Source organism: Nyctereutes procyonoides, unplaced genomic scaffold, assembly GCF_905146905.1.
Source record: "Nyctereutes procyonoides isolate TBG_1078 unplaced genomic scaffold, NYPRO_anot_genome, whole genome shotgun sequence".
Taxonomy (NCBI): Eukaryota; Metazoa; Chordata; class Mammalia; order Carnivora; family Canidae; genus Nyctereutes; species Nyctereutes procyonoides.
The window spans coordinates 13926339-14198228 of record NW_026575025.1 but is presented as its reverse complement, the minus strand read 5'-3'; the positions used below and the strand labels follow the sequence as shown (position 1 = coordinate 14198228).

The window sequence follows — 271890 nt, the reverse complement described above, 5'->3', positions numbered from 1 at the left end:
GCACCCGCTGCTGCCAGCTGCCGGCCGCGCGCCGCACTGCAGCCTGCGCCCGCCGCCGCCCGGAGCCGCCCCGAGGGCACCGGCGCCGCCCTGCGCGCCCCGCCCGCAGCCCCAGCGGGGAGGGCGCGGAGTCCTCGGGTGGGCCCTGCGGGCGGGCGGGTCCCGCTGCGTTGCGCGACCAGCGCGGCCGGGGCGCCCCTGAAGGCGATGGCTTCGAACCGCGCGGGGCGGGGTGGCTGCCCACCTCCTTCCAAGCGCCCTTTGACTCCATTCCAAAAGGCGCGAAAAACCACTCCGGGTTTTCCGGTTGGTGGCGACTCGAGGGCGTCAGCTCGGGACTCGACCCAGCGGCGGCCCGGGGAAGTGGGGCTGGTGTGTGCAAAAACCAGGAGTGGATTTTTTGCCAGCGCTGAGCCTGGGTCCGCCACTTTCGCGGTTTCCCGAATTTGAACACAGCTGGAGCAGAAAAGACCGGGATCGCCACCCTCCGTGGGGGACGGGGCCTAGTGACCCTCCCCACTTTACCCAGCCTCAGAAAAGAAAACAGACCTTTTGGCCTCTGTTCATTTCTCTTCCGCACGGCTCCTCCACTTCGCTCCCCCCTTCCCATTCCTGGCACTTGAGTGGGTAAGGAAGAAATCCCTCCCTCTTCCACCCCTGGGGCTCTCTTGGTTCTCTAAGCCCCTCTGTCAGTCCCGCACAGCCCAAAACAGGTGAACGCTAGAACTGGAAGTGTTTGGTTCTGGAGCAGGGAAAAGAAGGGACCCTTTCCCCCAGATTTTCAAGGCCTGAAACTGAATGAACTACTGGTGATTTCTGGTGCAGAGACATCCCAGCACACACCTACACACCGAATCAACTACACCACCACCTCCCCTTACACACACATACACTGGCACACAAACCCAAGAGATACCCTGAAGCACTGTGAGGTAAGGGGCCCACCTCTCCCCTAAACTGAAGGGGGTAGGCAGGAGGGTAGAGCCCTTGGTCCTGCTGCAGCATCCTGCCCTCCCCACCACTGAAGTTGGAAGGTGAGCCAAGGTTTCCAAAATCAAGGATTCCTAATCCCACCCAGAGAAATGAACTTAACTGACTTTATACTGCACAGCTCACACCCAACCACACCTTCACTTTCCCCACAACAGGGTAGGCAGCCAGCACCCACAGCGACAAGTCTGTCTCATGTTTCCCCCAATACTCACTCACACACGCACACAGCCCATACCCTTGAACTTGCAAGGAGCCTATTACACACACACACACACACACACACACACACACACACACACATGCTCGGGCACAGGCACACATTCACCTCCGCCCACAGCTTTTTGGTTGAGAAACAGATAAGAAAATTCCCCTAAGGAAACCTCCATGAAGAGTGTTCCGGTGGAGAACAGATTTCCTTGGATTTAATGTTCTAATTAAAAAGGGAAGAAAACAAAAGGCAGCCATAGATTCTAGCCCATAATTAGTCCCTGGCCAGAAATCTCAGCCCTCAGCCCTTGGTCAAGGGCCATCATGTTTCATATACGCTGCAGCCATGCTCACCCCTCTTTGGCAAACCCCAGGCAGCTAAGGCAAAAGGCTGGGACTTGAGGGTCTCCAGTCTAGACTTGTTCCTGCCCCCACCCCCAGCCGCTTTTAGCACCCTAGCTAGTAAAGACCAAACAGTCCACCCCTTCTCCCATCCCTACCTCCTGTTGTCAATGGGCTCCACATTGAAAGGTTCCCTGCTGAGGAATCTTCCCATCTATCAACGTGAGCAGGATTCATCACTGAACCCAACAGATCTTTATAAGCGTTTAGGATCGGAGAGCTTCTCACAGTTGGTGGGGAGAGGACCTTTGAGAGGCCACCGCTCTGTGACACAGGATGAAGATAAGACCTCTATAGGGGGGAAGAACTGGCCAGAGAGCTCAGGGCCCCAGAGCTAGTAGACAGGGAGCTGGGAAGAGAACCAGGGGGAGAACCTTGGTCCTGGCTCCAGCCTTTTGCCAACCACCATGAGATTCATGAGCAGACCCAGTGCTTGCCCTAATCTGAGAGTTTACAGGCTGTTCCTTTCAAACATAAAAATCCCAATCTCATTCACTCCCAGGAGGCAGTAGTCAGCCATTGTTCCAGAACTTCAGAGATGGACAGTCCCTCAAATACACGAGAAAATGCACGAGATAAGTCCCATGAGATGTCGCTGTGGAGATTGAGGCTCTGGAGCATCGGGAATCTCTGGGTTTTACTTCCTGCCTGCATTATTGACACAGGAAAAGCTCTGAAGACACCCTTTCTCTGGGCCTCATTCACTTTGTCTAGGGGATGCAGAATCCCTGGTAAGAGAAAAGAATACAGATTTACATGGCCCTGCCATTCATAGCTGGGTGACCTTAGACAGACTACTTGACACCCACTGGGCTTCAGTCCTCAGCCATACCATGGAGACAAAAATACCACCTATTTGACTATTATAAACATTAAACGAGATGATACAAGGAAGGCACTTCAAATGACACTTGGAACATAAAACATTCCTGATGGATATCGAACCTACACCTCATAATCATGTTTTGCCTTTCAAAGAAGTTCTTCCAGATGTCCGACCTCAAAACATTCTGCTGCATTTGAAGACTACTCTCTCCTACTGGGGCATCAATAAGAGCCAAGCCAACTGTGAGTGCCTGTCTTCTGGGCACTTGGAGAAGGCAGGAAATGAAGTGTGCGGAAGTGAGCAGGTCTTCTGAGAAAAGAAATCGGTGTGAATCACTCGTCTTGCCTCTAAGGTGAGGGGCCTGGGCCTTTGGTGTTCTGCCTCTCTCCTCCCAGGCCTGGTAGAGGGGGGCCCAGAGAAAGCCTTCTCATTCTGTGACACTGCTAGGTTCTTTGTCCTGGGTTCCATGACATGGCAGGAAATGCTGGCAGCACCTGATTCCCCAAGGAATGCCCCACTGAGTACTGTGGGTCCCTCAGGCCTATTTCTGATTTGGTGTGGTCATCAGGGCCCAGATGTTCTGGGTTGGCTTCTAGAGGAACAGAGCAGGGAGGGACATTCTTTCCCTCCCAAGCAGAGACCAGGCCCACACTCTCCTAAAGAGGGCCCCTGAGGCTGCCTGGCTCCGTTGCTAGGCCATGGCTGGAGGCAGGGCTCCTGGGTTCCCCTCTGGCCCCTACCTGGCATGGTCTCTGATGCTGCTGTCTGCCCATAGCTCCTGTCCCCCTACCCTACCCCCTTGGCCATAGGCTGAATTATTAATAAAAATGCTGAGGAAGCTGTTTGTGCAGCTCATATGACAGAACAAACACACCTCTCTCCTCATCACCATCCATGTGGCAAGAGGCTCAGCGCTGAGCATTTGATCCAGGAGGGACAGGTTGAGACCAGTCAGAAGGCAGCTTTGAAGGGCAACAGCAGAGCCCGCCAATGTGCCAGACTGGCAGCAAGGATATGCTCTGCCACCCTGTCCCTGCAGCTAGTCCTCCCCTTCCTCCTCTACAGAGGGCAAGAGCCTGGAGAAGGTAGAAGCATAAGATGATCAGATATCATCTCACCGGGAAGGACACAACAACAAAGGCCCAGAAGGCAGCTCCGGCCATTCCTATACCCACTTCATCCCAATGTTTGCCTCTTCTCCCCAAACCCAGTGATCACTGAATCTCAGAGGCTTACCCAAGGCCTCGGCACACCTGTCACACTTCTGCTGGACCCCACTCTGGAGAGCTGAAACTAAAGAGGCATCTAGCATCCAGGGAAGAATCCTAGACTTGGCCTTGCCTCTGCAACATCTAGCTGTTTGGCTTTAGCCAGTTACTTAACATCTCTTGGACTCAGTTTTCTCATCCATAAAATAGGGGTGTAATTACACCATGTGGGGATGGAGAATATACCGGGGAGATAGCAAGGCAAGGGCTGGGTATCTTTCATGGCTCCCTTGCACCAGGGCACCTGAAACCTCCTGGCCACCAAGGACTCTGCCCCAAGCTGACCTTCCATAGCGCTGGGTCCCCATTCTACATCCTTAGGTCATGTTGCAGGGCCAGAAACCCCTTCTGCACTCCCCACCCAACCCACATCCTTTCTCCCTGAAGCCTCCTTTCCCTCCTGATTCTGTCCCTAAGTCTCTCTCCATAGTCACCCTGCCACCTACACTTCCCCCCTGTGCTTGGCTTAGCCCCTCAAATTCTGAAAGATGAAAGCTGGTGCCCCTTCTTCTTGCCATCTGCTGTGTGGGATAGCCCCAGCCTCAGTCAGAATCTTGGCCTTAGGCCTCTGTTTTGAGATACCACCTATCTCTCAGTCTTGGGCAACTCTGGGCCTTGAAATAGGTTGAGAACCATGGGAGCCAGCGAGATGCCCTTATCACCAGGATGCCCCATGGAAGCACTTTGGCTTGCCAATTATAAGCTGAGTGACTTGGAGTAAATCACTCAATCCTTCTGAGCCCAGTTTGCCAATCTGTACTGCAAGGATGTTGGTTTTTAATCTCAATTCCGCCTTGGACTCCTTCAGGAATCTAATGAACCCTGTGGACTTCTCCTCCCTAGAAACATATTCAAATACATATTCAAATACAGACACAATATTTTGCCCATAATTGGGTGGGAGGGGGTCCTATAGGTTTCAGATTAAAATCCCCAGTTCCAAGAGGCCTACAACTCTGACAGTCTGTGCCCGGCTCTCTGCCCTACTCACCTCTGCACAGTGATTCTTGGTAGGGGTGGGCTAGGAATCCCTCCCTACCATTTTTCCCTCCTGGCTCAGCAGTCCCCTCCCCCAGTGCTTGCTGTGGCTGGAGCCAGCTTGCCAACAGCTCAGACCAGCATTTCAGTACCTCTTGGAGGCGAACAAGCTTCACCTGCCTTTCAAGGTATTTAAAGGTTCTTTGACCAAATGCTTTTTGATCCTTCGCTGATGGGAACCAGCAGAAGCTCTTTCACCAATGGCCCCGCTCCCCTCATATATTAGTGACTAAGAGCTCTTTTGATATTGCAGAAGCCTTCTGTGGTTTGTTCAAAGCCCTGGCCCTTGTGGCCACCTCCCTCAGAGACCCAAGCCGGTCAGCTCCAGCCGCCACCGCCCACCGCCAGCGGTGGCCTAGTTAATAGGGGCCTCCCAGCGCTAGATGGATTCCGCCTGAAACCGGAAGACCCCAGACCTAAGGCCAGCTGCTAGGGCGGCCGCTTCAGTAAAATCTGGCTCCTCCCAGGGAGCAGCCCCCCGCCACCGTCTGGGTAAGATGAGGTTCCAGTAAGTATCCCTCAGACCGTGGGGAAACGCGTCTCCTCTTCCCTACCAACCTAGGCTGCACAGACAGGCACGCGGCCCACCGGATACGTTAAGCTGTTTCCAGGGTCCAGTAGATGCAATCTCTTAGCCTGAGGCTGAGAAAGGGAAACTGAGGCCGGGTACAGGCCTCGGTGTGCGGTGTACGAGGGACAGGAGTCGGCACCCGCTGACTCAAGACCTTGACCGGCGCTCCGCAAGCCCCCCCACCCCCGCACTGCTCCTGCAGGGCCGCGCAGACAGCTGCAGCCTCAGCGGCCGGGCGGGCGCGGGGACGCGGCACTGGACTCGGCAGCCGCTGCCCCGCGACGGCGACGGCGACGGCGACGAGTTGCCCCCGGCGAGGCCCGCGGGCCTTCTCGCCAACTAGGACGGCCCCACTCATAGCGCCCGGAGTCTCGGCGGGGCTGGAGCCAGGGGCAGGCGGAGATGCGCGTGCGCGGAGGGGGTGCCGGAGCCCTCCGGAGCTGCTGAATTACCGTGTGCGGGAGAGGACCTGTCGGCCGCAGCCCCGGAGGAGGGGCCGGTGCACCCAGCATCTAGGCGGGGGCGACAGGCCGGGAAGGACAGCCAACGTTGAAGACCCGGCGCTCCACCTGGAGTTGAAGACTGCAGTGGGGGTGGTCCTGTTTCTCAGCAGGTGAAAGTGTTCTCAGCCACGGAGGGCTGTGACTCCCCCCATTCCTGAACGCCTGGCTTTGGACTTGCGAGGATGATAGGAGGGTCCCAGCACTCCCTGGAGCTGGGCGGGTTCAGGTCACCTGGCCTCTTTGCTCTTAAAGGCTCCTTGGGCTGCTGGGCTCCTTGGGCCGGTCAGACCAAGCACCAGAATCCAATCCTGGCCTTGTAGTAATTATCAGAGCGGCAACCACCATTTATTGAACTCTGAGGCTTGACAAGGCCAAGTGAGGAACAGGCCAGTGAGGAAGTCTGGTTGTGATCCCCTCCCAAAGATGAAGAGGAGGAGGATCAGAGGGAGTATGGCTTGCCTGAGATCACAAAATCAAGAGGGATGAGGGATGGGGGCTGCCAGGAGTCCCACCCAGCTCTGATCCATTCTAGAGTCTAAGCCTTCAACCACTAGGCTTTGCTTTCTTTCACCTTGGAACTTTCTGGAGGGTGAGGGGTGGGGCAGCTTCTGTCTTCAGCCCAGTTTGGCCCAGCTCATGGAAGATAAGGGGGGAACAGGTACGGCAGCCCTAGGAAAGAGTGGGACCACCCCTTCTCCTGATTCTCTGCCTGCTCCATTTCCTCCTGGATCCTATCACTTCCTGCCCCCAACTGTGGGTATCCCCCAAGGCTTTGTCCTCAGCTGTCATCTTCTTTCTCACCCCACACTCTCTCCTATGTGAGCTCATGTGCTCCCACTGCTTCAGCCTAACTCCCAACTATGTCTCTGGGGCCCTGACCTCCATCCCAGGCTGGCATCCACTTTGGTGAAGCCCCCACCCGCCAGTGGAGTAAATTCATCATCTGTCTTAAAACAACTCCTCCCTGGGGCCACACCATGCCTGTTAAGGCTGCATCCCTCTCCCAAGCTCCAGATCAGGTCCCCAAAGCCTCCTACTGCTCTTCCCACACATTGGATAAGTTTTGGATCCTTCAGACCCGTTCTATGGGGATCTTCTCACACCTACATTGTAACCTTGGTCAGACACTCCCAGCCCTCTGCCTCCACCGGAGCCACCTCTCTTGTCTATTCCAACCCAGTGCCCTCCCCTTGCTCCCTCATGCTGCTCCCCAGCTCTCTGGCCAGCACCCCCAGCCCAAAGCCTTTGATTGCCTCCCCACAGCCTATGGAGTCAGGCACAGGAAACCTTGCTTGAAACAGAGTCGTCCCCAGTATGTGAACCCTGCCCTCCTTGCCCTGCCCAATGCCCTGCCTTCAGTTAAAAAGTGTTCCTGAATTTCTGCTATATGTTTCCACCCTTCAAAGCTCCATCTCAAATGCCACTTCTTCCAAGGAGCCATCCCTGATTCTCCCAGGTGAGTTTGAACTTTCCTCTTCTGTAGTCTCACCACTCATGGAATTATCCACTTTAGTAGTATTTGTACATCTCTCCAATCCTGACCTCTGTCCACCTCTCCCATCTATGCAATGGGTTGGGAGCTCCTTTAAAGGCAAGGATGGCCCATTACTATTCTCCTCTTCATTTATTTTTTTAAAAAAAATTGATCCAGGGATCCCTGGGTGGCGCAGTGGTTTGGCGCCTGTCTTTGGCCCAGGGCGCGATCCTGGAGACCCGGGATCGAATCCCACATCAGGCTCCCGGTGCATGGAGCCTGCTTCTCCCTCTGCCTGTGTCTCTGCCTCTCTCTCTCTCTGTGACTGTCATAAATAAATAAAAAAAAAAATTAAAAAAAATAAAATAAATAAATAAAAAAATTGATCCAGGGCAGCCCGGGTGGCTCAGCGGTTTAGCGCTGCCTTCAGCCCAGGGCCTGATCCTGGAGACCCAGGATCGAGTCCCACGTCTGGCTCCCTGCGTGGAGCCTGCTTCTCCCTCTGCCTATGTCTCTGCCTCTCTCTCTCTCTCTTTCTCTCTCTCTCTCTCATGGATAAATAAATAAAATCTTTTAAAAAATTAAAAAATAAAAATAAATAAAAAATTGATCCATTTAGCAAACACTGAGTAGCTACTGTGTACTAGGTACTGCAAATACAAGATCTCTGCTCTGGGCTCCTCCTCTGGATAATTGGCATACAATGGGACAAGGACACTAATGGAGGGATATTCAGGGCACATTCAGGGATAACTTTGCCCTGGGAAAGCATTTCTCCAGGCTCCAGAATGCGAGGCCCTAACCTATGTACTAAGGGTTAATGCAAGCTGGAATAAGACCAAACCCTGCCCTCCAGGATTGCAAATACATAGAAACAATATGATCTGTGTAAAGATGTGGATCTGAACAGCGTGCTGTGAAACCGTAGTAGATGGAATAATGACTTTGGCCCTGGGGAAATCCAGAAGCTTCCCAAATGCCGAGTACTTGCACCAATTAGGAGCCTCTTAAATCTTTGTTGAAATAAATTAGGTGGGGAGAAGGGGGTATAATAGAGGCTGAAGTAAAGGTTATGAGGGGAAGGCAATGACAGAGCATTGTCACAACATCTGCACAAAGTGGCCCTGCCACCCACCCTAGAGAGGCAGCTTGTGGATGAATGAGATCATGAGTGTGCAGTGCTCTGTACTTTTGGGAAGAAAGGAGAGAGAGAGAGAGATCACTGGAATTATTAGTCTATTCCCATGAGACCGGTAAGTTCTGCTTTCCAGTAAGTCTATTTCCCCCTCAGAAAATCAGGTGTACCCCATGACAACTTGATGCTCTCTGGGCCTCAGTTTCCCCATCTGCGATCTGAAGATGTGGGATGCGACAGTCCTGAATGTCTCTGGCTCCTCCAGGGAGTTGCTCTGTGGGATAGCTGTGCCTGTCCAGGAGACGCTCTCTGTCTTCTCCTGCCAAACACACCCTGGGCTGAGCACAGGAGCCCAGATGATTTCACTCCCTGTCTTGTTTATCTTTCCGGTCAAACAAGGGCATGCGGAGAGTGAGACAAGGGTGGACTTTTCAGCTGGAAGCTCCCCTGTAAATTTTGGGGTAGAGGCTGCAGGCCTGCATTCTGAAAAACCCCCCTGTGTGGGCCCCTCCCCTCCATTCAGGTCTGGGGTCTGACTTCCCCTGGGGAGCACCTATCTTTCTCCAAAGCCCCATGGGCTTCTGCCTTATGGTCAGAACTGTTGGGGTACCAAATGCCCCCAGTGAATGGGGACGGAGGCTGTAGTAGGGGAGAGAGAAGCTTTTGCCAAAAACTTTTACCCCCTCGGCTGTGTGTTCCCCACTCATTCACTGTGCCTGACTAGCATGTGCCTGCACCCCTTCTCACAAATCAGACCCCTTGGCCATGTCCCTGCCTTCCCTCTTCTCCTTACCCTGCACACGTGATTGGGGACAAGGTGTGGCCTTTCCACTGTTGGCTATCTTTCCTATCTATCTCAACACCCCTGCCCAAGTCCTCTTGTGTCTCACCAGCTTCCTCCCTGGGCCCCCTCCCACCCACTGTCCTGTGCACATCAAAGCACAAGTGCCACCATGTTGTTCTCCGGCTCAAGGTCCTTTGTTGGTCCCCACTACTCCTAAGGAAAAGCTCTCTTCCTGTCTGGCAGGCAGGGCCTTCTTGACCTACCCAGAGAGGAGAAACAATCTTTGAGAGGGTTCTGGGGGTAAGAAAGAGCTGGGGGAAAGGATGGTGTTGGGAGCACATTTCAGTGAGAGGGAAGGGCAAGTACAAAGTTGGGAGAGGTGGTGGAATCTGGTGTGGAAAAGTCAGAAACCTGACTGGGGTGGGTGGCCACACACCTACTGTGTGCCAGGCGCTGTCCCCATGCTGGGTCTACAGCAGTGACCAAAACAAAGATCCCATCGGGGAGCTGGCATCCAGCATGGGGAAAGAGGCAATGATAAGTAAATGTCCTAGTATGTTAGGGGATGATGAGTGTGGTAGGAAAACAAATGCTAGAGACAGATTGAGGAGGTGACATGTGGGCAAAGACTTGAGGCAGGTGAGGGATTTAGCCCTGTGGCTATCTGGGTAGCAGTATACCAAGAATAGGGAATAGCCAGTGCAAAGGCCCTGGGGTGCAATTGTGCTTAGAGTGTTTGAAGAACAGCCGGGATGCTTGTGGGACTGGAGCAGAGTGAGCAAGGCAGAAAGGAATAGGAGAAGAGGTCTGGAGACAAAGGGGGAATGGGGAGGGTGGGTTCGCTGTAGGAACTGTGGGAGATGGGGAGCTTCTGGAGTGTCTTGTGAGGTGGAGGGACACAGCTGTCAAAGGATAGTGCTGGCTGTGTGTTGAGGGAGCCGGGGCAGGGAGACCAGTTAGGAGGCTGTTGCAGTGATCGACACGAGAAGCCATGGCAGCTCAGATAATGCTGGTGGTGGGGAGTGGTGGATTCTGGATCTATTTTGAAAGCAGAACCAACAGGATTTCTTGATGGATTGTTTATAGGTCATGAGAAAAGGGGAGGAGGCAATGTTACTTCCAAGGTTTGAGCCAGAGAAATGGAAGGATACGATTGCCATCTGCCAAGATGGGCAGCTGGCATTCGAGCAGCGCTGTTTCTGTCTTCATTATTCCCCACCCAGAAAGAGCCTTCTTAGACCTTTTTCTCCAGTCATCACCTATGCAATTTTAATATGAGAATTTAAGTTATAATATTATAATACTTTAATAAATATATGTTCACGGAGTCTGGCCCTTTGGAGAATCACCAATCATTGCAACATCTAAGAGTTTTTATTCCCCAAGAACCAATTCTCACCCCCCACCCCCCACCAGGGAGATGGGTAGCCCATGGAGAATGGATGGTTCTAGCAATCGAGTTGTGCACAGGAGAGGAGGAGCTCAGGTTCACACCAGTCATTGGATTTAAGCTGTCTGTTCCAGGGAGGAGGTGCCGAAGCCACAGTTGGGTGGTTGAGGTCCAGGCTAGAGGTATGGGTTTGGCCTTCAGAGGCATGCAACTGGTGCTTCAAGCAGCAAGACCAGAGATGGCCAGGAGAGGGAATCCAGACAGAAACCAGGACCAGGCTGGGGGCAGGGAGAAGGGAAGAAACCAGCAGAGGAGACCAAGAAGGAGCACACAGACAGGTTTAAGGAGCCAGCTGAGCACAGCAACAAGCCTGGAAGCCAATCGGAAAGAGTTGTTCAGGGGGTGGGGGCACCAAAATGTTACATGTGGTGGGGAGGTCCAGTGGTGGCCAGACCGAGCAACGTGGAGGTCACTGGAGATCTTGATGGGCACCTGGGATGGAGTGGGAGGAGGGGGTGAAAGCCAGATTGGAGTGGTTTCGGTGGAACAGGAGAGGAGGGATGACAACTCTGAGGAGCATCCCTGCAGAGGGGAACAGGGACTGAGTGGAAGCAGCAGGGGAGGTGGGATCATGATAGGTTTGAGAGAAACGGGAGGAAGAGCAGTGAGCTGGTGGAGAGCCTTGGGTGGAGGGCAAAACTGATGCTTAGAGGTGGGGGTGGGGAGCACCACCCAGAGACCTGCTGGAGTGGTGTCCTTGAGCAGAGCAGAGGGCTGGGCTCTGGCACCAGTGGAGGTGGGAGCGTGGGCCATCATGCCTCAAAGGACAAGGGAGGCAGAGCGTGTGGGTGCGATCCTGCTGGGGGTGGATGTGTCTGCGAATCCAGAAGCACTGAGAGACTGGATTGTGTTCGGGGAGTGTGGGAAACAAGGTCAACAGCTGAGAGTGAGGGTGGGGGAAGTGAGGGGGGTGGTGAGATCATGAGAAGTAGTCACCCACAAACGGGGCAGCCGGTATGAAGGGGTCTGCAGCAATGCACCCACCTGCCTCGGCCCAGGGCTGCATCAGCTGCCCACCTATCCAGCTCCCTAGTCTCCCCCACTGGCTGGGCTCTGGGTGCTCATTGCTCTGTTTGTCCCAAGAGAGGGCCTCTTCTTTCCCTCAGCATTCCTGTTACCAAGCAGGCAGGCAGGCAGGCAGGCAGGTAGCATTTGAAACCGCCGTGACTCACTTGCTGGGGAACCTTGGGCAAGTATTTTAATGTCTCTGTGCCTCAGTTTCCTCATCTGTGAACTCAGAACAAGGGTGGGAGTGTGCCCTCTTTGCTGCTGCTGTGTTGTACCTGTTGCCTGGCATGGATGAGGGCCAGGAAATGAAGCGTGACAGCGTGGATGGAGGGAGAGGAGTTTGCTCAGGGCCCGTGGAGGAGTCGGGCTGAAGAGGGCTAACAAAAGACTCTGTCCTCCCAGGCCCGGTGCTCAGATTCCACCCTGTAGCTGGGGACCCTGACACTGCTCTTGGATGGGCAGCGGCCAGCTGGGGACAGACCCACAGTGCTCCCCAGAACAGTCCCTAACTCAGCCCAGGGCCAGGCCTCTCAGGATGGTCCCCCAGTGCAAGGAGGGAGAGTAGGCTGGAGATGGCACCTCTTCCTCCCCGTCCCACCCTCGGAATTTCCTCCCCAGCCTGGACCTTCCTGTTTTCCTCCTGGGGCCCTGGAGGCCATTTCCTCCAAGGAGTCCAACAGGATGTTGCTTTCTCTCCCCAGATCCCAGAGCTTTCTGGATTTGCGAACTTCCAGATCTGGGCCTTTGATACTCCCTAGGAAATTGTCCGCTGGCTAGCCCCTTCCAGGAGGCTGTGATGCCAGGGGTTCTACTGGGGACATGCAGTGTGTGTGTATGTGTGTATGGAGTAGATAGGATTCACGAAGGTGAATGTGGCCTTCATTCCTCCAGTGGGCCGGCAACACACCATGGAAAGACTGGGATGGACCCTGGCATCCCTAGGAGGGGGCTCACAGCCCTGGCCTGGGCACCTGCTCTGCCACGCCTAGCTGGGTCCTCTTGCTCCTGGAACTTCACCCATCCCCCACACCTCTACAACCTGGAGGTAGCAATAAAGACTCCATTCCAGGGGGCCTGCCAGGAGCAAGAGCTAATGGCCAGAATGGGCTTTGTAAGCTGTTAGAGATCTGCAGTGTTCCTTACCATTCCCAAATGCCTGGCAGCGAGGAGTGGGGAGGGAGCTGTTAAGAGCCAGGTGGTATTAAGGCTAGAGTGGGGGTGGGGGCTGATGAAGTGCCCAGCAGAGCCCTAGCCCTGCCCTCCATGCAGCCCCTTAATGAACCAGCCACAGTGGCCACCATCAGCTCAGTTCTCAGGTCTGGCTGCCCTGCTCATTCATGGGTCCTGCAAGCAGGCAGCCTGATGGGTAGAGTCCGGGGTGGGGGGACTCCCTGAAACTGGCTCTGCCCCCTTCCCATGCATCATGTCTAGCCTTGTCCCCCAGCCCCTCCCAGGGGTACCCCAGAGGGGAAAGGTCAGCGCTCCAAGACAGGAGTGTCACAGGGCCCAGGAGGAGTTCCCAAAGCTGGGGGACTTCAGTCATCATGTAGAAATGCCCTCCCTGTACAGCCAGGAGAAACCAAACAGAGTGGGCTTGGGATGTGCCTAAGGATGCACAGCCATTCTTTCTGGGATATTAGCCACCTCTCTCTGCAACCATCAGATTCCCCCCACTGCCCCTCAGGGGGACTATAGAATTAAAGAGGTCACCCCTTTCTTCTGCAGGTGATGGTGACACTGAGCCAGGACCAGCCATGGCACAGAGTGATAAGAACCATTCCCTTTTATTGAGGGCCTGATCTGTGTCAGGCAATGCTCTGACGGCTAGCAACACAGTGGCCGGTGAGGCCAAATCTACTGGGGTTTCTATGACTGCATTCAATCCTTATATCGCCCTATGCAGTCAGTATTTACAGGTGGAGAAACTGAGTCTCAGGGGACAGGGAGTGAAGTGAGGTCCTATGGGCAGTGCATGGCAGAGCAGGGATTCGAACCCAGGTCTGTCAGACTCTCCACCCGAAGCCTGATCTCTTAACCACTGTTGAAGCAGGAAGAGCCTGAACTGGGAGGCAGAGGACGTGCACTGGCCATTCCCCGGGGTCTGAGCCTGGGGACAGGCTTCCCCTCCCTGGGCCTCTGTTCCCTCATCCATAGGTGATCCCGAAAGTTTGTTACGGTACTTCTGCAATTCTGAAATGTCAAAGGACCTAGCAGTCTGTCTGTCCAGAAAATCCAGGCAGGAAATCCTTTTCTCCCCACCACTGCACCCCAGGTGGGAGGACAGGAACCCCAGCTGGCCCAGGAGCAAAACTTTGTAGCCGAGGGGTGGGATAGAAGCCGAGGTCAGGCTGGGACCCTGAGCTCGCAGCAGCCTGACCCGGCTTTGCCACGTTCTCAAAGTGACTCTTCCTCCATCCTCACCCCTGGTCCCAGCCCTGACTCTGCCTCCTCTAGCTTGATACCTAACCTTGGGGAAGCCCCCTCAGGCCTAGTTTCCACATTGACTGGATGAAACCATTTCTGATGTGCCCCCCCGACTCTGCCAGTCTGATTCTAGAAGCCTGTTGATGGACACCTGGGTGGCTCAGAGGTTGAGCGTCTGCCTTTGGCTCAGAGTATGATCTTAGGGTCCTGGGATCTAGTCCCGCACTGGGCTCCCCATAGAGAGCCTGCTTCTCCCTCTGCTTGTGTCTCTGCCTCTCTCTGTGTGTATCATGAATAAATAAATAAAAACTTTTAAAAAAATTGTTAGGGGATCCCTGGGTGGCACAGTGGTTTGGCGCCTGCCTTTGGCCCAGGGCGCGATCCTGGAGACCCGGGATCGAGTCCCACGTCGGGCTCCCGGTGCATGGAGCCTGCTTCTTCCTCTGCCTCTCTCTCTCCCTCTCTCTCTCTGTGACTATCATAAATAAATAAAAAATAATAATAAAATAAAATAAAAAGTAAAAAATTTTTTAAAAATAAAGGCCTGTTGAGCACTTTTTGGGGGGCCCAGACCTTTCTGGGAAGGGAGCCAGACTCAGCCTGTCCGCTGGCTGTGAACTCTATCTACTCCTGCCCCACGCTCTTCCCACTAATCAGGAGGGAAGAATGACCTGTCTCACACTGGTCTTAGGGCTTCCTAGGACCCTGTCCTCCTCACCCACACTGAGGCTGAGTCAGGGATGTCTCCTCTACCTCCTTCTCCAGCCAGTCACGGGGTGGAGGAGAAAGGAGGTGGGCAGCCAGAGGATCACTACAGGTAGGGCTGGGTGGTAGCAAGGGCTCCACGGAGACCAGGCTCAGCAGAAAGGCATTTCTTATCACGGGCTCGCCTGCCAGTTGGTGGGAGGACCATTGCTTTTCTTTTTTTATCCCCATCCAAAGTGGCTGGGAGGGAGGGAGCCTAGGAGGAAAGACTCCTGGGACAAGAGAGAGAGATCTATGGCCTAGACTCAGACAGGTAGGCAGTAGCACCCAGGGTACCTCCCAGCCCCCCTGCAGACCCAGGCCCTAGTCCTCTCCTTGAGATCTTGTGGGCTCAAGTGCCATACCCCACACCCATTTCCCTGATGAGGCAGCAGAGCCTCAAAGAGGAGAGATGACTGGCTGCTGAGGGCCATGGGGTGAAGTGGCCAGCCTCCTGGGAGTTCTCTGTCCTCTTCAGGCAGGGATAGAGGTTTGGAAAGCTCTCTCAATGGGAGGGAATGATCTCCCCTTCTTTTAGTAGAGAAAGGGGAAAGAGCCAGGCAAGAGGGAAGAGCAAAGAGGCTAGCCCAACTGTTGAGAGATCCCGGAATTCGCCGTGCTTCCTCTACACTTCAGACCTCTGCCTGGGCTGTTCTCTCTTCCTAGAACTCTTTCCTCCTCCTTATTAACTCTTACAGACCCTCGAAATCATAATTCGATATTGCCTCCTCCAGGAAGCTCTCCCTGGTTTTCCTGGGGTCAAGTGGCCCCGTTGTGTGCTCCAGTGCTCCCTGGACTTCCCTGACCAGAACCCTAATCACCTGCTATGTAGCAGTGTTTCTTCTCATTAAACTGGGAGCTCTTTGAGGGTCAGGCTGTGACTGATTAGCCTCTAATATCTGGATCCCACTACCCCACATAGTGTAGGGTACACAGTTCACTCCAAGAGCTGTTTGTTGAATGATTGAATGGCTGAATGAACATCTAGAATGATCAACTATGTCCAGGCCTATGAAGGGATCCAGTGGTGAATAAGAGCCAGCCCTAATCCTGTGGAGCATCCATATACACGATGGTCCAGGACACTGCCCAGAGTGAACATGGACAGGTGTACTGGGAACTCACAGAAGGGGGTGGAGGGGCAGCATTGGAGGAAGGATCCTAGGAAGCTCTGGGAAAAGGTACAAGGAGTCTAGAAGGCAGATAGTTTGTATCAATGGTGAGAGCTTGGGGGGTGCTGGCTTTGGGACTCCCAAATAGGTTGCTTTGTTCCAAGTCTGGGACTCCACTCAGGAGTAGACTGGTGAAGGGTTCACTGGAGAGGGAAGCTGGGTCACAGTGTTATGGAGAGCCATTTCCAGGGGAGACCAGAAAGGGCAGGCATCATGCTCACGGCGATGTAGCCAGACAGCAGCTCCTTGCCGGGGCTCTGTGCCATGCACTGGCCCACTCCCCCCACCTGGCAGCCTCCTGGCTCTGGGCAAACGAGTTGCCCCAAGCCCCAGGGATGCAGGACCAGAGGGAGGTAACAATAAAAGCTTATCAAACAGCATGTAGGAGGCAGCCACAGATTTCAGAGACTAAATAATCTGTGTCTAATGTTCACTTAGCAGAGCGTGAGCCTCTGAAATGTCAGTGCTTGTGGTCTGACCCTGCAGTGGCCAAAGCTTTTGAAGCCAAGGGAAACAGAGTCACTCTGCATTCCTAAAGCTCTGCACTGGGGTTGTGGTCGTGGATGGGAGAGTTTTCAGACACCAGCCCATCCTGGTGGCCCCAGCCAACTGTACCCAGGGAAGTAAAGCTTTTTTTTTTTTTTTTTTGGTCCTGGAGAGGCCATTCAGGAGCAGAGAGTCAAAGCTGCCCTGTTACAGACGGAGAGGTTGGCTGTGGAGACCCACCGCTGATTGACTTCATTTCTTTCTTTTTTTTTTTTTTTAAGATTTATTCATTCATGATAGACACACACACACACAGAGGCAGAGACACAGGAGGAGGGAGAAGCAGGCTCCATGCTGGGAGCCTGACGTGGGACTCGATCCCGGGACTCCAGGATCGCCCCCTGGGCCAAAGGTAGGCGCTAAACCGCTGAGCCACCCAGAGATTCCCCGCTGATTGACTTTAGAGCCTGGTTTACCCGCAAGCCTCTGCGGCTGCTGAGTGCCCTGGCGCCCTACCCCAGGGCCAGAAGGGAGGGCTCCTGCCATAAAAATGACCATGAAAACGATGCCCCACACTCACCACATTGGGGCCAACCTAACCTCTGAGCCTACACACGGGCCTTGGGTCCTGCCTCTACCATCCCCCTGTTCTATCTCAGGCAAACCCTTAAACCTTCCTGGACCTCAGTTTCCCCATCTGTCAGGTGACCGGAAAGCTCTGCAAGTTTCTATCCTTCTACAGTACCTTACAAATGATGACTAAGGCAACTGCCCCGCAACCACTCTTACTCTGCTCTGCTTTTCCTGTTTTCCCCGCAGCTCAGGGGTCTTTGCTTTGTTTACTGAGGTATCCCAGCAGCTGCAATAGTGCCCGCAGGCATAGTAGGCGCTCAGTAAAAATTGGGGTCTTTTTTTTAAGATTTTATTTATTCACGAGAGACACAGAAAGAGAGGGGGACAAAGAGGGAGAGAGAGAGAGAGAGAGAGAGGCAGAGACACAGGCAGAGGGAGAAGCAGGCTCCATGCAGGGAGCCCGACGTGGGACTCCATCCTGGGTCTCCAGGATCACGCCCTGGGCCCAAGGCTGCGCTAAACTCCTGAGCCACCGGGGCTGCCCAAAATTGGGGTTTTTTTTTTTTTAATTGGGGCTTTTGAACTCCCAACAGGCACCCGACTTCCCTACTTCCTGATCAATAACTGCCCCCCATCCACCTATTCTGTTTAGTTCCCTCCTAGGGGCTGTACTGCAGACTGATAAGCACATGTTGATATGCAAATTTGGAAGCCTCCCCTGTTTCTATTCCACCTTCTCCTTTCCATAGTGGGTGCGTGGGAGCTAGCCACGTCTTCTTTTAGATACCCCCAGCACGGCTAGGATGAGTGCCAGGGCCTCGGTGGTACAGTCAGTGCTCTGTAGAGTTGTTTACAGTTTGCCCATGACTCACACATGACAGCCTGGAGAAGGCTCTGCCCTGGCGGGGCTCAGGCATGGGGAAGCAAGGGAGACCAGGGTCTGAAAAGCCCTCAGGGATCCTGGGACAAGGGCAGAGGAGCAAAAGGCCTTCCAGAATAGTCCTGGCCCAGGGGAGCAGGCATGGGGAGTTGAGAGCCAAGGATGGCTGGGCCTGGGCTGAGAGCATCTGTTCTGGCCGATGCCTGCTGATTCTTTTGTTGCCTGCCCTTTATCCAGGCCTCCCTCTGGGTGACCTGGGCTGGGAGCTGGGGGACCTGAGATGGATCAGTCCTGATCTTGGCCTTGTGGAGCTTACACATTGCTAGAGAGGGTAATGGATAGAATGGGTTATAATGGAGGCAGCCACGGGGTGATATGGAGGTGCAGATGAGGTGGTCATTTATCCAGTGGGCTGAGACTTTACCGGGGAAGGTCCCTCCTGGCGAAAGGAACAGCACAGGCAAAGATACAGAGGCCTAGCTCAAACAGCAGGGAAAGGCTGGAGGCTGGCCCTGCCCTCCTGCTTTTTGACCTTGGACCACGCCCACCTCTCTCAGGTGTTTTGTCTGAGCAAGAGGAGGTGGTGGCAGTTGGGTACACAGTTAGGGGTTTTCCTAAACGTCTTCCATGGGCCTCCCCAGGTCTGACAGCGATTCTGTGGGAGCACGAGCGAGTGAGTTCCTGACAGGGCAGGGCTCTGGGAGATAGTGAGGTCCTGGTGGCTGGGCAGACAGGACAAAAAGGGCTAACTGTTTAGGCAAGGAGGGGAACCCAGGGCAGGATACTGCCCACCAATTAGACTGTCTCTCCAAACCCAGTGCTCGTGGACAGAATAAGGGAGTTGGGTATACCAACAGTGGGGGATGAGGTGGCCCTGCACTGCACACACATGGGTTTTATCTAGGCAGGGGACTGGCCCTTGGAGCTCCATATACCATTAATGGAGGTGCTCAGAGAATGCAGTCCAGGCTGGGGCCTTGAGCCCTCCTCCCCAGCCTCTGGCTTGAGGGGAGTGATCATTCCCCTCTGGGAGGGGAGAAAGATGCGGGGTCCAGCTCCTCACTGCCATGGGGAAGTCCCACCACACGGGTTTAGTCTTGATTCTGCCACCAACTTTATGGGTGGCCCTGAGTCTGTCTTTTCCCTCTCTCGACTTCAGTCTTACTCCGAAGATGAGAGGCAGGAAGAGAAGCCCATTACCATTCCACCCACTGCAGCCTCCCCCACCCCACCCACCCCCAGTCTTTGCTTCAGCCAGAGCAGTTTGAGCAGTTTTGCTTTGAGCAGCTGGCCTGATGATTCCTTCATGCGCCAAACAACTAACTGCTCAGCACCCACTCCATGCCAGGTGGGCATAAAGGCAGATGAGTCAGCCAGGTTTTCCAGCCTCAATGAGCTCCCTCTGTAGAAGGGGAAAGGGGGGCCCTTGATTCCAGATCCTCCACTGGGGTCTTGTGTGGCTCTGTGGCTCTGTGGGAAGGCTCCGGAGTCACACGAACTGGTTCACACTAGCTAGCCATGTGGTCTTACCCAACCTTTTGTGCCTTGGCTCCCTTATCTGTGGACTGGTGGTGAGGACAACCACCCTGCCTGTGAGACCAGCTGGAGGAAGCCTTCACACAGTACATGGTGGGTGCTGCCTAAACTTTGGTTGCTGGTATTGTTCCCAAGGATCCTGACAGCTCCCCCCAGTTCTAGGAAGGGGCAGCCATGGAGAAAAAAGTCCCATGATCCAGGCAAGAGTAGGAGAGAGGAGATGAAAGACCCCAAAATTGGTAGGGAGCCTGGGGTGGGGTGAAGGGAAATGGTGCTGGGAGGTGGTGTCTCTGCCCCTCATCACTCTCCACTGTACCCCAACCACACCCCAAAGAAGTCAGCAGTTTAACTGTCTTCTGCTGGATTCCCCACCCCCACTCCAATACATACCCAGGCCTCATGATAGGAAAGCCTTCATGCTCTAAGTGTGGTTGGCTGGAGAAGCAGGGAGGGAGCCAGACAACCATTCCATCATGCAGATGATAACACTGAGGCTCAAGTGTCAGGGAAACAAGTCCATCCATCGGGGCCAGGGGGTGACCCAGAGTCTCCAGAGCCCTCCTGCCTGGACCCCTGCCTCATTTGTGGAGAGCAGTGAGGCTCAGAGTACCCTGACACTAGGCCAGGTGTATCTTAGCTCCACCCTGCACTTCCAGGGGGCCCAGCCACCCTGGGCACACCCTCTGCGGTGCCTAACTCCCCCAGGGGAAGCAGATGGTGCCAGGCCTGCCAAGAAGTGGCTGTCCTTGGATCCCAGCTGTTGCACAGACGTGAGCTGGGGGCGGGGGGGGGGGGTGAGAAAGGCAGGACAGCTCCTGCCTGAGTCACCCTTCAGCCCCAGAGTGGTAATGAGCAAATTAGAGTCATTCCGGGCCGAATGACTCGGAGCTCACTTGCTCACCAGAGCAACCGCCAGCGCCAGTGAGGGCTGCTCACACACGCTGTCCCGCCTAGCTCCTGCCCTCCCAGAGACCTCGACTCCCAACACCTTCTATGGCCTTCACATGCCTCATTAGAGCCTCCTGGGCATACCCGCCTCACACTTCCTAGACATCACCCTCGCCGTCTTCTTCTGGGCTTGGCAGGGGGGACCCTGGAACCTGCTAGGAGGCTTGATAAGGAGCCCAGTCATCCCTGCCCGAGGAAATTGGTCTAAAATCCCCCTGTCGGGATCCCTGGGTGGCGCAGCGGTTTGGCTCCTGCCTTTGGCCCAGGGCGCGATCCTGGAGACCTGGGATCGAGTCCCACGTCAGGCTCCCGGTGCATGGAGCCTGCTTCTCCCTCTGCCTGTGTCTCTGCCTCTCTCTCTCTCTCGCTCTCTCTCTCTGACTATCATAAATAAATAAAACATTAAAAAAAATAAAATAAAATCCCCCTGTCTGGGATGCCTGGGTGGCTCAGCAGTTGAGCATCTGCCTTTGGGTCAGGTCGTGATCCTGGAGTCCTGGGATCAAATCCTGAATTGAGTTCCCCACAGGGAGCCTGCTTCTCCCTCTGTCTGTGTCTCTGCCTCTCTCTTTGTGTCTTTCATGAATAAATTTTTTAAAATCTTTAATAAAAAATTTAAAAAAATAATACCCCCCCCCCCGTCTACCTCCACCTGGAGCCGGGGCAAGGGCAGGGTGTGGCAGGGACCCAGGCACCAGGGCCAGTCCTATGCTGTCTGGTCACCTACCAGGGGTCTGAAGACAGTGAGGGCCACCAAGTTCTTCGCCAGAGACACCTTGATCCACAATGAGGGCAGTTCCTCCTTTCCCTCTGGGCTTCGTGTCTTCCTATCAGCTTCTTCCCAGAGCAGAAACACAGAATCAACACATCCCATAGCTTAGGACTGAGTACCAGGGTGATGGTACTGAGACTTAGTGCTTTACGATGTCCAAACAGGCATTGCTCTAAATGTAGGACATGTTTACTTTGTCTTCATGACAGTGCCATGAGGTATATTATCCTCAGCCCCATTTTTAGATGAGATGATTTAGGCCCAGGGGGCTTAAGTAACTGTCTCAAGGTCACGCAGCTTGTGAGCAGTACAGCTGGGCTTCCATCCTGCCTCCTTACTCCACAACTCTCTCTTTCGACCACAACGTTCCATTCAGCACTGCCCCAGAACCTCTCTGCCTGAGTCTGCGCCCCACTGCTGCCCGGCTCAGCTCCTGGGGGAATCAGCCTCTGGAAAGAGACTTCTCATCATGCCTGTCCGCCCATTGAGAAAGCTCTGGTGCTTACCACATAAGCTTCTGTTCTGGCATTTGAACCCCACCCTTCCTGGCTAGTCTCTAGGCTCCCTCCATTCCTAACACTAGTCTCATCCTCCACGCTCACATATCACACTTCTTGGCCACTTTCAGAAGAGTCCCACCTCCGTGCTTATGCATGGGCTGTGCCCTTTTCCTATAGGTTCTGCTGGCTCCAGTATCATCTGGCCTGTGTGCCTGAGCTGACCAGGACATATAAGCACCTGCAGAGACACAGTCGGAGGAGGCAGGGGATGCAGAAAGGAGAGCAGGGGCTCTGTGGGCAGGTGTGTGACCTCAGGACAAGTCACCATCTCTCTGAGCCTCAGTTTCTGCATAAAGGATATTCAGGAAAACTCATCCTAGCTTCTCATGTTCAGCCATCATATATGTGAAGGTCCCAATACACAGTAGGTCCATCACCACCTGAGGTGACAGATGTAGGGAAGTGTCTCCTCCATTTGTGAAGTCCAGCAAAGACCCTCTGGTGCTGGCAATGGAGGGAAAGCCATCGGCTGAGGCCCTTGTCCCGAGGAAGACACCTACCCTCAGTACCTCTTTGCTTTGGTCCCATCACTAATAACAGAGCCAGGAAAAAGTTTCTGTACACCAAATGGTGCCCAGTGACCAGTCCTGGCAGAGCATGCACCCCCTCCATCTCTGGGAGCCTAGCACCAACCACCTCCAGCTCTGGGAAGGGGTGGGCGGCACACTCCTTCCTCCACAATGCTGCTGCCTCAGAGAGTCAGAATCCAGGGAGACAGTCTCCTGGCAGCAGAGATTCCACTGCCCACCCTGCATGGGTGTCTGTGATGCTGCCATGCCTGGGGGCACAGGCATTCTGGCATCAGGACTGATTAGATCCTGGGAGAGGGCAGGGGGTCCAGCCAGTGAGGCTGAAGACAGCCAGCTCTGGTGCCTACTTGTCAGGGGGCAGGTACCAGGATGGCATCCCCCTCCAACCCAAGGAGTTTGGGCAGGTGAGACAGCAGTCCTGGCCGCATCTAGCTTGTGCCACAAGGAAAGAAAGTACCTGGTACAGGTACACAGCAGGTACTCAGTGAGTGGGAAAACCTTCCCTGGTGGGATGCTGAATGCTTTGGGTGCCAGCAGAGCCAGCATCCCCAGGGCAGGGGTAGGCATTTGACAGGGGCTGTTGGGAGGATATAAATGTTCAATCTTTCCCTGAAAGAGGGACAGTGGTAACCTCAACCACAGGGCACTCCTGCCCCTGTTCATACCCACCCACTGCCCCTCCATGTGCCTACTCCCTGCCAGTCTCAACTGAACATGGGCAAAGGCAATGAAGGCAGACCTATCCTTGAGAACTTCACACCACCAGGGGGCCATGCTTGGTGGAGCTGATGCAACTTCTCAGTCCCAGTCTTCTCCTGTTGGGGTGGGTTTGAGGTTCCAGGCCTGCCTGCCCCCCCCCACCAAGTCCTAGGGGTCCCACCTCACTGCCCCGTAGGCTGAGCCCAGCTTCTGAGGATCCTCAGTCACCATTCCCACATCTACCTCACCCTCCCTTCCCAAACACAAAGCTAAATGCTCATCTGAAGCTCAATCTCAACCAGGAGGGTCTAATGAAAAAAATGAATATTTAAAAATAATTTACAAATATAAACTTAAAAATAATTTACATTTGTATTTTGAATGGATAATGCATTCACATGATTCAAAGTGTAAAATTCAAGAAGGACATGATGTGAAAAAGTCATCCTCTCCTGGGCCCTGGCCACCCATCACCCTCTCCAGACAAGAGCATTAGTGCCAGTCTTGTGTGTTCCGCCAGAAACTTCATTTTTAAAAAATATTTTATTTATTTATTCATGAGAGATACAGAGAGAGAGAGAGAGAGAGAGGCAGAGACACAGGCAGAGGGAGAAGCAGGCTCCATGCAGGGAGCCTGATGTGGGACTCGATCTGTGACTCCAGGATCATACCCTAGGCCGAAGGCAGGTGCTAAACCACTGAGCCACCCAGGGATCCCCTGCTAGAAACTTTAGTAAATAAACCATCACCTTCATGTTTGTTCTCATTTGTTAGCCTTTTATTTATTTTTTGGAAAGATTTATTTATTTTTAGGGGGGGGGGCACAGGGAGAGAATCTCAAGCAGACTCCCCACTAACATCAGTTCCAGAAACAGGGCTTGAGCTCATGACCCTGAGATCATGACCTGAGCCAAAACCAAGAGTCTGACACTCAACCAACCAAGCCAGCCAGGCGCCCCTCATTTGTGAGCCTTTTAAAATGCATGCACACCCTGCTGTGTACCTGGTTGTCTTCCCTTAAAAATATATCTTGGTTATTGGTTTATGTCAGCTGGAAAAGTGTTCTTCATTCTTATCTTATGGTTGCATATTACTTCATGGTATGGAGGTACCCCGAGTTACTTACCCAATCTCTCCTGATGCACATTTACCTTGTTTCCAGTCTTTGGCAATTACATTAAATGTTGCAATAAATAACCTTGTATGCATGAGCCTTCAAATGCAGGCTTGCAAACCTGTGGAGAGAGTCCCAGGAGTGGAGCAGAGTGGAACAGTAGAACACTCGGGCTGTGCTGCTGGAAAGGGGTAGAGAGGGTCAAATTGTCCTCTCCAGGTTGCCTCACCAGCCAGGTATGCCTTTGCCCCGTCTCTCATAGCTTTGCCAGCACAGTGTTTTATCATACTTTGCAAGTTTGCCAATCTGATCTTTGAATATTGGTATATCAGTATGGTTAGAAATTTTAAAACAGCAATTGTATTGGTGGCTGTTTGCTGAGCGGGAAGGCACTGTGCCAAACATGTTATATGTGACATTATACTCACTTCTCATAAGGAACCATTGGAAGCAGATAGCAGGTGTGCCATTTTATACGGAGGAAACTGAGTCCCAGAAGGGTTAGGTGCTTCCATAAGGTCCCACAGCCTTGAAGAGGCAGGGCAGAGATTTGAACCCAGATCACCTTCCTGGAGCCCATGCTCCTTCCTCCATCCAGCCTTTCGGTGAAGGGCTGCTGAAGATTCTCCAGGTCTGGGGACTAGCACCTCCTCAATCCCAAAGGGGCTCTGGGCCCACCCAGGGCTGTTGCTTCCCAGGAGAGGGTGATGGAGCATGCTTAGTCTCACAGCCCTGCCTGGGGGTGGGGTCCACCCTGAGAAGAACTGTCAGAGCCCCAGCTCTACCCTCCCAGGATTGAGGCGCAGCAGGAGGTGGGCCCCACTGGTCCCGAGCACCAGGCAGGTTGGCATTCCCGGAGACCAGAGACAACACTAGCACCCTTGGCACTCATGAAGATTTGTTTCTCGGCAGCAACTTCCAGAGGCTACTCCCCCAGGCCTCTCCCTTTCCAGAGCCCTACCCTTTCCCTTCCCCAGTGGCCCATTTGTATTTGGCGCTGGGCCCCTCTGGTCTCTGAGTCTGTGCCCCCAGATCCCTCTGGCACAAACAACAACCAACTGCTGAGTTGGTTGTTGGTCTCTGCCTTCTCCCCTGCCAGGCCCAGAGGTTGGGGAAGGAGAGTGCTGAGCCAAGACTCAGGAGCCCACCTCACTGAGTGGCCCCGGGGCAGGTGCCTCTGCCTCCCCTGGGCACCCCAGTGCCATGGCCTCCTATAAACTGCCAAGTGCTCCCAGATTTGCCAGCTCTCCTAGGGCTGGCCTCTACCCCAAGGAAGGCCAGGGAGACTCCTGCTGCCAGGAGGAGTTGCTCCCCCTTATACCACTCCCCCCCCCCCCCCCCCCCCGCCCCAAGGAGACTTCGAGGCCTTCAGGTCTGCAGGCCTCTCTTTCCTGCTCCCCTCCCCCAGGCCCGGAATGGCCCAACAACAACTCTGAACTCTGATCACAGCCTGTCCAGCATGGGTGGGGCGAGAGATTCTGTCAACGGCAGCAGAAACTCATTAACTGAATGTCAATAGGATTAAAGGTTCTGACACTCCAGGAGCTGAGTGTGACATGACATGATGTGATGGACAGTGGGGAAGGGCTCCCAGGGCCAAGGCGCGTGCATGTGTGTGCATGCATGTGTGTATGTTTGCATGCGCACATGTGATTGAGGGGGTTGGAGATGGGGGTGGGGAGAGTAAGTTCGCAAATGAAGATTAAGCACCAAGAAGTCTTCTGCCCTGGGAAGCCTTCTGAGGAGGCTGTGGATGGTGTCCTCAGGGACTTCACATGGTAGGTTTGTCACTCAGGCAAAGATGAGCTGTATTAGGCACCCACAGGGTGTCAAGCTCTGTACTGGTTGCTGGGGGCAGGTAGGAGCTGGAAGAGCAAGGAGGGATGAAGATCACCTTGGCCCTGGGGGTCCCCACACATGGAAGAGCAAGATAGGCTCTGACTTAGAAAGATCCACACCCTTCGTCCCTGATGAGCCTGAGGCCCAGAGAGGCTAGGGGGAGGTCTTGAGGTCATCCCACAGGCCAGGTGAAAATCTGGTCCTGAGCCTGGCACTCCTGCATACTACCATATACTACGCCGTGAATACACACACACACACACACACACACACACACACACACACACACACAGAGACTCTTGGTGCCTAGTGCAAGTGTGGAGGTCATCGTTCCAAGTCGGCTAGGCTAGGTAATTCGAGGGAAGGCGGCCAGGATCAGTGAGGCTGAGTAAAAATTCGAGTCCTGCTCCCTGCAGTGGAGGAGGTGCTGGAGACAAGGGTTTGAGTCCTAGCTCTGCCGTCCCTTGGGTGCACGGCCTTGTCAGAGGACTTTGACTCGGAGACTTGATGTCTTCTCCAGGAACAGCAGGATGAGAAGACCAATTGTTAGGAGGATTGAAGGAAAGCCCCTGGCCGTAGCTGGCTTGCATGATTTGGCCTTGCCTTTCCCTCTCCCCGGGTGCATGGGGAAGGACAATCAAGTCTCATTGAATGGAACTGGCCCCAGGTGAAGCCACATAAACAGGAAAGAGGACTCGTTGGTGTCCATTCTTCCCATGTCCGGCCCCTGGGATCTTTCTGCCACGGAGCCAAGAGAGCTGCTGATGGAAATCCCAGGCAGGCAGCCCAGGTCCAGCAGGATGGGCCCCACCCAGCTGGACAAAGCAGCATTGCCCAGTGCCCACTGAGGCTCCTTCCCCCCCATGCACACCTCAGGGCCCTCCTTGGGGAGGGGCCCTCAGCAGTGGGGGAGTCACAGAGGGACCCTTCCGGGGAGGACCCAGGACTCTGCTGTGCCCACGCCACCTAGGCTGCTAGCTAGCATATAGATGGGCAGACAGGTTAGCCAGCGGGCACTCTGGGAATGTAAATTCCACATTTGCATCAGGGATGTTTCTGGCCCCAAGGGCCACTGACCTTTTTTTTTTTTTTTAAAGATTTTATTTATTTATTCATAGAGACAGAGGGGGGGGGCAGGGCAGAGGCACAGCCAGAGGGAGAAACAGGCTCCATGCAGGGAGCCTAATGTGAGACTCCATCCAGGGTCCCCAGGATCATACCCCAGGCTGCAGGCGGTGCTAAACCACTGCGCCACCGGGGCTGCCCATTACAGTTGCTGCCTGGGTCCTTCTTTCCCTTCTAGTCGGCCAGTCTCAGCCTGGCCTCCGGTAGGTGCTAGAGCATCTTAGAACAGCTGGAGGGGGAGGGGGCCCTGGAGGTGGGTCCTGCAGAGACCAGCTTGACCTCCCCTCTTCACCAGGCAGGGGGAGCCCACTGTCCCCTGACTCAGCATCAGCTGTCCCTCTCCCCCAGCCAGGATCCCTTCCACCCACCCAGTGCGAGTCATTGCCTGACACATGGACAGCTTGAGCCCCCAGATTAGCAGTGACATTGAGATATCGGTTGCCTCCAGCTGCCCATGACGTCTCCCCAGGGAGTGCCCCATCTCTGCCAAGTGACAGCAATGTTGAGCATACTGTCAGCTTTCCTAGGCTCAGCAGTCAGGCCTGCCCCTTGAGGGATGGACAGCTCTTCCCAACCCACCCCTACCCCTTCCAGGTCTCAGAGGACTCTTGTCATGGGTGGCTTGGTCAGCCAGCTGGCTGGGCAAATTCTCTAAGATGCATGTAAATTGAAATCCATCTATAGATTCCTCAGGAAAGCAGGCTCTGCCCTGGGTCCCAGGAGCATGGAGATGGGGACACTGAGTCATGCCCCTAGTGACTCACAAGCAGAAGACCCCATTTACTAATTTGTGTTGTCTATCCCACGGATATCTCTTGGGCCAGATGTGGGGATGCTTCGATGAATGTTATGGGTTGAATCATGTCCCCCACAGGATATGTTGACATCATAACCCCTAGAACCTCAGAGTACAACCTGATCTGGAAATGAGGTCATTGAAGATGTAATCAAGTGAAGATGTGGTCATTCTGAAGTAGGGTGGCCCTTACTCCAATACAACTGGTGTCCCTTATAAGAAGAGGGAAGATGGGGGCCCTGTGAAGACACAGATGCCAAGAGAGGGCCATGGGATGACAGAGACAGGGACTGGAGAGTGGGATTTACAAGTCTGGGAATATCCAGGATCACTGGCAACTATTGCAAGCTTCCGGAGAGGCAAGGGGGGATTCTCCCCAATGGGTTTCAGAGGAAGCCCGCCCTGCAGACCCCTTGATTTCACACTTCTGGCCTCCAGAGCTGTAGAGCATCCGTTTTTCTTGTAGGGTGCCCAGCCAGTGGCAATCTGTGACAAGTCAAGCAAGTGCCACAGTTCTGGGTGGCCAGAGCTTACCGGTGCAGCAAGGGGAGACGAGAGCTGCGAAGCAAGTTCACAAACGAGTCACAAGACATGGCACTCTGGAAATAGTAGCTGACCTTTATTAAGTGTTTGCTACCTGCCTGGCACCGTTACAAGACTTTTTATATATACTTCTTTTCATCCACACATGGAGCCTGGGACGTAGGTGCTCTCTTGATGTCTGTGTCACAGACCAGGAAGCGGGGACAGGAAGGTTGAACAACCTGCCCGAGGTCACGCACCACGAATGTGGCAGGGAGGGAATTTGAACCTGCCACAGGCCTAACTGCTACTCTGCTTCTGAAGGAAGCAAACAGGAAGATAAAGGATGGAGGCAGTGGGGGCTGGGGTGGGGTAGCACATCCAGAAAGAACTAAGAATCCTTTTAAATATAAATGGGACCAGGTCACCCTCCTCTTGCCTGCATCTTCAGCGTATCCAGTTTTCAGAGTCCTGGCTCCGTACTGGGCTCCTCTTCCACCCTTCCACCTGCAGGAGGCAGAAGCTCACAGAGGCTCAGGGGCACTAATGGGGGGTGGAGGCTGCCCTGGGCCAGCGAGAGTCCAAGAACCCGGCTCTGCTGCTCACTAGCCTCAGGCCCCTTCACCTGTGAAGTGAGAATGGGAAAAGAACCCCATGGTTGCTGCAGGGGCTCATGAAGTAGAGTGGAAAGCAGCTACTCACAGCAGGCCCTGTGTAACGTCCTCCCCTGCACTCTGGGTCCCCACCGCCCCTCATTGGGCCTCCCACCTCTCCTCACTAGACTTTGCAGCAAATTTGACCCTGACAAGTTGACAGCTCCCTATACCTTTGCTCACGTTGTCCGCTCTGCTTGGGAGGTCTTTCTCTCCCTTCTTTGCTTCTTCCAACTTGAAGAATCCTCTGCCCTGCCCTCTACCCCACCTGGAGTTATGTGTCCCCCATCAGGGCCTCCCAGGGAGGCTGGAGACCCATCAACAAGAGAAGTAAGTCCTAAACATTAGCTCACTCTATCCCTGAAGCAGGAGTCTAACTTTGTCTTGCCTCAGTTTACCCATCCTGACAGCGCTGTGGCACTCGCATCCTTGCTCTGCCTCTGGTCCCCACTGTCTTCTCCCACTTGTCCACTTGCCTACCAGTTGTCCCCCATCACACTTCCCTCATTGGCTGTCCTGCTGCCAAGTGGCAGCCCCAGCTGGGGGAGGGCAGGTAGAGAATAGAGGCCTCTCTTCCCTCCAGTTGATCTGCAGATTATATGGCTGTCTTTCCCAGAAGAGAGTGGGTGACAAGAGTAATTAGCCACCTGCCAACTAGCCACTTCGTGGAGCCAGCTCTGCCCCTGGAAGTTGGTGGCAGCAGGAAAGGCCTCTTTCACCTCCCACTATGATCAACGTCTCCCTTCTCCTGCAGAATTCTGGATGCTGGAGCCTTGGGAGTCCCCTGGCTCTTGAGTCCCTCGGAAGGGGGCTTGTCAATCAAGAAGTCCCATCATGTTGCAGAGACAGTGGAAAAAGTTCTGCCTGTGGCATTAGAAGGTCTGGGCTCCAGTCCACCCCTTGTTTGCCGTGTGCCCTTGGGCAAGTCAATTCCCCTCTCTAAACCTGATAAACAGCATTATATACACAACATGCCCTAATATACAAATGAGAAAGGATGAGCTCCAAGCCCCTCCTTCGCATGACTCTGGCAAACCCTGCTGAGTACCCATCCCCCCTTTGCTAACCACACTCCAACTTTGTTTGGGATCACCTTGTCCCCTATCCCCATGGATGGGTCAGGTCTAGTCCCAGCTAATCATGCAGCTTCCAAGGGCCGACCAATGAGGCATAAATGGAAGTTGACTGTGTGGGGTTTCAGGAGACTTAAAATTTTTTTTTTTTTTTTTTTTAAATAAGGAGCAGGGGGCAGCTCCTGTGGCGCAGCGGTTTAGCACCACCTGCAGCCCAGGGCGTGATCCTGGAGACCCTGGATCGAGTCCCATGTCGGGCTCCCTGCGTGGAGCCTGCTTCTCCCTCTGCCTGTGTCTCTGCCTTTCTCTCTCTCTCTCTGTGTGTCTCTATGAATGAATAAATAAAATCTTTAAAAAAAAAAAAAAGGAGCAGGGATCCCTGGGTGGTGCAGCGGTTTGGCGCCTGCCTTTGGCCCAGGGCGTGATCCTGGAGACCCGGGATCGAATCCCACATTGGGCTCTCTGCATGGAGCCTGCTTCTCCCTCTGCCTGTCTCTGCCTCTCTCTCTCTCTCTGTGTGACTATCATAAATAAATAAAAATAAAAAAATAAAATAAGGAGCAGACTGGGCTGGTAGTGTTCCTTTTGACCACAACTTCCTTCTTTTTTTCCAGGAACCTAGACGTGATGCTGGAGGTGTGGCAGCCACTGTGGTACCATAAGATTGAAAGCCAACATCTAAGGACGGTGGAAGACATCATGAGGCCAGCAAACCAGCCCAGGCAACTGACCTGTAGATTCCTTGTTATGTGAGGAGAGGATGCCCTTATAATGTTTAAGCCACTATTTTCAGTTTTTCTTTGACTTGTGACCAAAGGTATTCCTCGCAGATGCAGATTAGTACCTGTCTGTGGGATGTTTCCGTTGCTGTCGGCCACCTTAGGATATTGTAACCTTGCTTGGGGGGCACCTCTACATACCTGCCGACTGGCTGACTGGCTGAATGGTAAGATTAACTTTTTACAAGTTAATAACGATAATAACTGTCTTACTGTTCCTGTTGGTATTTTTACCCCATGGATCAAGGACCTGCTCTACTCTCTATGTGAAGCATTATCTCATTGAACCCTCCCAGGGACACTATGAACTGGAGTCTGAACTGCCCCCATTTTACACATGAAGAACACTGAGGCTCAGAAGGGGTCACACAGCTGTTTGGTCATGGGGCTAGAGTTTGGCTCCAGTATGTGGGCTCCAGGACACACCTTTTGTTCCCCTCCTTTCATGCCCTCAGGTCTAGAGAACCAGCTTGGTCATTTTGTCTTTTGGACAAAGAACAGTCTGGGCAGGGAGGACGGCCTTCCTAGACAGGATGGCTCCGTGGCTCTCTGAGTCTCAGCTGTCATGTGCAACTGCTGAGCTCCAGGCCTGAATGTCAAGGGAGGCTGACAGAGGGGACCTTGGAGGAGAAAGTTCGAGGGCAACGAAGAGTCTGTCCCTCTGGTCTTGGTGATCCAGATGGTGAGGGCCCATGAGGTGCCACCCCTTGGCCCCAACTATTCCCAGACTCCTCTAAGAAGCAGCCCCCCCCCCCCGGTTCCTTGAAGCTACCAAGCACAGAGGGAAAGGCTATGGTCCTAGGAAGCTAGGCCAAGCCCCTCTCCTGAATAGTGGCATCCCCATGCTCAGGCAGCTTGGCCAAGGGCCTGTTCTGGGACAGGGTCGGAGTCGGAGCCAGAGAGAGGCAGAAGGTGCTTGCCCTCTATGAGCTTAGACTCTCAGTAAGCCCAGAGAGGTGAGAGAGCACAGATGGCCACCTATCCCAGAGGAGGAAGGCCAGGGAATGGTAAGAGCCCAGGCCAAAGGAGGAGGAAGGGAAAGAGTATTTGTTCTAGGGCGTGAGCCCATTTTGGCAGGGAGAGTGATTCAGAAGAGCTGACCTGAGGCGCAGAGAAGGGAGGAGAGGCCGAGAGAGGGGAGCCAGAGTGGGTCCTTGGGGCTCGAGGAGCCTCATGGTGTTTCATGGAAGAGTGGGGGTCGTGGAGGGCTGGGCCAGGGCTGCACAGATCCCATTGCTCACTCCAGAAGGGTATGCATTTGGAGCATCCCTCAGGTCTTTCCTAGCTTCACTCTTCTGGGTCTCTGAGGCCAGAGCTTAAAAGGCTATGCAAAATGATGGCCACCCCAGGAAAACATCCCTGAGAATTAACACCCTGGGATGGGCGACTCAGGGCAGCTCTGCAATTTCCCCCAGTCCTACCCTCCGACTATGGGGTTGGGTATGGCAGGGGTCTGCTTTCTTGCCTTTCTTCAGGTTCCAGCAATTCTTGGAAATTAATGCAATACCCACAATGATGCCCCCGGTGACTGAGGAACGTTTATTTTGCAATGCTTAAACAATTTGTATTACGCTTACATTTGTATATACAAATCTAGATATTATGCGCATGAAGTATGATGCTGATCCTTTACATTACCCATTAGATGGTAGTAATAATGTTATTTTTTCCAAAACGTTTAAGAACATTTAAATACAATTTCAAAAGAATTAATAACAATTCAGATTTGATTTAAAATGTCATTGATTATAATTGTATTTTTTTTTTTAAGATTTCATTTATTTATTCATGAGAGACACACACAGAGAGCCAGAGACATAGGTAGAGGGAGAATCAGGCTCCCTGTGGGGAGCCTGACGTGGGACATGATCCCGGATCCCAGGATCATGACCTGAGCCAAAGGCAGATGCTCAACTGCTGAGCCACCCAGGCATCCCTTATAATTGTACTTTGTCTTGTCATCTCAATCAATAATTTTGGCTATTTTAGAGAAACATCTTTTCAAAAAATACTTAAAAATTTTACATGTATCATAATTTATCTTTTGGTTGAAAATCATATTTTATCTCTTTAGTCTTCTTAGATTACGCCTGTTCCTGGAACATAAATCAGGAATTTTGGTGAAATGAGGGCATGAACGTTTTTGTGGAACTAAACCATAATAATTTATAAATTATGTATATCTTTATTTTACCACTTGTCCGAACACAGCCAGTACATCAGCAGAACACCCAAACACATCAGCTTTCAAATATATAAAACTTTGCTTTATACATACTTTTCAACTTTATACATACTTTTCAACTTCGCCACTATGGAGGTATATTTGTCAAGGTAGGAAATGGGAACATATTTTATTCCCCGGCTTGTTTGCTTGATTTTTAAATATTTAGGCATATGGGGCAGCCCGATGGCTCAGCAGTTTAGCGCCGCCTTTGGCCCAGGGCATGATCCTGGAGTCCTGGATCCTCTCTCTCTGTGTGTCTCTCATGAATAAATAAATAAATAAAATCTTTTTAAAAAAATAAATATTTAGGCATATGGTATGTGGGTCTCCATTTGTGCTCCTGCAAATATTAGGGGCAGATCTGGGTTTTTTTTTTTTTTTTGTAATAACAGCTTTATTGATCTACAGTTCATATACCATAAAGCTCACCCTTTTATTTTATTTTTTTAAGATTTTATTTATTTATTCATGAAAGACACAGAGAGGCAGAGAAACAGGCAGAGGGAGAAGCAGGCTCCATGCAGGGAGCCCGATGAGGGACTTGATCCCGGGACTCCAGGATCACACCCCAGGCCGAAGGCAGGCGCCAAACCGCTGAGCCACTCAGGGATCCCCAAGATCACCCTTTTAAAGTGGACAACTCAGTGGGTTTTAGTGTATTTATAAAGTCATACATCTACTACCACCACATAATTCCAGAACATTCACATCACACACACACACACCTATGAAGCCCTTCACCTATTAGCTGCCACTTCCCGCCCTACCTTCTTCCCAGCCCCTGGAAACCATGAGTATTCTTTCTGTTGCTATAAATTTGCAGATTCTGGATACTTCATCAAACGGAGTCCTACAGGGACGCCTGAGTGGTTCAGTGGTTGAGCGTCTGCCTTTGGCTCAGGTCATGATCCTGGAGTCCTGGGATAGAGTCCCACATCAAGGTCCTTGCAGGGAGCCTGCTTGTCCCTCTGCCTGTGTCTCTGCCTTTCTGTGTCTCTCGTGAATAAATAAATAAAATCTTAAAGTTTTTTTTAAATTTTTATTTATTTATGATAGTCACAGAGAGAGAGAGAGAGAGGCAGAGACACAGGCAGAGGGAGAAGCAGGCTCCACGCACCGGGAGCCCGACATGGGATTCGATCCCGGGTCTCCGGGATCGCGCCCTGGGCCAAAGGCAGGCGCTAAACCGCTGCGCCACCCAGGGATCCCAAAATCTTAAAATAAATAAATGAATGGAGTCCTACAATCGGTGGCCTTTTGTATCTGGCTCATTTCATTTGCCATAATGTCTACAAGTTTCATCCATGGTGTAGCAAGGGTTAAGGCTGCACCTCTTTCAAAAGCTGAATAATATTCCCCATGATATGGATAGACCATCTCTTGTTTACCCATCCATCAACCGATGGGCATTTAGATTGTGCTTTTTGGCTCTCATAATAGTTCTGCTGTGAACATTTGTGTATAATTTTTTTGTGGGCATATGTTTTCAGTTCGCCTGGTCATATACCTAGGAGTAGAATTGTTGGGCCATATGGTAACTCCATGTTTAACTTTTCGAGGAACTGTCAAAATGTTTTGTGAAGCAGCTGCACCATTTTGCATTCCCACTAGCACCGCATGAGGGGTCTGATTTCTTCACATCCTTGTCAGCACTTGCTATTGTCTGCCTTTTTGATTATAACCATCCTCGTGGGTGTGAAGTGAAGTGGTAGCTCATGGTGGTTTTGATTTGCATTTTCTGATGACTAACAATGTTGAGCATTTTTCATGTACTTATTGGCCATTTGCATATCTCCTTTGGAGAAACACTTTTTTTTTTTACAGATTTTATTTATTTATTCATGAGAGACACAGAGAGAGAGAGAGTGAGAGAGAGAGGCAGAGACATAGGCAGAGGGAGAAGCAGGCTCCTTGCCAGGAGCCGAAGTGGGACTTGATCCCAGGACCCCGGAATCATGTCCTGAGCTGAGGGCAGATGCTCAACCGCTGAGCCACTCAGGCACCCTGGAGAAATGCTTATTCACATCCATGCCCAGTTTTTAATTGGGTGGTTCAAGTCTGGTTTTAATCTGTATAGGGATATGGCAACAATCATGACCACCCCAACACAGAAGCCTCACGCTTGCTTCTCCACCAGCCTACGCACTTTGGGGTGGGCAAACTTCACATTTTAGTCTTTGCAAAGGCAGTTCCTATCACCTAGGATGTCTTCTCTTTTCACCTCTTCAGCAAAGCCTAGCCTTCTTGGTAATCCTTGTTCAGTCACAGAGCGATGACTGGCCTTGCTGCAGTGCACCGAGTCAGCTACAGGACATGGGCCTGGGAGCCAGGCTACCTGGCCTCAGCTGTGCAGACCTGAGCTGCTAACTTCTCAGTTTCCTCCTCTCTAAAATGGGAATGATAATGCCTTCCTTAGAGAGTTCTTGGAAGGCCTTGCTGAGACTATCCTGTAAAGCCTACGGCATACATGCACAATTAGTACGTGGTGGATTCCCCTCCTCCCCACCCTGGGGCAGAGCGCTTCTACTTTCTGGGCAAGACTTTTCATTTTTGGATTATGTTCACTGCAACAAGCCCTTGGGATGTTGGGCTGAAAATCACTTCCCAGGGTCCCTGGGGCCACCAGGGCATTATTCAGGTCCAGGCAGACCTTGCTCCTTGAACTCTCGAGTCTGGGGTGAAGGCTGTGGGCTCCCCCCACCCCCTCCAGCCCTGAGTGTCCACCCACTCCTCCCCTCTTCTCCCTTCTCTGTCATTTACACTTCCTCCTTTCTTCTCGAGTGGCATGTGACTGCCCAGGGGATGTGAGAAGCAGCTGGAAAGTGGTACAACACCCCTTAATTACCTTTGTTCCTTCAATGTCCCAGTGACTAAATTTAGCCAGCAGAGCTTGGGCACTAGGGACCCAGCTCCTTCCTCCACCAACCCCCCCACCCTCAGCAGAGGCAGGAAAATGAGTCCCCAGGACAGGACTTCTCCCCCAGCACCTGTTCCTTACCGCCCTGGGTGGGGGGTTGCAGGGACATCTCTGAGAGGCCTGGTGGGAATGCTAGACTCCAACAGGTACCCTTCCTTCTGCAGCTACCAACTGGGGCTGCGAGGTATGATGTAGAAGAATGCTACTTGCCCACCCCCCTGCTCTTTGTCATGATGGGGAACCCCGAGGTGGGGCAGGGGTCAGAGAAAGTGGCCAGAATGTTAGGTACACAGGGTTCCAAGTCAGATGGCCCTGGGTTCTCAGTTTTCACTCTACCACCTGCCAACACAGGGCAAGGTCAGCAAACCTCTCTGGGTGTGTTTCCTCATCTGAAAAGTGGAGACAATCGCAGGATCTCCCACATAAGGTGGTCAGGAAATTTAAATGAGATGATACAAATAAAGCACGGAGCATCAAACAGACCAGCCACTGCTGGGATCGAAGGGCTTGGTCTGTGGAGTGGCCACCCACACCCCTGGACATGTACTCCTCCTTCACTGGTAACTCTGTGTGCCTCTACTTCAGATGAGGACACTGAGGCAGGGAGAAGTTAGTTAACAGGCCCTAGATCAAGCCCAGCTAATTGACTACAAGGCCGGGATTCGAACCCAGGCCTGTAGGCACCAGAGTCCTCAGCAGCTATGCCCTTCTGTGCATTGCTTCGGCAGAGGGGCCTCAGCTCTTTGAAGTTGTCTCAAGACCCACTCCTTCCAGGAAGCCCTCCTGGCTAGCTCTAATGCAGCTCTCTCCTTGTTCTCTAGGGGCAGAGTGTGTCTGCTGGAGATCATGAGCCATTCCCAGGATTCAGGACAAAGTCTGGAAGAGGAGGGCTTGCTTGTTGCTTCCCTGAGTCTTTGAGGTTGGAGGACAGAGTCAGTGTGAACTACAAGTCACCACTCTTTGGGGTAAATAGACAAAAGGGGAATCAGCAGGTGGGAATAGAAATTGAGTTGGGACAGAAGGTTGGACCTGCGGGTCACCGGGGTGGTTCAGTTGGTTAAGCATCTGCCTTTGGTTCAGGTCATGATCTTAAGGTCCTGGGATGGAGCCCCGAGTCAGGGTCCCTGCCCAGTGGGGAACCTACTTCTCCCTCTCCCTCTGCTCATCCCCCTGCTCGTGTGCTCTCTCTCTCTTTCAAATAAGTAAATAGGGGATCCCTGGGTGGCGTAGCGGTTTGGCGCCTGCCTTTGGCCCAGGGCGTGATCCTGGAGACCCGGGATCGAATCCCACGTCGGGCTCCCGGTGCATAGAGCCCGCTTCTCCCTATGTCTCTGTCTCTGTCTGTCTCTCTCTCTCTGTCTCTCTCTCTCTGTGACTGTCATAAAAAAAAATCTTTTTTCTTTTTTTTTTTTTAAAGAAGGTTGGACCTGGAGGGGGTGTCAGGTGTGGGCAAGTAAGCCTGGCCCACTCTGCACCCCAGGGATGGGTGACAGGGGCTTCACCTCAGAGCTGGGAGGCCAGGCAGTCCTGGTCAGGGCTGGGGTCAGGGTCAGTTAAGCCTAGATGGTGTCCTCACTTCTGAGTCTCTGGGTCTCAGTGTCTCATCTGTAGAATGGGGCAGTAAATGCAGGCCTCCTAAGGGTGGAGACCGGATGAAGAGGTGGGAATGTGTCCTGTCCTGTGCCCCCTAGTCCTGTGCCCCTCGTGTCCTTCAGCTCAGTGGCAAAGCTAGACAGAGCCTGAATCTCCCATTTCACCAGAGGCAGCTTGGGCAGCTTCCTCAGATACAGCTCTCTCTCTCTCTCTCTCTCTTACACACACACACATACACACACACACACGTACACACGTGCCCACACACACACAGTGTCTGCACATCTTGGCCACGCTGGACCTTGCATGCACAGCCCCTCAGAGGTGCCAGCTGGGGGTGTAGGGGGAAGCCATGCCGATGTGGTCTCCTCACATCACCCGTGCTAGGCTGTCATCAGGCCTCACCAGCTCCCGTTACCTCACTGATAAGGCCCTACCATTGTCCCATGCCTCAAGTGAGGCAACTCGGGCACAGAGAGGTTAAGGAATGTTCCAGAACGACAAAACTTGGTTTCCAACCCAGGCAGTCTGGCCCCAGCGTCTGTGCTGGAAACCACTACCCTCCTCTGCCTCCCCTGATGAGAGTCACAGGGCTGGAGTCATGAGACAGCTTCACAACGCAGGAGGCGCTTCGGGGTGTGTGCTAGAGATGGCTTATGTGAGGTAGCACCTCAGATAAAGTTCAATTCTTCGCTGGAGGTTTCCCTAACTGACAGGGCTCGTTGACTTGGGGCTTCTCCCCTGTAATACCTAATAATAATAATAATAATAATACAGCTAGCAGCTAATATTCTTCCAGCCCCTTTTATGCACCAGGTGCCCATCCTAAAACTTGGTATGTGTTAAGTTATCTCACCTGCATGGCAGCCCTAAGAGGGAGGGGCTGGGAGTTTCCTTGCTTAGATGAGGAAACCGAGGCTCAGAGAGGTTAACTTCTCTGGTGACCCCCAGAGCTGGGATCAAAGCCAGGCAGGCAGGTCCCAGCATCCATCCGCAGGCACCCGGGCGCAGGTCCTGCCCTGTCCCCCCGCCCCCTCCCCACCCCGTGTCCCCCACCACCAGGAGGTCCGCCCAGAAGGAGGAGGAGTGGCTGCGGCAGCCCAGGATGGTTGTGCCCCCCACCTGGTCCTCCCTCTGCAGGGGTGGTCTGGCCAACTAGCTCTGGGAGCCCCAGAGGCCTCTACCGAAGGCAAACAAACATACAGCTCAGAGGGGATGGCTGATGGCGCCCTGTGAGCAGGAGGGGGATGTTTTCCCAGCTGCCTCCGTTTCTCGTTTCTCGAGAGCGCTGCTGCCCTGGATCCAGTAAGTGGCCTGAGCACACGGAGCAGCGCCTGGGCCTTGAAGGACTGCCCCCTCCCTTACCGGAGAGGCTTGTTCCCGGAAAGGGCTCCCGTAAATCCTTCGCCAAAGGCTCTCTTCTGCTCTGTGTCCAGCTCAGCGGCGTAGAAGAGAGGGGCGTTTGTCTAGGCCTGTCATGGAGGTGAACACTGTAGGGTCTTTATTAAATGGCAACTTTTTCAGTATTATTATTATGTCAGCATGGCAGAGATAAGACCACACGGCCCTGTGTACTGGGGAAAGACCCACCGGGAATGCCAAGGGGGTTAATGGAAGTTTCTCTTGTGAACACTGTCTATTCCTCAAACAGCGAGTGGCTCAAATCTCTGGTACCTCTGTGAGCCCATGGGTTTGAGACCGGGAGATGGAAGCCCTGGGTCATGGCATCCAGAAAATGAGGCGTGTCTGGATGGGGGTGGGGGTGGGGGTGTGCTGGCAGAGGGAGCCGAGCTCTCTCACAATGTTGCAAATTATCTGCAACCAAGAACACATTTTCTTTCTTTCTTCTTTCTTTCTTTCTTTCTTTCTTTCTTTCTTTCTTTCTTTCTTTCTTTCAAGATTTTTTTTAAATGTTTATTTATTTATTCATGAGAGACACACAGAGAGAGAGAGGCAGAGACACAGGCAGAGGGAGAAGCAGGCTCCATGCAGGGAGCCTGATGTGGGACTCGATCCCAGGACTCCAGGATTATGCCCTGGGCTGAAGGCGGGCGCTAAACCACTGTGCCACCCAGGTGCCCTCTTTCTTTCTTTCTTTCTTTCTTTCTTTCTTTCTTTTCTTTCTTTCTTTCTTTCTTTCTTTCCTTCTTTTTTTAAAGAGCACATCTCTAAACATTCTATTGAAACTGCAAGGAAGGAAGACTCTGGAAAGGGTCCAATGAGCAGGTATGTCCACAGCACATACCTGCTGTGGAACTGTAACATGCCTGTTGTTATGGCTGAAGAGGTGTAAATACCCCTGGAGTTTTCCTTTTTAAATTTGGTTTATGGATTTCAGCGTCAGAACAATGGGGTTATAAGGGCTCTCGGGGTTCACTGCTGACCTCGGATGTTGTTTAGGCATATATGCAGCTGAAGGAGATTAAAAAAAAAAAGCCCAAAGAAATAGTGCATCAAACAATATAGAAGCTAATTTTTCTCCTAAGTAAGCAACATTTGGCAGAATTGAGTCCAAGACTGTTGTGGCAGCTCCACAAATATCAGAACCCAGATCAGTTCTTGGTTGCTCAGTCATCCTTTACCTGTAGCATCTACCTTATGATCCAAGATGGCTGCTCCAGCTCCAGCAATTGCATGCACATTCCAGCCAGCTGAAAGGAAGAAGAGGCATAAAGGGTACAATCCACTGGGGAAGTGTGGCCATGCACTTTCTGTCACTATGCCCGGGCTTACCCTTTACTTGTTACTGTTACTCTTTTTTTCTTAAATTTTTAAATATTTTTTGATATTTTATTTATTTATTCATGAGAGAGAGAGAGAGATTGAGAGGCAGAGACACAGGCAGAGGGAGAAGCAGGCTCCATGCAGGGAGCCCCACGTGGGACTCGATCCTGGGTCTCCAGGATCACGCCCTGGGCTGAAGGCGGCGCTAAACTGCTGGGCCACCCGGGCTGCCCTGTTACTGTTACTCTTAACTCCCTATCACAAAACCAGAACTACCCTCAAAGCAACACCCAGGCCCCAAGAACAAAGCTTATTTGGGCATACAGGGCGCTTGGCCTTGGTTTCCTTACCTGCCACAAGCCCTGGCAGCCATTGCCCAACCACTCTGAGCTACCTGCCTGCTCCATTTCTTGCTTCACCAGATTGTGCCCTCTGCCTGAATGCCCCCGTCTGGACCTCCTCTGCTAGGGGACTCAAGCCCAAAGAATCATCATGGAAATGTTACTTTATGGAGGCAGCCTCACCAGGCCCTTCTCAGGAGGACCAGAATCCCTTTCTCCAACTCTCCCTTGGGCTTCCAGAGCCTTCCGTCATCCCTCTATTTATAGCCTGTTCAAGTCAGGTGCTCCTGGACACATCACTCCCCAGGCTGGGAGAGCAGGTTCTGTGACCTGTCTGGGGAAGGGCTGGATTTTCCAGGACAACTCCTCTGGCCTGAAGTCCTTTCATCTGTCTGTCTCCTGAGGCCCCACACCTGGAGCAACCTCACCATTGCTTATGGGGATGGGTGGGGGTGGCCATGGAGCCTAGGTGTGCCCATCTCTGATGCCCAAGCCCCAGCCTCTGACTCCCTACACCTGGAGCCTAGGTGTACCCATCTCTGACTCCCAAGCCCTATCCCAGGTCCAGGCCTGACCCCGCCTCCATCTCTGTGTACTGACCTGAGTAATGCGGGTGGGGTTAGAGATCTGCATGCTGGAGAGGGAATAGAGAGGGTCTCTGCTCCCGGACTGTCCTAGCCAGAAAGGATCTGCCTAAGTAAGAGGGCAGGGCTGGCTCTAACTTAACGGAGTCAAGGGGATGCTCTCTGTGGACACTCAGCTTCCCTCCCGCTTCCCTGGCAGGTCCAGACCACCTGCCATTGATGGTGGAGAAGCATCCACCCTCCAGGAAGCTCAGCTGGGAGAGAAGGGCCCTGCAACCCCTCACTCAACGTCATCGTCATCTCCTCTCAGCCGGCCCAGCCCCTCTGGGATTCCACAGTGCCTTTCCCCCCATTTTTTTAGATTTTATTTACTTATTCATGAGAGACACAGAGAGAGAAAGAGGCAGAGACACAGGCAGAGGGAGAAGCAGGCTCCCCGCAGGAAGCCCGATGTGGGACTCGATCCCAGGACTCTGGGATCACGCCCTGAGCCGAAGGCAGATGCCCAACCCCTGAGCCACCCAGGCATCCCTCCACAGTGCCTCTTAGCTTGACACCTGCTCACGCTGGATCCTTCAACCTGCCCAAGCCATCACTCATCCCCGTCCCCACATTCCTCACTTAAAGGCCTCTTTCCACCCCAGTTGCCCAGTGGCTCCACCCTCATTCCTCCCAAATCCTGATGAATTGGAATTCTGAGTCAGTGACGCCCCTGGCCCCACCTCCCACCTACACACCGACGTTCAGATAAAGACGGTGATGCCCATGCCAAGGATGTGCCCTGGCTGCCAGCCTAGGGCTCCCCTCTGTCCTTTCATAAGCCCCTACACCTGGCCCTGACCTCCTGGACTGAGCCCTTGACTCTTGAGTGACCAGACAGACACCCCGTGGAAGACTCAGCCTCTTTGTCCCCACTGAGGTTCACAACCCCAGCTGACCAGGAACTTCCTGCTTCCTATGGGCCACGCAGCAGGCTGAGTCCAGTGTACCTGCCCTGAGCCTCACCCGAACCAGGACTGGGATCCAGCCTTTAGAATCAGACAGACCTGGCTGTGTGACCTCTGGCAAATACAAACCCTCTCTAAGCCTCTGATTCCAGTCTGGCACATGGGGCTCCCAAGGGACCAATAGACCCTCACCTCCCTATGGGTTTGAACCCCCCCTTCCCTCCCTCACCCTGCGAATATCAGGGCAGGAGACTCCTTCCTCCATGGGAATGGGTTAGAAGGGCGAAGGAGGACTAGTGTGCCTTTGGGCCTCTCCCCACTGGTGGCCTCTGCCTAGCTTAGACACCACCTGGCAGGGACCTGCAGGTGCTGGTGCCAAGAAGGAGAAACAGTCTAGGGCGCCGCCTAGTGGACACCAGGAAAATGTCTACCGTGGCAGAGGAGGCAGAGGATAATTAAGGGCTTCTGGTGCAGCCCCTTAAATGAGGCTCTCAGCTTAGACTCGGGGTCCAGTACCCACCCATCACGGCCAGCTATGGCAAAAGCCACTCCCCAGCGGGAAACCTCCACAAAACACAGATGATGATCACACACCACCCAGGACCACAGTGAGGCTCCAGCCAGCTGGCCAGGAAACCTTGCCTTGCAGACTGTCATGGTTTTCAAGGTCTGGAGAGGCTGGATCGAATTCAAGGGCTGCAGCGAGCTGGTGGCTGAGCCAGGGGGAGGGGCCAGGGGCTCAGACTCCTGGTCCAGTGACCTTGAACTATCTGGTCACTATTAATTCCTATTAATTCCTCCATGTGGCTCTGGGCGTTTTCAGATGTTTTAGCACTGTTAACACACCTGTCCCAGGAACCAGCTCATGACCACATCCAATTAATCTCCCTGCCAACAGTGGCCCTGGTGATGGGATCTTGCTACTGTGCCAGGTCAGGTGCTGTGTGTGTGTGTGTGTGTGTGTAAACATGTATATGTGAGTATATATGTGTATTGTGGGAGGTAGAAGAAAGAGACCTTCTCAGGGGAGAAGGGAGATGCAAAAGGGGATCCTAGTGCTCCAGCCACAAAGGGCCAGATTATTTGATCTGTAATGGAGTGAAAGGGGCCTGGGTTGCAGCCACTCCCAGATTCTGCTTCCTCTTGGGTGGTGTGGGGGTGGCAGGGAGCCACGGGCTGGTGGGGAGTGGGGCCAGCCAGATGCTGTGGTTGCACAGAAACTGTGGGCACATCCAGGGTGATGAGAGCTCTCCCAGCTCCCTCATGCTGGGTGCCCCTCGATGTCACCCCAGCACCCCTTCTTATATCCCAGGGAGGCCCCAGGGCTTCACTAGAGTCTGAAGGGGCCACACTCAAAAGCCTTTACCTGCTGTGGCACATCTGGCTTCTAGGAAACTTCCCTCGAACACACAGACGCAAGGCAAAGACGGGACCGTGTGGTGACACAACCTGGAAAAGCCTCACACAGACACACAGACACAAACACACACGGGCGGGCGAAGGGGAAAGAGGACAGTCTAAGGGGTGGGCAGGCCCTTGGGGAGGGGGACCATCTGGGCAGATTGTTGGGGAAGGTCCCCCAGCCACATCACCTTGTCCAAATCCTTGCCATGAGCCAGCAGACTGGGCCCGAGGCCCGTGACCTGAACTGAAGCCTGGACAGACACATGGGGGTGGGGTGGCTCCAGGAGGCCAGCGTGGAGGTGGCCCTGGAGGCCCTCGTCTCCACCTCCCCCTGCTACCCCAGCGGGATGGGCCTTTACCTTCTCCCTGCTGCTCCTCCCCAGCCTCTCTGGCTGCCAGCTCTGAGATCCCAGCTCTCCCCTCCCCCTCCCCTTCCCCCTCCCTTTCCCTCCCCTCCCTTACCTCCCCTCCTTCCCTCCCTTCCCTACCCCACTCTTCCCTCCCTCCCTCCTTTCACCTCCCTCCCTCCCTTCCCTTCCCCTCACCTCCCCTTCACTTCCTTCCTCTCCTGCCTCTGGGACAATACTCTCCTTGCCTTTGCCTACTTGTCTCTGGCCTGCCCCCTCCTACTCCTGCTCCCCTCTTTGCCTTTACCCCTGTCCATGAAAAATGCCAGCTCATCCTCCAACGCCCAACTTCATGCCTCCACTGAGAAGCTTTCCTGCCACCCCTCTCCGAGACAAAATTAATCTCTGCCTCCTAGTGCCCCCAGGCTCTTGCTCCGACCTCTGCCTTAGCTCTGAAGGCTTCCTGATATAATGCTCTGGGAACGCACCTAACTCCCTGACCCTGCTGAGAAGGATGTGCTTTTTCTGTTTTGTACCAAGGGCAACAGGAAGCCGTGCAACACTTTAACGGAGCTATGCAAGATAGGATGTGTGATTTAGAAAGGTCACAGAGGCAGCTTCATGGCAGTAGCAAGAGGCAGGGAGAGGGGGGCATGAGAGGAGTGCACACGTGGGGAGGTTGGCAGGGTCAAGGTATTCAGGGTACAAATCTCCCCACAACTGGTGTTCTCCACACCTGGCTGTGCTCTGGATCCCTTGGGGGAAATTAAAAAAAGAAGAATTCCTAAGCTCTACCTCAGATATACCTATCTGTGGTCTCAGGCCAGGGCCAGAAACTGCATTTTTTAAAAAAGATTTTATTTATTTATTCAAGAGAGACAGAGAGGCAGAGGTAGAGACAGAGGCAGAGGGAGAAAGAGGCTGCCAGTGGGGAACCTGATGCAAGATTCCATCCCAGGACCCCGAGATCATCCCCTGAGCCAAAGAGATGCTCAACAACTGAGCCACCCAGGTGTCCCTGTATTTTTTTTTAAGATTTTATTTATTTATTCATGAGAGACACATACAGAGAGAGGCAGAGACACAGGTAGAGAGAGAAGCAGGCTCCATGCAGGGAGCCAGACGTGGGACTTGATCCTGGGTCTCCAGGACACACCCTGGGCAGAAGGCAGGCACCAAACCACTGGGCCATCCAGGGATCCCCTGTATTTTTTTATAGTAGTAAAAAACAACATAAAAATCTTGACCACTTTTATATACAATTCAGCAGTGTTAAGCACGTTCACCCTGTTGCAAAGCCAAGACCCAGAACTCTTTCCATCTTGCAAGCCTGCAGCTCTACAGCCCTTAAAAAACTCCCTTCTGGGTTGCCTCCCAGATCCTGGCAAACTCCATCCTCCTTCCTGGTTCTAGGAATTTCACCTCTTTAGATTCCTCATAAAAGTGATAAAAGTGGAATTAACCAGTATTTGTCCTTTTGTGACTCAGTATCCTTTTTTTTTTTTTTTTTTTTTTTTTTTTTTTTAACTCTGCTAGTAGTTCTGACGCAGCTGGTCGTGTGGCCCTGTGGCCCGGAGTTTAGAAACCACTGTCCATGTTCTTCAAGATGGAAGGTGTCCTCTCACTCTCCCTCTGCTCTTAGCAGCAAAAATTAGATCCTAAGACCTCTGACCTTGAGTAGATGTTCCCCATGACTTCTGGGGCGAATTTTCTCCCATAAAGGCCCTTGTAGTGTTCTGAAGTCAGAACAGCTAATAAGTCAACACCCCAAACGATTATTAATTTTCATGACCTACGTTTATATGGTGTTTTGGATCCTGGCTACTCAAGTCTGGTTCTAAACTAGCAGCAGCAGCAGCCCTGGGAGCTGGTGAAAAATACAGACCCTGAGGCCCCTCTTGTCTGTTGAATCGGAATCAAGCTCCTCAGGGATTTGTTTGTATAATAAAGTTCGAGAAGCCCAGCCATAGGGTTTACAGAATGAGGTCTGCTGGGGGCTGGGGGCTGGGGGCAGGAGGCTGGACTTCAGAGACCCTTCCTCCCAGGAGTAGTAGTTGACAGGCTAGGGAGGTGGCCCAGATTGAAGTGGGTTTGGTTTTGTCTCTGCCACTCCACTGCCAGCACCTTTGAATGAAGCTGTCCTATACACCTGTCAAAGGCTGTCTGCACCCAAGCAGCCCCTGGTGGCTTAGCCCCTGGCCCTCGGTCACCTGCCTCCTGGTCAGTTCTCCCTGGTCAGTCTTAGCTGCTTGGAAAACATTGTGTCCTTTGCAGCCTGGCTGGGGAGGGTGCCCTGCATTTGGCCTGACGTAGACATTTCCAGCAGGGCACCAGCTCTTGTGACACACCAGCAGCCCCCTCTGGTCCTCACAAGACCCCGAGAGGGGCGTACTTGTATGATGGCTTCCCGAGCACTTATGAAGCAGCAGGTACTGGCAAAAGGCTGGGTCCTCCCAGGACCCCGTGAGGATGCCATGGGGATGTTTTACATTTGGCAGGCGAGGTAATGGAGACTCAGGAAGGTGAAGTGGTTTGTGCAGTGTCCCATAACTACTAAGTGCTGGTGTTGGGATCTGAATTCCGTGCTGTCCTTTTATAGTGGGGTCACTGGAATTCAGTTTTACAACTGTCTGAGGTCTTATCTGCTAAGTGCTGGACCAGGGACTTGAACTTAAGGCTGTGTATGGCAGGCTCTGAATTCCTAACAGGTGAGCCCGCTTCCTTCTTCCCATCTTTTTTTTTTTTTAATGTTTTTTTTTTTTTAAGATTTATTTATTTATTCATTCAGAGAGAGCGAGAGAGAGGCAGAGACACAGGCAGAGGGAGAAGCAGGCTCCATGCAGGAAGCCTGATGTGGGACTCGATCCCGGGTCTCCAGGATCACACCCCGGGCTGCAGGCGGCACTAAACCGCTGCGCCACCAGGGCTACCCCCTTCTTCCCATCTTTAAGACGTGGTTGCTGAGACTCAAAGCTGAGCGAGTTGGCCTGAGCGTGTGTGACTCTCCCGAGCGCTGGTCTGTTTACCCCATTTCCAGCTGCCAATGCTCCCCCCTGGCATCAGGTCCCTTCCACCGGGGCTGTCATCTTAGTGGTAATGATACTGATGGACCAGGGTGCCTGGAGCCCCAGCTGCAGCCCAGAATGTGTGGGAAGCTCAGCACGGTGTGGAGAAATGGAAAGTGAAACGTCCCAGCCTCCGGGCTAGCATCCACACAGGGGAGCAGATCACACACCTGGGCACCCAAGGTGGTAGAGCCCAGCAGCTGTCAGCAGATCAGGAGGCAGTAGGGATGGAAACTGACAGCTCATCCTGCCCCCCTGGGAACCCCTGGGCACCCACGGCAGTTGGGGTGGAGGCTGGCAATGGGCAGTGCTGAGGGTGCTCCTGGAACCACCCCCAGCTGGCCAGGCGGGAAGGGCACGGGCTTTGAGCTGGCTCCCTATAAGAGGGCAGGCCATGTAAGGGCCATGGCATGATCCAAACAGCAGCTTGACCCCTCACTGGGTGAGCTGCTTAACCTCTCTGGGCCTCAGCTCCTCATTTATAAAATGTGGACTATCATAGCACGCTTGGTATTGCCGAGAGCCTCAAGACTGGCATAAGATGCCGAGCATCTGGTAAACATCATCATGTGGGCTGACCGAGTCTAAGGGAGGCAATTTGCACCTGGCTGCTTAGAGGGGACAAATTATAAATAGGAGAAGCAGGGAGGCCTGGCATACAGCAAGCTCCCTGTCAGTAACAGGTATTATTATCAAAAGCAGGACTGGCTATATAATTGGCAGAGCTCAGTACAAAATAAAGACGGGGGCCCTTTTACTTAGTTATTTACTTTTAATTTCATTCATCCATTTCATATATATATATAGAGAGAGAGAGAGAGAGAACAGGCATGAACAGGGCAAGTGGCAGAAAGAGAAGCAGACTCCCTGTGGAGCAGGGAGCCCGGTGTGGGGATCAATCCCAGGACCCTGGGGTCATAAACTGAGCTAAAGGCAGATGAGCCATAGGCAGACACTTAACCCACCGAGCCACCCAGAAGCCCTGGGAGGCAGGCGGGGGGTGGGGTGGGGTGGGGTTAAAGCAATTTTTAAGAATTGTAAGATGGTGGCAAGAGCAGAGCAGTGAACCAAGCATGCACCCTGTGTGACTGCAGTGTTGCACTGGGAAGCTGGCCGTGACTGGGGCACAGGACACGGGGGTCCTTATAGCTGCACAGCTGTCTGCTCTTCTGCTCAGCACTGGAGCTGGGTGGAAGTTTCTCCACTACTGCCTCCCCTGGTCTCCAGATGATTCCGGGAGCCACCTTGTTTCAGGGAGCTCTTGACAGCCCCATCTCATGAGCCCAACCCCAGATTCATTTATCCTGCATGATAGAAACACTTGAACCCTTCCTGGGTCCAAAGACCCTCCCCAACAGCCTCAGAATCCTTGAGACCTAGGGTGCCTTGGGATCATCTTCATGCCCATCCCCTGTCCCCAAGACAAGCAGGCCCTGCCCAAGGAAGCATGGGACCCAGTGGCAGAAAAGACAAAGACCCCATCTCTGATCCCCCAGCCTAGAAGTTCTGTCTCAAGACTGGCTCAGACAAAGCAGGGGATTCTAGGTCCTGTGGTGGGAGAAAGGTGGACTCGTAAAGGACATTGGCCCCTAGGTCAGCCTGCACTGCCCGTGGAGGTGGGCACGAGGGAGTTTCTGTTCTCTTGGCTTCTCTGTGTTTTCTGCAGTTGCTTTTGTACAAATTGCTTTTGTAATAACAGGGGGAAAAATCATAACGGAATCTTCATTTAAGGAAAAGCAGTGTTCTCCCAGGAGCCAAGAAGACAAGCCCTTGATACAAACTCTATTCAGAGGGAATAAAATTAAGAATACAAATGGTTAGGGCAGCCCCGGTGGCGGTGGCGTAGTGGTTTAGCGCAGCCTGCAGCCCGGGTGTGATCCTGGAGACCCGGGATCGAGTCCCACGTCGGGCTCCCTCCCTGCATGGAGCCTGCTCTCCCTCTGCCTGTGTCTCTGCCTCTCACTCTCTGTGTGTCTCTCGGGAATAAATAAATAAATAATGTTTTAAAAAAGAATACAGATGGTTAGATTAGAACAACCAAGGTTGTAATAAGTCCTCCCAGCAAACCCTGCTTTGCAGTGGAGGAGGGGCTCTGAGATTCTGGATGGGGGCCGCCGGCACGTGTGCGCACGCGCGCATGTGCACATGCCAGTGTGTGTACATGGTGTGATGTGTGTGAGCGTGGAGGTGGGGGGACCATCAGCCCCTCTAGAAACAGTCCTAAGGTGGAGCCCCAGGCCTGCCAATGGCCCTGTCTCCTTGCCATGCTAGAGCTAGTTTCTTCTTTAATAAAACAGAGGAAACAATATCTTCTTTACAGCCTGTAGCTGTGGGGATTAAAGAAAAGAAGCTCACACAGAGGTAGCACATAGTAGGTGTTCAACCTCTCGGAGCCCCCCCCCCCCCCAACAGCGAGTAGTGCCCGACAGTTTCAGAAGCAGGTCCTCCCTGAGGTGTGTGACCTGACCCCAGGGGGGAGCGCACGGCATCCACAGGCTAGGGCTGGGCCTTCTGGCCTGTCTCCATTCAGCCGAGGCTGGGGGCAGGGGGAGGCAGGAGGGAGGGCCCTCCTCGTCCTCCCCCTTTCCTTCCCTCCCCCTCCCTCTCCCTCCCCTCCTCCCCCCTCCGCTCCTAATTAGCAGCTGCCAGCCCAGAGCCCTTGGAGGGCCCCCAGCAGCCTTTTGGCGGAGCGTGGAGACCCCCAGTGGCCTCGTGGGGGACTGCACTCCCCGCCTGAAGCCTCCCACAGGGAGCGGGCTGCGCTCCCCACCTCGGACTTCCCTCTGCGTCTCAGCAAACGTTTCTTTTTTTTTTTTAATTAATTAATTAATTTATTTATGATAGTCACAGCGAGAGAGAGAGAGAGAGGCAGAGACACAGGCAGAGGGAGAAGCAGACTCCACGCACCGGGAGCCCGACGTGGGACTCGATCCCGGGTCGCCAGGATCGCGCCCTGGGCCAAAGGCTGGCGCCAAACCGCTGCGCCACCCAGGATCCCTCAGCAAACGTTTCTTGAGGCCCTGCTAAGTGACAGGCCTCATGCTATAGGTGCTGCGGTGGTAGAGAGTAAGTGCTTCCTACCCCCAGAGGAGCCCACTACCACGAGAGTTGCAGAGGCTGGGCTACTCCACTCCATTCCATGTGCCCCCACTAAGAACTGCGCAATCAGTGAGGAGACTTCTGGCAAGACAGCCTGGATCCGGTGTCTTACTCTGCACATGTGCCTCATGGGAGCGCTGTCCCACAGAGCCCCTGGAATGAGCAGGAGCAAAAATTATGATATTAAAAGTACAAAAGGGCAGATGCGTTGAGCCAGGGGTCACACCCCTTTTGCTTTCTCTAAGCACATTGCAAATTGCTAGATACTTGCTCGAAACTGTGCCCATGATGTGCCAGGTACTGGAAGAAGCCCTTTGCTGAGGTGTGTGGCATCTCACTGGCCTCCAGCCCCTGCGGAGAAGGAAGCCACTAGAATTTACTCACCTCTCTGGGCTTCAGTGCTCTCCTTGGTCAGGCCAGATGGTTCAATTTTGTTTGTTGTGGACACTGGCTGGTTCCCAGCCCCGGCTGCACAGTGGCTTCTCTGGATTCACTTGCTCGGAGTACATCCTCAGGCATTGGAATTTGTAAACTTCCCAGGTCACCCTCATGTGCACTGAGGGTTGAGAAGGACCTTCTAGGCCCTGGTACGGTGATTAGACTTTATTTTGCTAGGTACTAATCCTGTGGAGTTTGCCTCCTTCCCCCTGGGCTCAAGTCTTCTTAATTACCTTTCATTCTGGATTTATTAGATAATATTAGCTCCTTTATTTTTTAAAAAAATTTTATTTATTTATTTGAAAGAGAGAGAACATGAGCAGGGCAGGGGAGGAGCAGAGGCAGAGGGAGAAGCAGCCTTTCTGTGGAGCAGGGAGCCCAAAGTAGGACTCGATCCCAGGACCCTGAGATCATGAGCTGAGCCAAAGGCAGATAGATGCATAACCAACTGAACCACTCAGGTGCCCCAAGATTTGCCCCTTAAAGAAGTGTATGGTTCAGTGGCCTATGGTATATTCACAAGGCTATGCAACCATCCCCACCACATTTAAATCACCCTAAAAAAGCAACCCTGCACCCACTAGCAATTACTTCTCATTACTCCTCCCTCCAGCCCCTTGCAATCACTAATCTACTTTCTGCCCCTACAGATTTGCCTGTTCTGGACAGTTCCCGAAGATAGAATCATGCAATCACACATGGCCTTTTGTGTTCAACTTCTTTTGTTTACCATACTTTTCTTTCTTTCTTTTTTTAAGTAATCTCTATGCCCAACATAGAGCTCAAACTCATGACCCCGAGATCAAGAGTCCCATGCTCTTCCGCTTGAGCCAGCCACGGGCACCACACCGTATTTTCAAGGTTCATCCATGTTGTAGCATGTCCTGGTAATTTATTCCATTTTGTTGATAATAATAGGCTATCATATGGAGGTACAACGTTTGAAAATCCATTCATCAGGGATCCCTGGGTGGCGCAGTGGTTTAGCGCCTGCCTTTGGCCCAGGGCGTGATCCTGGAGACCCGGGATCAAATCCCACGTCAGGCTCCCAGTGCATGGAGCCTGCTTCTCCCTCTGCCTGTGTCTCTGCCTCTCTCTCTCTCTCTGTGTGACTATCATAAATAAATAAATAAATAAATAAATAAATAAATAAATAAATAAATAAATAAAAATTGAAAATCCATTCATCAGTTTTGAGGCTCTCACATTCTCTTGGCCAAGAGAGGTGCCCTGACTTACCCAGGCAGCGGGGGCCCAGAGAAGCACCAGGGAGTTGGGGCACTGCCTCCGAAGCCTGCGTGAGGGAAAAACCAGCAGAGCACGGTTGTGCAAATCAACCCTGAAGACTTCCCAGGGGCACAGTGGGCAGATCCTGAGCACCCCTTTCCTCCCACGCCTTTCAATGAGAATAAGCGGGGACCCAGACAAAGCTGGATCCCCAAAGTGGCATCCTTAGGGCATTGCCAAACAGTGACAGAGATAACTTCAAGGTCTGACAGTAAAGAATTTGTTTAATAAACTGTCATGTCAATCCAAGAGAATACCAGGGAGTCAAACATGACACACTAACAGCCCACTTTTATTATGCTTACAATGCCAAGCCCCGTGTGTGTATGTCACACTTGCTGACTCACTCAACCTTCAGAGCAGCCCATGAGATAGATGCCCTTCTGATTCCCATTTTAGATAAGGATACAGGGACACCTGGGTGGCTCAGCGGTTAAGCATCTGCCTTCAGCCCAGGGCATGATCCTGAAGTTCCAGGATCGAGTCCCACATCGGGCTCCCTGCGTGGAGCCTGCTTCTCCCTCTGGCTATGTCTCTGCCTCTCTCTTTCTGTGTCTCTCCTGAATAAATAAATAAATAATCTTTTAAAAAAAAAGATAAGGATACAGAAGCATGGAGCGGCTAAAGAAATTGCCCAACATCCTGCAGCTAGAAGGTGGTGGCGCTGAGATTTGAATCAGGATCCACTTGCTTCATGCCTCTGTCCTCTTACCTCTCTGAAGGCAGGAAAACTACTTACTGATGTAAGAAACCATTCACAGAATACTGGCTCGGTAAAGGAATCGGGTTATGGTGGGGGATGCGAATCAAGACATGAAAGAAATATGCCCAACTGCAAATAGGGAAGCACTCTGCACGCTTGCAGTAGGTCTAATTTTTCCTTTCTGCCTCATGATTGTATTTTCCCAATTTTCTACAAGGAGTATGTTTCTGTTTTCGGGAAGAGAATTCTTTTACTTGGTTCACTTTTAAAAAGTAAATGACTTTCATGCTTCGCTGGTGGGGATCAACCTGGGGTACCCGCAGTGGAGGGCAATTTTGCAGTATTTCTCAAAGCTGCAGATGTATTTGTCTTTTGACTCAGCAATCCTGAGTCTACATTGAATCCTATAAGTCGAGCTGTGCTCATATTATATGAGGTTACTCACTGCAGCATTGTTTATGACAGCAAAAGAGCAGAAACCACCTAAGCATGCATTTTATAAGTATTTGGTTAAATAAACTCTGAAAGGAATAATATGCAACTGTAAAAAAAAAAAAGAGCAAGGAAGCATTCTATACTGCTAGGGGAAGAGCACTGAAATAATCTTTATTGAAAAGGGCATGATTCAGACAGCCCGGGTGGCTCAGCGGTTTCACACTGCCTTCAGCCCAGGGCATGATCCTGGAGACCTGGGATCGAGTCCCATGTCGGGCTCCCTGCATGGAGCCTGCTTCTCCCTCTGCCTCTCTCTCTCTCTGTCTCTCATGAATAAATAAATAAAATCTTGAAAAGAAAAGGGCATGATTCAGAATAGAGTATTCATAATGTTACTTCTGTGTAAGAAAGAAGCAAAGGGAGAAAAAATATTTTGTATCTGCTTGTACTTTATCAAAGAGGTGCTGGAAGGCAGAACAATAATCAAAATATTTAACATCCAGTCCAGGATGGAACAGACTACCACTGGCCCTGTAACCACCAAGAAGAGACCGCTAGCCAAGAAACTGAAGAAGTGGGTGCCTGTAGAGACAGGAAAATGGGGTGAGCAGGACAGGGGTGGGGACCAGACTTCCCAGCCTCTGCCTTTTTAGATTGTTTTAATGTTTGAGCCATAGGATTGTATCGCTGGCCGAAAAAAAAAAAAAAGATAATTTTGAAAAATACCATACCCCCCACCCCCAGGGCATGGGGAAAGCTTGAAGAAGAGGAGGCTTGGTGGATTGTGGTGAATTCTGGGTGTTGGGGACAACCCCTTGGGGTGATATAGTCTGTCTGGCACTTCAGCTCAGAGGTGAAGCCTCGGACCGTCTCTGGGGCGTCACCTCCATTGTACTGGCCCAGGTATGCAGAAGGTGACACAGTTGTGAGAGCAGGGGTTTTCCTTCCCTCAAGGACCCCTCAAGCTTTCTATCGGGTACCAAGAGCCTGGGGCTTCCTCAGCTGCCTTGGCTTGGCACGGTGCTGGCACACAGTAGGCTCTTTACAAGTTTGCTTAGTGAATTGCTCCCTCACCAGCCTGATTATTTTACCCTCAGGGTGGTAAGCCTCTTACACAAATCTGCCCCAGCCGCTTAAGCCCATTGACTTGCTGGTACGTGAGGCCATATTACTTTAATCAGATAATCAGATTACTCCCTTCCCTTGCATTTGGCCAAGATCAGGGCATGACAGAAAGAGAAATGAAAGCCTAAAGTTTCCATCCCATTGGTAGACATTTATCACATGCCTGCCATGTACAGGCCTCCGGCCTAGCTATGGCAAGGCAGCACACTGTTGGGCTTCCTCTCCTAGGGCATCCCATTCTCTGCAGTCCCTCTGCAGGGGTCATTTGCTGTAGCTCACATTTATGGACCACTCACACATGTACAGCTCTGTGCTGAGCACTCTTTGACATGCAGCATCTCTCCTGGTCTTCACAATAGCCCTATGTGCAAAAGTGCTTCTGTTACTCGCAGCCTGTAGGCACAAGGGGCGTGAACCTGACTCAAACTCGCTTAAGCAAAAGATTTTATTGGCCTGTACAACTCAAGGTTTGTAGGCTTCAGGTATGGTGAGATCAAGGCTCTGGCTACCTCTCCATCTTCCTCTGTATCCTCTTTATGTTCATGCTGCCTTCCCTTGTGGCTGAGATATAGCCACCAGAGCAGCAGGGCCAGTATATTTCCTTGTCTGTGTCCTGAAGAGAGACTAAGTAAGCTTCCCAGGGCTCTGTCTCAAGAATCAGGAAGATTCTTTCCTGAAAGCTGCAAGTGAGCCACACCTCACATCTCATTAACATAAATTGACTTAGACCTGTCCATCCCATAATCCAGTGGTTCTCAACCCTGGGCACACATCATGATCACACAGGGGTTTTTGAAAAACCACCTGGTGCCCAAACATTACCCCAGTCCTGTAAAGTCAGAAACTTTGTGGGTGAGGCCCAAGGATCAGCATTTTACAAAAGCTTCTCAGGTATTTCTAGTGCATGGTAAGAGCCTCAGGGTTAGGCTTGTGACATTGTCTCCCAAGGAAGTCATCTGTCCAGTGACAGAGAGCTAGCCTAACTGAACCAGGAAATTTCCTGCCTGTGGCCCATCACTGGACCCTGCTGCCTGCTGCTTGTAGTACACCAGCAATTAATAATTTTAATAAGTCCTATAATTTTCTTGTGAATAGCATAATTACATTCCTTGGCAATTTGTGTGTGTGCTAAAAGCATTAATTTGTTCAATGTAAACATCTAAAATATGTTACGATTATTGTAAGCCATGTTAGCCTGTCTTGGTTTTTTTTATACAAGCTGGGAGCCTCCAAAACTGGAATTGGCCCAAGGCCCTCTCTGTTTGAGAGATTCTCCACCCAATATCCAGCCATAGGCCAGCTTGCCCAGTTCTGGATCCTTCCCAGGGTGGAAATTTGTGTTTCTGACCCCAGCTCTTCATTGTCCTGCAGTTGTATTATGGATTAGCGCTTTACCCTGGCCTCAAGGTGTCTGGATGCACTCCCTGCTCTTGACATTGAGCTTGCTCATATGACTTGCTTTGACCAGTGAGCTATAAGCTAAGCAGGGGCTTGAAATGTGCTTTAATGGCTGAGCTTGCTCCTTTTTCCTTCTGCCAAAGCCGCTGGAAAAATATGTCCCAGGTGGCTGCTGTCCCTTCAGTCTGGGCGTAGGATGAGCCATGCATCTGGGTTGAGCTGGACCTGCTGTCTGCAGAAGAACCACTTAACCAAGCCCAACCAAGCTGCAGACCCACGAGTGGGGAGAGTATGTGATTGTCTTGTTAAGCCTCTGAGTTTTGGGTTGTTTTGTTATGCAATATTATTGCAGAATGCTTTGCATACTACACTTTTGCAGACTGGTGTGGGGAGACATACCAGCCCTAAGCTCTTTTGGCGTCAGGGGACATTAGGGGCATAGCACAATGGTAGAGAGTATCTAAACTAAGAATGTTCCCCTCCTGGGACCGAAGGATAGCATCTAGCATTTATGAGGGTTGTGGCAAGGCCTTAGTCGAAGCATAATGATTACAAGCATAGGTTATATTGAAGCCAGGCTGTCTACTGGGTTTGAAACCCAGCTCCACCATGTATATGCTGTGTGACCTTGAATAGGTCACTAAATTTCTCTGGGTCTGGGGCACCTCATCTATAAAATGAGGGTGAGAATAATAGTCCCTACCTCTGTCATGCAGATTAAGCAAATTAGCTTGTATAAAATACATACAGCATGCCTGGCACATAGTAGTAAATACTATACAAGTGTGAGCTCTTATTATTAAACACTCTCCTGCTTTTCATTATCTCAACAACGCAATCAGAGAGGCTTCTCATTGTTTTGTGGGTCAGAAACTGAGGTTAAGGGCAGCCCTGTGGCTCAGTGGTTTGGTGCCACCTTTGGCCCAGGGCCTGATCCTGAGACCTGGGATCCAGTCCCACATCGGGCTCCCTGCATGGAGCCTGTTTCTCCCTCTGCCTGTGTCTCCGCCTCTCTCTGTCTGTGTCTCTCATGAATAAATAAATAAAATCTTAAAAAAAAAAAAAAAGAAAGAAAAGAAACTGAGGTTAAGAGAGGTCAGCTAACTTGTCCAAGGTTACACAGTATGTGAGTCACTGAGTCAAGGTATGAAAACTATTTCATCTGATTCAAAAACATTTTTTGTCTCCGTATCCCCCTCATTTAGTGCGAATTTGGTGCACATCAGGCAGCAATAAATGTCAATGAATGAATGAGCAACATAGCTAGGTGGAAAGCAGGCTGGACTGTGACTAGGATTCCTTATCCAGTGCTCTTTTTACTTTCCCTGGCTTTTAATTGGGCTGGAGACTGTCTGGTGAGTGGGGAGCCCCACTGGGATGGTTTGTGGGGAGTGGGGGACAATGGCCAGCTGCCCTGGGTAAGGAAGCAAGGCCCTGTATTCAAGTCCTGACTTTGCCACATCCAGCTGTGTGTCCCAGGGCCAGCTACATTCCAAACTCTCTGAGACTCAGTTTATTCCCAAGTCAAAACAGGGTCCTGCAGAAAGGAGAGCCAGAAAGCAGCAGGACAGAAAAGCCAGGACTGCCTTCAGAGCCCCAGAGCTTCACCTCTGTCCTCTGCCACCTGCAAAAAGGCTCCCTCCCTTCCAGAGAGAAACCTGAGCCTGGCTGAGCTGGCACATTCTGGGGCCCAGATCTCTGTCACCCTACCCCTGCCTCCCAGCCCAGAGTGAAGGCCTATCCATCCAAAAGGCAAGGACAGATGCCAAGCCTCCTCGGGGCAGCAGCATGTCCTGAGATTTACTCACAGGCTGGGCCCAGGGGGCTCCTGGGCCAGATCTGCCCAGGCCTCTCCTGCTGGGGAAGGGCAAGCAGAGCCCTGTGGCTGGGCATAGGGCAAGAGAAAGGACCTAAAGACACAAAGCAATCCCTGCTCCGGCTACTTAGCCCCACAGAGCCTCAGTTTCTTTGAAATGGATTCATAATTCCTACGTCTCAAAGCTGTGTAAAAGCTCCAGAGGAGGTCACCTGGGCATCAGAGGGAGAAGACCCTCTGTAACTGCCACGGCTGGTGCTCCAGGAGACTGTTCCCTGGTCCTCACTTTCCATGTCTGAAATGAGAGCAAGGAGCTCAAAGGGTTCTTCAAGTGGGGAAGTAGTTCAGTCCAGCTTTGAAAGAAATCATCACCCAACTCAGCATCACTCATGTCATGTAGCTTCTGGTGTGACGCACCATGAAGTACCAGCATCACCCATGACTTGTCCTCACTCAAATGCCTAATCACCTGAGTCCAGCAATTTCACTGGAAATACAGATGAGGAAGGAATGCACATAACAAGACAAGAGAGAATCAAGGAGACAAATCCTGAAGGTGGCATATTGTGCAAGACAGCTGGTCCAGTCTTCACATGTTATTGTGACATGTAAGAAAGGGATCTGCCAGACAGAAGGAGACCAAAGGGCATCCAACCAGAGGGTCCTGACTACATCTTGGTTCACACCAGTCGGCATAAAGGACAGTTAGGGAACAATGAGGGAATCTGAGTATGGCTGGGCACAGACAAATGAAAATGCATTGACAGGGAGAGGTCAAGATCCCTAACTGAAGAAAACCAAAAAGCTGATTGTAATGCAACACAGACACTATGATCTCCTTTTGATTAAAAAAAAAAAAAGTTATATATGCGGGACGCCTGGGTGGCTCAGAGGTTTGGCGCCTGCCTTTGGCTCAGGGCATGATCCTGGAGTCCTGGGATCGAGTCCCACATTGGGCTCCCTGCATGGAGCCTGCTTCTCCCTCTGCCTGTGTCTCTGCCTCTCTCTCTCTGTGTCTCTCATGAATAAATAAATAAAATCTTTTTTAAAAAGTTATATATGCATAAAAAGATCTGGGAGGACAGACAATACGGTTTTTGCAGTGATACTGCCCAGATGGTAGGAATAGAGGTCGTGTTTTCTTATGTTTGCTTGTCGTTGTGCTCCAACCTCCTATAATACACGTATATAGCTTTGGTGATTATCAAATGTTATTTTAAGTTAGAGAAGTTTTCTGCATAGTTCCTCACTCTGTTGGTTTCCTCTGGCCTCAGCCATGTCTCCCAGCTCCTGCCCCATCTGTGACACCATCAGCATGACCTGAGTGCTGATGTCTCTTCCATAGCCTCCTGCCCTCCCTCCCCTCTTGCCGCCTGGTAGAGGAGTGTCCACTGAATTACTGTGGCCCTCTGGCCCCTCTCCCTCCTCCTCCCTTGCAAAGAAGTTTATCTGATGGCCCTAGCAGAAAGGAACTCTCTCTCTTTTTTTTAAGATTTTATTTGTTTGTTTGTTTATTTATTTATTTGACAGAGAGAGAGCACAAGCGGGGAGAGCAGCAGAGGGAGAGGAAGAAGCAGGCTCCCTACCGAGCAGGGAGACTGACACAGGGCCCTATCCTAGGCCCTGGGGATCATGACCTGAGCCGGAGGCAGACACTTAACTGACTGAGCCACCCAGGCGTCCCACAGGAACTCTTTGGAAGCCGTTACTGGCCTGCTCCTGGTGGGCAGTCAGGAGACTCCTGCATCTCCCACTTGGGCCAGGGACTGCCTGATTTTAGTGAGTGAATGTCAAGTTCAAGGTTGAGATGGTAAGAAGCCCCTTGTCCATAAATCTTAATTCCCAGCCATAAGGAAACATCTTGGTCTCTATCTGTCTAGCTGTTGTGTAGACACACAGTTGGTTCCAAACTTGGATGGGGAAGTGAAGTGTCCTTTACTGGATTCTCTAAAACCCAACATTTGGCTCTCCTGCCCTGGCCACGGCTACCCCTGCAGCACCCCAGGTCCTGGTGGAAACTGATTTTTTTTAAAGATTTTATTTATTTATTCATGAGAGACACAGAGAGAGGCAGAGACACAAGCAGAGGGAGAAGCAGGCTCCATGCAGGAAGCCCGGCGGAACTCGATCCTGGGATCCCAGGATCACAACCTGAGCCAAAGGCAGATGCTCAACCGCTGAGCCACCCCCAGGTGCCCCAAAGCCGATCTTTTAGAGGTATCTTTTGGTGATGGAACCTCATGACTGAGTTTCTACTGAAGAGGAGAATAACAGGGAGTCCCTGGGTACAGCCAGAAGTGGAGGTACAGATGGTGAGGACTGGGCATCCAGGCAGAGGAAACTAGACAGGCAAAGGCAGAGGCTGGTGGCACAGTGGGAGGGGATGCACTGCTGAGATGTGGTTGTGCATGTGGTACATGACCCATGGGGTCTGTGGTCAAGGCCAAGGGGGTCTGACTTGAACCACGGGGCACGTGGGGCCAGGTCAAGATGTAACATTATCACCTTCATATATTTGGATCCTTTCTTAGGGCCACTCTGTGAGGAAAGATCTAGGAGCAGGGAGACCAGCAGTAGGATCGATAACTCTAAACACTTACAGAGAAAGGGAAAAAGAGCCATTTAAAAGAGTACAAGGCAGCAGCCTCCATATTCAGGTGAACTGAGAACTTTGTCTCTGGAACAAATCACTCCTGATTGGCAAAGGCTCAAAAGTGAGTTTCTTAAATTATGCAAAAGGGGGGCAAGGGTCTCTCAACCCTGTCAGACTCAAGCTCCCTTTGGATGACAAGTATTTTGTAATGTGCCCTTTACCATGCTGAAATGAAATTCATAAATAATCACACATGCTTTAAAAAATCAATGTAATATCCTAACCATTATATGAGGGAGAAATAAAAGAAGAGTAATTTATAATCAAATAATTTCAGGATGAAAAGGCACAAGCTGATGGCAGCAGGAGATGAGATGACGTAGCCCCACACTTGCTCCTAGAGGTGAGATCACAGGGAACATCACAGCCACAGAGGCAATGGACCCAGGTGGTTCCAATGGTGACTCAGACACTGTGAGCAGTGTTGTTGCTGGTGATGTGAAATGGGCAACAAGTCTTGGCAAAACTCTGAACAAAACAAAGGACGATCTTCTCTCACCATATACATAATAGTCACATTCCTAGAAGATTCTGTGTGTATTGAAAGCATGCAAAAATTTCTTCGTGTGTATATATAAACATGTTACATACTCACACATTGTGACAAAGAAAATGCCCTTACAGGGCAGCCCTGGTGGCTCAGCGGTTTAGCGCCGCCTGTAGCCTAGGGCCTGATCCTGGAGACCCGGGATGGAATCCCATGTCAGGCTCCCTGCCTGGAGCCTGCTTCTCCCTCTGCCTGTGTCTCTGCCTCTCTCCTCTCTCTCCTCTCTGTGTATTCTCATGAATAAATAAATTAAATCTTAAAAAAAAAAAAAAAGAAAATGCCCTTACAGATTTCCCAGACTCCTCCTAAAGGGACTGTCTTGGCCTCCTTGAGCATCATTGTCTTAGAGCCTCTCCCATAATGATAGCAATTGAGACCAAAATGTAGACGCTCTGCAAAATCAACTTTGCATCTACTCCTGGTGGCTGATGGGGGGGGGGGGGGCGGTGTTGTGAGGAAGGTCTAGAGAGGAGGCTGTGAGCAGGTCCTGAGAAATGGCATCAGGCCTGAGTCAGAGGACACAGCTGGCTGGTGAGACGTTTTCTGTGATAGGATGGATGAGGGCAAGATCTGTGGCTCAGTTATAAGTGGTTTAGATGCTGTAATTCCCCTCTTCGCCCCCAAACCTTTCATAAAATCAGTTGCACACAGTAGTGATTAATGGAGCATAAGTAAAAAATGAGAGCTGGGGAGCCTGGGTGGCTCAGTGAGTTGAGCATTCAACTCCTGGTTTTGGCTCAGGTTGTGATCTCAGGGTTGTAGGATTGAGCCCCATGTTGGGCTCTGTATTCATTGAGGAATCTGTAATCTGTTCAAGATTCTCCCTCCCTCTCCCTGCTCTCTCTCCCTCTCTTTCAAATAAATAAATAAATAAATAAATAAATAAATAAATAAAATCTTTTTTTAAAAAATAAGGGCTCATGTGCCCTAATTGCCAGGCACTGGATGCTTTACCACATCAATTCCTGTGGTCTTCAGTCAGCCCAAGAAGGATAGGCCCCATTTGTCCCTGTTTTGTTTTTTTTTTTTTAAGATTTTATTTATTTATTCATGAGAGACACACAGAGACAGGTAGAGACAGGCAGAGGGAGAAGCAGCCTTCCTACCGGAAGCCCAATTTGGGACTCGATCCCAGGTCCCTGGGATCATGACCTGAGCCAAAGGCAGACACAACCACTGAGCCACCCAGGCGTCCGTTGTCCCTGTTTTATAATGAATGAGAAAACCCAAGCCAGAGAGAATGCTTTGCCCAAGTTTAGCCAGCCTGTCAGTGGCAGAGCTGGACTTTGAACCCTGCAGTCTGGCTCTTGTTGTCCTGCCTGACCACCTCATCAGCAAAAGCCGGAGCTGTGTCCCAGTGATGAAGCACCGTGGAGGAAATGGCAGAGGCAGGTGCAGAGCTGGGGGAGGGGAGCAGAGAGCTGCACGAAAAGGTAACAGTAGACTGATCACAAGCATCCCTCAGATTCTTGGAGACACAGAGAAGTATGCTAGATTTCCTCCGGTTCAATTTTAGTATATGTGCTGCTGAAGTGAACACAATTTCCTCCAGGTCAAAGAAGAGGGATGTAAGCCATTCCACTGGGTCTTTCAGGGAGGGCTGACTCCAGGGAGGTGGAAGAACCAAGCTTTCCTTCATACCTTCCCCAACTCCATTTTGAGAACCCCAAAACGGCAGCATGAGCTTACACCCAGGGCCTATGTGAACACTTTGTTTTCTACACACTTACAAGGCTGCCGTTTTAACTATTCCCACCCCATTTGTTAAAAACTGTATTTATGTATTCATTGGCTGAGGAAACATAACAGAAAAGACTACTGTTAATTCAGAAAACTTTTTAGTGACTTTGAACATTATTAATCACAATGGCATCCACCTGCATTTGAAAAACATTACATATGTGGAAACATATGTGGAAGCCAAACGCTTTCCATCTGCCATGCTTGGAAAACCTACAGACAATCATAATAAATGTATTTAACTCTTGTTATAGGTACTGGTGGGAACTGGGAAAGGCAGTTGACATGTTAAGCACTTGATCCCTTGGGCCCCAGAGCACACACTGGTGAGGCTCTGCGTCACTACAACAGTCCTGATGCATGGTATGTCACCTCCTCCCTGCTGGTACATGTCCAGAAGAAACGCTTTGATTGGGTGGTCCTAATGCCACACAACTTTGGGTTCCTGGGCCTAATTCCAATGTGTGGGGGAAGGATGCGGGGGGGTTCCCCACATAAACAAGCAATTCTCCTACACCAACAGGGTATTCAAGAATTCCACTCAATTCTAACACCATCTACCTAGATGCAGTGTCAGATTCCACTGGTGAAGGACTCAGTCCCATAAGATTGTGCTCTAATTCAGGTGCCAATTGCAAGTGCGAGTTGTTACCTGTGTTTCTGACCAACTGGCTATTATATCAGAGGTTCCCACAACCCCCTCCTTGGGTTCAATTAATTTGTTAGAGTGGCTCACAGAATTCAGGAAACCCATAACTAGATTACCAGTTCATTACAAGGGATTTGAAAGGTACAAAACAGTCAGATGAGGCGACACAGGGCCCATTCTGTCCTCATTGAATTTGGGACCAGTATCATGGCACATGGAAGCATTCTGGTTCCCCAACCTTAAAGCTCTTGAAACCTTGCTTTTGGGTTTTTATGGAGGCTTCTTTTCATAGGCATGACTGATCAATGCATTGGCTATTGGTGATTGATTTGACCGTCAGCTCCTCTCCCTCTCTGGAAATTAGGGAGTGGGTATGGTTGGCTCCTCTGGAAACCTACACCCATTCTTAGGTGCTTTCTGAAAGTCACCTCATTAACATAAGTGCAGGTATGGTGGAAAGGGGCTTATAATGAGTAATAAGACATTCATTTCACCTTTATGTCTCTGAAGGGATTTCAGGGACTAAGGACAAGAGGCCAAATATAACAAAAGATGCTCCCAATGCTCTTTTGCTTAGGAAGTTCCAAAGAGCTGTGAACTAGGAACCATGGATGAAGACTAAATATCTATGAGAAACAAATTTTGAATTTGAATGAAAAACATATATTTCTTTTTTTTTAATTTTTTATTTATTTATGATAGTCACACAGAGAGAGAGAGAGAGAGAGAGGCAGAGACACAGGCAGAGGGAGAAGCAGGCTCCATGCCCTGGGAGCCCGACGTGGGACTCGATCCTGGGTCTTCAGGATCACGCCCTGGGCCAAAGGCAGGCACCAAACCCCTGCGCCACCCAGGGATCTCCGAAAAACATATATTTCTTATGAATCACAACACCACACCCTCAGTATGGAGCAACGTAGTGGGGTGGAGCTTAGACCAGCTCCCATGGGGATTAGCTGACCTGTCCAGCCCAGACAGAGCTGCCTTCAGCCCCCAGGGGGCAAGGCCAGCACAATCGGCTCTGACCAAGAGAGCCACTGCAGTGGATGGGGAAGGGAACAAATTGGAGACCCATTCCTCAAAAGGTGGCTGGAAAATTGACTAAAACTGAAAGGAGCGGCCATACCAAATGTTGGAAAAGATGTGGAGCAACTGGAACTCTCATACTCAGTGAATGAGAGTGTAAATTGGTAAAATCATTTTGTAAAACTGGAAGAATTGACCAAACTAACATACATATACCCTAACCCAGCAATCCATCATTAAGAATATACTCAACAGCAATGTGTGCATGCATATGCTCACCAAGACATATACACAAAGTTTCATAGCAGCAAATATCCATCAACTATAGAATGAATAAATAGTAGGTTGAACCTTATGAAAAGGCCTTATTTTTAATAGAAAAGTTGAAGATTAGCAATTTCATTTTATTATTTCTCGCAGATTTGGCATATTTATGCCATGCAATACTACACAGTAATGAAAAAGAATAAACCACTGCTATCTGAAATGATGCATCTCACAGATATAACAATGAGTGAAAGAAGCCAATCACAAAAATAAACATAAACTATGGTTCCATTTATTTGAAGTTCTAGAACAGGTAGCATTATCCATGGGAATATAAATCAGAATGGTGGTTTCCTTCAGGGAGTACTGTCTGGGAGGGGGCGTCGAGGACTCTTACTGAATGCTGGAATGTTCTAAATTTGAATATAGACAACGATTACCCAGGTGATTAATGAATTAATCAAGTTACAGACTGAAGATTAGCATGTAACTTTTATCTCAATGAAAAAGTAAAAACAAAACCAAAAACCACCTTAAAAATGGCCAATAAGCACTTGAAAAGATGCTCAACATCACTAATCATCAGGAAATGCAAATCAAAATCACAAGGAGATATCATTTTACATCCATTAGGAAGGCCATTATAAAAGACCAACAATTGGAAAATAACAAGTATTGGTGAGGATGTGGAGAAATTAGAAGTGTATTACTGGTGGGAACGCCATATGTGCAGCCACTACGGAAAATAGTGTAGCAGTTGCTGAAAAAAATTTAAACATGAAATTATCACAGGATTTAGCAATGCCACTTCTGAGTATTAAAAACAAGACAATAGACCAAAAATGGAATAGCTTATGCTAAGCTCAACCACAAAACCGAGGCTTTACTTCATGGTGCTTTTGGCTCTTTCAGAAATAAAATCTTAAACCAGTCCATCAGAATCACCTGGTGGGTGATGAATCACTGGATTCTGCTCCGGAAGCCAGTGCTACATTGTACGTTAACTAACTTAAATTACATTAAAAAAAAAAAAAAAAAAAGAAGGGATTACCTGGCCAAACTTGTTAATAATCTGCTTGATGACCCCCTGCCATTCCTTAAAGGAAAGTAACTAACAACAACCAACTGACTTTTCCTTGCTCTCACTCCTCAGAGCTCCTCTCTATCTGCTAAATTGGATGCTGCCTGATTCAAATCAATTTTTGTTCAAACGCTTAAAATTTTTAAAAATATTTTATTTATTTATTCATAAGAAACAGAGAGAGGCACAGACATAGGCAGAAGGAAAAGCAGGCTGCCGGTGGGGAACCCCATCCAGGACTCCATCACATAACCCCAGGATCATCACCCCGCCAAAGGCAGGTGCTTAACCACTGAGCCACCCAGGTACCCCAAACCCTTAAAAATTTTAACATGCCTGAGTTTGTCTTTACCACAAATATATATCCCAAAGAAGCAAGCAGGGTCTTAACCAGATATTTGTACACTCATGTTATGTCATTCTTATTACTGCCAAAAGGTAGAAACAACCTAAATGCCCACCGATGGATGAAATGTAGTTTCCTGACTAGGAAACTGAGCCTCAGAGAGGGTCTCACAGCCAGAAAAGTGTGGGCGGAAGTTGGACTTTGGAGCCAGCTTTACTTGGCACCAAAGCCTGCTTGCTGACCTTCCAGTCTCCATTCCTGGGAGAAAGAGGTTCTGGGAGCTTAGCAGCCATAGAGGGCTTTCTCAGAGGATGCAGGAGAGGGCAAAGTCCACTCTTGGAGGCCTATCAGAATAGAAGTCCCAGGGCTCCCTGGGACACTAACAGACACCTGCGAGCCCAGGAGAGTAAAAAAAAAAGAAGTCCCAGCTCTCCCACACCCTGCGGGGCTTCTTCAACCTGAAATGGGTCTGCTAGAGAAGGCTTCTGGCCCGAGGGACTTCCGGTGTCTCCCACAGACTAGAATTCTTTGCTTGTCTCCTCTCTCACTGCCAGGGTCAGCTCAACCCTTCCCAGAAAGGAAAGCCTTGGGAAGAGAGAGAGTGCATGTGGGGGGAGTGGAAGGGGGTGGAAAGTAATCCTGAATGAAGGAGAAGCTGATGTTGCTCAAAGCAGGCTGAGGGGGGTGGGGCATGAGGGAGGGGGTTGGGAGGGGCGCCTTCTGGTACCAAGTGGACAAAGGCCTGGAATGGAAATTAGACCCTCCAGTTTTAGTCCTAATGGCCTCCATTATGCTGTGCAACTGGGGCAGGTCCCCAACCTTTCCTGTGCCTCTGTTTCCTCATCTGTATGAGGGTGAGTTTGAAGTTCATGATCGCTAAGGGCTCATTCATCAATTACCCTAAGATGAACTGAGACCCTGGACTAGCCACCAGCTAAGCTGTGGGGACACAGAAGACAGATGGGTCCCCTATCCTCTTTAGGTTGGGTCTAGTCGGGAAGATAGACACTGGTAAGTAATCACAAGCATACTGTGTGCCACGGAGGAGAGACACGGGGGGCTACAGAGACCCACAGCCAATAGATCCAACCCCACCTCAAGGATTGGACTCAAATAACAAAGAATCAGCTCAAAAAACAACCTGCTTTCTGCCTAGCCTTTATTCTGCCGTGCTCCGGACCCCATTGCCTAGGGGCAGCACTTCAGGGGCACAGGGATCCCAAAAGAAGGACTCCTAGCCTTGCTTGCTTGCTTGCTTTTTTTGGAGATTTTATTTATTTGACAGAGAGAGAGAGATAAAACACGAGCAGGGAGACAGGAATGGGAGAAGGCGAAGCAGGCTTCCCGCTGAGCAGGGAGCCTGACACGGGACTCAATCCCAAGACCCTGAGATCAGGGCCTGAGCAGAAAGCAGATGCCCACCCAACTGAGCCACTCAGGCGCCCCCTCCTCTTGCTTTCCTGATGAGCCTGGGGATAGAGAGAAACCATCCTTCTCAGAAACTGAAACCCCTCACAATTGACCAGAAAGGGCTGAGAGGAGTGAGGGCAGAAGCACCTGGCACTGGCAGCCCCCGTTGCGCAGCGGTTTAGCGCTGCCTGCAGCCCGGGGCGTGATCCTGGAGACCCAGGATCAGAGTCCCACATTGGGCTCCCCGCATGGAGCCTGCTTCTCCCTCTGCCTCCACCCACCCCCGCCGGGCCCCGTGTGTCTCTATGAATAAATAAATAAAATCTTAAAAAAAAAAAAAAAGCACCTGGCACAGAGTGGCTTTTGCAAAAGGGAGCAGCAGGGAGTGGAGAAGTCCCAGGGCTCTTCCTGGAGGCCATGCAGAGCAAATGCAGGTCCTGCTAGCACAGTGGATCTCAAACATCACTGCCTGCTGAGAGCATCGAAAATTCCTGATGTTGAATCTCAGCCACAGAGATTCTGCTATAATCAGCCTGGAGGGGCAGCCTGGGCAGATGAGCCTAATGAACTGAGGACCAGTGACCTGGCAGAAGGAGGATGGTGATTCGAGGAGGCCAAAGAGGTCGGAGGGTGTCCAGGGGACAGGCAGGCTGTGTGTTCTGAACAGTGTGGGCAATTGGGCACCCAGAAAGGCCTGCCTGGTGGTGGAGCAGGGGTTAGTCCCCACCTCACCCTCAGCCCCGCCCTAACCTGACCCGCACCTATGATTGCCAGATAAAATATAGGATGCCCAGTTAAATTTGAATTTAACAGCATTAAATTTGATAAACGGCAATAATTCTTTAGTATAAGTATGTCCATGCAATATTTGGTACATACCTGTCTTTAAAAATTATTTGTTGTTGGCACACTTGGGTGGCTCAGCGGTTGAGCATCTGCCTTCGACTCAGGGCGTGATCCTGGGGTCATGGGATATAGTCCCACATTGGGCTCCCTACAGGGAACCTGTTTCTCCCTCTGCCTGTGTCTCTGCTTCTCTCTGTGTGTCTCTCACGAATAAATAAATAAAATCTTTAGAAAATAAGTAAAAATAAAAATTATTTGTTCACCTGATATTCAAATGTAATTGGGCATCTGGTTTTCCATTTGATAAATCTGACAACCCCACCCCACCCCACCCCACCCCACCACTGACCTGTTTGAGAGCCCTGTCTCAGGTCTCATTCTAACATAGGGTGGGGGCAGGCTTGGGCAACTCACTGTTCCTCTCTGAGTCTTGGTCACCTTATAAATCCCTCCTTCCTCAAGGGGCCAGGCCAACTGTTTCCAAAGCAGGAAAGTATGAGTCACAGGTCCCTGGAAAGGCATCGAGCTGTTCTGTAAAGGAATACTGGGTCTCTCTCACTAAGAGATCATTTCCCTCCTGGGGGTCTGATCCGCTTGAAAAGTTTTTCAAGAGTCTTTCTGCCCCCGGGGATGCTGGCTAGTGGAGACTGTAGCAGAGGGCACACTGGGGGCCGGGTGGTCTCTGTTTCATCTCCTCGCCCTCCTCCTGTGTTCCTCCCTTTCTCCTCTTCCTGGCTTCCCTACTGCATCCACTTCCCCTACCCCTCAAGCGGAAATAGTTCATTCAACATTGAGCAGGTGGCTGCTGTGGGCCTACTCTGTACCAGGCCCTGGAAAGATGTACTGTAGACACAGTGGTGACCCAGAGTCTGCCCACTCGGGGCTTGGGGGGGCAGGCAAGACTTGACCACTTAAAGAAACATGCTAATGGCAAACCTTGATGGGCCCCTGGAGAAAAAGATTAAGGAAACTTATCTCCCTCCTTGGGGATGTATCCTGGGAACTGGTATCTAAAGAGTGGGGGAGGGGGTGTGCCCAGCAGCAGAAATGGCACATGCAGAGACCTCTCCGGAACAGCGAGGTGTAGCTCATGTGGCCAGAATGCAGGGGACAGAGCAGAGGGCCAGACACACTAGGTGGTGGGGACCAGTGAGAGGAATTTGAGTCGTTAGCCCATCTGATGACTTTGCAATTCTATTCCTACCCATCTACCTATATTCATTTCCTGTTGCTGCTACAACACATTGCCACACACTTGGTGGCTTAAAATGAAATTGAATCTGTTATCTTATAGTTCTAAAGGTCAGAAGTCCAAACTGGGTCTCACTGGGCTAAAATCAAGGTGCTGGCAGGGCTGCATTCGTTCTAGAGGCTCTAGGGGATTATCTATTTCCTTGCCTTTTCCACCTCTTAAAGTTTTTATTTTATTTTTATTTATTTATGATAGGCACACAGTGAGAGAGAGAGAGAGAGAGAGAGGCAGAGACACAGGCAGAGGGAGAAGCAGGCCCCATGCACCGGGAGCCCGACGTGGGATTCAATCCCGGGTCTCCAGGATCGCACCCTGGGCCAAAGGCAGGGTGCTAAACCGCTGCGCCACCCAGGGATCCCTGCATTTTCCACCTCTTAAAGGCCGTTCTCATTCCTTGGTTCATCTTCAAAGCCAGCCAATGGCTGTTTGAGTCTTTCTTTTGCTGCCATCTCGCTGGTTTTGCTCACTGGGCTTTCCTTTCTTACTTACAAGGACACCCTTGTGATTACAGTAGGCCCACCCAGATAATCCAGCATAATCTCCCCCATCTCAAGGTCAGCTGATTGGCAAGCTTAATTCCATCCGTAGCCTTAATTCCCCCCTTCCCTGTGTAATGTAACACATTCACAGGCTCTGGGGATTAGGATGTGACATCACTGGAGGGCCATAATTCAACCTATCACACTATCCAAGAGAAATAATCATAAAGTCCACCGAAAGACTCATACAAGAATATTGACAGCAGCCTTATTCATTAGAACCCCAAACTGGAAAAGACCACATAACCATCAAATGTAGAAGGGACAAACAAATCATAGTGTATTCACCTAATGAATTATTACATTGTAATAAAAAAAAAGAATGAGCTTCTGATACACAATAACATAGCTTAATCTCACAGACTTAATGTTGAGCAAAAGAAGCCATATGCAAAAGAGTACCTACTATAGATCTTCCTTGACTTACAGTGGGGTTACGTCCCGATAAATCCATCATAAATTGAAAAGATCATTAAGTCGAAGATGCATTTAATACATATAACCTTCTGAACATCATAGTTTAGCCTTGTCTCCCTCAGTGGTGCTCCAAACACTTACATTATCCCCCGGTTAGGCAAAACCATCTCACTGAAGCCTATTTTGTAATAAAACGTTGCCTTTCTCATGTAATTTATTGAATACTATACCAACAGTGAAAAAAGGATCATGAATATATCCGTAGCTGACCCTCATGACTTTGTGTATGACTGGGAGCCCCAGCTTCCTCACAGGAGAGGATCACACTGCATGTTGCTAGCGGGAAAAGATCAAAATTCAAAATTTGAAGTATGGTTTCTACTGAATGTGTATTGCTTTGGCACCATCGTAAAGTTGAATAATCTTAATTTGAACCATGGTAAGCTGGGGACCAACTGTATATGATTCCATTTGTAGGGGGGTATCTGGGTGCTATAGTTGGTTGGACATCCAACACTTGGTTTTGGCTTGGGCTGTGGCCTCAGGTCAGTAAGATCAAGCCCCACATTGGGCTCTGCACTCCGCTCACAGTCTGCTTGAAATTCTACTTCTGCCTCTCTCCCCACCCTCCCTCAAAGAAATAAATCTTCTAAAGAAATTATTCCATTTGTAAGAAGTTCAGGAACAGACAAAACTTACCTATGACATAGAAGTCTGAATGGTGATTACTTTTTGGGGGGTGGGGGTGGATATTGACTGCACCAGGAATCGGGAATTTTCTATATCTTCTGCAAGCTGTATGCTGTACTGTATACTCAAAAAAATTGGAATCTGTATTTTAAGAGCAATAGGAAACCACAGCAAGATTTTAAGCAATGATGTGACATAATCTGATGTCCATTTATAAAAGGTGGATGGAAAATAGATGAACAGTCATAGCAGAGAGGAATCTGTTGCAGTTGCCTTGAAAAAGAGACAAAGGTGCCCTGGATTGGATGGTACTGGTAGAAATGGATAGAAGTGGGTGGTTTTAAAGACATTTAGAAGAAAGAATAAAAAAGACATGATTTAGGATATAGTTGGATAAATGGATGGGTGATGTGTGAAAGAGTTAATGGACAAATGTGTGGATGAGTGGGATGGATAGAAGAGCAGGTGAATGGATGGGTATGTAGGTGGGTAATGGACAGAATGGGTAGAAGGGTAGGTGAGTGGATGAATAGGTGGGTGGCAGGATGGATGGGCAAAGAGGCAGGTGGGGGAATGAGTGACCCGGCAGATGGGTGTGAGGATGAACCTTCTCAAGAGCACAGACTCTACCTTGTTATTTATGTCCAGAAAGTGCAGATGAGTTGCACTAGTCAGTAAGCATGCAAGCTTTCCTCTGAGATATCTGTGTTTACACTCCCGTAGTTCCCCAATGTCCCAAGGAGAAAAACTAGTTACTACAATACCCATCAGGGAGCAGGCACTTACAAATAGGCTGGTTTAATGAGATGCAAGGATTCCCCAATCTTCTGGGCATTATAGTCAAAGTGCTGGCGATACCCAAGTGAATGGAGGATGAGGTGGGAATAGGAAAGCCTCCCAGTACTTCCCCTTGGAAGCCACTGGTCCTCCCTTCCCACCCTATCATCACTGCCACCCAAACCACCTGCACATCATCTCCTTCGGCTCCACCCTATGATCATCCCACCACTCTATGGATTTGTTGAGACTCTGCAAATTGCACTTGCTCAGGTAAAATGTGTGGGCTTATAGGCTCCCCTGTGTGGGGTGGGAGCAAATTGCTGCTCTTTCACTTTTTCTCTTTCTCTCCTTTCCTCCCTCCCTCCCTCCCTCCCTTCCTTCCTTCCTTCCTTCCTTCCTTCCTTCCTTCCTTCCTTCCTTCCTTCCTTCCTTCCTTCCTTCCTTCCTCCTCCTTTCCTTCTTTTACAACTTGCTTCTTGCACAGAACCTCAGCATATCCCAGTGGTGGCTGACCTTTTAATCCTGTGGGGGGTCCAGCCCCCACTTACTATTTGCCCCCATGACCCATTCCTGTTTCTCATAGCGGAAGGAACAAGAAGGGGGGTGGGCAGCAGTTTTCAGAGGGAACAAGGGCTGAAATGCTGCCGGCAGGTGCTCTAGATGATCCAAAGCTGGCTCCAGGTGCCCCAAATCCCAATTCCTGTGCATTCCCTAGTCCTCACAACTGGCTCATTTCTCTCCCTGTAGGAGTCTGACAGCGCTCGGCCTCCTGAGAGCTTTTCTCTCGCCTCCCCAGGCAGGCTGAGTCTGTGGTATTTGGGTAAACAATATTCCCTTGATGGTCAGAGGCAGGCTTACTTACCTGGTGATGGTACTGACTGATTTCTTCCTACCCCAACACAGATAGCAAGACTTGGGGGTGGGGCAGAGAGCCAGCACCCAACAATGCTTGGGGAAGGGGACTCAGCATCTCACAACAACTGGGACAGTGACATTCATTACTTCACTCAGGGGTCTCTCTGGCCTTTTGCACCTGGGAACAAGCTAGAGCTAAAGTCACCATGGCCCAGCGCTGTGATTTCATTCAGTTATCCTATACCCTGCATCTAGGCTAAAATAGAGTCATTGGATCTTCCACAGCCATGAGCAGATATTCTATATTTTAAAACCCTGCATGCTTCGACTTCCCCCAATCGTAAGCCCATGTGCCATGTTAGCTCTCCCTTCCTCGGGCTGTGGGAAAAGGTGGTCACTCAATCCCCTGGACCACGGGGCAGCGCAGTCAAGGGGTTGGTGCCCACCTCAGGAATTCTGCAGTTGCCTTTCTGCAGGCAGCTCTACCCTGATGCAATAACTGGCCAAGCCATCCCATTCTGCAGCTGCTGGGAGCTGAGAGTCTAGGGCAGGGCACAGCTGTGCCAGCTGTCAGAAACAGATTACGCTATGAAGCTCGGCCATGACTCACATTCTGGTACAGGGGAAATGTGCAAAAGTTATACACTGTCTCTGGGGTGCCAAAAATCATCTTGGTTTTTGTCTTGCAAAATGTTCAGCTTGTAGAGCATGGGGCAGACAGAGGAAGGGGGTGGGAAGGAGGCGAGGGGAGCAGATCCGTCTCCAGTCGACTCTGCCTGTCACACACCCTCCATAGCTCTAATAACAACACTCAGCATTTAATCAGCCCCTTTGTGGAAGCAGACGATGTCACACTCATTAATTAGTTAATCTGCATGGCCCCACTGGGAGGAGGAGCCAAGTTATTATTCCCACTGGGACCCAGATGGAAACTGAGGCCAGAGTGAGAATTTGGCACTGAGCTGATACAGCACAGCTTGGCAGCTGGACCAGGACCAGTCTGTGACTTACGGCCCCTTCTGGCAGCCATACTGCTGTCCTCCTCCCCAGCTTCAGGCTGCTCGTAGCACTGGTGGCTGTCTCCAAAGACACCTGGCCAAACTATCAGAATTGGGGCCCAAAGGGACTCATGGGAAAGAGCAAGCATGGCACTGGAGCAGAGAAAGTTCAGCTTGGTAGCTGGATGCTAGGGAGTATGTGCTCTGAACCAGATACCTGTTACGGCATGCTTCTTCCAAAAGGTCTCAGAAGTGGGGGGCGGAAATGATGGTGGTGACTCCCACCATCATCAGAATGTCTTCTGTCTGCTTCTTGTTCAGACAGTTCTGGGGTTTGATTGTCTTTAGGACTGAAGGAAGGAGCATTTCCACCAGGAGGCACAATAATGGTTCCATTGGATTGGAAATTCGAATTGCCACCTGGCCAATTGGGGATCTTCATCACACACACACACACACACACACACACACACACACAAAATACACGCGTGCATAGGCTCACAGAGAGTATGTGAGGTGGAACTGAGGGTCCCCAAGGAGTACCTCCTACATCATCCTGCCCAATGGTAAATGTAGATGTCACGCCTTACAGCTGGGATGACCAGTGGCTCAGGCCCACAAGGATGAAGATGGGTCAGTCCACCAGGCAAAGAATCCTGACCAGAGGAGATGCAGTGGGAGGCAAGTGGAACATGAAATAGTCAGGGAAATGAAGTCATAAACACCATTTAGGAGTTTGCAACCAGTTGCAAAAATAAAGAGTTCAGCCCCCACCTATGTTTTCTTGCTGGTTACTGGAGTTGCTAAAGATGAAATCACTAACCCCTCTCTTCTTTTCTTTTTAAATAGGAATGATTGCAATTAAAAAACATTTTTCACATCTTTCCTTTTCCTTATACCCAATTTTTATAAGAGCAGTTAAGTCAAAGTTATATTTATATCAAATGTTACTGTGCACACAAATCACCTGGGGTCTTAACCTGCTTAGACCTCTGGGCCTGAGATTCTGCATTTCTAACACACTCCCAATGGTGTCAATGACACACTTCAAGTAGGGAAACTAAAAGACACATTGGTGGTGGTTAAATGTTCCCTTTAATTCAGCTGTGAGATGCCCAGATGGACTCACTTGAGGAGAGTAGACTTGAGAAGAAATGGACATCACCTTGAAGATCTTAGGCTTGGATCTTAACCATGACATCAAGTCTGGAGTGGCCTGACCATAGAATACTGGAACTCATTTAGATGAATGGAAGGAGGGTGTGTGTGTGTGTGTGCGCGCGTATGTGTCATTTTCTGTGCACAGGGCAGCTAATGGGTGGAATGCAGCTACTACAATTGGCCACGGCCCAAACCGAACCAATAAGATTCTTTCTCCTGGGGATCTAGAACTTGGAACCGAGAGACATTAGATTTGGCAATTTTGGTTCTGATTAATTGCAATGATCTGGTAAAGGCCTGTAAACTGCCAGCACTATATTCAGTCCTTAAAGCCTTGATTCCTGCCCTTTCTGAGGTGCAGCATTTCCTTTAAACCCTCTCAGTATCCCACTATTTGTTCCCCTACTCATTCCGTTTTCTTTCATTTTTTCTTTCTTTCTTTCTTTCTTTCTTTCTTTCTTTCTTTCTTTCTTTCTTTCTTTCTTTCTTTCTTTCTTTCTTTCTTTCTTTCTTTCTTTCTTTTTTTTTTTTTTAACTGAGCTGGAATTTGCCTTCAACATAACACAACACAGAATTCCTTCGAGAAGTAGCTTCCACCTGCTTCAGCAGAGAGGCAGTCTTCTCTGGACTCAGTCTCACTTCAAACGTGCGCGTCCAGGTGATTTTTCCGCTGACGCTCACCTCAGACCCTCCTACACAAAGCTTCTTGTGCTCCACTGTGGCTCCCATTTGCACTGAGCCATGGCCATTCACCCTGCTTTCCTGTGATGACAACAGAGCCCAGGAAACATTTCAGTGGGCTTTCCCCTGCAGAAACACAGCACTCGCGATTTTTGCCTCTGAAGAATTTCTGCTGGACCCTTGAGACCCACTTGGGTCATCCAGTCCTGCCAACCCAACTCCCTCCTCCAGGGCTTGCTTACAAGTGCCCCTTGTAGGAGCCCTGTGTGCTTAGCTCCCACACCAGGGTTGTCCGATTGTCCCCTCGCCTGTAGACTGAGCTCCCTGAGGGCAGGGCCTGGCTTCTGCTTCTCTGAGCCCACCCACTGTCCCCTTTCCCCACACTTATAAGCCCAGTGCATGGGGACCACCGTAGTGCTCAAGAGCAGCTCTCGGGGAAGATGTGTTAAGTGATTTACAGCTTGAATGAATGGGCGTGTGTATGCGCGTGTGTGCGTGTGTGTGCATGAGGCCGAACAGGAAGGGAGATTCTCTTCATTTACCAGGAAATCACAATTGACCAAGGGCTCCTCTGGATGCCAGGCGCGATGCTGGGCACTGGAAAGATGGGGAATGGGGGCGGGACACAAATGGTGAGGTGTTGCAACCCCTCAAGGACCACTCAGCCACCCCGAGGAGGCGGCACCCGTCTCTTTCCTCCTCCCTAAATTAACCAGTTCTCTCTCCAGTGATCCTGCTTGCTTTTTTACCTCTCCCACGCTAAACCCGGTCACGCGGGGCCTGCAGGAGGTGGACCCAGGCGCTCCCTTCCCCGCCCGCCGCACGGCGGGTTCCGCCCCTCCCGGCCAGCTGCCGGCTTCGGAGCCCGGGCCCGGCCGAGCCCCGCGCCCGCGCCCGCGCCCGCCGCCCGCCCCCCGCCGCGCGCCGCCCGCAGAAGCCTCGGCGGGCCCCGGCCTCGGCGCGGCTCCCCTCCCCGGCACCAGGGGGCGCTGCCGCCCCACGCCCGTCACCATGGCCACCGCTGGCGGCGGAGTGGGGTGTACGTAAAGGACGCAGCGTCCCCCGGGGGGCGGAGGCGGCCTTCGCGCCGGCGCCGGCGCCCTGCGGAAGCGGCGTTAGTGAATCGGGGCCTTGGGGAGCCCAGGATGGAGGTGGCGGTCGCGGCGGCGGCGGCGGCGGTGGCGGCGGCGGCGGCGGCGGCGGCGGCGGGCCGAGCCCTGCGGCGGGCGGGAGGTAAGGGGGGCTGCGGGCGGGCGCGGGCGGGCGCGGGCGGGCGCGGTGCGAGCGGCGCGGCGGGCGGGGCCGTGTCCAGGGCGCGCGGGTGGCTGGCTCGTGGCTGAGTTGCGGCCGCCACGAGCGCCCGTGGCAGGTGCGAGATCCGGGGAGCTCCGCGCACCCGCGTGGGGATGGTGACACCGCGGCGCGGGCTCGGGCGCGGGCGCGGGCGCGGGCAGCCCGGCTTCCCCGGCAGGCACGGGTGTCAGGACTCGCGCCCCCACCCTGGTGTGGCGGTGGCCGCCCGGGTGTCCAGCAGGTGCAGCCTCCGTGCAGGTAGGCGGTGGGCACGGTGCTGGCGCCGGCTCCGGGCTGGCAGGCGCGGCGGTGCTCCTGGCGGTGTGAGGAGTGCTGCCGCTGCCAGGCTGTTGGATGGTTCTGGCCTGACACGGTCTGGAGTGAGGGCACCTGGACCTGAAGCACGGGTGTCCTCGGCCCGACGGGAGGTCCTGGCACGAGTGTGAGAAGTGGCCGTGACACAGCGGTGCTGGTGCGGGGGCCTGCGCGGCCCTGGGAGGGGAATCTGTGGCTCCCAGACCTCGGTGGATGGGAAGGGTCAGTGTCCTTCCCCCGCTCTGGCGGTGGTGAAGGGCACTGCCTCTGGCAGCTGGCCGGGGCTCACTTTTAAGTGCCTGTTGGGTACACGACTGAGGAAGAAGAAAGGCTGGGAGAAGGCTGGTGCCCTTTATAATGGACAGGAAAGAGAGATGCCAGGAGATGCTTCTACCACGAGGAACTCGACGGTGACCCAGATGGAAATCTGACCACTTCCCAGCACTGCCCTGGGCCCATGCCATCGTCCAGCTTTGGACAAGGAGGAAAGGGGGCGGGGGGGGGGTTCTCAGCCGTGATCACTATCCTTGAACATGTGTGGCGAGAAACGTTCAGGATTGTACAGAGATGACCCGTGTCAGAGCACTGGGGAGGTGGTGCACCATCTCTCTATACTCTCCGGGCCCTGTCTTTACTTTGGGTTGATGGTCCACTCCGGGGTAGCTGGGAGTTGCCTCTCTTCTCTGATGCTTGGAAGCCCTTGGGTGCAGAGGATTGTGGCAGGGGTGGGGGTACAGTACTTGAAAGAAGGATCTGCAGCTCCTGGGAGTGTGACAGGATTGCGTCTGCCCCCACCAATCTTCTGGGAGGCTTTGGGTGAGGGTCTCACTCAGTGTCACACGGTGTTCTACCTTGCAGAGGGGTAATTTACAGAGCTCCAGGGAACTCTGTGGATGGGGGAGATCTTTAGGTCTTTGTGGATCTCTGGGGGCAATGGAAATGGGATAGAAGAATAAATGGGATGAACTTGTGCTGGGCCTGGCAAAGGCCTTTAGGATCCACAAGAACGATGTGGAGGGGATGGGAGACTAGGGTGGTAGGTGGCAGCTCATTTGCCAAGGTGGGTGCTTGGAGATGACGCTGAAATTCCTTAAAGTTGGCGTGTCATCCTGTGCACTTGGAGCCAGAAGACTTAAAGTCCAGTCTTAGCTGTGTGATCTTGGGCAGATGACTTTACCTGTCAGATCCATGTCAGCAAGTGGTCATGGAGGAGGAAAAGAGATGGTGCACATGGAAACCCTCTGTAAACAGTGAAAGGCTGTACGAAGGTCAGGGATTCTCTTCAGGTAGAGAGACCAGGGTGAGACCAAAGGCAATAGAGGTGGAGGCCTGGAATGTAACTGGGGAGGATGGCAGCCGGAGGTTGAGAGCCTGTCACAGGGAATTAGAGGCCCTGAGTGTAAAGGCTCCTGGTGGGGAAAAAGTGGGATCTGTCGACACTGTGAGTCAGCTGCTGAGCTGGAACCAGGCCTCAGGTCTCCCGAGGACGGTCCCGGGCACATGGCCACAGCAACTGTGGAGTCCTGCAGGAGCGGCCAGAGCAAGACATGCCTCATGGTCGCACAAGGCTTGTACTACAGACGTGCCTCATGGTCGCACAGGGCTGGGAGGTGTCTGTGGCCGACAGATCTAAGGGACCTGTGTGGCAGGGAGACTTGGAAGTGTGTGTTTTCTCTTGAGAATTTCCTTTGGCTCTGGCTTCTGAGGATGGGGGTGAGGTGCAGTCGCATCAGTGTTTTTGGGGCCATGGCCTGAGGAAAGCAAAGTGGGTCAGAGCCACCAGAGTAGATGCAGGGCTGGATGTTCTTGCCAGGGAGGTTGTGGCTGCATGACAGGAGGTCTGGGGGCAGTGGGGGAGGCCAGTGGATGCAAGGACAAGGAGATGGGGCGAGGGGCACCCTCAGAGGGGTCCTCCGGGAGTGGATGGGTGTGGCACAAATTCTGCAAGGTGTCTCACCTGCCATGGCCCCACTTCTGACTGAAGGACCTTCTCACATGGGGAAGATGAGGACAGCTCCAGATTGCTTGGCTTCCTGCCTCCAGGGACCTAGATCCTGACAGCAGGCTGAATTACAGACCCTGTGTGCTCAGGTCCACTTCTCAAGCATTCCATGCATCTGTTTTAGTCAGCAGCCCATTCTACAGGCTGGGTCCCCGAGGCAGAAGGGTTTTGCCCCACATGCAGGCTGTAGTGTCAAGCCCTGTGGGTGGAAGGACACAGCTTTGCCAGACCTGGGTGGTGAACTGACTTTCCTGTGCCGTGGGACTCACCCTGCCTCAGTGGCTGCTGCCTGGACACTGCAAGAGCTTCCTGGACAGTTCCTTCCCAGGTTGGTGCCAGGGTCTGAGGCCTGTCCCACACAGTCACTGCAGCGCTCTTCCCCGCCTCCCCTGGAAGTTGCCCCGCATTTCAGCTCCTGCTTGGAGAGCTTTCCAGTGTAAGCCCCTTAAGAGGCATGCAGCCCGCAGCCTCCCTGTTGTGAATATTCAGCATTCATGTCCCCTCAGCTTACCCTCTACACCTTGGCCCGTTTGTTCTGATTTGCAGCTCAGCCTTATGGGCTCGGGCTTCGGGACCCCTTTGCAGCAGCCCGTTGCCATCTGCTTGGGAGGCTGGGACTCTGCATAGCAGAGCTGGGTGGCAGGTGGGGCAGATAGGAGCTGCTGAGGAGGAGATGGCCTCCGTTCCCCAAAAACAGAGCTGAGCTTTCTTCTGAGTCTTCAGGGTTTGAGCCAGTAGAGAGCCCAGCCAGGTCACCACCCCTTGACCTTGGGCACAGATGCGCTTTTGAGCAGATTCCAGCCGGGGCAGGGGGCTGGTCACATAGGACTGGATGTCAAGAGCAAGCAGTTCTCTGGAGCCGAGATGTTTTCAATCCTGGTCCTCAGTCCTGTTCCCGTTGCTTTGTCCGTGTTTCTCCAAAAGTTGCTTAAGTCAGCTCCGGGCAACCTTCGTTCCTCAGCTGCCTCATAAATCATGGTGCCCGACTGCTCTGCCTCAGGGGTGCCAGGGAATCGGGCATCTCTGGACAGAGGATTCTGGACCATTGCTGGCAGTGCCAGGCCAGCCGGCCACAGCTGAAGGCACAGCCTGTTGCTGGAAGCCATTCCTCCCCCAGCCCTTCTGCCAGGGACGAGAGGGGGACCTCAGAGTGTAATAATCTGTTGACCTGGTGCTACACCTGAGTTCATCTTCTCTCACTGGGATCGCTTTGCATTATGTGCTAGTGGACCAGGCAAGTAGCACTGGGGGAAACATCAATGAGCATGTGGTCAGAGGAAGATAAATCTTTTAGAACCGCGGAGCCTGGGACATTGCAGGATGTGGTTACCTTCCCAGCGGGCAAGGCTGAAAACTCTTTATCTTGATTTTCCTTTTTGCTCTCTGCTGCCAACTCTGGCTGGGCTGGATCTCTCTGGGGCAGGTGGGGGCAGTGCATGTGTAGGTGAGGAAGACTCTGGAGGCACCCCCCCAACCCATCCTGGCACCCCTGGGCACCTTGGCTGCAGAGGGAGCGGTCCAGGAGATGAGGCAGGGGAGAGCCGTGGCCCCAGGTGAGGGTGTTTGGCAGGAACGCCCCAGCCCTCCCCACGTCGGTGGTTGAGCTGGGCAGGGGTGGGGCTGTTGCCAAGGCAGGGCCACCCGGGGACTGCACGTGTGTGTAGCCGCGTGTGCCCGTAGCTTGCTGCGGGAAGTGAGGGCTGAGGGGGTGTGGAGCGCCTGGTGGTGTGGGAACTTGTGGGCTCCTGTGTCTGGCTGGCCTGGTGTCAGTGGGTGTGAGGAGCAGGGCGTTGCTGGGCTCCATGGAGCAGGAGAGAACAGTAGGAGCAGGGCGGGGTGGGGGGTGTCTTCCAGCTGGAGGGGGTGTTTAACGACTCCGTTTGTGATTGCTACGGAAGGAGCCTTTCTGCTTTCTTGGTATTCCTTAGAAGGAAGCCCAGGCTGGAGGTGTGGCTCTCCCAACACCCATATGTACTCATTATGCCTGCTGCCGTGCTCCTCCTCGAGCCCCCCCTGGAAGTCAGCCAGGGATAGTCCACTTGGATGACAGAAGGGAGCATGGTGGCCACGGGCATTAAGACTTGGGGCTCTGCAGTCAGACAGACCCGGATTTGAATCCTGGTGCCTCTGTACACCTCAGTTTTACCATCTGTAAGATAGGGACAGTAAAACCTGCAACCAGGGTGGTTGTAAGAATTCCATGACCTAGTAATGTCTGGTGAGTGGAAAGATCATGACAAAAGCAAGAACACACACACACACACACACACACGTTTTTGTTCTTATAGTCAGAATCTTTTCTACAGAAAAGCAGTTACATCATGATCTGTATATATTAGTACTAAGGAAGATGTAATAGGTCATGACCCTTTTCTTGATAAGAAGATAGCTCCACCCTGCCCTTGGCATGGATGGAATCTCACTTATCTGGCAACAGAATCATACACAGGAATAATGACCCCTAGGGACAGAATTCCGTCAGTACTCCTTTCTTGAACCCTTGCAGTGGTTTGGGCTTGGTGAGACCACAGAGATGCATTGGGCGTACCAGAGCCTATAAGGTAGACTCTGCCCTCCAGGAGTTTGAAGTCTATCGAGAAGATATGTGATGGACATAAAGGTCTGTGCCACATTCCAGGAGAGGGGGCCACTGGAGGTCAAAGGAGATTGAGGAACTTAAGGGAGATCAGCAGAGACTTGGTGGTAATGGCCCTTAATCAGGGCCATCCAGGTGATGGTAGAGGAAGTGGCAGCAAGGGGAGATGTGGCCGGGAACTCAAGGCACTGACAGATTGTGGTCTGGCTTGGGTGCAGGGCACACGAAATGGAAGTGAAAGCTAGGGTTGACCAAGTGACTTGGAGCTGGGTCCCTGGAAGTGTGACAGCGGGGCTGCAGGTTGGGTCTTTGGAAAACATGAGCAGCCACTGAAATGTTCTGTGCAAGAGGGAAAGGCCAGGTGCCCCCTCCCACCACAGGCTTCTGGCAGCAAGTGGCTAGGGCAGTTCCCAGGTACAGAGGGCCCTGGGGAGGAAAGGGACCAGCCTGCCTGATCACAGAGGGGAGGTAGAAACCAGATCTGTCAGTTTGGTCAGTAAGAGGTGGGCCCGGGGAAGGGCAGGGAGGTCAGGCCCAGGATCAGAGCTGGGGCCCAGAGTCTTGGCCCGGGATGCATTACCCACACGTGCCTTTCTGTTGTCTTGATTCCTGTCCGTTCCAGCCTGGGGGTTTGAGGAGAGGCTTTCAGGGACCCCCATGAGACTGGTTGTTATGCCTGCAAGGCTGTTCTCATCCCCCGAGGACCCATCGAGGGGGTTCCAGTGTTCCTGGCATTTATTTCTAGGCATTTGATCATTTTCTCACCAAATTACCCCTTGAAATTTTGCCTGCCTGAGTTCAGCCCAGGAGGTTACTATTCTGGGAAGTTTCATCAAAACCCTTGCAGCATTTGAGAGTTCTCTGAGCTGGGGTGGGGGGGGCAGGTGGGAGGAGAATAGGGCTTGTCCTCACCTGTGTTTTGGGGGCCGCCAATTCCATACATGGAGATGCTCCTGGCCATGGAGCCTGTGGGGAGGGGGGCAGCTGGGCAAGGGCTGGCCGAGGCTGTGTAAGGGGAGGCAGGACACCACTTCTCGTTCTTCCCAAAAAAGCTCCTTGTCGTTGTCTCTCCTGGAGCCATTTAATTAATTTATGATTGATGTTCCTGGACTTACTTGAGGTTCATTTATTATTGATATGCCTTCATTATATACAATTCACCCTGTGCTGTTGAGCACATGGCTGCTCCTGCCAGGCAGGCCACACAGTGGGGTGAGCACTGTGAGGTTGCTTCTCTGGTCCTCACCCCCCTCACCCCTGGGGACAGAGCCCTGCACTCGGCTTTTGTCAGACTCTCTTGGGTTTGGGAGTCCAAGCTGACTCCAGGGTTTCTGTCTTGAAGAGGCTTTTCTCAGCCACAATGTAACAGTAATAATGATTGTTTCCATTCTGTGAACATGGGGGAACTAACCCAGCACATGGCATTTGTGCCAGGCATTTCCTCTACTCCTTCATCTCTCCAACCCCCATCTTACAGGAGACTAAGGGAGGCCAAGTGACTCATCTGAGGACCCATGGCAAATAGATGGAGAGCCAGGAGTGAACCCAAGACCCTTGCCTCTCCTTCAGATCCCACATGGGGCCCTTTCACTTTCAGCCTTTCTTCTGCTGTCCTGAACTCCAGTGCTGGCCTGGCTAACATTAGGTCATGTAGCGCTGGCACCCCTGAGAGAAGGTTTTGTTAAATGTTGGTGACTTGTCCCCCTCACTAATCCATTGCCTCATTGAAGACTAACAATAAAGGCCAAATAGCACTTCCTGAGCAAAGATGCCAGGCACTGTGCTAAGTGCTTTTCGTACATTAACTCATTTAATCCTCATGACCACCCCAAGGGGCAGGTGATGTTAACCCATTCTATAGATGAGGTTTAGAAATGTGCTCTGGGGGATCCTTGGGTGGCTTAGTGGTTTCGCACTTGCCTTGGGCCCAAGATGTGATCCTGGAGTCCCGGGATCAAGTCCCACATCGGGCTCCCTGCATGGAGCCTGCTTCTCCCTCTGCCTGGGAGAGGTCTGAGAGGTCTGCCTCTCTCTCTCTCTCTCTCTCTCTCTCTCTCTCTCATGAATAAATAAATAAATCTTAAAACAACAACAACAACAAAACCTGAGGGAGTAGTCCTGGGAAAGTACATGCTTTAAAAAAAAAGTGCTCTGGGCACTCAGCTAATAGGTGGCAGAACCAGGATTTGGCCCCTAGGAACCTTAAGATACAGGTGCTTACTAGTTCTCTCCCTGCATCCCCCACTTTCTTCATCTCCTTGGGCCTGTTTATCAGACGTCTGTATGTTTATCCAGTGGCCACATCCTCCTCCTCATGTCTGGCCTGAAGTGTCAGCCTGCACTGAGGCCCCTTCCTTTGCTTTGGGGACCAGGAGTGCCCTCTCCCATGGGATGGGTGATTTTAGGGAGACAACAAGGCATGTGGAGGGTACCAGGTCTGTATTCTGCTCCTGACTCAGCTGGGCAACTTCACATGAGTCATTGAGCCTCTCTGAGCCTCAGTTCCCCTGTTTATATATCAGCCATAGAGATATTTGTTTTCTCCTTCACTGGCTGTGCCCATGGTTGAAGGTAATGAGAGATAGGAAAGACACTGCTAATCAAGGGTTCGATTGCTTGTGTAGAAGATCTAAGAGCTGGCATGAAGACCAGGAATGCTTAAGGCTGGACACATAAACCCAGGCCAGGGGATCTGTACCTACCTTCTGAGCTGCCCTGGATGGGCAGATGAACTTCATGACTTGCTGGCTGGCAAGTACTGGCTCAAGGACCCTGCTTACTTGGCCAAGAGCCAGGTAGGAGGTCCCTAGAGTGGGTACCAGGGCATAGTCTGGTGTCTCTGTTAGCTGAGTCGTCCCTGGGTCCTTGGGTTGTATGCAAGTGCAAGGGGTCCTCCTGGCAGTTCTGGGCCCCACTACCCCTCTCATCTGGGCAGCCTGACTAGGTTGATTTGGGCTAGATTCAGTGTGGAAAGAGATTAGCTTGCCAGGCAGCTGCCTGGACCTCCCCTCACCCCTCAAAATATGTGGAAAGCCTGGTGAAGAGGTGAGCCCTGCGTCTGTTCCGGAAAGCTGTGAGACTGTCAGCTTCCCCGTGGCAGGGTTCCCAGGGCGTTGGCTAGGAGTCCGCTATTTTCTCATCAGCCTGGGTAACACGGCGCAGTCTGCCAGGGTCCCCAGGCCTGGAGAGGCAGGCAGAGGTCTGAGACAGTGGGTCTGGGCAAGGCAGGCCTGGTGTTGCTGCTGGAGACTGTGGCAGGGCTGCTGTTAGGTGACTGTACTATTGCACTTTTCATTTGGGCCTTCTGCAACCGGGATTACATCAGGCTCCCCAAGCTTGCCCTTTATCCAACTTCCACCTCGCCCCAGCGCATATGCTGCCCTGGGACAGTTGGCCCGCGACAGCTTCAAGCAGGCTGCCCTGGGCCCAGCAGCAGAGGGGACCGTCCCGGCTCAGCAATGGGCACCAGTCACCCTGCGGGGCTGGTCTCCCAGTCCACACCTGTCACCCCTCAGGACCACTGGTCTCCAAGACCATGCCACCCTTCAATTCCTTTGATTATCCACCTCTGATTCGTTCTTTCTCTCTTTAAACTTAGCATGGCATAGGCCTGTGAGCATGGACCTTAACATAAAGATGGAGCTTTATTTGAATCCACTACTGCTTGGGCAGGTCACTTGACCTCTGATCCTCACTTTCTTCATCTCGAAAATGGGGGCTCTAATGGAATATGGCACATGGGACTGCTGTCAGCATCCAATGAGATACCACCCTGCAAGTTTTGCCCAGTGCCAAGAACATCGTAGATCCTCAATAAATGTTTTGTGCTGTTATTGGTTATCTTGATTATTTCAGCTCTCCTTGGTCAGTTGAGGTGGGCGCTAAGCTGAGAGGACCCTCCCTATGCTGAAGCCGCTCCCCCTTTCCTCTGCAGCCAGGCAACCCTAGCATCGCTCCTGAGATGCAGGCCAGCCCCTTGGGCTTCCCCTACTCCCCTCCCACTTCTGGGCCACTTCTCAGGGCTGGCAGTGACCCACCTTCCCTCTGGCATCTTACCCTGTTCCTGCCCCAACCCTCTTTTCAGCTGGCTCCTACCCACCCCCCCCCACCATCCCCTTTCCTTTTGGTTCCTCTCCTGGGTTGGTTTCCTTCCCCTTGGCACCTCGTCCTTCTGGCTGCTTTTCTTAGTACATCTTTTCCTCCCCCAAGGCCTTTGGGGAGAAGCCGGTGTCTTTCCTCGGAGATCCTCTGACCATCCTGTGCAAAGTGGTGGCTTCTCAGCCCCTCCAGTTCCACTCAGCTGTGGGGAGCTGGCTTGGGGGTCATATTGTGCATCCTGAGGGTGGGGGCCACAACTTGACCTCTCAGCCAAGAACGCTGGCAACCTTGACAAATCCAGAGTCCCATAGTGTACACGTCCAGCCCCGGAAGCCTGCCGGGCAGACAGGCACTCCAGGGACTGCAGGAGGTGGCCACAGCTGCTGAGGGGAGCCCACTGTATGGAGCCCCAAAGCCCCAACTGAGGCTTGAGGTTCCAGTCACAGCAAATCCTCTTCAGTTCAAGGACATGCAGAAGGAGAAGGCCAGTGTCAACCCCAGTTTCCTGGAGCTAGAAAACCAGCCGCAGCAGCTGGAATCTCTTTCCTTTTGGGAAGTCAAGGAATTTGTCAAGAGTTTCCTCCAGTTTCATACCTTTGAAAAGAACTTGGTCCTCCTCCACCTCCTTCCCTGGGACAGGGGCCAGGCTATAGAGGACAGCTTTCCACCTCTGTCCACTCGGTTCTTTCTGGGCTGTTTGTCAAGCACCTGCTGCAGGCTAAGCTTGTAACTGGGGCTGAGAAGAAGAAGAGAAAATTCCCACTTCGTCCTCCCGGAGTTCCCAGGCAAGGGACCAACCTATAACAGACTTTACAGATGGAATAGGAGCAATGTGGCTAGTCCTCTCTATGGGGCACAGTACTGAGTTCTTTGCCTAGAGTAGTTGATTTAATGGAAAGAACAGTGACGACTGGTCTCGCCCAGCACCAGGCTCTGCCCTCAGGGCAGAGGGAGGGAGGCCCTCTTATTTTACAGCAGAGGGGCAAGTCCAGGACCTCAGTTTCCTTAGAGAATTGAGAGGACCTGCTACAGGACATAAATTCACAGCTAGCAGATTGGGACTCAGACCCTTACCTGTCCAGCCTCTGCTCTTGGACTGTCCCTTCTTGCTTTCCCACCTCACATCAGGTTTGGGGACCCTCTGAACCGTGGGAAGAGCAGGTTCCTACAAAAGCAGGCCACCCTATTGCTGAGAGCACAGCCTCCCCCACTGCCAGGAAGGCCTGTCCTTCCCCACATGTAGGCCGTCTGTGGCTTGCAGCCACCTACCTCCTCAGACCCCACGCCTTGCTGGCTTTGGCAGGCAGCTTTCAGGCACACACAGGATTGTTCCTCTCACCCCACATGCCCCTGCCAGTAGTGTTGAGCTCTTGCAGATCCTTCTCCATGCTGCCTGCCTGCTCCTGCTCTACTGTATAGTTTGATGAACGGGCTAATGGAGGGCCCCTGTTCTCTGGAGCCACCTTCTCCACATCTTGGCCTCTTTAGAGCGTCAGGCCCCCTCCCTTCCCCAGGTGAACTCCATTCAGCAGGCTTCCGGCAGTGGTAACTAAGCCGGGCACCCAGCTCACCACCTGCTCAGTACTTTATAAAAGTTTAACCTTAATGGTGTAACAAACTCCCATCATAAAGCAGCTGGAACAGTGCATCCTGGGATGTATAAATTACAGGAGCCCTCTGAAGTTGTAATTGGAAATGGCAGCAACTGGAAGGTTGAAAGAGGCCGACCTCATTGGGCTGAGCACAGCTGTTCTCTACTTCCTTTCAAAAGGCACACAGAACAGTCTGGCTGTGAAAAAAGACCGGCCTCGGACCAAACTGAGTTCCTGGTTCCTCCGCCTCACTTCCCATTTCCTGTCCCTGACTGTCTCCAGAGCCTGCGGGTTTTTTGTTTGTTTTTTTTTTTTTAATTTTTATTTTATTTATTATAGTCACACACAGAGAGAGGGAGGCAGAGACATAGGCAGAGGGAGAAGCAGGCTCCATGCACCGGGAGCCTGACCTGGGATTCAATCCCAGGTCTCCAGGATCGCGCCCTGGGCCAAAGGCAGGGGCTAAACAGCTGCGCCACTCAGGGATCCCGCCTGCGGGGTTTTGAAGGCTGGACCCCCACCCAGGCCCTAAGCTCTGACTCAGCTGCAGACAGAATGCACTGTGAACTGGGAGGGAGTGAACATGGGTGTAGACACGGCACATGGGTGGGCCCCAGGCTCACCGTTTCCTGGGGAGAGCTGGAGAGCTGTGGGTCTGAGGTCCCTGCCTGGGAAGTGGAGAGCTTGAGCCCACCTGGGTGGTGGGTTTTCAACTGGGGAGCCACAGGGAGTGTTGGGATGCAGTGTTAAGAGCTCAGGCTCTGAGGTTGGGCCATCCACTTCCTGCCACATCTCCTCCTTGTGGTATAAGAACTTAACCGAGTCATTAACCTCTCAGCTGCACCTGTAGAATCAGGGAAATCATTGAACTACTTCTGAGGAGAGTCAGGAGGATGGTGTGGGATGCTGGCTTGTTAACACTCAGCATGGTGCTTCTTTAATGGGCACACAGATCACCTGGGAGCTTGCAAATGCAGCTTTCCCTTGGAGGCTGGATGGGGTCCCAGATCTGTTTCTCCTGATATGGCTCACAGACCACACCTTGCGTGGCCAGAACGAGGTGTTTGACCTGTAGAGCTAGCTGTAGTCATCCCTGCAGGCAAAGTGCCCTCTTGGTTTATATGAGTGCTCTGGAGTATGGCCCATGTGCCAGCAGCAGCATCACCTAGGAACAGGTTAGTGGTATAAAATCCATGTCCCCACACCCCCAACTCAGAATCTCCGGGGATGGGGCCCAGGAACCTGCAGTTTAAGCAGTTCCAAGGTGCTTCTTTTGCCTCCTGCAGTCAGGGAAGCACTGCTGGGATTCGCCTTCCAGAACAGGGCTTCTCTGAGTGCGGGGTGGTGGTCAGTCCGAGCCTCAGAAGCTCCTGTGGATGGCCATCGTGGGGTTTGCTCCAAATACAGGTTCCCAGGCCCTACCTCAGACCACTGGATTCAGAATTTCTGGATGGGGCCTGGGGATCTGCATTTATCCACCTCCTCACTGCCATTCCCGTTGAGAGGCAGTGGGACTCACTCGCTGCCCGAGAGCTGTGGAGAAGAGCAGGGCCCCCACTCCCCAGCCCTCCCCACCTTGTGCAGGGGGGAAGGAGTGCTAGATGGGGCCCAGGAGCCCTAGGCTCCAGCACAGTCCTGGAGTGGCTGGAGCTGCCCTGCCTTGGCCCCAGCTGCAGGGGGGTGGGGTTCTCACATCCAGAAGAGGAAAACAGCCCCCAGTGGGGAACTGGTCAAATGAACTCAAGTATACGCACGCATGGGGCCTCCTCCTCAACGACGAGGGAAGATTGGGCCGGAACAATGTTTAATGAGGAGAAACGTTCACCTTCTCTACTCAGTGGAAAAAAGTTGTGGGTACAGAATGATCCCATATTTGGACAGAGGAAAAGCTAGACGGATGTTAATAGTTAATCATTTTCCTAGGAGGATCATGGTGACTTCTATTTCTCTCTGTTTTTTGTTTCTGTTTTTTACAGAGAACATGTATTTGGTGATAAGAAGGAAAAATGTAGGGGATCCCTGGGTGGCTCAGAGGTTTGGCGCCTGCCTTTGGCCCAGGGCATGATCCTGGAGTCCCGGGATCGAGTGCCGCATCAGGCTCCCAAGCATGGAGCCTGCTTCTCCTTCCGCCTGTGTCTGCCTCTCTCTTTCTCTCTATGTCTATCATGAACAAATAAATAAAATCTTAAAAAAAAAAAAAAAGAAAGAAAAAAGTAGACACAGATAAGCATGTGTGGCCCAGGGTCATCAGGTCACCTTTGCCAGTAAGAGGCCCAGACTCCCAGGACAGTGCTTGACCTACCTATTGGGCTGACCTTCACAACAGTTCCCCTCTACCCCCAGGCCGTGACCTCACCCCCAGTCCTTCACACTTTCACAGTTTCTCCCCCCTCTTTTTTTTCTTACTTCCTTTCTGCTTTGAGTCTTCCCTGGCAAGGGCAGCTCTCCAATTCAAGCAAGGGGTACAGGGAGGGGAAAGCTGAGAGGTGGGTACCCCCCGCCCCCCCCCCCCCCCAGCCTGCAAGCCTCTGGCAGAATTCACTTTTCATCAGGGGCTTACCTAGATGCCTAAACCTCAGTCCCAGGGTCTGGCACATAGGATGTGCTTGGGAAGTCATGGTTGCATGGAGGTCTGGATGCAGCCTCCTGCCCTGGACACCCTGGACAAGATGCATAGCTGGGCTGACTTTGGGCACGCTAGGGTTTCCATCTCTAAGATTCTCAGAGACTTGAGCTCTGATTCCGCCCCCCCCCCCCCCCCCCCGCCCCAAAGCCCTTCCAGTTCCAACCTGTGGAGAGTCACGTGCCTTCCCACTCCTGTCCCCTTGCTTGGTTTTCTAAAGCAATTCATGCTGTCCAAGAAGACCCCACCTGTCTGTCCCAGCTGCCCAGTGTCCCAGCTTGCGGAAGCAGCTGTTCAGGGCCGGACCTCCAGGCAAGGGCGGCAGGAGGGAGGGGACCCATGGTGCTGAGAAACAGTATAGCCTCCAGTGGCAGAGGGCACCAGACAGTCGTGAATCTGCTACTGGTCTCTTGCAGCCCCTGGGTAGCCCCTGGTGCCTGTGTGTCAGGTGTCTGCTTTCCAGCTGCTCCTGCCCAGAGCTGCCTTTATCCCAGTGCCCCCTGCCTGGCATGGTGGCCAAGACCCTGCTTCCGGCAGCCCCAGCACCCCCAAGTCTCTGGCCCTTTCAGCTGCTTGTTTCCAGTGAGTGACTCAGGGCGGAGGGATGGTGGGAGAAATCCATTCAGGCCATTTGTTTTAAAGACATTTAAGTAAACTCCTGGGATTTGTGTGGCCACATTTTTTCAGTCTTCTTTCAAAGAAATGGATGGGTTTCTGGGCCTGTCCCACCACCAGCTTTCCTGCCTAGCAAGTGCACGAAACCCAGGCTTTAGATAGAATTCTGCAGAAGGGGAAGCACTGCCAAGGTGGGAGGGTGACAGTGGTGGGGGGGTAAGGGGGGGCAATTGGAGCTTGAGTTTCATGTCCCCACCTGTGGAGGGGGGTCCTGTCCTTTGTTCAGCCCCCCAAAATGTGTTTCTCCTGGCCCAGGGAGCCTGTAGAAATCAGCGTTGCCAGCATTCTGGAGGCAGGACGTTGGGAGCTAACAGTGGTGCTCAGCACACAGCCCTGCCAGAGCAAAGGTGAGGGAGGCATTGTCTCTGGGGTCCGCAACAAGGTGCATTTGCCTCAGGGGTCCTGGGAGGCTTTCTAGGGACAGCAGAGAATAAGCAAGCCTTACTTCCCTGCCTTTTTCTTCCTGATAGTGATCTGTTCAGCCTCCAGCACCTCTGGGAAGCCTTCTCTATCCACTGTGGGCTGACAGGTGTCTCCACCGTAGGGTCTCTGGTCTCACAGCTCTGTAGCCTCTGGCCTGCATATGGGATTCCTTCTGCACTGTGAGTTCCTTGGGGATAGGGCTTGCCACCTCCACTTTCTGATCCCCAGAGGCTCATTTTTTTTTTTTAAGATTTTTAATTTATTTATTTGAGAGAGCAAGCATGAGAGCGTGTACATGAGTGGGAGGAGGAGCAGAGGGAGAGGGACATGCAGACCCTTCACTGAGCACAGAGCCCAAGATGGGGCTCCATCCCACGACCCCCAAGATCATGACATCATCACGACCCCAAAACTAAGAATTGGACTCCCAACCGACTGAGCTACCCAGTTGCCCCCCAAGAAGCTCCTTAAGAGGTTCTCTTTGGTGCATCTGAAGCCCCAGCTGGTATTCTCAGGCCCTGAGTTTGGTCTGCCCTGGTCTTGGAGCCCATTGAGGCAGGGATCGGGGCATGCTCAGAACATCACCATTCTTTCACTCTCCTCTCCTAGGCTGAGAAGGCAGCCCCCCTTGGGAAGGAGTTAGGCTGGAAGGGAATGGAGCGATAGATAGGGTGGGTGGTGATAGACAGGGAGGCACTGGCCAGGATGTCTCACAGGACAGATCCAGGCTGCAGCTGCCCCAGGGGAGGGATCTCACACACCCTATCCCCTGCACCCTCAGGCAGCCTGCAGCAACGAAGTGGCCACTAATACCAACCGGTCTAGCTGGTTTGTGGGGATCTGGCCCAGTTTCTTGAGGGACAGGATATCCTGCTGGGAGCAGCCTTTGTGCCTGTCCTTTCTGTCCTTCTCCTTTCAGGCTCTCACACTGGTCCTCTCCTGGCCTTGTTCTCCTCATTACCTTTTTCACTTCTCTGGGAGGGCTTTGACCCTGCCCTTCTTGAGGTGCAGGGCAGCATGTGGTGGGGGTGCCCAGCAGGACCTAGAAATCGGAGCCTCCCAGGAATGAGGTGGGGATGTCCATGACCCTCACCCGGTGAGATCCTGGGGGTGCTGAGGCCCTGGCAGCAGGATACTCTCAGTGGTTGGGGGGACACGTACCAGGCAAGAGCTGGCAGGGGTCATGGAGATTATTCTCCCAACTCCTCTCCTACTGCCATGCCACAGATAAGGAACTAGAGGCCTGAGAAGCCACAGAGCCTTGTGGCAGGGCTCCTTGGCACTGTGACTCCTCCCTGCTGCCACCACTACCACCAGGCTCCCCTCTCAGGGAAAGGGAATTGGGGGTAGGGGAACCCGGGTGTTCCTCTCGCTCTCTGCTGGAACGGGCTGGGCGCCCCACTCCGTAGGTGTCAGCAGAACTGTCACCCAGCAGTGGGTGGCGGGTGCCGGGCTGGGATTTCCCTGGCTGACTCACCCCCGGCCTGGCTGTGCCACAGTCTAGGCGGGAGTTACTTGTGAAGGTGTCTGAGTAGCTGCCACCGCAGCTCACACAGAGGGAGTCCCAGGAATGGGGGAAGCAGGCCCTCCACAGAGCGGGAGACCCTATGTTCTCTAAGCACAGCAACTGTACATCCTAATGCAGGAGGAGTGGTGAGACATTTAGGGAGCTGAGCACCAGCAGGGCTGCTCCCTGCCTCCCTGCAAGAGTACCCCCCAACTCCCCAGGATGAAATGCCTTCCCTTCAGAGAATAGAGAAGCCATTGATTCCCCTGATCCCCAGGCACTTCATAGACAGGCGCAGGGTGGGGGGGCTGTGGGAGGCAGGAAGTGGGGCCAGCACAGTGACCCAGCCAGGGGCCAAGGACCCTTGAAGAAAGGGAAAAAACTGTAGACTGTTCCCCCCTACCACCAGAAGAATTCACATAAATCTGTGTGAGATTTCCAGGCCCACAGATGCCCTAGAGCACATCTTGGGGCCCTCCTCGGCCCCAGCTGCTGGTGCCGCCCTCAGTGGAGAGCTGGCAGTGGGGTGGAGGTGTCATACTTACAGTGTGTGTGTGGGGGTACCGGGGGAGGGCAATGCGGATAGAAATGTGGAGTGTGCGCCTTGTGAGCAGGCCTGTGGGGGCGGTGGCAGCAGAGCTGCGTGGGGCGGGCTGGGTTGGAGGTGGGATGGGATGTACAGTTCTGAATGATTGCCCCAGAGTCCTTGCCTCCCTTTTGTTGATGGGATGAAGGGTTATCCCCCAACCTCTCCAGGCTGGAGTAGCGGGGGCTGACAGCCCCTAGGGGCCAGGTTGCCAGGGCTGAGGTTCACAGGGTGACATTTGGAACCCTGGCACAGCTCAGTCTCAGCGGACAGACTTCCCACTGCCTGGCCTGGTGAGAAATGGAGCCATTTCTGCTGGCCGGGTGCCATGGGCAGCCCCAGTATATCTGATGAACAGGCCACTTAAACCACTTTGGCCACACTAATCCCTCCACGAGCCGGCATAGGGCAGAGCCCAGGAAAGGAATGTGTCCTGTGGGCCCAGCCTCTTGAGTGACAGGGCTAGGGGCACAGCCAGGAGGGCAAGGAAGCACCAAGGCTGCCTGGCTGTGGCCTGAGCAGGCAGCATGGACAGGTAGGCCAGGGGAGGCCTGGCCTAAACCATGATGAGCCCTTAAGGCAGAGCCAGCACACTTCAGCCCTCGAAGGGCAGCGCTTTGTAAAAGACAGAGGATGGCCCTGCCTGGCAGCCTGCCAAGGGCACAGGAGCTGGACAGCAGGGCAGGGTTCCAGGTTCTGCTCCCAGCCTACAGCTGACCTCAGTGTTGCCTGAGGCTGGGATCTGCATCTTTGGCCCTCACCTTCCTCCCTAAAATGATTATATATGACTCAGTGGCCCTGAAGGTTCCTGCATACCTAGATGTTCTCCTGTTGTCTACTCAGCCCCCAGCATTAGAGAACAGGACCTTCTTCTGATGCCTAGGTGGCCAGGTACTTCTGCAGTGAGGAGCAAGACAGGGCTTTGCCTCCCTTGGACTCTGTCTCCTCTACCCTCTTCCCTTTCCACGGTGATGGGACAGGTGAGATGATGGCCCAGAGTTCCCAGGACTGGGCCTTCCAGCAGGTAGTCGGGCTGGAATTGTACCCTTATTATCACCATTATTGTGGAGTTGGCTCCCTAGAGCCTGTACGGGGGGCTCCCTGGAAGAGACAGTATGGCTCGTGTCCTGGGCTGCCTTCCTGGCCCCATGGTCAGGTTGAGTTGCAAGAGGTCAGAGGGGGTACATAGCTAGGGGGTCCAAGTGAGCAGGAGAGGGCTCTGGCACCTCTCAGGCTTGGCCAAGCCACTGGCTCCCATTTGCAGAGGGGCGGCCCACCCTCCACGAGTTGGCGAGGAGACCTCAGAACTGAGGAGTGCATGTCCCCAAACATCTTGTTCACAGCAGATGGCAGCCGCAGCTCCCTTTCTCCCTGCAGTGCCAGTTGCATTTCCCTTTCCTTTGCTCAGCCCTCCTGTTAACTCTGGTTTCTGCTCTCCAAGCTGGGGTGGGATGGGGGGGTGGCAGCCTGCAAGCCCCAAAGCCACCTGTGACTGTGGGTGAGGTTAGGTGCTCAGAGCAGGGACAGTTTCCAAAGGAAAGGAAATCTCAAGCACCCATCCACTGGCCGGGAAAGCTTAGTCTTGCCCTGGTTCCTGCATGCTGAGTCTCTGGTCAAACGAGCAGCAGCAGCATGATCTCAGAGGAACAGGGGAGCAGGCCCAGGGCCTAGCCTGACATTTTTTGAGCAGCTGCTAAGCACCAGGCCCCGAGCTAGGTGCCAAGAACACAGGCAGAAGGTGTAGTCCTGTCCTCTAGGAGCTGCCAGCATAGCAAGGAGCCAAGATACTCAGGAGAGGAATGGAAGGACACTGATCAGGTCTGCTTCCGGGTTAGCAGGCTTCTGGAGGCTTCACAGGAGCTCCAGTATTTGGGCTAAGCTCTGGAAGGCGGAGGAGTTTCCAGGAGAGCAGGATTTCAAAAGGCATTCTGTGCAAAGGCACAGAGGCATGAAGGGCTCTGACCCCGCAGAACACTTGGCTGTGGCAAAAAAAGCAGAGCCGATGAAGGGCAAGCTGCCTCATCAGCATTTGCTGTTCAACCTCAGGGTGGGGTCTGCAAGGGGAAACCTCGCTCCCTGGGCTGCTTGTGGGCTGGTGGAGCAGCCCCTACTGGAGCAGCCTCCCCTGGAGGCCAGGAAGTCACACAGTAGCTGAATATGCCCTTGGAGGATGAGGTGCCCAGGTTTCCAGAGTGCTGCCTCCCATGTTCTGTGACCTGCCCTGCCTCTACCCTACATCCATGTGACCCTGGGCAGAGCATCTGTGTAGTGAGACCCTCGTCTGTGCCAAACTGTGCTCGAAGTGTTTCCCCCACGGGCCTGGTCCCATTTTACCTTCCCAAGGGTCACTCATGTGGGCATTGTTGGTCCTGAGACTTGTTCAGAGTCACCCAGCCAGGACACAGACAGGCAGAGCCTCCAGGCCCAGGTCAGCCTCACCTTGCTCAGCATAGCTCCTGCTGGGTTACATACCCTGTACCTTAGAGAAGGCTCATGGAGCCTGGGTGGGGGGCACGAAGCATGGGAAGCCCAGCTCCCTGACGACTTGTGCCCTGTGCATTGGCCCCTGCTGCTGCCTCCTCCTCACCTCATGCTCGGATCCTCCCGGGGGCCTCAGCAGCAGCTGCAGGCACGGCCGCTGTGAGCAGCCGAGTGCCATCCTGTAGGGCAGCAGGCCCTGCAGAGTGGTGGCCTGGAGTGTTTGCTTTTCCCAGCCCTGTATTTGCTGTGTTGCTTACACCTGGCTCACTGTTTGCCCAGGGATTTGCCCTCCAGGAAGGTGAGGTGAAGTGAGGGTGGCAGGCAGTTGGCCTGCCTCTTCTGGGCTTCCAGCTTTCCTGCACAACCCAGGAGGTCTGCACTGTCCCTAAGTGCCACACCCTCCAGGCCCTCTGCTGTCCCCAGCAGCGCCTGGCTTTGCCTGTATGGAGCATGTGACTTTGCAGTGCTGGGTCTGGCATGCCTGGCATGCCAGGGCGGCAGTGGCAGTGGCAGCTGGACAGTCGGCAAGCAGCAGAAGAGGTCCCCAGAGCCCTTATGTTGGGCCCTGGTGTGGGAGTGTGGGGGTGAGAGGTGGCATCAGTGGGACTTCTGTGTGACTGGGGCAGGAGCACAGGATCCAAGCCAGGAGTGTCTCGCATAGGCACATTTGCCTCCTTCCTTCCTGGTGCTGCTGCTGAGGAGAGCTTGCCTAGACTCAGCCAATCCCCACCCCACCCCACCCTGCCCTTCACCCCTTTTCCGATGAATCAGCCCCAGGAACTTGATGACTTCTTCTTGGGCCCTGGGCCTGCCTCTTGCCTGCCCTCCTGACAGTAGGCTTCCAGCCTCCTCTCCCTGGTCTGATAGCTGTCTGCTACATGGGCAGTCACTGACCAGGAATATGCTGGTGCCTCTTTGAGGCCATGGGCCTGGTCCTCAAAACTGACAGGAATGGATTAGGAAGACAGAGGCAGGGTGCATCTGGCAGCCCAGGGAAGAGGGAGCCCTCTCTCCACTGCAGCCGGGACCCCAGGGAGAGGCCTATATTAGCTGAGTAGGAAGTCTGTATCTCCTTCCTTGCAGTCCTGCCTATGGCCAGCCTAGAGAGTGGCTCTGGTCCGCTGAGGGTGAGGGACTTTAGCATGCCATGGGGTGTCCACCTTGCTTTGCACTGGGGCCTTCAGCAAACCCACTGCCCTCGCCCATGGTCTCTGTACTACTTGGTACCTGGCAGACAAGCTGTGGGGACAAGTAGGCTGTCACCAAGAGGCCATGTTGTGCCCTCCATGGGCAAAGAGCTCTGTAAACAGATGGCAGCCCAGAGAGTGTCCTCACTCAGGCTTGGAGACACCCTTCCCAGGTGGGCACAGCTTGCAGGACGTTGCCTGGCCACTCCCATCCTGGCCCTTGGTGAGCTGGCCCAGTGTGTCTGGCTCTTGGCCGTGGGAGGCTCAGGTCCCTCTGCCTCTTAGCCGGGGAGGTGGACAGATGCAGAGGAAGGGCATTGTTGGTCTCCTGTAACTGAAGTCTCTGTGGCCGCCTGGCACCGCACAGCCTTCCCTCCTGCTGCTGATCAGGGATGGGTGCCCACCCCAGGACAGTCCAGTCCTCAGGACTTGTACCCCACATGCCACTCCTGCAGCAGCAGTAACGTGTATCGTGTGTGGCACCCGGCTGTCACCCCTCACCCTGATGCTATGGGTCTGGAACCCGGCGACCCCCCCTCCCCCGTTTGCAGGGAAAGAAGCTCATGTCTATGTCCTACTTTTACTCACAAAACTCAGAAACTAGTTTTACTCACAAAACTCACAAAGGACTGTGGCTGTCCCACATGTATTAGTGGCTGGGCCCAGGACCAAGCCTGGATTCTCTGACACCAGGCCCCACGTCTCCCACTCTGCGCCCTGCAGTAAATCGAAGTGCTAATAAACGAGCACATTGATACATAATTAATCCCACCTTGGATCCCTCTGTTCTTTTCTCTCTGGGGAGCTCTGAGTGCTTCCCAGACGTGATCTCATGCATCTTCCAGAGGCCCAGAAGAGGTGAAAGGAGGTTCTGTGTAAAGGGGGATGGAAGAGCCAGCACAGGAGGCCTCAGGTCAAGAAACCAGCCCCCTCACCATCCTGGCTGCCCCTGCCACACACCACGGCCTCCTGCCTCAGGGCCCTCTGGGGCTGTGCCTGCATGAGCCAGGAGGAGAGAACCTAGCATAAGGCCCACAGGGGCAAGGATGTAGAAGCCCGGTGCTCTGTCTTCAGGGGAAGTCATCCCATTGCCAAGGCTTTTTATAGAATTTTATTTCCATGAAGCCCCTGTTCCTTCCTGTTTGTTCTCACGCTCCTAAGAAGTTGGCCGAGAGCAGATGAGGGTCCTGGGGAGGAAGGCAGAATGAGGACCTGTAGGACAAGTCCTTTAAGCCATCTGCTCCTTCAATGGCCCTGGAGGCAGCCCTATTCATGTCTGCATTGTATGAGGAGTAGCCCAAGCTCAGAGATTATCTGTGGTCACTAGGTCACGGGCAAGCCAGTGACTGGTAAGGTTTTGAACTTGGTTCCGTCTTACCTCATAGGCTGGTGCTCTTAAACCACTGGGCTCTCATGTGGCTCAGGCCCATCTACCTCCCAGGGCAGCCATGAGGTGCTACTGTCAGTACTTTCTGACACTTCCGAGGGATCATGTTCCTAAGCCAGATGGAAGAGCCTCAGAAGTCGAGCATTCAGGGGAATAACCAAGCGAGTCCTGGGGAAACTCGAAGTGACCTGGTCACTCACCTTGTTTTCAGATGAAGATGCTGAGGCTCTAGGAGCGAAAGCCATATCCTCCTTCCAGTGTCGCTGACAACCAGGCAGGCTAGATCTGGGCTGTGGGCAACGAGGGTTAGGGTTAGGGTTAGGGTTAGGGTTAGGCCTCCGGGGAGCCCTGGCGCTGGGAGAGGGCTTGAGTGACCTTCTTCAGCGCCATCCTGCAGAGGTGCTCCCTTCCTCCCCAACACACCGCATAGAGTAGCAGAGAGTAGCAGAGAGTAGCGCCACCGGTCACCCTCCTGCAGGTGTGCAGGGAGGATGGGGCTCTAAGGTGAAGAGGAGCCCCTCAGGCAACAGGACCTCCCTGATAAACGGGTCATGACCTTGCTCTGATGTTGTCTATGTCACTCAGGCAAATCACCCAGCACCCTTTCCTGCCAGTTTTCTTTTTTCTTTTTTTTAAGATTTTATTTATTCATGAGAGACCCAGAGAGAGGCAGAGATATAAGAAGAGGGAGAAGCAGGCGCCCTGTAGGGAGCCTACTGTGGGACTCAATCCCAGATCCCAGGGTCATGACCTGAGCCAAAGGCAGATACTCAGCTGCTGAACCACCCAGGCATCCCCCCTGCCACGGTTTTCTGCATCAGTGAAATGAAGATGCCACATTTCCTCCCTGCCTCACCCATGGCGTGGTGGTCGGGCACCAGGGAGGCCCCCTGCACTTGTTGCTGGGAGGGTGGTTCAGGATAGAGCCTGGATCCAGCAGGTGGGGCCAGTGGATGGTGTGGAGTGGGCCACGGGGCTGGAAGGCAGAAGCCCTGGGTTCTCGGCTGGAGTCTACATGGGCTCCCTCCGCCTGTGCTCAACACAGCTCCTCCTGGGGTAGCAGGGACTCCGTGGGTTCCCACCTCCTGCAGGGCCCCTGCCTCAGGAGCAGCATCCTGGCAAGGGGAAGACAGTAAACAGGCTGACAGTAAACCCGAGAGTGCTAGATACCGGTGAATGCCCAGAGGAGAATGCAGGAGGGACAGTGAGGTGATGGAGAGGAACAAGGATGAGTACACCTGAGACTGGGCAGGCAGGTCAGAGGAGCAAGGTTTGAGCTGGGGACTGAGTGACAGGACAGAGCCAGTCATGCAGAGATTATCGGGGGTGGGGGACACGTCCAGGCAAGGGGAAGCTGGAGGGCCTGGGCACAATTGGCCGTGTGAGGGACAGAGAGAAGGCCCGAGCACTGGGGAGTGATCAGTGAGGGCGGCCTAGGAGGAGGTGATGGCAGGAAGGGCAGTGGAAGAAGGGGAGCATTTTCTAAGTGAAGAGACTGGAGATGGTTGGCGGGGAGTTGACCAGCAGACAAACGTCTCTGAGCCTCTGTTTTCCCTCCTTTGTGGGGTTGGCGTCAGCTCTGAGATGTTGCCCACCCAGGGGCCACCTCCTGCCCTGTGCCCCTGGGTCAGCCAAGTTGGGGGCTTGGGGCCTGAGCCTGTCACAGGATTATCATGGAGAAACGGGTACTCTCAAAGCATGCTTGCGGCTGGAAGAACGAACAACTGCCCCACATTCTAATAGAGACCATCAGGCCACTTGGGGAGGCTTCTAGGGTGACGAGAAAGTAGGAAACCAGGTAGAATCTTGGCCTCACAGTGGGACCAAGGAAGTGGGAGAGGTGGCCCAGGATCAGATGGTTTTGGAGCCTTTTCCCCTGAGCTTGAGGCCACAGGTGGGTGATCTTGGGGCCGAGTGCGCAGCCTTGGGCACTGCGTCTCCTTTACAGGCTGGCCAGGCCTTCGTTCTCCAGGGACCTGGTATTCTCAGCACCGGCCATAAAATGGTAGAATGCTGGTGCTGGGAGGCTCGGGGCTGGAAGCCATAGCTGTCTCCCTCAGTGCTGGGGCTTTCCCGTTCCTGGCCAGTGTTGGTGGGCTCCCAGGCTGTGAGGATGTTCTAGTCAGACAGGCCCAGTCTAACACTGGCAGGGAGGGGGCACCCAGGAGGCCCCAGAGCCCACGATTCTAGGTCACCTCTGCAACATCCAGAGGTAAGAGTGGTATTTATAGCAATCAGCGGCCACCAAGGGTGGGGAAGTCAGCAGGAGCTGTGACGCAGGCCACCCCCCATTCAGGTCCCCTAGCTCTCCCTGATTCCCTCACTACCACCCCCCACTCCAGAGCCTTTCTGGGACGAGTGGTGAAGGGCTGGGCCTGCCAAGAGAGCAGGCATTGCCACACTGCCATCCTCAAGCCCTGGAGGAGATTAGGTGCCACTTTCTGCCTGGCAGGAGCCTTGGCTTCTGCCAGTCTGGCCAGGACCTTGTCTGTCCCCATGGCCCTAGGTGGGCATCCTGTTAGCACGTGGTGCCTGGCCTTGCTGGTGTCTCTCCATGCTGTCAGCTCTGTGTTGAAAGGTTCATCCCTGGAGTCCCCAGGATCTTTGCCAACCTTCCTGGGGCCAGCAGGGGTCAGTGAAAAGCCTGCCTCATTTCTACTGGTAGCAGGCAGTTAACGGGGCTGTGGACACCTGCCCCCCCGCCCCCCCCCCCCCATGACTGAGAAGAGGCCCTACCAGATGCCTGTTACCTCCCTGCTGTGTCTGTGTGAAGTGAGCCAGGAGGGCGGCAGTCCCAGCCTGGGATCACCAGGACTGCACCAAGTAGGCAGCCCCAGCTCCACCTCCCACCACATTCAGGGAGCAGGCAGGGAAGCAGGGGCCACAAAAGTGACAGTGTGACAAGGTTAAGACCCTAGGCCCTCAGAGTGAGTCTTCTGGGGAAAAAAGTGATGCCAGACTCTGGAGTCCGAGGTCAAGCCTGCCAGGCCCCTGCTCTCTTAGAGCCTTTACCTACCCAGATACAAAGTGGGCCCTTTGGTCCTGCCCAGGTCTGAGCAGAGAAGGTAACTGATGTGGCTACCCCTACAATGGGGGCTTGGGCTCCTCTCCCAGGCTTACCCCATTTCCAGACTGTTGCTCAGAGCCCCCAGGCCAGAAGAGAGGCAGGGGAAGGCTCAGATTTCTCTCTGGGAGCACCCACACAATGGAGAAGGTGAAGCAGACGCACCAGGAGCCTGCAGGAATGCAGGCCTTGGTTCCACTGGCCCATCAGAGGCTGATCAAGCAGGCCAAACGCTTATGGCCAATTGGGGACAGGACCTGAGTCTCACTAGGGAGGGGCCCCTGAAGTGAGCGGGCCATCTGGAGAGGAGGAAACCCCTGGGCTTGCTCAGTTCTGAGATGAGAGCCAAGTCAGGAGCAGGAAATGAGTTTGTCCAATGGGCAGGGACAGAAGGGGCAGTGGTTGGTGGAGAGCTTATAGCCAATAGTTGACAGTTTTAATCTTATTTAAAGGGCATCTAAGAGCCAAAATATGCTTTTGAGGGGGGGGTGATTTAATTAAAACTATGAACTGTATGTATAGCTAATGCTACTGAGCATCTCCCTGCTCTCAGCACTTTGAACTCACTTTGTCCTCACAGCAGCCCCATGAGGGAGGTGCTGTCATCACCATCCTGGTTTACAAATGAGGAAGTGGTTGGTTCTGTAGTTGATTTGCCCTGGGAAGTTGTTCCTGCACTGTGCTCCGAAGGTTGTGGCTCAGTGGGACATCTGAGTGAGGAGAGGCATCAGGGCAAAAGCAGGTCTAGCCCTGCCCTCCATCCAGTGGCAGAGGACCTTCTGACCCCTGCCCCTCCTTGGAGGCCTGGGGTAACTGGTGCTTGGGCTCAGCTTTGTCGCACCTGGGGGCGGTGGGGAGCGGAATGGTTGCAGGGGAGGGCTGTCTGAAGGACAGCGGAGTCAGCCACAGGCCTCAGCCAGAGCTGCCTCACAGCAGGGTTTTCTGTGACCCCTTTTGCCCTCAGGGCTCAGGCCAGGGAAGTAGTTCGGGCTCCTGCCTGGGGCCCTGAGGTGCTCTCCTTGGCCATTATACACCAAAGCCAAGTAGAATTCTACAAGTCAAGGCTAGTGGACCTGAGAGGTCATCCTGTCCAGTGCCTCTCAAATGTTTTTTAACACTGAGACCGTTTTCGTTTTAATAAAATATTACAAGGAACCCCAATATGTAAAACAGCTAACATCAATTCTGATGTAGCATGCAAGCCCCTTGAAGCCCCAGCCCTGTCTGCTATGACTGCTTCCCCTGATCTGGGGGTCCCCGAGGGTTTCCAGAACCTCACTTGGGAGAGCCCTTGGACACAGGAGAGGAGGGCCACATAGGCGCAGGGCCTGGGCCCAGGCCTAGGTACAGTTCAAAGCCCCACATGCTACCTCCATCCACGTTTGGTGGGGGCAGAGGATGTTGGCTTCTTGCTGTTACATATCGGAACTCTGCACATCTCCCCTGGGAAAGAGCTAGTGTTACGTTGTCACTCGATGCCTGCCTGCTTCCTTGATGCCCAGGGAATGGTAGAAGTGAAAGCTGATAGCCCAAGCAGCTGCCCTGTGCCCTAGATGACCATGCCACCCACGGAGGCGGCCCCTTCACGGATCCGTGGCCCATGCAGACTCTGGGAGGCATTTTCCCCAGTGCAGGCCAGACACCGAGACCCAGTCTGCAGCCTGAGAAGGTGCAACAGGACCATGCCAGCGTAGGGTATGCTGGGCGTGGGGCAAGGTGTCAGGCTGGGTGTGCCCCCTTAACATTCTCGTTAACAGCCTCACCAGGGACCTCTAATGAAGTGGAAAGTGCTAATTCCTCTCAGAGGTGTTGTCAATGCACCTGGGACAGGGATTCTCCTCTCCCGGAAGCTCTGAGAAGCTAGACCAGGGCATTGCAGCCTGGTAGAGGGGGCTGTGGGGGCCGTGGGTGTCTTGGCTTTCACACAGGCCCCTGCAGGAGGCTGGACAAAGAGGAGCAGGAGGTACAGTGAATAGGATGCTGGACTGGATGGATGGGCTTGGGGCATCCTGAGTTTGAGCAGTGGGACATCCTGAAACTCAGACACAGATGCAGGGAATTCTAGCAAGAGCACAAGCGTGGCCTTGGGTGGAGCTCTGTGCTACAAGCTAACCCATGGGATGGTGATTTCCACCTCATTGGCGCATTATGGATTAAAGGAGGCCACCAGTGAAGCCTCAGCACAAGCAGGTGGGGCTCCCAGGAGAGGTCACGCAGGGCATCACGTAGGTGGGCAGGGCATCATGTAGGTTGGCAAGGGTGAGGGTAGGTGTGGGTTGGCCTGTTGGCCAGGGATAGAGAGCTGGGCCTTCCTGTTTAGGAGTGCTGTCTTAGGTCACAGAGAAGTTAGCACCCCTGCCACACCCCAGTGAGGGCAGGGGCTTGGTGCAGTGAGGGAAAGTGTTTTCTGAGCACTCAGAAGACATGATTAATAAAGAACAACAGTGGCAACTAGTACTTTTTATGAGCTGAGTGCATTGTATGTATTACTTCTTTTACTCCTGGTGACTCCCTTTGAAGCAGGTACCCTCACTATCCCATTTTGCAGATGAGGACTCTGAGGCTCAGAGAGGTGAAGGTCACAGACAACTAGAAGGGATGGAATCGGGATTCACTCCAGGGCTCGAGGGGAGGTAGTGGTGGTGGGCTCACTGGTTGGCTACTCCCTCCAGGTCCTTGAGTATGAGGGAAGAAAGGTTCCAGAGGAGAGCTGGGGAAAGGCTCATTAGAGCACGTGGAAGGACCATGGGCACTGTAGGGAAGGGACTCCCCTGAATGGAAACAACCCCCCCCACCACCACCACCAGACAGGCAGGAGGACCTGGCCTGGGGCTTGGATGCAGCCACCCCAGGGTACCTTTACCCCAGCTGTAAGAATGGATGTGGGGCAAGGGCCCTTTCCTAATTTCAGGAAAATAAACAGCCTGAGGAGGAATTCAGAAACAGAACCTGGGGAACCCCTTTCTACTGTTGGAAACAGGGCCTTTGGGCCCAGGACTGAGTGGGTCCTAGTGTGAACCTTCCAACAGAGGAACAGGGGAGGGCTGTGGAGTGGGAGGAGGCCCCAAGCCCTCCCTCCTCACTCCCCAGCAGCCAGTTGACCTCCCAGAGCAACTAGCAGGAGACCAAAGGCCCCAATTGATTCCCAGGGAGCTGGCTGGTGTCAGTGACAGGCCAGGCTGGTGGCAGATGGCAAATCCTGTTTGTTGTAGAAGAGTGGAAAATAATTAGCATCAGCGTGAGAAGCTGGAGCCTCTGTGATAAATGGAGCCCTGATGAAGGCTTCTCAAGAGGCCTGTGAGCGCAGCCTGGGGCTTCACAGCCTGGCTCTGCTGCCTACTAAGTGACCTTGGGCTAATTAATTAACTTCTCTGGGCCTGAGTTCCCTCAACCTTATAATGGAGTAAGACTAGCGCTTACCTCACTAGGTTAAGGTTAAATTAAAGGAGGGGATATTTGTGAACTCCTTGCTAAGGTACCTGGCATGTAATAAGTGCTATTTAACAGTTTTTAAGAAAGTAAACAGGTGTTGAAGTGTCTGGGTGACTCAGTCGTTTAAGTGTCAGACTCTCGTTTCAGCTCAGGTCATGATCTCAGGATCGTGAGATCAAGCCCCATGTCAGGCTCCATGCTCAGCAGGGAGTCGGCTTCAGATTCTCTCTCGGTCTCTCTCTCTGCCCCTTCCTCTGCTCATGTGCATGTGCACACTTTCTCTCTCTCAAATAAATCAATCTTTTTTTCAAATAAATAAATCTTTTTTTTTTAATTTTTATTTATTTATGATAGTCACACACACACACACACAGAGAGAGAGAGAGAGAGAGAGAGAGAGAGAGAGAGGCAGAGACACAGGCAGAGAGAGAAGCAGGCTCCATGCACCGGGAGCCCGACGTGGGATTCGATCCCGGGTCTCCAGGATCGCGCCCTGGGCCAAAGGCAGGCGCCAAACTGCTGCGCCACCCAGGGATCCCTCAAATAAATAAATCTTTAAAAAAAACCCAACTGGGTGTTAAGATCATTGTTGGGGTGATTTCTAGGCCCAGACCAGAATGGCTAGCAGTCGGGACCTCTGGCAGTTGGGCTCCTCCTTTTCATTCTCTGAACTCTGGGCCAAGAGCCCTGTCCAGGAAGCACACTGGTGTGGGAAGATGGTTCAACCTCCTGGAGCCTCAGTCTCCACTGAGAACAGTCATCCCCACTCCCAGGGCCATAGGGAGGGGTGGAGGAGGTGCCTCCCCTTCACTGCTGTCCCAGCCTGGAGGGAGGGGGAGGGAGGAAATGGGTTTGTTAGTCTAGGGCTCTGGGGGCAACAGGGACAAGTGGCAGTGGTGTCCATCCCACTCCCTGCCACCCCAGGCTGACGGTGTCAGTCCCCAGGCCTGAGCATGTAAGGGCCCGTCTCGTGCTGAATCTGGCCGCAGCCCTGGGCAGGCTCGGCTCTGCCTTCTGCTTGGGCACAGCTGAGGCATGAAAAGCAACAGCTTTTGGGGCCCTAACTTGGGTAGCACACACCTGGGCACAGGCTGGTGGCACACGCAGCCCCCAGTCCCCATGTGCTTTCACTCTGTTGCCTCTGTCGGCTCTTTCCTCCCTGAGCCTTCCAGAGCCCAGCCTCTGTGTGGGGCCGCAGACCTGAGAGGGAGAAGGGGCATTCGAGGTGGCAGGAACAGGTGGGTCTTTGTGTCTATGTGTAGGAATGAGGACTGTGGTGGAAGGAGGCACAGACATTTTTCTTTTTCCTTCTTTTCCCTCTCAAGTAACTCAAGGAGACTGCTCCTGATCCCAGCTCCTTGTCGCGGGATCTTTGGGCAGACATTGCACCTCCCTGAGCGGTGGTTTCTTCATCTGTAAAGCTGGCGTAACAGCCTGATGAGGCTGGACTGAGACCACACTTACAGCTTAACTCTGTGATCTCTCCTGGCTGCACAGCCTGCCCACCTCCAGACAGGACAAGGGACTTGCCTGGGCTTAGCGTTACCCATTTGCACAATAGGCCAGTAGCCACCCTCTCCCACGTGGTGGTGTGACCAGGAGTCTGCAGCCAGGTGGAGTCCCAGAGCCTTCTTTCTGGCTTCCAAGGCCCCCACCTACTCACTCTCTGACGGGGTTTGAAGCCAGCTTCTGGGTTCAGAAGCGGCCATTTAGTTGAGGCCTGCTCCTCAGAAGCAGCGTGTGGTGGCAAAGACACTAGCTCCGGAACTAGGCCATGTGACACTGGGCAGGTCACATCTCATCTGTAAAATACAGGTAATAGCAGTACCGACCTTCTAGAGTTGTTCTGAGGACTGAGTTAGGTTTACAAAGGGCTTAGACCAGGCCCAAGATGTGGTAGGCAACTGACAAATGCCAGAGGAAGGGAAATGACTGGGACCCTTCCTTACAGGTGAGCTGTCTCCTCCCCATCATCCTGACACCCTGGAACCGCCCTGCAGTTTCAGGAAATCAGAACCAGGTTACTATGTGTTGATCCCCTCCCTCTACAGGTGCTCTCGTGGAAGCCACACGAGTGAGCAGGAGGTTAACTAGCTCCCTAACTAGCCATGAAGTTGAGCCATGAACCCCATGGAGGGGTTGGGACCCTGATAAAGAGGGTAGGGAAGAGGGTGTCCCAGTGGTGAGCCCATCCCAGCTAGGATGGAGCCTCTGGCCACCACTCACCCTTCGGGCCTCCCTGGGGCCCAGCCACCCTGTAGTCATCCCCCCAGGTCAGAAGCCTTTCCCCACCCAGACTAGACCAACTCAGGCCTCCAACACAGACACAATCAGAATCAGACCAAGAGAGCCAAGCAGGTAGCAGGGGTCTGTCCCTCTCACCTTGTTTGGAGTACCTTCCCATTGCACAGCCCTTTCTTTCTTTTTTTTTTTCTTAACATTTTTTTTAAAGGTTTTATTTATTTATTCATGAGAGGCATAGGCAGACAGAGAAGCAGGCTGCCTGCAGGGAGCCCAGTGCAGGACTCGATCCCAGGACCCCAGAATCACGACCTGAGCTGAAGGCAGATGCCAAACCACTGAGCTATCCAGGTGTCCCTGCACAGCCCTTTCAAGTGGGGAATCCCATTCATTGTGGGTAGGGGGGAGTCCCCGGCCCTCCCCTCAGAGGACTAATGATCAAAGTACCCTGCAGAGCTAAAAGAGACCTTACAGACTACCCAGTTTCCTTTTTCTCTTTGGCCACCAGGAAGCACAGAGTCTAATAATAGTTCCTGTGAGAGCCTTTACGTTACATGTAGTTCCTGTGAGAGCCTTTATGTCTCCTTACATGTGTGCAACGGATTCCCCTCACTTTCTGTTTTAATTTCCTTAGTTTTTGTTGCTGAACTTTGTTTGTTCTTAAATTTATTCTCTACCTCTATTGTTTCTGGTTCCTGTAAGGCACATGGAGCCATTTGTTGTGAAATCAACAACAAATTAATCAAATTAGTAAATACTAATCTGAGTACAAAAACACGAGCCTCTTGTCAGTAGGCCAGGCTCCTCATTCTCCAGAAGAAGAAACCAAGGTCTGGAGGGGCAGTGACACTCTGGCCTGGGGACACTGCTCTTGGTCCAGGACTGGCAGCTCTAAGATGTGGCTAGACCTGGCTCCATTTCCAGCCTTAGCAGGGAGGGTGGGCTCAGGTCTGAGGTCTCCTGACTTTCGCCAGCCGAACTGCAGAGTAATGAGGACCCTGCCCTGGGAGGTGGAGAGCCAGCCATGGATGACTCTGTTGGAAACTGTACAAGTAGTTGATACCTTCTTGTGGGTGGACCTCATGTGGACTGGCCAGCTTTCCCATCTATGCATCAGGAGTGTGAAAGACAGATCTCTTGTAAGGAGTTCAAGTGGGGTGCACGTGAGGAAGCAGGGCAGGGGCCAGCCCCAGGACTCTGGGACAGTGTGTCCAGCACCGGGGTGGTGACACCGCAGAGCTGGATGCATGGGGAAGCCCGGAGTCCCTGGCACCTTTCTGGACCCATTTCCTCACCCACGAAAGAGGGTGATGGTACTGTTTTTGAGCCCCTTCTCGCCACCATTGTACAGTAGGTGTGAGTCTTGGGTGGCAGCAGGTATGGCCTGTGTCTCCTGCTGCAGAGCTCCTGTTCCTCGGAAGGAGTCGGGTGATGCCTGAGCCTCAGTACCTCCTTTGGGAGCAGTGCTGTTGGAGGGGCACTGGCTGGCCACCACAGTGTGTGGCTCATCTGACCCCGTGACAGTTCTGAGGTAGGTACTGTTCTCAGCCCATCTGAGAAAGGAAGAACTGAGGCATGGAGAGGTAAGTAACCTGTCCAAGGGCACATGGCCAGTGTGCATAGCCAGCTCTTAGGCACGGTCTGTTTTTATAACCTGTGCACCAAGTGCAGCTGTCACCCTGCATCCCCTCCCACCTGTGAGGGTGTAAGGTAACTAGTCTAGAACTTGGGGGCACAGAAGGTGCTCACCTCATGGCAGGACCTGTGGCCTGGACCTGCCGGTTATCCCTCTGTTCCAGCTCAACTCCAGCCCATCCTGTATGCCTGGGGCCACCTCAGGCCAAGTGGGAGGTCCCGTGGGCTGACCTGGAAGCTGGAGATGGCCCGCCACAGCCCTCCTGCAGCATGTCGTCCTGTCTCCTGAGGGTGATGGGCTCAGCCTGGCTCCAGTGACCTGGCCTCACTCCCATCTCCCAGCAGCCCTGGGTCTTCCAGAGAATAGACACAACAGCCACGCCCTCCCCCTCCTCCCTCACCTGGGGGCTCTTGGCACCTTGCTGGTTAGCACCCACCGTGGAGGGGTTCTTCTCCCTAAAACCTGCTCCCAGGGCCAAGCCCAAGGAGACCTTTAACCAGCAACCCCGCAAGGCTCACGGCAAGGGCAGGTGAGCCTATCCAGGCTTATACCTGTTTAGTCCAGCCCCTTCTGCCCAGCTGGAGCCAACCATGGGTGGCAGCTGCACTGGCCCAGACCCCAGCACCCAGTCACAGATCACCCTGCCACAAAGGCCCCAGTGAGCCCCGCAGGAGCTTGGTTATGATGGCCCCATCTGTGGGGCCTGTGCTAGCCCTCAATGACACCATCCCAACCATTTCCTGCTATAGCCCTCAGGGGTGGCCTTATCCTGGGTTTGCAGCCACAGAAACTAAAGCCCTAGATTGTAAGAGAGCCAGAGGGGGGCAGAAGATGGTTCTCCTTCAGTGGTCAGGGGAGGCACTGGGGTGGGACATTAACCAAAAAGCCAAGGATGTGAGAGCTAAAAGGGAAAGGAGCCACCTCTGGCCCTCCTGGCTGAAGGGGAACTTGTTTCTGAGAGATGGAGCTGTGGTTCAGGCCACTGAGGCTGCTCAGGAGGAGAGGGTTTGAGGTGAGATGTGTTCGCACCCTAGGGGCACAAAGTGGGTGGGAAGATGGGCGGTTCTGTAAGACCCAGGCCCTTAGGGGACTCGGCTGAACCAGAGCAGGGACAGGCCTCGAGGAATTGGCAAGTTTACCATACGACACTGTGCCCAGGGCTACGCTGGAGTGAGAGGTCTGGAGATCCCATCAGAGAGTAGCCTGTTCTGCCTGGGAAGAGTGGGGTTAGGGGGTGGGTGCTGTCAGGGATGGTTTTCAAAGAGGCCATGACTTTTGGCTCCTCTGGAAAGATGAGTAGGATTTTGCCTGGCAGAGGAACTAGAGTAAGCAAAGCATGGAATCTTCCCATGAGGTGTTTTAGGGAGACAGCAAGTTTTGGGGGGAGTTAGGAAAGGAGGGTGGGGCAGTGTGAGAAGGGGATGGAGTGCCTCCCCAGCCAGAAGGAACTGGCTGGCTGAAGGTGGGTTCTGTGCTTATATCAGACTATGCCCTGGATCTCCAGGGGTTGGACAGTATCTTTCTGGTCCAGGATTCAGAGAGGGGAAGGCACCCTCACAAGATTGCACAGCCTGCCAGCCAGAGACTAAGACCCTTAACCACTGCCTGAGGGGCTTGGACTTTATCCTGCAGGCATGGGGAGCTGTAGAGGGTTTCTAAAGTAGGGGATAGCATGTGCATTTTTTTTTCTTTTTTTTTTTTTAAATTTTTTTTATTTATTTATGATAGTCACAGAGAGAGAGAGAGAGAGAGAGAGAGAGGCAGAGACACAGGCAGAGGGAGAAGCAGGCTCCATGCACCGGGAGCCCGATATGGGATTCGATCCCGGGTCTCAGGATCGCGCCCTGGGCCAAAGGCAGGCGCCAAACCGCTGCGCCACCCAGGGATCCCGCATGTGCATTTTTTAAAAAGAGTTTTGTATCTTTAGAAAGAGGAACTCCCAAAAATGGTTAATACCTAACTTGGGGGTCCTGCATCACCAGCAGGGAAATGGGGCTTTGTGGATGGGGGAAGAAAGGGGCTCCCAAGGGCCACTCGAGTCAGACGATCTACATGAAGAGGGTCTTGGGACCCCATTCAGACCTGCCTGAGCTGGGGGCCTAGCCAGGGGATATAGGGAGCCCCCAGTAGTGCCTCGGTTCTCTGCTGCTGGAGGGGGCACCATTCCCACCCTGGAGGTGCCACTCATCTGGGGTAAGGAAGGAGGGGAGGCTGTATGTCCCACTAATGCAGTTGTTGGAGGGCATCGACCCTGTTCCCCAAGGGAGGAGAGCCAGAGGAGGTGCTTTGTGGCCACCCCAGACCAAGAAGTAGCCTCTGCCCTCCCCCCTCCTGAGACATTTCCTCCAAATGAAATCACATCCCAGCAGGGGAACAGGCCCCCATTGTGAAGGGCTGGGGTCTCAGAGAAAGAGTGCCTTTCAGGCCCTTAAGAATAGCAGCCCTGATGTTGATGAATCCTCATGGAATGGAGTGGCCCGTCTGCTCCCAGCAGCACCGGCCCTGTCACCCTCACCCCACAATACCCGTGACCTGTTGTGACCTGTCGTTGATCAGCTGGAGTATTCACTAGCCTGGGCGGGGGAGGGACGGCTGGTCCACCGGGGCTCTCAAGCCCTTCCTCTGCCTCACCCACTCACTGGGCCCATCCCTGACATTATCCAGCACTCCTGGGGCCTCTGCAGACTTCCTCTCCCGTGGTCCTCACCAGAACTTTAGCAGGTGGCGTCAAGCGACATTTTACAGATGAGGAAACTGAGGCGCAGCTAGGAAGTCACAGTGAATGGGTGGTAGGGTCCAGGTTTGAAGCCAGGCAGCCTGGGCACCCACCCTTGGATTCTTGGCGCTGGCCCTAGGTACAGGCTGGAGGATGAGGGTGTGGTGCCCAGGCTTGTACCAGGGTACCCAGTGGGGTCAGCCCGAAGGAGCCCTGCCATGTGATGTAGGTGGTCATTGGCACTAACCACAGCTGCTGGCCTCAGGCTGGTCACCCCCTGAACCTGGCCAGAGGCCGTCACTGGCCATACTTCTCAGGAGTCTTGACACATCTTCGGCTCCCTCTGCAGGGTGGGGAGCCAGGCTCTCCCTACCTTTCCGCCTGAGAGCAGGAAGGGCAGTGCTGTGTGCACACGCGAGGCTGTGTGTCTGAGTTTGCAGGTGTGAGTTGAGTGTTAGCCTGTCCAGACTCCCAGAAGTGAAGGGTGGGGATGAGAGGGGGGTGCTCCTCCAGGCGGTGGGGGAGGGCCTTGGGGGGGCACCTGAGAGCAGGATGTTCTTGGGCTGCTGGCAGAGGCCTGACCTTCCCCCTCTGGGAGGGCACTCCCCTTCAGTTGCTACCGCAGGGGTGGGGTTGGATTAGTGCTTAGATGGGGATTGGAGCTGCGGCACCTGCTGGGACCCCACCAGCTGACCTCCCAGTAATCTTATTCATGTGAGGGGGCCCCCTCAGCCCAGTATTTTTAAGAGGAGCCACCTGGAGACTGGGAGGGGCTGTAGAGAAGCGGCGCCTGCCACACCAGCTGTTGGTTGTCCCACCCCAGCCTGGCTACGGACCCACAGTGTCCCTGCTCCTCCCGTCCCAGGCCCATCAGCCCCTTGTGAGGGACTCACATCCCCTGTTGGAGCCCCAGACCCCCACCCCCACCCAGCCACCCCACCACGCAGCTCCCTCCCGTGCTCTTGATCCTCTTCCCCACTTCCCAGAATCCGTGCTTTGACTCCTCCTTGGAGAGAGTGGGATGATGTCACTTCCTGAGGGGGGGAGGAGTAGGCACGACCCCGCCAGGCTAGCCCGCCCGCCAGCTTGCAGGGAGCAGCCTGGCAGCGGCTGGCTAAAGTGGCTGCACCAGGGAGACAGAGACAGAGGCGGCCCGGCCTGGACATGCCGGCGGGCCACCCAGCCCCACGGCCCCTCATCCAACCTGAGGGCCCTGCCAACTGGCAGGGGGATACTTGGTCACTTGCTTCCCGAGTGATGCTGGTCTCTGAGGACACTTGCTTTCCCCGGAGCTGCCACCGGGGAGAGGAGGACTTGCCGCCCGCCTCTGAACCAGGTGCCATGTAAGCCTCTGGGCCTGGGGGCAGGTGCCCACCAGTGGGGTACCCACCCCCACAGCAGGGGTTCCTCTGCACAGTTCAGCCCAGGTGAACTGGAGCCCCTCACCAATATCTCCTAGACCAGCCTCCCCGGGGGGAGCCTTCTGGTCTGTAGTGCTGCCCTTGTTCCTAGGGCTCTAGGGCATGGGGGCCCTGGATTCCTGAGTGCTCCTTCTGAGCTGGCCTGTGGCTAATTTGAATTCAGCAGCTTCAGAGAGTTTTGAACTGGGCAGCAAAGGCTGAGTGGCTCAAGGTGGGCATGGGAGGTATGTTGCCAGGAGGACGGGATATCCTGCAGGACTCATTCACTGCCCTTCCAGCAGAGGGGCTGGGTGGCCCCAGTCACACCCCTGACCGTGGATCCCAGCTGTGTCCCTCTCTACCAAGAGGCATAGCTGTGGTTGGGCATCTGTCTGATGAGTGTGAAATCAAGTCATAGAGCATACTTCCTGGGGTCCAGCAAAGCAAGAAACTGGACCTCATTCAACAGATCTTTACTGAGCACTTGCTATGTGCTGGGCACTCTCCTGCCTCCATACTTGCTAGATCCATGCATGCCCTTACCCTCATCTTCCCCAAGGTCTTCCGCCTTCTACCTGTCTTATTCGGTTTGTGCTGAGGGACTGGCTCATGCTTGGTGTGGGAAGCCCCCACACTACCCCCAAGGACTACATGCACTGGGCTGGGTCTCCTTAAGAAAAGGCAACAGCAGAGCTAGGGGCTCCCCTGATCCATGTAGGAGGCAGAAGGTGAGCCCAGGTCTTTAATGGAACTGAGCAGTTACTGTTGCAGTAACCCCAGGGAGAGCCGATCCCAAAGGGCTGGTGCCAGTCTTTGGGGGCAAGAGTCCCTCAGGGTTAAGTCCTCAGGGGAAGCCCATCTCTGGTTGCTAAGGTTCTTTATATTGGCTCTGGGGGCAGACGGGGTCGGAGGTGGGTCTTGCCCAGGCATGGATCAGCATTTCCGATAGCCTGGAAGCACCTGGGCTGTGGGGCCTGAGAGATGCTTGTATACTGGGCACACCTGGCTAGGACTGTGGTGGCCCTGGATGCCACAGCAGCCCAGGCAGCCACAGGGTCCTCTGCTATCTTTCAGGAGGTGAGCACCAGGCCCGCTGAGCCTCTGCAGAGCTGCCAGCCATGCCCGGGATTGTGGTGTTCCGGCGGCGCTGGTCTGTGGGCAGTGATGACCTCGTCCTGCCAGCCATCTTCCTCTTCCTCCTGCATACCACTTGGTGAGTCTTAGGGCTGTCCCACAGGCCTGGAAGAAGGCTTTCTGGCCATTTGTCCTGACCCTGCCATGCTCCTGGCTCCTAGGAGTTGGTGTCTGGAACACACACCGATTAGGGAGATACCTGCGTGGAGCCCAGAGACCCTGCCTGACCACCCCTGGACCTGGCGCCATCACTGGACAGGGCTGCCACTGCCCTCTCCCCACAGCTGGCAACTGAGCTCCCTACTCTCACTTCCCTGTCCCTGGCTGCCAGCGTCCCCAGAGGCACCAGATACCAGGTGGATGGTGGTCCTGAGCCTGAAGCAGTTGAAGCCCTCCCCCTGCCAAGTCCTCCCAGCTGGCCAGGGACTGTGGGAGGTGCCCAGGCTGCCCGGCTCCCCTCATGTGTGCATCTCCCCAGGTTTGTGATCCTGTCTGTGGTGCTCTTCGGCCTGGTCTACAACCCAAATGAGGCCTGCTCCCTGAACCTGGTGGACCACGGCCGCGGCTACCTAGGCATCCTGCTGAGCTGCATGATCGCCGAGATGGCTATCATCTGGCTGAGCATGCGCGGGGGCATCCTCTACACGGAGCCCCGCGAGTCCATGCAGTATGTACTCTACGTGCGCCTGGGTAAGGGCCACCCACCATGAATGGGGGCTGCTCCAGACCACCCCCACCTCCTGCTCCTCTTGGGCTCCATCATTCACTCAGCCAACATTTGTGGGGCATGTGCGATAGGCCAGGCCCTGGGCTGGCACCAGGGTCCAGCAGCAAACCAGCAGACTTACTGGGCTTGTGTTCTAGACCAGGGGTGGGAAGACTGTGACCTGAGGGCCACATCAAGCTTTCCATCTATTTTTGTAAATAAAGTATTATTGGAACTTAGCCACACTCATTCATTGATGTACTCACTTGTCTCTGGCTGCTCACGCGTGACTGCAGAGAGCTGAGTAGTTGTGCCAGAGCATAGGACCCACAAAGTCTAAAATATTTACTCGAGCCTTTACAGGAAGAATTTGTTGGCCTCTGTGCTTCTCTTCTGCTACTTTGAACTTTTTCCCCAAAGAGCCCCCTTTCTCCGGAAGCCCATCAGGGGGCCAGATCAGCTCCCTGGAGGGCCAGCCCATGTCTACTTTCCGGGCTTGGGTTCCAGCTGCCCCTCCCAGTCTTTCCTAGCAACACTTCTGTCCACTTCTAGGAACTGTGCTAAGCCTTTCCCCCTTATTAACTGAGGGAGGAGCATTATGGGTTCGCCTTTATGGATGAGGAATCTGGGCTCAGGGAGGTTAATTAGCTCCTTCAAGGTTACATGGCTAGTGTGCGTGTGTGTGTCAGAGCTGAGATTCGAACCCAAGATGTCTGTCTCCAAAGCCTGGACTCTCAGCCACCACCGGCGCTGCCTCTGGAACTGGGTCCCTAAGGCTGTCCCATGCCCCTATCCCACTGGCCTAAGCAGGGCTCCTCCCTCCTCCTGCCCCGAGGGCTGGAGCCTCCTTCTGGGAAATAGCAGTCTCCATGAGATGAACACTCTCTCAATTCTCTGCAGTCCTGTAACGCAGAAGTTGTCACCCCATTTTACAGATGAGGAAGCGGAGGCCCAGGGAGATTAGGTAACTTGCCTAAGATATGTCTGATACCACCAGAGTTCATGAACATAATTCTAAAATCCTGAAAGAACAGAGAAATGCCTCTTTGTCATCTGCTTTTCCAGTCACCCTCTCAGGGAGGCGTTGGGGGCCCCGAGGGCACGTAGGCTAGCAGGACAGAAAGGTGGTGGGGCAGCCACACTCCCTGGGCCCCATCCACCATGAGGCCTGTGCCGGGGGTGGGGGTAGGGGTGGGGGGTCGGGGTCTGAGGCCCCTGCCACATTACTGGCTGGAGGCCCTGCGGCAGGAGGGGCCAGGTGGAAGTCCCAGGACCCTTCCCTGGCAGGCCAACCATGGCCGTCCTTCAGCCAGGGCCCTGCTCTCCTCGCAGCCATCCTGGTGATCGAGTTCATCTATGCCATCGTGGGCATCGTCTGGCTCACTCAGTACTACACCTCCTGTAATGACCTCACTGCCAAGAATGTCACCCTCGGTATGTCCCGCCAGCCCAGGGGTAGAAGGGACAGGTCAGTTTAGAGAAGAGGAAGCTCAGGCACCTACAGGGGGGCAGCGTCTGTGAGGATGCTGGGCAGGATGGTGGCTGAGGCTGTGGGCTTCATCCTGTGGTCTGCCATCCTCCCACAGGGGAACGGAGTATGTGGGGGAGGGGGGGCAAGAGCAGACACAGTGGCCCAGGGCAAGAGTGGAGGGCCCCTCAACTCCTCACCAGAAACCCCCAGAGCTGCCTGCTTATGTGTACCAAGGCTGGGCCTGGGGGGTCATGGCTCAGCATGGGCCAACCAGGTGGCCAGAGGCTGGGGCCAGGGGCTTTGGAGCCCTGTTGGTCCCCAGGAGCTGATGATGATGGGGAGGTTTCCATCTTGAGCCCGGGAGGTCACCCCAGCACCCCTGCCTCTTGCTTCCCACTGCTTCCCCCGCAGGGATGGTTGTCTGCAACTGGGTGGTCATCCTCAGTGTCTGCATTACTGTCCTCTGCGTCTTCGACCCCACGGGCCGCACCTTTGTCAAGCTGAGAGCCACCAAGAGGCGACAACGCAACCTCCGCACCTACAACCTTCGGTCAGTTGGCCTGCTGGCAGGCGGGTGCCCCGTGAGAGAGGTGCGGGCGAGTGGGTGGAGCTGGCCCCGGGCTTCCCACACCACCTAGCGACTTGTGTGGGCCGTGGGCATCAGTTACAGTCTTAGCCACTCCCTACCTCTGTTTCCCAGTCTGGAAAGTGGGAATAGTGACAGCTCCTGTCTCACACTGCTACCATGAGATTGAAATAAAGTACGTGTTCATTAAATGGTGCCATTGTGACCCCTGGCACCATCTTCAGTGCTCTTAGCCACAGCAGTCATTGTAGCAGGAAGCATGCCTGAACCAAGCCAAGCACCATGTGTACTAAGTGACAGCAGTTCTAGGATGAGGCTGTCAGCATCATCCCCATGATACAGACAGAGCTGGGACATGGAGACATTATGTGACTTGCCTGAGTGACACAGCTGGTATACAATAGGGCTAGGCTTAAGCCCGGGCTGTCTGGCTTTAGGATGCTTGCTTCTAACCACTAGGCTAGGCTGCCTCTAGGATTAAGGGGGCTGGAGAAGATTAATCAAGGAAGGCTTCCTGGACAGGCTAGGTTTTGCACAGTGTTTTGAAGAAAGGAGAACACTGTGCCATGGTAAAGAAAATGAGACTTACAGGGTCACAGTAATTCTTGTTTAGTGAAAGAAAAAGACTGGGGGGGGGAGTGCTTCCAGGGGGGGCATGGTGACTCTTGTTAATTGAGTTTCTACTATGACTTAGGTCCTGTCATGAGCCCTTTCCCACCATCAATCCATTGGATCTTTTTGCTGACCCTGGTGCCCTCAAGAGACTCTTCTACTGATGAAGGGTCCAAGCTCCACAGATGTTGGGTGCAGACCTGGCCCTCCATCTCCAGGGCAGGGCAGTCCAGGGCCCTCAGCCAGGGCCCAGTGGGAACTCTGTTCACCCCACCCTCCTGCGGCTCTGCTTCAGCTCCCCTCAGGGCCTCCACGTCAGCTTGGCATTGCAGCCAGAGCCATACCCGCTCCTGGGCTGGCCACCTCCCAGCCCAAAATACCAGATCTTGGAGCCAAGGCCCCAGAGCTCATTTTCCCTCCCGGTGGAGCAGGCCATCAGTATTCATCCCATTTTGCTCATTCTGAGCATACGCCCCCACCTGACCTGGTTTCTGGGCTCCTGGGGCCCTGGGACAAAAAATCTCCCCTCCCTGACTCTGGGTAATTGCCTTTGGGGCCCAGGGAAGCCAATGCCTTTGCAGTTGGGGGGCTGTCATTTTAATAAGAAAGTTTTCCTATGGTTTCAGGCCCTGTGAGGCTAAGAGGCCTCAGAGCTCACAGCTCCCACCTGTTGTGTTTTCTTCAGCTCTCTGCAGGGGTTGGGAGGACAGCCTAGTCTGAGGCCTGGTGAGGGTGATCACCTCTCAGGCTGGTCTCAACTGGTCTTCCCTTGGCTCTGAAACCAATAGTTTTTCTAACAAGGACATTTTTAAGCCTGCCTGCCCACCCTTCGTCCTCTTCCAGGTTTGGGGACATGCACAAGCCTCATCGTGCCACACCGACAGGTTATTTTATCATCTGGAAGTCAGAAAGCTGCTTAAGTCCTGGCCCCTCTCTCCTTCCAGTGAAATCTGGTAGGGTTTGGGAGATGGGTTCCTCCCAGCTTTACTTCCTGGGAGCCTTGACCATGATCTTTGCAGGGGTGTCTGCCATGCCTTTGCTTTAGTGAGCCCCAGGGAAGAGGGGTGCTGGGTCCACGAGCTTGCTGTCCAGCTTCAGTATCTCTCTGCCTGTGTTCTCTGTAGCCTAACTGATGCATCAGGCCAAACCTGTCACTGGCTCCATCTGCCTCCTGGTGGGTGTAAGGAAGAGGTGGTGCAGGAAAGTGCACATTCAGCACTTCCATCAGCCCGAGAGGCCTAGCAGGAAATACTCTCCAAAAGTTTAAAAGTCCATTCGATCAGGAAGGGTTAAAGAGTGTGATGCTCTGGGATGCCGGCTTGCCAGCAAGTTTTTCCTTCATCAAGCTCTTGGCAGGTGGGATGTTGGTTTATGATGTAAGGCTGCCCGAATTCCTTAGAGCTGGTAGATTGCAGAAGCAGAAATTCCCTTGTACCCTCCTACCGTTTCCTAACCCCTCCTCTAGCCCTAGAAACTCTGTGGCCTTCCCTGTTCTTAGGGCCCACTGCCTTATGGAACCAGGGCTGTGTGAAGCAGCCCTTAGCTGCAGAAAGACGGCAACAGGCTTGGGAACGAGGGCCTGGCCTCTCACTCCTGACGGATACTAAGTGCCTTGCAGGCATTCTGGGCCACCCGTGCCTTCCCCTACTGACCACCAAGCATCAGCATCTGAAGGGACTGGAGGGAGGAGAGGGCACATGCCCAAAAGCAAACCAGCCTCTTCTTGTTCAATCTGGAAACTTAAGTATTTAATGTTGGGTTTCTTAAACTTATGCTCAAAACACATGGGCTTCTGGGCACCCAGCATGGGAAGGGCTTCTGTGGAGAATTGGCCAGCTGCTCTGCCTTTGGGTGCAGACTCTTGGACACCTGACTCCCTGTCAGAGCAGCTAGACACATTGGGGCTGGAGTGCAGGAATGGACAGGCACCAGCCATGCAGGTGAAAGGGGCCCCCAGAGGCGGCCTTGTCCCCTCTGATGTCACAGATCCAAGGAGTTGGAAGATGGCAGAGCCCCCTGTGCCTCTTAAACTTTTCCCGGATACAGAAAGGATTAGGTATCTGAAATCCTTTCAAGGAGAGCATGCCTGTCCAACAGCTCTGCTCCAGTGAACTGGCCGAGAGGCCCAGTACCCTGCTGGGGTATCCCAGGGCTTGGGTTAAGCCTTTGGACACCTGCACCACAGGGCAGCCCCCGATTTGGGCTACCACCTCTGAAGCCCCCAGGGAATGCAGGTGTTCAGTCCACCAAAGGTTGGGAGCATGGCTGACCGTGTGCCATCCTAGGCCAACAGGGGTCCCCTCAGGGAGTGCCATGCTGGCTGACGTGTCACCTGCTCACCGGCCACCCAGCTTTGGCCAGGCCCAGGCCTGTTTTCTCCTAGACCCTCTGCTGGGGCACCATTGGTGTGATCCTGGGAACAGGCTGCCCTGTTCCCATCACATCTAGGGCATGGCTCTTCTGGTCCCACCCTCTGACCTCACACATACCAACTCTCTCTCCATTTGCAGGCACCGCTTAGAGGAGGGTCAGGCCACCAGCTGGTCACGCCGGCTCAAAGTGTTCCTCTGCTGTACTCGGACGAAGGACTCCCAGTCAGTAAGTCACATCCCCAGGCTCACATCCTGCTGTCAGCCACTTAGGAGCCCTCACTCCTTGGCAGAGCTGGGGGCGGGGGTGGGCAGGGCTACTAGAAGGGTACTGGGTTTTAAGCAGGAGCAAGGTGACAACCTGTTATCCACTGACCGACTCCCTCCAGCATGTGAAACAGCCAATCCCTTGCTTTGGCAGGGGGACAGACAAGTGCCAAGACTTTTCATCCACCCCCTGGGAACCTAGAGCCTAGTTTAGGAGAGCAGATACTAAACAATCAGGGTGACCCATATGCAAAGCAAAGCAGTGTGTCACCAGCTGCAAATGCCTCTGGAAGATCTGTCGCAGCTGTCAGGTGCTGAGCCCCAGACACACACAGCTGGCACTTCATACCTGGTGCTCAGAGGAGGAGCCAGAAGGGCCCAAAGGGTGCCAGGTTCTCCAAAGGAAGACAGGCTCAGCCAAGGGTGGCTCCTGGAGGGGAGGTAGGGCCCTTGGGGTCCTTGAGGCAGAGCCACTGGTGCTGGCAGGGCCCTTAGAGACCACCTAGTCCCTACCTTCACCTGCCCCTCGTTTTGCAGATCAGACAGCTAAGCCCAGAGAGGTGGTTGACTTGCTCAGAGTCCCACAGCTAGTTAGTGGCAGAGCCAGGGAGGTCAAGAGACAACTCCTCTAAGCCAAGACAGCAAGTGCCCTCCATGAAGCCATCAGAAGCCTGAGTGGCTCCTTCCCATCAGCAGCCCCTGGTGATCTCTAGAGTGAGTAATCAGGTATAAGAAATCCCCCCTCTCCCTGAAGGCTCCCTGGTGGGTGGAGAGGGGGCGTCTAGGGGGATACATCCCCCCTCCAGGGCACATGGCAGAGTTAAGGCTGATGTTAGTAGAGCTTGGAGAAAAGGCAGGACATTGTGGGGAGGGATGGCCCAGGATCTGGGTCCTGTCAAACACTGGTCTGGGGATCAGGTCCAGCCCAGGGCATGTTTTGATCACTCTGTGCTGTGTTGCTTAAAATTTGAATTGAGTGCCAGCATGAAGAATCAGGGCATTCATATACAGATTCATTTTTCCGGATCTGGCAGTGTGGGCCCCTTGTGGGGCAGTCAGCCGGAGTGAGTAGTAGCTAGCTCCATTTGGCCTCATTAGGCCTTTGAGTTTGCAACCCCTGATTTTTCTTCTCTTACAAGTGCCAGGCACTCAAGAGCGAAACCCAGCAAGAGAACCACTTGCCATGAGTTTACTCCCATCACAGCCTCCCCTGACAGGTTAGGGAAGAGGCTCCAGACTTGCACTTGGACTCAGGTGGGAAGGATGCTGAGCACATGGACGGGCCTGGCTGCCTCTGCCTGTGTGCCTCCTGCATCCTGCCCTGGGCTCAGGCTGGCCCGAGGACCAGGCTTATGGGGAAGCCAGAGGGGCCACTGACCCAGCTTCACAGCCTCTTCCAGTTACATCATGAGGGTCCCTGAGCCTGTAGCTATGGGGAGCTGGGGGAGAGGGCCTGACACCTGGAGGCTCAGCCCTCAGGAGGCCTTTTAAGGTCACAGCCAGTGGGAGGTGGGAAGAAACTCAGCGTGGGGAGGCAGCAGCCAGGAGCTCAGTTTCAGCTTCTCTGCTAGAGAGAAAGGCGGAGGAGAAACAAGCCAGGCCGAGCAGGCCTTGATTCCTAGTGGCTTGGGAAAGAACAGGAAATGGCTCACGTTGGCATCTGTGCGTGGTAGGAAGTGATGGTGAGTGCTGTAGGAGCTCTGAGGACAGAAGAGGGCTGGGAGGTGGAGGACGGACAAGGTTGGTGGCTGTCCCAGACAGCTCTGGCCAGGTCTGCGGAGGCCAGGAGCCCAGGAGCCCAGGCTAGGGCCCTCGGGGTTACGGCTGTGGAAGGCCATGTGGGGTTGGGCCTGGCTTGTGCCGTGCAGGTGCCAGGGGCAAACTGGCACTGGGCCCACGGCAGACCCCCAGTATGGAGGGATTCACGCCCCATCTCTCACCCTCTTTCCGCTCCTCTGTCCCTGCTTCCCACCCCCCCATCCCGCCACACCCCCCCCCCCCCCCGCCCCGGACCTCACAGGACGCCTACTCAGAAATCGCCTACCTCTTTGCCGAGTTTTTCCGAGATCTTGACATCGTGCCATCCGACATCATCGCAGGCCTGGTGCTGCTCCGGCAGCGGCAGCGGGCCAAGCGCAATGCCGTGCTGGACGAGGTGAGCACCCACCCTCCTCCAGGCCTCTCCCCACTGCCCTGCTGCCACTGCTCCTGCTCCTCAGGGTCCCTCAGGTTGCCCCCTGATGTCAGCTCCCCTTCCTCTCTCCCCGGCTCATCCCCTCAGCAACCACTCCTGGCCTTGGCTTGAGTGACTTCCCTCTGCTGGGCCAGTCACAGGAAGCTTCTAACCACAGGGCCCTCCTGAATGATGCTCAGTGCTTCGCCCTTCTGCACCTGCCTCCACCCCCACCCCAACACCCCAATCCTAGCTGAGGTCTCCTGGCATGCCCTACAAACCATGTGACCTTCAGCCTGGTCAGAAATGCCCCAGAAGCAGGGGAGGGGGGGAATTGATGCTTATGGTGGAAGGGGAGCAACTGGAAATGTGAGGAGACCTCAGATTTGGGAAGAACTAGAAACCACACCCTCCTTTGGGTGTTCAGGCCCTTGGGAAGCAGGCAGAGCCTGGGGGGCCTGGAGCACCTTTCCCAGCCACGCACCTGGACCCGGAGCAGCCACCTCCACGCATGGTTTTACAGGCGAACAACGACATTTTGACCTTCCTGTCTGGGATGCCAGTGACCAGAAACACCAAGTATCTCGACCTCAAGAACTCGGTTAGTCAAAACAGCCCGGGGCCCCTCTCCCTGTGCTGGGGTGGCCTGAGGAGAACACCTGCCCAATCCCCTGACAGTGCAGGCTACATCTGCTCCTCCGTGAAGCCTCCTGCAGCTCTCCATGGAGCCTGTCTCCTCAGTTCACACCCCTTCCCCCTGAGGACTGCCCCCATCACGTGGCTTCCATGGTCAGAGCCCTGGAATTGGCTTCCCCACATTCAGCATGTTTGGTTCTGGCCCCTTGAGACTCTAAAGTGCCTCAAAGGGGTGAGCAGCTTATAGGGTTGCTGCTGCTGTCATCCTAAAGGGCAGCATGACATAACTCATTGGCTTCGAGCTCGTCTGAGCAATGGAACCTCTTCTCAGGCATCTGTACTAGAAACCCAGTGTTTCCCACAGAAAGGTGGGGCCGGTCTTCTGGCCCAGGGAGGGCACTGTGTGGCCTGGGCTGAGACTGGCCAGCGGCCTTAGGAGCAAACTGATTCAGGGATGCATCAGCTCCGCCACCGTCACTGTGACCTTGAGCAAGTCCTCCATCCCCTCTGAGCCCATTCCTGCATGGGTCATGGTGCTGGGCACACCTTCCACCCAGAGCTCTAGTGGGGAGGACCTGAGCCATTCTGAGTCTACTATCTCCATCGGGACTTAATAGGAAGGATTCCTCCCTTGCATCCAAATCTCCTAGAAAAGCCTCCAGTCTCTGCCTGTTCCCACCACCCAAGGCAGGTGTGTGTACCCCCGCTGCAGATGGCCCAGTCCAGCTCTCGTGGGTCACCCTGGGCTCTCTCCCCACCTGAAGGGGGAGGGGCCGGAGGCGGGCCTCAGAGCCCTGAGGTGCTGGAGTCCCTGCCTGCCACTTGGGCAGATGGGCCAGCACCCCACCCTCCAGCCGGAGCAGCTCCGACCTGCAGGGAGGATAATTGCCTTCTCCAGCTTGTTCCTAAAGAGCAGACAGAGCTGGCCTGGGGAAGCTTCCAGCCCTCTGGGCCCTTATTAAGGTGCTACTTATTGCACTTCAGAAGATGACTAATCACCTGTTTTAACTTTTACAAGGTGACTAATCCCCCCTAAGTGCAGGAGCCCTCCAGTGCCTGGCACGCCCAGGACACCTGTGCCTCCTGCCTCCTTTGGGCTGATGACAGGAGCCAACGGCCTCAGACACTGGGTTTCAAACTGGCGCCTTTCTCGGCAGAGATCCCAGTCTGCTCCAGATGTCCCTGGGGAACCAAATGAATCTCCCCAGCTTTGCAGACAAAGAACCTGCAGGCTGAGATAGGGTTGATGACTTATCCCATCACCCAGTGTCTACAGGGTCAGATATCCCCCAGCTGGAGGGCCCAGGGCCTCTCAAGGCTAAACTTCCCTTGCCAGGCTTGATTGTGGAGGAGGGGTGATTACCACTCACCCCTTCTCTAGAAAACAGGCAAGGAAATTGATCCAGTGCTCCGAGTGTTTTTCTGTCCCCAAATCATTAATTCTGAGGTTGGAGCATCAGTACAGGTCCCAGGAGGCTTCGTGCTCTGGTTGCATGGAGATAATTAGGGAAATGCAATTATCATCTGGAGGAGCAGCCCTTCCTCCAAAGCAGGAGCAGGGTCAGGCCTGCAGTCCTTGGGGAGGCTAGAAGGGCCACTCCCTCCTCCACCCAGGGGAGCCTTTCGGCCTACAGGCCGTAGGCAGGAAGGGCAAGAGGTGACCGCCTTTGCCTCCTTTCTTCCAGCAAGAGATGCTCCGCTATAAAGAGGTCTGCTACTACATGCTCTTTGCCCTGGCCGCTTATGGGTGGCCCATGTACCTGATGCGGAAGCCTGCCTGTGGCCTCTGTCAGCTGGCACGGTCCTGCTCGTGAGTACCCCTGTCCCATCCTTCCAGCTGGCCAGCATGTGTAGAGGAGCAGAGGTCCTGAGGCTGGGCCAGCCTGTGTGAGAGTCTCCCTAGACAGACTGTGCCTGCCCCCACCTCCCCTGTGGTCTGAGGCCTGCATTGCTTCTCTTCCCCTCCACCTCTGGGCCTCGACCTTTCTAGTTCTGCATTCTCCTTAGGTGGGGAAGAGCTCAGGCTTTGGGATCACACAGTATTTGGCTTGAATCCAGATTTTGTCACTTACCACCTTGGGCAAGTCACCCTACCTCTGCAAGGCTCAGTTTCTTGATCTGTAAAATGGGGCTGGCAATACATACCTCCTGGAGTTGTTTTAAGAGGATTCCATGAGAGTCACCCAGCCTCTGGCTCTGCTAGTTCCCTCCTGTCCCTATCGGCCCCACTCAGCCACTCCCCTCTACCTACATCCTTCTTTCTGCTGTTCCTGACCTGTGCTCTGCCTTTCCCAGTCCATGGAGGCCTCTAGAGGGCATCGAGAAGGCCCTTTAGTGAAAGACTTTGAAGCTCTTCACAGGAAATTGGCAAGGCACCTGCCCCAGACCTGCCCACAAGCCCCATCTCTGGGGGCCGGGTGGACCCTCTGCTTTCCTAAGTGGGCCAGAGAAGGGCACAGTTCCAGGAGGGGAACTGGGCTTGGCGTCTCCACTCTCAGCCCAGCCCAGCCCAGACAGAAGGAAGGCTCCCTGGCTTCCTGGTCTAGAAAGGGTGGCACCCCATCTGTGACACCCCTGCTGCCATTGGGGCAGCCACACCCTTCCTGCAGTGCTCTTCATTTCTGTGGAGAGCTGGGTGGCTCTTGGGACATTGTTCTTCCCATCCCCCAGTGACTCACAGAGTGAGTGGACCACCCTCCCCATGCCTTTCCACAGCTGGCATTCCTCCCAGTGTCCTTGGGCATCCCTGCCACTGCTGAGGAGCTTCTCAAAGTGAACACCAGACCAGGAGTCTGGAGACCTGGGCTCTGATAGGCCCTGCTCCGTTACCACTGGGACGGTGGGGACAACATCTATGCAGGCAGTGTCTGTCCCGCCGGCCTGTGTGGTATTTCAGAAGCCAGGGAATGGCTGGTAAGCTGGGCACTCAAGGTGATCTGCAGACAGGAGGGATGCTGCTGTCCGTCAGCTTCTCAGGGCTTTGAGGAGAAAGAAGACCATCCTCAAGTCCTGGTGTCTGTCCCTGAAGACACCAGTGGTGGCCACATACCAACTGAGGCTGGGGAGAGGAGGCAGCTGCCTGAGAAAAGGAGTTGCTCCCAGACCTAGGCCAGCCCCCACTTGGCCCAAGTCTGTGGGAGCACCATCAGTGTGTGTTGAAGTGGTCACCCACCCCAGGCCCGGTAGCTTCCAGGGGCTGGAGTTTTCTCAGTGAGGCCTCTCTTTTTTGGGGAGTATGTAACAGTCCCTTAGGTACTGCTTGGGTGAGGACAAAGTTCTCAGCATCACCAAAACTCAGGATTCTTAATAAAAATCTCCGCTGTCCTCTCAAGACAGCGGCCTGCAAGGCCTCTTGCTCTGGCTCCAGGGCCCGATCTGCTGGGTGCTGACTCCCCCTGGTGGCCTGAAGAGCAGCTGCACCCCAGCAGGGTGCCCCCTCCAATGCTCAGCTGTTCATTTGGAGGATACCTACTATGTGCCTGGGGCTGGGGCTATAGCTATAAACCAAGCAGAGCAAACCCTGTCCCGTGGAGCCATTGCCTGGTGGGGAGGTATGGACAGTACACAGACAAGGACACATAGCCGGTAGGAACCATGGACGCTTTGGGGAAAAACAAGCCGGGTGTGTTGTCAGGCTGGGGAACTCTGGCAGGGTGCTGGCTGTGCTAGAGAAGGTATCCAGGTGGACCTCACTACAACGTTTGGGCAGAGGCCCAAAGGAAGGGAGAAGTCCTGCCATGCAGTCTGGCCGAGGCATCCAAGGGCTGGTAGGAGAGCCAATGTGGCTGGAGGGAAGTCGGGGTCAGTGAGCCAGAGCACTGGGGCCAGAGGGAGAAGTGCCATTGCCCCTTGCAAGGACTCCAGCTTTTACAATGGTTGAGAAGGGCATCACTGTCGGGTTTTGAGTGAAGTGACATGGCTTGACTTTCATCTCAGAGGGTGACTCCAGCTGCCAATTGAGAATGTCAAGGGCAGGACACCTGGGTGGCTCAGTGGCTGAACATCTGCCTTCAGCTCAGGGCATGATCCTGGTCCTGGGATCGAGTCCCACATCAGGCTCCCTGCAAGGAGCCTGCTTCTCTCTCTATCTGCCTCTTTCTTTGTGTCCCTCATGAATAAATAAATAAATAAAATCTTAAAAAAGAGAGAGAAAGAGAATGCTGAGGGCAAGAGTAGATGAGGGAGACCAGCCAGGAGGTCACCACAGCACTCCAAGGCAGAGATAATGGTGGAAGGGGTGGGCATGAGGGAAAGTGGTTGGAGTCTGTTCTGAATTTGAAGGCAGAATGAGCTGGTGACAGGCTGTGGGATGGGAGGTGGGACGAGAACCTGAAGCCAGCTCCAAGTACAGGGCTAGGCAATGAGCAGCCAGGCATGGAGGGCTCAGGGAGCATGCGGGGGGCGGGGGGCTGGTGGGGACTGGGACCTGGAAAGATGACATGGGGGTATCTGGAGGCTGGGAGCAGTGCAGGTGGTTCTGTAGCTCAGAGGCGGTGCTTAATGCCAGAGACAGTGTCACTGTGGCCAGGGATGAGCCGGGGAGGCCACCAGTGAAGGAAGAGCAATCCAGGGGTGAGGTGGGGAGAGGGAGAGGCCCACCAGGTCCCCTGCTGCCAGGAGGCCAAGTAGAGTGAGGACTGTGGGACTCCTCGAGGGAGGTTCGAGAGAGGCTGGTGGGGACAGTTGCCCCCGGGGCCTCTGAGCCCCCTGCCACCCCTTGCCAGGTGCTGCCTGTGTCCCGCGCGGCCCCGCTTTGCCCCAGGAGTCACCATCGAGGAGGACAACTGCTGTGGCTGCAATGCCATTGCCATCCGGCGTCATTTCCTGGATGAGAACATGACTGCGGTGGACATAGTATACACCTCCTGCCATGATGCGGTGAGGGGCCACACGTCCTCCCCAGCCTTTGTCCTCTGTGGCCACAGGGGCAGGTGGGGCTGGGGCCTGGCCCCCCTCCCTTCCCCACAGCCTGGCCTGCTCCCTCTCTGGGGCTAGGAAGTGATCCCGGACCCTACACCCAGCCCCAGGGCTTCTCAGCCCAGCCTTCTAGGGGATGGGATGGAGGGACTAAGCAGTGAAGCACTGGGGGGGGGGGGGGTGCGGTCTCTGTAGACTCTGCAGGCAGGACAGCAGCCATCAGGTGGGAGGGGGGCTGAGAATTCAGGGTCGGCTGTGTGCCAGGTGGGGAGGGATTCCTTGGCCAGGAGACCTGCTTAGGTCACTGCCCAAGCCTGGCCCCATCCCAGGGCCATTTGGCTCACAAGCCACCCTCATCCTAGGTCTATGAGACCCCCTTCTATGTGGCAGTGGACCATGACAAGAAGAAGGTGGTGATCAGTATCCGGGGAACCCTTTCCCCAAAGGTATGCTGCCCATGGCTCCCAGCCCACCCCTCCCAGTGCCCAAGGGGTGTGCCTCTCCCTTTCTGTCCTCCTCACGGCACCCCTCACCTGTCCTCTCTCCACAAGGATGCCTTGACAGACCTGACTGGTGATGCCGAGCGCCTCCCTGTGGAGGGGCACCATGGGACCTGGCTGGGACACAAGGTACTCCTCCTTCTGAGCCCCTGAAGCCCCTTGCCTTCTCTCCTCCCCTGCCAGCACTCAGACCCATCCTGTTGTTGGGATGGGGGTTCCCCCGGGAGAGATGGATCAGAGGAGTCTGGATTCATCTAGAAGGTCCACTGTGCCCCCCCCCCCCAGTCCTGCCCAGCCCAGATCCTGTCCCAGAGGAGCCTGAAGAGGCAGCTGGGAAGAGACTGACTTATGCTACACACACAACTCTTTTGAGCCTCAGCTTTATCACCTGTGAAATGGAAATGATGTGGTAAAGTGTCCACCAGCCCCCACAGCCAGGTTGTTAGGAGGGCCAAAGGGGAAACAGTTGGGACAGGATTGGTGAGTCTCCAGTCGCTGGTTTTGCTGGTCTCTAAAAGACCTCCCTCCCAGGGCACCTGGTGGCGCATTCATTGAAGCGTCTGATTCTTGGTTTCGGCTCAGGTCATGAGCTAAGGGTCATGAGACCCAGCCCTGTGTCAGTCTCCTCGCTCAGCACAGAATCTGCTTAAGACTCTCTCTCTCCCTCCCTCTGCCCTCCCCCTGACGCCCAGGGAATGGTCCTCTCGGCTGAGTACATCAAGAAGAAGCTGGAGCAGGAGATGGTCCTGTCCCAGGCCTTTGGGCGAGACCTGGTGAGGCATTTTCCCTGCCAGGGAGCCCTGGCCATGCCAGCTCTGCCTCCCGTAAGGCAACACTGGGGGGCAGGGTGCCTACAAGGTGGAGCTTCCCCCACCCCCTCTGACCCCTTCCTCTTTTGTACAAGCATTCCTTGGGCTCCCCTGTCCAGCCCCACCTGGTTATGAGCACCTACTCCATGCCAGAACTGGAACAAAAATGGTTCTGGCCAGGGGCTTCAAAATACCTAGCAGGCAACAAAGAAAAGTAATTACAGAACCCACAGGAAGGGTGTTGGTTTGGTGGGGGCAATTTGGATCCTACCCACCACCTGCTCCCTGGGCAGGCAATCCCCAAGGTGCTGCCAACTGCCCTTCCCAAAGCCAAGTAGTCCCTGGCCTCAGGAGGCCCCAGTCTGGTTGTTGGGGCACAGAAATTGGGGCATGCGAGCAAATGATTGTAATAGAAGAAACTCTCCCTAGAGTGTACATTTATCACAGTGAAGCGTAATCGCCATACGTGAAGGTCTTCCACCAGTGTAGATGCTGCGAGCCTCTCCTGGAAAATCTGAAAGTGCTTCTCCAGGGTGATCCTCTGAACAAGATTTGGAAGGATGAGTAGGAGTCTGTTAGAAGGGTCTCCCCAAGAAGTTACTCCTGTGAGTCTAGGTTGGCTCTCCCTCTGCCCCGGCAGCCACACAGCACAGTGTCAGGACTCTGGAAAGAACCTGACTGCTGTCAGCCCTCCACTCAGCGAGGCAGGGCTCTCAGCCTTCTCTTGGTTTTCAGGGCCGAGGAACCAAACACTACGGCCTGATTGTGGTGGGCCACTCCCTGGGTGCAGGCACCGCTGCTATCCTCTCCTTCTTGCTGCGCCCCCAGTATCCTACCCTCAAGTGCTTTGCGTACTCCCCGCCAGGGGGCCTGCTGAGGTGAGTAGCCTGGGGCCTGAGAGTTGGCTTGGGTAACAGGAGGGGCAAAAGACTTGGGAGCTGGCCTGGGCAGTCTGGCTTCTGGTCTGGGGGCCTGGGAATGACCTGGTAAGTGGAGGGAGGGGTGCTCTGTCAAATGCCAGGCTGACTCCAGATCTACACCCAGTAAAACCTCACTGGTAGGAAAGGTGCAACAGGGAACAGGCAGCCCAGCCTGGCAGCTGTGAGCTCCCCAGAGGGCCTTGAATCAAAACACTCACTACAGGAGTGCTGGAGCAGGGCCCCGTCACCACCCCTGCCTGAGCACCCCCTGGCTTCCTTTGCAGTGAGGACGCCATGGAGTACTCCAAGGAATTTGTGACGGCTGTGGTTCTGGGCAAAGATCTTGTCCCCAGGCGAGTCGCAAGTCACAAGTGGCTCCCTCACACCATGTCCTGGCCAGCTGTTCCTCCTTCCTCAGGGCCTCTTCCTCGGATTCCCATCTCCCAGGGGGATCCCAGAGCCTCCAGAGCAAGAGGACAGGTGGCCCCACCCTGCTTGACCTCCCTTCCCTGGCTAGGTCCTGCTAAGCTGCAGACTCACCCCTACCCGCCCCTCCTACCCTGTGACCCTGGTGGCATGGTCTTCTCGATTCTATGGCTGCCGTGTGCCTGCCCCTCTGCCCCCACGCCCCATACCTCTCCTGGTCCCTGGCTGGGCCAGGTTGATACCCAGCTTGCTTCCTTCCCCAGGATCGGCCTCTCCCAGCTGGAAGGCTTCCGCAGACAGCTCCTGGACGTCCTCCAGCGAAGCACCAAGCCCAAAGTGAGCCCCTGCCCCTCTGTCCTGCTTGGGCATGCTGGGCCTTGGGCACCTCATCTGTCTCATGCCTTGCCTATCCCTTGGCACAAAGCACAAGAGGGCCCAGCCATGAGAGGCCAGGCTGGGTGTGGCTGGTGTCCCAGGAACCCCAAGCCATCAAATTCCCAACACCTCCAGGTTCATCTCACCTCCCCCACCGACCTGTCCTTGTACAGAGGGGGAAACCGAGGCCCAGAGTGGGCAAGGGACTTGCTTTTACTCACACACACTGTCAGGACTGGGACCAAGGGCTCCTGAGTCTTGGCCCCATCACCTAGAGCTGCCTAAAGTCAGGGAAAAGCAGGCCCGAGGCTCGGTGCTTCAAGCTTATGACAGCAAGTCCTCTGCTGAGCCCACTGCAGTTCCCCAGACTCCACAAGCCTGGATGCTCCCACTGGAGGGGGTCTGGGTGCAGTTTGTTGTGATGTTCCACTGTGGCTAAGGAGAGGCTCAGCCATGCCTCAACCCTTATCAGGTCTCCGAGGACACAGGGGCCTCTTCCTGTGGCAAGCTGACCTCAGTGTGCCAGGCAGGCAAGGGTTCTGTGGCCAGGGGCCCCAAGGCAGGCGGGAAGGGACTAACTTGGACCAGCGTGTCCTCTGTGAGCCCCAGGCTGGGCCCTGCCCCATTAACCGTCATCTCTGCCCAGTTTGGACTATTCCTAGTCTTGGTGCCCATGACCTTCCAGCAGGCAGGGCCACGGGCCAGGCACCAGTTGGCAGGGCGGGCAGGGCAACAAAGCCTTAGGGGGCCAGGCCTGCCTGCAGGAATCTGGTTCCGGAAGGTAGAACTGCTCCTATCAGCCCCAGGCCTGTGCGCTCGTCAGGCCCAGGAGGCCAGGGGGCTGGGAGCCAACCCAGACGTGGCCAGGCCTCATAGGTACAGCTGGACTAAACTTCGGGCTCTGCTCTGTCTCCAGCGAAATGACCTAGAACAAATCCTTTCCCTTTGCTGGGCTGTTTCCCCATCCTCCAGATAAGGCCTTGACTGGTCTTCCAGCCCTGTTCTAGCCCTAAAATTCAACACTGTCATGTCACCTGTCCTTGGCATCTTTTCAGCCATCATGGCCACCATATGCCTTAGCCAGTGCCTCTTCAGGGGGCACTGTTCTTCCCATGTCCCACAGCCATCCCAGCTCCCACCTGTTACCTCCGAACCCCCTTCTGAGGACCCTTCTGCCACTGCCCACCCAGCCAGCCCTGCTCAGCTCTGTCCTCATCTCCCCACCTTGCCCTGCACAGTGGCGAATTATTGTGGGGGCCACCAAATGTATCCCCAAGTCGGAGCTGCCCGAGGAGGTTGAGGTGGCCACCCTCTCTAGTACACGGCTCTGGACCCACCCCAGCGACCTGACCATCGCCCTGTCAGCCAGCACCCCTCTCTACCCACCCGGCCGCATCATTCACGTGGTCCATAACCACCCAGCAGAGCAGTGCTGGTAGGTGCTGCATGCGATCCTGGGCAGCTGGGGTGTAGGGGATGGGGCTGTTGTCCTGCTTTGTCTCTCCCTGGGACTGGGGGCAGAGGCTGGGAGATGATGGCCTAGGACGCGGGGACGGGGGTGTCTCCTTTGGGCCTGGAAATGAAATAAAAGACCAGTCCAGAGCAGGACCCCAGGCTCTTCTCTTGACAGCCCCAGCCTTTGTCCCCAATGTCAGGCCTTCCCTGGTGTCCCCACTTATGGTCCATTTCAAAGCAGATGCCCTGGAGGGGTCACCCTGAGACCTCAGTGGTCACTTGGCATCCCCTCTGGGATTAGTTGGCAGCGGGGGTGGGGGGAGGGTGGTAGGAGAGAGATGTGGGCCAGTAGTACATAGGCCTCTCCCACTTCATACTCTTTCAGAGGGTGGGGCTTGGACCCTCTGGCCCAGTGACAGAAGGCTTGTGGGCCGGGCCTCTCCCAGGCACAGGCAGGTGTAGGGTGTGTAGGGACTATGGCTGAGGCTCATTTGACATAAATGTTCCTGGGCAGCCCAGGTGGCTCAGCGGTTTAGCGCCACCTTCAGCTGAGGGCGTGATCCTGAAGACCCCAGATCGAGTCCCACATCGGGCTCCCTGTATGGAGCCTGCTTCTCCCTCTGCCTGTGTCTCTGCCTCTCTCTCTCTCTCTCTCTCTCTCTATCTCTATCTCTATCTCTATCTCTATCTCTATGGGTCTCTCACTAATAAATAAATAAAATCTTAAAAAAAAAAAGTTCCTGGCTCCCGTGGGGGTAGGGGTAAGGGCTCAGGGTGAGGCAGGAGCAGGGAGCCCAGGGACCACCCACCCTCAGCTTCCCTCCGGTCCCTCTGCCCTCCAGCTGCTGTGAGCAGGAGGAGCCCACATACTTCGCCATCTGGGGCGACAACAAGGCCTTCAATGAAGTGATCATCTCGCCGGCCATGCTGCATGAGCACCTCCCCTATGTGGTCATGGAGGGGCTCAACAAGGTGAGCCCCTGGGCAGCCTGGGCACTGACGCCTCATTAGAACCCTGCAGCGCTCTGCTGGCCGGACCTCCATCCACGTGTGACAGGCAAGGGTGCGGACGCTCCGGGAAATGGTCAGAACTTGTGTTCTGGTCCCCACACCCCTGCTGTCCATACCACCAGGTGGGCCCCACGGTGGGGAGGGGTCTGTCTGGGAGACCTGGCCCTTGACAGATGCACAGCCAAGCAGGGGCATCCACAGACATCACCTGGCTGCAGAAAGCCTGGCTGTAGGGAAGAAGGCCAACTCGGCCCATCTGTGGGCCAGGCATGATTACAGGGCCAGTCGCAGGCCTTCCTGGTGGAGCAGGGACCTGGGCTCCACAGCAGGCATGGGGCTCAGCCCACCACATGCGAGTCTGGCCTGTTGCCCTGCCCCCACATGTGATTGTCACCCCTCCACCACCACCACCAGCTTGCCCGACCTGTCCCCAGGTGCTGGAGAACTACAACAAGGGGAAGACAGCCCTGCTTTCTGCTGCTAAGGTCATGGTGAGCCCCACTGAGGTGGACCTGACTCCTGAGCTCATCTTCCAACAGCAGCCGCTGCCAACAGGGCCTCCCTTGCCCACCGGCCTAGCCCTGGAGCTTCCCACCACAGACCACCGAAATAGCAGCGTCAGGTGAGCCCTGTTGCACAGCCCCACCCTGTGTGTTCCAAGCTTGAATGCTCTTTGTACACATATACATGCACGTGCTAGCCCCACTGGTGTTCGCATAGCTCTGCACTCCTGTGCAGGAGGACTTGACGGTGCCCCTCTGCTTGCAATCGCCGGGTCTGCTCCCATTGCCCACAGCTTGCCTTCACTGAAGCCCACGTGGGATAGTGGCCTTCTAGGGATGCACAGACCTGGAACCACAAGCACATAGGTTCCCTCATGGCCATGTAACCCCAAACAGGTGGATGCCCGTGTGCTTATATACACACACACATGTGTATTTGTAGTGACACTTACACATGCACATACATATGTGTTCATAAACGGTAGCTCTCAGCGCAGAGAGCCCCACGCAGGCATGCTCCTGGGTAGGACATCCAGCAAGTCAGAGGCTGAGACACACACACGCCATGCTAGGATGGCGGCCATGCACTGGAGTGCAGGAGTGCACCTGTACCCACACGGAGCCACACAGACACATATTTGGGCCACCTGACATACCGACGCCTGGTTTGCACACTACACATGACACAGAGCCATGCGCCCTTGCTCCCAGACCCACACACATTCCCTATTCACACACACTCTTACTGGGGTTATCTCTTAAAGGGTGGCTCTTGGGGGGTGGGAATCTTCCTACTTCTCTGGGGCCCTTCCAGCCCAGGTCACAGATTTGGCCAGGAGACTGCTCCAAAGGGTGGTCGCCAGATCCAGGCTCTTGGTGGGGACACCTGGACATCTCTCCTTGCCGTTTGTGCATTTCCAGCGCATGCCCACAGGAGGGAACCAGTGTGCACCGGCAGTAATTGTTGCATTCCTCCCCACACACACTTCCCATTTCCCTGTTCTTCCAGCGGGGGTTCTAACCCATGGCCCAGGTGGGAGGGACTGCAGTGTGAGGAAGAAAGCCAGCTCAGCCCCCAGAGAGGCACCAAGGGGTGCTGGCCCTGAGAGAACCAGTGGGGGCAGCTCTGGGCAGTGGTCACTCCCATTCCCCTCTCCCCTCCCCCATCACCTCCTGAGTGACCTGGGGCAGCCGCTGTCTCTGGGCTCCAGGCTCCTTAGGCCTTCAGTGCCCCCACCCACAGCATCAGCCCTTTTGCCTTCTGTCCTGGGTTCTTGCCAGTTGCTTTTTAAAAATAAGGGTCTCTGCCCAACACTCTTGAATGACCGCTAAGTTAACTCTCCCCTCCTCCCATCCCCAAGCTCCCTGCAGCCCAGGAGGGGGAGGGGGGCCTGTGTCTCTGCCTTTCCTGAGTCTCCCTCCGCTCACACACCTCCTCCCCACCCCCCATAGGAGCAAGTCCCAGTCTGAGATGAGCCTGGAGGGCTTTTCGGAGGGGCGGCTGCTGTCCCCAGTGGTGGCGGCAGCAGTGACCCGCCAGGACCCCGTGGAGCTGCTGCTACTGTCTACCCAGGAGCGGCTGGCAGCGGAGCTGCAGGCCCGGCGGGCACCCCTGGCCACCATGGAGAGCCTGTCAGACACAGAGTCCCTGTACAGCTTCGACTCCCGCCGCTCCTCAGGCTTCCGCAGCATCCGCGGCTCACCTAGCCTCCATGCTGTGCTGGAGCGCGACGAGGGCCACCTCTTCTACATCGACCCCACCATCCCTGAGGAGAACCCGTCCCTGAGCTCGCGCACGGAGCTGCTGGCGGCCGACAGCCTGTCCAAGCACTCACAGGACACGCAACCCCTGGAGGCAGCCCTGGGCAGCGGCGGCGTCACCCCCCAGCGGCCCCCCAGCGTGGTGGCCAATGACCAGGAGGAGGAGGGGGGCGGGGGCGGTGGGGTGGCCCCCGGGGGAGAGCTGGCACTGCACAACGGGCGCCTGGGGGACTCGCCCAGCCCTCAGGTGCTAGAGTTCGCCGAGTTCATCGACAGCCTCTTCAACCTAGACAGTAAGAGCAGTTCCTTGCAGGACCTCTACTGCATGGTGGTGCCCGAGAGCCCCACCAGCGACTATGCTGAGGGCCCCAAGTCCCCCAGCCAGCAAGAGATCCTGCTCCGTGCCCAGTTTGAGCCCAACCTGGTGCCCAAGCCCCCGAGGCTCTTCGCTGGCTCAGCTGACCCCTCCTCGGGCATCTCACTCTCTCCCTCCTTCCCACTCAGCTCCTCGGGTGAGCTCATGGACCTGACACCCACAGGTCTCAGCAGCCAGGAGTGCCTGGCAGTGGACAAGATCCGGACTTCCACCCCCACCGGCCACGGGCCCAGCCCCGCCAAGCCAGATGACCTGGTTATCTCAGCACGCTAGCACCCCAGGAGTGGCTGCCGGCCGAGGCCCAGGCCAGAGCAGGTGGCCCCTCAGGCTCCTGGTGGCTGCCCCCAGGGCCAGGCTGCTTTGTGGAGAGGCCCCTAGGAGCCAGTTTAGCCTCAGGCATGGGGCACTGCTACTGAGCTGGGGGTCCGCATCCCTACCTCAGCTTAGGACCACCAGGTGGCCCGGATCTAGGTCCTCCAGATTGGGGAGAAGGTGAAGCAGGGAGAAGCCTGGGGCAGCCTGCCAAGTGGGCAGGGCAGCACTGGCCCCTCAGCCTGACTACTCCACAGGATGGCCAATGGGCATGCTGACTCCCCATCACTGCCCTCTGCTGCTCTCACAGGGCCGAGATGGAGAGCAGCCCTCTCCCCACATCTTCACATTTGTGGCCCAGGCTGGCATCTGCCCTGGCCACCTCTCCTAGATCTGGTGCCTGCTGGCCAGCCCCCTGGGATAACCCCACACCAAGGTGGCCCGCAGTGCTGTGTATGTTTACAGATGCTGCTGGGCTGGGCTCAGGATGTATCCTGGGCTTGCAAGCCCCCTCCTGCTACCCCCTCATCCCAGCCTCTTCCTGTGTTTTGAGCAGGGAGGGGAAGCAGCCTGACTGCACAGAGCCCAAGGCAGCCACGGGGCCTGGAGGAGGGTGAGGTCAAGACTACCCCTCCTCTGCTTGGTGCCCGTCATGTCGATCCTCCTGGCAGCAGGTCCTGGGCACCCTGGCTTGCCCCATCTGCCTGTTACTTCCTAGCTTGCCTTCTATCCTCCAGGGGTCCTGGCCACTCAAAGGGTGGAAGGCACAGGTGTGACCACTCCTGGCTGCAGAGTGAGTGCCCTGGGAAGAAGGAGGGCACCCAAATCCCCCTTCCTCTGAGGGCCCCATGTAACCCCTTTATATCACCCCTCTTCCCGCACCCAAGCAGCCTCAGGCCCTGGGATCTAAAACCACACATGCCTCAGCTCCTCCTCACTGGCCTGAGCTCTCTCCTGGTGGTAGGGCTTTCTTCCCTCCCACCCTTGAGGTCCTGTTGGCAGGAAATGGGGCCAAGAGTGGGGAGTTGTGGGACTTGGCCAAAGGGGGAGCAGGAGGGCCAGAGTCTCTGGGGCTTTCCCGGTTTAGCCGGAAGCCTCCACAGCCCCTGCTTGAGGGGGGTTCCTTCCCTGCTAGTTTGGGGGGGGGGGTAAGGGGAGTTGGAGAGTGGCCTGTCCCCAGAAGCTGTGGGTAGAAGGTTGTGCATGTGTGGGGCATGTCTGTGCATGTGCATGAGTGTGCGCCACTCCTGAGGAAGGGGCTGCTGGGGGCATCCACCCACTGCACCCCACCTGCCCTGCCTGCTTGCTACCCCTCCCCAGCCCACCAAGAAAATAAACTAGGATGGGGGCCTGTGCACAGGGGGCCATAGGATGAGCTCAGTTTCAGACATCGCCATCCCCCTTCTCCTACTTGTGGCTCTGACCCCGGGTTTGGAAAACGTGTGTGCTCAGGCACTAACTGCCCGCTTGTGCCTTCGTCTCCTCGGAGGCATACTCCCACATGCTGGCCCCTCCACGGCTTCTCCGGGGTGCCCCCCAATCTCATGAACACTGGTGTCTTGGCCTGTCCTGACCACCCCCATCCCTGTCCCACACAGCTGGGACTGGCTTGGATGCTGCTCTGGGACCCCTGCCCGCCCTGACAGATGGAGGCAGAGACCTGGGGTCTGGGCCTCCCTCTCTGACACCCACCCCTCACGAGACTCTAGGACGCCCCTGCTGAGGGGCCTGCTGCTGGCAGAGCCTGGGCCCAGCAGAAGATGGAATCAGTGGCTCTCAGAGTTAAAAAAAAAAAAATCATAAATCAGAGTAAGGTTCCAACAAGCACCTCAGCCAATTATAGGGAGAGACTCAGTGTCTGGCCTTTTAATTCCTCTTCTGCCAGGGTGGGCCCTGGCACCTCTAAGGGGGTGTGGTACCCACCCACGCCCAGAACTGAGCCATCAGGGACAGACTCCCCACCGCCAGGGCTGCAGCCACCCAGGGTTACAGACTTGGGGCTGAGGCAGGCTCGGACTCAGCCCTGGATGCCCCAGGGTCAGCCCATCCCAAACCCACCCCCTGCCCGCCACACTCCTGATGATAGGCTTACCCACCCCTCTCCTTCCCCACACCACACTTGGGGGAGTCTGAGCCACCCCCCTCAGCCCAGCAAGGCTCAGACCCACGCCCACTCTATCCCCCAGACTGCAGCACAAACTTCCCCAGCCGTGAGCTGGTCTGTTCTCCTAAGGGGCCTGGGTGACCTCTATATGCAATCGGTGGTGAGCAGCTGGGCCGCACAGACACTCAGGCACTGTACGTGCCATTCCCCTATGACTTTTTGTACTTACTGTATGAAAGATCCAAACTAATATTGCTGTAAAAAGGAGAGACTAATTAATATAGCCTATTCTATAAATATATCTGTATATAAAGGTTTCTGTATATTGTATAGAGCTGTGTATAAACTGGATGTAGGAACGTGCTGGCTGCCTTGAGTAACTTCTCTTCCTGGCAGGTGGGGATGGGCTGGGGGGCTTCCTGCTGATGTCAGTGGTGGGTAGGGACCTTGAGACTGGCTCTCACTGCTGTCAAGCCCTGATCTAGGACCACACTTCGAGTCACAGTGAGGGACCAGAAGACCCTCAAAGCCCCACACGAATGGGGGGGGCAGTCCCTTGTTGAGCTCTGCTCATGTGAAAGATGACCCAGGGCATCCATGTTCAGGACCTCATCAGGGCCTTGAAAGATGGGACTCGTCAGCCCTTCTCCTTCCTGAGGGGGTCTGGGGCGCAGAGAGGGTAAGTAAGCTTCCCAAGACCACAGAGCTAGCATGTGGGGTCCTGGGCTGGTCTGATGGTTCCCACCCCTTAACCCCAAGACGGAACTAGAGCAGAGGGGGAAGGACTCCACTAAAACCCCCCAGCAGGGTAACACTGAAATGCAAGGGCCACTGGAAACCTTTGCTGAGTGCTTCTTTAGGAGGGTGCAAAATAGCTGGCCGGTCCCACCCGAGGGCTCCAGGGCTCTGGAACAGCCAGGCCTGGGGAGCAGCTTTCAGGGCCAGCAGGCAGCTTGCTGTTGCACCTGCGCCTCCACACAGCAGGTGGCGCTGTTCCCCCAGCCAGCCCAGAGAGATGGTAGAATGGGCACTGACCCAGCTAAACTTTGACCTGACCTTGACCCTCTCCTCTCCCTTCCCCTCCTGAGTCCAGAGTGACCCTACTTGTGAAATTCTAGGGGAAGGTGATAGAACAGTGCCTTGGCTTCACCCCCAGCCTCTTGAACAGAAGAGGCCCAATGATAGCAAGGACCTGTGTAAGGTGACTCAACCTGTGGGGACAGTTGTTGGACCAGAATCCGGGCCTCCTGGCTGAGGACTCTGGCCTCCACCCTCACTTTATGGTTTTGCGAGGTTCTTCCTCAGAAATTCAGTCTCACTGTGTTTGCAAACTATCCTGACCAATTGGTGGAGCAGAAGCAGAAGACCCTGAGGGCCAGAGAAGTTCTGTGACTTGCCCAAGGTCACACAGTCAGGCTGTGTGGGGAAGGGCTGGAGCAACCTGTGCTTCCCATCCCCTTGCAGGCCGGTGGATGGCCCATCCACTTCAGCTGGTGAGGAGGTGGGAGAGAGGTTGTCCTGCAGGGCTTCCCCCACCCGTCTCACCCGAGTCCAGGGAAGCCACACCCCCAGGCTCATTGACACTGGGTTCCCACTCACTACTCCTTGGGCCTACCTCCCTTTCTCTACACAATAGGCAGGTGCCAGGGCTGCATGAGCCCATGGGGGGTCAGGAGCCCTACAGCAGGGTCACCTGCCCATCTGGCTAGCTGGTGAGCCCCACCCTCTCCTGGGCTGGCCTCCAGCCCGGTACTCTGTTCCCCCAGTTACCCTCAGTGCCTGCCTCCCTCTCCCCAGGCACTGTCTCCCGCTGGCCCTGCTGTCACTCATGGGCCAGTACTGAGCACCTGGAACTGTTCTGGAATAGAAGAAAGCAGCGCTCATTGATCACTTCCCTGACATTTTAGCTACCCTGAGAGGTGGGAATAATAGGCTGATTTCCAGATGAGTCCTCCAAGGACCAGAGGGCAGGCCCTGGACGATGGCTGAGAGGCCACAGCTGCCACTGCTAGGCCAGGAATGAAGTCTCAGTTGGTCACTCATTACAGCTGGGTGGGGATGGGGTGCAGACAGGGCTCTTCTCTATGGACGGCTCCCTCAAAGTCCTGGTTATGCAATGTTCCCTTGGGCTCCCTCACCAGCCTTAGCCACCGCCCTGTCCCAGACAGCTTGCACCCCAGCTTCATGATAGACTTTGGGGGTGGCAGCATTGACTTGTGGCTGAGCCCCGGAGTCTGGCACTTGAACCACTCCTCTCCCCCAGCCCAGAGATGGGAACCCCCGGGGCAGTTGCTCCTTTGCTCAGTGGCCTAGTGGAATAGGGTAGATGGTAGGGCCACACCCCCTTAGCCAGGCCAGTTCCTGCAGGATTAACAGGAAGCTCCCTCCCACCCCATTGAAGCTCAAGGCACTAAGCCCAGAGGCTTAGTGATCCAACCTGAGGAGTTGGGGTGTCGGGGACCAAATAGGCATCTCCCATTCCTTTGGTGACCAATACAAGGACAACGCTTAGCTCATCATGATGGCCCTCGAAGAGTGGGTATACGTTTCAGCCCCATGTGGAATATGGTGAAAAGACCTGTGGGTAGGTGGGAGCTTGTTTTCCAGCTGGTCCCAGGCAACTCCTAAAATAAATTCATTAAAAAAAAAATCACATGGCGTGAGCGGGTGTCTACTCTGTCTACCACTGTGGGCGGGCCTGACTGGTGGGGGAGGGGCAGGGCAGAGAATAACAATTGTCTTAAGGGAGGCTGCAGAGGGCGAAAACTCTCTGGGGTGTATCAGCTGGAAAAGAATAGGCGTCTCAGTGTGGCCCTTGCCCCCCTTCTCAGCCCAGCCCCTGTGGGGGGAGCACCAGTTAGCACACACAGCTGGGGCCTCCAGCAAGATCCCATTCTATATATCTAAGAGCAAGGGCTCGGAGAGCGGCCCCTGGAGGGACAAAACCTCATTGTGAAGCGCCCGCCAGCCTGGGCACCCCCACCCCCAGCCCCAGAACTGTCGTGGCATTGACCCTCCTCGGTGGGCCACCACGGGCCTGCTGACTGGGCCACATCTGGGGCCCGGCCCAGCTGCCCCTCCCCCATGACTGGCCACTGCGGAAAGGGAGGGCTGCCTGGGTGGGGGGTGCTTCGCAGGCTCTCACCCCCTCATCCCCATGCCCACCGAGCAGCCAGGCTTGGCCCCCGCCAGCCCAGCTCCTGGCAGGCGGCATGGCACCCTCTGGGCTAGCAGGTCTGGCATCCGGATCTGCCGGCAGCCCTCCGGCCCCTGGACCTCCGTCTCAGTCAGTCCCATCAACTGTCAAACAGGGCTCAGGTGGGATCAGTTGTCTAGATCTGACCTGCTATATCTGAGGATCCGGAGAGGCCGTGCAAGCAGCACCACTCCACAGTGACATGATTCGCTGGTCCGAAATTCCAGAATTCTCCACCTCCAAAGTTTCAGAGATGTAGGATCCTGTCCTGTGAAGATGCCATTGTCCATTCATTCCATGTATGTTTACCGGGAATGTACTGTGTCCCAGCTGGTGTTCTTGGTGTTGAAGTCAAGGCAGTGACCAAGCCTGAAAAGTACCTAACCCTCACAGAGCTTCCACTCTGGAGGGAGGATACTCACAAAAACTCAATAAAAATCATTTATGTGGGGCACCTGGGTGGCTCAGTGGTTGAGCATCTGCCTTTGGCTCAGGGTACGATCCCAAAGTCCCAGGACTGAGTCCCACATCGGGCTCTCCTTGGGGAGCCTGCTTCTCCCTCTGCCTGTGTCTCTGCCTCTCTCTGTGTCTCTAATGAATAAATAAATAAAATCTTTTTTAATAAATTGTTTACGTGGCGAGAAAGAAGGGCAGGTAGGGGGAATTGCTTCAGGTAAAGCGTTAGAGAGGTGATAAGGAATCAGCTATGCGGGGACAAGCATTGTAGACAGGTAGAGCAGCACATGGCTGATGTATGCCTGGCATGTTGGAGTGAGGGCAAGGAGGCCTTGGTGGCTGGGACATAGTGAACAATGGAGAGAAAAGGAGGAGCTGAGGTCAGTGGTACGGGAAAGTGCAGATCCTAGTAGGCCTCAGAAACCAGGGCGAGATGTTTAGATGTTGTTTTGAACTGGACAGGAAACTACTGGTTTTAGCAAAGGAATGACATGATCTGATTGACATTTTTTAAAAAAGTGATTTGAGGGGCGCGTGGGGGGTTCAGCGGGTTAAGCGTCTGCCTTCAGCTTAGGTCATGATCCTCAGGATCCTGGGATCGAGTCCCACGGGGCAGCTCCGAGCTCATTGGAGAGTGCATCTCCCTTTCCCTCTGCCTCTCCCCTTCAGCTCATGCTTTCTTTCTCTCTCAAAGAAATAAATAAACTCTTAAAAAAAAAAAAAAGAATGATTTGGGAAGTTCTAGAGGCTGAGGACAGAGGCATCGCCGTTGGACAGAACAGGGATGAGGAGGTGCTCCCAGGCAGAGAAGAGGCCCGGGGCTGGTGGGTTTATCCTGGACACGCTAGGAGGCTGAACCCGTGGGCCTTGCACTACCACACAAGGAAATAGTGACCAAGAGGCTGCTTTTCCAGGTCAGCCAGGATCTGGCTCTGAGCACAGGCTTTGACCGCAATTACCTTGAAAGCCTTGGACCTGTGCCGTCCGAGACCCGAGCCACACACGGCTATCTACACTTGGATTCCTGAAAATTAAATAAAACTGCAAAGTCGGCTCCTCAGTCCACTAGCCACGGTTCGGGCGCTGGATAGCCACGTGTGGCCGGTGGCCGCCCTGCTGCCCTGGCCAGAGGCCGTCTCCGCGGCCAGAGGCGGCCCGGGAGGCCCGTCCTCTCACAGCGCTGCTCATCTCTCAGCCTGAGCCTGTTTCCTCGCCGGCAAGATGCACATGATAGTACGTCCTGGGGGGCAGCTGCGAGGGTGAGGTGACGTCACCTGGAAGTCCCGGCGAGTCTGCTCCGCAGGTGTGGGTCGCTGCTCCTGCTGAGGTCGGCGGGCGCGGAGGAAAAGGTCTCCCGAGGCTCCGCCCGGGGAGCTAAGGTTCGGAGGCCTGGTCCCCTGGCCGGCCCGCGGGAGGGCGAGGACCCCCGGCCAGCCCGCTTGGCGCCCCCCGCCCCGCCTCCGGGCCCCGCCTGCAGGGCCCGCGCCCCGCGCCGCCCCGGGAGCCGCGCGTCCCGCCCGCAGCCGCGGGGCTGCAGCGCGGGCCGGGCCGGCAGGGGGCGCCGGGCGGGGCGCGGCGGGCGGGGCGGGGCGGGGCGGGGGGCGGGCGGGGGGCGGGCGGGGGCCGGGCCGGGGCTGCGCGAGGGGGAGCGCGCGGCGGGCGGGGCGGGGCGGGCCGCGGGAGCCGAGCCGGGACTGTCGCGCCGGCCGCACCGGCGATGCCGCGCCCCCGGGCCGGGCTGTAGCGGGTGGCGGCGGAGCGCGCGCCGGGAGGGCGGGCCATGGAGGTGGTGGACGAGACCGAGGCGCTGCAGCGCTTCTTCGAAGGTGAGGAGCCGCGGGCCGGCGGCGGGGCGGGGGGCGGCGACCCCCTCGGCTGGGATCCCCAGCGCCTCTCCCCGGGGCCTCGGACCGCGCGGGAGCTGCCCGGGGTGGCTCCTGTGGGCTGCGGCCCTCCGGCTGGCTCCCGGGGCGGGGCACCTCCTGGGGGCTCCTGCCCAGATCCACCGAAGTTGGGCACCCCTCCCGGTGTCCCAGCACACAGCTTCCATGCTTGCTCCTTCTTCACGCCTCCCAGGACCCCTAAAACCTGATCCCTCCCACCCCGAGTGTACTTCCCGAGTTTGGGGACTCTGCGTGCTTCCCCGCAACCCCATACAGACCCGGACTCCCAGACCCCCTTTGAGGGGCCCACCGGGCATGCCTTCCGGGATCTTGTGTGCCTCTCAGACTGGCACCCCAGCCCCCAGCATGCCTTGCAGAGGTTGGACCCCCTGTGTGCTTTTCAGGTGGACGCCCTCCCCCCAGCCTGACTCCTAGGAGCTGAGACCTGCGCTCTGTGCTTCCCTGAGAGTAGGATCCCCTTCAAGACTGTCATCTACCTTCCGCAAGGCTGCTCCCTTCCCCAAGGCTGAAGTTCCCCTTGAGTCAGCCACCCCTCCCTTAGGGCTTGGAACCCCTCCCCAGCATTTCTCCGTGAGCTAGACTTCCCCCTCACCCTGAAATGCTCTCCCTGGGCTAGAACCTTCTCAAAGTCAGCATCCCTTCTGCCAGCCATCTCCACACCCTGAGACCCTCCCAAAGTGGTGAACTGCATCCTGCAAGTCCACTGAGGCTCCTCAGGGCTGTTCCACCCACACCTGTCCCTTGAGCTCTGCCTCCTCTGGCTGTTGCCCCCACCCCCACCCCAGGAGTGACCTCACCCTTGATAGGACCCTCCCCAAGGTTGGGATCTAACATCTACACACAATCTACACTATTTTCTTCTGCCCCTGCCCCCCACCCCCCAACACACACACTGTGGTTTTGGAGGTTCGTTCCTACATCTAACCAGACTCCCTTCCCCTTTGCCTACGTAGCCTCTGCCCCTCCTCCAGGTCTCCCCCCTCCTCCAGGGTGCTGGATTCTGGATGGAGTGTGGGAAGCAGGGGCAGAGGTGCAGGCTGACATCTCCCAGCCCACTCTGCTTCTCAGACCCTCACTGGAGCATCTAGCCAGGCCCTTGGGCCCCTCTTGTGCTCTCTCCACCAGTTTGGGGAGCCAGGTCTCTGCCCCCACCCTCCCTCCCCAGCCCCTAAGCCCATATCCTACTCCTCAGTGTGAACCTGCCCCTGGGAAGGGGGTGGTCCTTGGGGTACCGCTGTGCAAGGGCTGTTGAGCTGCGGCCCGAGTTTCAAGCCTAGGACCCAGATGCCTTCGGAGTTTGGGAGGGAGAGAGGACATGTCTCAGCGTCTCCCTTTATGTGTTTGGTGTATGTGGGGGAGTGCGGGGGGTGGGGTGGGAGGTGTAGCAGCCTTTGTCCACTCCTGCTTGCTGAGTAGGTAAGGGCATCCCCTAGCTTCGGGCTTCCTCACTTCAGGAGTCTGGCCACCCTAGCACACCCAGAGCCCCAGAAATCAGACCTGGACAGGATTACATGGTTGATCCTGAGGTAGCTGGGCTATTTGAGGGTCCTCAGCAGTCTTCCCATCAGTTCCAGGGGCTCTATTTTCCCTAGACACTGTCCATCCTTTATGAACCCCCAGAGAGCCTTGTGAGGGCTGGGGGCCCCTGGGGAAGAAGGAAGGGACATGATTCCTTGCTCAAGGGTATTGTTTTGGGGATGCCCTGAGCCCACTAGATACCCAGGATGACCCACGGGCCAGGCCCCCTTGCTTCCTGCAGACGTCCCCATGCGTCCTCCCCCAGGACCTGGCACCCCAGGCAGAGGAGTGGGCCCGGCTGGCCCAGGTTCCCCATCTCCAGAGCCAAACTCTCCCTCCTGGCCGTGGGTGGGGGGTGGGGGCTGACGCCACAGCTCAGCCATGCGGCTGGCCTGGCTGGGGAGGCTGCGCTGCTCCCTCCAGAGAGATAAGAGGAGACTCAAGAATGTCTGTGGGGAGCAGGGAGCGGGGTGTGGGGCTGCCTGCTGAGGTGGGTGGAGGGAGCCAGGGACCTGGAGAAGTGTTCCCGGAGCCTGAGACAGGAGGGAAGGTGGGCCGGTGCTGAGGGCTAGGAGTTCCCAGGACCACTTGGGAGGGGCAAGGCTGGTAGGGATCAGGGTGCAGGGGTGCGTGGGGGACCTCAGGGCCAAGCCTTTGTGTGCACTCATGAGTGGAAGGATTAAAGCAAGTGAGTGTCGTGCGTTGGGTACGCTGTTCTACACTCTCACACTTGGGGCTGGAACCTGAGTTCTCATTCTGTCCCTTGCTTGGCACTTGGCCTTGGTCACTCCCTGTGGACCGTGGGGACAGGGGGCAGATTCTGTGCTTTCAGCTCGGGCCTGGAGACAGAGACAGGCTTTGCTGAAGAGCAGGGGTGGATTGAGACCCCTCTTTTGACATGGCCCACTCTCTAGGAACACCAGGCCTATGTCCTGGGTCCTACCATGTGCAGTGGACCAGGCTGCACCCCACCCCAGGGTGGTGGGCTGGGGGCTAAGGCGCTTTGGGCGTCGGGTGGGAGGCTGGGACAGGGCAGCCCCCTCGAGGCTGGTACAGCCGGGCCCCCGTGACTGCCCTGCTAATCCCCTAGAAGGAGTCTACGGCCTTCTGCATCAGCAGGCACACGGTCCGTGGAGAGGGGACCCTCCAGGCAGGATGCACTGGATCTCAGCAGGTAACAGGGTCCTCGTGGCAGGTACACTCCTCAGCATCTTGACTGGCTGGGGCCTTGGATCCCCAGAGCCTGGTCAGGGACAGGGGCAGGATGGCATCAGAGGAGCCCCATGGAGCCTTAGAGGTTCCCCTGCAGGCTTAGGCCCCTGCTGCTCAGGGCTGTGACCCTGTGCTGAGCTTTTGCCCTCTCTGGGCCCATTTTCCTTACCTGCAAGACGGGAGGGGGTTGCAGAGAAGGTCTTGATGATGCCTTCGGATGAGCCTCATCTCCCAGCCCTGGGAAGGAGGAGTGTTCTAGGGCACAGAGGTGGAGAGTATTTGACTCCTGGTTCCAGGGGCACAAGGAGTTTGAGTGAGTAGCGCCCCCACTCCAAGAAAGCAGGTGCTGTGGAGGAACCCTGAGAGACCTAGGAGAACTAGGCTTCCAGTAGGTGCTGCAAAGGCCACTGAAAGGTTGGGGGACCTCCACTTGACCTCTAGAACCCTGCCAGGGCTGGAGGTGGGAGGCTGGTGTTCACTCCCTCCAGCCCGGATGGGTGGCTTGGGCTAGTGATTTCCCTTCTTTGGCTTCATGTCCCCTCCTGGGGCAACCAGGGGGGTTGGACCAGAGCTGTGGCTTCCAATGAGGTTTTCTTTAGCTACCAAAGAAAGGCACGCTCAGGGCCTCCCAGTACAGTTGGGCTCTCCACTGCCCTCTGGGGCACTGGGATCCTGATTTGAGAGCCACTTGAGGGAGGGGCTGGCACTGGCCCCCTTTCCCAGGGGCCAAGACTCCCAAGAGAAGGGAGTTAGTCAGCTGGGCCAGAGCTGACACCAAGAAGCCCCCAACTCTCTCCTGTACCACCATGGCCTTGGGGAAGGAAGGGTGGCCTTCCAGGGGGAGGACCCCGAGGGCAGGAGGAGGCCATAGGGGGAGACTACCTGAAGACTTTTGGAAACGGATGCCCACTCTGGACAGGAGTCTGGGGCTGAGTTGGGGTGTGGATCTCATGGCACTGTGCTCCATGTTGGCATGTCTGTCCGTCCATCTGTCTATAGTATACCAAGGAGTAGGTGGAAGGGGGAGGCAGCTGGATCCCTGTCAAGAAGATGAGATGGGGTGCCTTCTGGGGGACTCCTGTCCCTGTCCTTCCTCCCCAGGTCCTGAGTCCAGCTGGAGGGGAAGTAGCAGTGGGGGGTCTGACTCATCCCCGTGTCCCCAACACCCAGCACAGGGCACAGGGTGGCATGGGCTGAGGGGGAAGGAAATCTTCTCAGGGTCATTGGAGAGAAAATGGCTATGTGAACAAAGGTGGGGTGGGGGGTGCACCCCAGGAAGCCAACTCTCTGGGAGGCCTGGGGTCAGTGCAGGGGGGCAGTGGGGCGGGGTGGGGAGCAAGCTGTTTCCGACCTCCTGGCCTCAGGGCCTCTCCTGAGTCTGGGGCCCTTGGCGCTGTGCCCCTTGGGCAGAGCCAAGCAGGGCATTGTGGGGGAGACAGGTAGGTCACCCTGAGCAGAATGGCCTCCTCTTGGGGACCCAGCCCCCGTGCTCTGACTCTCAAGGGCTCCCAGGCCTGGGGGGCCCTGGCAGCTGAGGCTGCTGGGTAGCAGCCGGCAGGGCTGCTGATTGGCTGCTCCCCTTGGACTTTGCCCTCTGATAAGAACGGGGAGCAGAAATCATTAACCGAGGTGGCCCTGCCCTCCCCAGGCTGCCTGCCCTCCCTTCCCACCTTCTCCCTCCTCACGCTACCCTTTTGAGCCTTAGTTTCCCTCACAGCCTGGATGTGTGGAAGGTGGCTGTAGGGGGCTCTTCTCCCATTAATGTCACCAGCCCCTGCTGCTGCTGGGTGTCGGGAGCCCCGGGCAGGGGGCAGGCGATGGATGGTGTTGGGGCCTCATGCCCTCCCCAGAGCAGGCTGCCAGGGTCTGCTGCTGGCTGCTTGCCTGCAGCCCTCCTCCAGGCACATTGCCGCACTGCTTTGTGCCCCCACTTTCCCATCCCTAAAATGGGAATACAGCTGTAGCCCTGGTGCCCACTTCTCAGGGTGTTTGTGGGGAGGGAGGGAAACTGGGTGTTCTGGAGGCCTGCTGCGGTACCTGCTGCGGTAATGCTCCAGAAAGCTTAGCCTGGAGTGTGATCATTGTCCCACGGGGGCCTGCACAGTCTAGTTCACCAGGCTCTCGGCAGGCATTATGCTCCCTACTCTGGAGATTTATTGATCCACGGGCTCAGTGCCCCACCTGGGGCTGGGGCCCGTGGCTGGCACTGTGTGCTTTGGGAAAGCCACTCACCCTCTCTGGGCCACTTATTCCGAGGATTAATCCCAACAGCCTTATTGGATGTGCTCTGCAGGCAGGGACCCAGCTTCATACAGGTCTGCACCCCCTGCCTTCGTCCTGATGCCTGCTTAGGTTCCTGCTGCCTCCTGCTGTGGCCCCACCCTGCCACCCTTCCCCTCAGCATGGGGACCTGGCCTCAGGCTGGCAGCAAGGGGGAAGGGGCTGGCTGTCCTTTGTCTTCACCTGCCCCCCCCCAGGCCTGGGTGGGAGGGGTGAGGGTGGGAGGTTTTGCATAAGTCATCCAGTGGGAGTCCTGGGGCTGTGTGGAAGTGCAGGTGGTATTTCTCATTTCCAGGAGGGAGGTGCAGAGGCAGGAGGGGAAGGTGATGTGCCAGGAGCACTGAGGGCAGCCGCAGCAGAGCCAGAGTGGGATCCTGGGGCTCCCCGATCACAGTTGGGTGCCAGCCTAGAGTGGGGCAGGAAGGGAGCCCTCCAGTGCTGAGGGTCCTGATCCACCACTGAGGGCTGGACTGGGTGACTTCCATTCAGCCCCTTGACCTCTCTGGGCCTCAGAGCCATCACTCAGAGGGTCAAAGCTGTGTGCCGTATGATGCAGGCAGTGAGACCCATAAAGTGCCAAGGCCTGGATGGAGAGAGTGGAGGGCAAAGCCCAGCATGGGGGGCAGTTGGGTCCAGAGCCTCCCCTGGCCTGGCCTATGGAGGCCGCAGGGCATCCTGTCCACCTGTCTCCAGGCCTGCATCTGCCCTAGGTCCCCCCAGCCCTCCTAATGTGCACCTATAGCCTCTGTCCCTCTGTGGAATTTGGGGACCCTTGCTCCCTTCCCTCTCCTTCACCATCTCAGTCCCTGAGCTCTCTTCACCCTCTGTGGTTCTCCCTTGTTGGGTCTGCAACCTGGGGTGGGGGTAGCTGGGGTGTCTGCGGCACTGAATTGGCTCTTTTGGATCTGGCTCTAGCCAGACCCAATCGGGAGGGCTGTCAGCCTGGGCCTGCCATAGGTCAGTGAGCATTGTGTACACGAGCTTTCAAGTCTGGGAGGTGTGCTGATATGTGAACACGCGTGGGCCTGCTCATGACTCAGGGCCTTTGCACTGGCTCCCCACTGCCTGAAATGCTCCTCTCAGATATCCATGTGGCTCACCACCTTCTTATCTCTTTTCAGTGAGGCCCTCCCTGACTGTCCTATTTATTTATCTATTTTTAAATATTTTATTTAATTATTTGAGAGAAAGAGCGAGAGCACAAGCAGGCAGTGTGGCAGGCAGAAGGAGAGGGAGAAGCAGGCTCCCCACTGACAGGGAGTCTGATGCGGGGCTCGATCCCAGGACCTCAGGACCATGACCTGAGCCGAAGACAGATGCTTAACTCCCTGAGCCACCCAGGTGCCCTGACTGTCCTATTTAAAACTGCCACCCTGTTCTCCTGCCACCCCAGCCTCTGCTCTCTGCTCTGTTTTCTCTGTTGTATTTGTCACCTTCTGAAATGCTGTGGATTTTTTCCCATGTGTCTTGTCCTCTGACTCTGCTTCCAGAACGTCAGCTCGTCATGGGAAGGAGGTTTGGTTGTGTTCCTTACCATAGCCCCAGAGCCAAGCATTGTGCCTGATACATAGTATATGCTCGGCAATTGTTTGAATGAATGGATCAGTGAGCCCTCATGGAGCATGCCCGTGTGCGCATGTGTGTGTCAGCAGGGAAGGAAAAGCATCTGTTTATGTTTGTGTGTAGACGATTATGTGCATGTCGGTCGGTGGGAGTTGTCCCTGTGAACACACATGTGTGGGACATGCTGCTTTGTGACTCCAGATGGACATGGGTGACCCTGGTAGAGATTTGCCCCCACCCCAAGCTACAGGGTATCTACCCCTGTGGGGAGGGCCTTCCCCAGCCTACCTACCCAGTCCCAATGGGAGAGGGATGGGGCTGTCAGGTGGGAGCTAACTTGGCCCTGTAGACTCAGGGCTGGGGGCGCTGAAGAACCCTAGGGACCAGTGTGGGTTCCTATAGAACACGTTGCAGCTTCCGGGCTCAGTTCTGTTGGACTTGGCTGGGGAGCATCTTGAGCTGTGAGTTCAGCCCTGTGGTAGCTATGCAGGGTCTGGGGGAGGACATGGCTATAGTCCTGGGGTGGTCAAAGACTCCAGGTTTCCTGGAGGCAATGGGTCTCCTATGCATTTTTGGCAAGAAATTGAGAGGTAATAAAGGCAATCGTGGCTCAGATTTTTTTTTTATTTTTTTTAATTTTATTTATCTATTCATGAGACAGAGAAAGAGAGGCAGAGACACAGGCAGAGGGAGAAGCAGGCTCTATGCAGGGAGCCTGACGTGGGACTCGATCCCGGGTCTCCAGGATCACGCCCTGGGCTGAAGGCGGCGCTAAACCGCTGAGCCACCTGGGCTGCCCTCGTGGCTCAGGTTTAAGGACCCGATGGCAATAACTTAGGAGGCACATCCTCATCATTAAGTCCCAAGCTAACTGGGGACTTGATGCAGAGACGTAAAGGATAGCTTGCAAAATCAAGCATCTGACCTGAAGGCATTTTGAGTGAGAAGATCTGGTCACAAATTGAAGCTTGAAGCAGGGATGGCTAGCAGTTATTACATTAATCACAGATCATATCAATAAAGGTAGAGAGTTCAAGCCAAAGGAGGCGAGAGCCCTGTCCCAGAGTGAATTAGTTTGGAGCTCATTGATTAGCTCAGGCAACATTGGGAAATGAGCGATAGCCCTGGGAGCCCTCTGGGATTGAGAAGATTGAGGAGGGGCTGCCAGAGGCAGGCAGGCAGAGAAGGCTGACCTGCCAAGATAGGGGGCGAGGGGCTGTAGCTGAGGCCTGAAGGCTGGACTTTGCTGTGTATGTGCCAGAATAATAGCACCGTCCAGGTCGTGTGTCAGAGGGACTCAGGAGGAGGTCAGAGGCCCCCCAGAGGCTCTCTGGAGTGGAAATACAGTGAGGTGGAAAGGCATGGGCGAGAGGGGAGCCCCGCAGACATGGAAACAGCAATGAGTGCTATTGGAGGGATGGCCCAGGAGCTTCCCTACCATCTCGCTGAAGACTCACGCTGCTCTGGGATGCACTTGATAGAGAAGCAAGCCGAGCCTCAGAGAGGTCAGAGCACTTGCCAAGGGTCACAGAGCAACGGGGCGGGGGGGGGGGCATCCTAGCAGTTAGGCCTCTTTGACCCTGGGAGTCCCTGAGGGCATTGTGGGGGTGCTAGGCTGGTCAGTGCCCTGACCCCCACCACCCTGGCTCCCAGCCATTGCCTGGAGCCAGGATGCCCTCAGATTCAGATGCTGGGGGTGGACACTCAGGGCAGAGTTGGGGGACAGTCTCGGGCCCTAGGCCCTGCCAGCTCGGGTTCTGATCAGCTAGGCCTGGCCAGCATACTTGGGCCCTGCTGCCCCTGCCTATAGCCACGTGGCCAACGGGATTTCCGCCATGTTTGGGACATGAATTGACAAGTGCCCCATTGACGGGTAGGGGGGAGGTGTGGGCAGGGCACAAGCCTCCCACTGTGCTGGGTCCCCACCCTCCCCCGTTCCCTGGGACAATGGCCCAGACTCAGCCAGCGGCCACAGCTGGTGTGTGTGTGGGGGTAGTCATGAGCATGATGGGGGGAAGGGAGGGGTCCAGGGTAGAGGACCACCTGGGCCCCCACTCGCCCTCATCCCGCACCTGGCTGGTATCCTGTCAGTTCTTCTTCTGCCCAGCTGGGTGGCCTCAGTACGAGGAGGAGGGAAGAGGGGAGGGTGCTTCCTATCCCAGCCTGCCTGGGCAGTGTCTGGCTCCTGTTAAAAGCAGGTAATAAAGGCCCTAATTAATGAGGAGCAGCTGGTGCAGTACCTGGAGGGGCCTTGTGTGGCCCCGGACCCTTCCATAACATGGCTGGGTAGAGGTCCCCAGGCCCAGGCAGGCCGGTTCTGGTGTCCTGCGTGCCACTTTGCTCATTCATTCCATGAACATTTATTGAGTACCTACTGTATGCCTAGATGCTTATATCCCAGAGAGGCAGAGCAGGGCTGGGTTCCTATCCCAGGTCCCCCATCTGTAAAGTGGAAAACCGCCTGTCCTATTGAGTTGTTAGGGGAGTTAAATCTGAGCCATCTGAAGTGTGGGTACAGAGTGAGCACTCGGTGCATGAGCCGTGGGAGCGGGTGGGCAGCGGACAGAGCCTCCGCCCACCTGTGCGGTCTGTGCCAGGCCGCAGAGTGAGGAGCCCCAGGAGATAGGAGAAAGGAGGCTGCCAGCCAAGACAGGGAGTCAGAGGGCACCTCTTGGAGAAACTTACATTGAAGCCCAAACCTCAAGAGTGAATAGGAATGGGCTTTGTCCAGCAGAGGGAAGAGCATGTGCAAAGGCCCCAGGGGAGAGAGAGAGAGAGAGAGACAGAGAGAGAGAGAGAGAGAGAGAGACAGACAGAGAGAGGCTGTGGAGAGTTGCCTGGAGGGAGCTGGTTGGGAGAGGAGGCTGTAGTGGGTAGGCAGGGCGTGTAGTCAGGGCAGGTGCCTTGGATCTCAAGGTGGGCTCTGGGTATCCTGAGGGGGAGGGCTGGGATGCTGGTTTGTGACCTGGTGGTGCCACTTTCTGATGCTGGGACCTTGGGCAGCTTTCCCACCTCCCAGGGTGGTCTCGAGGATCAGCAGGAGACATGCTTAGTGTCCTGCCTAGGAGGGATCTATTGTTGGCTCAAGGATGTTTCAGGGGTTTTCTGGGAGCAGTGAGAGGGGACCCCCAAGAGTGTGCTGCACCTTCCTCCTGGGCTTCTGGGGACTCTGCCCCTGCCTTAGTAATCTCTGGGCTCCAGCAAGCCACCACCCCCACCCTGCCCTCCCAAAGGTTTAACTAGAAATGTCCGATATGGTTTCTGGGGCAGCCTGGGGGCACGTGGCTGAGCCATGTGGGGAGAACATCAGGCAGGCCTTGTGGGGTCCCAGAGAAGGAGAAGAGGTGGGCTCGCTGTTCTTCGGGAGGCCCACCAACCCCCCAAACCTCAAACTTCTCTCCCTCCCGGCGGCCCACCTCCACCGTCCCTCCCAGTTCCGTTCCCTCCTCCCTCCTCTGTCCTCCCGTCCTCCCGGCCCCTGGCACGGGAGGGTCTCTCTTCCCCTCAGCCACATCTGGTTCTCATTAGGGTCTCCCAGGATGCCTCTGCTTGAGGCCCCCCTATCCCAGGGGAGGTGGGCAGGAGGATTAGGGGTGATTAGGAGTGCTCCTGGCCAGAGGAGGGGGAGGAGCAGAGGAGGGGGCCTGGCCTATTATAAATAGCAACACCGTGACTCTATCACCCCATCATTCACTCTAGATTCCAAGTTCAGTCTCAAAAAACCTGAAGCTTCAGGAGCCAGGGCAGGGGTGATGCTCCGGTGCTCCCTCCTTCCCCATTCCCATCTTCATCTCCATCTCCGGGGCCACTCCCAGCCCATAAGATGGGACAGCCCCGGAATGGCCAGAAAGTCATCTGTCACCAGCCACACCTTCCCCGGTGGAGTCAGGCCCCTGTGCCTGGGTTTGAATCCTTGCTGTGTTGCCTTGGGCATGAGGCTTGACCTCTCTGAATAAGGGGATGCTAATAACACTAAATCCCCGGGGGCGATTGGGAGATAAACTCCTAAAGCACTTAGAATAGTGCTGGGGCCTGGTAGATGCTCAGTCCGCAGGGGCCGCTGTCACTAGCACTGTCCCCGTGTTATCATCACCATTCCAGACGGGGACGAGGAGTGTCACACTGCACACGAAGAACACACTTTCTGTATAAGAAATTCCTATGGTCATTAATGTCCTTGTTTCCAAAAGGGCCAGGCATATAGTAGGCATCGAATAAACGGGATCTTCAGTTAACAGGGAAGGATGGGGTGGGGGCCAGAGCGTAGATGGGAATCCTAGAACCTTGATGTGCAGACTGGTCATTCCTCTCCCCAGCCACACAGGGCCCTGGCGGGCCATTGGCACTGTTCAGAGGGTGTCCCTGGCTCCTGGCTGGGTGAGCCAGGGGTGGGGGCCAGCAGGAGGGCCTGTCCCAGGCAGCGCGTGACTCCTAGGAGGGCTTAGCCACTCATTAATCACCTAAGCGGGGCTCAGCATTCTTGAAATGCCAGCTGGGGCCAGGGAGGGGCCTGGGCCAGGGGCTCCTGGGGACCCCAGGGCTCTGGGACTGTGAAGCAAGGACAGCCACTCCGTTTGCTGAACACCGGTGCTGGGCACCGTATGTACCTTAACTTGTTTCATATTCAGCCCTGTAAAGCGTGAGCTGTTCATGTCCCCATTTTACTAATGAGGAGACTGAGGCTCAGAGAGGGTATGTGACCTGCTCAAGGTCACACAGTGGGCATTAAGCAAGCTAGGATTTGTTCCTGGATCTTCTTGAGCTATTCCCAGGGCTCATCAGGGAGGAGGCGTGAGGCGTAGACCCCAGGCTCACTGCCCCAGGGGCCTGTGGGAGGGGTAGCTCTGCCTCAGTGGGGCTGGCCAGCCTGAGTCAGCAGTGTGGGTGGGGCCGTCCTCCATTATCGGGGTTGACACATCTCCTACGTCACCGCCTTATCACCCCGCCTTCCCACTCCCCCCCTGCAAGGTGACCCTGGGAGGGGAAAGGCCAGCACCTCCCCTCTCCTCCCCTGCTTATGCCCAAGAGCACTGGGCGCCTTTTCTGTGAGTCCCTCCCCTTTGTGGGGCTAGGGCCAGCAGGGAGGGCCCAGGAGAGGGCTGTGGAGGAGCAGAGCTCTGGCCGCCATCATTCCTTGCTGTGAGGCCAGGCAAGCCCACACCTCTCTGGAACACAAGGGCTAGGCCCCCGGCCCCCATCGTGGGGGTGATGAGCTAGGCAGTAGGCTGAGTCCAGGCCCCACTCCCTGGGTATCTGCGACTGGGGCCTGGGGTGCAGGAGGCTCCCCTGGCCCATGGGACCTTCAGGACATGTGATTCAGCCCAGCCAGGTCTTGGGTTCCTCAGTGCCCACCAGGTGGGCCATCTGGAAGGAGGCAGGGCAGGACAGGGTCATTGGGTCTGGGTCCAGCATTCAAGGGTGGTGGGCATCCACTGGGCACTCATTTCAAGGAAGTATCTCATTGACTCTTCACAGCACCCCATAAGACCTTGGGATGACTACCCTCCCCCCACACACTTTTTAAAGATTTTTATTTACTTATTCACGAGAGACACAGAGACAGGCAGACACAGGCAGAGGGAGAAGCAGGCTCTCCATGGGGAGCCCGATGTGGGACTCAATCCCAGGGCTCCAGGATCACGACCTGAGCCAAAGGCACACGCTCAACTACTGAGCCCCCCAGGTGTCCCCGATTACCCCATTTTACAGACAGGAAGGACTTACATCCCAGGAAATGGCTTGTCTGTCCCAGATCTGCACTCTGGGCTCCTCCCCTCCTCCTGGAGGGGCATCAGGTACTGGGCCCTGAAGGACTCTCCCCCCACATGGATACACAGGTGGGGAGGAGCTTGGGGGCATGGGTTTTGGAGGGCCCACCCTGGGGAGAGCTGTGGGGCAGAGCCCAGAGGCCTAGGGGTCTTGGGGAGCCTAGCTCATGCCTGCCCCTTCCCTATAGGCCACGACATCAACGGCGCCCTGGAGCCCTCCAACATAGACACCAGCATCCTGGAGGAGTACATCAGCAAGGAGGATGCCTCTGACCTGTGAGTGGCCCCACCCCCACCCCCTCTGGCCTCCACCTTTCACCAGACAGGTGATGGAGACCAGTCTGCAAGCTCCTCCCCCTCTATTCCCATCTGCTGACTCCTCTGCGTCTCCTTGAGCTGCCCTGCAGAGGGGGAGTCTGGGAGGGGCAGGGGTCCTGGTGGACGCTGAGCTTTTTCCTTTTTCCACAGCTGCTTCCCTGACATCTCTGCTCCAGCCAGTGCAGCCTCCTACCCCCATGGGCCTCCAGCCATCCCAGGCTCCAGCGGGGGCCACCACCTGAGCCCCCCTGGGGGTGGACCCTCCCCAGGGCGCCATGGCTCCCTCCCAGCCCCAAGCTACAGCACCCCGCTCAACTGCAACAATAATGCTATGAGTGGCGCTCCTAAGCCCTTCCTGGGGGCCTCTGGGCCCCCCATCAAGGCAGAGCCCAAGGCTCCCTATGCCCCAGGGTGAGTGAGGGCCGGGAATGAGGGGGTCGGGCGTGGGTCTGGGAGGTGCTGGCAGCGGCCTGGCCTGGCCATGGTGACTGGTTAGGTAAAGTGGCTGAGGAGGGACTCATGACTTTGTTCTGAGGCCTTGGGCAGCCACAGAGGATTCTGAGCAGCAGCGGGTTGATGAGGGCTGGTGTAAGTGCTAGAAAATTCTGACAGCTCTGTAAAGAGGGGATGCAGCTATGTTCCTGTCCTGATACACGCATGTACATACATGCGTACATACAGAGGGCACACGGGGTCCCCTCACTGCCCCAGGCCCATCCGCTCGTGCATTTAGCTGCTATTTGCTTTGGCCGCCAATGGCACAGATACAGTACCTGAAGCTTCCCCCACCCAAGCCAGCCTCCAGGCCCTTCAGTCCTCTCTCCAAGGGGTCCACACCAGTGGCCTGACCCAGGGACTCAGCCTGGGTCTGGCTGTGACCAAAGGAAGCGGGCGGCCACCATCCCAGCCACAGACATGTGCTCATAAGGATAGGCAGGAACATGGGTCTGCTGGGTTCTGCAGAGGAGCTCGAGGAAGTTCTGGCTTCAGCCTGGGGCAGGAACAGGGGACCCTGTCTTTGGGTAGAAGAATAATAGAGTGTGGGAGGCATGACACTTGTCTCCACAGCCTGGCCCCACCTCCAGCTCCACCATTTGCAACCTTCTGGCTTGGGAACCCACAGCCCCGGTCAGGGCTTCAGCATCCACAGCCGTAGAGTGACCTCAAAACGTGTCTCCCTCCAGGACGGTGGAAATAAGGGGAGGAGGCCCACAGCAAGTGTGGGTCGGGGGGTACCATAGCTTCTCCTGGCTTATTCGCAGAGGCGAGTTGGGGTGTTAGGGGTGAACTTTTGCCACAGGAGACAGACGTCCAGTGAGAGTCTGTCCCTAAGCCCAGACCCCGAAGGGCAAAGACAGAGGGAAGAGAATTAACAAGTTATGAGCACCTGCTAGGTACCTGCTGCTGTTGCCCCGTGGCTCTCGTTGTGTAAGCTTATCAGCCCTCTCCAGCAACAGCTCCCAGGGGACCCCAAAACCAGCTGGCCTGCAAGTAAAGTTGGGCTGACCCTCAGCAGGCTTCAAACGGCACACTGAGGCTGTTGCTCAGGGAGAGAAAGGGCTTGCCCAGGACCACACAGAGACCACGGGGCCCGGGCTGCTCCCTGGGCAGGACCCAGAGCCCTTTCCTGCCCCTGCCCCCTGCCTGGACGAGTTCTAGGTGCCAAACAAGACGAACACACTTCCCTCCTGCAGTGGATCCTGCAGGCTGGCTGGGGCAGGGTTGGGGAGTTATTAATAAATCACCAAATCGAGGAGCACGAGGAGTCATGAGGAAAGAACATGAGGTCCCACGGAAGGGGAAGGGATCTTGACACACCAGAAAACCCACCGGCCCTGTACAGGGAGCAGGCAGGAGATGGTGCCTGGGCAGTCTCTCCAGACGTGAGGACCAGGACGGCCAAAGAGCTGGGTCCCCGCTTGGCTGCAGCCTCCCTCACCGGGTGAATGCAGGTTCACCCAGGACTTGTTGATCTCTCAGGGTTGAGTTTGTTCTTTTGCCTGAACCGCTGATAAAACAAAACCTGAAAGAAAAAAATAAACCCAGGCCTGGTGGAGCTGGCTGCCTGCCCAGTCCATACCTGCCCATGGTGGGACAGCCCAGCCCTCTAGAGCCCCCTAGAGCCCCTCTAGACTTTCTAGAAAGTGGGGCTTCAGTGGGTGTGGGAAGGCAGAAGCAGACCTGGCCCCTGCTCTGTGAATCCCTGTGCCGTCATCAGGAACACTGGTTGCTGGTCCCCAAGTGCCCAGTAGGTCTGAGGGGCTGCCCAAGGCCCCACACCCACACCTCAGCCCCAGGCCCTGCCTGGCACTCCCAGGTGGCTCAAAATGCCCCAAGGGTGGAGTGAGGGAACCTCAAGGCCTCCAGCGTTGGGGGTCCCAGGGACCCTGCCCCACAGAAGAGCGGCCTGCCCAATAGCCCCTTCCTCCCGCCCCTGCAGCACACTGCCGGATTCTCCCCCAGACTCAGGCTCCGAGGCCTACTCCCCCCAGCAGGTGAATGGTGAGTCCAGCGGGCACCGCCCTCCCCCTCTGGGGTTTGGGCAAGTGGTTGGGGCGGCCTTATCGGGAGGGAGGGAGCGCAGGAGGGAGGGGGCCAGCGGCTGCCCAACAGGCTGAGATTATCGCTGGTCAAATACTCCCCGGCGCTGGCTATTGTTTCCCCCCGGGCGGGTGGGGAGCCTGGCCCTGCCTCTGAGCAAGTGTCCCTGCTGGTGATGCCACCCGCCTGCCCGCCTGCGCCATCATGGACGCGCCCTTTGGCGGTAAGTGGACGGCTGGGGGGGCCGTGGGTGCAGCCTGCATACAGGCCCCGCTGGCCTCCTGGGCCCACCTCCCCTTGGCGGGGTGGGGGGGCAGGGCTGCAGCGGCCCCCAGGTGGCCAAAAGCAGAAGGATCTGGGCGGCTGTCTCCCCACAGCTCAGAGAAGGGTCAAGAGTTCTGTTTATCTTACCAAAAACATTTCTGGAATGCCTCCTGGGGAACAAAGGGAGCTGGGGGGCTGGCCCGAGGGGCTGCTGGCCTGTGCGGGGGTCCCTAGAGGCTCCGTCCTCAGGCCCAGAGGAGGCTCAGGCCTCACAGGGGCCCGCGAAGGCCGCTGGGCTGCGGGCCCTCGCCAGGGAGCTGGGCGGCCGGGCCTGCGGGGAAGGAGCCGGTCAGGACGATTCGGGAAAGCTGCCCACCCCCTGGACGGGGGCTGGTCTCCCTGCCAGAGCCTCTAGTGGCCAACCTCAGGCTGCCCAGCCCTCCTCCCACATGGGGTTGGTGGGAGGGCAGCCCCCGGGGCTCGGCTCAGGAGAAGGTGGTGGAGATCAAGAGACCCTGCCAGGGGCCGAGCTGGTGCCTGGGAACCTGAGTGACATGGGGCTCTGATTCCCGGCTCCCCACCATCTCTCCCGCAGACCCCCATCTTCTGCGCACCATAACCCCCGAGACCCTGTGCCACGTGGGAGTGCCCTCCCGCCTAGAGCACCCACCTCCACCTCCGGCCCACCTGCCGGGCCCCCCACCACCCCCGCCTCACTACCCCGTCCTGCAGCGGGACCTGTACATGAAGGCCGAGCCCCCGATGCCCCCCTATGCTGCCATGGGGCAGGGGCTCGTGCCCAGCGATCTCCACCATACGCAGCAGTCCCAGATGCTACACCAGCTGCTACAGCAGCACGGAGCTGAGTAAGACCAGGGCAGGTGGGCTTGGGGGTGGGGGGCCAGGGCAGCAGTAGGCAGGACAGAGGGGGACGTCAGGACAGGGGTGAACCAGGAGGGCAGAAGGCCCTGACCCCAGGTGACGAATGTGCCCACCCAGCAGCCAGCTGCAGATATATAGCCACAGCCAAGTGCTCTGACTACCTGATTTGGTGAGCATGGCCTGCTCCACTGTCCAGAGAGGTAAACTGGGGTTCCCAGGGGAGGAAATGTTTGTCCTGGTCATGGAACTAGGAAGGGGCAGAGCCAGGACTTGAACCTCGAGCTGTGCCCTCACCCAGACACCAGTGACTTTCCAACCTTTTTCATGGAGTCCAGGCGCTCTGGAGGAAGTTCTAGCCATGGACCCAAGCTTCCACTCAGACTCCAACCAGTAGAATTATCTTTTTTAAGATTTTATTTATTTATTTGAGAGACGGAGAGGGAGAAGCAGACTCCCTGCTGAGCAGACAGCCTGATGCGGGGCTCCATCCCAGGACCCTGAGATCACGACCCGAACTGAAGATAGACATCCAGCTGACTGAGTCACCCAGGCTCCCCTAAAATCATACTTTTATCTGTTTATTTTACACACTGAGATGTCATGAAAGCTTTAGTTCAAGGCCAGATTCTACAGCCTCCTTCCCAAGAAACTCTCCTTCCCAGACTCGGTGCCCCGTGCCCTCTGGGGCTTGTTTGCAGCTATGGAGGCTGCTCTCCCTGGAGCCCCCACTATGAAGGGTGGCTCTGGGAATGTCCCCACAGGGAAAGGACAGACTTGTTCATTCCACAGACAGTTCTGAGCACTCTGTGCACCAGGCCCATTGCTGGGCAGGATGGGGACACAGACAAGTCAGGTGTGGCTCCTCCTAGATTCAATAATCTGGGAGGTAGAGAGGAGTGACAGAAACAGAAAATGACATTACAGAGCAATGGGGGAGCACAGAGGTAAAGCCCAGGGCTTTTTGGAGGAGGTGTCCTCTGGATTGGGCATATCCTGCTGAGACAGGGTGAAGAGGGGAGGGGGGCTCAGAAAGGGCCAGCCCCCACATGGCACATGCCTGTGTCACCCCCAGGCTCCCCACACACCCCTCCAAGAAGAGGAAGCACTCCGAATCACCTCCCAACACCCTCAATACCCAGATGCTGAATGGAATGATCAAACAGGAGCCCGGGACCACCACGAGCCTGCCCCCACACCCAGCTCGCGCCCCATCACCTCCCTGGCCTCCCCAGGGCCCACTGTCACCTGGCCCCAGCTCCTTGCCCCTCAGCATCGCCCGGGTCCAGACGCCACCTTGGCACCCGCCAGGTGCCCCCTCACCAGGTACGTGCCTGGCCTGCTGAACCTCACAGGGAGCTGACCCTTGACGTTGGGTGTGGGGCACAGGGTTGGGAAGTGGGGCCCAGGGCCCACACAGGTGCTTGTTCCTCCCAGGTCTCCTGCAGGACAATGACAGCCTCAGCGGCTCCTACCTGGACCCCAACTATCAGTCCATCAAGTGGCAACCGCATCAGCAGAACAAGTGGGCCACGCTGTACGATGCAAACTACAAAGAGCTGTGAGTGACTCATGCCACACCCCGCCCCTCCTGTTACCATCTCTGGGGACCCCCAGCCCTGGCATCAGGGTCCCAGAGCAGGGCCTGGGAGCACACAGGGTGCAGCATCTTCCTGGTTTAGAGAAGCACAGCAGGCTCAGGGCGGAACTAGGATTGGCACTGAGGGTTCCCAGTTTCTGGGCCAGCCTGAGGCCTCCCCAAGAAGGCAGTGTCTTTAGGGTGGGGCCAGTGGGAGTCAAGTCAGGGAGAAGTGGGTGGATGGATATTTTCTGGCTCCTCCTCCCCCACTCCTGCATTCCAGGAAGGTAGCAGGAAGTTGTGTTGGCAGCAGCCCCCTCCCTGGAGGGAGGGACAAAGGGGTGGGGGAGGACAGGCTGTCCGGGCATTCCTAGCTCTCCCTCAGCACCCACCCATGCAGATTCACTTCCTGGGACCAGGCCAAGAGCACTCTGGGACCACTCCCCTCACTCCCGCAGAAGTCCAGTGGGGCTGAGAGTGTGGCTCACTGATTCCCTTTGGACACTGCCAGGCCTGGACAGGGTGGCCTCCTGGAGTTGGGCTCCCCAGCTGTGTGGGATTCTTAGCCAGAAGCCCTCAGGGTTGGGGGGATCCGGCCTGCTGTAAGTTGCTGAAGGATCCCTTGAGGCCCTGCCAGGCCTGGGGGGGAGGTCTTCGGGGATCCCATCCTTATGGCCTGGTGAGGACCCCCTGCTCTTACTACCATATTTTCGGGGTCAGCCCTACCATCTCAGGCCCTAAGGCCAGGAAGTTGGCAGCTGAAACCCCGGTGTGGCCTGCATACTTCCTGGGTGGGTGTTCCCCTGGGGCGGGCAGGTGGGTGGAACCCCAGGCCTTCCTATATAGATGGTAGCCAGGCCCCAAAGCCTCTTCCCTCAAGTTTGGAATCATTTTCTGTCCATCTTCCTGGGCATCAGGGGCACCGCTTGTGCCTGGGGACCTGGGTGAGGATGGGCTAACAGTTGCCCTCTTTCCTGCCACCTAGAGGTCCCCTAAAGGATCCATACTTGGAATACTTGCCCAGCAATAGATGGGTAAACTGAGACTGGGTCTGGGCTGCACAGAGTGCCCCTCTCCCCACCTGGGCAGATGGAGGAGTCAGAATGAGGACTCTGGGGGCTTGAGCAAGCCAGTGGACAGGGGCTGGGCCAGTGCAGAGCCGGCGCCTGGTTCCACCGTTTCCATGGCAACCAGCTGTCAGGCCAGTGAGGCTCTGCAGACACATCCCCTCTCACCCTCTCTCACCCCATCTCCCATGAGGAGCGGTCTTCAGGCAGCGTTCTGGGAAGGAGCCAAGTGTGAGGAGGGGCCATCAAGCCCCCTCCTCAGGAGCTCACTCCCATCTGGTGGGGCCTCGGGGTTCTGGCCCTGATTCTCTCATCACCAGGGTGGGCTGCTCCAAGCTACGTAGAGGAGAGAATATTGGCTGAAGAGTTGGCAGACCTGAGCTCAGATCCTTCCGGGGACTCAGTTTCCATTTCTGAGAAGCAGTGGCGGTGTGTGGGGGGGTGGGCAGCCTCATGAGTGGTTTGAGGACTGGGGATACCGAGAGGAAGCTGCTTTGGAATGTAGGCATGTGGGAGGGACATTCCAGGCCGGGCTTTGGGGTTGCCTCCAGCGAGTACCCTCACCTGCCCCTAGGCCAATGCTCACTTACCGTGTGGACGCTGACAAGGGCTTCAACTTCTCGGTGGGCGACGACGCCTTCGTGTGCCAGAAGAAAAACCACTTCCAGGTGACAGTGTACATCGGGATGCTGGGTGAGCCCAAGTATGTCAAGACACCTGAAGGCCTCAAGCCTCTTGACTGCTTCTACCTGAAACTGCATGGAGTGAAGGCAGGTTTTGGGGCTCAGCAAGGAGGGGAGGGTGGGAGCCAGGAATGCCTGAGATTGAAAGACCTCCAGGCAAAGTGAGTGTACCTGCACCCGAACTGTCAGGCTCCTCATTCTCAGCCATGCTTCCTGATTCCTTCTCTACCTTGACCCCAAGTCTGTGCCCTCAGCTGAGACCCTGCCCTAAGCTGGCTGCTGCCTTAGTCCCCATCCCCAGATGAACTCCCTGTCATCTTACCCCTCCCTTGGGGCTCCCCACTCAGGGAGTGGGGCTCCAGGGGCCCACTTGCCCTCACCTCATCATGCACCAGACCTGGCTGTTCCCCTAGAGCATTGCCCACCCTGGCCCCTTCCCCTGTCTTCTCCTCTCTGGCTCTCCCCAGACCAGACCATAACCCCCACCTCATCTAAATGACCACAGCAGCATCCACTCTGGCTGCAACTCATGTTCCCCCTGAGACACTGGTGGGCATGATACTAGCCATTCTTCCAAAGCACCTGGTGCCCTCCCAGCAAAGCCTTGACTTCTAAGCTTAGGCCACAAAGGCTTTTGGGACCTAGCCCTTCACTCCAGTCCCAGACCCGTTGTGGCCATTCACACAGCCCCTACTTTCCTGAAGCAACTCCCTCTCTCTGGGATGCCCTGAGAATGCCCATCCCTCCTCTCCTGGGAGATGATTCCTTGGCCTTCCCATTCACTCTGCTACTGGCCTGGGTCCTTAGGGACACCTGCCCTGAGGCTCCTTCCCTGTGGCACCTCTAGCCCCACCCCAGGAGTGCTTGACTTGGAGCCCTTGAGCTTCCTGGGGGCACCGCCAGGTGTGTTTCCTCCTGTGTGGGGAGCCAGGCCTGGCACCTTGGCATGGCATGGAGAGGTTGAGGCGATGTGGGTGTGGGAGAGGGTCTGGGGGGTGTGTGGGTTTGGGTGGGAGTGGGTGTTCATGGAGGTCAGCTAGGGTTATGTGAGCGAAGGTGGAGGCATGTGGGGTGTGGACATGGGGGCCGTGTGTCTGTGGAATGCATGAGTGCGTGCACACGGAGGTGAGAGAGTGATGTGATGGTGCCCTCATGGAAGGGAGGGCCATGCCTCTGCCTCCTGGGGAGCTCTGGCTGGGCCAGGCCTGGACTGAGCGGCTAAAGGGAGACAGAACCAGGGAGGGACCCCGGCCCTGATGTATATCGGCCTCTGCTTCTCCCCCAGCTGGAGGCCCTGAACCAGTCCATCAACATTGAACAGTCGCAGTCTGACCGGAGCAAGCGGCCCTTTAATCCTGTCACGTGAGTATCTGACCCTCTAAAAGGTGGTGCTTGGAAGGGCTGAGGAGCACCCACAGTATCTGTCCCCTCCCTGCCTCCTGAGTCCCCTGCCGCTCTTCTGCAGGGTCAATCTGCCCCCTGAGCAGGTCACGAAGGTGACCGTGGGGCGCTTGCACTTCAGCGAGACCACTGCCAACAACATGCGCAAGAAGGGCAAACCCAACCCTGACCAGAGGTGAGCAGGCTGGAGCCCTGCCCTGGCGGGCCCTCTTATTTCTGACGAGGAGGGGCAGGAAGGCACCACCCCATGGGGCAGTGTCCCACAGACGGACCCATTTTATGCTAGAGACCTGAGACTCAGACCTAAGGCTAATGGATTTAAGGATGAGGAAGCAGAAGCCTGGCTCTGGAGGAACAGCTCAGTGGTTCCTTAGCTCTAGGCCCTGGGGAATCTCTGCCCCCTAGTGGAGACTCAGGTTCCTCCTCTGTAGGCTGAGGTGTTAATGCCCTTTGGCCCCTGGGATGCTGGAGCTGGAGCCAGGGCACTGTACATCAGACATGGGAAGAGGGACTGGCGGGCAGGGGCCAGTGGGGCAAGACCCCGGGGGGCCTCTAAACCCCTGTGCACCCCAGGTACTTCATGCTGGTGGTGGCCCTCCAGGCCCACGCACAGAACCAGAACTACACGCTGGCTGCCCAGATCTCAGAGCGCATCATCGTGAGGGTGAGGGCTCCCTCCTCCCAGGAGATCAAGAGTCGTCCCCAGTGCGGGGAGAAACAGCACGCAGGAAAAATACTGGGGTACTGGGGTGTCAGGAGCTCGAGTGCTGACCCTGGTAGGCACTAGCTGTGTGGCTTCGGGCAAGTTTCCACCCTCAGAGCCACAGTGTCTCCTTCACTAGAGTGGAGGTGGAAAAGACCTGGATAGCCTTCTGCAATCCCACGAGTGACTTGAAAGGTGCCACAATGGGAGGGACAGGTTAAGTTGGGCGTGGTGGGATGAGACTTTCTGGCTGGAGCCGGAGGGGTGGCTGCAGGGTTTCCCCTTTTCCCAGGGCACTGCACGTCCCACCTCCCCTGGGACTGACCCAGCTCCCCACCCCCCCACTTGTGCTAGGCCTCCAACCCAGGCCAGTTTGAGAGTGACAGCGACGTGCTGTGGCAGCGGGCGCAGGTGCCTGACACCGTCTTCCACCATGGCCGCGTGGGCATCAACACGGACCGGCCTGATGAGGCGCTGGTGGTGCACGGCAACGTCAAGGTCATGGGCTCGCTCATGCACCCCTCGGATCTGCGGGCCAAGGAGCACGTGCAGGAGGTGGGGGCGGGCTGAGGGCGAGGGACGGGGCCATGGGGGCGGGGCCAGCCGCGTTACCCTCGGGAGGGGCCGGGGGCTGGCTGAGGTACAGGGCTGCAGAGGGGCTGCAGAAGGACTTCGGGGAGGCAGGCAGCTCTCGAATTCTACATCCCTCCATCCCGGGACCCTGGTGTTGTAAGGACTCCGCGCCACTCTGCAGGGCCTGTGTTGTTGCCGCAGTCTTGAGCTCCAGGGCCCGCTTCGGATGGGCCTGGAGGGGAGGGGTTCAATCTGGGCCCTGGGTCCCGTTCAGGTGGACACCACGGAGCAGCTGAAGAGGATCTCGCGCATGCGGCTGGTGCACTACAGATACAAGCCGGAGTTTGCAGCCACCGCAGGCATCGAGGCCACGGCGCCAGAGACAGGTAGGGACGCGGACTGGGGCTGGGGTCTGGGAACCCAGCCACCTCGGGGCTCAGTAACCGTGCCCCCTGGAAACCCCACTCCCAGGAGCCCCTCTCCTCAACTACTGGAACATCCTACCCTCTAGAAGTCCTGCCCCTCAGGCCTTGGAAAACGGGGCCTCCTCAGGTGCCCAGTAGCTCACCTCTTGACACTGGAAGTCCTGGCATCACGGTCTTAGGTGAATCCTGCCTTTATCTCTGCCCACTTCCCCTGGATCCTTACTCCCAGGAATCCAGCCTTACGTCAGGCTGGGGAACCCCACAACCTGAGCCCGGACTGCAACCTTCTGAACACTTGTCCATGGGAACCCCCTGCTCCGGGGCTCCTTGGATCTCAAATCTCTAGCTCCCAGAATTTCGCCCTCCTCCAGTGGCTCCCCCACAACTCCGCAGGTGTCATCGCGCAGGAAGTGAAGGAGATCCTGCCTGAAGCCGTGAAGGACACTGGAGACATGGTCTTTGCCAATGGACAAACCGTAGAGAATTTCTTGGTGGTGAACAAGGTCTGTGGTGGGGAGGGCTGAGGGAGCCGACGGGCAGGGCGGGGGTCAGCAGGAGGGCATTCATCTCCCACTCAGAGACCAGGAACCCTGAGGTGCAGGGGGCGAGGCCGCCCAACCTCCTCTCATACTGTGCCCAGAGCCCCAGGCCCACCCTCCAGGGAAGGGGGTGAGCACTCCATGGCTAGCAGGGGCCTTGGCAACACTATGGGTGTGTGCTCAGCAGGGAGAGCAAGCTCATGGGGTCTCGTTTTCTTCCCCTTCAAAAGGAGGCTGAAGATAATCACTGCCAAGTCCTTCTCAGGTGGCTGTCAGCCGAAACACCACTCATTGTGGGGACCAAGTGCTGTTTTGGCTGAATAGTTGGGAGCCAAAGCCTGAGACACCACTTTCGTCAGATGAGAGGCTGGAGCCTCTGAGAGCCCATGGTGTTCTGACGGGGTGGAAAGGGCTGGCCCAGTGGAGGTGGGGGTGCATTTTGGAGGCAGGCACAAGGAGTGGGGGAGCCCAGGCTGGCCAGGGCAGGAAGGCTTTGAGGGCCTCCACATGGCCACGGGTTATGGGGCTGCCATCCTGACCCCCATCGCCCAGGCTCCTGGGGGCTGATGGCGCCCCTTGCCTGTGGCAGGAGCGCATCTTTATGGAGAATGTGGGTGCTGTGAAGGAGCTGTGCAAGCTGACGGACAACCTGGAGACACGCATCGATGAGCTGGAGCGCTGGAGCCACAGGCTGGCCAAACTGCGGCGGCTGGACAGCCTCAAGTCCACCGGCAGCTCGGGCGCCTTCAGGTGGGGGCGTGGGCCAGGCAGGGCAAGACCCCCTTCCTAGAGGCTCCTCTGACCCTGGACTTCTTGCTGCAGCCATGCAGGGAGCCAGTTCAGCCGGGCGGGCAGTGTGCCCCACAAGAAGAGGCCCCCCAAGGTGGCCAGCAAGGTGAGAGCAGCATGGACGGGAGGCAGTTTGGACCGGGCCCTCCCTCTGCAGCCTCTCGGACGGCAAGAGCTCCTCTCTCTTCTCAGCTCTCTAGTTCTCTGGCCCCAGTTCCCCTTCCTCTCCCTCTGTGCTGCACCCCCCCACCCCCATCCCAACACCCATAGGAATGAGTAGACTGTAGCACCCCCACATCCAGCAGAGCCCAAGCCCACCAAGTGACACCACAGGCGCCCTAAGCCTGAACCTTTTCTGCTTCTTCCCCCTCGATCCTCAGTCATCCTCTGTGGTCCCAGACCAGGCCTGCATCAACCAGCGCTTCCTACAGGGAACCATTATTGCCCTGGTAGTGGTCATGGCCTTCAGGTGACTTGTCCTCTCCCTGGGCTCCAGGGGGAGGCCTGCGGGGGGGGGGGGTTGGGGGGAGTTGAACGGCCCTTGCCGTTGCCCTTGCCTGCCTGGAGGAAGAGGAAGCCGTGGCTGGGAGATCAAGCCCTGGCTGAGGTCTTGGGGGAGGTAGCGGCCACCCCCCTCTCTAGGGCCTGCCCCTGGGGCTGGGAAGACGCCTTTACAGGCATCATTCATTCGCAAGCCCATCCCCTGGAGCCAAGGCCTGCAGACCCTGCCCTAGAGACCGGACTGGGACAGTGGCTGCAGCTCTAACAGTGGCCCTTTCTTGTGGCTCCCAGCGTGGTGTCCATGTCCACACTGTATGTGCTGAGCCTGCGCACCGAGGAGGACCTGGTAGAAACTGATGGGTATGTCCCTGGAGGCCTGGCTGCTGGCCAAGCTGCCAGGACAGGTGGGGCTTTGGTGGGCCACCCAGGGGCAGAGTTGCTATGGAAGCTGTTTCCTCCCATGGGGACTGCACCTCAGGTTCTCAGCCTGCTGGGGCCTGCAGGGGTGGGTGGGGAGGTCTCCCTGGAGGAGAGGCGACCAGTTCCCCATCCCTGCCCAAACCAGTGTTTCTCTGTGGTCTACTCTGTACTCCTTGAGGTAGCTGGGCCTCTGACAGTCTGGGGCATCTGAGGGGCACAGACTGGGATGGGGGTTGGAAGGTCAGGAGGACCCGGGTGGGACCCTGGGCTGTTTGCCCACTGTCACCTCAGCTCTGGGGCTACCTCTGACTGTGTCTTTTCTCTCCTCCCCTGCACTTGTCTCCCCTCCTCTTCTTCTCTGCTGCCCCTTAGCTCTTTTGCCGTGTCCACTTCCTGCCTTCTGGCCCTGCTCCGGCCCCAGCTCGCTGGGGGGAGTGAGGCCCTGTGTCCATGGTATGTGTCTGGAACAAGTCCCCTCCCTCCTACCTCTGGCTCCTGACTCTTTTCCACCATCCTTGTCCACCTCTTCCTGTCCCTCCTGTTCCTCCGGGACTCCCAGGCCTCCCTGTTGAGGCTCTTGCAGTCGCTCTGAGCTCAGCCCACCCTTCCCCAGCAGGTTAAGCCAGAGCTTTGGGACCACTCAGCTCCGACAGTCCCCTGTGACCACCGGGCTGCCAGGCACACAGCCCTCTTTGCTGCTGGGTGCGTGTAGCACTGGGTTTGGAGGGTGGGGACGGGGGAGAGGTGGCCATGTTCTAGGTGGGGGCCCAGCTGCCCAGCTCACATAGCCTCTGGCTTCCTCAGTTACCACTGGCCTGACCCGCTCAGCCCCAGGTCCGGTCGTCCCCACCTTGGACCTGTGCTCCAGCCACCCCTGCCCGGTTGTCTGCTGCTCGTTGTCTACCCCCAGCCTGACCACTGCCCCTAGTCTTGGCCCCAGCTTTAACCCTGGCCGTGGCCTCAACCCCAGTCCCAGTCCCTCCGGCAACCGCTCAGGTATGGCTACCTCGGGTCCAGGGTTTGGGTTGAGGGGGTTTTATGTGAGTCCAGAGAAAGGCCCTAAAGACTCATTAGAGGGAGTGTATCCAGAGCCCAGAATGAGGCTCTGGAGAGAGATTGGTGGGTCTCCCAGAAGGGACGAAGAGACAGATGCAGGTCACCCAGAGTCTGTGAAGTCCTAGAGAAAGCTGGACCAGAGGCAGCTGGTTCCCTCTTCTCAGCCTATCCCTCATTCTGTCCATAGGCCCCAGCCAGATGGCCCTGCTGCCAGTCACAAACATCAAAGCCAAATCCTGGAGCCTATCAGCCAATGGCATTGGCCACTCCAAGCATCCAAAGAGCTCAGAGCCTCTGGCCAGCCCTGCAGTCCCCTTCTCTGGAGGGCAGGGCAAAGCCAAGAACAGCCCCAGCCTTAGTCTCCATGGTCGGACCCGCCGAGGGGCCTCCCAGCCTGGCCTGAGCCCTGCTCAGCCAACTCAGGCCCGGGGCCAGCCAGGTACTTGCCCTCCCCATCCCCCATCTTCTCAGCCCAGCCACCTGAAGGCCTGGTGCAGGACTGCCAGTCCACAGACATTTGCTGGGTGTTACCGAGTAACACCAGTCGGGCCAGGAACCTTATGTAGATCACTTCATTCAATCCTCACACACATCCCCGTAGTTCAGATGGGGAAGCGGAGACAGATCATGTGGCCTGTCAGCAGCAGAACCACAGACTGACCAAGTCTGCCTGATGCCAAGGCCACAGAAAAAGCCAGGGGCCTTCCAGGCTTCAGCCAGTCAGCTCTGCTCTGGGTATTGGGCCTCCTTATCAGCTTTCATTTGATGGGTTTTGTGGCTTAAAGAAAAAAAAAAGGCTTAGAAACTGTAACTTGCTAAGATTGAAGTTAGAGTGATGGGGAAACCCCACAGGTTAGCTGCTCACCAGCCAGCCTTTTCTGCTCCGCGGCTAACTCCCTACAGGGTACTGGGTTGATGAAGACACATATGCCCTGACCCCGGATTTCATGCTCAGAGACATGAAAACAGTCATGTAGTAGAGTGACGGGGCTCTGAGGGGACATGTAGGGCTGGTGGTGGGGGGGGGGCACTTCATCCAGGCTGAGGTGGGGAGGTGATCAGGGAAGGTCTCCCCGGAGAAGGTGACATTGGAGCTGAGTCCCTGAAGGACCACAGGAGTTTGCCTGGAAGGGAAATGAGATGGGTACCTTCTGGTATCTGTTCAGGCATGCTGGGTCCTGCAGGGGTCCTTGGGTACCTGGGTTAGTCCTCATAGAGCTGAAAACATACCAGGTCTAGCAGATGTTTGGTGACCCCAGCTTCCCCTTCCTAGTGGGATGGTCAGGCAGCAGCCAGGTGACCAAGAAAGCCTGTCTCCCCCACCCATCATGTCGCACTTCAGTCCTACCCCCAGCCAGCCAGTTGGTGGGGGGTTCATCCACATAGGCCACAGCCTTCACAAGTAGTGTGCTGGTAGGTGTTTAACAGTTGGCTCTTCGGAAAAAAAGCCCTGATTGGTGGCGAATATTCCTGCTATGGCTGACTTCAAGCAACCAGCTTGATGCCACTGAACTGAATGTAGAAATGTGTGTAGTCAGAAACATGGTTCTGCTAGCGGGCTCCTATACGCCCCTGGCAAAGGATATGGAAGACCCATCCCTGCTCCTCATGTTCAGGTTCTATCAAGGAGGCAGATCTCAGGCTCATGGGAAGTGGCTCTTTGTAGTGCTGCTGGGGAAGATGGTGCTGTGACCTTGGGCATTGTGGGGGGTCTGGAAAAGAATAACCTGGAACTTATCTATACTAAGGTGTGAGTGACTGAATGCAAGCCTGGCAAGGAAAGGCATGGTAGTTTCTCATTTGTATCCTGCCTGGTCACCCTCCGCCCCGCCCCAACAGTCTCTCTCCTTGCAGACCCAGTGCCCTCCCTGACCTCCATCCAGGTGCTGGAGACTTTGATGCCCATCACTTCCCAGTACTGCGCTCCAGGAGATGCCTGCAGGTAGGCTTGGCTCCCTCCCTTTGCCCCAAGGATAGATTCCCTTAAGTGATATGAGCCCAGGCAGTACAGATGCCCAGATGTCGTCCCCCTTTCCCCACAAGGGGGGAGGAGGGGCAGCCCCTTTCCATGGGCTCTGGTACAGATCAGGGGCTGGGGAGTCCAGGCAGGGGGCCTCAGCAGGGTAGCCTTGGAATAAGGAGCCAGGTTTGCCCTTTCAGGCCTGGAAACTTCACCTACCACATCCCTGTCAGCAGCAGCACCCCACTGCACCTCAGCCTGACTCTGCAGATGAAGTGAGTGCCAGCATGGGGAGCGAGGAGACACAGGGGTCACAGCAACTTGGGGAAGGGATCCGAGGAGGGATGCTTACTTACCGCCTGCTCTGTGCTTGACTGGCTGTGTGACCCTGGCGGTCTCTGGGCTTCAGCTCCTCATCTGTAAACTGTTGTTGCCTCACAGGGGTGTGAAGACCATGTGGAAACAGTGGACAGGGAAGGGCTGTCTAAGGCCTGACTAGTAGGCATTATTTTCAGGCTGTGTGAGGATTCGTGGCTTGTGTCAGCGGGGCAGGGGAAGTGGCATGGAGGGCTGGCTGAGAGTGAGGTGGGGCTGAGGAACTCAGAACCCCATTTCCCCGCTAACTGGGCCTTCCCCTAGCTCTTCGTTTCCCGTGTCTGTGGTGCTGTGCAGCCTGACGTCAAAGGAAGAGCCGTGTGAGGAGGGGGGCTTCCCCCAGAGCCTGCACACCTACCAAGACACCCAGGTAGGAGGCAACTGGGAAGCTGCAGGCCAGCCAGGCCCCAGAGCTTCATCTCCCCTGGTCCAGCTGAGCCCCCAGACAGGGGAAGGGAAGGAGCCGGGAGTCAGAGCGCCACACAAGGGGCACTTTAAGCCTTGGGGTGGGGGCACACATGCACTGCTCACTGTGGAGCATCTCCTGGCCCTGTCCTTGCCCTGTCCCGTCCCTGCCCTGACACAGCCCCTGGGAAGAAAACAGTTCTGCCAGGACTAATCTGGGATGGATGCAGTGTGGGGGTTGGGAGGGTATTCTAGGGGTCCTTGGCAGGGACAGCTAGCCTTGTCTGTCCTCAGGGTCAGAACAGCCACCCCCAAAGTCATGTTTAAGACAAAACCTGAAGCATGATTTGGGGTCAGCTGGAAGAAGAAAAGAAGACTGTGTCTCAGGAGAATAGCATGTGCAGAGGTCTGGAGGCCAGGGAATGTGTGGCCTTCTGGCAGAGCTGTGGCAAAAGGCTAGGAGTCTGGAAACAGGAAGGAGGCTGGGCCTGAAGCTCAGACTGGGCAGCGGCCTGGTTCAGTCTGCCATTTTGGAAGATCCCTCAGGCTGCCCTGTGGAGGCCTGCCTCTTATTCTGAGAACGAAATGACCAAGACCCTTTCCTTTCCAGCTCCTCACTGGCCATGTGACTCCCGCGTGACCCCAAATTGTGACTCTCAGCACAAGTGAAGGGAATCTTTTCTCACCAACTCATGTTTTTTCAACAAAAATGTATTTGGGGTCATGTCCCTGGCCCTGTGCTGGGCCTAGCCTTGGGGAGACAGTGGGGGGCGGATCCTGGCCTTGCCCTAAAGAATGTATTCTCTGGCTGGGGAGAAAAGAGGTGCAGAAAGTAATCTGAGTAGAGGAAAGTGGGTGAGAAGCTCAAAAGAAGCTCAGGCAGAGAAGAGAGCGCCCAGAAGTAGAGGGAGAGCCTAGGCAGCCGCTCACAGGATGTGGAGTTCAGGCCTGAATCCATGAATCCATGTCTGGGGGGGCCAAGCCAGAGCCTCAGCTAGGACACAGGCAAGCTGTCTGAAGCAGGGCCTTAGGCTCCTCTGTAAGGGACAGAGCAGGACAGACCTGTGTCCATCCCAGCTCTGCCACAGATGCTGGTGCTGTGTGACTTTAAGCTTCCTCATCTATAAGCAGCATCACTTTGTTGGGTTGTAGTGGGGATGGGATTAAAGAAATACTCTTGATGTGCCTGGAGCATAAGGGGAGGGAAGGCGGCAAGGGACAAGGCAGGGACCAGGGGAGGGCCGCTATGGTACTGGCAGAGTCTGCGAAAAGTGGGGCTGCCATTGCCTCCCCAAGCAGAATGTGCTCCCTCCCTTCTCTCTTCTCAGCTCTGACTTGACCCTTCCTAAAACTTGCCTTAGAGCCCAGGGCTGCAGTGACTGTGGTGAAGGATGTTGGTTGGGATAGGGGTAGGGCCTGTCTTCACCCTTCTCTTCCCTTCTCTCTCCAGGGCACTTCCCATCAGTGGCCAATAACTATCCTGTCTTTCCGAGAATTCACCTACCACTTCCGGGTGGCACTGCTGGTGAGTCCAGGCACCTGCATCTCAAGCGTGGGGCTTGGGGAAAGGATATGGGGGTTCAGAGAGCACACGGCAAGACTTGGGGCACAGTGTGAGGTGCTGTGTGTGTGGGGGGGTGTTCTTGTCCTGTACCCCCAGAGCCACCTCCCGCTGCCCTCCCCCACCAGGATCAGGCCAACTGCAGTGCAGAGGCCCCTATCCGGCCAGCCACAGACTACTACTTCCATTTCTACCGGCTGTGTGACTGAGCTGCCTTCTCCAAGGTGGCAGCCTTCTGGGGCCTGGAGCCCTGGGCGCCCCTTCCACACTGGATGCAGTGGTGTTATACTGGAGCCTGCCACCCGCCAGCTCTCTGCTGTTCACTGGCGCTCCCTGGGAGACTGAACTGGGCTTGGCCCTCCCCCACGACTGGTCAAACTGGAAGTCCTCACACTGGAGTTGCTGTTCCTGCTGGCTGCCCCTCACATACCACAGAGGAAGCCAGAGAGACCTGGGGCCAGGACAGGACTGATATGTATCAATCTGCATATTGTGGTTGGAAGGCTGGCTTCAGGTCCGTGGCTGGAGCCTGTGACCATCCAGAGCCTATCCTCCCACTCTCCCCTTTTCAGACTGCGAGCCATCCCTCTTTTGAAATGGGGACCTGTTGCCTTTGGTAACAGCTGGGGACTTGGCTGGATCCCTACAAGACTTGGCTGCATCCATGAGTCACTGGAAAGTATGCAGCCCTCACCTTCGAGGCTGCTCCGTGGGGGGTGGCGAGGTGGTCGACTTCTTAGGGTTTGACTGTTACGCTGGACTTGGAACTTTTAAGCTTTAAGTGTGACCCAGGAAGTTTCTTCTCCCTGGGAGGGCTGGAAAGACTGATCATGTGCCTTATGTACTTAGTGCCTGGCTGAACTGGTGGGGGCGCTAGCGCACCAGGTAAGCCTTGAACCTGGAGTGTCCTGGAAGGGAAGTTCCTGGTGAGCCCCCAGATGGGTGTTGTGGCCCCCTGGCCCAGGCTCCTGGGAGCTGCCAGAGCTTGCAGGTGGTATCAGTAACCTATCATTTTCTCTGAGCAGAGGAGCGGGAATCCCTGCAAGGCAGCAGGCTGGCCTTGGCTGGTGCGTGGAAAAAATAGCTTTTGCTGTAATTAATGGAGTAGTTACTGAAATGCACTTAAGCCAGAGCACGAGTGGAAAGATGGAGATGGAAAGCCCAGAGAAGTGCAGAGCCCTGGGGAGACACAAGGACAGGGCCCTGGCTCTGATCCATCCCAGGGAGGCTGGAGACATCCCTCCCCCTCCTGGCCACTAAGACTCTGGCTTCTCCCTCCTCTTGTCTGCTGGTAACCGTGTCTCCCCCAGTCAAGGGCTCCTGTGCTTGGCTCCACAAGCCACGCTTGGCAGCAGGCTCGGTCCCCCCTCTCCCGTCCCAGAGGTGGAGCAGTGGGCTTGTGTCACTGAAGTCTTAACTCGAGTGCCAATGTTAGCCTGGAGCGTTCTAAGGCCGCATCCAGGCTCACGGAAGGAGTACAGAAATCTTTTAGCCGCGTCTACATGGGTTCAGAAAGGGGAACAGGAATTGCCATCCCTGCCCCGTGGTATTCTGCCTTTGGGAACCAGGCCTTCCCCTTCCCCAACATCTCGTTTTCAGCTTTGAATGGGAGGCCTTTCTGTGGGGAACTGAGATTTGAAGAAACCTGTGAGGTGTGCGCCCCCTTCTGCCATGGGTCTCAAAGCACTTATCCTCAGAGGAACTGGGGGTTAGGGCTACCCTGCCTCCCAGTTCTCTTCCCAGTGTGGCTCCACTCCCTCATCCTGACATAGGAATTATGTGGCTCCCGACACCGTGCAGGGGGCCAGGCCTTACTTATGACCACTCTGTTCTCTCTCCCCCCTCACAGGGGTGGGGGAACCCTTCCAAAACGCCTTAAAACTGCTGAGCCCCACCTTTCGTAATAGGATTCTGGGGCTTCCTCAGTGAGGGTGCCTGTCCTTGGACTGTGGCCCCTCCGTCCTTAACTGGAAAGTGACCCTCCACTGCCCCCTGGAGCCCTTCTGGAAACAGCATAGCCCCAATCTGGTGAGCAGCTGGCTGTTTCTATGCCTGAGGAGGGATCCTCAGTGCAAGGATTGGGGCCAGGCTGGGCTCCAAGCTGCTTGAACAGGGGGTCAACTTTGGACCAAAGTAAAAGGGCTACAGGGAAGAAGAGCAGGGTCACCTGCTGGGGGCTGACAGCTGCCCCGCTGGCACTGGTAAGTGGGTGTCTTGGCTCCATTCCCTATGTGGGGTCTAGCAGCCATTCCTTCCTCCCTCTCTCCCCTCTGGCATTTACTCCTGTAGCCACTGGGCTCATCTCCCCAAAGCTTCAAGCTGTACATAGGGCCTTTCAGGCACAAGTCCCTCTGCCTGTATTATACCCTCCCCCGATAAAAGCCTGCATGTGCATAGAGCACCCCTCCCTCCCAGTTAACTCCCAGATCCTGTCTCTGAGTGCTGACTCCTATTTATCGTGTACCAGCTCTGACTCTGGAGTGGGCAGAGGGAAGCAGCCCTGGGCCTGCTTTTTCCTGTCCCTGTTCTTTTCTTCTGAAGTAAATATACGTATATAAATAAATGTAAAAATATGGCTTTGTATCTGACCTTGCCTCCTCATCTCTTCTTGAGAGTATTGTGGGTAGGAGATGGGAGTTGCCTGTAGGGCTCAGACCAACTGGCCAGATGGATGCCTTGTATTCCATTACCCTTCTTGGCTTCACGCTCAGCTTGGGAACAGGACTCAGCAGCCCCCTCCCTTAGTCATATCCCATGGACCTACCGCTGCCCTACCGGGGTCAGAGTAGCCACCCGAGGGTAAATCTCCTTTGGGGACAAGCTGAGCCTTGTGAAAGTCCCCAGCACACAGAAGGGTGGCTACATTTAGAGAACGGGATTGGCCCAAGGCAGACGCAATTGATGCGGATTCCCAAAGAGGTCTGCTCTAAAAACAACAGAAGAGGATAGGCCTGACCCCCTTCCTATCCACAGAGTTTTCGATTTCAAAGACAGGAACCCCTCCCATACCCGCCTCACTCCGCACAGGTCCAGCAGCAGGAACCATCCTGAAAGGCCATCCCACTCCTGCGGAATGGGCATAAGACAGGCCAGGACGGTCACACATCTGCCTTTATTGGGAGCAGCAGGTGGGACACTTCCAGCAATAGTAAAAAAATTAATTTACAAAAGCAGGAGTTCAGTGAAGTCACCTTGTTGGAACCTGAAAGAGGAGAGGGGTATCAAAATGAGACCAATGACCCTTCTTTCCACCTCCTTTTCTCACCAAACCCTGTGCTCCCGGTGCTAGGGCTGATGGGCATGTACTCTGAAGCTGAGCCACCAAAGCAGGTTCTTAGTGACCTGTTTAGTGGATTATCTGCACCAAGGGTTTGGGTTTTTTTTTTTTTTTAATCACTTAGTCAAGATTTCTATTAATGCCTGAAAACATTCAAATTAACCACAATAGTACTCCTTGCAGCAAGCTGTAAGTCCCAGATTCTGACTCCTAACCCATTCCCAAGCAGCCTTGCCGGTCAATGGTGTATGATGTGTAAGAATGCAAATGGCTCACATGGGAAGCCTGTGCCCATGGCCCTGTGAAGTGTGTATCTCAAAGCCAACTCAAGACCCTGGGCAACATGCAGAACTTAGAATAAGACGAGGTCACAGATCCCCATTAGGGACAAGCCAAGAGGCACACACATCTGGTGTCCCTATCCACTCTGCTGGGTCTGTCACCAAAGTGTCACAGAGGCCTGAGGAACCCGCCAACACGGATATGGGAAAGTTCTCTAGTGCCCACCCTGTCACAGCTCTTACCCTTGGGAGCTCATACGTAGATGCCAACCCAGAGCAGCAGGAAGAGGACTCCAAAGCCCATGAAGAGTGAGGCCACCAAGGAGATGAGGAGCTCTTTGTAGATATCCCGAGTGTACTTGGTGGAGGTGACCTCATAACTGGCAGGGTGATTAAGGAGAAGCAAAGGGATGGACTGCATAGGACAGGAAGCTGCCCAGTGCAGCTCTAGGAAAAAAGTATGGGCTGAGGGCTTTCTAGAAGGCTTGCCTGCCTCAGTGTAGCCAGGAAGAGGGACCTGAGAGACAACTTGCATTCTGTTGCTTCAAACCAGCTCTCAACCACCATGAAAAAAATCAGGTCCAGAGGGGTTAGGTCACTTGCCCCAGGTCACATAGCCAGTGTGGACTGACACTAGCCCTCGGATTTCCCACTGCCTGAGCACACCCTTCTCTGACCACTTTCCCGATTTCAGATCCCCTATCCCCCACCTCCAGTCCAGCCAAGCCTTCTGTCACCATCCTGGGAATCTGAAGAGCAAATTGAGTTCACCTGAGTTTGGGAAATCAGGCCACCACCCGACCTTGAACCTCAGCAGCTTTCCTTCAACTCCTTCCCTTCCCTTTACCCCCACACCAGCGCAAAACTGGCAGGGAGGTTTCCCACTTCGCTAATTCAGGCCCACTGGCTGCTCAGTAAAAGGATACACGAAGAACCAGGCGGTAAAGAACATGCCAATTGCCAATAGCACCACGGTCAGATGGGGGAAGACGGCAGGGTTCACTGGGCTGGTGTATCTGCTCATGGCCTCGAGCTCCTAAGGGAAGGTATGAGATCAGAGCTATCAAAGAATCCCAAGACTTCAACCTGGGAATGGGGAATGTGAGGTCATCAAGGAGCCTCCTCCTGCTAGGACTGCTATAGGTCTGTTTCAGCCTGGGAAATATAGAAGTCCCTCGGAACCAACATCAAGCAACCCCATTTGGAAATGACAACAATGACATCTTAAAACTAAGGTGATACTTTGCTTTTTCAATATGAGACAAGAAGGGCAGCTGAGGGTCAGATGCTGACACAGAAGGTGATCGATTAGCTATCAACCAGCGGTTCCTAACATTTTTTGAGACCCCTGGAGACTATTAAAAAACATGTGAGAAAAGGTATGGACTCTGCCCAGGGTAAACCACAAGCAAGAAGTTTGTCTCTAATTTTAGGAGCTGTATGGACCCTTGTCTGTGGACCCCAAGCTCAGAATCCTGCTGTAATTCCGAGCCTGGGCTAGGACCCAATCTCAACTGCTACATCTGCATTCTTCACCGTGGGCTATTATGGAATCTCAGGATCTATTGGCCAAAGCCTTCAGTTAATAATCTGGCTCTACTGAGTAACATGCATCTCAGTAAAGTAGTCATAACAACACCACTCATAGGGCTGATGTATGATTTAAGAAAGATGACCAATGTCGAAGCGTCAAAGCATCTAGCTCACTTCCTGGCATAGAGTAGTTGCTCAAAAGGTGTTTGTTTCCTTTTTGAGCTTACAGGGAAGATTATGAGATAATGCTTGTGAAGGAGGGCTGTAAACGTAAAGTTCTGGACAAATGTTAACTTCCATTGTCACTCACCAGCCAATGCTCCTAAAATCCAGAACATAACAACTCTAGAGAAATAAATTGACCCCATTGTCCTAAGAGACACTGGAATTCAATTCAGTAAACATTTATGCCTCCCTAAACATGATAAAGACAATCGCTGCCATTTACTGGGCCTCCAGTTGCAGGCCCTGTGTTTGGCACTGGGGAATACAAAGATGAATAGACATCGTCCCAGAGCTAGAGGCACGTCAGATGCTGGTCACTCCGAGGCGTGGCAGATAACAAAGAAGTCCATGACATGCGGCAAGAAGTCTGTACAGAGGTTGTGGGAGCTCCCGGGAGAGAGCGGCCAAGTGCCTGGGAGAGCTGGACGTGCTTCACCAAGAAGGCGACATCGGCCCTGGGCCTTGTAGGATGAGTACGAGTTCAGCAAGAGGAAGAACCTCCCAAACAGATATAAGAGCTTAATCACAGCTAACAGATAAAAGCTCCAGGTATTAAAATGCACCTCACACGGCTCACCCTTAAAAGTCGCGAGCTCGAAACCTCAGCCTAACGAGTCCATGGCAAGGGGCTTCCCTTCCCGCCCCTCAGCCTGAGCCGGAAGATACAGGAGCCTCCCGCTATCTGGATCTCGGCCGTTTGAGGCCTTTGCGAGAGAAATGGAATGTGGGACGGGCCCCGAGGGGTCCTCACAGGCCCGTCCGGGACGCCCCTCGACTCTCTCACCATTTCGCCAGGTGTAGGGTCATCCACCGCTCCGCCACCGGAATAACACGTCGGCAGGAGCAGGCGCTCTGTTCGGCCGGAAGAGGAAGTGCACCCGCGCGAGCGGCATTGTGGGATCTGTAGTCCTGTGGGTTCGGGTGTAGCAGGGGCTAGTGCCTGTGGGCGCCTGATGTAGAGCTGGGGCAAGCGATGGAGAAGGGTAGGGTAGATCCCCTGAGGGGGTTCATTCGCCCCGGCGGGACTGTTTGCCACAAGGGGAACTGGCCGAGGGGTCGGGGCGTGCACTACACTTCCCGGGAGGCTATGCGCGGCGGCGGGTCACGTGACGGGAGCGCGGGCTTTGGAAGGCGGCGGAGCGGGACTGGGTCTGCGGCGGAGTTGAAGCCGGCGAGGGCCTGAGCACTGTCCTGGGCAGCACCGGACTGAGCAGTAGCTGTGGAGGCCTCGCGCCGCAAAGGCCAGGTGAGGCCCCATGGGCAGCGCCTCCGAGGGCGGCGGGTCCGCCTCGCGCTGGGTGCTGTGGGGGGCCGTCTGTCGCGCGTGGGGCGGAGGCCAGAGCGCGGGCTCGCCACCCTCCCGCAGTGCGACTTGGGTCGGTCGCTTAACTTCTGAGCCCCGTGCTTCACTTGTGGAAGGAGGGAAATAGCTTCCACTTTGTGGGGCCGTTGTGTATTTTGACCGAGATCTGGACGAGGAACATTTTGGGGACTTCACTGGTTTAGACCCCTTTCCCGCCTCCCAGTGTTGGAGGGCTGTGGGAGGCCAGCCGGCCAGCAGGTACTGACCCCTCGGGACGCCTTCTAGCAGAACAGCCAGCCTGAAGCTGGACCCAGAGGATCGACTGTATGGATGCGAGCCCCCAGGGTATGGCAGGAGTTAGAGGACGGCGGGAGGAAGGGCACGGCTGAGCAACAGTGAGAAAGGGCAGGTCTTATCCCATCCTTTGTGTTGGCCCCCAGACTGTGAAGGTAGGTTGGGAGGCAGAGCACGAAGATCTTGATGCCGGGTTGAGGTGTTTGGACTTAGGTAGAAGGGGGTATGTAGCAAGGTCACTTACGCTTTAGAAAGAGCCCCTTGAGGGATCCCTGGGTGGCGCAGCGGTTTGGCGCCTGCCTTTGGCCCAGGGCGCGATCCTGGAGACCCGGGATCGAATCCCACGTCAGGCTCCCGGTGCATGGAGCCTGTTTCTCCCTCTGCCTGTGTCTCTGCCTCTCTCTCTCTCTCTCTGTGTGACTATCATAAATAAAAAAAAAAAAAAAAAAAAAAATTTAAAAAAAAAATAATAAAAATAAAAAAAAAAAGAAAGAGCCCCTTGAAAAGTGGGAGCAACGAAAAGATCTAGTGTAACATTTCTTGGGAGTATTGGACACATAACACCAGTGGGCACGCGATGACTTTAAGTGGCACCCAAAAAATCCTTTTTATTTTTATTTATTTTTTTTTTCAAAAAATCCTTTTTAATAGTTATACGTTCAACGCATTAAAATGTAACTGATACAGCACACACTGCTTGAGTTCTCTTTTTCGACTTACCTTCGGTTTTTTTTTTTTTAAGATTTTATTTATTTATTCATGAGAGACACTGAAGAGAGAGGCAGAGATGTAGGCAGAGGGAGAAGCAGACTCCAGGCAGGAAGCCTGATGTGGGACTCGATCCTGAGACCGCAGGATCACACCCTGAGCCACCCAGGTGTCCCTTACTTTCATTTTTAAAACCACGGTGTCCATTTAAAAAAAAATATTAGGTGAATGAAAGTACAGGTTTTACATGGAAATGGCAAGAAATTGTGACGGTGATTTGGGTGTGACCGAATTTCGGGAAACACTACCCTAGGAAATAATTTGTCTAGGGGCCTGAACCACAGAAGTGCAGTACGGGACTCAGCCACTACAGCTTGCCGGGTTCCTAGATTGGGACCTAGGATCTAGTAGGAGCCATGAGTTCACATTTCAGACTTAGTGGTGGAGAGAAAATACAAAGGGAAAGCCTTAAAACTCCTAGCAACATCACAGTAGAAGTAGAAACCAGTCACCGTATTGAGGGGATACTGAAGGGAGCTTGTGAGAAAGCCACATAACTCCTGTCCAGATATGATGTTCTTTGCCAGTCCTCCTTCAAGGCTACTCCATGAGTCGGGGTTCTCCAGAGGAACAGTAAGATATAGGATGTGGACATATATAAGGAGATTTATCTTAAGGAAGTGGCTCAGGTAATTGTAGAGGTTGGCAAGGTTGAAAATGATCAGGCGGGACCTCAGGCTAGAAACTCATGCAAGAGTTGATGCTGCAGTCTTCAGGCCGAATTTCTTTGGGAAATCTCAGCTTTTGCTCCCAAGGCCTTACAGCTGAGTGAATGAGGCCCAGCCGTATAATGAAGGATGATCTCCTTTGCTTAAAGTCAACTGATGATAGATGTCCCAAAATACCATCACAGCAACAACTGGATTAGTGTTTTGAGTAAATAACTACATGCCTTAGCCTAGCCTAGTTGGGACATAAAACTGTCACAGCTGTGAAGTGGCAGGGAGCCAGAGGCATTAGTTGGGGATGTTCAATGACTGGCAGAAAGGTACAGAGGAGGAATGTATGAGTTGTCAGCAAATTGGCAAGTAGATACTCGTATTTATTTTACTATTGTGCACATTCAGCCTTGTATCATGGTTGCTTTTGTGCTTGAGTTGTCATCTTTGTTCAGCCAATATTTGCTTGTTCTTCAGGGCTTGGTTCTGTCATTATGATCCCTGGGCGCCTCAGGCCAGGCTGGGCACCCTCCTCTGGACCTGCAGTGTCCCTGATGCCCAAGCCAGTGGTAGCCCTTACTGCACACTAGCCCTGTTGCTGCCTTAGCCACAAAACCATAAGTCTCTTGACATCATTAGTATCTTATTCCTCTTAACACCCAGTTCCCCCCACCGCCCCCCCCCCATACTCAGGAAGCCTTAGTATTAATTGAGTTACCCTGGCAAGGGCTTCCTTGCTAGACTATAAGTATTTTTTGCAGAAGGTGACCTTGTCTCATTCATCTTTTCATCTTCTGCGGTCCCAAATTGGCATCCTTTTTGTCGTACTCAAGTTTGTTCAGTTGAAGGCATGAAGTTGCTGAGATGGCACCAGTTATAACCCTTGATCCTTTGCAACCTTTAAGCGCCTCCCCTTCTTACTTTACTCCTTTCTTTTTTAGCTGCCCCTCCTCTGTATTGCTATGGGAATTCAAGGCCTGGCGAAACTGATTGCTGATGTGGCCCCCAGTGCCATCCGGGAGAATGACATCAAGAGCTACTTTGGCCGCAAGGTGGCTATTGATGCCTCTATGAGCATTTATCAATTCCTGATTGCTGTTCGCCAGGGTGGGGATGTGCTGCAGAATGAGGAGGGTGAGACTACCAGTCACCTGATGGGCATGTTTTACCGCACCATCCGCATGATGGAGAATGGCATTAAGCCCGTGTATGTCTTTGATGGCAAGCCACCACAGCTCAAGTCAGGTGAGCTGGCCAAACGCAGTGAGCGGCGGGCTGAGGCAGAGAAGCAGCTGCAGCAGGCTCAGGCTGCTGGGGCCGAGGAGGAGGTGGAAAAGTTTACTAAGAGGCTGGTGAAGGTCACCAAGCAACACAACGATGAGTGCAAGCACCTACTGAGCCTCATGGGCATCCCCTACCTTGATGCGCCCAGTGAGGCTGAGGCTAGCTGTGCTGCCCTAGTGAAGGCTGGCAAAGTCTATGCTGCGGCCACTGAGGACATGGATTGCCTGACCTTTGGCAGCCCTGTGCTGATGCGGCACCTGACTGCCAGTGAGGCCAAGAAGCTGCCCATCCAGGAATTCCACCTGAACCGGATTCTGCAGGAGCTGGGCCTGAACCAGGAGCAATTTGTAGATCTGTGCATCCTGCTGGGCAGTGACTACTGTGAGAGCATTCGGGGCATTGGGCCCAAGCGGGCTGTGGATCTCATCCAGAAGCACAAGAGCATTGAGGAGATTGTGCGTCGACTTGACCCCAACAAGTACCCTGTGCCAGAAAATTGGCTCCACAAGGAGGCCCAGCAGCTCTTCCTGGAGCCCGAGGTGCTTGACCCAGAGTCTGTGGAGCTGAAGTGGAGTGAGCCCAATGAAGAGGAGCTTGTCAAGTTCATGTGTGGGGAAAAGCAGTTCTCGGAGGAGCGAATCCGCAGTGGGGTCAGGCGGCTGAGCAAGAGCCGCCAAGGCAGCACCCAGGGCCGCCTGGATGATTTCTTCAAGGTGACTGGCTCTCTCTCTTCAGCTAAGCGCAAGGAGCCAGAGCCCAAGGGATCTGCTAAGAAGAAGGCAAAGACTGGGGTAGCAGGGAAGTTCAAAAGGGGAAAATAAAGGAGTTTCCCCTCATACTTCCTTGACCCCAGAGTATCTGCCTTATGGTACCCTCAAGAGCTAGCACTAGAGAAACCTCTGGGGGCAAGGAGGGATTGCATTGCTTCTCTAACTCTACCCTTTTCAGTAGTGCTGAAAAGTAGTGCTTTTCCCTTTTGTCCTTGATTTTACAACAGGAACGCTACAGAGCAACTTTGTTTTCTTCCTTTTTAGCTCAGGAAAGCATGTCAGGCTCAAAACACCTCTCAGGCAATCTAACGGACACTGAATCTATTGTTAAATAAAAGTGATAGCAACAAGTTTTGAAGAGGGAGTGGGAGATAAATGGTAGAGACAGCAGACTGGACAAAAAAATGATTTCTTGGCTGGCCGACTGGCAGATGGGAGGGGGTGTTGGAACCAGAATGTACTTCTTTCCGGCTCAGCCTTGATCCACCCCATACGACAGCCATCAAAGACCCAGTCTTTGCCAGATGAGGGGAGCTGCTGAGAGCTAAGACAGGTAGAACGAGCTGGCGTCCCTGGGGTTGGCAACAAGGGTCTAATTACTGGCTATGTGTCCTGTGGTGGGCAGAAACTTGAACTTGCTCTGTAACTTGAGTCTTCACAATGGTTACTTAAACATAAAAGACGGCGAAATTCTAGTGTCCTCTCTGAGGCAGTCAGCTGAGTTGAGACTTTGAGATTAAGATGCTGTTTTCGTGTGCTGTTTTGTTTTAAAGGTTGAGAAAAGAGTCAATAAAACTGTAAAAGTAACCAGCATGTCATATTCTCTGAGAACATTTGAAAACATCCCAAGTGCCTCCAGGCTTCATTCAGGCGATATGTAATGTTCTTTCCACACTGAAGAGAACACCCTGGAATTGTAGTTACAAGAGGTTTGAGAGTGGCCACAAGATGGCGCCACACTCCATAGACTGGCAAAGCAGCTTTGGCCGTGCTTTAAGCCATTTGGAGGAGGATGCCTGCCTAGTTTAACTTACTAGAAAAGAATTTTTAATAAATTGAATGGGTTTCTAGTTTCCAACCCACTGGGTGAGATAAAGAAGCTACTTTGAGAAAAGCTTCACTATTTTGATCTACTTCATTCAAGCATTTACCTTACTAATTTATAAATCGTGAAAAAATTGCACTTAAAAAGTCACTTTTGTGTTCCTTTTGTGACATCAAATCCAGGTTGCTGTTTCCCATAGAGATGGAATGTTTTAAAAGTTCTTTTATCCTGGTAAAACTTGTGGGGAGTCTGATTTTTTAGCATTCCTATCACTGCCGTTTGAGGTTAACAGAGACCCTGAAGCCATCTCGAAGTTTAAGCTGCAGTGTTCTAACAGATTAAGTGGGTAAATGACTGAAGCTGGTGGTTTTTAAAATTTCTAAGGGAGCAATCTGTATTTTAAGTGAAATCTTACGTGGAATCTCAGGATATAAGAGCTGGTCTGGTTGAAGCAAGAGTGGGACAGTCTCCCCAGCATCGCTCTTATAATTAGGGGACTCTGAAAAACCATTGGTGTAGACAAAGTTCTATTCTGAGGGCAGGGATCTTGGTTTTGTTCACTGCTATATCCAGCAGTTCAGTGAAACGGATTTCTCCAACTGGACCGAGCCACATAACTTTTGAGAGCGCCAAGTAGTATTTCTAAGCCTGTGGTAATGATGACAGGGCCCAGAAGTGGAAAGAGGTCTTAGGGAGTGATGGCCTCAGTGTTGTGGCTCTAGTTAAGGGCTTATACCCTGTGGGAGTCAGACGTGTAGAGTGGTTTTCCTCTTGTCTTTTCATGCTAAGTTGTCTGGTCTTTCCTAGAAGTTTATTAACCACTGCACACTGCAGGGAAAACCACTTCTGCAAATTTTTTCCTAGCTCATTTTAATGTTCTTGCTCAAAGGGAGCTGTTCTAGTTGGATCAAGGTTTAAAAGGCATTGCTTTGCAGTCCATCTCTGAACACTGAACCTGCAATGGTTCAAGCAAAAAGGAGACTTTTAGGGGACTACTTGTACTGAGGCTAGAAACAAGGTCAAAAGGGTGAGGGTGTTGCCTCGTGGTAGTAGGAGATAGCATCTGGCTTTCTAGGGGTCACAAGGGGCTGGCTTTCCTTTTCCTTGCCATAGTCTCCCTGTGCCTTGGTGTTCTTTTGGACAATCCTGTTATTCCTCTGCCCAAAGGCCTTGTGCAAAGGGGAGAGTCTGGGAACTCCTGATCAGAAAGTTCCAGCCATAGAGGTAGGTAGTAACTTACAGTGTGGGGGGTGGGGGTGGTCGTTGACATGGGCACAAGAACATCATGGATTACAAGTGAATAGCCTTCATTTGATCAAAATTAACTTTATTTTTCAGCTTTACCTCATCTGGATGTGGTAACAAAACTGGCACACCCAGAAAGGATACAGATGTAGGGCATAATTAAAGAAAATGCTTTTGGTAAAGGGGTGCGAAGATGAAAGTAACAAAGATAAACATGTAGGTTGGAATTCTAAAACACTGAGTTCAAATGTAAGCTTTGCCACAGTCTGTGACCTGTCCTCCGTAAGCCTGTTTTCTCACATAACGGCTTGGATTTGAGATCACTGCCCTGACTGTTAAAAACAGTCTCAGCCTTTTACATCATTGGTGCATCCCTCTGTGGCCATGTGAGACCACTTTGGTCTAGGTGAAGGAGAGAAGGCCACAGTGGTTAAAGTACTTTGAGGGCCTGGACTTGGCTCAGTGAGCCTTACTGGCTTTACAGGCTGGTGACCCCGAAACCTTAGGTAGCAGGGGATAGGGGTTGGGGCAGGTCAGTACCTGTTCTGGGGTGAGGAAGCCAATGAAAATAGAACTTTCCAATTCCACTCCTAATTTGTTTCAAACCATGTTCTGCCCAAATGGAGATCTGAACTCTTTCGTAACCGGTCCTGCCCCTGTTGTCATCCCTTTAATCTTTGTTCTGACAAATCTGTAAGTAATCCCAACAGCCGTTCCACGGGTGATAACTCTGACCCCATCACAACTTGTTTTCAGATGACCTTTATTCTCTCCTAAAACTAAATATGGACTCTTCTACGGCTCTCTTTTTTGCCTTCTAGGTTTGAGTTTTCTCCTCTCTGTATCCAAAATGCTCAATATTCTTACAGTAGATGCTGATGAACAGGGAAATAGCTCCCTCACCTGCATGGGAGGGCTTAAAAACCTGGAAATTTTTTTAAAAACTGTATTTCAGTATTAGACTGATAGGCTTTTTAAAGAGATTATTCTAAATTCCTACCTGGTGTCCAGCCGAGAAGATGCTTGAACAGAGTTGATAGTTCACAAACTTGTTTTTATCTTCCTATCTCTGGTTTAGAACTGTGAAGTGATTATATTTAATTCACTGTTCCTACTCAGAAGTAATACCTAAAATCATTTAGGTTGTAGAAAATCTCTTAACAACCCCCCTATACTCTTAAGGAATTAAATTCCTTTTCCTCATGACTGGTAATTCAGGGTCTCCCAACATGGTCACTTGTGCCAACTAACTACTTTGTTAAACTTGGAATTACAGGGAAGATGACAAAGGGAAACCACTGGGAACCCCCTTTTTTTCCAGGGAAGAGATGAAGTTCCCCCATCTGTTCACTTATGGATCAAGAAGTGGACTCCTCATCCTATGAACGTCTTATTCCTTGGGTGGTGCTTACAAGAGGTGACCCAAAGCCAGCCACTCTTCTTGCTGTTTTTGCAAGACTTAGGACCTAAATGCTCTCTCGGTGCCCTGGATGGAACATAAGTTCAAAATCGGTAGTGCCAAGATCCTTCAAAGTCAGAGGTCTCTAGCACTGCAATCCTGGCTTTACTCTAACTGCTACTAGAAGTGGGAAAATTGCTTCTCCAGGAGCTAGAGGCAGATCTAGGTCCCACCTAGCCCTAGAGTGAGCTGAGCCTCCCAGACCGTGTACTATGCCAGGCTTCAAATAGAATAGAAATCTTACTCAGAAGGTTCAGCCATTCTATCTCCTCAGATAGTGGAGGGTGTAGAAGGCACTAAGAAGCAGACCAGTGAGATGGGCTCACCCCTTTCCTGGCTGGAATTTCAATGCTAAATCTCTTACTGATTTTTGGGCTAGGTAGATCCCCTTCCTTTCCTCACCAACCATCTGCATCTGCCAAACTAGAAAAAGGAAACTAAACTCGCACATCTCTGCCCCAGTAGTTCCATCCCTTCCCCTCTAGGGGGCTGTGTGTCCCCCAGCCCCTTGGGTCTTAGATCTGTGCCTAGAAGATAAAGGGGAAGGGTTTGAGTTGAGCTTTTACCTCCTCAAACCCACCCCCCACCTCTGAATATTAGAATTGCAGTGGCATTGTCCCTCAAACTCCCCTCTGTTTTGGTGCCAGAAACGCCTCTTCCAGACAGGCTGGTGTTATAGGTGAAGATAGGCGTCTCTTACAGATGGGGGTGGGGGCTGTTGTTACTGGTGAAGATAGGCATCTAGCCAGAGCTGCCCAGACTCCTTCAGTGAGCTGTGGGGGCAAGATAGGAGCAGGAAGTGAGAGAGCATAGCCAAGCCCAAAGCCAAAGCACCCTATAGACATGGAGTAGTGAGGCTCTCAGAGAGGAATGGAGACCGATCTCCATGGCATATGGCCCTCTTTCTCCCCTTTGCTTCTGAGAAATAGGTTGGGCCACAACCGCAAGACCAATACAGCACCTGCCTGTCTTGGTGGCCTCCATTCCAGAGGATTGGGAAACCTGCCTTTTGCTCCCACCCCACACATCACCAACCCCATGGCTTGCCCCCCCTGGCCCCCCCAACCATCTTCCCAGGCTCAGGTACTCACTAGACAATGTCGGCGAAGGCTGAGAGCAGGGGCTTGGACTGGTACTCTATGCCATGCTTGGCACACAGGGACTGCACCAGGGGAGCCACTTTATGGTAATTGTGTCGAGGCATTGTGGGGAAAAGACTTCAAGGAGAATGGGATAGTCAGTGGCTCCTACTCCAGTTTCCACATCCCTGCTTGCCCCACAGGGACCCTCCCAAGGACCCTGCTTCTCAGGTCCCCCTACTCACTGGTGCTCAATCTGGAAGTTGAGATGTCCACTGAACCAGTCGTTGAAGGCAGACCTGTGGACGTTGCATGTTGCCTGGAGCTGGAGGAAGAAGGCCGGGGAGGGGATGTGTCTGGATGCCGGATGGAAAGGCCAAGCTGGCTAAGAGGAGGGGTGTGGGACTGTCCCTGGTCACTCCCTTCTCCACAGGGTAGCAGGAGAAGCCTCAGGCTAATAAGGTGGTGCTGTTTGGGGGCTTTTATGTTACTGCCCTTGCCCCTTAGTCTGCCCCTGTGCCCACCCACCATTTTTATTATCCCTAGGTCTTCCAGGTGACCGTCCCTTACCTGGGTGGAGACCCAGTCCATATTCCGGTCGTAGTCAATGTGCATGGGGATATGGTTCATCTGTGTTACCCATACAAACCAGTTGCTTTCCAGGAACCTGGTGGATATGGCACACAGACAAAAACCGTACAGATAAAAAGCTCTCTAGCCTGGCCATCTTCCTAAGCTAACAGCTGAAACATCCCCTGCTGCCGAAATCCCCGGCACAGCCCCCAGACCAGACTCGGGACTCCCAAACACCTGCTTTTCTTCGCCATCCCTCCTGCCCTGTCAAATACTACCTGACCATGAAGAAAAGGCCCAGGACGCCTTTCAGTCCCAACAATGGCACGTAAGTGAGGAAGATGCGAGCATAGAAGGTGATCATCCAGGCCAAGTCCTGCATTGAGAGGCAGAGAGGCAGGCTGGCACAAAGCACTTCCTCCTCTTCCTTTCACTTCGCTTATTTGCATGGTACGGCCATTCTGCCAGGGACCCAGACTGAAGCCTCCATCACTGTCCGCTTTTCTTCACTGCCCGATCTGCAATATCTAGTGCCACCACTTACGTTCCTGGTGGTAGCCCCCAGTCCTCCTTCCTTGTTCCCTTCACAGGTGGCAAAGCCTGCAGGGCCTCTCTGCCTCCAGCTCCTCCCAACCCACCTAAGTTCTTTTTTTTTTTTTTTTAATATTTTATTTATTCATGAGAGACACAGAGAGAGAGAGAGGCAGAGACACAGGCAGAGGGAGAAGCAGGCTCCATGCAGGGAGCCCAACGTGGGACTCGATCCCGGGTCTCCAGGATCACGCTTTGGGCTGAAGGCAGCGCTAAACTGCTGAGCCACCCAGGCTGCCCCCATCTAAGTTCTTTATGCCTTCATTACGCTGCCAAACAAATCTTCCAGGACAGCGGCTGTCCGTGCCAGTCCCCTGATCAAACCTCCAGGCACTCTTCTGTACCACAATTCTCCCCTGACATGAGTCCACAACATGTCCAGTGGCTAAAATTGCCCCTGACTTCCCAGCTTCTCTGGTCAGAGTCCTCTCCCTAGCCCACCTCTGCCTGTCCTCCAAGGCCAGCTAGAAAAGTAATTTCACAAAGCCTTTTCCGATGCCTCTCTTCAAGCCAGAGGCAAGCAGGGCCCTTTTGGAATCCCAGAACCACCTGCTTCTATCTCTTCCCAAGCCTGGCTCCTGGCTTTATGCCAAGCACAAAAGCCTCAGGAGATACAGGCTGAATGAAATAGGCCATTGGGGGCGCCTGGGTGGCTCAGTCCGTGGAGCATCCGACTCTTGGTTTTGGCTCAGGTCATGATCAAAGTGGTGGGATCAAGCCTGGTCTTCTCTGCTCAGTGCCAAGTCTAAGAGAATCTCCCTCTCGTGTGCACTCTCTCAAAATGTATGAATTTTTGAAAATCTTTTAAAAAATGAAATATGGCATCGGGGTCAGGCTGTCTGGTAAATCCAGATCATCCCATCTAGAGACAAGGAAGGTCTATACTCAAGTTCAACTAACTTTGCTCTAAATTAGGCCTGGAGTAGATCTCAGTGGGCTTTCCTCTGGAGAACCCCCATTCCCCTCAAAGTTGTGAAGACAAAGGATGTGCAACTCGGGGGCTGTGGATACTCACCACCCACTTCTTCCGCTGGATAACAAAATAGAAAATATACCACTGGAAGTAGAGAGGCAGCAAGGCTGGGGGCCCAACTGGGAAGGAAATAGAGGCAGGAGGGAGATGTGAGCAGCACAAGGGGGGGTCAGTGCCTAAGGGACAGCCTCTGGCATGGTGTTGCCCCCCTGCCATCCCTTCCTGTGGCCCCTTCCAGCTGCCTTGGCATTCCTCGATCCCTTGGAACTGGCAGGTGCTGAAGGTAAGCATGAATGCAAGTCTGAAGAAGGCAGAACCTCCCAAGAGAATGCCAGGAGGGTAAGGGTGGGAGTGGCATTCTTTTCCAGTGAAAGCAAGCAGCTGGGGCACTGAATTCTCCCCATGTTCCTTGGCCACAGGCCTGCCCCTGCCCGTCCTTGCAGTCACCTGCCCTGTGTTCCTGGCTGGCCTGCCATTAAGGTGAAGGGACAGGAGCAGGACAGTGTGTGTGTGCTGGGGTGGGGCTGGGGGTGGGGGACCCTCCTGATGCTTTACAGGCAGAAAGCTCACTTCTTCAGATCAGGGAAATGAGCTTGCACCACCCAACCTGAAGCCCTGGAGGGCAGGTATGGGAAGGGGCAGAGGGCTTCTCTTAAAATTAGGAGTTGAAAAAATGGTGCCTCCCTAATGCCATCCCATTTTACAAGGCTAAAGTTTAATCAGGATGGCTGGACTCAGTGCTCTTGTGGAAGCCAGGGTAGAACTTTACCTCGATACAAATGACCCCTGACAGGGAATTAGCCGGTTAACCTTGCTCAACTGAGATGGTAGTCTGTTCCTGAGCAGGGAGTAACCAATTGGGGCCAGGGTACTTCCTCCAGCCTCTACTTAAATACCATAATCCTTCAGAAAGTCATTTCTTCCTCACATCCCTTCAGCACCCCCATCCCAAGAGAGTCTCCCTATGTGGGATGAGGACACTCACTCAGGAAGAAGTATTTGTGCTGGTGATTGTATGGCATGTACTTTTTCTTCTGTTTCCCAAGCTGTGAAGAAAAGCAACACAAATCAGTGCCCACAGACTAATCACCCCATTCCCCTCCCCCTGTGATCTTGGCTATTCCCTGCTCAGCTTAGGCCTACTCCAGCAGCTGTCAGCTTAGCTTTTTGGTGCTGTTATTAGAATGTTCCAACAGCCCTGGCCTTACCTCAGCACCTAGTGCATGAGGGCTCACATGAGGCATGAGCACAACAGGGTCTACAGGTCCTCAGGACTCCTCATGTTCATCCAAAGACACATTTGTCATAAGGTTCCCAGGCCTCTCCACATCCCTTTTTCCCCATCTGGTAGTTTTTAAGATTTATTTATTTTAGAGAACGAGTGGGTGGGGGGAAGGGGACAGGCAGAGGGGGGAGAGAATCCCAAGCAGACTTCCCGCTGAGCATAGAGCTTGAAGTGGGGCTCCATCCCAGGATCCCCAGATTAGGACCTGAGCTGAAAACAAGACGGACGCTCAATCAACTGAGCCACTCAGGCACCCCACCCATCTGGTACTTTTTTGACCTCAGAATCTCCACAGACAACCATTTATACCCCTACACAGGTCAGTATTCCCTTGACATCCATCCAACTAGACCCTCTTTTGGTTTTGTCTTTTGGTCTACCACATGAACTTTACAAAATTCCTTGAATTTTAAGTCAAGTTTGGCAAATATTTGTGGAAAGGATACCAAGAACAACTTGGCAGTCCAAAGGTTCTGATAAGGCTTTTCCCAGTGGGTAGTGATTATTTTGTAAGCCTAGCTGCTGAAGAGAGAGGCTGGTGCTGCCAAGTCAGTCAGCCCGAACACCTAGCATGGGCACACAAAATCATGACAGCAAAGCTCTGCTGTCTTACTGGATGGGTCCTGTTCCTCTTGCCCCAGTCAGTTCTGATAACCAGATGACCCCAGAGCATAGGAGGCACTCTACTCAAGTAGAATGATAGCTCATCTTTCTTTTGTGCATCCACCCACTGTTTTTCATAATAACATTTCTTCTTCTTTATTGAGAGTTTATTCTGTGTAAGGTATTTCTGCTAAATGAAGCATTCTTTTCTATAAACTGAGTAATTTTAACAAGTATTTATTGAGCACCTATGATGTTCCAGGCAATGCTCTACGTGCTGAAGATACAGAGGTGAACAAAACAAAGTTCCTACCCTCACGGAGCTTATAGTCTGAGGAGAGGAAGCTGGTGATAAACTTGTGAACAGAACTCAAAGTAAGGGATGCCTGGGTGGCTCAGCAGTCGAGCATCTGCCTGAGGCTCAGGGCGTGATCTCAGGGTCCTGGGATTAAGTCTCTCATCAGGTTCTCCGCAGGGAGCCTGCTTCTCTCTGCCTATGTCTCTGCCATCTTTCTCTGTGTTTCTCATGAATTAAAAAAAAAAGAAAAAGAAAAAGGTAATTATAGATTTAAAATAGGAAAACAAGACAAAGTGAGGGAGGCAGCATTTTGGTTAGGTTGGTCAGATATGGTCGCTCTGAGTGTTGACATCTGAGAACTGAATAAGGAGCCAATAAAGCAGACATTCAGAGGAAGAGCATTTAATACAGAGGGAACACCTGGTACAAAGCTCAGGAAGTTTAAGGGACAGAAGGGGCAGTACGGACGGGAATAGTAAACAATGGGGGAGAATGGTTGATAAGGCTGGAAAACTAGGGATGGCCAATTCACACTGGTCCTTAGAGAGCCCCAGTAAGACCTTGGGAGCAAGGGTTTTATTCCCATGATGATGGAAAGCCACTGGAGGGCTTTGTGCTTTGAAAGGCACACTCTGCCTGGAGGAGGAGGGAATGAACTGTAGGGGGAGGTATAGTTGCAGGGAGACCAGTGAAGAGGCTGGAGCAGTAATCAGGCTCTGAGATGCATGGGAAGCAGTGGAGATGGTGAAGTCAATGACTTGGGATGTTTTGGAGACCATATTAACAAAGCTTGCTGATAGACTAGATGTTGGGTGAAGTTCACCCCATCTCCAGAAACTTTGAGGGGAAAACCAGAAAAGGAGCACCTGTCTTGTTTGGTGGGGGTGAGCGGGAAGAACACTGGCCTCCTATTTTGGAACTGTTAATGGAAGGGATCCCTAGTCACTGCTGCCTCCTTGAATGGCAATCAGATGCTATTAGGATGCTAATAACTGCCCTATTATGTTTCAACTCAAGGACAGAGAAAGTTTGTATTTAGGGTGAGGTGTCCCCTGGGTTTTCTTGTTTTCCAGGAGACTCGAAAGGTACCAAGATGGATGCCCTGGAATTACTACCCAGAGAAGCTGAAGCAAAGGCCAAGCAGCCTGTAGCCAAGACATTTACTAATAGGCAACCCACCCTCCAGCAGAAAAATGTCTACTAGTCCTAGATCACTTTCAATTTTTAATGTCTGCAGGTAGGAGTTTTTGAAAACCCTAGTATCAAGAAGCAATAAGGTAGTGGTGTGAGCAGGTTCTCTCCCACTTAAACTCCCACCTTTTTTTTTTTTTTTAACCCTCTATAGTGATAGTAGAAGTGCTACCAAGAGCTATATACTCTGCCTAACAAATTGCCCACACCAGGCTTGAAACAACCACCTGAACCAGGAGGGGCCAGGGCTGACTGATTGCCAAATACTGTTGACCATAACACAGTGTTGGACGTGTAGCAAACCAAGTCCTTGCTTGGGAGGTAGGAAATTTAGGGTGGGGCATAAGCTTCAAACTAGGGGCTCCTGGCACCAGGACAGCCAATGCAGTAAAGCCTTTCCAGAATCCTCCTAGCCAGAGGGGGAGAGCCAGGCTGCCTTGCAGTCACTCATGCCTTGAATGGAAAGGTCTTGAACAGCTGAATTCTTGGCATGCTGACGTATCATACAGTGGGAGGAGGGGGATCTGGCAGGACTGTGACTACAGCCTGGAGCCTCAGCACAAGGGGTTTTAAAGTAACTTTATAAGCAACTCTTCCGCCCATTCAAAGCCTCCTATTGCCTTATGTTCACTGAAAGCTCTCCAGATCTCCACCCTCAGGCATTCATCCTTTAGCAGCAGCACTACAATTTTTACTCATAACCTCACGTGGTAACTCAAACTCAACACTGACCACCCTGGAAGTCAGATGGGTGGGAAGAATTACTCAGCAAATCAATGTTCCAGGTACCGAGCATCAAAGAAGAGTAAAACAGTTGGTCCAGCCCTTGATGGGGGAAACTGCACAGCAGTTTTCCAAAGTTGGGAGGGGTGGTGACTGCCTGGGGTAGGAACATGTAAAAAGCATTCCCAAGAAGGACCATCAATTTGGTTTACAGAGATTTGCATGGTAATCTGGTCATCTTTCGGCTCCTTTGCAGCATGAAGTACCTTTATGCAATAACTGTTGCCTTGAACTCACTAGGGAGAATAGGTGATTCTGTCCTGGGCAGCTTATCTACTGCCTCCCACAACTGCCAGCAAGCCAGCCTGGTCCCAGTGTCTTATCCACATGGATAGCATTGTGATCATTTCCCCCAGAGCCCTCTGTTCTGGCTGGCTCCCATTCTCCAAGACCTTTCCACTAACATTTCTGCTCACCTCCACAGAGAGGATCTTCCCCAAGGCAAAGAAGAAGGGGTGCATGTTGATGTCTGGGTCTTTGCGGAAACAGTTGGGCTTGGCATGGTGCTGGAAGTGCAAGTGGTTCCACCAACTGGCAGGGGCCCCCTACAGAAAAGCAGGGACATGAGTATGAAAGTCTAATGTTCCCCATCCCCCCAAGGAAACCCTTCATTGATGAGTTTCAAGAGTCCCTCCCCGTCCCATTGACCTTCAGGTGGCCAATCACGAAATGATGTAGCAGGTGGTTCCAGGTAGAGGTGCTGAAGACAGACAGGTGCCCAAAGTCATGCTGCAGCCAGCCAGCCTGGGCCTGGGTGAGAAAGGTTAACGCTAAGAGTGGCTCACAGGCCCAGGCTCCCTCTCACTCACCTCTGTGGCTCCTCTGCCTCACCCCTTCCTTCATCTGCCTAGCACTGCAATTGCCACAGTCACTCGAGCACATCAGGAAAGCAGTCAGGAAGCGTAGATCCTAACTGGCTCTGCCACTAACTCACATGAGAGTTGAGACAAATCACCATCCTTTCCCTGTTCTTCAGTTTCCCTAGAAGCCTCCCCATAGAACTCTCTGGAGTTTAAGGACTTACGATGGAGTGAATATCCAGACTACAAAAAAGGACAGAGTGACAAACTCAGAGGCGAGTAGCAGGCTTGGCAAATGGGTCCCGATAAGGCCCAAGCCTTATGAGCACATTGGGCAATGTGCGAGAAGAAAGCCAAGCTTTGCTGAGAAATCAGAACCTTGGTTCTTGGCACACTCAGGCTATGGCAAAACCTGAACGTGAAGTTTCAGCGGAGAAATTCCACGGAAAGAAGGGAACCCTTGGAGGAGCAGCTGGAGAGGCGGTGAGCAAAATGATGGTGCACATGTGGCTACCGAGCAGGTAAAAGCCACAGATGATCAACTCTTCCCCCACACCCTCGATGCTGCCCTGGTCACAGGGCAGAGCTCCTTGGCCTTCTGAGGCATACAAAGAGCTTTCCCCAAAGATTCAAGGATGCTGAATACTGTTATGGGCTCGACTAGCCAAGAGCTCTCACTTGAACTGTGCTGAGCAGCACTGCACAGAGGAGAAAGGGCACAAAGGATGTCCCAAAGAACCAAAGAGTGAGCCAGGCAGCAACGTCCAGCAGCAGGATGTGAAGTAGGTACAACAGGAAGAAGACATGGTTGGCCTTCATGAGCCCCATCCGCTCCACTGTGGCCCGCAGCTCTCGGAATTCATCCATCAGCTCCTTCTGTGGAAGAGTAAAGAGGGAGGGGCTCTTTATTTTTCCCAACTGTAACCCAACCCTGTTGGAAACAGAGGGCTCTCTTGGGCTCCAGGACCTCCCACCCCCAGACAGCTGTGGGGAGTCCACAATCCTAGATAAATAAACCACAGCACTGAGGAAAGAGGACAGGTGCTACGGGATCATGTCTAAGAATATGTGGTCTTTGGAGTTAAACAGATTTGATTCAAGTCCCTGCCTGCCCTGCCATTTACCAATAGTGTGATTCTTGGTCACATTGCTCACCCTCCCTGAGTCTTGTTTGCTCATCTGTAAATGTGTGAGGATTATATGAGGTTATGATGGACACATAGTAAGTGCTTAACAGATAGGTCCTGATGAGGGTGGTGGTGGTGGTAGTGATAGCCTTGTGAGAGCCAAAGGTTTCAAAGCCTGTGTTCCAGTGACTGGGAGAAACAGGGATCTCAAGACTTTGCAAGAACTACTGACGGTGATCAACTGTGATCTCATCTGGGCCTCCCTTCTCCCCCTGCCCTTTAGCGGGGAGACAGCCACAGTATCTCCAAACAACAGAGTCTCACATTTTTAGTGGGCTCAAAGCTGGGCTGCTCTGGAGACAGTTCTCCAATCAGGAGAGAGTTCATATACTTCCTCACAAGGCCCTTGTCGATGTGGAACGCCACAAAGGGATCCTGCAAGGACAGGGAGAAGACAGAGCAGTTAGGAAGCCAGCCCGGGGCCCCCTGGCCTCCAGGAGGGCTCACACCAGAGGCCACTCTCCTGACCCAGCAAGGAGGCCGTGTCTAAGTTCAAAGAGACACAACTTCCCTCCAGTCAGCTGCCCTTTGAGGGTGCTTGGGCCATTCTCGGGTGTGCACAGCTCAGGAACATCCTGCATATGTTCTAATGAAAAGGGCACCACGAGGGGATCCCTAGGTGGCGCAGCGGTTTGGCGCCTGCCTCTGGCCCAGGGCGCGATCCTGGAGACCCGGGATCGAATCCCACGTCGGGCTCCCGGTGCATGGAGCCTGCTTCTCCCTCTGCCTGTGTCTCTGCCTCTCTCTCTCTGTGTGTGTGTGACTATCATAAATAAATAAAAAAAAAAATTAAAAAAAAAAAAAAGAAAAGGGCACCACGACAAGGAATAGGAAGTGTGGGTAGGGGGACCACAGAAAGACGTCTCTGGGCTGCCCGTCTCTAGCCGTGTCTGGAGAGAGTTTTTGCACAAGAATTTAACATACAGGTGAGAAACAAGTAGAACTAGTGGGTGGGGCTATGAGACTTCTGTTTTTTTTTCCCTGTGGGACTTTTAACAGACCCTCTCTGTCTGAGCCAGCGTTCTTTTTTTAAAATGTGATTAGGAAGACTCCCGATCTCTGGACTGGGAACTTTTTGCACTTCTCCCCCTTTTCTCTGCTGCTGTTCCTGGTAGGGTTCCATAGTTCCCCTAAGACTCTGAACGCCCTTGCTCCCGGGCGGCTAATTTTGGTTTTGCAAGGTGGGGTTGGTCAGGCTGCCCCAGGCCTTCTGGGGAATCGGCCCTAGAGGCGGGAGTCGGGGCGGAGCCGGCGGCCGGTGGCACCACACATCTGGACCAATCGCCATCCCCGTTACGGCCGCCCCCAGCCCCGGCCCCAAATCACACCGCGGGAAGACCCTGCGTCGGAGCCTGCCTCGTCTGCGCATGCGCTAGCCTACGTCCGCGCCGTCCTCGGCAGCCTGGGCTTCCCAGTGGTTGCTCCGGGTGACCCCTGCAAGCTCCGGCCTTGCCCGCCGGGCCCCCGCCCCGCTCCGGCCGGCCGGCCGGCCGCCTCGCAGAGAAGGGCAGGGCCTCAGCCCAACACGTCCATGCTCCGCTGCGACGTAATGGGAATTCTAGGGGGCCCAGGCTCCCTCCCAGATGGCAAGGGCAGAGGGTGGGGGCAGCGGAGGGGGTGATGCCGCTGGGCGCGGGCTGGGGGGGAGGGGACGCGGCGAAGCAAAGTCTCTACAGGGTCGCACGGGGTGGTGGCCGCCTCCAGCCACGGCAGGAGGCGCCAGTCGCCTTACCTCCGAGAGCAGGTGATCCAGAAAGGGAAGAGCAAGGCTGGGGCGGGATGGCGCGCTGACCCCCATAGTGAGGCCAGAAAGGATGCGAACCACAGCCCGGGAGTGCGAACAGCTGTGTGCTGCGGCGAACAGCTGCAGACCCCGCTGGCCTTCGGCCGAGTGACCTCCCAGCACGGTTCGAGGTCGGCTCGGGGGGTTTCTGTGAGTGTAAGATGACGCAGGCTCCCCCACCTGCTGCACGCCGCTCCATTAGTCACTACTCTCCGGTGGGTGAGGCCTCCTCCGTCACCCCGTGCCGGGGTTCCCCAGACAGCGGGTCCCCGGAGATGCTTCCCTCTCCTGCTCCTGCTCTCAGGTTTGCGCGAGCAGTCTAGGCGCTCCCGGCGCTCCCTTCCCACCCACCGAGGAGGGTCGAGACCCCCTCTCCCTGCCCCTGGCTCCTCCTCCCTCGGCCTCAGCGCCCCCCTCATCCTGGCTTTCCTCCCGGCCTGTCCTGCCCCAGGGCCTGCCTAGCTTGGCGACCAAGGACGGGGCCGCAGACAGCAAGCAGGCGCCGGCGGCGCAGTCCTTTGTGCGGGCACGCTGCCGGCCTCCATCCCCAATCTCCTGGTTGCAGTTTCCACGGCCACTCTCCTGCCCTTGCTTCCCGTGCTGAGTGGCGGGCAGCGGGTATGCTCGGCGCCTGCTGGGTCTTCCCCGAATTGGCTGGGAGTTCGTCCCGGGGTGCCGAACTCCCTGCCTCACGCCCCGAGCCTCCCGCTGCAGCCGCCGGGCCCCGGCCCCGGCCCGGCCCCGGCCCCACCCCCTCCCCCTCCCCCTCCCCCTCCCGGGCCGCGGCCAGGCGGCGCTCACCGTAGCATCCTGCCCCGCGTAGTGGCTGAGGACGCGGGAGCCCCCGGGGTGCCGGCGGGTGAACTCGCTGATGTTGTACACCTTCCGGTCGATCACGAGCCACCGCTCCTTCTCGCGCCCGGAGCGCTTCGCCACCTCGTCCCACGTGAAGTAGCGCTTGGCCGGCGCCTGGGTAGGGGTCTCGGAGTCCATCCGGGCCGAGGCGGTCAGGCGCGCGCTCGGGGCCCACGGGGGAGCGCGCCGGCTCCGGGTGCGCGGGGAACGGACCGGCTGGCGCGCGCCGGGTTTTCAGCACCCGCGGCGCGGACCGCCGAGCCCTCCTACGCGCGCTCTCATTGGTGGAGCCGCGTGGCGCGGGGAGCGGGCCCCCGCCTCCCCGCCCGGGCCCGCGCGGAAGGGCCGGGGCGGGCGCGCCCCCTCGCGGGCTCGGTGGAGGGCTCGCGACGAGGTCCCGGGGGCCGCGCGGCCCGGATCGGAGCTTCTGCGGACGGCTCGGGTGCGGGGCGCCCATCCCGGGGGCGAGGCTGCCCCAGGCCACCGGCCCTTAGCCCCAGGCGCCCTCGCCCGGCTCAGGGCGCCCACCCGACGCGGCCCCCTCGCCACGTCGCTCCACGGTTGTGCGGCCGGAGACAGCCCCGCGAGAAGCCTTGGCGGTCACCTTGTGAACCGCGTGATCATCATTGAGCGTGGAGCACGTTCCTGCTCTACTTTGCCCAAAATAACGCTGCAAATGCCCCACAGGTTTTGTGACCCTGTTTACCTTTTTTTTTTTTTTTTTTTTTTTATTTATGATAGTCACAGAGAGAGAGAGAGAGGCAGAGACACAGGCAGAGGGAGAAGCAGGCTCCATGCACCGGGAGCCCGACGTGGGATTCGATCCCGGGTCTCCAGGATCGCGCCCTGGGCCAAAGGCAGGCGCCAAACCGCTGCGCCACCCAGGGATCCCCCTGTTTACCTTTTTGTTCGGATTTTTGGTCTCTTCTGAATTAACTAGGGCCCTTACCTAGAAGGAAGGGGTCTTCAGCGTCTCCTGGCCTCAGGGAGGTCGTGTGTGGAGAGCCTGGGTCTTGAAGCAGAGAGCAGAGGCGGTCCTGGAGTGACCTGCGGTTCGCAGGAGACCCTTCAGGTGGAGGCATTCCGGGCTCAGACCTCTGGGCCCTAGGAAGGCGCGAGGAAGCGCCCAGAGGCCGGGTGTGCCAGTCAGGAAGCTGTTGTAGTGTGAGGAGACCCAGAGTGTGTTGCTAGATTTTCTCTCGCTTATTCAGCAAGCACGGTATAAAGCGCTGACTGTGTGCCAGGCACTGTTTTTAGTGTCTTACAGACTGATTCATTTAATTCTCAGAACCCGCTGAAGTAGGAACTAGTATTGATCTTAGGGACAGAGGGGACCTTAGGTGTTCTGTCACACAGCCAGTAAGTGGCAGGGTGGGGATTCAAACCAGCCTGTGCTTTGAACAGGGGTTTCTGCTGTCTCTCCTCTGAGGACACTAGTATTTGGGCACTTTGTTTGATGGGACTGTAAACCGAGGCAAAGGAAGTAGAGCCTTGTCCCAAGCGCTGAGCTAGAGTCTGAGCCCCTAGGAGTCAGGAGAGGGTCATACAGTACAGACTGGGTACAAAGTACAGCTGGATTTCTGGTAGAGAAGGGCCTTAATCTGTTCAATCCAAATATCTCATTTTACAGATAAGAGAACTGAGTCTCAGAACGGGAGATGGGACTTTGCAAATGCCTGTAAGGAAGCTCAAGTGTCCTGGCATCTGGTTCACAGGGCCCTGCATCTTGTTCAGGAACGATAGCTGCTCCTCTGTATGCCAATTTTCATATATATATATATATATATATAGTTTTTTTAAAATATTTTATTTATTTATTTATTTATTTATTTATTTATTTATTTATTTTTGAGAGAAAGAGAGAACACAAAGGGAATGGGAGAAGCAGACTCTCTACTGAGCAGAAAGCTACCCCTCAGGGCTCAATCCCTGGACCCTGAGATCATGACCTGAGCCAAAACCAAGAGTCAGTCGGTGGCTTAACCGACTGAGTCACTCAGGTGCCCAGCCAATTTTCCTTTTTAAAAAATAAACCTTGCCCAACAACTTGGCAGTTTGTAACCAGAGGTATAAAATGATTTGTACTCTTCAATCAAGTAATTTCACTGTTGGAAAATGGGAAACTACAAAGGTTCTTATTGCTAATTTAATAGTAAAGACTGGAAACAACTACAAATCCTGACAATAAGAAAACCTTCATGCTCACTGAGATATATTAGCACAATGAGGAATTACAGAATGATTAAAAATGACCAAGATGTGGGCACCCCGGGTGGCCCAAGCGGTTTAGCGCCACCTTCAGCCCACGGTGTGATCCTGGAGACCCGGGATCGAGTCCCACGTTGGGCTCCCTGCATGGAGCCTGCTTCTCCCTCTGCCTGTGTCTCTGCCTCTCTCCGTGTGTCTCTCATGAATAAATAAATAAAATCTTAAAAAAAAAAAAAGAGAACACCGGAGAAGAAAGACAAATTAGTGATTATTGGTCAAAAGGATACATGCAAATTACTCCTTTTTCTAGTTCTCAACATTTAAGAAGTTTGTGTGACATGGATTTGCATTTATGTTTCTTTCCTTTGCCAGTGTTCTTATGCCAGTTTTATGTGTTTTGCCTATTTCCTTAACTAGATGTTAATTGGGGGCAGGGACTATAAATTCTGTTTAGTTCTACTTGGTATATTCAAAGTAGCCCAGTTTGGGGTTCTGTATGGAATCAATAAATTTTTTGAAATAACTGATGTTTTCAGCCTGAAGAAAATACAGGTTAGCAGGCATATTGGCCACTAGGCAGATGCTCTAGTGCCTGCTTATGTGCCTGTGGTCCTACATACATGATCATGTAGATTGTAAAAAATCCATTTCCAGGCCTAACCCAGGGGCCAACTGGACAAATCCTTTGCCCTGTGGGTTCTGCTGACCGTGAAAGCAGAACTTGCCTTTTCCAGGAAATGAATCATAAAAATCACAGACACTTTACTGGATCCTTTACAAATCATAGGGGTAGGAGGAAGAGTGTTGGTTGTGCTTGGCTCCTGTTGCAGCCTTTTCTCAACTGACCGTGTATCAGACCATTAAAGATCAAAGCCATTTTCATAGTACCTGGGTTTCTGAGAAATTAGGAAATCTGTGGGAACACAGTGAGTACCTTACAGCAGACTCTAATAATGTTAACAGAATCAATCCTTGGGTTAAGAAGTATCATTTGTAATACCTCTCTAAGTTATGTCAAGTATTATACTATTTAGAAAATATGATGTATGGTGGTTGAACTAAAAAGAAAGAGTTTTGGCACACCTGGGTGGCTTAGTTGGTTAGGCATCTGCCTTCAGCTGAGGTCATTACCTCAGGATCCTGGGATTGAGCCCTGAGTTGGGCTCTCTGCTCTGCGGGGAGCCTGCTTCTCCCTCTACCTGCTGCTCCCCCTGCTTATGCTCTCTCTCTCTCTCTGTCAAATAATAAAATCTTAAAAAAAAAAAAACTTAAAAAAAACCACCCCAAAATAAATAAAGAGAAAGAGTCTCAAGATCAGACTTTTACTAGAGGCACAGAGATGGCTAGAAACAGTATTCTTTCAGTTTACCACATTCTAAGAACACAGAAGTTGGGGGCCATGGGGCTCATGGTGGATGAACTCATGGAATTTTCTTAGTAGGAGCTTATGACTGGCTAGAGTATAAGCACCTTACAGACAGGTATGTTAAACCAACTGTTTTATAGATAAGGTGACTGGGATCCAAAGAGCTAGAGCCACATGTGAAAAGTATGAGATCTGGAGCTGGAATTCACTCTGAGACCCAATTATAACTTTAGTTGCTAAATGGTAGGTTCAATAAATGTGTCTGACATAAGGCCACCCTGGTTCAGAGAGGAAGTGGCAGCCTCAGTGTGGTTGTCCTTGTTTCTCTGGGGCACCTTCTTCCTCGAAGGCCCTCAGACTTGCTGTTGTGAAACAGGAGAAGGCAAGTCTAAACCAGTAGGACCCAGAGCATCCCCCCTTCTGGGACACCTGGGTGGCTCAGCAGTTGAGTGTCTGCCTTTGGTTCAGGGCATGATCCTGGGGTCCTGGGATCGAGTCCCACACTAGGCTCCCTGTGAGGAGCCTGCTTCTCCCTCTGCCTGTGTCTCTGCTTCTCTCTGTGTGTCTCTCCTGAGCAAATAAATAAAAATCTTAAAAAAAATAATAAAAGAAGTTTTGCTTATATAACTATTCCAGTGATGAACTTAAAAAAAAACTGAAGGTTTTAATTTATGAATATTTTCTTAGGATAAGTTCTAGATACGCAATTAGTAGATCAAATGATAAAGAGCATTTTAAGGCTCTTCTTATTGTCAGATTGTCAGCAAGGTCTATCGAGAACTTACTATGTGTTCTTTAGTTCCACTGCAGCTACCATCCACAGAACAAGAAAGGAATCACTCTCACCAGCTGCCTCCCCACCAGTTCTGTGAGCTCCGGACGTACAGGAATGAAGCACCACCACTCTGGTCTCTCCCAAGAGTCTCTCAGTCCCCTCACCATGTGTCCAGATAATTGTAATATCAAACTGCAGTAAAATTCAGTTCTAAATGTATTTCTGAATTAGACAAGTTCCAATAGGACGTAGCCAGGAAGGGAGACAATGGTAGAATAGAAAGGATAAATATTGGTATTTGAAAGGCCTTGGATCTTGTCCTCTACTCCACCTACTGCTATGTGTTGTTGGATATCATGTCAACCTCTCTGGTCTCAAGATTCCTCGTCCAAAATGAAGAAGCCAAATGCCTTCCATCTCTAGCAGTCTACATTTTTTTAAAAAAATATTTTATTTATTTATTCATGAGAAACACAGAGAGAGAGGCAGAAACACAGGCAGAGGGAGAAGCAGGCTCCATGCAGGGAGTCTGACGTGGGACTCAATCCAGGGTCTCCAGCATCAGGCCCTGGGCTGCCCAGTCTACATTTTTTTTTTTTTTTGATGAAAGTTTTACTCAAGACATCCTGTCTCTGGTATTCCCCTAAAGGCAATGCCTTTGATAATAACTCCGTTTCTCAGATGAAGTCCCTAGCCTGTCACATAAAGCAACTAAATTTGACAGCTTTATTTTTATTATACCATTTTCGTTGTCGAAAGTACTAAATATTTTAAAAAACAGTTATGACTTTTACCATAAGCTAATAAATTGCTATCCCAGTGAGCTTGGTTAAAGTAGTTTGGCCTGACTTACACTGTTCACTAAGATAAGAGGTGTATGGCATTTTTACACACAATGTGTCCTCTGACCCTCATTATTTAAAAAAAAATTAGGCAGATCATTTTATCATGAGAAAACCATGAGTCAGAGAAGCTGGGAGATCCAGCAGCCCACACTAAAGTGACAGAATAGGATACTAACGTGCTCTATGATTGGCTTTTGATTTGTGACCTCCCACCAGAAGGAACAGACCCTGTTCCCCCACAGCCCAGATCCACAGCTGGATTTGTAGACCTAGGCCTAGCCAACTGTCTCATTCCTCTGACAGCAGTAATTGGCCCAAGGGGTGGACATGCAACTTCCAGCCCATGAGAGACATTCCAGAGGATTAATTCATAGAAGCAGGGAGTAGAGAGCATTCTTCCTCCTATGGTTGCTCAGCAGGCATAGCCGAGTTTTCTGTCACATGGAGAAGACCTTTCTGCAGTAAGAGAGAATCCAGCTAACAAGGGGAAAAAAAGCAGAGACGTTAGAAAGTGTCAAATTACTGCTTCCAGAGGCCCTGGTTTCTGGAGCTGTTTAGTTCTTAGTTCTAACCTATCTGGTTAGCCTTCCAGGCTCGGTGAGCCAATACATTTCTTTTTTTCCCTTATATATTAGTATAAGGAATAAAGAAATGAACACAGAACCTCTGGCTTTCAGGCCAGGGTCCTTTTTCCTAATGTTAATAATAGCTGTTAGTAATTGCGTTGAACACTTACAATGTGCTTAACACTTAATTTTATTTACTGGACCAAAAACAGAAGTTTTCATCCAGAAAGGCTAATTATGGAAACCCAGAAAAGAGAGATCCCTTCACCAAGTACTATGGCATCTGAACTATCTTTTTTCTAAAGAACTGAGTTGGAGTTTTTATAAAAATGTGGCCAAGTGATTCAGCCCTGGCAGAGGAGGAGACCTCCCTGTGGTGGAGGGCTCCAGACTTGGCATACCCTTCCACACTGCTAGAGCCAGTCCTTCCCCAGCCTCTTCTCTAGTGTGAGACTTCCTCATTCTTATCAGCCATTCTGACTCAACTTGAGCTTTTGACGGAAAGGCCCCATATAAGTGCAAGATCCTTCCATTGCTAAATCATTTTGTAGAAATTTCTAACCCACTGTGATTGCACTTCTTTTTATTGAGGCATAATTGACATATAACATTTTTATTAGCATCAGGTACAATATAATGATTTGATATTTGTATGTATTGCTGAGCACAGTAAATCTAGTTAACAGCTAAATCATTTTAGCTTGCAAAACTCTAAATGTTCATGTCATTAAATTTAATTACCTTGGGATCCCTGGGTGGCGCAGCGGTTTGGCGCCTGCCTTTGGCCCAGGGCGCGATCCTGGAGACCCGGGATCGAATCCCACGTCGGGCTCCCTGCATGGAGCCTGCTTCTCCCTCTGCCTGTGTCTCTGCCTCTCTCTCTCTCTCTCTCTCTGTGACTATCATAAATAAATAAAAATTAAAAAAAATTAAAAAAAATTAATTACCTTCAGGCTTTATGCTGAAAACATGAAGAGCATTCTTCATTAAATTTCAATGTCTAGTCCAGACCACTTTTTGGAGCTCCTAACTCACATATACAATGCCTTCTTGCCACTTTCGCTGGGATGTCACACCCATCACATCCAAAGTAAGATATCCAAGCCCAAACTTTCCATCTCCCACATCACCCTCAAACCTGTCTTCCCCATTGTTGTAAATGCTCTGTTCACTTAGTGAACAAGTTATAGAACTGGGACTCATTTTACTCCCTGTGAGCCCCCATGGTCGATCCATCCCAAGTCCTGCCAGCCGTACCCCCAGAAATATCATAAATTTCCTCCCTTTCTTCAGTCTCCAGGGTCTCCACTTTATCCAAGCTATTGTCACTTGCTTGGATTCCTGCAATACTCTCCTAACTATCTTTCCTGCTTTATCCACATTTGATTCCCTCCTGTCTATTCACAAAACAGCTTGAGTGATTTTTAAGAATTTAAGATCATGTCCGTTTCCTGCTTAAAACTTGCCACTAGTTTTCCATTGTACTTGAAATAAAATCCCTACTCCTGTGGCCCCCTCCTACCTCTCCAGTCTCCTGGCTTTCTTCCCTCACCAAGTACTCTACAGCCACAGTGGCCTTTCTCTTTCTGAAACACACTGAGCTCATTTCTGAATTAGAACTTTTGCATATGGCTATTTTCTGCCTGAAATGTGACCCCCTGTTCCTCACACAATTGTCTCAACCATCTGTTCCCAACATAAATTTCATTTCTCTAAATGTTCCTTCCATGACTACCACTCATTCTAAAGGAGGTGGTCCCCCATTCTGCCTTCTGCTGCTTTCTTGTGATTTTAACATCATCTGTTTTCTTTTCACAGGACTTGTAATTTTTTAAATTTATTTTTTATTTTAAATTTATTTTTTTTAATTAAAACAATTTTGGGGGTGCCTGGGTGGCTCAGTTGGTTAAACATCTGCCTTCAGTTCAGGTCATGAACTCAAGGTCCTGGGATCAAGCCCCAAGTTGGGCTCCTTGCTCAGCGGGGAGTCAGCTCTCCTGCTCCCTCTGCCCCTCCCCTCTGCTCATGCTCATTCTCTCTTTCTCTCTCTATCAAATGAATAAATAAAATCTTTTTAAAATTTTAAAAATTTATTTCAATGTTGGGCTTGAACTCATGATCCTGAGGCCAAGACCTGAGCTGAAATCAAGAGTTGGACTCAACCAATTGAGACACCCAAATGCTCTGGATTTGTAATTATTTTATTCTTTCTTTGCTTTCTTTGCCAATTTTCTGTCTCCCTGACTGGATTATAAACTTCATAAGGGAGAGGGTTTGTCTTGTTCACTGTGGTATCCCTAATATGTTCTCAATACAATTAGTTGGATAAATGACTAAAATCAATAAGGAAAAAATAAACCAAAATGACACCAACAGGAGGTCATAAGAAAAAATGTATAGAGAGCCAAAAAGCATGAAAGGATGCTCAAACTCTGTCCCATAATTTAAAAAGGGGGTGCACTTTTCATGTATCAGATTGGCAAAATTTAGAGGTTTGGCATATTTCTTAGACTTGGCAAGAGTTTGAAAAAAACAGATCGTGAGATGGTAAATTAGTGCAGTGTTTTAAGAAAGCATTTGGCAATATCTATCAAATCATAAAAGCAGGGATTCCTGGGTGGCGCAGCGGTTTAGCGCCTGCCTTTGGCCCAGGGTGTGATCCTGGAGACCCGGGATCGAATCCCATGTCGGGCTCCCGGTGTATGGAGCCTGCTTCTCCTTCTGCCTATGTCTCTGCCTCTCTCTCTCTCTGTGTGCCTATCATAAATAAATAAAACAAAAAACAAAAATTTAAAAAAAAATCATAAAAGCATATATCTATTGACCCAGGAATAACAGAGATAGACTTGCAAATAAATGTTAGAGTATTCATTGTAGTTTTTTTTATCAGAGTAAGAACTATATTATAATCATATATATATATAACTATATAATATTATATATAACTGACATTTTTGAGTACTCACTGTGTTCCAGGAATTGTTCTAAGCATCTCAAATATAGTATCTCATATAACTCTATGAAGTGGTTATTACCACTTCCCATTTGTATGTGGGGAAATGAGCTGGTAAATTCCTCCAAGGACCCCCAAGGACCCCCCCAGACGGTAATGGCATGACTAGGAATTTAATTCAGAGCTGCACATTTAATCATTACTGGTACAATTATCATTTCCAACAACCTAAATGTCTATCAAAGTAGGGAACAAATTACATAAATATAGTATTTGAAATTCCACACTGTATGGCCGTCCCACCATAAAGAATCATTAAGTTGGACAAAATATATGAAGTGATTTTGAATATTATACAATAGGCAATGCAAGATTGTGATCCCCAAGTGAAAGGAGATATACAAAGTGAACCCCACTGTCTCTGGCTTTCTGCCTGATGAAACTTTCTGATGCTGTAGTGAGGTAGAATCTAAGCAGAACACAGCAGAGATTTATTTTAATGTGTGAAAGTTGAGGCAGCTGGGATCTGTGGGTCATGGTATTAGAAGGGTGTACAGAAAAGGATTTCCAGAAATCTGCATATGGATATTCTGACGTTTTTAGGCAAATACTAAAGATTTAATTTGCAGACTTAATAAGACTTCACAAGTCTGGCAGAGAACTGCTACTGGGTTTCACAGTACTGGGAGACAAGAGTTCCTACTAGCCAGAATCAGGAGACTTCCCTAAATGCTCCTTGCATTTAGCTGAGGACCCAGAAAGGCTATAGATTAGGGGTAGGGCCAGTGTAGCCCTAGACTATATGTCATTCTACACCTTTCCAATAAAGTTTTAAAATAAGCTTAAAGAGAATCAGGCTTACCCACCAGTAAGTTCACTGTTGATTGGGAAAAGACACATGGGGTTGCCTGGCTGACTGTCAGTAGAGTATGTGACTCTTGATCTGATCAGGGTTATGAGTTCAAGCCCCACATTGGGCATGAGGCCTACTTTAAAAAAACTTTTAAAAAGGGCAATACACAACATTTTTTAAAGGAAGGCAACTAAATCCTGACACTCAAAAAATTTAGCATCTACAATGTCCAGCATAAAATGTTAAATTTCTGGACATGAAAAAAATCAGAGAAATGTGACCCATAACCAGATTTTTTTTAAAAAAGGGGGTAATAGAAATTGACTCATAGATGACAAATGTTGTAAACAGAAGACAAGAGCTTTTATTGTATTTTATTTTGTTATTAAAATATTTTATTTATTTATTTGACAGAGAAAGAGCACAAGCAAGGAGAGCAGCAGGCAGAGGGAGAGGGAGAAGCAGGCTCTCCACCAAGCAAAGAGCCCAATGAAGGGCTCAATCCCAGGACCTGAGATCCTGACCTGAGCTGAAAGCAGACGCTTAACTGACTGAGCCACCCAGACACCCTGACAAGAACTTTTTTTTAAATTTTTATTTATTTATGATAGTCACACACAGAGAGAGAGAGAGAGAGAGAGAGAGAGAGAGGCAGAGACACGGGCAGAGGGAAAAGTAGGCTCCACGAAGGAAGCCCGACATGGGATTTGATCCGGGTTCTTCAGGATCACGCCCTGGGCTGAAGGCGGTGCTAAGCCGCTGAGCCACCCGGGCTGCCCCCAACAAGAACTTTTAAATAGCTACTATAGGGATCCCTGGGTGGCGCAGCGGTTTGGCGCCTGCCTTTGGCCCAGGGCGCGATCCTGGAGACCCGGGATCGAATCCCACGTCGGGCTCCCTGCATGGAGCCTGCTTCTCCCTCTGCCTGTGTCTCTGCCTCTCTCTCTCTCTCTCTCTCTGTGACTATCATAAATAAATAAAAATTAAAAAAAATTAAAAAAAATTAATTACCTTCAGGCTTTATGCTGAAAACATGAAGAGCATTCTTCATTAAATTTCAATGTCTAGTCCAGACCACTTTTTGGAGCTCCTAACTCACATATACAATGCCTTCTTGCCACTTTCGCTGGGATGTCACACCCATCACATCCAAAGTAAGATATCCAAGCCCAAACTTTCCATCTCCCACATCACCCTCAAACCTGTCTTCCCCATTGTTGTAAATGCTCTGTTCACTTAGTGAACAAGTTATAGAACTGGGACTCATTTTACTCCCTGTGAGCCCCCATGGTCGATCCATCCCAAGTCCTGCCAGCCGTACCCCCAGAAATATCATAAATTTCCTCCCTTTCTTCAGTCTCCAGGGTCTCCACTTTATCCAAGCTATTGTCACTTGCTTGGATTCCTGCAATACTCTCCTAACTATCTTTCCTGCTTTATCCACATTTGATTCCCTCCTGTCTATTCACAAAACAGCTTGAGTGATTTTTAAGAATTTAAGATCATGTCCGTTTCCTGCTTAAAACTTGCCACTAGTTTTCCATTGTACTTGAAATAAAATCCCTACTCCTGTGGCCCCCTCCTACCTCTCCAGTCTCCTGGCTTTCTTCCCTCACCAAGTACTCTACAGCCACAGTGGCCTTTCTCTTTCTGAAACACACTGAGCTCATTTCTGAATTAGAACTTTTGCATATGGCTATTTTCTGCCTGAAATGTGACCCCCTGTTCCTCACACAATTGTCTCAACCATCTGTTCCCAACATAAATTTCATTTCTCTAAATGTTCCTTCCATGACTACCACTCATTCTAAAGGAGGTGGTCCCCCATTCTGCCTTCTGCTGCTTTCTTGTGATTTTAACATCATCTGTTTTCTTTTCACAGGACTTGTAATTTTTTAAATTTATTTTTTATTTTAAATTTATTTTTTTTAATTAAAACAATTTTGGGGGTGCCTGGGTGGCTCAGTTGGTTAAACATCTGCCTTCAGTTCAGGTCATGAACTCAAGGTCCTGGGATCAAGCCCCAAGTTGGGCTCCTTGCTCAGCGGGGAGTCAGCTCTCCTGCTCCCTCTGCCCCTCCCCTCTGCTCATGCTCATTCTCTCTTTCTCTCTCTATCAAATGAATAAATAAAATCTTTTTAAAATTTTAAAAATTTATTTCAATGTTGGGCTTGAACTCATGATCCTGAGGCCAAGACCTGAGCTGAAATCAAGAGTTGGACTCAACCAATTGAGACACCCAAATGCTCTGGATTTGTAATTATTTTATTCTTTCTTTGCTTTCTTTGCCAATTTTCTGTCTCCCTGACTGGATTATAAACTTCATAAGGGAGAGGGTTTGTCTTGTTCACTGTGGTATCCCTAATATGTTCTCAATACAATTAGTTGGATAAATGACTAAAATCAATAAGGAAAAAATAAACCAAAATGACACCAACAGGAGGTCATAAGAAAAAATGTATAGAGAGCCAAAAAGCATGAAAGGATGCTCAAACTCTGTCCCATAATTTAAAAAGGGGGTGCACTTTTCATGTATCAGATTGGCAAAATTTAGAGGTTTGGCATATTTCTTAGACTTGGCAAGAGTTTGAAAAAAACAGATCGTGAGATGGTAAATTAGTGCAGTGTTTTAAGAAAGCATTTGGCAATATCTATCAAATCATAAAAGCAGGGATTCCTGGGTGGCGCAGCGGTTTAGCGCCTGCCTTTGGCCCAGGGTGTGATCCTGGAGACCCGGGATCGAATCCCATGTCGGGCTCCCGGTGTATGGAGCCTGCTTCTCCTTCTGCCTATGTCTCTGCCTCTCTCTCTCTCTGTGTGCCTATCATAAATAAATAAAACAAAAAACAAAAATTTAAAAAAAAATCATAAAAGCATATATCTATTGACCCAGGAATAACAGAGATAGACTTGCAAATAAATGTTAGAGTATTCATTGTAGTTTTTTTTATCAGAGTAAGAACTATATTATAATCATATATATATATAACTATATAATATTATATATAACTGACATTTTTGAGTACTCACTGTGTTCCAGGAATTGTTCTAAGCATCTCAAATATAGTATCTCATATAACTCTATGAAGTGGTTATTACCACTTCCCATTTGTATGTGGGGAAATGAGCTGGTAAATTCCTCCAAGGACCCCCAAGGACCCCCCCAGACGGTAATGGCATGACTAGGAATTTAATTCAGAGCTGCACATTTAATCATTACTGGTACAATTATCATTTCCAACAACCTAAATGTCTATCAAAGTAGGGAACAAATTACATAAATATAGTATTTGAAATTCCACACTGTATGGCCGTCCCACCATAAAGAATCATTAAGTTGGACAAAATATATGAAGTGATTTTGAATATTATACAATAGGCAATGCAAGATTGTGATCCCCAAGTGAAAGGAGATATACAAAGTGAACCCCACTGTCTCTGGCTTTCTGCCTGATGAAACTTTCTGATGCTGTAGTGAGGTAGAATCTAAGCAGAACACAGCAGAGATTTATTTTAATGTGTGAAAGTTGAGGCAGCTGGGATCTGTGGGTCATGGTATTAGAAGGGTGTACAGAAAAGGATTTCCAGAAATCTGCATATGGATATTCTGACGTTTTTAGGCAAATACTAAAGATTTAATTTGCAGACTTAATAAGACTTCACAAGTCTGGCAGAGAACTGCTACTGGGTTTCACAGTACTGGGAGACAAGAGTTCCTACTAGCCAGAATCAGGAGACTTCCCTAAATGCTCCTTGCATTTAGCTGAGGACCCAGAAAGGCTATAGATTAGGGGTAGGGCCAGTGTAGCCCTAGACTATATGTCATTCTACACCTTTCCAATAAAGTTTTAAAATAAGCTTAAAGAGAATCAGGCTTACCCACCAGTAAGTTCACTGTTGATTGGGAAAAGACACATGGGGTTGCCTGGCTGACTGTCAGTAGAGTATGTGACTCTTGATCTGATCAGGGTTATGAGTTCAAGCCCCACATTGGGCATGAGGCCTACTTTAAAAAAACTTTTAAAAAGGGCAATACACAACATTTTTTAAAGGAAGGCAACTAAATCCTGACACTCAAAAAATTTAGCATCTACAATGTCCAGCATAAAATGTTAAATTTCTGGACATGAAAAAAATCAGAGAAATGTGACCCATAACCAGATTTTTTTTAAAAAAGGGGGTAATAGAAATTGACTCATAGATGACAAATGTTGTAAACAGAAGACAAGAGCTTTTATTGTATTTTATTTTGTTATTAAAATATTTTATTTATTTATTTGACAGAGAAAGAGCACAAGCAAGGAGAGCAGCAGGCAGAGGGAGAGGGAGAAGCAGGCTCTCCACCAAGCAAAGAGCCCAATGAAGGGCTCAATCCCAGGACCTGAGATCCTGACCTGAGCTGAAAGCAGACGCTTAACTGACTGAGCCACCCAGACACCCTGACAAGAACTTTTTTTTAAATTTTTATTTATTTATGATAGTCACACACAGAGAGAGAGAGAGAGAGAGAGAGAGAGAGAGGCAGAGACACGGGCAGAGGGAAAAGTAGGCTCCACGAAGGAAGCCCGACATGGGATTTGATCCGGGTTCTTCAGGATCACGCCCTGGGCTGAAGGCGGTGCTAAGCCGCTGAGCCACCCGGGCTGCCCCCAACAAGAACTTTTAAATAGCTACTATAGGGATCCCTGGGTGGCGCAGCGGTTTGGCGCCTGCCTTTGGCCCAGGGCGCGATCCTGGAGACCCGGGATCGAATCCCACGTCGGGCTCCCGGTGCATGGAGCCTGCTTCTCCCTCTGCCTGTGTCTCTGCCTCTCTCTCTCTCTCTCTCTCTCTCTCTCTCTCTCTCTTTGTGTGTGACTATCATAAATAAAAAAAAAAGAAATTTGGGGACTGAGAAATATAGCATCTGAAATATAGGTTCAATGGGTAGAATTAATATCAGATTGGAAACTACAGAAGGAAAAATCAGTGAAATTAAAGGTAGGAACATAGGAATTATCTAGAGTGATAATCACAGCGGGGAAAAATAGATGGGGGAAAAAAAGGAAAAAGAACAATAACCATTGGGCAGTATCAAATGGTCTAACATATATAATTGCAGTCCTATGGAGCTCCAGTGGCGCAATCGGTTAGCGCGCGGTACTTATAATTGCAGTCCTAGAATAAGAGAAGAAAAAGATGGAGGTAGAAGAAAATATTTAAAGAAATAATGCCAAAGTGTTTCCAAATTTGAAGAAAAATAACAATTCACAGATCCTACAAGCTCAATGAACATAGAGCAGGAAAAAGTATGAAGAAAATCTCACTCAGGCAACAACATAGTCAAATTGCTAAAAGTAAAAAATAAAATCCTGAAAGTACCTAGAGGATAAAATATACATTACAGATAGGAAAACAACAATAAGAATTATCACAAACTTTTCACCAAAAATAATGCTACCCAGAGGATAATGTCAAAAGTATTGTCAACCTAGGAATCTATATCTAGTGAAAATATTTTTGAATAACGAAGACCAATAGTGGTGGTGTTTGTGGGGTGTTTACGGGATATATGGGAACTACTTTTCACTCAATTTTGCTGTGAACCTAAAACTACTCCATAAATAGTCTATGAAAAAATGAAAGCAAAATAAAAATATTTCCAAACAAAAAGGCTGAGAGAATTCACTAGTGGCCTGCATTTCAAGAAATGAAATGGTAAAGCACATTCTTCAGGTTGAAAAATAAAAGGATGCAAGATGGAAACTGGGGTTTATATCACGGAATGTAAAGCCCCAAAATGGCACATGGGTGGGTAAATAAAATGTTTTCTCATTTATTAAGTTTCTTTTAAAAGATAACTGTTTAAAGAAAAAATATATATAATACTATATTGTAAGGTTTGTAATGTAAGATTCTTGCATTACATGTGAAGTGTTATAATAATAATTCATAATAGACTGTGCTAAGTTATGAATGTATATTGTGTTTCTTGAAGCAACCTTTATTTTTTGGTAAGATTTTATTAATTCACGAGGGACACAGAGAGAGAGAGAGAGAGAGAGAGAGGCAGAGACGTAGGTAGAGGAAGAATCAGGCTCCATGTAGGGAGCCTGATTTGGGACTTGATCCTGGAACTCGATCCTGGGAGTCCTGTATCACTCTCTGAGCCAAAGGCAGACATTTACCTGATGAGCCACCCAGGCGTCCCTTGAAAGAACCTTTAAAACAAAGATGTATATCCAAACAGCTAGTGGAGGGGATAAAATGAAATACGAAAGAAAAAAAAAAGCAAGAGAAGAGGGGTAAAGGAACAAAATAAAGAAGACACAAAGAGGGATCCCTGGGTGGCGCAGTGGTTTGGCGCCTGCCTTTGGCCCAGGGCGCGATCCTGGAGACCCGGGATCGAATCCCACGTCGGGCTCCCGGTGCATGGAGCCTGCTTCTCCCTCTGCCTGTGTCTCTGCCTCTCTCTCTCTCTGTGACTATCATAAATAAATAATAATAAAAAAATTAAAAAAATAAATAAAAATTAAAAAAAAGAAGACACAAAGAGAAAAAAATGCAAAATGATAGATTTAAATCAGTCATATCAATAATTACACTACATGTAAATGGACCATATATTCCAGATTGTCAAACTGAAGAAAAGAGCAAGATTCAGTTATGCATAAAAGTTGCATTTTTAAAAAAGATTTTATTTATTTATTTGAGAGAGAATGTGCGTGCATAAGCAGGGGGAGCAGAAAAGGGAGAGGGAGAGCAAGGTCCCCACTGAGTAGGGAGCCCGATGCGGGATTTGATCCCAGAACCCTAGGATCATGACCTGAGCAGAAGGCAGATGCTCAATTGACTAAACTAGCCAGGCACCCTAAGGGTTGTATTTTGATTATACTGACCCAGATAAGTAAAAGAATGGAAAGAGATAAACCATTCAAATTCTAATCATAAGAAAGCTGGAGTGGCTATATTAATTGATATCAGATAAAATAGACTATGAAATTAGGACTATTGTCCGAGAGATTTTCTTAATAAACAATAAATCCAGAATAAATTTATCCAGAATAAATAAAAATCCAAAATTTATATGCACTTAATAACAGAGCTGTAAAAGACATGAAGCAAAAATTGATAGAACTAAAGGGAGAAGTAGGCAAACCCATAATAATTGAGGTTTTAATACTTCCTTAGTAATTTATAGAACACAAAAAAACTAGTAAAGACATAGAATATTTGACCAATTCCATCAATCACTTTGACCTATTGACATCTATCAAACACTGCATCAAACAACTACTACATACACATCCTTTTCAAGAGTACAGTGAACATTCTCCAAGATAGACTATATGCTGTGCCACAAAATAAATATATATCACTAATTGTTAATGGACTGAAATCTTAGAATACATTTTTTTACCACAACAGTGTTAAATTAGAAGTCAATTACAATAATTTGTCCAGAAAACCCCCCAAAATGTGGAAGTAACATATTACCAGATAACCCATAAGTCAACGAAATCACAAGGAATTAGAAAATATCTTGAGCTGAATGATAGAGAAAACCCAAATTTTTGAAATTTGTGGGATACACCTAAAGCAGTGCTTAGAGGAAAATTTATAGCTTTAATTGGTCATTTTGGGGGGAAAATGTACAAAATCAATACAAAACAGAGAAATGCAGAGAATACAAGCAGAGAAATACAATACAGTAAAAATACAAGCAGAGAAAACCAATACAATAAAAATTAGTTTTTTTAAAAAAGAAATGAAATTGATAAATCCCTACCAAGAATGATGAAGGAAAAGAGAAAACACAAATTACCAAAATTAAAAATGAAGGAGACATTACTACAGATCTTATAGACTTTAAAAAATAGTAAGGGAATACTATAAATAACTTTGTTAATAAATGAATAACTTAGGTGAAATGGTCAAATTCCAACAAATACACAACTTAATAAAATAGACATCAGAGGGGATCCCTGGGTGGCGCAGCGGTTTAGCGCCTGTCTTTGGCCCAGGGCGCAATCCTGGAGACCTGGGATCAAATCCCACGTTGGGCTCCCAGTGCATGGAGCCTGCTTCTCCCTCTGCCTATGTCTCTGCCTCTCTCTCTCTCACTGTGTGCCTATCATAAATGAATAAAATAAAATAAAAAATTTAAAAAAAATAGACATCAGAAAATTTAAAATCTAAATATCCCCCACATCAAAGAAATCAAATTTGTAATCCTCTCATAAAACTCTAAGCCCAGATTCTTCATTGGTTAAGTCTAGCAAATGTTTAAGGAAAAAATAATAGCAATCCTACATGATTGTTCTCAAATAATAGAGAAGGAAATGCCATTTTATGAAGCCAGTATAACCCTGACCAAAATCTGACAAAGACATTACAAGAAGTTGAAATTTCAGACCAATATCTCTCACAAACATAGGCATAAAATTTTCTATTAAAATATTAGGAAATCAAATCAGTAATATATAAAAAGGATATAAACAAGTGAAGTTTGTCTCAAGGATACAAAGGTGGCTTAAAATTTGAAAATCAATGTAATGCAATACATTATCAGAATAAAGGAGAAAAAAACAAGTGATAATTATGCAATAGATGCTAGTAAAAGCATTTGACAAAATTTGACACCCTTCATGATAGAAACACCCAAAACCTTGAAATAGAAGTGAACCCCCTCAATCTGATAAAGGACATCTATGAAAAAACCTAAAGCTAACATCATACTTTTTTAAAAAAAGATTTTATTTATTTATTTATTTATTTATTTATTTATTTATTTATTTATTTATTCATTCATTCATTCATTCATTCATGAGAGAAAAAGAGAGGCAGAGACATAGGCAGAGGGAGAAGCAGGCTCCATGCAGGAAGACTGATGTGGAACTCCATCCTGGGACCCCCCAGGATCACGCCCTGAGCCAAAGGCAGATACTCAACCGCTGAGCCACCCAGGCGTCCCATCTAACATTATACTTAAAAGTGAAAGACTAAATATTCTAAGATACAAAAGAAAGGACTTAGTCTATCCTCACTATTTCTGTTCAACATTGTACTGGACAGCCTAGCTGGTTGCATAGGCAAGAAAAATAAATGAAAGATATACAGATTGAAAAGGAAAGGGTGAAACTTATTATTCACAGACAAGGTGACGTGTGTGTAGGAAACTGTATGGAATCTGCAGAAACAAAACCGAAAAAACCTGCCACTGGAACCAATAATTCAACAAGGTCAATATATAAAAATCAATTGTATTCTGGGATGCCTGGATGACTCAGTCAGTCAAGAATCTGACTTTGGCTCAGGTCATAATGTCAAGGTCTTGGGATCAGAGCCTCATGTTGAGCTCCCACTCAGCAGGGAGTCTGCTTGTTCCTCTGCCCCTGCTCCCACTTGTGCTCTCTCTCTCAAATAATCTTTTTTTAAAAATCAGTTATATTTCTATATACTAGCAATGGAAAAATGGAAACTGAAATTTAAAAGTACCATTTACAGTAACAGCAAATATGTGAAATATTTAGGGATATATTTTAACAAGAAGTATACAAAGTCTTTATAATGAAAGCTATTTGACAGCTCCATGTGAATGTCTAGTAGGTATTTCAAATCAAATATTAAAAATGGAATTTGGGGGGCACCTGGGTGGCTTAGTCTGTTGAGCATCTGACTCAGCCCATGTTATGATCTCAGGGTCATGAGTTCAAGCCCCAAGTTGAGCCCCGTGTTGGGCTCTGCACTCAATGGGGAATCTGTTTGAGATTCTCTTTCTTTCTCTCCTCTGCCCTTCCCTGCCAAAATAAATAAATAAATCTTCTTTAAAAATGTAATTTTTTATTTTTCAAACCGGCATCCACTCCTCTCCCCCATCTTGGTAAATAGTATCATTATCTACCTAGTTCTCAAGCCAAAGGCCAGGAGTCTTTTTCAATTTCTTTTATTGTTTCATCACCACCACCACCTCTCCCCAGTACTTCCAATTCATTCATATGTCTTAACTGTATCTTCAGAAGATTTTGAATTTATCCACTTCTCTACATCTCCATCACTTCTGCCCTTTATAAAGTCACTTCTATCTTCTGCCTGGAGTTCTCCAGTAGTCTCCTAATTGGGCTCCATGTTTCTAATCTTGCCGCTTTACAATCCATTCTTTACACATAGACCAAAGTAATCTTAAAAAAAAAAAAAAAGCCAGATCATTCCTCTTCCCTGCTTGAAACCCTTCAATGGTTTCTCAGTGTACTTGAAATATAAACACTGGCCAATACTTTTAAGATCTTGAGTGTTGTGGGCACTGCTTCCCTCTCAAACCCCATTTACAACTGGTTCCCATGCAGTCTATATATATTCCATCCACATGGCTCTTTTTTGCAGTTCAGATACTCCAAATTAACTACCCTTTTGTTCTCTTCTCTTGGAATGTTCTCCCCTCAACATTTTATAAGTGTGGCTCTTTCTTATTCAGTTCTTAGCTTAAATAAACGTGCTTATGTCAAAAAGGCCTTCCTGCAATGTTCCAGATTAGATAAAGATGGGCAAGAAGAGAACACACATGCACACACATGTGCAGAGACATACACTTCTACTTTAAATGCTTAATTTATTTAGTCTATGATACAGGATTGTAGGAAGTGATATAGCTATAGAGTGGAGGTGTCCATCTGTCTCAACTTTTCACTTGCTTCCTGACCCCTTTGCACAAGGAGGTCCTGTCAGAATTGAGAAGGAAACCAGATTCTTGCCAGATCACTGCTTTTATTATTTATTTATTTATTTATTTATTTATTTATTTATTTATTTATTTATTTTAATTTAAAGATTTTATTTACTCATGAGAGACACACACACACACACACAGAGAGGCAGAGACACAGTCAGAGGGAGAAGCAGGCTCCATGCAGGGAGCCTGACATGGGACTCGATCTCAGGTCTCCAGGATCAAGCTCTGGATTGAAGGCGGCGCTAAACCACTGAGCCACCCGGGCTGCCCAATCACTGCTTTTTAAAACTCAGGCTTACATCACTAAGTGGGAAGACTACACTAACAATCTGCGTGTTTCCATTTAAGGGCATCTTTATAAGCACTGGGTCTGCTAGTTCTTAACCATACTCTGTACCAGCAAGACTGCATCTTCATCTAAGGGATGAACCACATCTCTGCTTCCAGCCCTCTAACACTACACATAACCTGTCTCCCTGTGGCACCCTCTCTCTTTCTACCCTCTGTCAGTTGCTCTCTATTACCTGGCTTTTGTTCTTCATAACACTTATTTCTCTCTGCAGCTAGTTATTTGTTTGTTATCTGTCTTCCCCACTAAAATATAAAGACCACAAGAGCAAGACTTATTTTTTCCTTGTATACAGCTATACTTCCAACACACAGAACAGTGCCTGCCATAGAGTAGGTATTCAGTAAGTATTTGTGGAATGAATGAGTGGTTACCTTCTACATCCAGTCTTGCCACTCTCTAATTCCCTTTTTCCCATGGCCAGTCAACTTCCTGGCTGTTCACTGCCTTGAGATAAAACCCAATTCCTTAACATAACTTGCAAGGCCCTTTTGTGAGAAATGCCTTCTTGCCCCTCCAGCACCATCTCTCACTCTTCTTGCCTGAAATTATCCCTTCCATTCCTCCAACCCTTTATTGTCTCTGTGCTCCAGACCTACTGAACTTCTTTCAGATCCTCAAAATTGCCAAGTTCTGTCTCACTTCTGTGCCTTCAACGGTCTCTTCTCACTTCCAGAAACATTTTGCTATCACTCCTCAGTCCCTTTTCACCTAACTCCACAAAACTTTCTTGGCTCTCAGGTCACTCTGGAACCTGTATCTCTTCTTAACGCTCAGTTTTAACTCACTATCTTGTAACTATTGTGTAGTGTCTGTGTCTCCTTCATCCTGGAATCTCCATGAGACTAGGGATATTCCATTTAATTATACATATGTTTATACACACATACATGAGTCTTGAAGAATACTTACAGTGCTAGTAAAGGAGGTTGTTTCTAGGTGAACAAGATAATAATTTTTTCAATGTTTTAAAATGCTTACCTGTATTTTCTGATTCTCAAAATGAACATTTCTTGTTATACTACTAATAAAAATAATAACACAATTTCAGGACTTAACTATAAAACCACAGTAATTATAGCAGTATAGTATTGGCAAAATAATAGACAAATTAGATCAATGGAACACAGTAGAGTATAGAAACAGACCCACACAAATAGTCACTTGTTTTTGATAGAGGAGCAAAGGCATGCAATGGAGAAAAGATAGTTCTCAACAAATGGTGTTGATACAACTAGACATCTATATACCAAAAAATGAATCGAAACACAGACCTTAACCCTTCACAAAAATTAACTTAAAATGAATTATAGACTTAAGTGTGAAATACAAAACCATAAACTCCTAGAAAATAACAAAGGAGAAAATATAGATGATTTTGGTTTGGTGATGGCATTTATATCACCAAAGTCATGATCCATAAAAGAAATAACTGATAAGGCAGCCCCAGTGGCGCAGTGGTTTAGTGCCACCTGCAGCCCAGGGTGTGATCCTGGGGACCGGGTATCGAGTCCTACATCAGGCTCCCTGCATGGAGCCTGCTTCTCTCTCTGCCTGTGTCTCTGCCCCTCTCTCTCTCTGTGTGTGTGTGTCTCTCAAGAATAAATACATAAATAAATAAATAAATAAATAAATAAATAAATAAATAAATAATAAGGTTTTTTTTAAAAAAAAAAAAAGAAAAAAGAAAGAAACAACTGATATACTGAACTTTATTAAAATTAAAAACTTATGGGGCACCTGGGTGGCTCAGTGGTTGAGCATCTGCCTTAGGCTTGGGTCATGATCTCTGGGATTGAGTCCCACACTGGGCTCCCTACAGGGAGCCTGCTTCTCCCTCTGCCTATGTCTCTGCCTGTCTCAGTGTGTCTCTCATGAATAAATAAATAAAGCCTTTTTAAAATTTTTAAAAACTTATGTTCTGTAGAAGACACTGTCAAGAAGATGAGAAGACAAGCCACAGACTGGGAGAAAGTGTTTATAAAAGACACATCTGAAAAAAAAAAAGACACATCTGATAGAGAACTATTATCTAAAATATACAGAAGGGATCCTGGGTGGCTCAGTCAGTTTAGCATCTGACTCTTGATTTTAGTTCAGGTCATGATATCAGGAATGGAGCCCTGCATCAGGCTCCACACTCAGAATCTGCCTGTCCCTCTTCCTCTGCTCCTGCTCCTGTTCCTGCTCATGCACACACACTCTCTCTCTCATCTCTAAAATAAATGAATAAATAAATAAATAAATAGATAGATAAAACCTTCAAAGAAAATAAAATGTACAGAGATCTCTTAAAACTCAAAAATAAAAAAAAATGAATGAGAGAAATATTTGTAAACCATATACATGATAACGGGTTTTATCCAAAATATGTAAGAAATTCATACAGCTCAATAGCAAAAAACCCCACATAATCCAGTTTGAAAATGGGCAAAGGACATGAATAGACATTTTTCCAACGAAGATATACAAATGGTTAACAGGTACATGAACAGGTGCTCAGCATCACCAATCATCAGGGAAATGCAAATCAAAACCACAGTGAGATATTACTTCACCTATTGGGATATCTGTTATAAAAAAGACAAGACATAACAAGTGTTGTAAGGATGTGGAGAAAGAGAAAACCTTGTGCACTGTTGGTGGGAATGTAAGTTGGTACAGTCACTAGGGGAAACAATATGGAGGCTTCTCAAAAAATTAAAAATAGAACTATCATATGATCCAGCAATCGCGCTTTGGGTATATGTCCAGAGGAAATGAAATCACTATCTTGAAGAATCTGCACGCCAATGTTCATTGCAGCATTATTTACAATAGCCAAGACATGGAAATAGCCTAAATGTATTTTGATGGATGCATGGATTAAAAAAATGTCGTACACACAATAAAATATGTGGCCACAAAAAAGAAGGAAATCTTGCCATTTACAACAATATGGACGGAACTTGAGGGCATTATTCTAAGTGAAATAAGTCAGATAGAGAAAGACAAATGCTGCATGATCTCACTTATATGTGGAATCTAAGAAAACCAAACTGATAGAAACATAGATTGGCGGGAGGATAGGGAAAATGGGTAATGGTTGTCAAAGGTAAGAAATTCATCCAGTTGTAAAATGAATAAGTTTTGAGGATCTAATATACAGTATGGTGACTATGGTCAACAATACTGTATTGTATATCTGAAATTTGCTAAGAAAAAAATGACATTTGTTAAGAAAGTAGATCTTAAACATTCTCACCATACACAAACACAAAGGTAACTATATGGGGTAATGGATGTGTTAACCAACCTTATTGTGGTAATCTTTTTGTAGTATACATGTATATCAAATCATCATGTTGTACATCTTGAACTTGTACAATAGTATATGTCAAACATATCCCATAAAACTGAAAAAAAATAAGAAAACAACCTGATTTAAAAATGGGCAAAAGAGGGCAGCCCGGGTGGCTCAGCGGTTTAGCGTCGCATTCAGGCAGGCTGTGATCCTGGAGACCCAGGATCGAGTCCCATGTCGGGCTCCCTGCGTGGAACCCACTTCTCCCTCTGCCTGTGCCTCTGCCTCTCTCTCTCTCTCTCTCTCTCTCTCTCTCTCTGTCTCTCATGAATAAATAAATAATATCTTTTAAAAAAATGGGCAAAAGATTTGACCAGACACCAGAGAAGATATACAGATGGCAAGTAAGCATATGAAAAGATGCTCAACATCATATGTAGTTAGAGAATTGCAAATTAAAGCAACAACGAGGGGCGCCTAGGTGGCTCAGTTGGTTAAGCATCTGCCTTCAGCTCTGGTCATGACCCCAGGGTTCTGGGATGGCTCACCACATCGGGCTCCTTGCTCAGCAGGGAGCCTCCTTTTCCCTCTCCCTGCTTATGCTCTCTGTCAAATAAATAAATAAAATCTTTAAAAAATAAAACAACAATGAGATATCATTACACACCTATTAGAATGGCAAAAATCCAAAACACTGATAATACCAAATGCTGGCAATGATGTAAGGCCACAGGAATTCTTATTCATTGCTCTGTGGAAATGCAAAATGTTACAGCCACTTTGAAAGACAGTTTGGCAGTTTCTTACAAAACTAAACATAGAATTACCACATGATGCAGGCATTGCACTCATAGGTATTTACTCAGCTGAGTTGAAAACTTATGTCCACACAGAAATCTGCAACCAGTGTTTACAGTGCTAAAACCAGTGTTTGGCTTTATTCATAATTACCAAAACCTGGAAGCAACCAAGATGTCCTTCAGTAGGTGAATGGACAAACAACCTGTAGTCAATATAGACAATGGATTTTTTTTTTTTAGTACTAAAAGAAATGAGGTATCAAGCCACAAAACGACATGGAGGAAATTTAAATGTATATTGCTAAGTGAAAGAAACCCTTAGTCCCTTCAGGCTAATATAACAGAAATACCACAGACTGGGTATCTTTTAAACAATAGAAATTTATTTCTCATAGTTTTGGAGGCTGGAAAGTCTAAGATCAAGGTGCTGACAAAATGTCTAGTGAGGGGATCCACTTCCTAGATGGCTGTTCTCTTGCCTTTATCTCCATGGCAGTAGGGTGGAGGGTTTCTCTTATAAGAGCCCATTCATTTTTCTATCCATTGATGAGGGCTCCACCCTTATGACCTAGTCATCTCCTAAAGGCCCCATTTCCAAATACCATTGCATTGGGGATTAGGTCCAACATAGTGAATTTTGAGGGAGACACAGATTCAGTCCATTGCATAGTGTATGATTCCAATTATATGGCATTCTGGAAAAGGCAAAACTATGGAGACAGTAAAAAGGTCAGTGGTTGCCAGGGCTTAGTGGGACAGGGAGGGATAAATAGGTGGATCACAGAGGATTTTCAAAGAGTAAAACTATTCTGTATGATACTGTAATGGTAGATACATGTCATTACACATTTGTCCAAACCCATAGAATGTACAACCCTATGAGTGAACCTAAACTATGGACTTTGGGTATAATGATGTGTCAATACAGGTTAATCAGTTATAACAAATGTACTGCTGGTGGAGGATGTTGATAGTGGAGGAGGCTGCATGTGTGTAGGGACAGGGGTTATGTGTGAACTCTCTGTACTTTCCACTCAATTTTGCTGTGAGCCTAAAACTGCTCTGAAGAATAAAGTTTATTGAGAGAGAGAGAGAGAGAGAGAGAAATTAAAAATAAACTATTTGTTCTGTAGCAGAGGTAATCACGCCTTGAGTCAGTGCTGGACCATCTCTGTAGTATCTACTTTCTTTTTTTTTCTTTTCAATTTTTTATTTAATTTCTAGTTGGTGCAATATTGGTTTCATGAGTAGAAATCAGTGATTTATCACTTACATACAACACCCAGTGCTCATCACAACAGTGTCCTCCATGATCCCCATCACCCATTTAGCCCATCCCCTGCCCACCTCCCTCCATCAACCCTCAGTTGTTCTCTACAGTTAAGTGTCTCTTTTGGTTTGTTCCCCAGTGCGAGTGGGAGGAGGGGCAGAAGAAGAGGGAGAGGGAGAGAATCAAGCAGACTCCATGCCCAGCTGTGAGCCTGACAGGGGGCCCAATCCCAATCCCATAACCCTGGGATCATGACCTGAACCAAAATCAAGAGTCAGATGCTTAACCAACAGAGCCACTCAGGCACTCCTATAGTACCCACTTCTAACTTTAGGACTTTTGAATAAGTCATGGGACCACTTCAGTGCTTGATTTTGGTTCTACTTGAAAATGAAGAGTTGACCGAGATCTGTTGTTCTTGTGCTTTTGTGTTTTTCATGAAGGAGTAAATTAAAAATAGAAATCAGTGCAGGGTTATCAACTTTTAATTTTGTCAAATAAATATATTTTTTAAACTCCATCTACTGTTACCATTTTATTATAAAAAACTTTAGTACAAAAGATTAAGACATTATTTTTTTGGACATAACTTTTAAACTTGTTTAAAACTTTTTAAACAATCCTATAGGGTAGATATTATAGATGATAAAACTGAGGCTTAAAAAAAGTAACTTGCTCAGAATCACATGGTAGCGGAGGCAATACCACATTTATAATTTATTTGTTTGTTTGCTTATTTATTTATTTTATTTTTATTTTTTGCAATACCACTTTTAAAAATGGCTCCTTCCATCACTCCAACACGTGGATTACTTGAGATCGAACTCTAGGCCATAGTTGATTCATGCAAGATTCATGCAGGAATCATGCATGATTCCTTGGAACTTGATCCCAGGAGGGAGTGCCTGCCAGAGTCCTTCCTCATGTGTTTGTTTACATCTTAAGAGATTAGAAGGCATTACAGTCCACTGCAGCAAACCATAAGATCTAAGATCTGGAGGTTTTCAGCAGTCTATGCACCAGAAACTGGTCTGCAAGGAGAGAGAATGATATGACACAAATAAGAAACAGGAGGAAGAAACCTGGAACCTTTAAGTCCCTAGATCCATCCATTCCTCCTTTTCCTCCTCAAGGTTTGTCACACATAATCAATATAGCATAGATCCAAGAGCTCTCATCCTTCTGTCCCAGGAAGGAGGCGAACTCTATATTATAATAGAAAGAGTGTGAACTTCAGAGAAAGATCCTTGGCAAGATGAGGACAAAACAATGTTTCATGGTGTGAAAATTTTGGAAACTGTTTGATGCACTTATATTAAAGCCAGCACAGAAAGGACAAGAGACTGGGCTGTTGTCTCAAACACCAGTTGTACATTCAGGCTTTTGTGATAGAGGACAAAGGTCTTAGATCTATTTGAAAAAGGAAAACAAAACAAGGCCCATATGTTCATTTTCAGCTCAGTTTCTTTTGAACTAATAACAAAAAGAACATTTTATGAAATGACACTTTCTTCTCCAGCAGTCATATTTTATAATTCTAACATTTTACAATTGCATTTATCTTTTAAATAATATTTTATTTATCTATTTATTTGAGAGAGAGAGAGAGTGCAAAGCGGGGAGCAGGGAGATTGGAAGTGGGAGAAGGAGAAGCAGACTCCCTGCTGAGGGGATCCCAGGACCCTGAGATCCCAGGACCCGAGCTGAAGGCAGACACCTAACTGACTGAGTCACCCAGGTTACCCAATTGCATTTGTTTTTAAAGAACATATTATAAACAAACATATGGTGCAAAATTCAAAAGTTTTCAAAAGGAATACAGTGAAACTTCCCTCTCATTCCTGTCCCTGACCTAGTCCTCCCTATCCCCCAGACAACCAGTAATCTTTGCAAAGATACCCTCTGCATGCATATGTTGTTGTATATGTATCAAAAGAATCACTCCAAAACTTAATAGCTTAAAATAACATGAATTTGTATTCACTCAAGATTCTATGGGCCACTGAATAATATATGACCCCTTTTTAATATAGCATTACTCTGAGATGCAGGAAACATAACAAGCTCATAACACACAAAAGATAGAAACTTAGCCTAACGACAAGACAGAGGAATTCTCCCAAGAAAGGTCAGGAAGATATCACAGACAGAGACTTGCTCAAAACAGATATAAGCAAGATATCTGAATGAGAACTTAGATGAACAGTCCTAAGACTACTAGCTGGACTTGAAAAAAACATAGAAAATGCCAGAGAAACCCTTGCTGCAGAGATAAAAGAACTAACCAGGCTGAAATTCTAAAATGCCATAACTGAGTTGCAAAACTGACTGGATATAATCACAACAAAAACTGAAGAAGCAGAGACAATAGGTGATTAGAAGAAAAATTATGGAAAATAATGAAGCTGAAAAGAAGAGGGAAAGAAAACTATGAGATCACAAAGGTAGACTTATGGAACTCAATGATTCCATAAAGCAAAATAATTCCATATCATAGGAGTCTCAGAAGAAGAAGAGTGGGAAAAGGGGGCAGAAGATTTATTTGAGGGATGCCTGGGTGGCTCAGTGGTTGAGCATCTGCCTTTGGCTCAGGGTGTGATCCCGGTCCTGGGATCAAGTCCCACATTGGGTTTCCTGCATGGAACCTGCTTCTCCCTCTGTGTATCTGCCTCTCTGTGTGTCTCTCATGAATAAATAAATAAAATATTTTAAAATTTTAAAAAGAAGTTTATTTGAACAAATTATAGCTGAGAACTTCCCTAATCTGAGGAAGGAAACAGGCATGCAATCCAAGAGGCACAGAGAACTCCTCTCAAAATCAACAAAAACAGGTCAACACCATGACATATAATGAAATTTGCAAAATACAAAGATAAAGAATTCTGAAAGCAGCTAGAGAGAAAAAAGCCCTTAACCTTCAAGAGTAGATACATAAGGCTAGAAGCAGATCTGTCTATAGAGACCTAGAAGGTCAGAAAGGACGAGCATGATATATTAAATGTGCTAAATTGGAAAAATGGGCAGCCAAGAAGACTTTACCCAGCAAGTCTGGCATTCAGGATAGAAAGAGAGATAAAGATTTTCCAAGACAAAAACTAAAGGAGTTTGTGAACACTAAACCAGCTCTGCAAGAAATATTAAAGAAGATCTTTTGGGTAGGAAAGAGACCAAAAGTAACAGAGACCAAGAAGGAACAGAGACAATCTATAGGAACAGTGACTTTACAGGTAATACAATGGCACCAATTCACGTCTATCAATAATTACTCTAAATGTAAATGGACTAAATGCTCCAATCAAAAGTAATAGGGTATCAAAATGTATTAAAAAATAAGACCGATCAATACACTGCTTACAAGAGATTCTTTTTTACCCAAAGACACCTCCAGATTGAAAGTGAGGGGATGGAGAACGACTTATGCTAATGGACATCAAAAGAAAGCTGGAGTAACTATCCTTATATCAGACAAATTAGATTTTAAACCAAAGATGAGGAGGGACACTATATCATAATAAAAGGGTTCTATCCAAACAAGAAGATCTAATAATTGTAAATATTTATTGTTGGAAGCAACGAAATATATAAAATCAGTTAATAATGAACTTAAAGAGGGATGCCTAGGTGGCTCAGTGGTTGAGCTCCTCCCTTCGGCCCAGGGCATGATCCTGGAGTCCCGGGATCGAGTCCCATATCGGGGTCCCTGCATGGAGCCTGCTTCTCTCTCTGCCTGTGTCTCTGCCTCTCTCTCTGTGTGTCTCTCATGAATAAATAAATAAAATCTTTTAAAAAAGTAATGAACTTAAAGAAACTCATTGATAATAATACAATAATTGTAGGGGACTTTAAAATACTACTCACAGCAATGGGCAGATCATCTAAGCAGAAGATCAACAAAAAAACAAGGGCTTTAAATTACTCACTCAGCCAGATGGATTTAACAGATATAGTTAGAGCATTATATCTTAAAGCAGCAAGATACACATTCTTTTTTGAGTGCATATGGAACATTCTCCAGAATAGATCACATACTGGGTCATAGACCGGGCCTCCACCAGTACAGAAAGATTGAGATCATACCATTCATATTTTCAGACCACAATGTTGTGAAATTTGAAGTCAACTACAAGAAAAAATTTGGAAAGACCACAAATACATGGAGATTAAAGAACATCTTACTAAAGAATGAATGGGTCAAATAGGAAATTAATGAATTAAAAAATATGTGGAAGAAAATTAAAATGAAAACATGACAGTCCAAAACCTTTGACATGCAGCAAATGCAGTTGTAAGAGGGAAGTATATAGCAATACAGGCCTTCCTCAAGAAGCAAGAAAACTCCCAAATATACAACTTAACCTTATAACCAAAAGATTTGGGAAAAGAATAAAGCCTAAATCTAGCAGGAGGAGGGAAATAATGAATATTAGAGCAGAAATCAATGATACAGAAATTTTAAAAAACCAGTAGAACAGATCAACAAAACTAGGATCTGGTTCTTTGAAAGAATTAATAAAATTGATAAACTCCTAGCTAAACTTATAAAAAGAAAAGAGAAAGGAACCAAATAAATAAAATCATGAATGAAAGAGGAGAGATCACAACCCACACTGAAGAAATACAAATAATTATAAGAGAATATTATGAGCAATTATATGCCAAAAAAAATTAGGCAATCTGGAAGAAGTGGATGCGTTCCTAGAAACATATAAACTACCAAAACTGAAACAAGAAGAAATAGACGAAACAAGAAGAAATAGAAAATCTGAACAGACTCATAACCAACAAAGAAATTAAGTCAGTAATCCAAAATCTCCCAACAAACAAGAGTCCAGGGCCAGGTGGCTTCCCAGGGGAATTCTACCAAACATGTAAAGACGAATTAATACCTAATTCTTCTGAAAATGTTCCAAAAAATAAAAATGGAAGAAACACCTCCAAACTCATTCTATGAGGCCAGCATTTTCTTGATCCTCAAACCAGACAAAGACCCCCAATAAAAAAGAGAATAACAGACCGATATCCCTGATGAACATGAATGCAAAACTTCTCATCAAGATACTAGCTAATTGGATTCAACAGTATATTAAAAGGATTATTCACCACGACCAGGTGGGATTTATTCCTGGGCTGCAGGGGTGGTTCAAAATACCCAAATCAATCAACATGATATACCACACTAATAAAAGCAAGGATAAGAATCATATGATCCTGACAATAGATGCAGAAAAAGCATTTGACAAAATACAGTCAAGCCTCAAGAAGTAGGGCTAGAAGGAATATACCTCAACATCATAAAGGCAATATGTGAAAGGCCCATAGCAAATATCTTCCTCCTTGGGGAAAAACTGAGAGATTTTCCCCTAAGGTCAGGAACACAACAGGGATGTTCAGGCTCACCACTGTTGTTCAATACAGTACTGGAAGTCCTAGCCTTACCAATCAGAAAACAAAAAGAAGTAAAAGGCATCCAAATTATCAAGGAGAAAGTCAAACTTTCACTCTTCTCAGACAACATGATACTCTATGCAGAAAACCCGAAAGATTTCATCAAAAATTGCTAGAACATATATAGGAATTCAGCAAAGTTGCAAGGTATAAAATCAATGCACAGAAGTTTGTTGCATTTCTATACACCAATAATGAAGCAGTTGAATGGGAAATCAAGGAATCAACCCCATTTACAGTTGGGAAAAAAACCATAAGATACCCAGAAATAAACCTAACCAAAGAGATAAGAGATTTATACTTTGAAAACTATAGAACACTTATGAAAGAAATTGAGGCATACTCAAAGAAATGGAAAAACATTCCATGCTTATGGATTGGAAGGACAAATACTGTTAAAATGTCTACACTACTCAAAGTAATCAACACATGCAATGCAATCATTTTCAAAATAACACCAGTATTTTTCACAAAGCTGGAACAAACAATTCTAAAATTTGTATGGACCTAGAAAAGATCCCAAATAGCCAAAGTAATGTTGAAAAAGAAAACTGAAGCTGGAGGCATCACAGTTCCAGACTTCAAGCTGTATTACAAAGCTGTAATCATCAAGACAGTATGATACTGGCCCAAAAACAGACATACTGATCAATGGAACAGAATAGAGAACCCAGAAATGGACCCATGACTCTATAGTCAACTAACTTTCTACAAAGCAGGAAAGAATATCCAATGGAAAAAAAGACAGTGTCTTCAATAAATGGCGTTGGGAAAATTGGACAGCCACATGAAGAAAAATGAAATTGGACTACTTTCTTACACCATACACAAAAATAAATTCAAAATGGATGAAAGACCTAAGTGTTAGACAGGAATCCATCAAAATCTTGGAGGAGAACACAGGTAGCAACCTCTCTTACCTTGGCCACAACAACTTCTTACTAGACATGTCTCCAGAAGCAAGGGAAACAAAATAAAAAATGAACTATTGGGACTTCATCAAGATAAAAAGCTTCTGCACAGCAAAGGAAACAATCAACAAAACTAAAAGGCAACCTGCAGAATGGGAGAAAATATTTGCAAATGACCTACTTATCAGATAAAGGGGTAATATCCAAAATCTATAAAGAACTCATCAAACTCAATACCCCAAAAAACAAAAAATTCCAGTTAAGAAACAGGCAGAAGACATGAACAAACATTTTTTTCCAAAGAAGACATACAAATGGCCAACAGACACGTGAGAAAATACTCAACATCACTCATCATCAGGGAAATGCAAATACAATGAGGAGTGCCTGGGTGGCTCATTTGGGTAAGTGTCTGCCTTCAGCTCAGGGCATGATCTTGAAGGAAAAATAAAATAAGACAAAAACAGAGAGGAAGGCAAACCATAAGACTCTAAACTATAGGAAACGAAGAGGGTTGCTGAAGGGGAGGTGGAGGAGGGATGGTGTAATTGGGTGATGGACATTAAGGAGGGCACTTGAGGTAATGAGCACTGGGTGTTATATGCAACAGATAAATCACTAAATTCTACCCCTGAAATTAATAATGCACTATATGTTAATTAACTTGAATTTAAAGCATATCTTTAAAAAAGGAAAAGATTCTATGGACCAGAGGGACAGCTCTCGCCCAGGCTTGCTCAGTGGGGTGAATGGTCTAGAACGAACCTGGTCACATGCTTGGCAGTTGGCAGGCTATTTGGATGAGGGAATCTTCACATATCTGTAAGTTGGCTCACTGTCAGCTGGCATGACAGCCACATACTTCTTATCATGCAGGCACTCATGTGATGACAGAAGAGCTCCCAGTGGTGAGAGAGGGTAAGTGCCAATGCACATACATTTTTAAAGCCTCTGTTTCCATCTTGCTTGCAAATGGCTAATGAAACTTTGACCAAAGAAAATTAAACAAAAGAAAATGGCCAAGACTGGATTTAAGGGGTCTGAAAAAGTAGACTCCACATCTTGGAGGTATGAGTCATAAAGTCACATTGCAAAAGGCCATACATTCAGGTATGAAAAGAGTGAGTGGCAGCTTTTTGCAGTGTACCATAGGTATATTTGTGAATATGAGTGGATATATGTGTGTGTATGTGTGTATATATATATATATATATATATATACACTTTTTGCTATTTTTTACATAAATGGTAGTATACTGACTTACAGCTTTTTACAAATATTTAAAACCTGTTTTAATAAAAAAGAACAAAAGTTTACATTTTAGGTGGCAAAGCCAGCTTGTAGAGTCAGACAATTGGACAAGAGAGGCACCTGGCTGGCTCAGTCGGAAGAATGTGTGACTCCTGATCTCGGGGTCACGAGTTTGAGTCCCTCATTGGATGTAGAGATTACATAAACAAACAAACTAACTTTTTAAAAAAAAAAACCAGTTTGACAGGAGAGTTGTTCTCTCTTATGTCAAATGAGAGGAAGCACAAACGGAAGGATCTGTAACCTATAGCAGAAGACCAAACAGATGGAGCTGTGGTTTTATATGCCACTTTTGCCTAAGCTGATTCGTCCACTAATCAAGGATCCTGTTACAGTTCTCTGAGATTGGAATGGAAAGTCATCTTCTCACAGAAGTACCCACAGTGTCCGAATAATCAAAGTACTTTTTGGCCCAAAGATTTCCTTCATAGTGTCCAGTTCATTAGAGCTGATTCCCTCTTGAAACAAAACTCATTTTTTTAAGTTATCCTTTATCCAAGAAGGGGCTTGCATTGTTTTTCAGGTCTCAAATGACACCTTTTTCAGAAGGCCTTCCCACCTGCTGTAAAGAAGTATTCTACACTCCTGGCTCCTCTCCCTTTCTAGCTTTATTCTTCCATGTACATACTATATATATATCTTCATCAGTTTGCCAGCCCCCTGTCCCTATCTAGGAGGGCAGGGACTTTCTCTTGTTTACTCCTGTATCCCTGGCCCTAAGAAAAGTGACACATAGAACACCCTTGATTTATTGAATAAGTGAAAACAGTGACTATTTCCAAATGTTCGTTGCCTTTCCAAGTCCTAATTGGCTTGTATTTAAGATGGAGGTTTTTAGTGCCTCCCACTATTAGATTTTCAGGTGGAGGAAACAAGTTCTATATGGCCACTACTTCATGAATGTTGACATCCAGACAGACCTCCATTGCTCTGTCAATCAGAAGATGTGCTCATGGCCTTCACATACATCCAGGGCATAAGTGTTTCTAACAGCAATAAATAGTACCTCTCCTGGGACATTTGAACTTTGATGTGGATTAAAACTTTGTAAAAAGAAGAAGGTTCACCTTTGGATATGGTTCTTTGAAATACTTAACAAAATAAACAGAAAGCTAAACACTTAAAACTGAGGAGAATAGGATGGGCTTTCAGCAGACAAGGGATTTCAGTGAATTTCTGGAAGATATAAAATAGCTAGAATGGCTTGATGGATTAAATGGAGCCAAGAAAAAGCACTGGAGAATGCAGCCAACCTGCTGAGCAAAATCCTTGAGAGTAGGAACCTCCAGAAAGAGGGTGGGAACAAGATGGGAAGGCCACATAGGGATTAATGAAAACCCATCAGCCAGCCACTCACATTCCGTAACCCTCTTCCCTCTCCCTCCATCCCTATTCTCTGTGCTGGTAGATGGTCAGCCATTTAGCCTTAGCCAAAAATCCGGGAGGATGTTCTGCAAAGAAGCTGAATGAACTGCAGCTAAAGTGAGCGCTGGAGCCCCAGAGAAGAGCCCTCTCCATTCTGCCATTTAAGGTTTCCCGTAACTCAAAGCATAACCATTCATCCCAAAGCAACACCTGCAAATCAACAAGTCCTACCAAGGTACATAGATGGGCCAGTTAGGAGAAGGGCTTTGTGGGGGGAAGAGGAAATGCCCACTAGCTACTAGGATAATCAGCTTTGCCTTATTAATAAATGTAAAATGCCAACCAAGGATAAAGATCAGGAGCATGGAAAAGAAAAATAAACCATTCCTGTACAGAGAGCTGAAGTTGGTCATTCACTGAGTTCTGGGACAGACTTCTTAGAGGGGGAAAGAAGACAGACACCAGGGAAAGAGGAAATAAAGGAAAGAGAGGAAACACTTACTAAGCACATACATCTGCTCTCAGAGGACATGGAGATAAGTAAGATCAACCCTCTACTTGTAGAGATAGGTGAGAGCTTCACAGAGGGTGTGTTTGAGAGGTTCTTAGACGGTTAATTTTATGTGTTAATTTGGCTGTACCATGGTGCCCAAATATTTGGTTAAACACTATTCTGGATGTCTCTGTGAGGGTGTTTTTGGGGTGAGATTAACATTTAAATCAGTGGACTTGAAGTGAGGCACATTGCACTCTGTAATGTGGGTGGGCCTCATCTAATCAGTTGAAGGCCTTAATAAAACAAAAAACTGACTTCCCCTAAGCAAAAGGGAATTCTGCTCACAGATGGCCTTCAGACTTGAACTGCACATTGGCTCTGCTGTGGGTCTCCAGTCTTCCCACCCTGCAGATTTATGGGTTGCCAACTTCACATGAGACAATTCTTTTAAATAATCTCTTCCTAGGGGTGCCTGGGTGGCTCAGTGGTTGAGCATCTGCCTTTGGCTCAGGGCATGATCCTGGGGTCGAGTCTCACATCAGGCTTCCCACAGGGATCTTGCTTCTACCTCTGCCTATATCTCTGCCTTGCTCTCTGTGTCTCTCATGAATAAATAAATTAAACCTTTAAAAAAATATCTTTATATATGTATATATATACACCCATTCTGTTCTGTTTCTTTGGAGAGTTCTGATCATCCAGTGGGTATCTCTGGCCCTCTCCAAGGGCTCTCCTGGCACATTTTACTCATGGAAAGGATGGGTATCTGTCGGTAGATACCAGAGAGGCAACCATGGACTAAGTTGAGAATTATTCTATGCCAAAGAAGCAGCAATCAAGCCAGGGAATTTCTTGTAATAACAGAGACAGTGTGAGAGCAAGATGAACGTAAGCACTAAAGCCTCATCTCTGCCCTTTCCAGCTGAATGCCTCAGGCACCAGCCTGAGCATTGGGAATGTCATGATGAGCAAAACTCTAAGGAGGAAGACATTAAAGATTACAGTCATAACTGATTCATCTTAAGTGTGCAAAATGCTTCCAAGGAGTGCTGTGGTGCTCAGGGTGCTGAGGGGACTGTGACCAGTTGGGAAGTCAGAGGGGGTTACCCTGCAGACTAGATATTTAGCTAACATCCAAAGGAGGGGAGGAAGTCATTTGGGAATGGGGAGAGCCTTCCAGGCAGAGGGAACAGCATCTGGCAAAGCCTGGGCTGGGAAGAAGTTTGCAGAATTAAGAAGTCCAGCATGGCTGGGAAGGTGGGTGAAGGAGAGATGGCGCCAACATCGGAGAGGTGAGCGGGGGAGGTGGGTAGAATCTTGGAAGGCAACCTAAGGAGTGTGGGCACTATTTTAAAGTACATGAAAAATTATCACGCCGTGTTCACTGGGAGAATGGCCTGATCATGTCTTCACCTACCTTTTCTCTCTCTCCTTCCTCAACTCCAATAACATGTATGTGAGAATGGTTGATATTTCCACAGGTCACAGGAGCTCTGCTCATGTTTCATTTTTCTCTCTGTTCCTCATTTTGGACAGTTTCTATGGCTATGTCTTCAAGTTCACTGATCTCTTCTGCAGTGTCTGATCGACTGTTTATCCCACCCAGTGTGGTTTTTGACTTAGATATTGTTGTTGTCATCTCTAGATGGGTCTTTTCTTTTCTTTTTTTAAAATTGTTTATTGAAGTTCAATTTGCCAACATATAGCATAACACCCAGTGCTCATCCCGCCAAGTGCCCCCTCAGTGCCCATCACCCAGTCACCCCAACCCCTCACCCACCTCCCCTTCCACTACCCCTAGTTCATTTCCCAGAGTTAGGAGTCTCTCATGTTCTGTCACCCTCACTGATATTTTCACTCATTTTCTCTCCTTTCCCTTTATTCCCTTTCACTAATTTTTATATTCCCCAAATGAATGAGACCATAGAATGTTTGTCCTTCTCCGATTGACTTACTTCACTCAGCAGAATACCCTCCAGTTCCATCCACGTCAAAGCAAATGGTGGGTATTTGTCGTTTCTAATGGCTGAGGAATATTCCATTCTATACATAGACCACATCTTCTTTATCCATTCATCTTTCGATGGACACCGAGGCTCCTTCCACAGTTTGGCTACTGTGGACATGGCTGCTAGAAACATCGGGGTGCAGGTGTCCCGGCGTTTCATTGCATCTGTATCTTTGGGGTAAATCCCCAGCAGTGCAATTGCTGGGTCATAGGGCAGATCTACTTTTAGCTCTTTGAGGAACCTCCACACAGTTTTCCAGAGTGGCTGCACCAGTTCACATTCCCACCAACAGTGCAGGAGGGTTCCCCTTTCTCCACATCCTCTCCAACATTTGTGGTTTCCTGCCTTGTTAATTTTCCCCATTCTCACTGGTGTGAGGTGGTATCTCCTTGTGGTTTTGATTTGTATTTCCCTGATGGCAAGTGATGCGGAGCATTTTCTCATGTGCTTGTTGGCCATGTCTATGTCTTCCTCTGTGAGATTTCTGTTCATGTCTTTTGCCCATTTCAGGATTGGATTGTTTGTTTATTTGCTGTTGAGTTTAATAAGTTCTTTATAGATCTTGGATACTAGCCCTTTATCTGATATGTCATTTGCAAATATCCTCTCCCATTCTGTAGGTTGTCTTTGAGTTTGTTGACTGTTTCTTTGGCTGTGCAGAAACTTTTTATCTTGATGATGTCCCAATAGTTCCTTTTTGCTTGTGTTTCTCTTGCCTTCACGGATGTATCTTGCAAGAAGATGCTGTGGCCAAGTTCAAAAAGGGTGTTGCCTGTGTTCTCCTCTAGGATTTTAATGGATTCTTTTCTCACATTTGGATCTTTTATCCATTTGGAGTTTATCTTTGTGTATGGTGCAAGAGAGTGGTCTAGTTTCATTCTTCTGCACGTGGATGTCCAATTTTTCCAGCACCATTTATTGAAGAGACTGTCTTTTTTCCCAGTGGATCGTCTTTCCTCCTTTGTCGAATATTAGTTGGCCATAAAGTTGAGGGTCCACTTCTGGATTCTCTATTCTGTTCCATTGATCTATGTGTCTGTTTTTGTGCCAGTACCACACTGTCTTGATGACCACAGCTTTGTAGTACAACCTGAAATCTGGCATTGTGATGACCCCAGCTCTGGTTTTCTTTTTTTTTTTTTATTTATGATAGTCACACAGAGAGAGAGAGAGAGAGGCAGAGACATAGACAGAGGGAGAAGCAGGCTCCATGCACTGGGAGCCCGACGTGGGATTCGATCCCGGGTCTCCAGGATCGCGCCCTGGGCCAAAGGCAGGCGCCAAACCGCTGCGCCACCCAGGGATCCCATCTGGTTTTCTTTTTTAACATTCCCCTGGCTATTCGGGGTCTTTTCTGATTCTACATAAATCTTAAGATGATTTGTTCCAACTCTTTGAAGAAAGTCCATGGTATTTTGATAGGGATTGCACTGAATGTGTAAATTGGGGATCCCTGGGTGGCTCAGCGGTTTGGCACCTGCCTTCAGCCCAGGGCCTGATCCTGGAGTCCCAGGATCAAGTCCCACATCGGGGTCCCTGCATGGAGCCTGCTTCTCCCTCTGCCTGTGTCTCTGCCTCTCTGTGTCTCTCATGAATAAATAAATAAAATCTTTTTAAAAATGTGTAAATTTCCCTGGGTAACATTGACATTTTCACAATATTAATTCTGCCAATCCATGAGCATGGAATATTTTTCCATCTCTTTGTGTCTTCCTCAATTTATTTCAGAAGTGTTCTGTAGTTTTTAGGGTATAGATCCTTTACCTCTTTGGTTAGGTTTATTCCTAGGTATCTTATGCTTTTGGGTGCAATTGTAAATAGGATTGACTCCTTAATTTCTCTTTCTTCAGTCTTAGTGTATAGAAATGCCACTGACTTCTGGGCATTGATTTTGTATCCTGCCACACTGCCAAATTGCTGTATGACTTCCAGCAATCTTGGGGTGGAGCCTTTTGGGTTTTCTATGTACAGTATCATGTCATCTGCGAAGAGGGAGAGTTTGACTTCTTCTTTGCCAATTTGAATGCCTTTAATGTCTTTTGTTGTCTGATGGCTGAGGCTAGGACTTCCAATACTATGTTGAATAGCAGTGGTGAGAGTGGACATCCCTGTCTTGTTCCTGATCTTAGGGGAAAGGCTCCCAGTGCTTCCCCATTGAGAGTGATATTTGCTGTGGGCTTTTCGTAGATGGCTTTTAAGATGCTGAGGAATGTTCCCTCTATCCCTACACTCTGAAGAGTTTTGATGCTGTTATTTTGGATGCTGTATTTTGTCAAATGCTTTCTCTGCATCTATTGAGAGGATCATATTGTTCTTATTTTTTCTCTTGTTGATATGATCAAGGGGATCTGATTTTATGATTTGCCCTGACCAAAATCCAAGGAATTCAGTAACCTGAGGCTATCCAAACATCGTATTTTTAAAACAAACCTCTACAAAGGAGTTTTATTTGTTTCCTTACTTTTTTCTGTAGCAATGGTAGAGCCAACAATATAAGGCAGGACCACACCACATACTCTGGAACAGCAAAACTTAGGGCCCAAGGTTTCAGATTGATGTCTCAGAAACTTCTAGATTTTTAAGAAAAATTAGCAGAGGATTCATCTGTCCTAGAAGGCTAAATCTCTCACTGTCTTATCGAGGGCATAAGTGACTTGATAAAAAGGGAGGGAGGAGGGCAGCCTGGGTGGCTCAGCAGTTTAGAGCCGCCTTCAGCCCAGGGTGTGATCCTTGATCCCAGGATCAAGTCCTATGTCGGGCTTCCTGCATGGAGCCTGCTTCTCCCTCAGCCTGTATCTCTGCATCTCTCTCTCTCTCTCTCTCTCTCTGTGTGCCTCATAAATAAATAAATAAATAAATAAATAAATAAATAAATAAATAAAATCTTAAAAAAAAGAGGGGGGGGAGAGAGGATCCACCCACCATGCTCAGCCTATGCAAGGAAAGCCCTTTTATTTTCTTTATTTCTTTTTTAAATTGAGGTAGAATTCACATAACTTAAAATTAACCACTTTAATGCATACAATGCAGTGGTATTGGTACATTCCTAAGGTTGTGCAACTACCATCTCTAATTACAAACTGTCTTCATCATCCCAGAAGGAAACTGCCTACCTACCTATGAAGCAGCCACTTGCCATCCCCCATCCTATCCCAAGCCCTTGAGAGAAACCCTATTTTGCACAGGATTTATTTTATTTTATTTTATTTTATATTTTATTTGTTTGACAGACAGAACACAAGCCAAGGGAAGAGCAAACAGAGGGAAAGGCAGAGGGAGAAGCAGGGTCCCAGCTGAGCAAGGAGCCTGACATCTGGTTATAGCCCAGTACCCTGAGATCATGACTTGAGCCAAAAACAGACACTTAACTGACTGATCCACCAAGGCACCCCTTGCACAGAATTTCTAAGTGCTAGGGCTGACATTAAGAGTGTTTTTTCAAAAAACAAACAAACAAAAAAAAAAGAGTATTTTTTCCTGGGATGCCTGAGTAGCTCAGTCAATTAAGCACCTAAATATAGATTTTGGTTCAAGTCATGGACTCAGTGTTGTGAGATTGAGCCCTGTGTTGAGCTTTGTGTTGAGCATGGAGCCTGCTTAAGATTCTCTTTCTCTCCCTCTCCTTCTGCCCTCCTTTTATGATTAGCAAGCACCACTACCCTTTCGGAGTTCTCTGCCTCTGAGACTCTTCCACTGGAGCATTATGATGGCCAGGAAGGAGTAGAAAGCCAGCACATGGGCTGCTTCTTCTTCTTCTTCTTCTTCTTCTTCTTCTTCTTCTTTCCCCCTGTCAATGGACTTCTGGAGAAATGTGCAGCATTTTTGTTCATCTAGGGATAGGTCAGCCTTGACATTTGTTCTGGTAGTTTCCCCTGAAGCTTTGTGTAATGAGACCCATCTTCCGAGAGGAACAGAAGCAAGGAGGCAGTGAAGGAAGGCACACAGTACCATGTGGGTGGGAGAAGGGGAGGATCACTAAGAATCTAGAAAGGAAGCCTTCCCACTCTGGGACAGGATGTTCAGTAAAAACAGCTGGAGGCAAGATGGGAGTGATAAGAAAGAAGTTAGTCATACAGATCAGTAATGGTCAGTAAGCCATGGCCAGAAATTTGTACTTTTTTCTTAACTTGCCATGGAGGACCAGACCCACTCTGGGCTGCAGTGTGAGAATGGCCGGCAGTCTGAATGGGGTGATGGTGGTGGAGTGGAACAGAATGGATGGGCACCCCTTAATGTTGATGAACTTGGCCAGGCAGAGAGAAACCAATAGTGACTTTTTGCTTTGGGAAAACAGTGGTGCCATTGGCTAGCAGAAGGGAGACAGGGGTGCAGGAACAGGCTGAGGGGCTAAAATGAGTTTACGTTTGGATATTCCGATACCCAGGCAAGGCTGTCCTGTCAGCAGTTGGAGAGAGAGGTCCTGTTAGAGACATAGGTGGTGAGGGAAACCAAGGAGCAGCTAAGCTGCCCCAGGGAGCCTGTGGCAAGTGAATGGGAGATCCTGGGATGGAGCCCTGAGGCAGGCCTACAAGCAAGATGCTGGGCTGAGGAAGGGGAGGCAGCAGAGGAAGCTGAGAAGGGGCAGCCAGGAAGGAAGAAGGAAAAGCAGGAGAGCCTGGGGTCATGGCAGCCAGGGCAACAGCATATTTCCAAAAGGAGAAAGATGGCAACAGTACTAGAACCTTCCAAGAGGCTGTGAACAGTCCATTACCTTTTGCAATATGAGATAATCTTAGTGAGAGCAGCAGCATGGCACAGATGGATGCAGATGTAGTAAGCTGGAAGGTAAGGAGTGGAGAAAAGCACAGAGGACCTTTAGAAAGTTGGTCTGCGAAGTGAAAGCAACAGGGCTTCATTTGGGGGCATGGATTTGAGGGGTGAGGTTACAGACTTGAGAGAATTCAGCACATTTGTATGTTTATGGAAAGGACCAAAGAGAGAGCAGGAGATGGACCATTCCCCATTGAGGACATTTGAGTGTTTCCAATAGTGCTCTGGTAACAGGACAGACAGCCTTGCATGCACATTCTTGTGCCTTTGACCAGTTGAATAAAATCCTAGAAGGGGAACAATTGGGCCAAAACCTATATACATTTTTTAAAGGATTTTTTAAACATTTATTTAAGAGAGAGAGGCAGAGATAGTGACAGAGATAGCAACAGAGATAGTGAGACATGAACATGAATGGGGAGGAGAAGGAGAAGCAGGCTCCCCACTGAGCCCTGAGGCCAATACAAGGCTCTATCCCAGGACCCCAGGATCATGGCCTGAGCTGAATGCAGATGCTTTATCGACTGAGCCACCCAAGCACCCCATGTTTAAAATTTCATTATATATTATCAAATTGCCGTCTACAAACTGAACTGATTTAGACAACTATTTATCAGTAATGACATCCTCACAAACTTTGAATATTATCTATTTTTAAGATCTTTGCCATTATGATTGATCAAAAAATTTCTTGTTGCTATTTTATATTGCATTTCTTTGGTTACTAATGAGGTTGAGCATTTTTTCCTATGTTACTGATGATTTTTTATTTCCGAAATAACCTGTTCATGTCCATAGTCCATTTTTCTATCAAGACTACAGTCTTTTTTCTCATTCATTTGTAAGAACTCTCTACTAAAGATATTGTCATTTTTAAAAGATTTTATTTATTTATTAATGAGAGACACACAGAGAGGCAGAGACATAGGCAAGAAGACATAGGGAGAAGCAGGCTCCTTTTGGGAAGCCTGATGAGTGACTTGATCCCAAGATCCCAGGACCACGACCTGAACCAAAGGTTCAACCCCTGAGCCACCCAGTTGCCCCAGTTATAACATATTTTTACCTGTAAATTTGTTGTAGGTCAGTTAACTCATCTTATACTTTTCCATACCAAAGTTAGCAATCATTTTGTGGGCAGTTCTTTTGTTCTCTTACCCTGGTCTAGAACCTGCTGCTCTTGTCAGCCATGACAGTGTCTGGCAAGTGTTTCTGGCTGGCAAGAGTTTCATCATATTTCATTGTTTTTTTCTCTTCTTCTCTTGACCTATACTTGTCTTCTTCCCTAAGCCTCACTGGGGTCCACAGATTTTTCAGATGGGAAGAAAGCCATCTCATCTTTTGTGCTATTTCCTTCGGAAGTCTTTGAACCTTTTCTGGGGCAAGCAGGCACTGTGAGTTTGCTTTCCTTGGACTTGGCTGGACAAGTTCTTTGTGGTAGACTGACCAAAACTTGTGCGATTGGGTCATCAGGGCAAGGTCCCAGGAGCAAAGTTCCTAAGTATAGATGAACCCCCAACCTGTGCTCAACAGGCCCTGGGAAGTCCCTGCCACTTTGGGTCCTGCCTCCTGCACTGCATGAGAAAAAGAACATAAGGAACCATTGGGTTCATTGTTTTCTTTCTCCCAGGACTCAGGAGGTGATGAGTGTCTCTTTGCAATTCTCAAGTGCTTTCCTGTCTCTGTCCTTCCCCCAGTCTTTTCATGACCTCAGTGTTTGGATTACAGATTAAGATTAGATGTTATCAGAAAATGTGATCAAATGTGTTGAAGGGAAAAGGTGTAGGAGATTAGCATGTGGAAGAGGAGGGAAAGGATAGTTTACCTTATTGTCAAGCCTCTACAGTAGTAGACACAATAAGATAATGAACCCTCAGAGGTCCATCTGAAGCAAATCTCAGACATTATAAAATGTCATCATATGTAAATATTTCATTATGTATCTCTTACACATAAAAAAAGACCATTATTGCACACCTAAATAAACATTATCAGTAAGAGATGGCAGTGTTCAAGTGGATGGAACCTAGGATAAGGTGGGTTTTTTTTTTTTATTATTCTAATTTGCTGTGTGGGATCTCAGGTAAGACAGTTAACTTTCCCAAACCTCAATAGTTACTTACACATAGAAAGAGGAGCATTTGCTTCAAATTAGTAACATGGGTCATATTTACAGAAGGATTTTCTTTGCTAAAAAAAATTTTTTTAAGTTGCTTTATGTTGGGATCCCTGGGTGGCTCAGCGGTTTAGCGCCTGCCTTTGGCCCAGGGCGCGATCCTGGAGACCCGGGATCGAGTCCCACGTCGGGCTCCCTGCATGGAGCCTGCTTCTCCCTCTGCCTATGTCTCTGCCTCTCTCTCTCTGTGTGTGTGACTATCATAAATAAATAAAAATTTTAAAAAGTTGCTTTATGTCTTCAACTCTCAAAATAACTTTATCTGACATTTTCTTTATCTATAGAACTAAGGTAGGGAAAAGTAAGGGTTATTTTTCAGATATAGAAACTGAGGATTGAAGTGGTTGAGCCCCTTATTCATGGCTCTAGGAAGTTCAGGTAGAGCTAGAGTTGGAAGGGGATCTCCTGTTGAGGGTGGGGTAGGCCAGCATGGAAAAAGGCACCCCAGCTCTCCCCACTTAGTGCCACCCTGGGGAGAATGGGAAGGGTAGGTGTAGTCCTCTAGGACATCACCTGCAGTGCCCTCTGCTGACCAGATGGGCAGTGTGGGCTCACAGTGTCCCCAGGACAGGGACTCAGACTTAGGTTCCTCACACCTCCCATGCCTGGTAGATTCAGCACACAACGAGTAACACCACAAATTTTAAAAACAACAATAACAAAAGAAGGGAAAGAAAAAAGAGAGGAAGAATCTTAACATTTAGTGCTAACGTGAAGCTTGGCAGTCAGAAAATCCAAACTCCCTTTTTTAGTTAAGGAGACTGAGGTCTAGAGAGAAGTGACTTCGCTGAAGAGCATGGTGAGCTTGCCTGACAGGGCCTCCCCACTGAGTCTCTCCAGCCTCTGACCCAGCTGGCTCTCTCTGGGCCAAGAGAGGTGATTTGAAGTCAGAGAATGGGGGAAGATCTCCTCAGTGTTCACTTTCCTCAAAGTTGGTAAGATGCCAATCTAATCATCTGTGGCTTGGGAAATAGGAAAGGTGAGATCTATCCTAGCCACTCTGGTGACCTGGGTCCCTGGCAATCCTGCCTGATGCCTTTCTACCAGGCTCTCCCAAGATCCTTCCCTCCCCCAAAAGCTCTGGCCTCAGAGATGCTGAGAGGTGAGTTTTCAGTACACCTAAAGGATAGTGGCTTTGACATTGAATGAGGGTTTCTGCTTTGTGTGATATTAATACTGCCTTTTTCATTTTTTTTAAATTTTTTTTAATTTTTTATTTTTTTACTTATGATAGTCAGAGAGAGAGCGAGAGAGAGAGAGAGAGGCAGAGACATAGGCAGAGGGAGAAGCAGGCTCCATGCACCGGGAGCCTGACGTGGGATTCGATCCCGGGTCTCCAGGATCGCGCCCTGGGCCAAAGGCAGGCGCCAAACCGCTGCGCCACCCAGGGATCCCTGCCTTTTTCATTTTTAATTTGCATTTGCCATCTTGTTGATTTTTAACCTTTTGAGATAATTTCATTTTAGGTGAGTCTCCTGTGAGCAACCTATAGTTTGACTCCCATTTTTTTTTTCACATTTTGAGTCTTTGTATTTTTATAAGAGGAACTTAAATCATGGATAATTATTGCCATAGCTGATTTATATGTGGTTTACCTCCTCAAAAATCCATAACCCCAGTCTGATCATAAGAAAAACATCAGGGATCCCTGGGTGGCGCAGCGGTTTGGCGCCTGCCTTTGGCCCAGGGCGCGATCCTGGAGACCCGGGATCGAGTCCCATGTCGGGCTCCCGGTGCATGGAGCCTGCTTCTTCCTCTGCCTGTGTCTCTGCCTCTCTCTCTCTCTCTCTCTCTCTCTCTCTCTCTCTCTGACTATCATAAAAAAATAAATTTAAAAAAATTAAAAAAAAAAGAAAAGAAAAACATCAGATAAATCACAATTGAGGGACATTCTATAAAATACTTGACTAGGGGTTGCCTGGGTGGCTCACTTGGGCCTGATTCTTGGTCTTGGCTGAGATTTCCATCTTAGGATTGTGAGTTCAAGCCCCAGGTTGGGTTCCATGCTCAGCATGGAACCTACTTAATTAAAAATACATACACACACACACACACATATATATATATGTATGTGTATGTATATTTTTTTTCCTCAAAACTGTCAAGGTCATCAAAAACAAGGAAAGTCTGAGAAATTGTCACAGCCAAGAGCCTACTTAATTAAAAAATATATATATATTTCTCAAAACTATCAAAGTCATCAAAAAACAAGGAAAGTCTGAGAAATTGTCAATGCCAAGGGCCTAAGGAGACATGATGACTAAATATAATGCGGTCACCTGGACAAGATTATTGAACAGAAAAAGGGCATTTGGTTAAAACTAGGAGCTCTGAATAAAGTATGGATTTCAGTTTAGATTCATTTTTTGTTGTTGCTTTCTTTTGTTTTGTTTGTTTTAAAGCTTTCCCACAAAACAAAAAACAAACCAAAACCCAAACAAAACTCTAGGCCTAAATGACTTCACCAGTAAATTCTACCTAACATCTAGGAAAAAAAAAAAACAAAACTGTCAATTCTACACAAAATCTTCCAGAAAATAGAAGATTAGGAAATGCTTCCCATGGAAAAAAAAAAAAAAAAGAACTGTAAAAGAATCATGAACCTAAATGTAAGAGTGGAAATGATAAAAATCTAGAACAAACACGGGAGAAAATCCTGGTAACTGAGTTAAAATATATCTTGATTACACAAGATGCCATGAACTCTAAAAGAAAACAATTAACAAATTGGATTTCATTAATATTAAAAATGTTTTCTCTTCAGAGGCACCTGGGTGCCTCAGAGGGTCGAGCAGCTGACTCTTAGGTTTTTGGCTCAGGTTGTGATCTCCAGGTCAGGAGCCCCATGTCAGGCTCTGCACTTAACAGGAAGTCTGCTTGTGATTCTTTCTCTCCCTCTGCTCCTCTCCCCATTCATGCTCTCTCTCTCAAATAAATAAATGAATCTTTTAAAAAATGTTTACTATTCAATGACATACATAGATCGTAAAATGAGATGTGGAGTCACAGACCAAGGAACATGTTTGTATAACATCTATCCATACATGTAATATGTAAAGAACTCTTACAACTCAATTATAGGAAGACAAAACCCCAATAAAAAGTTGGCAGAATAGAGGCACCCGGGTGGCTCAGTCGGTGAAGTGTCCACCTTCAGCTCAGGTCGTGATCTTCAGGTCCTGGGTTGGAGCCCCACATCAGGCTCCCTGCTCAACGAGGAGCCTATTTCTCCCTCTCCCCCCTGCTGACCTCCCTCTGTCAAATAAATAAATAGAATCTTTTAAAAAAAGTTGGCCAAGTATTCCAACAGACACTTGATCAAATAATATAGATGGGTGGCACGTAAGACACTTCACCAAAGGTTATAGATACGTGGCAAATAGCATCATCAGTTATTGGGAAAAATACAAATTAAAACCACAATGAGATGACTAAAATTGAAGACTAAAAATACCAAGTGCTGGCAGGATGTGGAGCAACCTGAACTCTTATGCATGGCCAGTGCAAATGCAAAATGACCCAGCCACTTCAGAAAACAGTTTAGGAGGTTCTTATCAAGTTGAGCGTAGATTTACTATATGACCCAGCAATTGCACTCTTAGGCATTTGCCCAAGAGAAAAGAAAGTATTTGTCCATATAAGGCTTGTATAGAATGTTCATAGCACTGTTATTGACGAAAGCCCCAAACTGGAAACAGTCCAAATGTCTAGCTCCTGGTGAATGGAGAAACTAAGTGTGAGCTAGCCCCACAAAGTAATACTGCTCAGCAACAAAAAGGAACCAACTACTACTACTGGACGACAGTACGACAGTACGGTTGGGTGAATCTCAAAAGTGTTACACTAAATGAAAGAAGTCACATGCAAAAAACTACATCCTGTATGTTTGCGTTTATAGGAAATTTTAGGAAAGACAAAACAATGGTGATAGAAAGCACATGGTTGTTGCCAGAGGCCAAGGGGTAGGATGAGAGATTTGACTGCAAAGGGATATGGGGAAACTTTTTGGGAAGTTGTGGAAATGTTTCATAATATGATTATGGTAGTGGTTACATTACTATATGTATTTGTCAAAACATAAAACTGTCCACTTAAAAATAGTGACCTTTAGGGACACCTGGGTGGTTCAGTTGGTTAAGCGTCTGCCTTCAGCTTGGGGTATGATCCTGGGGTCCTGGGATGGAGCCCTGCATGGGGCACCCTGCTCAGTGGGGAGCCTGCTTCTCCTTCTCCCTCTGCCTCTCCTGGCAGCTCCCCCTGCTTGCTCTCTCTCTCTCTCTCTCTCTCTCTCTCTCTCTTCTCTCTCTCTCTCTCTCTCTGTCAGATAAACAAAGTTCTGTCTCTTTGTGATGAATGAGGGCAGTTAGCCCTGTCAAGATGATGACTTATTTTTTTGCTTGTCTATTGGCATGAGGATCCCAAAGTGATCAGGAACAAACCATAGCTTGCAGTTTAATGGGACTCGTGCTGAGTGTGGTGTTCTACTTCCGGGAACCAGGACCTCTAAACTCATGATGTTGCTTAGAGTTCCAGGATTTGGACCCACATATACCCCAAGTTGGGTCTCAAGGACTGGTGGTAAACAAGGCCTCTCATACTTCTACCTCTTGATTCTTGGACTCATGTATTCTATCTATTGGGAACATAGCATTTTATAAAGGTTATCACTTTAGGGTATATATTGCATCTTGGAGAATGGTACTCCATCTTTGTAAGTTATTGTCTACAAGGTGATAATTCAGCTGTGCCTTCAAAATGCTCTTTCATCATTCTGTCAGGCTACCAGGTTCTGGGCATTGTCCTATGTGATGGAGCCACTGGATTCCATAAGCATGTGCCCCTGCCATACCTCCTTTGCTCTAACATATGTTCCTTAGTCCCATACCAGATAATATGAGGTCTTGAATTGAACCTGTAAGCCTTCGGATAATATTGCTGGGTGAGACTCTGTTGGCAGAAAGGGCCTTGATACATGTATCAATTACAGTCAAGATAAATTGCTAAGTGTTTCAAGTTGGAAGAAGTCCAATGTAATCAACTTGCCACCAAGGGGCAGTTGAAGGGATAGTACCATAACAGGGGCTCAGCCTTGGTCTCTATTGAGTAGCATGCTGGGTTAACATTTAACAACCTCTTCTCTGAGCAGGGGCAAGGTGGGGGCTGGTTCGTAGAATCTGCTGATTTCTGTGTTGTAAGTACTCCAACCACAGCCAATTTCAACACGGTGTCACTGATTCCCAAAATTCCGGAAAAGTAAACAGTTGACTCTCCCAAACCAGGTTGGATATTTAACAGTGACAGTAGAAGGTAAGAGGAGAGCCCACACTGTTGAACTCATATGTAACCTCCGTCGTGGCACCTGGTACTCTGTTCATGTACAACGGTCTCAGCACTGGAATGTCTGACAGAGGCTGACTGCCATGAACTGGCTGGATTGCTCTGACCACGTGAGCATCTGGTGCCTCTTCCATAGTGGATGCTCTCTGCTAGGAGATAACATGTGATACAAAGATACTCACACTTTGTACTTACTACCACAGGCTTTCTCACATGCATCTTTGCCCCTGATCTGCCAGTATTTCTACCCTCCAGACCCCATGACCAACCAGCCAAGTCATCACCACTGTCTATGAGCTTACATAATTCTTAACCAAGGTCACTTCCCTTTCCACACAACACGAAGTTATGCCCATTGGGAGGACTTCCCCTTACCACTGTCTGGAGCAGCTATACATCAGAAGTCCATTTTCGCTTTGTACCCACATATCAAGCTGACCAATATGTGCACTAAGTAGGCCATTTTTCTTCTCCATCAGCTGGTCATAATGCACTGAGCATGTAGCCATACATGCAAGCTAAGGAGAGATACTGATATAATAATCCCAGATGACACAGGAACCTGGGCATTTGGCTCATTCCAGCTTACTTGTCCTCTGGTTTGTCTTACAGTGCATTGCTGCTGGACTCATTTGACCTTGTGACCCAGTGGCTCTGACAAGAGCCAGATCATGATGGGCAATCTGGCCACATAATTATTTGATGTCCCATGGTCTGTCACTCCATTTCTACCATGAACCAGAGCATGCCAGGAGCTGGTTTTCAAATTCTTTGTTGCAGACAGCAAAGCTTTATTTCAAAGGTCTAAGGTTTATGATGGGATTCTCCTTTTGCGATTTGACATAAACTCGACATCTCTTTTCAGAGCACAGATAACGCTAATATTATGGTAGAGGTCTGCCAGTTTTTAGCCCAAGCAGTATGGCTTCCTGTACTTCAGCCTGGACCTATTGTAGAAACCTTTCCTTCTACTGAACCCCACTTAAAACTAGTCTGCCTTCTATGCCACACTGCAAATGTGTCAGAGTAGTATTCTCAGGTGTAGAATGTGCAGCTTCCAGAACCTGAAGAGTCCTACCAGGCATTATGCTTCCTGTTTGATGAGGGATGCAATTTATCCTTTCCCTTTGTTCTTTACTTGGAAAAGGATGTCCTCAAATGCTCCAAGATCCCTGAAAATTTTACTGATATAGTGTGCCTTTAATTCTCTTTTTAAGAAATAGATCTTATTTTTCAGAGAAGTTTTAGGTTCACAGCAAAATTGAGCAGAAGGTACAGAAATTTCCCATGTACCCCTGGCCTCACATATGCACAACCTCTCCCGTTATCAACATCCCCCACCAGAGTGGGACATTTATTACAATTGAGGAACCCATATTGACACACGATAATCATCCAAAGTCCATAGTTTACATTAAGGTCCACTCTTGGTGTTATACATTTGATGGGTTTGAACAAATGTATAATGACAGGCATTCACCATTGTAGTATCATACAGAGTAGTTTCCCTGCTCTAAAAACCCTCTGTGCTGCACCTATACATCGCTCCCTTCCTACCAAGATCTGGCAACTACTGATCTTTTTACCATCCCCATAGTTTTGCCTTTTCGAACTGTCATATAGTTGGAGTCACACAAAAGGCCACATTTTCAGATTGGCTTCTTTTACTAAGTAATATGCATTTAAGATTCCTCCATGTCTTTTCATGGCTTATAACTCATTTCTTTTTAGCAGTGAAGAGTATTTCATTGTCTGGATGTTTATTTATCCATTCACCTGCTGAAAAATATCCTGTTGCTTCCAAGCTTGGGCAATTATGAAATAAGTTGCTATAAACATCTGTGTGCCTGGTTTGTGTGTGTGTGTGTGTGTGTGTGTGTGTGTGTGTAGACATAAGTCTTCGACTGGGACTTTGATTCTTCATAGGATTTATCTTTCATCCTTTGAAATAAATATATCTTGTCAAGACTCCAATGTACTTTCCACTTTTGTTCATTGACACAGTGGATCAATAAGATATTCTGCAGGATGTCCAGATTTTCCAAATCCTTTTAGTCTATTTCATGACAGAAGAAAGAACACAGCCCTGGGGCAAGACCATAATGGATGCTGTTGTTCATCCCTTGTAAATGTGAACAGCTTCCTATCTTCCTTCCAGATAGGACAGAAAAGAACTTCTCTGTCATATCAATGACCATATACCGTGTACCTGAATGGGAAAGACTCCCCAGAGTTGACTTGAATTGAAGCAAGAGGACAATCCTTTATCTTGCTACCAGTGACTTGATTGGGTGAGGCAGCTCCCTGCAGCTGAGGGCAGTTCCTTGGGAAGGATTCAGCTATGAGCATACAACATTCCCTACAGCTGGGGGAATGAATGCGTTGGACCCGGAGGGGGAAAAATCCAGATAGCATCCCACAGCATCCACCTCAGATATTAGTTAACCAAGTGGGGATGTTGAATAGGCAGGTGGAGTTAGGAGAGATAGCTAGAGTTGGAAATAGAAAGGTGGGAGCCTGTCATACAGATGTTGTCTACAGCCAGCTGTGAAACTGCATGAGATCACCAAGAGAGTGAAAGTAGATTAAAACAAGATAAGGGGAACCAAGGACTAAGCCCTAGGGCCCACCAACATTAAAAAAGAATCCATGAAAGCAGAGATCTTTGTCCTTTTTTCACTGATGCATCCTAAGAGCTTAGAACACAATAAGTGCTCAATAAATATTTGCTGATTAAATAAAATTCAGGAAAAAAAAAAACAGAGATGGAAGAGGGATTCAAATCATGTCATGTAGGGGCTCCTGTGTGACTCAATCGGTTTAGTGTCTGCCCTCTGCTCAAATGATGATCCTGGGGTCCTAGGATTGAGCCCTGCATTAGGTTCCCTGCTCAGTGAGGAGTCTGCTCCTGCCTCTCCCTCTGCCCTCTCCCTGCTTGTACTCTCTCTCTTTCTGAAATAAATAAATAAAATCTTTTTAAAAATCATGTCATGTAGGAGGAATTATTATGTATGATAGATTTAATATTTGTGTCCCCCTGCATTCATATGTTGAAGTCCTAACCCCAATGTTACAGTATTTGCTCTTTTAAAAAATATTTTATTTATTCACAAGAGACACAGAGAGAGGCAGAGACACAGGCAGAGGGAGAAGCAGGCTCCCTGCGGGAAGCCCAACGTGGGACTCGATCCCGGAACTCCAGGATCACACCCTGAGACAAAGGCAGAGATGCTCAACCACTGAGCTCCCCAGACGTCCCTGTTACAGTATTTGTAATGAGGTTCTTGGGAGGTAATCAGATCATGAGGGTGGGTACCTGGTCTGCTAAGAAGAGACACCAGAAAGCTTGAACTCCCTCTCTCTCTCTCTTTACACCCAGGAATTACCATGGAAGACACAGCAAGAAGGCAGTCCCATCTGCAAGCAAGACACCCAAGTTCCAAAGAGCAAGACACAGGTAACCAGAGGGACCGATGGCCAGCCATGGCCTACCATAAGGTAGTCATGTAGCCTTGGGCAAAACACTGCCACCTCTGCCCCTACCTTCACTCCTGCTCAAACTGAGAAGTTGGACTATATGACTTCTGTGAATACGTGGTGCTATTAGTATTTTAAAATATAGAATTAGGGTGCATGGATGGCTCCGTCGGTTAAGTATCCGCCTTTGACTCAGGTCATGATCTTGGAGTCCTAGGATCGAGCCCCACCTAGGGCTCCCTGCTCAGAGGGGTGTTTGCTTCTCCCTCTGTCCCTCCCCCTGCTCATGCTCTCTCTCTCTCTCTCAAATAAATAATTAAAATCTTAAAAAATATATATATATAGAAGTAATTCATGTTCTTTTAAAATCTTTGACCATTACAGAAATACGTGGAGTAAAATGTGAATGTTCCCTGTGCCATTATCTCTGCAGAGTTAACCACAATTACCTAAGTAGCATACATCCTCCCAGACTTCTTTTCTGCCACAGCCCTGCTCAAATTTTCATCCCTTCTGGCAGCCTTCTGATGTACCAGGCCCCATATTGTCCTGCTATTTTCCCCCCTTGGCACTTTATATGGGAAGACAGAGGCTAAGGGGACCAGAGACAAAGAGAAGCAGTTGCTTCTGTGGGCTGGTCATGGAGGCAGAAATCCAATCATCACACGCTTCAGAGCAGGAAACCTCTGAAGAGCCATTTCTGGGGCTGGCCAACCTAACACCCAGCTGACAAAGAGAGCAAGTGTGGCTGTGATGCTTCCATTGGTGGGGAAAGAGCCAGAATGCAGACCATAAGGACAAATTTTGAATGCATTTGGTCATTTAATTGTTATAATTGAGGTACAAAGTACAAATAGTAAAATACACAAATCTTAAGCATACAACCTAAAGATTTTTACACACATGCACTCATGTGTGCGTGCGCGTATGCGTGCGCGTGCACACACACACACACACACACACACACACACACACTCCTAAGCAAGTACCACCCAGACAAAGAACATTTCTAATGCCCTGGAATTTCGCTAGGCCCGTTAGCAGGCAGTCCCTCCATCCCAAGGTAACCACTATTCTGACTTGTATCACCATCTCTATTCATGTTGGCTGTTCTTGGATTCCATCTAAATGGACTCTCACAGCATGTAGTATTTTATGCCTGCCTTCTTTTGATCATGATTAGGTCTGTGAAATTTGTCTAAGTCATTGCATATAGCAATGCCTATTCTTCTTATTGCTGTGGGCCTATGTCACAGTTTGCTTATACTTCCTACTACTGACAGACATTTGTTGTATTTCAGTTGGGGGCTATGATGCATAAAGCTGCCCTGCTTGTTCTTGTGTTCTTGTGTTCTTGTGTTCTGATGGGCACACATGCTCGTTTCTGTGGTGGATCTACCTAGGAGTGGAATTCCTCCCTCATGATTTGTTCCTTAAGGAAATGATCAGAAGGCTTTGCCCTGGCCATGAATGCTGAGGCCCCAGAAGGAGCTGCAGGAAGACCGTGGAAGGGGGAGAAATGTGCCTGACAAGGTCATCCCCCTCTGGAAGGGGCAGCAACTGGAGGTTGACTTAAGATGCCCAGGACCCAGAGGGGTCATCTTGCCCAATCCCCACCACCAGGAGTGAGGCTGAGTGGCCCATTCCAAGGCCAGAGATTCACTGACTTCCCTGGCTGTTTATCTGTGCCTTGTGACTCCACCCTGTAGCTCAATGAGTATTTGGGGTGGGGGGTTAAGTTCACATTCTCAGAGCTGCAGACAGACTTGCTTGGTTCAGGCCAGGGTCTGTTCCTGCCTGTAGAGGGACTTTGAGTTTTCAGGAATTAGCCCTGATCAGCAGGAAGCCAGAGAACAAATCAACAGACCCAGTCACAGCAGGACCAGAGCTCCCGAGGCGTTCAGCTTGTGGTACCACTACGGCCAGCAAATCAGAGTCTGAAAGCAAACGAGGCAGTAATCTCCCGAGAAAGCAGATGAAGATAGCCTTGCATGCCTAGCACCTCCCAGTTGGCCGGGCTCAGTCTGGGACACTGCAGGCTTCCAGCTGAACCTGTCCCCTAGTGTGTACTTTATACAACCAGACACACCCTTGTGTCATTGGAGTCTGCCTGGAGATGGGTTTAAGAGACCATTTTACTTAGAGGCGTCAGTCTGAGAGCACCCAGGGCAGCCTCTGGGCCTGCTATGCAGCCCCTGGTGTTCATACAAACCCTGGTGTTGTGGCAGCGGGCCCAGAATCACCATCAGCCAGAGCACGGAGCCTAAGCCCCAGGCCAACCAGCAACTTCCCTCTGGGACCACAGTTTGGTCAGGGGTACGATGGGCTAACAGTACTGGTTCTTGTGTACACCTAGAGTTGTTTTGAGAATCACCTAATCATTGTTATTCATCAGAAGGACTAGATCTAGCTCTATAAATATAAACTATGATATCAGTCATTGTTTATGGTCGTAATGAGGGAATGATCATTGAAGTGGCATCTGCTGAGGGTGGCCCAGCCAGGACAGGTCCCTGCCTTGGGCCTCATTGTCACCTCCCCGATCCCAGGCCTAGAGTAGATGGCACAGCCCGAGCCCATGGGAGGAGGGAGTGACCCTGAGGACAGATGTGATCAGAGTTGTGAGGAGCCAGACAGGAGGCCATGTCCCCGCCAGGGCCTTGAGTCAGAGGGTTACCGCACCCATAATTATTATTATCTTTGTTTGTAGATGAAAAAACTGATGGCTATAGGTTAAGAAATGAAATCAGGATTGCATGGTCTTTAGCAGTGTGGGAGCCAGGCTTCCACTCTAAGTACCCCTTTCCAGGGTGTCTCCCGAGCAGAATCGATCCCAATCCTGATCCTGATCCCAATCCCAATCCCGATCCCGATCCCGACCCTGATACAGACTGACCCAGGCAGGAAGCCATATGGAGCCTAGGGAACTGGTCTGTGATCCCTGAGCCATCACCCACTGGAAGGCTTTCTCAGCCAGCGTGCTGGCTCCACCCTTCCCACCCCATGACACTTCCCTAGCCTTCCACAGATTGGTACCAATTCCCCAAACCAACCAGCCTTCCCAACCTTCTAGGATCTTCTCAAATGCTGCCACCTCCAAGAAGCCTTCCCTGATCTCCCCAGCAATTTGAATCGCTCCTTTTTTGATCTCTTACAGTTTTTGTTTTGTGTTGTGTGTAAAAAAAGAACATGTGTCAGAGATTTATTTAACTCATTCGTGAGGGAAACCAGCAGGACAGCCAAGATAGCTCCCAGGAGGAGAATTTGAAGAACAAGATATTTACAGGCATTGTTAGAATAGGTTTGGTGGTTCAGATACTAACCCGGTATTGCCCTCCAGGGCAGAAATCCTTAACCTTTGGAATTATCTTTTCTCCCTGAGGGAAATCATTTGCACTCTGCCTGACAAGAGGCTAGACAAGTCAACACGAAACTTCACAGACCTAGATTCTAGGCCTTCCATCGGTTCTCAACAGAAAGTCAGATACACATGTGCATCTTGAGATCAGGAGTCCCCCAACTATAATCGTAGGGCCAAACCTGGTAAAGTTTTCATGGAACCCACCATGCTCAGTTGTGTATTCATTATCTATGGTGGCTTCTGCACCAAACTGGCAGAGTTGAGCACTTTTGTGACAGAAATCGTATGACCTGCAAAGCTGAAAATATTTAATGCCTGGCCCTTTACAGGAAAAGTTTGCTGACCTCTAATCTCTCATTGGATGTTTTTCTTTTTCAAATTTTTTTATTGCGGTAAAATTCACATGATATAACATTTATCATCTTAACCATTTCTAATTGTACGGTTCTATGGTATTTTTTCTTAAGATTCTATTTATTTGAGAGAGCGAGCGAGCACGCACAAGCAGGAGGAAAGGCAGAGGGAGAGAAAGAAGCAGGCTGCTCACTGAGAGGGAAGCCCAAAGCGGGGCTCAATTCCAGGACCCCAGGATCATGACCTGAGCCAAAGGCAGACGCTTAACCAACTGAGCCTGTGACTAGCTTATTGCTCTTAGCATAATGTCCTCAATATAAAGTGTGTCAGGTTTTCCTCCCTTTGTAAGGCTTTTTTTTTTTTTTTTAAGATTTTATTTATCTATTCATGAGAAACACACACAGAGAGAGGAAGAGACACAGGCAGAGGGAGAAGCAGGCTCCATGCAGGGAGCCCGATGCAGGATTCAATTCCGGAACTCCGGGATCACACCCTGAGCCGAGGTGGATGCTTAACCATTAGTCACCCAGGTGTCCCTGTAAAAGGTTGAATAATATTCCATTGCGTGGACAGACTACAGTTTGTTTTCTATTCATCTATCAGTAGATGCTTGCGTAGTTTCCATGTTTTAGCATCATGAATAATGCTGCTATGAACATGGCTATAAAATATATTTTTGAGACCCTGCTTTCAGTTCTTTTGCATGTTAACCCAGAAGTGCATTTGCTGGATCATATGGTATTCTATTTTTAGTTTAGTGTTTTGTTTTGTTTTTTAACCTTAGTGAAAAACCAGTGCTTTTAATCTATGGGGGTGGTGGGGGGGGGAGCCTGTAGTGACACATTGGAAATGCTTTGTAATCAGTATATTAAGGAGACATTCATACATTTTTATTGCTTAATTCTGATTCCAGATTTAAGCTTCTGAACATGCCTTTTAAACATACAATTAAAGCTATTCATCATAATTTGCTATACTACCAACATGAAATTACAGTTACTTCGGAGCATAAGTTAAATGGTTTAAAGTAAGCCTGTCACATACCTAGAAGACACCTTCCTGTCTCATACATGCAAATTAACTTCTCCATGTAAATGTCTCTTCGCTCTAAGTTAGCCTGCTCCCGAAGTCACTACTCTGAAGTTTATCATGGTCCAAAGAGAAGGAAAAAAAGTGTAACCGGGACTGATATATATATAAAATATATATATATATATATAAAGATGGCACAGCAGAAGGGAATGCAATTCTACAAGTGCAAACCCTCAAGCAGCAGCATATGATAAACCCCTTCTTTAGAGAGGTATCCTTTCTATCACTGATACCACAGGCCAAATTACATAGCATGCCATCTTCAAGTAACAGTTGAGACAATAAAATGCAGAGGCATCACAATGAATCCCACTTAACGTAACTACAGACCAACACTTCTCTACAAATTAATAAATTCTTTGTCTGATTGCCAATTAAATACAAGTTTTAACTTCATAGTTTAACAATTAAGGGTCATACACTGAAGTCAATACATACACCTAGCATTTCAGTCTGAACTGTTTCATATACTTAGAGCTGCAAACAATTACAAGGTATGGCCTAACAAACGCTAGGGGAGATTTTTTTTTAATTTTTTTTTTTTTAATTTATGATAGTCACAGAGAGAGAGAGAGAGAGGCAGAGACACAGGCAGAGGGAGAAGCAGGCTCCATGCACCGGGAGCCTGACATGGGATTCGATCCCGGGTCTCCAGGATCGCGCCCTGGGCCAAAGGCAGGCGCCAAACCGCTGCGCCACCCAGGGATCCCTAGGGGAGATTTTTTAAAAGTAGTTTTACAGTATTAAACTTATCTTGCACACTTAAGTCATCATACATACAGGGCAAAGTCAGAGCTTTTATATTTGAGTTTATTCTTCATTTAACTTTTAAAACACTACTATAGTTGAATATTAAAACAAAAACAATAGCACGAAGTGAGCTATGATTATAGTCCTTCACTCATCCACTACTGCATATAAAATGCCAGCAGCAGTGTTATTCACCGGCCCCATTAAGAGGTCTGACACTGAACACCACCACTAGGATGATGTTCATCATCCTCATATGCTTCCCCACTGTAATGGCACCGGCTTTCTTAATTGGGATCAAAGTCTACCAGTTCTACCTGGTCCATTTCATCTGTCTCTTCTACTTCCTTCCTCTCAGGTAGGAGTTTTTCCAGCAAAGAAAGTTTATCAGGAGAGAGAGAGCCATTCTCGGGGAAGTTTACCTCAAATTTGATGATTAGGCAACCCTTCTCATATGGTCTACGATAAATTGGCATGCCTTCATTTAGCACACGCTTGATATCCCCATGCTTGACAATCTGACCTGGATGAGAGGTGATGACGATGGTTCGGTTGTCAAGAGTAGATATTGGCTTTTGAAAGCCACACGGGGCTTCAACCAGCTGTATATCCATACACATGAAAAGATCTTCTCCTCGTTGAGTAAAAACAGCACGGTCCTTCTGATCTAAAACAATGATAATATCTCCTGGTTCCAGTCCTGGTTCTTGGTCTCCCTCACCATGGAATGTTATCTTCTGGCATCTTTCATGCCTTTGTCAATATGCACTTCTAGAATCTTTTTCTCTCGAACTATCTTCCTTCTGTTGCAGCTTTTACATCTATCTTTAGGACTAATCCGTTCCCCATGGCCCTGGCACTCCATGCACACAGATTGAATTTGCTGAACAATTCCAGGTCCTATCTGATGAATTCTTATTTGCATTCCAGTACCTCTGCAATTGGGACAACATTCGACTGCTCCTTTCTTACCACCTCGGCCTTCACATTTATCGCAAATCACATTCTTTTGCAGAGCTAGTTTTCTTGTTGCGCCATTATATAAATCTTCTAAGGTTACTGAGAGCTGATGTACAACATTTTTACCTCTCCGTTCTCTCTGCATCCTGCCTCCTCCTCCAAAAAACATATCAAAGATGTCCATGGAGGAGCCAAAACCACAACCAGCTCCACCTTCTTTAATTGCCTGTTCTCCTCCTTGTCATATAATTCCCTTTTCTTAGCATCAGAGAGCACTTCATGAGCTTGGGAAATCTGTTTAAACTTCTCTCCTTCATTTGGATTCTTATCAGGGTGGTACTTCAAGGCCAGTTTCCTGTAAGCCTTTTTCAATTGCTCCTGGGTGGCATTGGGTTTGACCCCCAAAACATCATAGTAAGTGGTTTCTTTCACCATTTTCTACAGCTGGTGAGAGGGCCAAGGCCGGTGTGGGGGAGTGGGAAGGACTGCATTGTTGGGCGCAGCTCCGGGAGCCGCCGCTCCTCCATGTCTCACTGAGCGTTCTAGAAAGTTCCCTATTTTTAGTTTTTCGAGAAACTGCTCTATTATCTTCTACAGTAATGACACCATTTTACGTTCCCACCAAGTGTTTCCATTTCTCCACATCCTTGCCAACATTTGTGATTTTCTGTTTTGGTTTGTTTTGGGGGTTTTGGGGTGGGATTGGGTTTTTGTGATGGTAATAGTCATCCTAATCTCCTAGGTGTATGGGCCTACCACATGCTTCCCCTACCCCTGGTGCTTTGCCTCCCCGAGTCACTTGTGTCCTCAGGGCGAGATAGTCACATCCTCTGGGCAGAGACAATCATTTCTGTATCCCCTTCAGTGACCAGCACACTTGTCATCTTGAATAATCCCTGGTTTCTGGGAGCTTACCCTCTGTGTGGGGGGGAAGTAAACAATTTAGAAATGCCCGAAAGACCATGCTGGGCATGGCTGGGAATACCTTAGAGCTGCAGCAGGGAGTGGCCACAGTAGGCTCCCTCCTTCTGGCCTCTGCCCTCTCTCCATCATCTGGCACCCCCTCAGCCCAGATATCACAGCACTCTCATTGCCTCTTCATTTCCTCATGCTCAGAAATAAAGTATAGACTTCTTAGGTCAGTGCAAGGTCTGATCCACCCTTCCTTCCCAGCCTTGGCTCTGGGGAGCCCCGTCTGTCCCCACTGTGTCAGGGCCTCTGGACGCTCCTGTTTCCTAAGCACACACTCTGTGCCATCCTGGCTATCAAGGCTCACCTGGGGCACCTCACCAGCACCCCATCCCAGCCAGAAGTCCTCACACTCTCCTCCTGGTTCCCTGGCCCATCCAAAGCTTCCTGCAGTGGTGTGTGTCTTGCCTGGTGCAGGGAAAAAAACGTGGAATGGAATCTAAGGATCCGAGTCTGATCCAGGCTTACTCTCCAGCTGGCTTTTTGTCCTGGGTGAGTCAAGCCTCATATTGTTCCTGCATCTTTAGGAAAAGGAAATGGGTACGGGGTCCTCTGGAAGTTTCCACCAACAGCTGAAATTCTATAATCCTCAATTATTTTATTTTCCTTGTTTCCCTGCCAGACTGGATGTCCTTTAGGGTGGAGACTAATTTGTTCTTTGTTGCCCCCAGGACCCACTGTACAGCTGTCCATGCAGAGAAGCTCAGGATATGATTCTTGGATGAGCAAAATAATTTCAGATGGATTTCATGTTTTCCTTCCATCAGGCTCCTGTACATGGGCAGCTTTGGGGCCCCACGATGTTCTCTGCACCTCACTCATGACATGCCCACTATCTGGAATGTACTCTTTTCTTCCACCTGTCTAGCTGACAAATCCTTCTCAGAGAGCCAACTCCAATGCCATCTCCTCTGACACCTCTCTCACCCTCCTCTGTGAGCTGGGCTTCTCCTGAGCCCCTGCGGCTTTGGGGCACTCTCTCACCAAAATTGAAAGCACTTTATCTTTTCCACTAGACTGTGGAAGCACAGTCACCTCTTCCTCATCATCGCTGATCCCCCAAGTGCACCTGCTGGCTGTTTGCAGACAGGAGGAGGTGAGGTCAGTGGGATCCAATACAAAGGAAGCATTGTGTCCAAGGGATTTCAAGATATTCTGCTTCCCTTCTGGCTGCACAGCGTCCCAGGATGTAGCCTCACAGAGCCCAGGTCTAGTGCCAGTAGCAGCAGGATCACCCTAACGCCTATCTCCCTGGGTCCTCTGACCCTAACTCCTATCTCCCTGGGTCTTCTCTCTTTGTTCTCTTGGACGGGGCCATAGCCCTCCAGGAGCCCCTTCTCAGCCACACCCTGGGGGTTCCAGATGAGTGTGGTGGCTGCATCCAGCTGCTCCTGCCAGCACTCAGGCTCTTGGGAAGGATGACTAAGCAGATCTGGGAGGTGAGGGGAAGAGTCTTGCCAATGGAGCTTCAAGGAGTGAGCTAATACCAGGATTAATCCCCCCACTTGAGAGAGGCTTTTTGACCCAGCACGGCCTCCTTCTTCCTGCTGGGGGCAGGGGAGGCCAGGGCCATCAGCCTGAAGGATTGTGCTGTGCAACCAGACATATGGGAAAACAGAGGAAATGAAGCCGTCCACCCCAGAAAGGTCCCAGGCTTCAGGAATGGGGATACAGAGGGGGCTGGGGCAATGTTCTCCAATGAATACACATTGGAGGGGGCAGATAAATGGCAATCGGGGCTATGCCACAAGACACAGGCTGGGGGAGTAGAGCAGACGTCAGTCTTTTCCCAAACCTGCCTATATATCACCAGGAGGTTTTTACTTGTTCAAATTAAGACTGTAACACCTCCTCCAACTGCTTTGATGGAGGGATTAAATGGGATCATGTAGGTGGAAGGATTTATTGGCCCTACTTTCCCTGGTAGTTGGACCCAGGAGCTAGAGAGCCCTTGCCTGTGCTAATAATGAAGCTTCAGGGGAGATCTGTGTGTATTTATGATTCATAGGGGGCATGGTGGGGTAAGAGTGGCTTGGTGACCTAAACCTCCTGGGTCGAAGTAGGAGCTAGAGAGCCCTTGCCAGTGCTAATCATGAAACCTCAGGGGAGATCTGCATGTATTTATAATTTATAGGGGGCATGGTGGGGTAAGAGTGGCTTGGTGGCCCAAACCAGGTGGACTGTGCCAATGTCATCGGAGAGGGCATGGGCATCTGGGACCAAGACCTGGCCAGTAACATGTCTACTCCCTACCATGGTGGTCCTGCCTAGAAAAAGGCAGCAGTATGAATGCCCAGGCAAAGGCACATTCCTTCAGGGTGCAGGATGCTGACATACTTCCCAGGCCTGTAAGCCTGGCAGATGGCCTGATGCTGACGCTTCCTGAAACACTGAGCTGCAGAATTCTAGCGGTGAGGAGGGTTTTAGGGGCCTCATTACTCAGATAGGACCTGGAGGTTCTCAGAAGAAAAGGCTTGCTGGAGGCCATATGGCAAATTAATGTCGGAGCCTGGTTGCAGGAAACCACCTCCACAGTGAACTCAAGTCTGGCTGAGGGTCAGACAAGTTAGGGCTTGGGAGAGGTGAACGTTCTCCCTTGGAGGCCCCACAGCAGCGGGGAAATGGACCCAATATTTGAGGGCTTTGTACCCTCTCACCAAATGAAGCCATGACCTTTCATCTCTGATCCCTTTCGCTCCACAAGGTAAATTTAATGAACATTCAGACAGGCAAACAGTGGGGATGGGTGGCACTCTTTCCAGATTGGCATTTTCTGTGCAGGTAAGGCCAGGGAGGAAGGCCCAGCTTTGGGTTTGCTCCAAGGGATCCTGGCTAAGCCTGGGATATCTCAGGTCAAAGACTGTGTTTGTTTCCAGGGCACCATTTTGCTGCTCTCTGCACTGCCTCCTGGGACCCCAGTGACCTTAGCAGAACCCCTTGCTTGCTCTGTCTGCAGCTCTACAGTAGGAGCGACAGTGGATAGTTTGGGTCTCTGCAGTAGCCCCTAGACCTTTCAGCAGAATCAAGCATCTCTGGCCTTGTCAAGATCCTTGGTGGGCACATTGGTGACAGGACTGTGTTAGCTGGGGGCCATGAAGCAGGCCTGGTCACTGCCTGGCTGATGACTCAGAAAGAACAGTTTAGGACGCATCTGTGCCCAGAGGACTTTGACATCTTGTCCTTCCAAGGCCAAGGATAGTCTTGTTCATGTAGGAAACTCCCAGAACTGAAGATGGTCATTCCTCCTGCCTGTCCACCACCACCCTAGCATTCATGGAAAACACTCTGAAAGAGAAGGGCCTTTCCCATTAGGGGGTAACCAGGAGGCATTGGAGAACAGAGAAAGATCTTGAAACTAGGGAGTCCAGAGACCTGGGTCCCAACCCTCGCTAGATGACCTTGAAACAAGTCAGTCTCGGGCTCATCCTATAAAACAAGGGGGAAGCCAGCTGGCCTGGCTAACCCACAGGTGGTTGTGAACTCAGTGCAAATGTGTTATAAGATGTGAAGCACTCTTCTCATGGCAGGAAACCCCTCTGCCCTCATTTCTGGCTTCTGCCAATCATAGTCTACCCATCCCTGCCCTGGCACCTCTGCCAGGCCTCCCAGGCCTTAGCTCCTGTTGACCCTCTGCATGAAGCACTGGACAACACTGAGAAAATAAGACAGGGGTATGGGGCTCTCAACTCTAATATGTCAAAACTGAGCTCATGCATTCCTCCTAATTCTGTTGCTCGAGTCTTCTCCACCAAGGAATGGAGTCTCCCATCAAGGCAGCCACAGGAACCAGCAACCTGGACATTCATGCTTGTAGATTGTGAAGCCATGACTTACTTTTCCCTCCACTGGGCATGCTGGAAGTGAGCTGAGCAGAGTCACTGATTTCCAGAGGACGCCCCCCACCGTCCCCTCAGGAGAACGAATCCTAGTGATTGGGATTTCAGTGCTCTTTAGGGAAGGATGGAGCTTGGAGAGGAAGTGGACAGGGCCACCCAATGGGGGTATTTGGGTGGTGGGGGACAGAGAGACTTGTTTGGGGAAGGGAGAGAAAGAAGAGGATTGGGGTGGAGGCCCCAGGAGACATGCTCTGAAGTCTAGAGACTAAGGAACAAAGGAGAGCAGATGGGAGGCACAGCCCCTCATCCAACTTCAACCTACAGCAAGACCTGCTAAAACCTTCAGGATTTGGTTTGGGGAGAGCAAAGGGCCAATATCTGGAACTGGTAGAGAAATGGCCAACACACCTTTCTCCAGGGCACATATAGCCCCCAGGGCATTAACCACGTTCTCCCTCAGACTGCATATCCCTGCAGGTTATACCTTGCCTGGCCCTCACCTGCCTTGCCAGCGCCACGTGCAGGGGGCTGTGCCCCCCACTCCGGACTGGCTTGTTTAGCTGGTGCCTTTCTCTAGAGTACCTTGCTCCCTGTTCCTCCCATGGAGGCCCTTCCTCACCGTCAGGTCTCATTCACAAGACATGCTACTAACCACTGTAAAGTGTACAATTTCGTGTCATTTAGTACATTTACAATATTGTGCTATCATTACCTCTCTATTTCCAAAACATTTTCATCTTCCCAAAAGGAAACCCTGTCCCCAAATAAGTAGTCACCCCCTATCCCTGCTACCCCTGCTTCTCTTTAGCCTCAGGCAACCAGGACTCTGCTTTCTGCCTCTGTGAATTTTCCTTTCTGACTGAATAATATCCCATTGTGTGGACATACTGTGTTCTGTCATCCATTCACAAACATTTGGGTTGCTTCCACCTTTCACTGCTATGAACATTCATGTGCAACTATTTGTTTGAATACTTATTTTCAATTCTTTTGGGCATATACCTAGGAGTGAATTGCCGGATCATGTTATGATCTATGGTTATGATCTGTGGTCTATGGTTAATTTCCTGAGGAACTGTTGATTTGTTTTTGATGTCTTCTTTCCCTTTACCCCTAGCTGTCGATAGCTGTGCCGTCCAACAGTAGCCACGGGTCCTATGTGTGGTTGTTTATTTTTTTTTATTTATGATAGTCAGAGAGAGAGAGAGAGAGAGAGAGAGAGAGAGAGAGAGGCAGAGACACAGACAGAGGGAGAAGCAGGCTCCATGCACGGGGAGCCCGACATGGGATTCGATTCAGGGTCTCCAGGATCGCGCCCTGGGCCAAAGGCAGGCGCCAAACCGCTGCGCCACCCAGGGATCCCATGTGTGGTTGTTTAAATTTAAATTGGTTAATATTGGGCAGCCCAGGTGGCTCAGTGGTTTAGCGCCGCCTTCAGCCCAGGGCCTGGTCCTGGAGACCCGGGATTGAGTCCCACATCAGACCCCCTGCATGGAGCCTGCTTCTCCCTCTGCCTGTGTCTCTGCCTCTCTCTATATCTCTCTGTGTCTCTCATGAATAAATAAATAAAATCTTTTTAAATAATTTTTAAAAATTGGTTAATATTAAATAAAGTTCAAGATTGAGATCTTTGGTCACACTAGCTATGTTTCAAGTAGTCAGTAGCTACACATGTTTAGTGTCTACCAAAGTTCCATCAATCCAGAAGGTGCCATTAGACAGTGCTTATCTACCCTGTGCGATCTCCCCTGCAGAAGGACCAAATCCATCTGGTTTACCACAATGTACCCAATGCCTAGGTAAGTGCATGGCCTGTAGGGTTATTATTTGAGGGAGGGAGGGAGGAAGGGTTGTTTTCAGAGTCATTTCTTTACTTGATATTCTCAAAAAAAAAAAAAAAAGCTATAAGGGAGGCAGGAACAGAATGACTTTTCTGATTGTGCAGCTGAATGGGCTCAGAGAGTGAAACAACATGCTGCAGCCTCCCATTCCCTCCACCAGTCAGACTTTCAGGGACTCCTGAGGCATCTGGACAGAATAGGAGTGGGCAGCCCGGGGCCGGGAGAACCCAGAAGGCAGCAAATACAGCAGTCTGGCTCTAGAGGAGTGAGGGTATTTTTGATCTGAAAAGGGCTTTGAGTGGGACCTTACCCAATCTCTGTTTTTTATTTATTTTATTTTATTTTTATTTATTTATGATAGAGAGAGAGAGAGAGAGAGAGAGGCAGAGACACAGGCAGAGGGAGAAGCAGGCTCCATGCACCGGGAGCCCAATGTGGGATTCGATCCCGGGTCTCCAGGATTGCGCCCTGGGCCAAAGGCAGGCACCAAACCACTGCGCAACCCAGGGATCCCCAAATCTCTGCATTTTATAGATGAGGAGAGAGGCCACAAGAAGGGATGTGCCCACGGGATTCATTAAGAGGCAAAAAGTCTGGGGACATGGGTGGCTCAGTGTTGAGGGTTTTTGGCTCAGGTTGTGATCCCAGGGTCCTGGGATCAAGTCCCACATCGGGCTCCCCGCAGGGAGCCTGTTCTTCTGCCTATGTCTCTGCCCCTCTCTCTATGTCTCTCATGAATGAATAAATAAAATCTTAAAAAGAAAAAAAAGAGGCTGGGACTAAGCCTTGGAGGGCTTGGAAGTCAGGGCCAAAGCTTTGGGGGAGTCACTGAAGGGTTGAGACCAGAGTTGTGGCCTCTTGAGACCCACGAGGTAGCATCTGGGAGTTGGACCAGAGAGATGGAGGCTGAGGAAGGTAGCAGGTGGAAAGCCACCATAACCTGCAGCAGGATGGGGGTGGCAGGGACAAGAATCAGTGAAATCTGAATGACATGAGAAAAAGAATATTGGGGTGAGGGAGATAGAGAAGGCAATGGGGATCTTGAACTTTTGTGACTTGGAGGGAGAAAATAGGGTAACACCTGCCAAGAAAGAATTCAGGAAAGGAGCTGGTGTATCCAGGAAGGTCAAGGTGAGTCTTAGACACAATGAGTGATTCACTTATAGGATATCGGAGCAAGAATGGGCTCGGTAGGTGACATACAGTTCTCCCTCTCGGTTTCACTGAGGCCCAGAAAGTTGAAGGTACAGGCTTACAGGTGCATGGTGTGTGCAAAATGAGACTGGAGCCAGGATTTGGTCCAGCAAGGTTTTGATTCCATGCCACTGAAACCTCCCTAATCTCACTTCACCCCAGCCAGGACCCCCCACAATGCACGTATGCTGGCTGAGAAATAGATGTTACTTCCCTTTAGTCATATCAAATCCTGTCGAATGAACACTTGCCTGGTCAAGGATCATCTACTGGGTGTCTAAATATAAGCCAAACATCAATCTTTTATCACAGTTCCTTGGGACTTAAAAACCTGTTCTGCTGAAGACAACTTTTTTAATGGCTTTTCGGTTGATGATAACCTCGGTGTTTCTGGATACACGGTTTGTTGTCCTTTAGTTTACATTTTCCCTTCTGTAAAGTGGGTATGATACAAGCTCCCTCTCAGGTAGTGACTGCTCTGTGAGATAATGGATGGCAAGCACCAAGCATGGTTCTAGTATATGCCAGATATCTGCTGCTCTCGTCCCTTCTCCAGAGCGTGGCATAGATGACCAGGTTGGCTAATCACAGCAGTTAGTTGGCTGGATCAGAGAGATCAAAGACCTGAAAATTCCTTAAAAATGAAAACTCCCTGGTGTAACTAACAGCACAATGAATTAGCATGGCTGGATTGTGTCGGTAGGTGGCAATGGGGGGAGGGATACTTTTCTTGGAAATGGGGTAGAAGTCATGACAGTGCCTTGAAAGGGAAAGAGCGTGCTTGCAGGCATGGGTGTTGCTAATGTACTGAGGTACATTTTTTTTTTGAAAAGGAAAAAATTTTAATTACAAACCAAGTTTACATACTGTTAAGTGGGCACCAACAGCTCAGTTATAACCACTTGTAATACCACTACTGGGACCTCACAGGAGCCAAACTCATCTCTTCCCCACCCATTAACTCCCGGTGTGCAGTAACAGCACAATTATTTCATGTCACATTTATGGAGAACAAGGACCACTTTACATAAAGTACAAGTGTATACCCTTAACATTCCACAGAAACACTGCACGTGCGGGCACTGGGACACTTCATAAGCATGGTTTATTGCACCCAGAGTACTGGCTGAAGTACACTTTCTTTCTGATGGGATCAAATGGAAGATGGTATGGGAGTATTTTTAACACTGTAAAACACTACACACATAGTATTATAAAATGCCATTTAACTGGGAAGAAATTTTCCATCACCATAAATCATAAACAAATATGAGGTTGTGTAGGAGTGGTGACCAAGCCTCCTTTTCCTTCCTGTCCAACCTTGGGGACAGAGTCACTACAGCAGGTCAAAAAGCAATTACCCTTCCTACCAGCTCAGTAAGCGGGCATCCCAGGGAGGAGGAAAGACTTTGAAACTTATCTGCTGAGTTAATTACCAATAGACTCTGGGAATGATCAAGAATGAGACATCTTCTAGGGTCATTCAGGGCTTATGCCCTGGGCAATATTGGGCAGCAATCTTTCTGGCCTCAGCCCCTTCTTGTCACTTGCCCCAGTGAATCCTTAATAGCACTGCTGAGGCTTGAGTGTGGGGTAGGAGGCCCACTGGGAAACAATCGTCCAGGTCCCTGTTATTTCCATATGCATTCATACCAGCCGGCTCCTTTAACAGCAGGGTGTTTGCTCACACATGCATCCTCACCCTCAATAAGCAATCACAGAAGCCTGCTGTGTGCCGGACACTCTGCTAGGGGTTGAGCATCCAGCAGTGGGCAAATGGACCCCTGGTCCCTGCCATCAGGAAGTTTCTAGTCTAATGGGAAGAAAGACAATAAACCAGTCAACAAAGTGTGACAACAGATCTGAAGAAAAGAAAACCAAGTGCTAGAGAACAAGGAGGACATAGGTGGTCATGGAAAATTTCTCTAAGGGATGACCTTTGAGCCAGACAAGGGCAGGGGGAGAGGAGGAACATTTTTAGGGAAGGCCAATTTTCCTTGGTCCATCACTGTGGACCAAGGCCATGACACGAGAAAGAACTTGACTTTGTAAAACCAGAAAGCAGTGAGGCATTCAGGCTATTCTAAGTACCATGGGAAAGGTTGTAAGCAGGGGAGTGCCAAGATCCAATGAATATTTTAAGATTGCTCAGTCAGAATGGGTCAGGAGAGTCAGGAGGCTCTGTGCCAGGAGGGAGAGGCAGTTTGGAAATGATGCCATGCAGATGAGCTCTGTGTGGGCCGGGACACGGGGTGAAGAGGGAAGAGATCACCATTTAGCTAATGCATCCGGAGCAGCCACGGGCTTGGCACCATTTCAGAAACTGGTATAGAAGCAGGCACTTGGGTTGTTAGAGCTAACCAGCCTGCACCAGACCTCTGAAGCTGGCAAAAGACAGCTGGGGGTGACATGTGGACAGATCAGGGCTTTGGAAGAGAGTGGCCTGATGCTGAAGCATGGCGGGCATTAGAAGGGCTGCATGGGTCTGTGATGTCCCTTCTGCAGGGTGCTCAGGACTTTGGGGTTTGTTGTTACCAATAACACAACCTGAGTGAGTGGATTTCATGGTCTTATTGCATCTTTCTACATAAGGGCAGGATGTTGGACTCAAATCCTTTCTTCATTATTGTACCCCTTAAGAGCCAGTTTAGACATCCCCCCACCCTAATCATAACCCCTCTTAAAAGTGGAATGCCACAGGTAGCTGTGTACCTACTGTATGTACATTTGTGTTTATATATAAGAAGAGCGAGATTTGGGATCCTTGGGTGGCGCAGCGGTTTGGCGCCTGCCTTTGGCCCAAGGCGCGATCCTGGAGACCCGGGATCGAGTCCCACATCGGGCTCCCGGTGCATGGAGCCTGCTTCTCCCTCTGCCTGTGTCTCTGCCTCTCTCTCTCTCTCTCTTTCTCTGTGTGTGACTATCATAAATAAATAAAAAAATTAAAAAAAAAAAAAAAGAAGAGCGAGATTTTTTTTTTTTTGCCCTCCAAGAAGCATTTCCCCCCCGCCCCCGGGTGTGATCCTGCCTCATTGAGAAAGTGAGCCATAAATCAATCTCCTCCAGTTCTTACGGGGTCCACATAGGGTGTTTCATGCGACTTACCCACATGTGTCTGCTTTTTCTTGCTCGAAGAATCTGCCGCCGCCCCAGCTAAACAAGTACTGCAGGAAACCTTGTGCTTCCCAGGATCACCTTCCCAGACTCTCTGGGAAGAGAAGCTCTTAAGAAGCCTTAAGAGCTAAACCCACAGGGTTCCCTGCAGACTTCACCATCACACACCAGCAGAGCTGGTGTCTCAGAAAGATGGTATGTGACCTTCTATCCATACCCTGCTGTGTTTCTGGGCCTGGCGGCCCATGGACACTTAGTTTCAGAGAGAGCTCATGAAAACAATCCTTCAGGGGCTCCTGGGTGGCTCAGTCAGTTAGGTATCTGCCTTTGGCTCAGGTCATGATCTCAGGGTTCTGGGATCGAGCCCTGCGTGGGACTTCCTGCTCAGTGGGGAGCCTGCTTCTCCCTCTTCCTCTGTGCTCTCCATCCCTCTCTCTCAAATAAATAAATAAATCTTAAAAAAGAAAAAGAAGACAATCCTTCAGTGGAGGACACCACTCTCAGCATCTCTGTGTCTGCCCCAGGACCCCCGAAGCATGCTCCTTCTAGAGCCCTTTCCCCACCTGCTGATCAGCAGCCGCCGTCTTCCCCACACACTGGAGAGTTTCTACTGTGCCCTCACAGGCGTCACTGTATCGTTCCGACAGCACCCCGTTTTACAGATGAGAAACCAGCATCTAGAGAGGATAAGGCTAGAAGCAAGGTCACAGAGTGAGTGGTTCCAGGGCCTGTTTTCTTCGTTCTACATCAGAAGAGCGAGGAGCCTCAGCAGCATGGCAGACGCATCAGGGCACTGGTGCTGCGCCTCTGGTCTCTCGAGGGCCACAGACCTCCCCAAAGGCTCTTCCCATGTCAGCACCTGCCTGCAAATCATTATCCAGTGGTGCTGAAGTAAGTACAGAAACCGAGAATAAGCTTTTGGAGATGTTTATGGTACTTCTGCGGAGAGGTTTTATACCTACTAACTCTGCTAATATAAAGAAGTCTAGCCTTGGATATTGCATAATCTGTTTTGTTCTTTCATTTTTTCTAATGATTTATTTTTATCGGATTTTACAAAAGTGTCCATCTGTAATGGGTGGGATTTTTTTTTTTTTTTTAGAAAAAGCTGGTCCT

At 51.4% G+C, this 271890-nt stretch overlaps 5 protein-coding genes and 1 pseudogene across 21 annotated transcripts; 3 read left to right on the top strand and 3 right to left on the bottom strand.

The window, feature by feature from the left end:
* The first annotated feature begins 76744 nt into the window (after positions 1-76744).
* Positions 76745-138312, top strand: DAGLA (diacylglycerol lipase alpha). Of its 4 annotated transcripts, none has more exons than XM_055313214.1 (20): positions 76745-76823; positions 113601-113739; positions 114139-114350; positions 115699-115800; positions 116249-116387; positions 119546-119633; positions 121692-121826; positions 122368-122445; positions 124166-124290; positions 127205-127358; positions 127760-127843; positions 127949-128026; positions 128590-128670; positions 129442-129584; positions 129911-129979; positions 130316-130388; positions 131666-131862; positions 132725-132854; positions 133328-133515; positions 134849-138312. In XM_055313214.1, the coding sequence occupies exons 2-20, from the start codon at positions 113645-113647 to the stop codon at positions 135804-135806; spliced, it is 3129 nt and encodes a 1042-aa protein (XP_055169189.1). In that variant the 5' UTR covers positions 76745-76823; positions 113601-113644; the 3' UTR covers positions 135807-138312. The 4 variants fall into 4 exon arrangements, with proteins under 4 accessions (XP_055169189.1, XP_055169197.1, XP_055169179.1 ...); XM_055313222.1 differs by lacking the exon at positions 76745-76823 and adding an exon at positions 112398-112469; XM_055313204.1 differs by lacking the exon at positions 76745-76823 and having other exon boundaries at positions 112458-113739.
* A 4983-nt stretch (positions 138313-143295) lies between these two features.
* MYRF (myelin regulatory factor) lies at positions 143296-176473 on the top strand. 12 transcript variants are annotated; one of them, XM_055314984.1, is made up of 27 exons: positions 143296-143427; positions 156035-156122; positions 156315-156575; positions 158605-158666; positions 159565-159835; positions 160924-161174; positions 161286-161409; positions 163069-163264; positions 164463-164539; positions 164643-164753; positions 165152-165242; positions 165636-165836; positions 166129-166240; positions 166673-166782; positions 167408-167568; positions 167641-167713; positions 167988-168076; positions 168400-168468; positions 168901-168981; positions 169142-169230; positions 169333-169524; positions 169772-170023; positions 171439-171526; positions 171745-171819; positions 172184-172289; positions 173775-173849; positions 173985-176473. In XM_055314984.1, the coding sequence occupies exons 1-27, from the start codon at positions 143382-143384 to the stop codon at positions 174228-174230; spliced, it is 3597 nt and encodes a 1198-aa protein (XP_055170959.1). In that variant the 5' UTR covers positions 143296-143381; the 3' UTR covers positions 174231-176473. The 12 variants fall into 12 exon arrangements, with proteins under 12 accessions (XP_055170959.1, XP_055170960.1, XP_055170958.1 ...); XM_055314985.1 differs by lacking the exon at positions 143296-143427 and adding an exon at positions 155503-155873 and having other exon boundaries at positions 169357-169524; XM_055314983.1 differs by lacking the exon at positions 143296-143427 and adding an exon at positions 155504-155873 and having other exon boundaries at positions 169145-169230.
* A 510-nt stretch (positions 176474-176983) lies between these two features.
* TMEM258 (transmembrane protein 258) lies at positions 176984-180081 on the bottom strand. 2 transcript variants are annotated; one of them, XM_055308607.1, is made up of 4 exons: positions 179986-180081; positions 178370-178479; positions 177687-177823; positions 176984-177087 (listed from the first exon to the last, which is right to left on the bottom strand). In XM_055308607.1, exons 1-3 carry the CDS (start codon positions 179986-179988, stop codon positions 177697-177699), a joined length of 240 nt encoding a protein of 79 aa, XP_055164582.1. In that variant the 5' UTR covers positions 179989-180081; the 3' UTR covers positions 176984-177087; positions 177687-177696. The 2 variants fall into 2 exon arrangements, with proteins under 2 accessions (XP_055164582.1, XP_055164584.1); XM_055308609.1 differs by having other exon boundaries at positions 178370-178476; positions 179986-180004.
* Positions 180082-180299: 218 nt separating this feature from the next.
* Positions 180300-185086, top strand: FEN1 (flap structure-specific endonuclease 1). Its single transcript, XM_055308606.1, has 2 exons — positions 180300-180447; positions 183167-185086. Exon 2 carries the CDS (start codon positions 183188-183190, stop codon positions 184328-184330), a length of 1143 nt encoding a protein of 380 aa, XP_055164581.1. The 5' UTR covers positions 180300-180447; positions 183167-183187; the 3' UTR covers positions 184331-185086.
* A 1539-nt stretch (positions 185087-186625) lies between these two features.
* FADS1 (fatty acid desaturase 1) lies at positions 186626-200269 on the bottom strand. Of its 2 annotated transcripts, XM_055311947.1 has the most exons (13): positions 199976-200114; positions 199124-199322; positions 197656-197766; positions 196883-197080; positions 196053-196154; positions 195821-195949; positions 192230-192290; positions 191287-191363; positions 189959-190056; positions 189678-189774; positions 189353-189432; positions 189120-189245; positions 186626-188801 (listed from the first exon to the last, which is right to left on the bottom strand). In XM_055311947.1, exons 1-13 carry the CDS (start codon positions 199981-199983, stop codon positions 188750-188752), a joined length of 1338 nt encoding a protein of 445 aa, XP_055167922.1. In that variant the 5' UTR covers positions 199984-200114; the 3' UTR covers positions 186626-188749. The 2 variants fall into 2 exon arrangements, with proteins under 2 accessions (XP_055167922.1, XP_055167932.1); XM_055311957.1 differs by lacking the exon at positions 199124-199322 and having other exon boundaries at positions 199976-200269.
* A 58794-nt stretch (positions 200270-259063) lies between these two features.
* Positions 259064-260255, bottom strand: LOC129501031 (dnaJ homolog subfamily A member 1-like; annotated as a pseudogene).
* Positions 260256-271890: the final 11635 nt, after the last annotated feature.

Coding starts and splice junctions, on each gene's coding strand:
- FEN1 (XM_055308606.1), top strand. CDS start 183,188: ATGGGAATTCAAGGCCTGGCGAAACTGATTGCTGATGTGGCCCCCAGT.
- MYRF (XM_055314982.1), top strand. CDS start 155,813: ATGGCTTGTCTGTCCCAGATCTGCACTCTGGGCTCCTCCCCTCCTCCT. Junction 163,265..164,462: donor TGAAACTGCATGGAGTGAAG/GCAGGTTTTGGG, acceptor CTTCTCCCCCAG/CTGGAGGCCCTGAACCAGTC. Junction 173,850..173,984: donor ACTTCCGGGTGGCACTGCTG/GTGAGTCCAGGC, acceptor CTGTACCCCCAG/AGCCACCTCCCGCTGCCCTC.
- FADS1 (XM_055311947.1), bottom strand. Junction 191,364..192,229: donor GCACAAATACTTCTTCCTGA/GTGAGTGTCCTC, acceptor TTTCCTTCCCAG/TTGGGCCCCCAGCCTTGCTG. Junction 188,802..189,119: donor GCCTTCGCCGACATTGTCTA/GTGAGTACCTGA, acceptor TTGCCCCCACAG/CTCACTGAAGGAGTCTGGGC.
- TMEM258 (XM_055308607.1), bottom strand. Junction 177,824..178,369: donor TTTACCGCCTGGTTCTTCGT/GTATCCTTTTAC, acceptor TCACCCTGCCAG/TTATGAGGTCACCTCCACCA.
- DAGLA (XM_055313214.1), top strand. CDS start 113,645: ATGCCCGGGATTGTGGTGTTCCGGCGGCGCTGGTCTGTGGGCAGTGAT. Junction 128,671..129,441: donor AGGCCTTTGGGCGAGACCTG/GTGAGGCATTTT, acceptor CTTGGTTTTCAG/GGCCGAGGAACCAAACACTA. Junction 132,855..133,327: donor TCATGGAGGGGCTCAACAAG/GTGAGCCCCTGG, acceptor ACCTGTCCCCAG/GTGCTGGAGAACTACAACAA.